The sequence below is a fragment of the Leucoraja erinacea genome, chromosome 17 (assembly GCF_028641065.1).
Source record: "Leucoraja erinacea ecotype New England chromosome 17, Leri_hhj_1, whole genome shotgun sequence".
Classification (NCBI taxonomy): domain Eukaryota; kingdom Metazoa; phylum Chordata; class Chondrichthyes; order Rajiformes; family Rajidae; genus Leucoraja; species Leucoraja erinaceus.
In genome coordinates, this window is record NC_073393.1 from 11,694,703 (window position 1) to 11,978,179 (window position 283,477).

Consider the following 283,477-nt stretch of genomic DNA (forward strand, 5'->3'; position numbering starts at 1 on the left):
AAATATAGGTGCGTGAAAAGGTGATCGTTGCTAACTATGAGCCCGGGAACAATCGCTCCCTATCCACTAAAATGTAAACGGGAAAGTGGTTTTGTTTTTTAAAGGAAAATAAAAACGGTTGCGAGAAAGTAAATTCTGCTATACATTTCCTCCCATAATTTCAAACCTATGGAACTTCTTACTTCTTATTAGTTTTCCCACAAACGATATGCTTCAAAACCCTGTCACGTTTACCGCGGGTTAATTTTCCCTCTATCAAATGCGCTGGTATTTTTCTGCTCTCTGCGATTTGTCCCATCACATTGATTTCGCGATTTGCATTGGAGAGGAAGCCAATATTCACAGATTCAAATTATCACAAAACAATGGACTAGAAGGATTATGTAACGTTTTCCTTTCCTCACATTATCGAACTTATGGAATGGAATATTTGATTTTGCATCGTTCGTTCGTTCCAATCTTGTTCCCAACCAGCTAATTTTTGTTTAATTAATTAATTAATTAATTGATTAATGAAGCAAAAACTATTTTGCATTGAGTTTGTAAATTATATCCAGAATGAATAGGAGCTGGGAAATTAATTTAGGTAACCTTCAGTTCTCCTTGCTCACTTTAAATATCTCTCTTTTTATAATAACATCAAAACACTTTTCACTTTTCAATAACTGAAATGATTGCTAAGCAAAAATACAATATTACCAAGACTCAGAAAAACAACATTCCTTAAATAAAATAAGTACTCTAGAGCAATATACTGTACTCAAATTGAAACCTGAAGCACTGGTAAATACTGCAGATGTGGATATGCATATCTAGATCTTTCCTTTAATTGTTTTTGCTTTTGACCAAGTTGATCCATCTATATATGTCAATCTCTGGCTCCATTTGGAGTTGTTGGATCCATGTGCTGAAATTCACCCAAATGTTCGAAACTAAATACGGGAATTAATTAAAATTTGTGTAATACATCAAATATAAGCTGATTGTTAACTTCAGTAGAAGAAAGGTGGGGCACAACAAACTCACCTTCATCGACGAGATGGGGGTGGAGAGAGTTAATGACTTCAACTTCCTGGACATGCACATCTCTGAAGATCAGTCCTGAGCCCAGCACATCGGTGCAATCACAGAGAAAGCTCATCAACACATCTACATCCTGAGAACATTGAGAAAATTCAATATATTGACAAATACTCATTTGAACTTTTACCAGTGTACAGTAGCGAGCATAATGACTGATAGCATTATGACCTGGTTGGACAACCCGGACCGCCCTTGAACAAAGGAGACAACAGAGAACAGGGATCTTTAGGAGGCACTGACTCAAAAAGGCAGCCAATATCAACAACCACCACACCACCCTGGCCACCCTATCTTACTGCTAAGAATGGGGAAAATAGTATCGGCCCATGAAAACTGTGACTGCCCGATTCAAGAACAACTTCTTCCAACCAACCATCAGACTATGGACTGTGTCTTTGGTTGCACTATGAATTTTGGTTTTGCCCTATTATTGTTACCTACTATTATGGTTATTCATTTATCGTATTAATTGATTATTAAATATTTATTTGTGTGTTATCTAGACTTTCAGAAAGCCTTTGATAAGGTCCTGCATGGGTGTTGACGTGGATAGAAAATAGAAAAAAGTGGACAGGAAGCAAAGAGTGTGAGTGAACTTTTCAGAATGGCAGGCAGTGGGAAGTGGAGTGCTACCAGGCTCGGTGTTGGGGCCACAACTGTTTACCATGTATATTAATGATTTGGAAGAGGGAATTAGGAGCAACACTAGTAAGTTTGCGGATGACACAAAGCTGGGTGGTAGTGTGAACTGGAAGAGGTTGCAGGGTGTGCTGGACAGGTTGAGTGAGTGGGCAAATGCATGGCAGATGCAATATAATATAGATAAATGTAAGGTTATCCATTTTGGTGACAAAAACAAGGGGGCAGATTATTATCTTAATGGGGTTAGGTTAGGAAAGGAGGAGGTTCAGCGAGACATGGGTGGCCTTGTACACCGGTCACTGAAAGTCGGCGTGCAGGTACAGCAGGCAGTGAAGAAAGCTAATAGAATGTTGGCCTTCATAACAAGAAGATTTCAGTATAGGAGTAGAGAGGTTCTTCTGCAGTTGTATAGGGCTCTGGTAAGACCGCATCTGTATTGCATGCAGTTTTGGTCTCCTAATTTGAGGAAGGACATCCTTGTGATTGACGCAGTACAGCGTAGGTTCACAAGATTGATCCCTGGGATGGCGGGACTGTCATATGAGGAAAGATTGAAAAGACTAGGCTTGTATTCACTGGAGTTTAGAAAAATGAGGGGGGATCTTATAGAAACATATAAAATTTGTAGACAAGCTAGATGCAAGAAATATGTTCCCAATGTTGGGCGAGTCCAGAACCAGGGGCCACAGTCTTAGAATAAAGGGGAGGCCATTTAAGACTGAGGTGAGAAAAAAAATTTCACCCAGAATTGTGAATTTGTGGAATTCCCTGCCACAGAGGGCAGTGGAGGCCAAATCACTGGATGGATTTAAGAGAGAGTTGGATAGAGCCCTAGGAGCTAATGGAGTCAAGGGATATGGGGAGAAGGCAGGCACGGGTTATTGATAGGGGACGATCAGCCATGATCGCAATGAATGGTGGTGCTAGCTCGAAGGGCAGAATGGCCTCCTCCTGCACCTATTTTCTATGTTTCTATGTTTCTATTGCATTTATGGACCTGTTAAATTGCAGCAAGTAAGAATGGCATTGTTCTGTTTCTGGTACATATGACTATTAAATACACTTGAATCTTAATACAAAACTTAATGATCCATTAGATTTAGTCAACATGAGAGAAATGCAAATTGTATAAATCCTTTGCCAAATGGGGTTTTGAAATGCATTTAGAAAAGTTAATTTGACTGCACAAAGCCACTTTTTCAATTTTCACAATAGCTTGATCTTTAACAAATACCTATTAATTCCAGTTTACTTTACCCAGCATTTTCAATTTGATAAAATATCATCCAAGCATGGACAAATGTGCCTTTAAGAGCATATTGAACTCTGACGCAGCTTAATCGAACTTCAAACCTGTATCCAAACTAATGCTCAACATATTGGAATATAAGAGTAAAGAAGCCTTGCAGCATTAACCTTGGGCTTTGGGGAGAGATTGAGTATAGCAGAGCTATTTCCTCAAGTCTACAAAGATAAATTGTCATTTCAATGAATATATAAAATTCTTAAGAAGGCTTTACAAGTTAGGAGAACGTTGCCCCTGCCCTAGAGGCAGGAACAAAGTGTCAAAGAAGGTAATCTCTTCACTCTAGAGATTATGAATCAATAAATCTTCGACCCCAAGAAGCCAGTACATGCATTGTTGTTGAATATATTGATGGGAGGTGTCAATATCAAAGATATTAAAAGGATGTGTAGAGTACAGAAAGGTAAAGTTCAGGAAGATAATTTTGCCCCGACAATAACTGCTCAAGGGCTCAACAACCATGGACGTACATGCTACTGGAGATAAATGGGACTACTGTGGATAGGGTGAGCAGCTTTAAATACCTGGGAGTCCACATCACAGAGGATCTGACATGGACAACACACACTGCTGCACTGGTGAGAAAGGCAAGGCAGCGCCTATACCACCTCAGGCAGCTGAGGAAATTCAGTCTCGCTGAGGATCCTTCAGTCCTTCTACTCTGGGGCTGCAGAAAGCATCTTGTCCGGTAACATCTCGATCTGGTTTGGGAACAGCTCTGCCCAGGACAGGAAGGCTCTGCAGAGAGTAGTGTGTTCGGTCGAGGAAACGCACTATGGGAACTACACTCACCCCCCAGCAGGACCTATACACCAGGAGGTGCAGATCCAGAGCAGGCAAGATAATGAAGAACCCCTTCCACCCAGTTGCTACGGTCTGGCAAGCGCCTCCGCTGTCACGCTGTGAAAACAGAGCGGATGAGACAGAGTTTCTTCCCACAGGCCATTAGGACCGTAAACTTTAATCTCACCAGGGACTAATTTACTGCTGTGTCTTTTTTTTTTAACTAAAATGTAAATACTGGTTCTGTTCTGTTCTGTTGTTTTGCACAATCCGCAGGCATTGCCACTTTCATTTCACAGCACATCTTGTATGTGTATGTGACAAATAAAGTTGACTTGACTGACGGTGCATAGTCTAAGGGCAAATTGCTTTCTCTTATATCTCCAGTTCTTTTACAAAATACAAAGTATAATCCTCTCAACAAATCTCAAAAGCATCAACTACAAAAGTAATAGATGCTCTTTCTTGTGAGCTCAGCACCTTTGCCATGATATAAATCTCATGTCCATTGTAAATCACAGGAAATGAAAAATAGCCAGTTGAATTGAAAGAAAAGTAACAGCTTAAAACAATGGGTGACGTTTCGGGTCGAGACCGTTCTGGGTCACGACCCGAAACGCCACCCATTCCTTCGCTCCATAGATGCTGCATCACCCGCTGAGTTTCTCCAGCATTTTTTGTCTGCCTTCTATTGTTCCAGCATCTGCAGTTCCTTCTTAAGCTTAAAACAATAACCATTGACAATAAAAGTGATCTGATGATTCAACCCATGACTGCACCTCATTTTAAAATTTGATCTAATTTTATTATTTTCAACATACATTTGATACATGACAAGCTCACAGCCTGTTCTTGCATACATGAAGTATGCAGAACAATTATCTTTTGCAATATTATATTTACTGTGTATCATTAATACATATTCTTCTTAGTAAACATTTGTGATTAAAATCAGACAATTGATGTCGTTATTTCATGGTAGGACATCTTTTCAATGAGTTGCAATACACAGGGAACCTTTAAAAGTTTATACAGAATGGTATTTCCAGCTTAACAAATGTCATGATTTGTTTCAACACCTTTGAGATTGCAGTAATGACCCATTATATAATGAAATAAAAATGCATTGTCATTTGCTCAGGAACATCAACGTGTTGCATTTACTTTTAATTTTACACTTTTAGTACATTCACCTGAAATTCTCCATGGGCAATGCAAGAGCCAATTAATATGGAACATTCAGCTCTATATATATATATATATGGATGAATTATTAGTTATTAATCTGCATATTCATCATGTTCATATGCATCTTCAACACAGTATTCTTGAAGTCAAGTATTAAAGCCAGTTAATTGTTATGATATTTGTACACTCTCAGAAGGAAGATAGATGTTATAAATAAATAAAATTAGAATGAACTTTTCTTATTTGTAATCCTGGTATATCTCCCAGGCATACGAGGAATTCATAGCAGGTAAAGCTATTCTCAGTCATAAAGAGCTAGTAATTTGTCCATAACAGTAAATTAAAAACAGAAACTAGACAGCTCAGAATCTAGGACAGAAAACATCCTCAGGAATGGAGAACACGTGGGTATATGATAGCTCTATTTATTTAATTTCTTTTTGCAGTATTCCATCCAGCAATTTTTTTAAGGGATTTTTTCTCTAACTGGTAAACCTCCTATCTTTAATTAATTGTCACAATATGTCACAGTCATTATCATATATTCCAAATTAAAGTAAAGGTCCTTCACTACACTGTTGCTGATCTCATTAATAGTTTGGAATATTCCCAGTCCCATTAATAATTTATATAACATTATTTCACTTTTGTTTTGAGAGATTAACTACCCAATCAAATATATTATCTGAAGATAACTAAGTAAAAGGAGGATAAATTGTCATTTAAAAGGAAAATACATTGTGGACAATTATTGCTTTAAGGTATAAAGCAGGAAAAGATGGAAATTCTTAGCAGGTTTAGTAGCACTGAGCTGAAACATTAATCCTATCGTCCCTACACACACAGATGCCACTATTTCCAGCATTTTCTTATTTCAAATTTCTAATGTCTGCAGTATTATATTTTTGGATTATTGTTCCTTTAAGACAATTTCAACCCCATCTAAAAACTAGACAATGAAATAATCTCTCTGTGAAATCCACCATAGTTAATTTTCTCAGCTAGATCAAGCTAGAGTCCTGCACACTGAATGCATTCAAAGTCAAGGGAAATATCTGAAAACATAGTAGTTGTCTACTTCAGAGGATTAGACAGCCTTTGATTTGATAAAGGCGCATCCAATATATGGTGCCATAGCCACCATAACTAATAGTCATCAAAATTAATTTCCTGAGCTAGATTTTCAAAGAACCTTATTTGTGGCTGGGCCTAAGAAAATAAACAAATATCACAAGCACCCTAAAATGCTGGAAACATTGCAATGAAACTATAATTGGAGAATCAAAAATGAGTAAAAAAAGGGTGAGACAGAAAAGAACCATTCCATTGGTTCCAAACATGCATTGATAAAGGTTGTATAATTTACAAGTAGTAAATATACAGCAAATATTTAGCAGCAAGTATTATCCTGCATTTAATGCAAGGTGATTAGCTGCAAAGATCTTGGTGTCACATTTACAGTAATATGTAGTCCAGATTTCCTCACGAAAGGTTCTTTATTGGATGAAGTGCAGCAAATGTCTACTGGACTGACCTGTGATATGAATGTGGTTCTTATGACTAGAGACTAAACAATACGAGCCTTCTGCAGTTAAGAATGACACAAGATCTCAGTGAAATGGATAACATTGTAAAGAGGATAGTTAATCTCAAACACACACTCTCCTCTCCTTGGAATCTCTGAATGTAGACAGCAATACATGGACAAGACAAGAAATGTCTTCACTGAAAGGACAAGTGAACATTCAGAATTCCTTTCAACAGAGAGTTGCAGAGGGCCAATGGAAGAATTTATTCAACTTTGATTGGTATCAGGACAGTAAAGAAATCAATAAATTAAAAATAGAGCAGAAACAGTGTCAATGTCAAGTTCTAGAGGCACATAGTTCTTATAATAGTGTCCACTATTTCTTATAATATTTTGATGATATTGTTGATCAATTTATATTGGAAGTATTTGGATTTTGAAAAAAATGAATTAATTGGGTTAATGTAGATTCTTATTTGTATGATTGGTGAAAAGATTAATTCTGGGTGACTCATACTTGTCGCAATCAGGCAATAGCCTTATTGTGATGTTGTCACATTGGATCCAAATGACATAGAAACATAGAAAAATAGGTGCAGGAGTAGGCCCTTCGAGCCAGCACTGCTTCAAAATGATCATGGCTAATCATCTAAAATCAGTACCCCGTTCCTGCTTTCCCCTCATATCCCTCGATGACTAAGCTGGGCAGATGTTCTGTTTAAATATATACTGTGTTTTTACATTTTGACGGGATATTCTTATTGGAGTGTCCAAAAATAAAATGATTTATAAATCTAAGTTGACTGAGAATAATTGAGGAATAATTACTGATTGAGTAATTCCTAACCATCTGCTGTGTTTTGTTCAAGAAATTCTTTGGGATAAAGATTTTGAAATCACCACTGCCCTCCTGTGGATCAGTCCTGTCAGTCATTGGAAACCACACAAACTGAAAATAAACATTTGAAATCTCATACATCTTTTTCTTGCGCTTCCACAATTTTAGCAATTTTATTTAGCTCCATCTATTATTATCCACATTATTCATTATTTATCTACCGAATAAGTGAATGCGCATCAAGCCCATAAATGTTTTACCCACATCTTTCCACTGAACTTATCTTCATAGAAAATATAAGGCAAAAATAGAGACTGAAAGTTCGAAAGTCACCTTATCAAGTTTCCTCTATGTAACGGCACAACTGAAGTGTGAACAAACTTTAAGCGTGAAGTGTGACCTGACTTCCATAAATAATTTGTCTTGTTTTGCTACAATCTATTCACTTTTTTTTACCATTGTATTTCAAACATCTTCTTGAAAGGATTGCCAGTAGTCACTGCCGCCTCTGGAATTCTGAAACTCAACTCAGCCATTCATTAAGAAAGGGAAAAAATCCAGGACTCAAGTCTCAGCTTTCTCAATGTTCCTGACTGCCCAATATCACCTCACCCCTCTCCGCAACATTACCATCAACCCAAAACCAATTCATTCAGGTACCCTGAATAAGACCATATAGTGCTGTCTGACACTGAGTGGCAAGGTGGGGATTAATTGTGGAGAGAAAGATGTAGAAGTTGTGAGCATCTTCCTATTTAAGATTCACACTAAGTTATAAACTACATGAAAGTTTATACATTTAAAATGGGCATTGGAATAACATTTGTGTTGAGTGCAGATACTGGAACTCTGAAATAAAGCCAGAAAATATTGAAAACACTCCAGTCAAGTTGAGTTTATTTCCACATGTTGTCAAAGTGTGTTGAGGTACAGGTACAATGACAATTCTGCATGCAACTGCATCACAGATACAGACTCAGACAAAAATACAAAAACTTACATTAAACATAAGCAACACATAAATTCTGCAAGTGATAAAAGAAAACAAAAATAATATGCAAAAAGACAAGACATTAGTGGGAAGACGTAAACATTTCCGATTACAGAGCCATTGTTGGGATTCAGTACTTATTTTTAATTGGAAATACCAAGAGGATATGCAAAGGAGGTTCAATTGTTTTTAAAAAACGAATAAATGAAAAGTACTACATTGAGGTTGAAGTAATGTGACTGATTATATATGATACATTGGATGAACAAAGGGTTATTTTAAAAGGAGAAAAGCATAATGGATACCTTACTTCAGAACCAAAGTGCCAAACCAAGTTGAAAAGTTAGTCTGTATCCTAAATCATGTATATTATTAACTAATACAGAAAGGCCAAGTTCGCATGTTCAATTGTTCAAAAATTAAGATATTACTATAATGGCTTTATTTGGATTATTGCTTTAAAGTATGGTAAAAATACCTGATAATTGTGTAAATTACTGCGATGCCGATTTAGTTTAGTTTTTAGTTTATTGTCACATGTACCACCGGGGGTACAGTTGAAAGCCTTTTAATTTCATGCTATCCTGTCAGTGGAAAGATTCAGGAAGATTACAATCAAGCCACCCACAGTGTACAGATACAGGATAAAAGGAATGACATCTAGTGCAAGATAAAGTCCAGAAAAGTCAGATTAAAGATAAACCGAGGGTTTCCAATTAAGTGGAATGTAGCTCAGGACCGCTCTCTAGTTCATGATCGGATGGTGTAAGTGAAACAAGTAAAAACACATTCATTCCAAGCAAGAAATGTTTCCAACAATTAGAGAAAAAGGGTAATCATCATGTCGAAAGTACACCTGAACATTTTTTTTGGAAGAGCTAATGAAGTATACTTTTATGGCCAAAATTGGACATTCTCATCCTTGGCTTTTGAGATATGTTGTCATTTTAGTGGTCGATTATCACAGAATCTTCTTGTTATTCCATCTTGTTGGTTTAGAGATCCCTTTCCATTGTTAAATCTCTTTTTTTTTACCAAAGTTAATCATCTACAATATGAGCAATTTCATTTAGAGTGTATACTTTTATTGATAATCAGATTTAAGCCACATTTTCCAAACATATTACTTTAATTTACTGATTTATGAAATTGTACCAATGACTGCACCATGATTGATGCTGATTGAAATAATTCCATGATTCATGTCTTACTTATTTTTATAATAAGAATAATTCAGAGTTCTGGGTTCCAGCCAGAGTCCTGTCATTTATACAGTTTTCCCATGATCCTCATTATTTCTCATAAGAACACTGTGTATAACATATACCATTTACATTTACTTGAAGCTTTTTTATGGTATAGGTTTTACTGACTCCTGCGTGTAAGAGATTCTGGAGTTTAAATTCCATGCAAACAGCACTGGAGGTCAGGAGTGAGCTCGGGTCACTGTTGCTGTGAAGCAGGAGATCTACTAGCTTTCTTTTGTTGTCTCTCCATCACCTCCCACAATGAGAATTTTAAAGGAGACTTTGTCTGAAGATTGGTTACTGCCCACCACATGCCCAATGGTCTTGCCCACGAAGCCAAACCTCTTCACAGGCTCTCCCTTATGCTAACCTTAATATTTCATCTTTCGTTTCCTTTTTATCCAACTCTCCTTAAAAATAACACAGAATAAAAAATGTTTTACGTCCATTCAGCCCTCCATACAAACCCATTAGCTAAAACTGCATGTTGCCTCCAATATATGTTTTTTAAACTCATTTTGCCCATTGGAAACACTCATGTTCTTGGACCCCATTCTCATTATGATGATAGAGGAAGGGGCTATTGACCCACTGAGTCAATGCTGGCTCCTAATCGACCAATCCCATCAATCCCTCTTTATTTCTCTGTACCATTGTCTCCTTTGAATCTTTTTGCCATTAACCCGTACTGGTCCGTCTCTCTTCTGTTGTTCAGTGAAACTTTCCCTCACTTGGTTCCATTCATATAGATCCAACCATAATCCGGTCATCTTCCTGATCCTAAACCATTAGCCCAGGCCCACCCAACCACTCTTCCTCCTCATTTTATACAACATCCCTTGTAGACATTATATGAAGATGAGCACATGGATGATATCCGCAACCATGCTTTTATTGTCTTGCTTGAGTACCCTACTATTTCTGGTCTCAAATGACCTGTCCACCATACAGTTAGAGTGCAGATTCCTCTCGTTAAACAGTGGGAATGGTTTGCTACCCACCTCAGACTTCACCATGTTGCGACTACATTCTTCCCCCCTACCATCCTGTTTAGGTACAAACAGTTTAAACCTTCAGCACCCTAAAAAAAAGCCGAATTTCTTAAACCCATATTTTCCCAATCAAAAAGACTACCTACAAACATACTGGTGTTCCAGTTTCTTGGAATAGCTTCAGCAGTATATCGGCGGTTGAAATAATTGCTCTCCATGTACTGCAAACTGTAGGATCTCTTTGTGTTTTATCCTGTGCAGTAAGTCGTCAGAATTTGAAGATGCTATATTGGACTGTAAATAAGTTAAGTTAAACGATTAACTAAGCTAAACTGTCAGAGGAGGTAGTTGAGGCAGGGACTATCGTGAAGCATAAGAAAACATTGGACAGGTACATGGATAGCATAGGTTTAGAGTGATTTGGGCCAATCGCAAGCAAGTGGGACTAATGAGACGTGTTGGTTGGTGTAGGCAAGTTGGGCCAAAGGGCCTGTTTCCACAACCTATGACTCTATAACTATGATTACCCGTATTCCAAAGAAGCAATTGGGCCATAGGTGCATTTTGTAAGTTAGTATTCCATACAAAATGACAAATGGAATCAAATATTTGGAGTGTAAATGGTTTTCTGCAATGTACTACATCTCATATCCACACAAGCAATCAATGGCCGATATCGAGATGAACAGGCCAGATGTTGGTCCATCTGATTTTTCTTCTCCGACAATGGACTTGCTATTGGGAAAGCAACAGAAGACTAACATGCTAAAGGGGGGTTGGATGCATTTTACAATCATCCTTACTCCAGTAAGAATCAGGACACAAATAGTTACAACATTCATTTGCATGGGTTTGCAGACCTCATAGAAAAAAGGTGATTGCTTGGTTTTATATTTTATTTAATGGTTTTAATTATTTCTTGGAATTTTAATGTGTTTTTAAATATTTTTTAAAACAGGTTATTTTTGATTATGCAAATCCATTTAAAAAGAGAAATACGCAAGGAAACAGCACCTTGGCCCATCGAGTCCATGCGGTGATCTACCACTCATTTACACTAACACTATTACATTAATCCCATTTTTTATACTGCCCACTTTTTCATCAATTCCCAAGCAGTTTTTTTTTACCAATTATCTACATAATGCGAGCAATTTTCATTGACCAATTAGTCTACCAACGTGCACATCTTTGGGACATAGTAAGAAACCAGAGGTCACAGAGAGAACGTGCAAACTCCACACAGTTAGCGCCCAGGGTCAGGATTGAAGCTAGATTACTGAAGCTGAGGTAGCAGCTCTACTAGCTGCACAACCGTTCCTCCCACCCCCTTCCCTTCCAACACTTCATACTAACATGTCATTCAAAGCTCACTCCGCCTCTCCTGATGGCCATGTATTGAGGCCTGAAGGTCACCTCATCCTGTAGTGCGTCAGTCCGTCACCACTTCTGGAGAAGGTGCAGGCAGGTGGGATCTGGGCAACGGGCTGGGTCCAGGATAAACCAAACCACATATCTAAATAATAACTAAAACTTCTCACACTTAAGCAATTATTTTTTGATATAATAAATAATTAAAGATCTCAACTGGGTTTGTAGAAAATCTTGATACAGATTCCCTGAAAGAGCCATCTCATTGTACTGTTCCTGCTTTGAACCATTGTAAAAAAATGAAATAAATGAAGAACTTTAGTGAAGAAAAGGAAATAGGGTTTTTTTTTTAAATGGGAGAGGATGAGGAGAAAGTGGGATCGCGAGTGGTTGTGAGTTACTCTGAATGGATTGGTGATACAACAAAAGTTTCCAATTTATATCAATGACTTCACAGATTCACCAAGGTGTAATAAGAGTCACAAGTCAGAAGATGCAGTCAAATTCTCAGACTCATCACGAGTCAGAGGTTGCAGTTGGTCACACTCACCGAGCTGTGATGAGAGTCAAGAGTCAAGTAAAATCCATAAATGAGATGTACTATTCTTGATAGAAAAAAACAGACAATGTATATAATAAATGAATGAGTTGAATAATGCTGAGAGAGACTTAGGGATATTAATATACTTGGCACTTAACATAGCAATTCACTCTACAGTAGCAAACAACAATGTATTAAAATGCTGAATTATACTGCCAAATAATTGAAGAATTGAGTCAGAAAATGTAATGTTCTGGTCATAGTGCACCTTGAGTATTGTTTCGGTTATGACCACCTGGACACAATGGAAGCATTCCAGTCCCAGAGGCACTGTGGAGCAGAGCTGAAAGTTTGGCCTAAGTGAGTGGGGTGCAGGGGGGGGGGGGGGGGGGGGGGGGGGGGGGGGGGGGGGAGACGACTGATACAAGAGGGAACTTAGCTTGAAAAACAGCCAGAATGGAAACCTTCGAAAAAGTGCAACTACTGATCCTTAAATATGAAATGAAACAGTGTTTCACGGTTATGCCCCTGTCCCACTACTCATGGCAATAGGGTGAGAGAGGCCGGGTTTACTGCACTTCAGAGAAAATTAACGAAATGAATGAATATTATTACGGTGCCTTTTACATCTTCAGGATGCTGTAAAGGTTTTGACATACCTTCGATTACTTTTGAAATGCAAGTGGTGTTACATTATAGACAACTGCACGGCCTATATACACACCATCCAATTACTGCAATGACTAATGAGATGAATCTTCAGTTCATTCAATTTCACAATAATGTTCTACAGGAAGGGAGTGCCTGCTCTATCAAGCCTGATCCATTCTGACAATCCCATATTCATTTTGGATGTCGAGGAAGAGATTTTACTTGTTTGTTTTAGCTACACACGTTAACTTGGCCTGGCTGGCTTCTATATCTGTATTTATCTTGTGAAATAATTTTAGAGGTACAGAATGCCTGGTGGTATAAGAGTTCCTTTTGCAGAATTACTGCCTTGCATTTAATCAGTTGCACTGAAGAGATTGTACAGCTAAAGTGGAGGCTTATAGCAACAGTGGAAAAATCAACTTGGATCTAACATGTGGTACTCCCCTACTTGAAAAGATGGAGCATTAACAAAAGTGTCTTCTGAATTATTAGAGGGCACCTGATCATCAGTTTCTCAGACGGTGTGTGGAGGAAAAAAGGTGAACAAGACATAGGTGTGTGCGATAGGTGGGCCTCAGCCCTCTCCCTCAAATTAAAATACGCACATGTATTGATTACATAACATTATTGACGGGCCACATTCTCCCCTCAATGCAAACAAATATGAAGTCCCGTGCATGCTCCTGCAAACGCTTGAAATGTTTTTGTAATGAGCTCAAAAGGTACTCTAATTCTCCAAATCAATCAAGGACCTAGACTTCAAAGATTTGTACACAATGCCATAGCAGTAGGCAAAGATAAACTGAAAGAAGCTTGATTTTCTAAACCTCTAAAGTAGAGAACAAAGCATCACGAGAAAAACATGAAACATTTAATCGTTGCAATAATACTCATACAAACATTCACAAACAATATTTCATAGATTAAAATTAAAAAGTTTATCAAAACTCATCGCACAGTCCTAAAGGACCTATGACCTTTTCTATGTAAAAAGTAGAATTGTGTGCATTTGTAACAGTGAATATATTGCTTAAATCTGCATATTTGTTTTGTCAGCTTGCGAAACACTCAAAGGAAGATGCCTTTGGAGCATTCAGGATTACCCTGCAACTAATATAATAATTGATTTGTCAATTAGTGGTTTTTTAAATGTGATCATAATACTGCCAAAAAATAAAGGTGACATCCAAGTGCAAATTTATATCCAAAATATGGATTATGCAGAGTATGCTTTTCCATGCATATCTGCTAACAGGTTTTTATCATGCTGCAAGAAGACAATTCCAAATGCACTTGATTTGTTATCTTAACAAATGAATATACTTTATCCTTTTTAAAAAAAAACTACAAGGTAGTAATTCATTATTATTAATTTCAATTCTCCACCCTGTCAGTTCAAAATATTTGTACAACACATTTTAAATTTTACAAAGTTATAAACATGGTTAAAGACATAGCTGTTCTAATCAACCCAAAGTCAATTAAATCTCCTTAGTATTTAAAGTTTAGTGGAAAACCCTGTTGGCTCAAAGGGTAAAAGCATCATATGCCACATATACCAAGGAGGCCTCAAGTTCAATCCTTGGTACACAGTCAGTCTGTTAATTATTGCCAATAGAAGAAAGAAGGGTCCTTCATGTCTGTGTAGTTAGAAGAATACTCTGGCCAGTGCTTGCATGGATGATTCCCTTCCACTGAGTTCCATCTAGAAGTTTGTAGGAAGAAACTGCAAATGCTGGTTTACACTGAAGATAGACACAAAATGCTGGAGTAACTCAGTGGGACAGGCGGCATCTCTGGATAGAAGGAATGGGTGATGTTTCAGGCCGAGACCCTTCTTCAGACTGAGACTCCGGAGATAATGCCTGTCCCACTGAGTTACTCCAGCATGTTGTGCCCATCTAGAAGTGCAAATGTGAACCTTGAATGAGGACAGGATCAAATTGAGTTGGGAAGCTCTTATCTTCTAATTATTTGATGCCACTCGCTATCCAGTTTTGTTCCTGGGTAAGTCGCTAGCAGGTAAACAATACCCAGAGGATTGTACCCTAGCAAAATCACTGTCTTCAAGAAATATTGGAGAATGCTTTTTGGGGTGAAATATTTATGCAGGTTTTCAATTGAATGCTGGTAACTTAGGCAGAAAATATCTGCTGGAGCTCAAGTTTCAAAGGGACATTTTGAGCACTTAGGCTGAACCTCAATTTCCCCTCTAAATCCATTATCCGGAATGAGTTTGACTATCAACTTTAGTGGACCCAATCCAAATGATTTATGTTCCATACATGATTCCATCCAACAATATGCAAAGACAAGACTCAGGCCTATCATAATAATTAAAAGTATTTGTAACATTTTGGAGCTTGCCACAAATTGAGGAATACAAAAATATTTTCTGTATTTTTTTATTTATTCCGTTACTGAAGTGTCAATGTTTAGGCACCAAATTGTGTTTCCTCTGTATTTAAGTTGTTTTATACTTCAGAGTAGTCACAAGGAACTGTTGATGCTAGAATCTGGCATAGAGCACAAAATGCTGGAGTAACTCAGCAAGTCAAGCAGCATCTCTGGAAGACATGAACAGGCGATGTCTCAGGTCGGGACCCATTCTTCAGACCAATTGTTTTATACTTCTACTTCTGATGTTTTAGACAAACCCAATGCTTGGACCACGTCAGGGGTCAAACCACTTTTCAGAGTTCTTCGTACTGCAATTAAAGAGAAATCAATATTAGTAGAGGTAAGCCAAATGCTTCCGCCTATTTTATACGTTACCTGAGCTCAGGCGCAACTGGTTTGAAACTCTGTCCAGTTCCAAATGGGGCACATATAGAAATGACAACTCTGACTTTGGTTAGAGATATTATCATTCATACTGTCTCGGGAAAACTAGAAAAAAATGTTTCATGCTCAGAGCTGACCTTCAACAGTGGAAGAAAACATTTATCTTCCGTCACTCAAGAGCTATTTAAGAATTTTAGGGGGAAAACAGGTATGTTTTATATGTGTAATAGATAATCGGCTGAGAACTGGATACAACCTCATGCATGTAGAGAAGAAATTTTGATTCTAGTTATTGATTCCATCTTGCTTTCTAATTACTACCTGAAGCTGACCCGTTAATAACTTTAGTTGCCATTTGCAACCTGAACTGAACTTTCAATTCAAGTCTGAAGATGGGTCTTGATCCGAAACATCACCCATTACTTCTCTCCACAGATGCTGCCTGTTCCGCTGAGTTACTCCAGCATGTTGTGTCTACTCTCAATTCTATTGCCCCTTCATGCACCTCTCACCTGTTGAGAAGATCACTGCCTCCATTTGCTTTGTAACCGCTAGACTTAAAAAAACAGGTACTCCTAGCTGACTTCCTTCTTACATCCACTGTAAATTCATCCAAAAAAGTTGCCCTTACAGTTAATTACAAAGGGCGCTATTCACATCAATTGTTGCCATTTTAGGTCGACTCCTAGTCTTGCAACATCTTAATTTTAACTTTTTTTAATCCTTTGTTTTAAAATCCACCTGTCCCCAACTTTCTAAGCTCCCCCAGTCATCTGAACCTCAAAAGTTTGCCTCTCCTATAATTCTGAATTATATTTCTGTATCCCTGAACTTTACTGTTCATTGTACCAGCTCTGGAATTCTCAACCCAATGTACCTCTGGTCTCTCCCTCAATAAGGTGCTCCACCAAGCATACCAATTTGATCAAAACACCGAGTGCTGCAGTAACTCATCAGGTCAGGCAGCGTCTGCGGAGGGAATGGATCCATTCTCTTCAAAGACGCTGGCTGACACACTGAGTTACTGCAGCACATAGTGTTTTCGACAAATTTCAGTATCTGAAGTTCCACGTGTCTACAAATTTGATCAGCTAACTGTCTTAACATCTTCGTATGTGGCTGGGTATGAAATTCTGATGGATAAAGTGCCAGAGAAGCATCTTGGGATGTTTTACCATGTTAAAGGCCCCACATAAGCATAGCTTAATTTGTTTATTCACTTTGGCAAGAATGCCTAGTTCTTTTTGGAACTAGTAAATACTTTACAATTGCCAGTAACTGTGTGACTGCATTGAATATTTTAATATCAGTTGACAGTTTCAAATTGATAATTAATTGGCTTGCTCCAACATTTCATAATATGACATGGTCTTTGAAAGAAAATTATTTTATGATTACAATGCAATTGATTTTTTGCACGATAAAAGCCAGCATATTGTACCCATAAAACTGAGGTGACTGGCAAAGAGTCATTCATTTTAATAGATAAATCATTTTTTTTATCACAAAAGCTGGACAAAGTGGCAACTCGTTATTGTATGCTGCAGGACTTTCCATAATACCTTGTGACTGCTTTGTGTGTCCTGAAGAATAATGATATAAAATCAATATACACGAAATAGCCCAATGAATCAGACACTTGGATACTGTAATATCGCAACAATAAATCTGCAGTTGAGTCCTGGAGCTGCAGGTACCAACTCACATGATTAAAATTGATTATAAATTATACCCTTAACTAAACTGAGCACTGAAAATCAAGTGAGGCATAAAGTAAGTCAGTAGGTCAGGAAGCATTTCTCGGGGTGGGTGATTGCAACCTTCACGTGGTCCGCCCTGTTTCGACTAATGCAATCAACCCGGCGTGCACAATCAAATAAGATCAAATAGAGCAAGTTGTCTGACAACTTTAGGCTGTGCAAGCAAGCATCTCTCGAGAACATGGGTAGGTTCAGGACCATTCTTCAGACCCGACACATTGCTTATCCCTGTTCTCTGGGGGATGCTGCCTGACCGCTCAATTACTCCTACATTTTGTGTCTTTCTTTGATATAAACCCCCCAGCATCGACAGTTCCTTATTATTACATCAATGAAGAGAGGCATTCCACTTCCATAAATCTTTAGAGGAAAGATTATACAGACTAGGCTTGTTTCTGCTAGAGTATAGAAGAGTGGGAGAAGTTACCATTGAGACATTTTACGGATGGCTCAAAGATGCCAGTGGAGCTGCTTCATCACAGTTCCAATGACCCAGGTTTAAATGTCTTCCACTACAGCTGGATGGAGTTTACACGTTCTTCCTGCAAACACGTGAATTTCCTCAGTGTTCTGGTTTCTTCCCACGATATGTAAACATGGGGGTTGGTAAACGGATCCTGGTGGGAGGTGAGTGGTAGAATCCGGAGAGGAGGGAGTGTTCTTGGGAATGCAAGGAGAATAAAAGGGGTCAAGGTAGGATTGATGTAAAAATGGGTGCTTGATTGTTGTAAGAACCTGAAAGGCCAAAGATGCCTCTCTATAATAGATGCCTCTCTATAAAGCAACAAGAAATGATATGATAGTATAAATAATCGAATGATGGCTAATAATGGAAGAGGTGGAAGCGAGAATTAAATGAATTGTTCTGAGATATTTCAAAAGCAGTTCATAATTTGTGGACAAGAATGACAACAATGGATATATCATCATTACAAGAGGCTGTTGTTTAATTGTTATAAGAATGCAAGGATTCAGAAATCATCTCATAGTGCTAGGAACCAGTCACACAAAAAATAGGTTTTTTCTTTTCCCTGGTTTATAAATCCTGGGAAACACAATATCTCTTCCCCTCTACACCATACCTTTCACAAGAAACCATCACAGCCAAATATACTTACAGGATTTCCTGTTTGCTCTTGACCTTTTGCGTTCTTTGGGAGTAGATGGCCTCTGATTGGGATTCTGTGTGACAGATTTCACCAGGCGGTCCATGATTTCATCCGTAGCATCATCGGCTGGACTTGCTCCATCGGCTCCATCTTTAGAGGTGGAGAGATTTGGTGGACTGATTCTTCCAACAGCTATAGGAGTCGAGAGGGCCAAGAAAACATAACTGATATTCAAAAACAGCTTCCAAGCTGGAAATGCATTACTTTGCAGTAGTGAAAGATGGCAAATGCACATCTACTGAACTAGGATATATTTGAAGTCTATTTCATATGATGTAGTCAGAAACATTTGAGCTAAATTCTCAGCCCAATGCAATCACAATCAGTGATAAAGGTAGCTTGAATTATATCTGTAATTTTGTTTTAAAGTGATACTATTAATTCAATAAACACATTTTCTTTTACAATGTACAGCCAAAGGATCGTGATGCACGGGATAATTGGCCATTTCCCAAAACCACACTGTAGTGGTTCATTAGAAGAGTGCTCCATCTGGTATTGAACTGACTCTAAATAGTTGTTTTAGTCTTTCATAGGCTGTCTGCTCAGGGTTTACAAGAAGCTCCCACTGACCACAGAGCCCTGTGTGGGGGCAAAGTTGCCCCTCATGTTCCTATTAAATCTTTCTCCTTCCCTTAATTCCCTTTGGGTTCTTGATTCCCCTACTCTGGGTAACAGACACTGTGTCCAGCTTAATGGGATTTTTCCTATAGCTGGGTGACTAAAATTGAACACAATACTCTGTGGGCAGCCCCATGAGAGATTTCGCCTATGCCTAGTTTTATTGGATTTATACATTACAGGATGTTAAAATGCTGTCGCTAAACACATACATTACACTACAAAAGGAGTGGCCTCTGCCTAATGAATAGCAGGAAGAATAGCTCACATCTATTGCCTCCTCTGCTCCTTCGATTCTGTGGCTCTGGTGTCGTCAAAATGTTTTTCATGTTCTCGTGCTGTTCATCTGCCTGCAGCTGCTGGTCAAGCGGGTCAGGGGTGTGGGAGATCTCAGTGCCACCCGCCGCTGTGGAAAACTTTGCTGTCTGCAACAATTTACAAAGAAAATCATGTCTCACCCAGACTGTAAATGTGAGTTTTTGTCATACTCACTAAAACCCAAATCATTCAATCTCTTCAAGGCGCAAATAGATATATAACAAATAAATGGCAAATAAAAATGCATTAATAACATAGGACATGGAAAATGAAGTAAAGGAACAGTCCCTTTGGCCCACAATGTCTGTGCCAAACATAAAGCTAAGGTACACGTATTTGTTAATGCCTTAATACCTCATTTGTTAATACCATTTGTTAAACATGGTATAAGTATTTTTTAAACATTTGAAGTCTGGAACCATCTGACTTCAAGTGAATGTAATATCCATTTCCCCCCACTTTTTAAACAGGTAACCTATGTAAAGGTTTACTTTGATTTCATACAGAGGACGAAAATATACCAGCATTCAAACTCGCATCTCCGTGGCTTCCTTAATAAGCTTTCAACTAGATTTTTGAGGAAAACTTTTGGGACTCAGCATGTTCAACCATTGCAAACACAATAGCTGACAAAGCCAACAATACACCTAAGTATCAGAGAGCAGATCAGAGGAGATGGCGAGTAGACCTCCGTGCTCTGATCACAATTCTTTTGTCCTGTTCTGGAAGCCGAGATGCAAAGAAAGCTTGACTTATGGATCCTTCAAAGGATGATGATATTTCTAAAAAAAAGGCACTTGTACTTTTCAATCTTGAAAAAGGGCAGAGATATTTGTTAAGATATTTAATGGTTTGGAAAAAATAAGTTGGACCATTGCTTTCATAGATACATAGAAAATAGGTGCAGGAGTAGTTGGTCATCCAACTCAGAATCCTGTACCTGCCTTCTTCCCCATACCCCCTGATCCCTTTAGCCACAAGGGCCACATCTAACTCCCCCTTAAATACAGCCAATGAACTGGCCTCAACTACCTTCTGTGGCAGAGAGTTCCAGAGATTCAGCACTCTCTGTGTGAAAAATGTTTTTCTCATCTCGGTCTTAAAGGATTTCCCCCTTATCCTTAAACTGTGACCCCTTGTCCTGGACTTCCCCAACATCGGGAACAATCTTCCTGCATCTAGCCTGTCCAACCCCTTAAGAATGTTGTAAGTTTCAATTGAACAATGGAAACTAGACAAGGAAGCACCTGTTCAAATGTTCAAAGGAAAAATAGAAGATTAATATTTTACAGTGTAAACGCACACTGACACACAGAAACCAGTTTAAAAATGCAGAGGGTTAAAAAAACAAAAACAAACAGGGGATGCTCTAAAACCTGAGGACTCCTCCCTTTGTTCCAATAAAGTCATAGAATCATGCAGCACAGAAACAGCACAATAATACTGACCAAGATGCTCATATTTGCTAATCCCATTTGCTCACACTTGACCAATATTCCTTTAAACCTCTCCTCTTCATATACCTGTCCGAATATATTTGAAACATTGTTTCAGTAGCTGCCTCAACCACTTCCTCTGGCAGTGCATTCCATGTACGTACATATTCCATGTGTACACTATCTATGTGAAAAAGCTGCCCTTTGGCGTATATTAAATATTCCCCCTCTCTCCTTAAGTGTGTGCTCCCTTGTTCATGATTCCCCAATCCTGGGTAAAAGACTGCGTGTTCACCCTTTTTCTACCCCTTCAGATTTTATACACAGGGACTTTCTGGGTAGAATAGTTAAAATCGACTACATCACCTCCTTCATCCTTGCATGCTCTCTGAGCACTAAAAATAGAAATGTAACCTTTCCTGGTCTTTTTTCTCACTACCTGCCAACATTCATACATCAGTGCTTAATTAATATTGTGTTTAAAATGCTTTAAACAAATCAATAAGTAATAAGACTCTGGCACTCTCTTCAGATAACATTAACTTTACAGTAAAATTACATCACTAGGGTTTAAATTAGATGACAATGCTTCTTTAATTTCAAGGCTTGCAATTTCACTAACTGTGTGGATGAAATGAGACTGAAATAATACATTAACTTTGGTGGTAAATTGTGACCATTGCAGAATCAGGGACCAATATTTGAATAAGTGAGTTGGCCTGTTTCTGACTGCACTTTCTGTGGAGCCAACTTGCACTAGAAGGGCAGGACTCCATGTAATGCATCAGTCACGAAGAGTGGGGCATATGATATGGTTAAACTCTAAGCATGCTATAGTGAAATGCATTTAAATAACTGAAGCAAATCAAGAGGCTGGAGTTTTACAAAACTAAATTGGCAGTGAAATATACTCACCCATTTGTGTAGTTTTAATTTAGAGAAACAGGCCCTTTGTCATACCGAGTCCATGCCGACCATCACATTTACATTAAATTACACAGACTAGGGACAATTTACATTTATACCAAGCTAATTAACCAACAAACCAGCGTAGGAAAGAACTGCAGATGCTGGTTTTAATCGAAGATAAACACAAAATGCTGGAGTATCTCAGCGGGACAGGCAGCATCTCCAGAGAGAAGGAGAACCTACAAGCCAGTATGTCTTTGGAGCGTAGGAGGAAACCAAAGTTCTCGGAGAAAACCCACGCAGTCAGGGGAAGAATGTAAAACTCCATACAGACAGTAGCCATAGTCGGGATTGAGATCGAACCCGGGTTTCTGGCGCGGTAAGCGCTGTAAGGCAACAACTGTGCCACCATGCCGCCCATTTGGTTTTGGTTTTGTAAAACAAAAATAATCTTTATATTTTGGTCATAATGACATCATTTGAATGACCTGGCATACAGTTAAATGTTAAAACAGAGAGGTATATTTTGTGAATGTCTAACATTAAAAAAAAAAATCGGACATGGCTGTACAGTTGATTTTGACAGCCAGAAATCCCTTGTGTGTTGTAGGGAAAGTTCAGATTTTGTTCCTGTAACTTTGACCTAAATAATCACCAGAGGCAAAAGAGTTCGGATTTAATTATTCTGGTACAAGGTTGCAGTCTTTAATGGCAAGCTCATTTTAGACTGCATGCGAGGTGGAAAAACATAATCATTTTATTTTCCCTCTGAGCGCTGTTGTGTGGTAATGTCGAGCCCCTCTTTACAACTGTGAGAAAATATAAGTACCTCCTAAACAGATTAAATTTGGCTTCAGTTGGCCAAGTTGGTCATGAGGCCAGAGCTCCAAGAAAGGTTCTACTAGGATGTTCCTTTGGAAGGCAAATCTGTCAAAGAATTAAACAACCCTTTGCCTCATTTTGTCTCCCATGGAATCTTGGTTTATAAGACATTTTTTCCTTACAGTACTGTTCCCTCAAACAATGGTTAAGACTTATGAACATCATATTTATGAGGGTTACAACTTGCCACTATCTGTTAAGTGTGGATTCCTTTCTTTTCACATGTTATGAAATGAGAATTTTTCCTAATTTTCTGAAGTAGTCTCTGGCCTTTGTCCACCATTTGTGGCATGGTGGCGCAGTGGTAGAGTTGCTGCCTTACAGCGCCAGAGTCGTGGGTTCAATCCTGACTACGGGTTTTGCCTGCATGGAGATCGTACATTCTCCGAGTGTCCTGCGTGGGTTTTCTCCCGGTGCTCCAGTATCCTCCCACAAAGGTTCGTAGGTTAATTGGCTTGGTAAAAATCGTAAATTGTCCCTACTGTTAGTGTATGGGGGATCGCTGGTCGGCATGGACTCAGTGGGCTGAAGGGCCTGTTTCAGCGCTGAATCTCTAAACTAAACTAATCTGCTTAATCAAAACTCTCCATCGCCTATGTTCACCTATTACCCACCATGTTTTATTCTGCCCCCCTCCCCTCCTACAATCAGTAAGATAGATTATATTCCACTCCACTTCAGAGCATACAGGGGAGCCTACAACAATGGGCACTGCTGATGCAAACACAAACTGTTGGAGCAACACCAGATCAGGCAGCATATTTGGAGGGACATGGACAAACAATAACAACTGCTTACTATTCTGCAGCCAATGCAATATTGTACATTAAGCATAATCTATAGTATTGTTAATACTGTTGAAAATAAACTTGAACTGTTTTCCAGTCCTTGATATTGGACGCTGTGGCAGTGTGGTTTGGAAAGCAAAGAGAAATTTCATTGAAAAATTGTTAACTGAAGCAGATATTACAAGTAAATATGATAAATAACATTTTGCGCACCCTCTATGTTATTTAGATGACCTTACAGATACCCTCCATGCATTCAATAATAGCAATGTAATTTAATTACTTCCTTATCCTTAGTTTACATTGCAAAATTAGTCTTAATTTCTCCAGAAGAATTGGCACTAAGTATACACCCTTATCTGAAATAAATATACTCTGATCTCTTCTTTTTATTTTACAGATTAATAGTTAACATTGCTTAGGTTTATAGATGTTTTTGCTTTGACCTTTGTTTGTTCGCAATACTTTTGCAAAGCACTCCACACAGCAAAGATCCTGATCATTTAGCAAAATCTACCCTTTTGGAAGTCAAGTTCCGGTGTTCATGGTGTATCTATGCAAGGGAATGGGAAGTACGTGCTTCGGAAGTACGGGGGGGGGGGGGGGGGGGGGGGGGGGGGGGGGGGGGGGGGGGGGGGGGGGGAGGGGGGGGGGGGGGGGGGGGGGGGGGGGAAAGCTTGAAATCCTAAACACAATTGCAGGCTCTGCTCTATTCAGATAATTTGTAACCATTCCAAGTTCTTATGGCATGAACGAGTCTTTTACTTAATTTTCGGTCACCAAAGCATCACCATCTGATAAGGTAGCTCTGGCCACTTAGATATATATTCAAGTCCTCTAGAGAGGAAATACAAGCCCATAATTTACCACTTAGAAGTTCACTTTGATCTACATGCTAGACTACTATGTAGACCTCCCCAGTGCCCGTCCAGAATGGGGACTTGGGGACGTTAAAAGATGACCTCAAGCAGACTAGGAGGCCAAAGTATTTGGTATCAGAACACCTATTACCTATTATCTGTGCAGGTCGACCTCCCACATTGTACATTCACTCCTTTCAATTGGTATTAGGTTATGAAACATCAATAGAACTTGCTGGCATTTCCACTACTTTACAATAATTCAAGTCACTGGCAACTAAATTAGCTTCTGCAAGGTATAAAAGTCTCCTTACATTGTACATTCAATGCTAAACCTTCTAACTTGAAGTGCAATCGAATGGGCATCTACTCTTGGATGTTGTTATTCTGAATTTAACTGGGCCGAAAGTTAATCAAATTCAAGCTAAATAATGGTACTCGTATTTCAACGTTGCACACCTTGTTACAAAATGATTTGAACCAGTTTTACATTCAAAATCCAAGTTCTACCTATTTGTATTTATAAATCCAAACTTAACTCAGGGCACTATTTTAGATAAAAACCTAACCACACATCTTTTTATTGGGCGGGGTGAAATACACGGTTGGCAGATTGGAAAATGTGAGCATAAAGACTGTTAAACTTCCCCCTGGGCTTGCGGCAATCTATGCATAATCTCAAATTCCTCTCTGCACATCTCATTATATTATCAGACTTCAGACACGTAGCTACCATTATCAACATGACTCCAACCTTACAATCTAAGACCTAGACTCAAAACTACACAGCACAGAAACTGTCCCTTCAGACAACAAATCTAACTGACCATCAAACCCCTGTTTACTCATATCCCATTTTATTTTGAGTAAGAAAGAACTGCAGATGCTGCTTTAAATCGAAGGTAAACACAAAATGCTGGAGTAACTCAGCGAGTCGAGACCTGAAACGTCATTCATTCCTTCTCTCCTGAGATGCTGCCTCACCCGCTGAGTTACTCCAGCATTTTGTGTCTCCCATCTTATTCCCTTCTCATTACCTCAACACCGCCAAACTGATTAAAAAGGCGCAGCAGCGCCTCTACTTTCTGAGGAGGCTTAAGAAAGCTCACTTCTTCCCTCAGATCCTGTCCAACGTCTACCGCTGTAGCATAGAAAGCATCCTGACCACCTGCTTCACTGTGTGGTACAGCAGTTGCACCACAGCTGACAGGAAGGCACTGCAACGGGTGGTGAAAACTGCCCATCACATCATCGGTGCCCCGCTCCCTGCCATGGCTGCCCTTCACCGCACACGGTGTCTGAGACGGGCTGGCAAAATCATTAAGGACCCCTCACACCCCAACCATGAACTGTTTGCCCTCCTCCCATCAGGGAGGCGGTGCAGGAGTCTCAGGTCTTGCACCAGCAGGCTAAGGAACAGCTTCTTCCAAAAGACCATTACCCTGCTGAACTCACAGGTCCAGCGCTAGCCCCCCTCCCCCCCTTCTAATCAGTATTATTTATAGTTTACACAATCTACTGTTAAACTCTATTCACCAGAATATAGCACGTTAATCTTTTATCTGTATATATTTATTTACCTATGTACATAGATCAATATATCCTCATTTGTATATATTGTTTTAATCAGCATTTTACTACTTTGCACTCTGATTAGATGCTAAACTGCATTTTGTTGTACCTGTACTTGTATTTGTGCAATCACAATAAAGTTGAATCTAATCTAATCTAAAAATTACCCATTGTCTCCCCGAGATTCGACTAATCAACTGCATAATAGGAGCAACTTACAAAAGGCCAATTAACCTCCCAAATTGCACACTTTGGTAGGAATGAAAATGAAGCAAACTGGAGCACACCGAGTAAATGCATACTGTAAGTAAGTGAGTAAGTAAAAACACACAGGGAAAATGTGCAAACTCCACACAGACAGCACAAAAGGCTGGGATTGGAAACGAGTTGCTGAAACTGTGAGCTGTGTATTGTGTACTGTAACACACTCTCCAGTTCATTCCGTGTTCTTTAAGGCTTAATTTTAAACCAGCTCTTTCATCATATTTTTAGTCATCTGGCTTAATACCTTGCATAGTTTGGTGGCAGTTTTGTTCACATTTTTTTCCATGGAGCATGTAGGATGTTTACTATGATAAAGATCTTAAAAGGTAAAAAGAAAAATGCACAGCACAGCAGGCAGCTCTTTGTCCTGTTGTTTCCATACACCTGTAAATATGCTTTGTATTGGAAATCTGAGCAAGAAGGTAAAGAATTGAATTGAATACTTTATTGTCACATGTGACAAGTCACAGTAAAATTCTTTGCTTGCATACCGTGTCATGGTATGCAAATAGCCGCCCATAAAGGGCGCTTACAATGTAGAGTTGTGACTTTACCCCCCCCCCCCCCCCCCCCCCCCCACCCACCACACCCTCAATTTTCTGCCTTCCTTTAGTTAGATGAAGAACAGCAAGTTGCTAAAACGGTTTACTTTAAAGTAAGAATATGATGCACACTGTACCTCAGTACATGTGACAATAAACTAAACTCAAATTCATGTTGATGGGAGGGTAGATGTTTAAGCAGCAGAATGCAGTGCGAATCATGTAGATTGCTACATTGAGCTCCTCAAAAATTCTTCCAGCTACATTCATGCAGGCAAATGGCATATATTCCATGGCTTGTGTCTTAGAGAGAATGATAAGTCTCGTATTAGATTAATACATTGCTATTACATCCCCGTGCCAATAATTTGCATGTCCGTGTCAATAATAGCGTGTCCTGGTGAGCTTCTCATGAATAAATAGTTGCCCCCAGTCGTCTCCTTGAGGGAGTGGTGAACTCACTGTATTAAATCAAATAAGATTAGAAGCCCAACAACAGAAGGACATTGAGGTTAACCTCTCCAGTGTAAAACTGTCTGCTTTAAGATTGAATGCATTTAAATTCTAAGTCACTTTCCAGCATTTACATCCATCAACTCATAACCAAGAAAGTGAAGATACTGGAAATCTTAAATAAAAACAGAATATGCTAGAATTACTCAACATGTGTGAAAAGAAAACCTGAGTTACCATTTCAGGTCCCTGACTTTCCTTCAGAAATGCAGCTTGATTTGATAAGAATTTCCAGTATTTTCTGTTTTAATTCTACTCTGTTCCCTAATCGTATTTGCAAACAGGCTAAAAACATGACCTGCACGAGAATGTTTGTTCCATGGATGAAAGTTCTAGCTTTATCAAATTTAATATTGCACGGCCGAGTTTTATTAGGTGTCGTTTCTCCAGCATTGGTTACTCCAGCATTTTGTGTCTATCTTCAGTGTAAACCAGCGTCCGCAGTTCCTTCCTACACGTTTAGAATACAGAACAGAGAAAGCTGGTTCTTCTAAACAGACAAACCTCAGTGATCATTTTGCCCCGCGTCTTGTTCCTCTCCCGGTAAGCAGCTCGTTTCTGCTTCTGCTGCAGCACCCGCTCTCGTGTTGTCCGATACTCCAGTGCAAATTCGCTAATTATTTTACAGAACCTGGTAATCTTCATCTGCCGGGCCGTGGATGAAGGGTGACCAAGGTACAAAAGGAAAGTGTGGAACCTGCAAGGAAAAGATCACATTGATTGAGAACTCATGTCCACGGGTGAATAAATAAAAGCCCGATCATTGAATTCAACCCAGTTCTACAGCAAAGGCACGTGCTGGGTATTTACTTTCAATAGGTGGGAAGAACAGTAACAACTCTTAGGTATATCAGATTCCTCCACGAGAGAGCACCAACAGTCAACAATAATGTGTCTGTGATGCTCCAGGCAAGTGTTACAGTACTGCTGATCAAGTATGCAGGGACACAAGCAACTTTATATAATAAATTGCTGACAAATGCTGGCTCCATGATATGAAGTGGCCTGAGAGAGTTATATGTCTCTCATAACAAACTTCGTGTATGGTTTAATAAATAACATATATGACAGTTCCAAATTTGTCATGTTTTTCGGCTGTACATTTCTTTTGATTATTTTATACGTTATTTTATTGATTACATTTAAAAAAAAAAAATTTGGTGCAAAAGGTTTAGATATACTGTGTGGAAACAGGTCCTTTGACCCAGCCAGTCGGTACGACCAGTGAATATTTCTACATTGGTTGTATCCTGCATGCAGGGGACAATATATAAAAGGCAATTAACCTACAAACAGCACGTCTTTGTCATGTGAGAGGAAACCGGAGCACCGGGAGGAAACCTAAGTGGTCACAGGGAGAATGAACAAACTCCATGCATGCATCACTCGTAGTCGGGGTTGAACCAAGCCTTCTGGCGCTATAAATGGCCTGTCCCACTTACTCGATTTTTTTTTCGGCGACTTGCCAGCAACCGTCAAAGTCACAGCAGGTTGCCGAAAATTCTCAACATGTTGAAAATCCAGCGGTGACCAGAAAAAGGTACGACTCTTTGGGCGACTATTCACGACCATACAGGCGTCACTCCGCGACATGTTTGCATTTCAAGCCCTCTTCTCTGTGTGCAAACTAGATCCTGGTAAACTGGCACAAATTCCAGCAAGCAAGATGCTTCCCAATACCCACCAGGCATTTATAGTGACTTTGGGCAGAATTTAGAATTTATTACCAAAACGTTTTGTATTTCAGTCTGTGGAGTAGGATTGTGGAACAGTTTGAATGTGGAGTTAAAGCAATGTCCAAATATGAACCAGTTCAAAATGACATACAAAAATCTTTTTTTCACAAGGTACAGGGATGAAGGGGATGGTTGACAAACAGGGGTTAATGTTTATTTATTATTTTATTTATTATTTATTTATGTTTTTTGGTTACTTCATACATATTACTTGTATGTGTATATCAGTTGTATGTATATATATGCCTGTATGCATCTCTAAAAATTGTCTAGGGTATTATTATTAATTTATTAATTAATTATTAAATATGGAAGAAGGGTTTAGGGAGAAGGAGTGAGATTAAATAAGTTATTCTTCTTCTCGCTCCTTTTCGAGCTTGTAAAGAAAAAGTGTTGGCCATTTAAATTTTGCTTTATGCTTTTCATTGCTTTGCCTGGAATGTCCAATTGTTTGACTACTTCGATTTTGTTGTTGTTATTTATTCCTATTTATGTCTTTACTTGTTCGGAACAAATAAGCAAATAAATAAATAAATAAATAAATAAAATTATTCCTAACTTAGGGTTGCAGTCTGACATGAGATTGGAAACTGGTTAGAAGTAGAAATAACTAAACATGAAAACTTTGTTGTTCAATGTCTTTCTAAAACTTAGAACAGAAAGCGTACTGCGCAAGGGAAATAGACAAGTCATCACGTGATGTACTACTAGTTTTGTACTTGACAGAGCCCAGGGTGGATGGAGGAGACACAGGGAGAGGGAGCTGTGGGAGGGGAAGAAGCAGCTACAGGGAGAGGTAAGGAGGGAAAGGAAGTGGTGGGTAGGGAAAGGAGGGAGATGGAGGGAAGAGGGAGATGGAGCCATGGAGGAAGGGAAAGGGAGCCCTGGTAATCAGAGAGAGCAAACCATGGGGTGAGGGGAGAGGAAACTGGGGCGAGTTTAAGAGGGGCGGGGGGGGGGGGGGGGGGGGGGGGGGGGGAAGGGGGTTGAGAGAACCGGGGGAGGAGGCAGGGAGCCAAAGGAAGGGAGTCAGATGGAGGGGTGAGAGGGAACCAGGGGGCAGAGGAAGAGTGAATGATATGGAAAGGGGGAGAGAAAACTGTGTGGAGTGGAGAATTGAGCTTTGGAGAGAGATGAAAAGAGAAAGAGAAATGGAAGCTGAGTGCTGGAACCAAAGACTGGCGAGAGACACATACACACATGTAACCCAATGCAAACTGAAATGTAATTATGTTGTGTCTGGGGTCTATTTGTGTGTAATGTATGGCTGCAGAAACGGCATTTCGTTTGGACCTCCAGGGGTCCAAATGACAATTAAATTGACTCTCTCTCTCTCTTGACTCTCTTGAAATCAGAGTAGATCTTTTGCGCAAAGAAGAGTTGTGGAAGCATGATTTTTTTAAATTCCAGGATACATGGCATTAGAGCAGATCATATTTTTAGGATTGAATTGAATATGTTTGCAAAAAGTGAATTGTTTCAATGGGTATGGATCAAAGTTGGGAATATTAAGTTGGAGTGCACCAGGGAAAAATGAAGTTGAATGGCCTACTTCAGGACCAGGCTACATATGTTGCAAAAGAAGATAAGAATAAGGGAATAAAGAGAAACTTCCTCAATTGTTAATCATCTGAAGGTTTACATAAATCTTCATTCACCAAAACACCAAGCCTGGCAGGCATAAAGAACATTGAAAATGAAGTTCTGACCTGTTTATTATTCTACGATGTACCACCTTGAGGATTATTATCCTTTCTGTGCTGTCCTTTAGAAATTCCGTCATCTTATTTTTTAAAAAAGGCTTTGTTTCGTGTTTAGCTATCACTTTCAAGTGATCCCACGAAGCTTTGCATTTCCTTTCCAGCTGAACAAGACTTTCTGCCAGTTGGTCAAATTCAACCTGTGAACACAGACCACAGGCCTTGTTATGAGACAAGCCCAAGAACAGCTTGGCATCGCATATAACACTTGCAGGATAGAGCAGAAATAGAACGTAAATTCACAGTGTAGGAATTACAGCAGCTGGCAAAAAATGTTGCCCGGTGATCAGAAAGACTTGGCATTATAGCTATTAAATTCAGTAAATCAGTAAAGTTTTAAATCACGTACTTGTGGACTAAAGACATGCAAAATGATTCAATTTGGGGCCAATTTCATTTGCTTATCTTGCGAACGATAACTTCTATTATCTCATTGCAAGTAAATCCTCTGGCGTTTGTGTTATAGTAATAACTAATATACTTAAGTTAAAATGGTTCTTCTAAAATAAACAAGGGTTGATTTTCAGAAAGTTACACTTCCACCAGAGCTCTTGTATTTTTGGTAGGGCTGAGAATCTGCTTCCCTCCTGGTTTGAATATTGGAATGGGAAGAGAAACTCCATGTGGATGCAAAGCCCCTAGTCCCAACATACGGAGCACAATGACTCTGATCTGAACACTACATCACTAGCACAAAATCTTTCCCACATATTCCCACTCTTAACTCTTCCTCATTCGATTATTCCATTACTGCACTTTAGTTTTCTCGTGCACTACTTCAGATTGCAGCACAATCTTTGTACTATTCTTCTGCTTAAAATTTATCATTGCATTTAATGTTGTTTCTGCCATTACTATGCATATTGTTTACTCTTTCAGCTTCATGCAAACAGGGAATTTCATTACACCCGATGTATGTAACAATAAACTAATCTAAATCTGCAGGGGTGCAAGTGCAACAGCTTGGATTTTTTATGGTATTAATAATGTAGCACCTTGGGCGGCACAGTGATGCAGCAGGTGGAGTTGCTGCATTACATCATCAGAGACCCAGGTTAGAGCCTGACTACGGGTGCTGTCTGTATGGAGTTTGCATGTTCTCCTTGTGATCGCGCCAACTCAGTGTGATGAAAGGCCTGTTTCTCCGCTGTATCTCTAAAGTCTAAAATCTAGCAAGATCATAAGACATAGGAGCAGGATTAAGTCATTCAGTCCCTCGAAAACATCCCAAGGCTTGTAGAACATTAGCATAACTGGACAAAAAAAAAGTAACTTGGTCCAGAGGTGGATTTTAATTTACATCTTAAAGGAGAGTAAGGTCAATGATAAGGAAGTATTGGGGTAGGATTTCCAGACATATTGTAGGGTTTAGAGCAGTGGTTCTTAACCTGGGAGTCGTGACCCCCTATGGGGGTCGTTTGGGGCTTTGCCGGGGGTCATGAAGGGGACACAAATAACATATCAATTTGTGGAGCCCATGTTTAGGAACCTAACAAAGGTACATATCACATACAGTATTTTGTTCGCGTATGCGCGTACTGGTGCCAAAAAGGTTAAGAACCACTGGTTTAGAGTTATAAATAACTATAAGGACGCATGGATAGGACAGGATTAGAGGAATATCGGCAAAACGCAGGCAGGTGGGACTAGTGTTGATGGGGCATGTTGGTCGGTATGGGCAGGTTGGTCCGATGGGCCTGTTTCGACGCTGTATGACTCTGTGACTATGATGCTTTGAACATTGATCAAACACCACACAGTAGCCATACTTCTGAATTAGACTGAATACCATTGATGATCAAAGTAGTAGACACATCACACAGCAGTTAACCTGTGTAGATCATGTTATCAAGCACTGAGCGCAGGAGGCCATCTCCCTTCTTGCTAGTTACCTTGGCAGATCTTGTGATTGCTGCAATTTCTGAATACACATCTGTTGTGTCTGGGAATTTCTCCACCACCAGGTTACACGTATGATACAGCAAAGATTGCCTCTGGATAGTATCCTTTACTTCAGACACTTTCTCCAAATAACTCAGTTCAAATCCTTTGGCCTGGGGGGGGGGGGGGGGGGGGGGGAAGGGGGGGAGGAGGGAAATAAATGGAACATGTTAACTTAAAGCATGGAATTCTTTGGTTTTCTGATCACAATCCCTTCATTTTGAAAATAGAATGATTTCTTACACTCGTGTTATTCAGAAAATTTCCAATGGCAAGCAGTGTTGCCAAAACTGATTTGAAAGTTTTATTCTTTGCAAGTTGCTCCATTCCAAGCTTCAAGTCAAATAATGGTTCGGCTATTTCCTATGATTAAAAAAAAAATCAATAGTTATACTAAAAAAATGTTATATTCAAACTTTCTCTTTAAAGGTAATTTTAATCATGCAATTAGTCATTATGGTATTAAATGTGCAGCTGTAAGTATAAATATTTGTCAGTATAAATATTTAGCTAATGAACAGATGTACAAACTTCTTGAATTATTCCCTTCAACTAAAAGCCTCTCTTTCCAAACTTTAACGTTGCACATCCAATGCAACATATCATGTTCCACAATGTAATTTGCAGACTACTTTAATGTTTGTCTAACTAACATATGTCTGTCAATTCAAATATTTCAATGTGGATGTTAAGAAGCAAATAAAGGTAAATGATATACGGTTAGATATCTAGCATTATACAAATTGTCCATTATCTCAAAAATCATCTAAAGTGCACTAGCATTTGGACTTCTCTCATGGCTGCTAATGGGAACTTGAATTGCATTTTATCTTGAAAGCTTTAATCTATGAAGCACTGCATGCGTACATACAGTTTTCTATGTTTCTATGTTTCTCAATGCAAATCATTTTCATTTCAACACGACACAGAATTCAGTACACCTGAGAGAAAATCCATTTTCTCAAACTGAGATTCCATTTATTTTAAAAGCTTCAGCATTCCTTAACAATGTATCATAAATATTCACCTTTTCCATGACCTCATAGTCTAGTTTAAAAGCCCAGAGCTGCAACCTGGCCTTGATCCCATTGATGGAGGACAAGGTCAAAAGGAATTGCTCAGCCGTGCCCAGGGGAACACCAGGGTTTGCCAATTGAGCTTCTTGGATCTTCTGCTTCTCTTCTTCGGTAGGAACCATGGTCAAAATTTTCTGCAGTAAGAATGAGAGGGTTGGAACAGGGTTAGCAAATGAGATCACCAACAGCGAATTATTTTGACAGAAATTCTCAAAGCTAACTATTAAACTCCATGGAGAAGTAAAACCTTCAATGTATTGCAGATGTCAAGTTTTAGTTTAGTTTAGTTTAGAGATACAGCATGGAAACTGGCCCTTCGGCCCACTGAGTCCACACCGACCATCGATCACCCGTTCACACTTGTTCTATTTCATTCCTCTTTCTCATCCGCTCCCTACACACTAGGGACAATTTACCTACAAACCCGCTGGTCTTTCGGATGCGAGAGGAAACCAGAGCGTCCAGAGGAAACCCTCACGGTCACACAGAGAACATGCAAACTCCACACAGACAGAACCAGATGTCAGGGTCGAACCCGGGTCTTTGAAGCTGTACGGCAACAACTCTGGGTTCTGTCTGTACGGATTTTGTACGTTCTCCCTGTGGCCGCGTGGGTTTTAGCTGGATACTCCGGTTGTCCTACAACAAGTGATTGATGATTGCACATTACATATGTGAAGCAAAGTCTAATACAAAATGTTATCCTGAAAATGCTGGCAGATGATTAGTTAGGCTATGAATAAGGATAAATAAAAAGCAAAATAGTGGAAAATTTCCAAGGGAAGATTTAAAAAAAAAAATCAAAGTTCTGGGATTACCCAGAACTACAGTCTATTTTCTGCTGCGGAATATTCCTTGAGATGGGAAAATGTTGTCATATTTTTAAAGATATGTCAGCACTGAGATACATTTCTTTCCAGCCTTTTAAAAAAAGTTTTCCACAGAGTGCTGCCAGCTTTGTAATGGCTGAAGTAAATTTACTGAAATTCTCAGGGCACAGTAGATATTAGTGAAGGCTATGTACAGATAGTTACATTCGACTGCTTTCAGAAAGGCATATTTGTATATCCCTAATGTCCATTGCCACTCCTCAACCCCACTTGCTGATGGGATTAGTTATATTAGTTATTATTAGTTTAAAAACTATTTAGTTAAAAACTATTGAACATCACATGGTTAAGTTTAGTCGAAACAGTTTTGTGGCTATGGACAACACAATGTCAACATTGGATTTGAAGGCAGAGAAAGGTTGTACTATTCATATCAAAACAATCCATTCATTTAGAGCGGAGATGAGAAAAAACGTTTTCACCCAGAGAGTTCTGAATCTGTGGAATTCTCTGCCTCAGAAGGCAATGGAGGCCGATTCTCTGGATGCTTTCAAGAGAAAGTTAGATAGAGCTCTTAAAGATACCGGAGTCAAGGGATATGGGGAGAAGGCAGGAACGAGGTACTGATTGTGGATGATCAGCCATGATCACAGTGAATGGCGGTGCTGGCTTGAAGGGCCGAATGGCCTACTCCTGTACCTCTAGTCTATTGTAAAACAGTCTATCTAAGAAGTGGAGCAGGTATTTTTCTAGGAAAATGCAGTGAGTGGAGGATAGTTAAAAAATAAATGATCTGAAGAGGCATCATATTTTTACCAGCATAGACCAAATAGGCTAAATAGCTGAAATCCAGATCATATATTTTCTACTTTACCCTCTCCATGAACTCCCAGGCTGAGCGATATATAAATGGGATTTTTAGGATAGGGTGCTGACAAGCGGTTGAAATCATGGGAAAAGTCATAGAAGGACAAGTAATAAAACTGGAAACTTAAGAAATAGGAATAAGGAACAGCTCGTTGCCCATTACATAAAAGCCTTCCACGTTCATGACCAAGTTCAACAAATTGTGATAGTGATAAACGTTTCCGATTTACACCTACTCTAGACCATGCCTTTTCATTTTGTCTCCTGTTTCCATCTTTCTTTGCCTGGCACCATCATCAGTTTTGCCATTCAGTCGCGTCTTTCATCTCACCTATCACAGAACTGTCTTTTTGAGGGTTTTTTCTCCTCTCCCCATTTTACCTGCTTTTCTGGTATTATTTTGTATGTTTTCTTGTGCTGATAAAAGCCCATTGACATGAAATGTTGTCTCCAATTCTCTACAGATACTACCCAACTTGCTGAATATTTCCAGCATTTTGTTTATTCCCTAATCTTTGGCAAAATCTATATAAGTGAACTGATTTAGACCTGCACTTTCAGAGGACCAATCAACAAACCTTGTGCCTTCTAAAGACCGCAATAAGAATCATACCTGCATTTCACTAATCCTAAACTAATCCCACTTTATTGTCTTTATATTTCCCTCAAATCCTTCCCTATTCTATCGCTACCTACACACAGTTTAAAATGGACAACTAGTCTACCAACCTGCACATCCTTTGGGTTGTGCGAGGAAAGAGGTACACCTGTAGGAGATCTATGCAATTGTGAAAAAGAACAAGCAAACTCCACACAGAAAGCACCCGAGGACAGGACGGTACCTAGCGATTAAAAATACGAGACAGCAGCTTTACTAGCTGCACCACTGCACCATTCCAAGTCTAGATTCCTTACCTCAATGCCTTCTTTGTTGATCGCATATTCATCAAAGTTGAGAATGGCGTTTTTGATAATATGTACTGGAGGTAACACCGTAAGACCAATGTTAATCGCATTACTTCTCTTTGGATCCAGTATGATTAATCCTTGCTTTTTGGCATCTCCTCCTTTCTAGAAGTTAAGACATTACAATGTGTTAAGTCAACTTGTACATTAAAAATATCTCAAAAATAAGTGCAATAGTTGTTGTACCATCAGGTTGTCAGCAACGCCCACCCTATGTCTTCATCCATGCTGCACTGCATCCCAATTACCTGACCTCCTTGCAGATTTGGCTGCAAAAACAATCTATAGTACATCCTTACATTAATTATCAATATATGTTCAACAGATTCAAATTAAACTCTTATCAACTGCTTTGCAGAGAGGAAGTTGGCGAATCCTTTCCATCCCAATTTCCTGTACATCAGCTTCCCCAGATCAGATTTTTTTGGAAGAACGGGATTACAGAAAAACTCATGGAGCAGCAGAAGAAATTGTTCCATGTGGCCAGCTAGGCCCTGTGGAAGCATAAGTGTAATGCAGCAAAGTATATTTCCTTAGTAATCAAATATTCAATTTTTATAATAAGGTATTTTTATCATGTATTATGAAAATGTCATCCTTTTCCCACGTAACAGTTCATTTTAGTTTTTAACCTGGTTAATATGTGGGAATCACAAATTAGTCAGAATAAACAACATCAGCTTACAGTACCAGACATCCAGGTTCAATCCTGACTACGGATACTGTCTGTACAGAGTTTATACATACTTCTCGGAACCGCGTGGGTGGTGCTCTGGTTTCCTCCCACATTCCAAAGACGTGCAAGTTTGTAGGCTAATTGGTTTCGGTAAAAATTGTAAATTGTCACAAGTGTGTAGGATAGTGTTAGTGTACGGGGTGATCGCTGGTTGGCACAAACTCGGTGGGCCAAAGGGTCTGTTTCATGCTGTATCTCTAAACTAAACAACATGATCTATCTCAGAGATAACTGTGATGCAGACAAGTGGCTACTATACTTAAGGACTGGATCTCATTACTTGTAACATAATTGCTCCCTTAGGTGAGTTTGGTTAGCATGCAACAAAAGTTTTTCACTGTATCTCGATACACGTGACAATAAACTAAACCGAACTGAGATGTTGAATAAATGTTACATTTATTGGTTTCCTGAAAATCTTAAGCATTTGTGTTATGCACCATGTGCCTTACATTTACAACATGACTACTCCTCACAAGTCCCTCGTTTAGGATGTAGTTATGGAACATCATGAGGTCATGACTAATGGCAGAGAAGCGCAAGTTTTTCTTTCAGGCCAAGATTCAGAAAAGGCGCTGATCTTTGCAAGTGCACTTCCACAGAGTACTTACGTTACGAGTGGAATATAAGTTAATCCTTTTGCAGCCAACAATTCCTATGAATACAGCCATTTTCCAACCTCTATGTTTAACGTCATGGGTTTTCAAAGCCAAATGAAGAATCCCTCCATTGAGGAATATTGTAAAATAAGAGCGAGCCTTTCCTTTTCAAGTTTATTCAGAAAATGAAATACTTGGGCACATGATTATTTGAAGTTGACAGCTCTACATGTTTATCTAATGAGTGGGGTTAACCCAGCCAGATGCTGCAGTGAATCACAGTTCGGTGCAGAACCAGTTACAGCCATTATTACCACCTCCAAGCCTTAGGGCAATTGTGGTATCCTGTTGTGTGTGCATGTGAGTGGATACTGGATGACCTCAGAAACAGGCTCTGCTGTAAGGCTTTTGTGGTCAAAATGCTTGTTGAAGCTCACCATCAAATCTGGGACGTAGAATGACTATTGTGGAAGAAACTTCATACTGATCGTCTGGTCAGTTCCCGAGAAAATAAAGTTGGATTGACTTGAAAGCATCTTTCATGATGTCAAGATATTACAAGCTGCATTTATAACAAATAAAATATAGCTGTCATCCAAGGAGCATAAAGACCCATCCTAAGTTAATAAACTCAGTAATCAAAATATTCATACCCTTCCTGTCCGTGTTTGAAGTTTCAACTAAACCTTTAATTGACGTTCAATCACGTTATCCCAGCAATGTTCTCATGGTAGTCAACAACAATCATAAGAGAACATCTTAACCTAATCGTCTACAACCTGTGCAAACACAGCAGCTCACACCGATTTCTTAACTCATTTACTCTTCAAGTAATAGATTGTAAAACAGACCACTAGTAATCCACAGTAAAAACAATTTAACAAGTCAGCATGACTTTCATTGGCGCTTAAACAGAACATTGGTTCTTCTGCAAGTTCCTCCCAACTACTTGAATATTTATTACTCTAAGACAGATATTTTTATACTTTCAAATATTTAAAAATTCATCCATTAACAAATGTAAAACCTGGGAGTGATTATTATGACATTTTATTGCTTCCGTGAGCATATTTGGGGCCAGGAATCTTAAGAGTTTTAATTTCCCGAAAGACCAAAATCATCACTATCAGAAGGATCTTTGTTCCAGTTAAAAATGTTTTCGTTATTTTAGTAGGAAATGATTCAGAGAGTGAGTTTAAGTGCAGAAACCAGAGAGTTCATGTGAGCCTACAACCAAGGCTCTTTAATTTTGCCGATGAGTTCATAAGGAATTTGCTTTAGGTAGCACTCATCAGGAATTCCAGCTACGTTTTGCGTCACTACAGAAGATGGATATGTATTTTAACATTAGTCAGCAGTGTGCCCAATTATATTTATTCATTTGCTAGCGTTCGTCGGGGGCTTTGACTTTGACTTCGGGAGAGGAATGGAGAGCAGGGGAGAGACAAGACTTTGCCTTCCATCACAGTGAGGAGAAGATTCACTGTGATGGATGTTTGTGTAAATTGTGTTGGTGTGTGTCTTGGTTCTTTTCTTGTATGACTGCAGAAACCAAATTTCGTTTGAACTTCATGTGAGGTTCAAATGACAAGTGAATGGTATTGTATTGTATTGTATTGTATTGCAATCTATTTTCCCTCTTCTCTGCCAGGGCATCAGGAGCTATAATCTGTGGTTAACCCAAAACAAGCCCTTTGTAAAATGTTCTTAATGTTGTCCGCTCTAACGCGATGCATTAAAGCCACTGATCGCCAGCAGGGAAATCATCCACATTTACACTACTTTGCATGCCTCTCCCAACCTCCACAGTCAATCTTACTGAATAAGTTGGCCTTGTTGAAACTTTATAATTGTGGTATATTGCACTGGTAACGGGGTATGTTTTGGCAGCATCCTACATAGATTTGTAATTCCATACAATGACATGAATATTTACATACTGTATTGACAGAATAAATTATTTGCATCACACTCTATGAACCCATCACTAACGTTGGAATAAGGTAGAAACCAACAAAATCGCAAACAGGCAAGTATAAAGTATGAAGAAATTGGAAAAATAGTTTCTTGTGGATGGGTGCTTGATAGTTGGTGCAGGAAAAATGGGCTTAGATGCCTATTTCTATGCTATAGGACTCCATGAGCCTTGGATAAAATAAAAGGAACAGATTTCGGGGCAATGGGATATAACAGCATACAACGCAGTCTACTGAGAAAGCCAGATAACCGAACGAATACGATCTCCTCGGTCTATCAATTTTATTAGATGAGGTTCAATAAAAGGGGAGGAGAGGAGAAAATGGAAAAAAATATAGTGATAATTGTGTATCTCTTTTTAAAAAGTATATTTATTTCTGTTTGTATCAAAAGAAGTTCACTGTTACTGGTGGCAACAAAGGCCATGGAATTGCCCATTGACTCATTGACATTTGCTCTTAACTAGGTTAGTTCCTGCATATGTAAGTGCAACAAAATGTTTGCCTGCCATGACAGCACACTGTTTGGCCACTGAGTAGCACACGAATGATCATTTCAGATTCAGGACCAGGGTGAGATGGGGGGGGGAGTGGGTGACACATGATGAACAGTAGTTGTGGAGCTGAAGAAGACTGGAGGAGGGAATGACTAGCTAGTCACTGGTGCTTTGAGGAGGCAACACCAAGAGACTAGTTGGTCAGATATATGAAAGTGCCAGGGCTTGTGTCATTCAGGGTGTGAAGGTCAGTGTCAGGGAAGTACCATGTGACTTGCCTAAGTCAGTCCACTGGGATACCCAAATAATGTTTCCAGAATGTCGTAATTTGATTTGGAAATGGTTGAAAATCATTTTTTGGATGCTTAATGATTTAAAACAGCAGACAGAAACAACAGGCAGGGATTGTGTGTGTGTGTGTGTGTGTGTGTGTGTGTGTGTGTGTGTGTGTGTGTGTGTGTGTGTGTGTGGTGGGGTGGGGGTGGGCAATTTGGACTAATAAGGAAGAGATGAGTGTGAAAGTGATAGAAGAGTTATTTAGTTTTCTTTTAAATCTCGAACAAGAATTTACACCTGAAGGAGAGAATACAGACTCAAAAATTCCAGAGTAATTGGCATTGCTGCATGATCCAGGACTGGAACCTGCAACTTTAGATGCACATGACTTGGGTATTCCAGTGACCGGACTTGGTCAAGTCACATTGGTCACTTCTCAGACACTGATCTCCACACCTTGAATGTCACAAGCCCCAGCGTTTTGATAGATCTGACCGACTAATCCCTCTGTGCTGCACCAGTGCCGAGCTAGTCATTCCCTCTCCACTATTATTCAGCTCCTCAACTAGTGGCGGTCTTGTGTCACCCACCTTCTCCCTTCTCTCTCTCTCCCCCCCACCACCAAAGTAAATCAGTTATGTATTTTTCAGAATGAGCTAGAGAGAGTGAGAGTCTGCCTCTGAATTTGAAGCTCCACAGAGATCTCGTGACTGTCGGCTTTTGGTTGCTTATTTGAATGACCCAGAGAAAAGTTCAAGTGCTTTTAACAAGAGCGGAGACATTTTGAAATGCGACAAGTATGTCCCAGCATACCCTAGCCACAGCCGACAGCGAGACTGGCTCGCCCACTACGGAACCGGGAACCCGGCCAGTGAGTGAAGCTGCCGAGCCCGTCCCTGCTCACCCCGTGGACCAGAGTGGAGAGAGCAGACTGACTGTTGGAGGCAGCGCAGTGACTCGACGGTGGGGTGGGCCGCTGGAGGCCCTGCGACAGCCTGGACCTGAATGGACCGTGGGCCAGATGTGGTTTTCAACGGCACAGAGTGGTGGAACAGTGGTGGAGGACACCAACGGCTACGCTTGGCCAGGCCAGCCCTACAATGTTGTCCTCACCAGGAGAACAGGCCTTCATGGTCATGTTAACAACTCTACACATATAACAACTAGGACTTGAAAATGGTGCCAATTCTGGTGACTCTGTATACAGTCTCAGTGTACTACTACAATGCACGTGTGTACTGTATCTGAGATGCTTATCCAAACTGTATATGTGCTTATGTATAGTGATACTTGTACAGAATCCAAGGGGGTCCATTGTTACCCAGAGAATGAGGAGTACCTGGAGTGCACTACCATGGAGAGTGTTGGCAGCAGCATTGCTAACATGTAAGATGCCCTCTTGGATCACCTTGACATAGAAGGCTCCAGGCCAAGTGCTGGTACATGGGATTGATACAGGTGTAATGCCCACTCAGTGTGGACATGATGGGCCGAATGGCCTACTTCCATGCTGTATGACTCTATTTCCCATAATCATAATCAAATTTACAATATGAAAAGTTTCAAGTATCATTCCAAAATCATTGCAGAAAACATTTATCGCCTACTGACCCTGAGAACAGTATTTCAATGTTTGCACATATAAACCTGTTGTATACAATGACATGTTTTTATTCCATTTGAAACAGAAAGTAGCCATTCAATTCCAAATTGAAGCCCCAGATTATGACAATCTTTGGAACGCAGCAGATTCTCTTTTCCTTTATTACAGGTATGTGGAGTTTAGAAGGATGATGGGGAACCTCTTGAAACTTACTGAATAGTGAAAGGCCTGGGTTGAGTGATTATGGAGAGGATAGAGTGAATGTGGAGAGGATGTTTCCACTAGTGGGAGAGCCTAGAACCAGAGGCCATAACTTCAGAATAAAAGTATGTACCTTTAAAAAGAAGATCAGAAGGAATTTCTTTAGTCAGATGGTGGTGAATCTGTGCAATTTGTTTCCACAGACAGCTGTGGATGCTAAGTCAATGGATATTTTCTAAGGCGGAGATTGACAGATTCTTGATTAGTACGGGTGCCATGGGTTGTGGGGAGATGGCAAGAGAATGGGGTAGAGGAGGAAAGATAGATCAGCCATGATTGAATGGTGGAGTGCAATCGGTGGACTGAAAGGCCTTATTTTGCTCCTAGACCTTGTGAATATATAATTCAACCCTTACCTTTGTAGGTAGTTCCTTGGCTTTAGATTCAAACAAGTGTTCCAATTTAGTGGTGTCCACAGTCACTTTATCCAAGGAGGCCCAGACTGTTCCACGGCCAAATTTACAGCTCCTGAAAGGGCCCTCTGGCTGCTTTAGTTCCTTCCAGAAGAGCTTAACAGTTTTTCTTTTATTTGCAAATGCAGAGACGGCTCCGTGCGGCGATGATAACTTAGATGATGGAGGTGGGGGAGGGAGGGGGGGGCTTGGAACTTGTCCAAAGGATGGCGGTGGAGGGGGAGGGGGAGGGGGAGGTGGTGGGGGACACCCGGGAGGTGGTGGTACATGTGGAACCGTCGAACTACTCGGTAATGGAGCAGCTGGTTTATCGGCCACACCCGAGTCTGCATCCAGAACATCTGTGTCCTCCTCATCCCGGAGATCTGTGAAGTCCAAGTCTTTGATCTTCAGCTCTCTGGGACTTGCTTCAAGTTGATCCCACATGTATTCAGAGTCTTTCTTCAATGGCATAATTATGGGAGACTTCTCCCCATTCTTCTCATTCAGTTCTCCATCAATGCTAAACTGTTCCTTCAAAACCTTGATCTGAGGTTCAGCAAATCTCTCCACCGTGGCTTTTACATTCCCAGGGATGCTTTCAATTGCAGGTTTCTTTGGGCTTTCCACATTCTGATGGATGTCCTGCCTGGAAAAGTGTCTGATCAAATTCTCCGCGGATTCCACCAGAGCCTCCTCTGAGAGTTTTTCCTCGATCGCAGTAGGGACCTCTTCCTGGGTTACTTCCAGGTTGCTGGGCTCGGATTTTGCATACAACATGTCCAGCATGAATTTTTTGTCATTGGAGATAGCACTGCACTGATCCAAACTGGACTGACGGATGAGGCACTGTCCTGCTGCCAAACAAAAAGAAAGCATAGTAATGGCCCTTTGATGTTCAAAAGCAAGCAAAGAGATTACACAGTTTTTCAACCCAAGATTCAAACCCAAAACAAACAAATTCAGGATCACAGTAAAACAATTACATTTGCTTACTTCTGTGGTGACCAACATTGGAACAAACATCCGAATTTCCACACGCTACCATTTTGAAGTCAAGGAAGAAAAATAATGCTACTCTTCTGAACAGCAAAAGTACAGTGGAAGTGTTGCTGCAAGTTCCACTGCGTGGAGTGCACAAAGTGAGGAGAAACTAAACAGAGTGAAACATTTGTTTTGCACCGAGCACGAACGTGACCATCTGATCTAAACAATTTACATACTTTTTTAACATAAACTTCAAATTACAAGTAATTTACTTTTCCCTGAGCTAGGGAGTAGCAACTAAGTGTATTGCCTGGCAAATATCCAAGAGCTTTCTTGATCATATCAAAAACCTCTGGTACTGTTAAAAAGCAACAAGTCTCCTGAACTAATGAAGAAAATAAAGCAATGGCGGGTGTAGTGAAGGGGTGCAAAATCATCACCTGAAGTTAATGATGAGATTGAGTTTTACAGAAGTAGCTTTTTTTCCACTATTTATAGAGGAATGTCTACCCTCGCAGTTTGCATGACCGTTAGTAGCAGATGTTCCTACAGTATGCTCATGGGGAATGAACGGATACTGAAAGATGCAATCTTTCTTGCCTGTCTCGTTATCGCCCGCCTGTCTGTCTTCTCTCTCTTCCCTCTCCAACGTACTGCTGGTGGAAGAGCTGCTGGAGGCTGAACATGGCTCTCTTTCATTTAACGCTTCATTCTGTTGCTCCTTTTCACTTAGCACTTCAACTGCTGGAAAGAAGAATGATTTGGTTTACTGAACCTCTATGTTGTAGCTCTGTATATATTTTCAGGATCAGTCATCCTCTCAGTTAACAGTGTGGAAAAAAACCCCTCAGTTGTCATCAACACATCCTGATATGTCCCAATATTACGTTCGCTCAGAAGCAACAACTCAGAATTTATTCATCGAACAAACTACTAAAATAACAGCTGATTATGCCGGCATAAATGTCCATAGTTGGTACTGAGTCACACTGATCAACGTGTTTCTTAGGAGTGATTATTGGTCTTGGCATTTAGCTAGACTTAACTGTGATAACAGTTTAGTTACAAGAGTTTACCTTCAGTCAGCCAGTGGAGTACAAGAAAAATAAACAATCTGCAAATGCTGGAAATCTGAAATAATAACAGAAAATGCTGGAAACATTCAGCAGGTCAGGCAGCATTTGTCAAAACACGTAATGATTTAGATCCGAGACTCTTCATCAGAACTGGGAACGGGAGAAAACAAATATTTTTTGATCAGAACACAAAGTGCTGGAGGAACTCAGCGGGACAAGCAGCTCTGTGGAGGGAATGGACAGGTGACGTTTGGGGTTGGGTCTCGGGTTGGCAGAAGGGCCACAACAGGAAACAACGTCAATCCATTTTCTCCGCAGATGCAGCTTGACCCACTGAGTTCCTCCAGTACTTTGTAGTTTGCTCAAGTATCTGCAAGTCTTTGTTTCACCAAATCATTTTTAATAACAGACTAAGTGGGAGAGGGACAGGAAGAAGAACGAGAGCATTTCCAATTGAGTTAAACAAAGTGAGTTAACGTGGCTGGTAAAGCATATTATGTTTCTTTGCCTGTGTCATGTATTGCTAACAGCAAGGCTGTGGGATATGACCTGCAATATAGGCCGTACAAAAAATCTCGAGCCATATCAGAGTAAGTTAGGAAAGTACTGTGGCACAGAGGTAGAGATGCTGCTTACAGCTCTTGCAGCGCCGGAGACCCGGGTTCGATCTTGACTACTGGTGCTGTCTGTACAGAGTTTGTACGTTCTCCCCGTGGGTTCTCTCCGAGATCTTCAGTTTCCTCCCACACTCCAAAGACGTTCAGGTTTGTATGTTAATTGACTTGGTATAAATGTAAATTGTCCCTAGACTGTGTAGGATTGTGCTAATGTGCAGAGATCCACGGTCGGTATGGACTCGGTGGGGTGAAAGGTCTGTTTCCGCGCTGTATCTCTAAACTAAAACTAAGTGGGATGCGGTTTTAGGATAATCCAGTTGTTTGATGCTTGCTGTTATTTAGACCAGCTATTATCCTAACTCCATTTTCCTTTTATTCATACAAATTTAAATTCCTCAGCTGACATAGTGGGATGTGAAGGGTCGAGACCCTTCTTCAGACAAAGGTCTGAAGAAGTCAAAGGTCTGAAGGGTCATGACCTGAAACATCACCCATTCCGTCTCTCCATAGATGCTGCCTGTCCCGTTGAGTTACTCCAGCATTTTGTGTCTCTCTATTCGGTTTAAACCAGCATCTGCAATTTCTTCCTACAATGTGGGATGTGAACGCATGTGTCAGAAAATTGACCAATATGTTGCTATACTTCCTCTTTTCAGTTATATAATCTTCTGCAGGAAAGTAATGCAAAGATTTCCGTTAAATTTAGAAAACAGGAATTGAACACATTTCTGCATTTCCAAAATAAAAACAGCATATTTAGGAAATACACTGCCCCCATCTGTAAAGAGAGTGGATATCATGTAACATTTCATAATATCTTTACCTATACAGGTATTTAACTTCTTTTGCACTGATAACATTTCGAAGGTTGCAAAAAGGATCATGAATATTTATTTTTGGTTGCAGTTACACCTAAAAATTAGTATATTTGTTAAAACGAGTTATTTGAACATGTGAACTGAATTACCCACTTGCACTTAAAGACTCTGCTCTTAACATTTCACTCTTTAAAACATACCCCTTTCACTAAGCATTGATCACTTGCCCTGACAGCTTTTTCTTTCCTTCATTGTCAGATTTGGGGTTATTAAATACATGTATTGTTTGTGTTGAGTATTTCAATGTTAGAAGTGCAGTTGTTGTTGTTGCCTCTTCCATACGACATGGGAGATGATGAGCGGAAACCTCTAGCATTTGGTTTTGGTTTGCATTGCACTCCATTACATGGTTGAATACCTGTGTTATTTAGCCTACTTGTGGCAATATTATCTCAACATTAATAACTTGGATCCCAGATAGATTTTCATTTCGGGCATTTCAAGAGATGCCCTTAAGTATCCTGCTGGAGAACATTTCCATGGGTCAATCAGCACCTAGTTAATGCGATGGTATTAACACTATTGTGCTGCTGGGGGAAAACAACTTACCAATGGACCATCAGGGTTGGGTGGGAGATGGGGGATAGTCACAGAAGGTTCATAAGTCATAGGAACAGAATTAGGTCATTTGCCCCATCAAGTCTATTCTACATACAGCTGTTCTGTGAAGGCCTCAGAGGTTTGTTAGAGAACATTAGTGAACAAACAGCATCATGAAGGAACACACCAGAACAGGCCAGGATAATGTTGTGGAGAAGTTTAAAAGGCGGGTTAGTTTATAAAAAAATATCCCAACCAAACATCCACGGAGCACTGAATCATCCAGAAATTCAATCAAGGCTGAAAGATGGCACAAGTGCAAACCTATCAAGACAAGGCCGTCCACCTAAACTGACAGGCCGGGCTTTCCCTCTCAACCCGTTCTCGGGCCCTGCCATTCTCCCCATAAGAACCTTTGACATGTGTGGGACACACCCTTACTAATCAAGAATCTATCGATCTTTGCCTTATAAATATCCAATGACGGCCTCCTCAACAGTGTGTGGCACTGAACTCCACAGATTTACAACTCTCTGATTAAAGAAAAGTGAGTCAACAGCAAATGTTATAAGAGCCCATAAGCTTCCAGTGTCAACCAACCCCCACAGTTTAATAGGCCATCATATTAATAAACGGCAGAACCTAAACATTGACATTGTATCTTCTCTATATTCTCAGCCATTGCACCATTGAAAGTTTCAACATTGTTGGCATGTCATAAATGGCATAAATCAGTGACAATGTCACTGATATAGATCTCTACACAGAGTGAGAGAAACAAAGAGAGGAAGAGACAGATCCTCACAGTAAATGCCAACGTTCTGCATAGTTAGTCAAAAGTGCAATATATTTTTCTTAAAATGACAATTTGATCTTGCAGAGAAAAAAATCTTTACGAAGTTCCAATATGTTATTTTTCAAACGATCTCCGGCAAAATGTGTTGTCATGTTAACATTAAGAGGCAATTAGGCGTTCTTGAAGATCATCATAACTGGTATGTCACCCCTGTGTGACCCCTTAAACTTCCCCTGTACTGTTGCTGTTGTATATACAGTACTTCCAAATATACAACCGTAGAGCAGTTTCATTACTGTTTGCGGGTGAGGGAGGGAGTACGGTATGAATGCCCAGAAACATAACCATATAATGTTTTTATTTACCCCAGTGTTACACAATTAAAAATAATTCCCCCTCCCCGTCCAAAACTGAAGTACCATAGCCACTGTTTCCAATTTGAGTCAGCCTGACGATGGACACTCATGACCATGACATGCAAGAAATCAGTAGGAACTGCAGACGCTAGTTTACACTGAAGATAGACACAAAATGTTCATAAGTGATAGGAGTAGAATTAGGCCATTGTCTACTCTGCCATTCAATCAAGAGTAACTCAGCGGGACAGGCAGCATCTCTGGAGCGAGGCAATGGGTGACGTTTCGGGTCGAGACACTTCTTCAGACTGAGAGTCAGGGGAGAGGGAAACTGGAGATATGGAAGAGTACAAGGACAATGTAGGGTGTGAAAATGACAGAACAAAGCAGACGATGATCAAGGAAATGTAGAATTGTTCAGATCTGTTGGCAGATGGGAAGGAAATCATGTAATTCCATCACTCCTTTGGAGCTTGTTCCAGGAAGGACCAATGTTAGGCTCCTCCAGGACAATTAAATCTTCCCAGTTCAACGCCGGGTTGATGTCCATGTCAGATAAGGTCTCTACTTAACTTTAATCATTTATTGCATCTCCTGCCAACCTCCCCTGACCCACCCCAAAATGCCAAGGCCCCCCGTCTTGTAATCCTCCTGACCCCCAGTCATGCATATGCCTGATCCTGTGAACTCACACCTGGTAACTTCACAATACAAGTAGCCTCTGATGTCCCACCAGCCTGCAGATTATGCCAAGGTCATTAACATGTGTTTTTATTTGTTCTTACAATTGACGGTGTTATGATGTATTTGTTTAATTATCTTGAATTTCAGAATACAGGTCAGTTCTTCTCATTGGCAATTACCGATTACACTCTGAATCACTTAGTCTGAAGAAGGGTTTTGATCTGAAACGCCACCTATTCCTTTTCTCCGGAGATGTTGCCTGACCTATTGAGTTACTCTGGAATTTTGTGTCTACCAATTACACTGACTGAGCTGAGCCAGTCTTTCTGAATGCATTCTCCAGAATGAGTTACATAATTTCCATGGCTAAAATAGTGTATCACTGAATAAAAGACACTCACAATGAAATTCCATTCACTCAGTTTCCATCAAATGCACAATTTCAGGCATCCCCTGTGCTATGTTGACCACCTGATGCTAGAGTTCAGAGATGAGGGACACTGTTAAAGATGTCCCCAAATTCCTACTCCTAGTTGGCATCTTCCTCCAGTCTCATTGTCCAGTGCCATTTAATACATGGAAAAGACTATGGTCACATGACAAGCTAGGACCACTGTTTTGAGAGACACAAGGACCACAGACTTCGAGAATCACAGAAATTTACTGGGAGTCTCTTGGCCATTATATTCCTTGGCCACCTAGGCCCCAATCTGAAGAAGGATCTCGACCTGAAACGTCACCTTTTCTCCAGCGATGCTGCCTGACCTACTGAGTTACTCCAGCTTTTTGTGTCTATCTTCGACATAAGACTGCTCAGACGCACACTCACTGCCTTGGACCATAATCGAGTGGGGTCTTCATCCACGGGCACATTCCAACTCTTGTTCAGTTGTCTCCCGCTGCTTTTCATTATGAGAGCTGTTGATATCCTGACAACAATGGGTGTAAAATATCTCTTATCTTCCTTGAATGTCTTTACCCTGTGGCTTTTACATCACCCAGAGTCATGCATTCACCAGTGGGGTCAGTTTTTTTCTCAACTTTTAGTCCAGATGATAAAATCTGGAAACCACTGCCCGGTGAGCGGGAATCCTCACACCATTTAAGAAATATTTAGATGAGCGCTTGAAACACCATGGCAGAAAAATACAAGCCAAGTGGCAGAAAATGTGGTCAGTGCAATTAGGCACTCATGGCTGTCGTGGACGTGGTGAAGCTGTATGGCTCTAATCCCTTGGAAATGCTTTAATGTTTTTTGCAGATCCACACACTGTAACTGTTATACGTGGCAACTGAACCATCCAACCAGAGAGCAGTCCTGAGCTACTAACAACCTCATTGGAGACCCTCAGACTATCTTTGATCGGACTTTACTGGACTTTATCTTGCACTAAACTTTATTCACATTTTTCCATTTATCATTTATCAGTACAGTGTGGGTGGCTCAATTGTAATTGTGTATTGCCTTTCGGCTGACTGGTTAGCATGCAACAAAAGCTTTTCACTGTGAAATGGGAATGTTTTAGTTGCCAATCATATTAAATTCCGTACTGTAGTATATAGTCAATGTTTGATATGCTGTGGGGCACAATATGATTTGCCCCAGCACAACATTTGATGAATACTGCTGTATGCTGACTACCTGGTCACTACCATCAGAGATGTTGCAAAATGGAACCAAACACCATGCTATTCATCTGCAAACATTCCCATTTATGGCGTAATGATAGAAGGAAGATAATTTGTGAAAGAACTGCTGATGACTGGGCTCAGAACAGATATAAATGGCTGAAGGGCCTGTTCCTAAAATGAATCTTTCCTATGTTATTCAGTATATTACTCTCATGCCACGAGGTCCATGTTCACGATGGTCCATTAAGGGTGAAGTTTATTAATCACGTGTGAACTACTTTACTCAAGAGTGGTAGCCTTCTGAATGAGTACCAACTGGTGGAGGCATCTTCAGGTTCATTGGTATCATTTAAAAATAAATTGGATAGGCTATTGAGAAGGGCTGGTTATGGTATGAGTGCAGGCAGGTGGGACAGATTTGTTGAACATCGAGATTCCCCTGTTCATTCACCTAATGGTTATGTGTTTATTAATCACTGTGTCAAAGGCCTTCTGAAAGTACAAACTTACATCCACCGATTCCCCTGAACTATTCTGCTGGTTACATCAAAAACACTTGACAGATTTGTTGAACATCATTCCCCTTTCATTCACCTAAATTGACACTGTCCGGTAGGGCACAAAGTGCTGGAGTAACTCAACGGATCAGGCAGCATCTCTGGGAAACATGGACAGGTGATGTTTCGGGTCGGGACCCTTCTTCAGACTAGACCACTTGACTCTTCCCAGATATGTTATTATTTTCTGAATGTCCTATTCCCACTTCCTTACAGATAATAGGTCCCCACATTGTGTATCGTAGACGTGGCCCGGGACGGCCAATCAAGACGATGCTGAAGACGTTGATGGAAGATGCATGTGTCGAGACCAAAGAGGATCTTGGCAACTGCATGGAGGACAGAGATGTGTGGTGCGTCCATCACTGTGCCCCTCGGAAACCAGCACCACTGCGTCGCTAATGTTTTCAACGGTTGAATAAAATAATAAATAAAATAATACTAAATAATAACAATTTTCCATACTACTGATAGTTATAGTACTACTGCTCAGTTAAAGGGTCTAATTCATGGTAACTGATGTCAGTTGACCACCATGGTATGTTAAGTCAGTCGATGATAACTAACGTCAACAGAAATGGGCAACTTACCATCAGAGGTTCTTTCCATGGATGTTGACATCGCATGGTGTAAACATGATTTGTTCACATCCCTCTCTCTTTGCGTTGCAACGAGATTTTCTAAAAAGCGATTTCTGAAAGAATTACAGCAGCAACTCAGAACATATTCATATAATATAGTTTTTTTTCAATCCACTCTTGTCTGGGGGTCCCACAGCACGCCACATTACACCAAAACATGCAGTTAAAGAAATTAATCATTTTTCATTGTAGAGTGGAACATTGTACAGGTATTGTACAATACATTTTTATTTGGACAATACCATATACATCCAAGCAGCTTTTATTCCACATTCACCTTATGTTTCAAACTGCTGAGAGAAGCTAGTCAATCAAGATCGAAATTCACAAGAAGGAAAATCTCACCCAATTTCCAAAAGAAAGATTAGAATCACCGCACACTCACCATGGCCCAGCCACCACTACATGACTTCTGTTAGGATATTCCACTTATTATAGGCCAGTCACTTGCAAAATAAACACACTTATATAGTCGTGTAGCAGGTTGGTCTCTAAAAATGTGCCAATTGTCAATTAACATGAATTGAACCAATCAATATAACTGACAGCTCAAATTGTATTTAAGATTTGCCGTGTAGAAACTGATGCTGGTTTGAGATACAGAGCACCAGCCTACTCAAGTGCAAGGAGGACTTGATCAGTTATCAATGAGAACGGTTGCCATTCCTTTGTTGGAATAGGATCGGCTTAAATGTCTCAACCTTGCTTAATTTTAGACCGGCCTATAATAAAATGTCACCCCAAAAGTTAGAACCTGTACCAGAACAGACAAATCGCAAAGCAGACATAATGTAGCTCATACACTTAGCATCTTCATTCCTCAACCAATACTTACGCATACTTTTGCAGAACTGGTTTATCCTTAATCTGAATCCTCTCAGCCCTGAGAAAAAGACCAGTTTCAAGATCCATTGTCATTAACAAGTCACTGCTGGCATTGGAAATGGTAGGTTCATAATTTATGATATTAATGACTAATGATTTTATTGCCCTATTGTTGCAGGGGTAAGTGAAGTAAACTTTAGTCAAAATGTTTGTTTTTACCAAGTCTCAATTCAAATTTGATTGATAATTTAAGGAAGCATTATTGTCCAACATAAAAGTCCTACTCTGTCAAGCCGCCAGGAGTCATCAACTAAATTCTAGAAATTGGTAATAGATATCATGGTGTTCTTATGGTTAGTGAGGATAATACATTTAGCGTACCAACTGGTTGGTGTTAAAATGGAATTTAATTGGAATTCTCTGGAAAACATGGTTAGGTGACTTTTTGGTTCGAGACCCTTCTTCAGACTCTAGGTCTCGAACTGTTTGTGGAATCCAGATGAGTTGACGGCCTCGGCCTGTTGGCGGCTGGAGGAGTGGTGAGGTTTGGCAGAGCCTGCTTGCGGCCAGAGTGCAGGTAAAGGTCAGTGGCATTGGTGGCAGGCGCGGTCTAGAAACAGCCGAGGAAGCTGTGTGGGCCAGCAGTAGTTGCAGCCTGGCTTGGCGATGAAGGATTTGGTAATGGAAGCAGCTGGAGTGGTGGTGCAGGTCGGCGGCAGCTTCAGTGGTCCCGATCACAGAACGTCTTCCAACGGCACTCCTGGCAGGTGGGTGTGTGGCGTGCTCCGGCTGTGGGTCTCAACCAAAATGTCACATATCCATGCTCTCCAGAGAAGCTGCTTGACCTGCTGAGTTACTCCAGCACGTTGCGTCCTTTGTCACTGCGCAAGTGTTGATCAAAGCAATTGCTTGTCAATTTCAATGAAATTGCTTGTCAGTTTCAATTAAATCTGCAGTGTAACTAACACCCTGTGTTCTTAAATAGACAGTGGTGTCTGATTAGTGTGGGGATAGTCCATCTAATATAACAGTAATCCGTTAGAAAGAGGTTCATGGTAACAAAGGTTTACTGTACTATAAAGTTTCACCTTGATCCCAGTTACTCCAGTTCTATTGTCAAAATCAACCTTCAAATGCAAACATCTAAAATCCCTCTTAGTGATCTGACTTACTTGAAAATACTTCTTTCGCCAGGGCCTGCTTTCACAGTTTTGTTTTCTGAAGATGCATTCAGCAAATCTGAATTACTAAATGATGGATATGAATTTTGCACAGTAGGCCTGTGGGCAGACAAAATACAGATATTTAAACATACGTAACTTAACAATAAAATTCTCGTTAAATAAAAGAGCAGAAAACAGAGTAAAATGTCCCAATAGCCTTACAGTGAATTCCCACGGTGATCTCACCCAATGGGGAGACTCATCATCAGAATCACCAGACTGAACTATTTCCTGTCATCAATAACCTTCAGTATCAGCCTGGTACATTGTCACTGGATATTACAATACCAAATAATTGTTTCGTGGATCGCGATTCCTACTAGTACGCAGACTTTGGAAAAACAACATCAAAAATAAATGTATTGAAATAAATGTACTGAAAAACCATGGGGAAGAAAACTCAAGTGTTTTAGATCCTAGAAAAACATTTACTGTACATTTACTTCTAGTTTATGACATAATATAATTTGATGAATATCAGTTAGAAAAGCTGAATGGTTTGGATTTACTTTTAAAAGATACACGTTTTAGGAGCTGTTTAATTTTGACTGTTAAACCAATTTTCAGAGATGGAAATACACGAGACTGCTGACGCTGGAATATTGAACTAAAAAGAAACTCAGCAGGTTAGGCAGCATCTGTGGAAGGACATTAACAGGCGACACTTTGGGTCTAGACTGAAGTCTGAAGAAAAGTCCCAACCTGAAAACATCACCATTCTATTTCCCTCTACAGATGCTGACTGTCCTGCAGAGTTCCTCCAGCACGTTTTGTTCTCATCTCCAGAGATAATAGTGTCATTGGCTGTTGGCGAACCATTAACATGTCCCGATCAAGATAACAAAAGTAAGACAAACCTGGTGGAGCTCGGGGAGCTCTCATCTGGTGCTTGACTAACAGCCCTAGGTCTTGATGGAAAGGTGAAAGATGTTGCTACATAATGGCTGATGTAGGAGCATTCCCTGTCAAAGGACAGAGCTGTAAGAGAATGAACTGGGCAAAGAGCAGCTGGACAAAGTTATCACATTAACACTGCATGGCATGTTTGATAAGTTGCAAGCTATACATGCCACAAGATTGTTAAATAGCTGAATGAAAGATGAGAGCAGAAGCGTTGATGTGTAATGGTAATGTAAATATCAGCATTTCATGCAGTCTAACAATCTTACATCAAGTATTTCTGATAACTGAAAGGAGCCACAGAACCATTATGGAAGAGATGTTATTTTAAATCAGCAGCATTAAACTTATTTTATGATGCAGGAACAGAAATTCCGATTGAGTTATAAGGTCACAAGGTCATAAGGGATTGGAATAGAATTTGGCCCATCAAGTCTCCTCCGCCATTCAATCATGGCTGATCTATCTCTCCCTCCTAACCCTATTATCCTGCCTTTTCCCTATAACCTCTGACACCTGTACTAATCAAGAATCTATCTATCTCTGCCTTAAAAATATCCACTGACCTGGCCTCCACAGCCTTCTGTGGCAAAGAATTCCACAGATTCACCACACTCTGACTAAATAAATGTATCCTCATCTTCTTCCTAAAAGAACATCCTTTGATTCTGAGGCTATGACCTCGAGTCCTAGACTCTCCCACTAGTGGAAACATCCTCTCCACATCCACTCTATCAAAGCCTTTCACTATTCAGTAAGTTTCAATTTTGTTCAATTCTTCAATATTTCAATTCCGTTGTTAGTCTGCTAGTAGATTAAAGGATTCCATGATGAAGTGGTTTTGTAAAACCCAGCACCAAGTGGCAAGCCCGGAAACCATAGCCAGCAGAAGATAATCAACAGAAATTCAAGAATCTCTTGTATGTTCCAATTTATGGACAAAATCCCAGAATTGGCATGGACTCAGTGGGCCAAAGGGCCTGTATCTATGCTGTATCTCGAAACATCACTAAACTAAACTGTCTTGACTCATAACAACACAATAATGATGAAAAGATGAAAGGTGGTAGAAATATGGGAAAAATTGGCAATAATTTAGGGTCAGAGAATCAAAGGTACATCTTGAGGTCCTACAAGATGAATTTAGGGAGCTAGGAGATATACTTAAAAGTAGGACCTCAAAGGTAATAATCTCTGGATTACTACCAGTACCACGGGCCAGTCAGAGTAGAAATAGGAGGATATTGCAGATGAATATGTGGCTTGAAAAAATGGTGCAAGGGGGAGGAATTCAAATTTTTAGGGCATTGGAACCAGTTCTGGGGGAAGTGGGACCAGTACAAACAGGACGGTCTGCACCTGGGCTGGAATGGAACCAATCTCCTTGGGGGAGTGTTTGCTAGTGCTGTCGGGGAGGATTTAAACTAATGTGGCAGGGGGATGGGTACAAGAGCAGAGAGGCAAGGGGGTGTAAAATGAGGGTAGAAGCAATAGGTAGCAAGGTGAAAAGTAAAAGTGGCAGGCAGAGAAAACCAGGGCAAAAATCAAAAAGGGCCACTTTTCAACATAATTGTATAAGGGGTAAGAGTGTTGTAAAAACAAGCCTGAAGGCTCTGTGTCTCAATGCAAGGAGTATTCGTAATAAGGTGGACGAGTTCAACGTGCAGGTAGCCATTAATGATTATGATATAGTTGGGATCACGGAGACATGGCTCCAGGGTGACCAAGGCTGGGAGCTGAACATCCAGGGATATTCAATATTCAGGAGAGATAGAGAGAAAGGAAAAGGAGGTGGGGTAGCGTTGCTGATTAGAGAGGAGATTAACGCAATGGAAAGGAAGGACATTAGTTTGGAGGATGTGGAATCTGTATGGGTAGAGCTGCGAAACACTAAGGGGCAGAAAACGCTGGTGGGTGTTGTGTACAGGCCACCTAACAGTAGTAGTGAAGTTGGAGATGGTATCAAACAGGAAATTAGAAATGCGTGCGACAAAGGCAAAGCAGTTATAATGGGTGACTTCAATCTACATATTGATTGGGTGAATCAAATTGGCAGGGGTGCTGAGGAAGAGGATTTCTTGGATTGTATGCGGGATAGTTATCTAAATCAACATGTAGAGGAACCAACGAGAGAGCAGGCTATTTTAGACTGGGTATTGAGTAATGAGGAAGGGTTAGTTAGCAGTCTTGTTGTGCGTGGCCCCTTGGGCAAGAGTGACCATAATATGGTTGAGTTCTTCATTAGGATGGAGCGTGACATTGTTAATTCAGAAACAATGGTTCTGAACTTAAAGAAAGGTAACTTTGAGGGTATGAGACGTGAATTGGCCAAGATTGACTGGCAATTAATTCTAAAAGAGTTGACGGTGGATATGCAATGGAAGACATTTAAAGACTGCATGGATGAACTACAAAAATTGTTCATCCCAGTTTGGCAAAAGAATAAATCAGGGAAGGTAGTGCATCCGTGGATAACAAGGGAAATCAGGGATAGTATCAAAGCGAAGGATGATGCCTACAAATTAGCCAGAAAAAGCAGCATACCGGAGGACTGGGAGAAATTCAGAGACCAGCAGAGGAGGACAAAGGGCTTAATTAGGAAAGGAAAAATGGATTATGAAATAAAACTGGCAGGGAACATAAAAACTGACTGCAAAAGTTTTTATAGATATGTGAAAAGAAAGAGATTAGTTAAAACAAACGTAGGTCCCTTGCAGTCAGAAACAGGTGAGTTGATCATGGGGAACAAGGATATGGCGGACCAATTGAATAACTACTTTGGTTCCGTCTTCACTAAGGAAGACATAAATAATCTGCCGGAAATAGCAGGGGACCCCGGGTCAAAGGAGTTGGAGGAATTGAGTGAAATCCAGGTTAGCCGGGAAGTGGTGTTGGGTAAATTGAATGGATTAAAGGCCGATAAATCCCCAGGGCCAGATAGGCTGCATCCCAGAGTACTTAAGGAAGTAGCTCCAGAAATAGTGGATGCATTAGTAATAATCTTTCAAAACTCTTTAGATTCTGGAGTAGTTCCAGAGGATTGGCGGGTAGCAAACGTAACCCGACTTTTTAAGAAGGGAGGGAGAGAGAAAACGGGGAATTACAGACCAGTTAGTCTAACATCGGTAGTGGGGAAACTGCTAGAGTCAGTTATTAAAGATGGGATAGCAGCACATTTGGAAAGTGGTGAAATCATTGGACAAAGTCAGCATGGATTTACGAAAGGTAAATCATGTCTGACGAACCTTATAGAATTTTTCGAAGATGTAACTAGTAGCGTGGATAGGGGAGAACCATTGGATGTGGTGTATCTGGACTTCCAGAAGGCTTTCAACAAGGTCCCACATAAGAGATTAGTATACAAACTTAAAGCACACGGCATTGGGGGTTCAGTATTGATGTGGATAGAGAACTGGCTGGCAAATAGGAAGCAAAGAGTAGGAGGAAACGGGTCCTTTTCACAATGGCAGGCAGTGACTAGTGGGGCACCGCAAGGCTCAGTGCTGGGACCCCAGCTATTTACAATATATATAATGATCTGGATGAGGGAATTGAAGGCAATATCTCCAAGTTTGCGGATGACACTAAGCTGGGGGGCAGTGTTAGCTGCGAGGAGGATGCTAGGAGACTGCAAGGTGACTTGGATAGGCTGGGTGAGTGGGCAAATGTTTGGCAGATGCAGTATAATGTAGATAAATGTGAGGTTATCCATTTTGGTGGCAAAAACAGGAAAACAGACTATTATCTAAATGGTGGCCGATTAGGAAAAGGGGAGATGCAGCGAGACCTGGGTGTCATGGTACACCAGTCATTGAAAGTAGGCACGCAGGTGCAGCAGGCAGTGAAGAAAGCGAATGGTATGTTAGCTTTCATAGCAAAAGGATTTGAGTATAGGAGCAGGGAGGTTCTACTGCAGTTGTACAGGGTCTTGGTGAGACAACAATTGGAGTATTGCGTACAGTTTTGGTCTCCAAATCTGAGGAAGGACATTATTGCCATAGAGGGAGTGCAGAGAAGGTTCACCAGACTGATTCCTGGGATGTCAGGACTGTCTAATGAAGATAGACTGGATAGACTTGGTTTATACTCTCTAGAATTTAGGAGATTGAGAGGGGATCTTATAGAAACTTACAAAATTCTTAAGGGGTTGGACAGGCTAGATGTAGGAAGATTGTTCCCGATGTTGGAGAAGTCCAGGACAAGGGGTCACAGCTTAAGGATAAGGGGGAAATCCTTTAAAACCGAGATGAGAAGAACTCTTTTCACACAGAGAGTGGTGAATCTCTGGAACTCTCTGCCACAGAGGGTAGTCGAGGCCAGTTCATTGGCTATATTTAAGAGGGAATTAGATGTGGCCCTTGTGACTAAGGGGATCAGAGGGTATGGAGAGAAGGCAGGTACGGGATACTGAGTTGGATGATCAGCCATGACCATATTGAATGGCGGTGCAGGCTCGAAGGGCCGAATTGCCTACTCCTGCACCTAATTTCTATGTTTCTATGTTTCTATTAGTTAGCTATTATTGTTATAGCCTTCCCTTAAAGTTAAGCATTGGAACAACCAGCAAACTACAGGCATGATTCAATTACATTTTATTGTCACATATACCTAGGTACAGTGAAATGCTTTGTTTTGCATACAAAAATTGCTATGACCATTCTTATATCATTTAATGGTGTTGTTGGCCTTGAAAGGCTGGGTAGACTCATCAGCTGCCACCATGTGGTAGAATCTGGAAGTAATTAATAGGAATGTGGAGAGAATAAAATGTGATTACTGTAGTATTTGCTTGAGAATTGCCAAGGAAGCAGGGGGTCAAAGGGCCTGCTTTCATGCTGTACGCCTCCTTGATGGATCAGAACTTCTACATTCAGCAGACATAAGTTATCAATTTGGAATTCAGGACAAAGTTTTGGTCAAGACTGCCTGAGCCATGTACTTTCTGACTCAGAAAGCCGACCACGGAGCCATGGCATTGCAGCAACATTAGCTTGTCTGCTTAGAAATCTGATGGTGACGCCACTACCTAGTGGTTCAGAAACAAGTTAGCAAGTATGACGTTCGGTCTGCGCTCCAAGCTAATATTGGGCAGGGAAACAGGAGAAGGAATAAAGAACAGTGCCCCAAACTCAACAAATGGATGCACCTGAAGTTAAGCCCTCACCACGCTAATCCTGACCTGCTTTGGCTGTGATCAAGTGGCAGTATTCAAGCTTCAGTTGGAAAGCAGGGACTTCATTTCCATTCTCGAAACTTGAGCTCCGAACTTATGCCAGGAGCACTCAGAGAGAACACTCCAAAGCTGATCACTTTTCTGATGGGAACTAATCTGGGCTCTGCCAACCTGTCAGATGGACTTAAGATATTTCTTTTGATCATTAAAAAAAAAAAAAAAAAAACGGTATTAGGATGGTACTTTGTTTAGTAATTTCCGTGTTCTGGATATTACATATATTGCACCCAATATCTCTAAAAAAAAGTGGATCATCTGGTTCCTGTCACTTTGTTTGTGATCCCTTGCTGTCCACACATTGACTACTACATACAATAATAACAACAGTTGGAAAGTACTTTACTCTGTGTAAGTCATCCAGAGAATGTGCAAAGTTCATTATTTTATAATGCATTATTGTATGCAAGTCAGTATTTAAACTCTTAAATCGCAACGCACCATGCATAATCTCTGGATGGAGGTAACAAAGAGAATGGCAACTTCTAATGCCAATTGTAAGTGGCAAAGGTATTTAAGTCAAGTTAAACCTGACTGAAGGTCGATATTTTACCTAGAAAGAAATATTCACTTCTCTGCCTTCAGCTACACCATCTCTGTGTTGGAATATTACATTTTGCATGCGGAGGCATTTGAATGTTGTTGGGTAGAGAGTTGGAGAATTGACCAATGCACATAAATTTCACAACTCCTTGGCCATTTTCCATAATGCTATAGAGAATGAGTAATTTGCTGACTGCAAACCAACCAAAATTCCAGGGATATTACAAATGGAAAATGTAACGACTCCCTGCAATGGAAAATAAAACGTATTCAATAATTACTGGTGACCCTAATGTAAACAGACATCATTATCATACCTCAGCCCATAAAAAATATCAAAGCAATAATAGGTCATTCAGCCCTGACACCTGCTCAACAATCCAATAAAGCCATGGCTTGTCTTTTATATCAGCTTCACTTTCCTTTACAGAACAACCATAGGAACCTGACGGACAACTCTTTCCTGACAGAGGGTGGTAGGTATATGGAATGATCTGCTGGAGGAGGTAATTGAGGCAGGTACAATAACAACATATTATTGACACAGATAGACACAAAATGCTGGAGTAACTCAGCGGCATTTATTTGGTATCTCACTTGGTATTTTTGGTTTTTTCCCTTGCATATAATCAAACCGATAATTTAAATCGTAGCTAGTCTCCAGCAGAAAGTTGGTGCACAATTTGTTTGTTTCATTTTGTTCTGAAAGTACTTGGGTCAGTTCCACCGAAATATGTAGTATCCCAAAAATAAATCTTAAGAAAAAATCTCGATGGGGAAAATCAAAGACATTCTATTTTATAATATATCTTTGGATTTATATTTTCAAAGTAGGGAGTTGATTATTCAAATTATGATTTCTAGCTGTCAAACTATTACATTTGCAAGCCCATTTGTCCTTTTGAGTAAACATGGAAACAGGATTCTTCTGGTGTCCCGACCAATGTACATCAACAGTGAAAAGAAGTATCTAGTGATGTTGGCTTGAAGGGCCGTATGGCCTACTCCTGCACCTATTGTCTATCTTCCTGCTTGTGGAAGGTTTCTTATACCTTAAGACAACATGGGATAATAGACAATATTTATCATCATTATTAGTAACATGCTGCAGCTGAACGATCATAAGGACAAATAATTAAAGCTCGTTGGAGCTTTATTTTCCATTGCAAACACTTTTCCCTCCTATTTTTAAACACTTTTTCTCTGTTTTCTATTCATTCCTACATCTTTGAAGGAGGGAATGAATAGGCGAGGTCAGGTTGGGACCTTTCAACTATTCATATTATTGCCAAAGGTTATTCAAGCCCATAAACAGCAGTGTGTTACGCTGGTGTTACGTTGCAGTGTACAAACAGGACCTAAAGATAGCAGAGAGAGAGAGAGAGAGATATGTTGTTTCATGTTCCACTAACACAAAATCATTCCAGGTTCAGCTGTTCGCTGAGTAAAAATATTTATTCCGATTTTCTAAAGTAAACACTTTACTCAACCCTATTTGTAAGTACGAATTCTAGCACTGTTCATCTGATGGCAGCCAGCAACTAGAATGGGGATAATGTACAAACCCAAAAGAAACAACTTGGCAACAGATATTGTTAAACTTTGTACTCCATCATCAGTCAAACCTCAGCAGTTATTATTTTGCCGTTAAATTGTGTGGATTTGTTTGTAGAAGAGTATCACAATTAAACGTCCCTGTTTTACATGATGATATACAATGTAATTTAGACTCCAAAGAAACAGAATGTTTCCCGCCTCAGGGCACAAGTTAAATTGCTCAAGAAGTATTTAAAGCAGCACTTAGTTTGGGAACATAGTCCCACCACAACTTTTTTCCCATGAAAGTCTTCCTAGCCGGTCCCTTGGGATATGGATGTCTTGCTTCCACTTTAATACTCTTGGTTCTGAGATGGCTGACGAGTCCTATATCGGGGATTTGCAGACTATGCCACATTAGAGAGAGGTGCTGTTCGATGGAGCAAGTGAAGTGTCATTAAGGATATTTTGCATTCCTATACAGTTTGCTCTCAATCTTTGTGTGTGCTTCCATCCTGAAGATTTAAAATGCCCACTGCCCCTCCTGGACAATTCATCTCCATTTTGTGTAGCCACTGGCCATGGCTTCTCACAAATAGGTGCAGAGGTCACATTTTTCAACAAAACTATAAAAGTTTCCTTGAAGTGTTTTCTCTGCCTTCCTGATGGAACCTAGAGTGGAGTGCTCACTTCGGAAGTCTGGTGTCAGCATGTCGATGATATGGGCCAACCTCTGTAGCTGTCTCTGTTGTTCGACCAAAGGTTGCGTTGATGTATTGAAGGCGCTGGTGAATGTCATCGTCACCTTTGCTGAAAGGTGGCTCCTGAGATATCGGAAGTAGTCCAAGATTTCCAGTGTTTCAACCTTAATCTTCATTGTGAGGGAAGTGGGAGAGGGGAAGGTCATATTGAGCAGCACAGATTGGTAGAAGACTTTTATTCCAGGTGCTTAGCATATAGTTCATAAGGTTAGCACAGTGGTGCAGTAGTAGAGTTGGCATCTTACAATGCCAGGGACCTGGGTTTGATCCTGACTCTGGGTGTTGTCTGCACGGAGTTTGTACGCTCTCCCTGTGACTGCATGGGTTTTATTCGGGTGATCCGGTTTCCTCCTACACTCCAAAGACGTTCAGGTTTGTCGGTTAATTGGCTTCGGTAAAAATTGCAAATTGCCCCTAGTGTGTTGGATAGTGCTAGAGTATGGGGGTGATCGCTGGTCGGTGCAGACTCAGTGGGCCGAAGGGCCTGTTTCCACGCTGTATCTCTAAAGTCTGGAGCCTAAAGTCCATCTTCTCATGGGCTTCTGTGAAACAGTCAACAATGGCTTGGAGTTCAGCCTCCAAGCTTGTAGATGCCCAGTATCACATGAGATCTGCAGAACGGTTCTAGAATCAATATTATTCTGGAAGTTACCAAATTATTCAACCACTATCTCTGGTCCGGAAGTCTTGTTGTACATCAGCTGTCAAATGGCTTTTTATTTCCAATCTTCTGCTGGGCTGGATTAACGCTGAAAAGTAACTGTCGGATGAAGTCTTAAACACTTCCACGTCAAAGACAGTCTCAGGGGATCGCATGTATTGTCTTTCTGCTGACTGGTTAGCATGCAACAAAACGCTTTTCACTGCTTTAGCAAATTTCAACTTTTTTGCTTCAGAGTTTGAAGTGCCTCCATTAGCTTTTCTACAGAATGAAGATGCTGGGAATCACAATCACAATAATATTTTAGTAGCCAAGTATGTTTTGCAACATACGAGGAATTTCATTTGCCAAGTCACTCATACCAATACAAAGCAACAGAACGCACAAAACACATTTTAACATAAACAGGGAGAGGTATGGCACAATCCAGCCTTCATTCCGAGCAATCATTCCCATGTTGTCTCAATTGGATCAGTTAGTAGTACCAACTTCTCATAAAAGTGATTATAGATTTTATCCCTACACAAGAGAGATTTGGGCATCTAATCGATACTGACACTTTAAGGTACACTAAACGTCTCCTAGGTCTGCTGTTCATTATTCTATGTTCGCTCTTCTGGGTGAGATGCTAACTGCATTTCGTTGTCTCCGTACTGTACACTGACAATAAAGATTGAATCTGAATCAGATGAAATGCTACTCTGATGTCCGATCTGCCTCAAGAGAAAGATGTAAAATATCTTCCCAGTTCTCCAGTCAGTATTAAGCCTTCGACCAAATCAAGACAAAAGTTGGCCTTTTATTTCACTAGTGTTTCTGGTCAATGGCTGCAACCTTCTTGCCATGATCCCTACCTTACTTTAGCGACCACACATCAGGAGTACTTTATAAGTTCATAAGTTCTATGAGCAGAATTAGGCCATTCGGCCCATCTGGTCTACTCCACCATTCAATCATGGCTGATCTACCTTTCCCTCTCAACCCCATTCTCCTGCCTTCTCCCCATAAACCCCGACACCCTTACTAATCAAGAAACTGTCAATCTCCTCCTTAAAAATATCCCTTGAATTGGCCTCCACAGTCGACTGTAGCAATTAATTCCACAGATTCACCGCCCTCTGACTAAAGAAATTCTTTCTCATCTCCTTTCTAAAGCTACGTCCTTTTATTTTGAGGCTGTGCATCTGGTCTTGGACTCTCCCACTAGTGGAAACATCCTTTCCACATTCACTCTATCTTGGCCTTTCACTATTCACTGTATTTTGGTACATCTTATCATGGTTCATATTAGTTACATCTTATCAATCAAAAAAGTCATGACTTGCTAAGTTAACCACATAATGAAATTAATGGTACAAGGAGGGGGCTAATGCTAAGATATTGTAGCACAAGGCTGACCATAATAGAAAGATATTTTTCTCTAAACTGCAAAAAATAGCCCGTAGAAATGGGTTAATACTTTACACCACTGGTTCCAATCATAATTTTCTAAGTTCCAATTCTGTAAAGTGTATGTTGGCTAAATACAATAGCTTTAGGCACATACCATGGTTTCAGCACGGTTTGGCACCAATGCAGTCTCCTAAAATGTATTTATTCTCAATGCCTGAACCATTACTCACATCTTCAAAACTTGTTCACCACAAGTGTTATGAATATTTGCTCCTTCAGAGCAGCTGCAAAACTAGTAACCATGATGAACAGCATTGTTTTTTAAGTAATCTCTGCCTCAATGAAATTCACCACACATATCTCTGCAAAAGCAAACGGAACATTACATTCATTTGTTACGGGAGAAATGATGATGCACAAACAGAAGAAAAGGAGAAATGAGTCTCCCACCAGTAAGGGAATGAATCCTACCAACAGAAGTTCCAATTAATCTGTAAAACTGCAGTTTCTCCCATTGGTAACTGTACGGCAATGGGGAGTTTGAAGATTCAGCTTGATTTATGGAGATGCGAGGAACTGCCTTTGTTGGAATCTTGAGCAAAACACAAAGTGCTGGAGGAGTTCAACAGGTCAGGCATTGTCACACATTCCTCCACAGATGTTGCCTGACCTGCTGAGTTTTGTAGCTTGATGTATGCCCCGATACATGACAAAGTTCTATTGGTGACAGTAGATACTAAAGTAGGTGAAAAAAGACAACATGGGGTGGGGAGGGGGGGGGGGGGGAGATGGAGTCAAAAGGCCATGTAGCTGGAGAAAACAAAGTGCAACAAATTTAAACCATTAATTATATTCCAATAACAACCTTGCATTGATCAATAAAAAAACCCAGAATGAATCTGGAGCCTTTGTGTTATCTCAGCTATTTATGATTGGTAATAGGGGGCTGAGCTAGAGTTGCCTCAGTGATTCCAGGCTAAAAATGAAATTATAAGGCCAGGGTTCTTTTGTCCAAATACTACACAAAGTGCACTTGGGAAGGTCATATGCTGATGCCTGGACTTTAAAGTCTGTTAACATGCAATCTCAGTGATGGTGTGAAAAATAAGTGTTTCGACAAACATCTGGAGGGCAGCCCATGGAAATCTAAAAAATATCAAATGGGCAAAGTTCGTGCAGTGAAATATTTTGGGTTGTTTCTGAGAACATCATGTTCTGAAGCCAACCAGATAGCAGTCTATACTAGTGTTTAAGAGGGAACTGCAGATGCTGGAGAATCGAAGGTTACACAAAAAAGCTGGAGAAACTCAGCGGGTGGCAGCATCTATGGAGCGAAGGAAATAGGCAACGTTTCGGGCCGAAACCCTTGGGTTTCGGCCCCCGAAACGTTGCCTATTTCCTTCGCCCATAGATGCTGCTGCACCCGCTGAGTTTCACCAGCAGAATTGTGTTGCATAAAATGGCATTAATCAATGGCCTCATCATGAAGGCATCCCAAAGTAACCATGACTGGATTTTGCATTCAGTTTGGGTGAAAGAAGAATGGGCACAATTCTTTTTTTTCTGGAATGGATGAGAATAAAGAAGGCATGTGGATAAGAATGTTTCAGGCATGATTAGTAAGTTTGGAGATGATACAAAAGTGGGTGGTATTATAAGGGGTGAAGATAGTTAAAAAAAATTGCAGCAGGGCCTTGATCAGTTGGGTAAGTGGGCCGAAGAATGGTTCATAGAGTTTAATGCATTTTGGGAAGTCAAACTACAGCAGGACCTTCAGAGTGAATGGCTGTGCCCTGGGGAGTGTGGTAGAGCAGAGGGATCTAGTAGAAGTACATTGTGTTGTAAAAGTGGCATCACAGGTAGATAGAGCGGTCAAGAAGGTTTTCGATGCATTGGCTTTCAGTGTGGAAGTTGAAATGTTATTTTAAAGTTGATCATGACACTGTGAGCCTGCATTTGGAGCAGTGTGTTCAGTTTTGGTCACATTGCTACAGAAAGGATGTTGTTAAGCTGAAAAGAGTGCAGAGAAGATATACAAACATGTTGCCAAGACTTAATGGTCAGAGCTATAGGGAGAGGCTGCGTAGGATAGGACTTTATTCCTTGGAGCGCAGGAGGCTGAGGGGTGATCTTATAGAGGCGCATAAGATCATGAGGGGAATAAACAGGATGAATGCACAAAGTCTTTTACCCAGAGTAGGTTCATGGACAGGTACATGGACAGGAAAGGTTTAGAGGGACATAGGCCAATTGCAGGCAGGTGGGTCAAGTGTAGATGGGGCATCTTGGACAGCATAGGCAAGTTGGGCCAAAGGGCCTGTTTCTGTGCTGTATGACTATGACTGTAATTGGAAGCGGGGAAAAGCTCTGAAAATTACAATCACCAGGGCAAAGGTACTGAGCAAATTGCTGGAGCTGCGGGCTGATTTGTTAGTGTTCAAGTGGACTTCATGCTGAAATCTTAAAGACTAGGGAGATAACTGATACATTGGTTTTAATTATCTGAAATTCACTGCATTGGGGGAGGGTTCCATGAGGTAGAAAAATAGGAAGAGTAATTCCTTTAATCAAATAAAAAAGGAGAGGGGAATCAAGAAACTATAGGTTATCACAACGGTCATAAGGAAAATGTTGGAAACTTATTATTAAAGACATAATAAAAAGCAACTGGGAAGCAAAATCTAATTTTTTATCACTTATTTCCTGTAAATCTCCATTGCTTTCTCCAGTTTGCAGTGACTCACATTCAATTCATCAGCATGAATTAATAACTGGCGTCATCAGCATTTATAACCTGACATCATTATTTTTTATGGACGGGTTTTCTAACACTTGGTTAATGCACACAGGGGTGACGCGATGAGAAAACAACAAATGTTTTTCATTTCTTTTTATTGCCAAGCAATGAGCCAGGTTGCAATGTGCAACAGTTCAACGATGAAACACCAACTAGCCCTGGCATGCACAAATCATTGCAGAGCATTAGTGCAATTTGCTTCCCAATGGCTTTCTATTATGTCTTCAACAAAATAATTTCCAACATTTTTCTTATGACTGTTATGATAACCTACAATTTCTTGATTCCTCTCACCTTTTTTTTTGATTAAAGGAATTGCTCTTCCTATTTTTCTACCCCATGGAACTTTCCCTCAGTCAATGCAGTGAATTTCAGAAAATTAAAACCAAATGTTATCTCCCTAGTCTTTAAGATTTGAGGAAAAAGCAGGAAAGGGGTAATGATTTTAGATGATCAGCCATCATCATATTGAATGGCGGTGCTGGCTCGAACGGCCGAATGGCCTACTCCTGCACCTATTTTTCTATGTTTCTATGTTTAACATATCTATCTCTGTGCAAGACACAGAAGCACACTGCCTGTTTGAAAGCACTTGCTTGCCTCCTTCCTCTTTGCAACATCGACCTTTTCAGGCTTCTGTCCAATTCCCTCCGAAAATTACTGAATCTGCATCTGCCACTCTTTCAGGCAGTACATTCCACATCATAACAACTGCATGTAACTTCCGATTTGATAATGTCCAGGCTTCATTACATGCAAACCAGAAAATAATTATTTTGGAATTACAACAAAAAATGTAGGATATATCTAATTACAAATGGCATATTTGTTAATATTTAACTTTTTTGTCTCTATTTATATTTTGTCATGTTTATAATCATTTTTTCTAAGAGTCAAGGATCACTGCAGGGTCAAGCCATGAACATTTTATATAATCTATCAATTTTTTCAAGTAACTAAAGTGCAGCAAACTGCCTGAAGAAGGGTTTCGGCCCGAAACGTTGCCTATTTCCTTCGCTCCATAGATGCTGCTGCACCCGCTGAGTTTCTCCAGCTTTTTTGTGTAACCTGCCTGTGTGTATTGCCTGGAGATTACTTCCAATGTGGTTTGTGGAGAGCTGCACATTAAACATAGAGCATAGAACAATACCAAACAGGAACAGATCCTTCAGCTCACAATGTCCATGCAAAACATGATGCCGTTAAACTAATCTCCTTTGCCTTCCATATCCATCCATTTCCTACATACCTGTATCCATGTTCCGATCTAAAAGCGTCTTAAATGCCACTATGTGACCTGCATCCATCACTGAAGGGCCTGTCCTACTTTCCCGAGCTGCTCATGAATTCTCCCGAGTTTTCCCCTTGATTCAAACTCGGAGAATGTTCGTAACGGGTCCTTAGGAATCCGTAGATATATCGTAGCAGCTCGTTATGTCAGCCGTAGGTACTCGGGGCATTAAATGTTGCAATTTTTCTCCTCCTGTCTATCTTTTTACTCGTGGACATTTTTTGGCCTGCTGGAAAAAACGTCCCGACTTACCTGATGCCCCGAGTACCTAAGGCTGACATAACGAGCTGCTACGATATATCTATGGACCCCTACGGACCTGTTATGAACATTCTCCGAGTTTGAATCAAGGGGAAAACTCGGGAGAATTCGTGAGCAGCTTGGGAAAGTGGGACAGGCCCTTTACCCTGTGAGGCATTCCAGGCATCCATCACTTTCTTTGTGTAAAAAACTTGCCCAGCACATCTTGTTTAAACTTTCCCCATCTGACCTTAAAATTATGTCCACTCGACTTTGGCATTTCAACCCTGGGAAACATGTTCTGACTATCTACACTATCTACCCCTGTCACAATTTTATATATTTCTATTAAGTCTCCTCCTTCAACATCTGGCTCTCCAGAGAAAAACAATCCAAGTTTGTCCAACCTCTCTTGGAAGCCATTAGCACCAAATCCAACTCATACCATCTAATCAAGGAAACATTCTGGTAAACTTTTTCTGCACCCTCCCCAAAGCCTCCACATCCTTCCTTAATGGGGCAACCAGAACTGTACACAATTTTCCAAATATGTCCTAATCAAAGTGTTATAAAGCTGCAACATAACGTTGTGGCTCTTACAGTACACTCAATGCCCTGACAGATGAAGGCAACCATATCATATGCCTTCTTTACCACTTGTGTTGTCAATTTCAGGGAGCTATGGACCTGGACTCCAAGATCGCTCTGTCAATTAATGTTGTTAAGGGTCTTGCCATTAACTGTATGTTCCCTTATTTCCGACCTCCCAAAGTGCGACACCTCACACTTACTTGGATTAAACTACATCTGCCTCTACCCTGACCATATACATAACTGACCCAATACTTCCTTTGACAGCCTTCCTCACTGTCTGCAACTCCATCATTCTTGGTGACATCTGAAAACGTACTAACTAACCCATCTACATTTACGTACAAGTCATTTATATATTTCTTAAACAACAGAGATCCCAAGGCAGACCACTGTGGAACACGACTGGTCTCAGACCTCCATCCATAATTTCACTCTACCACCACTACCCTCTCTCTGTCTTTTATGGGTAAGCCAGTTCTGAATCACAGTGGATCCCATGGATTTTAATCTTCCGGCTCAGTCTACACAAGGGACTCTATCAAATGCCTAACTAAAATACATATAGACACCATTGCCGGCCCCAATCAATCACCTTCATCACCTCCTCAAAACCATATAGAGACAATGGTTAAAATGAGCACATGGTATAGGGAGGTTCCAAGGTCTGGAGAGGGTATAAAAAATGTAAAAAGAATCTTAAGAAAGAAATTAGACAAGCTAAAAGAAGATATGAGGTTGCTTTGGCAAGTAAGGTAAAAGTAAATCCGAAGGGTTTCTACCGCTATATTAATAGCAAAAGGATAACGAGGGATAAAATTGGTCCATTAGAGAGTCAGAGTGGACAACTATCTGCAGAGCCAAAAGAGATGGGGGAGATATTGAACAGTTTCTTTTCTTCGGTATTCACCAAGGAGAAGGATATTGAATTATGTGAGGTAAGGGAAACAAGTAGAGTAGCTATGGGAACTATGAGGATCAAAGAAGAGGAAGTACTGACACTTTTGAGAAATATAAAAGTGGATAAGTCTCCAGGTCCGGACAGGATATTCCCTAGGACATTGAGGGAAGTTAGTGTAGAAATAGCAGGGGCTATGGCAGAAATATTTCAAATGTCATTAGAAACGGGAATAGTGCCGGAGGATTGGCGTACTGCGCATGTTGTTCCATTGTTTAAAAAGGGGTCTAAGAGTAAACCTAGCAATTATAGACCTGTTAGTTTGACGTCAGTGGTGGGCAAATTAATGGAAAGAATACTTAGAGATAATATATATAAGCATCTGGATAAACAGGGTCTGATTAGGAACAGTCAACATGGATTTGTGCCTGGAAGGTCATGTTTAACTAATCTTCTTGAATTTTTTGAAGATGTTACTCGGGAAATTGATGAGGGTAAAGCAGTGGATGTTGTGTATATGGACTTCAGTAAGGCCTTTGACTAGGTTCCTCATGGAAGGTTGGTTAAGAAGGTTCAATGGTTGGGTATTAATGGTGGAGTAGCAAGATGGATTCAACAGTGGCTGAATGGGAGATGCCAGAGAGTAATGGTGGATGGTTGTTTGTCAGGTTGGAGGCCAGTGACGAGTGGGGTGCCACAGGGATCTGTGTTGGGTCCACTGTTGTTTGTCATGTACATCAATGATCTGGATGATGGTGTGGTAAATTGGATTAGTAAGTATGCAGATGATACTAAGATAGGTGGGGTTGCGGGTAATGAAGTAGAGTTTCAAATTCTACAGAGAGATTTATGCCAGTTGGAAGAGTGGGCTGAAAGATGGCAGATGGAGTTTAATGCTGATAAGTGTGAGGTGCTACATCTTGGCAGGACAAATCAAAATAGGACGTACATGGTAAATGGTATGGAATTGAAGAATGTAGGTGAACAGAGGGATCTGGGAATAACTGTGCACAGTTCCCTGAAAGTGGAATCTCATGTAGATAGGGTGGTAAAGAAAGCTTTTGGTGTGCTGGCCTTTATAAATCAGAGCATTGAGTATAGAAGTTGGGATGTAATGTTAAAATTGTACAAGGCATTGGTGAGGCCAATTCTGGAGTATGGTGTACAATTTTGGTCGCCTAATTATAGGAAGGATGTCAACAAAATAGAGAGAGTACAGAGGAGATTTACTAGAATGTTGCCTGGGTTTCAGCAACTAAGTTACAGAGAAAGGTTGAACAAGTTAGGGCTTTATTCTTTGGAGCGCAGAAGGTTAAGGGGGGACTTGATTGAGGTTTTTTAAAATGATGAGAGGGATAGACACAGTTGACGTGGAAAAGCTTTTCCCACTGAGAGTAGGGAAGATTCAAACAAGGGGACATGACATGAGAATTAAGGGACTGAAGTTTAGGGGTAACATGAGGGGGAACTTCTTTACTCAGAGAGTGGTAGCTGTGTGGAATGAGCTTCCAGTGAAGGTGGTGGAGGCAGGTTCGTTTTTATCATTTAAAAATAAATTGGATAGTTATATGGATGGGAAGGGAATGGAGGGTTATGGTCTGAGCGTAGGTATATGGGACTAGGGGAGATTATGTGTTCGGCACGGACTAGAAGGGTCGAGATGGCCTGTTTCCGTGCTGTAATTGTTATATGGTTATATGGTTATATATGGTCTATATTTGAAATACTCTGAATAGCAATACACAGCAAAATGGGAAGGAGGTGAAAATATTATTTCCTCTCCTCACATGTTTTCAACTATCTGTACTTTCTTATAAGTTTAAAAAGATTTAGCGTGTCACCAAATCCTCTAACACATTTCTACAGAAGTACTGCAGAAAGTATCCTGACTAGTGGTGCCATGCTCTGGTATGATAATTCCAATGCACAGGAACTGGCAAAAGGGTGAAGCGCTCAGCTGCTCCATTACGGGCACAGCCCTCCCCAGCCAAGTAGGCACCATCTATCGTCAAGGATCCCCAAGTAGGCACCATCTATACCGTAGGAGGTGCAGAAAGGATCGCCCCCACCGTGTTCAGGGACAGCTACTTTCTACAACTATCTTCTTGCTCCACTACCCCACCCATGACCATTAGGAGGTGCTGACTTGTAATCACTGAAGTCATCCCCACCACCTTGAAGAAACAAGCACCGTCATGGACAGCTACAAGTTTCCTACAACTATCAAGGATTGTAAAGTGAGGTTGCACTAACCATCAGCATCACAGGCATTTTAATCCACAACATACCCATAAAATACACTTAAATTCGGCCATAGTAACAGGAACCATGACTACCATCCAAAACTTAATTAGTAAAAAAAAAACACAAGTCCATGGTAGTTGTGTTTTTTTTTTACTAATTATGTTTTGGACTGGGTTTTTTGGAGTCTCTTTTCCTGTTTACTATCTTGCCGAATTTAAGTGTATTTTATGTATCATTTATGTTTTTTGTATGTTGTGTGAGTCAACATGCCTGTGATGCTGATGCAAGCCAGATTTTCATTGTACCTCAACTTTACAATCCTTGACCATATGACAGTAACCTCGACTTGACTTCACTTGCTGTAACAAGATATGTAGACTATTTTCTGTCACTAGGACAGTGCTTGTTTCTTCAATAATTAGCTTTCACTTCCTCATAGGCTCCTAGAGTTACAATCGGATTACCTCGCTCAAGTGATATATAAGTCAGGGGGGCTAAGTGAAAAAAAAAAACTATGATTCATCTCACATCACGGATTTGAAACATTAACTCTGTTTCTCTCTCCACAGGTGCTGCCTGACAGCATTTTCCATGTTGATTTCTTGAGGATAAGTGCTACTAGACCATGTAGGACATCATTCTGGGCTTCATCCAACCCTTACCCATTTCAGCTTCCTCCTCCATTATCCACAAGCACTAACGTCAATGCAGCAACTCTATTGAGAAGTGGAATGGTTTCTACATTTGGCTGCTCAGTTGGTTAAACCACTTGTTTGGAATTTGGAATTTGTGTTAAAACCTCGGGCATTGCGATCATTGTCATCATTTTTATTACTTTGTTTCTGCACACCAACATTAGTTTCCTTAGTTCTGTTTGATATACATGTTTTCAGAAGCCTTTCTTCTGTAACAGGCAATAAAGAAAATGTTACCACTTCAAAGTAAGGAGTCCATTATGCTAAAGTTCAAAGACCTAGTACCCTCTATGCCTAGAAAGCCAAGACTGGGGATTTTTCTGATTTTGACCATTTTGTTGCATGGATGAGCAGGGCAGTCAGAATGTTTTTACTTGGCATGATATAATAATGTTAAATTTAGGCTTTCATGTTTGTGTATGAAAAATATCTCAGACACACATGTATACTTGAAGGCGTACCCAATCCTGCTTTTGTTTCGGTGGTCAATTCGACCTTGGGCATCAGATGAAGGAGAAATAAAGACTAAGTCAACTCAATTACAACATTGTAAGAGAATACCAATGCCGTGAGCTTTCAACACATTAATATTTCCTTTTGGGCCAGAAGATAACGTACCGTTTGCTTTTGACTATTGAATTGAGTTGAAGCACAGAATGTTATTCTGCATTTAAAAGGCAACAGGACAAAGATTCCAAGATCAACACAATCACTTAAACATGTTTGCTCTGTCATAATATCTCAGCTTAAATCTCTGTGATGCTCTACATAAAACACATCTGAACTGTAAGATACCCAGTGATATGCATCATTCTAAGAATCAAAGACATATTAAACTCTTCATAGTTGGAGATACTATTGGCAACCAATAGAACCTCGCTTTTAAATGGAACTGAATGGGTATAACTGGAACAAATTTGAAAATGAACAACAGCTGCAAACACCAGCAATCAAAGCAAGAAAGCACCTGCATATAGCATCTTCCATTAGCTAAGAACTTCCCAAAGTGTTTATACCTAATCAATTACTTGTATTGAAAAGAGTGACACTTACAAAGTAGGGAATGGCTCACCACACTTAATCTTCCAAACCAAAATTCCTCTTCAATTATTTAGCATAGTTGGACCTCATCATTGCCTCCTTACTGCTAATAATAATGTTCATAACTATAGTAATGCATCAAATGGCATGCACACCAAAATAAAACCATTCAGCAATATCAAATGTTTTTTTCCTGCAAAACAGCAACTTACCCTGTTGAAACCTCCACTTGGTCTACAGATGGCGAGTTTAAGTCTCTTGCACTGGCTACATGTGTGGTTGAAGTTATTTCAGATTGTGTTAGGTCTTCAGATTGTTTTGAATGGCTAGAAATCACTTTTGAAGTCTTAATGTCATGTGTTGTGGGGCTGTTGGGGCTCATTCCCTCAGGAGGTGGGTTGTGAGGACTAGCCTGAGCTGGCCTGGTTGGTGACAGCTCAGCCATAATTTGGCCTGAAGATCGCTTGCTCTTCCGTCCATCATCCACATTAGGCGTCAGCTTCCTTCTGTCCCTTCGTGAAGTTGGCGTGTGCCCGTCTTCTTCACCATCTTCGTATTTTAGTGCATTCTAGGTAAAGGGAGAATATTGTTCATTTCCATTTATCCTTTGGGGTTTAGGCTTTGTTATTTATTGCTCGGAACAATAACCACAACAGAGTAAGTATTTTAACTGTAGTTTATTATTAACTTCAAACATGCGCGGGTGTTAACCGTTCGGGTGGTACAGACTTCACAGGCAAGGCCAGATTCATTGCACATCTCTAAATGCCTTTGAACGGAGTGGCCCGTTCAGCATTTCCAGAGTCACCAACATTCATGGGGCCTGGGTCTCACATATGGCAGATTTTCTCCCCAAAGCAAATCAGTGAACTATCCAAGTCATAAAATGCCTGGTATAACTCAGCGGGTCAGGCAGCATCACTGGAGAACATGGATAGGCAGCAATTCAGGTTGGAACCCTTCTTCAGATGTCTGAAACCTGAATCATCATCTATCCATGTTCTCTGGTGATGTTGCCAAACTGGTTATGCTGCTCCATCACTTTCTGTCCTTTTTGGTAGACTAGCAGTCCCTTCTATCGACATTGACCTAGCTGGGTTTTTATAGAATTGGTGTTTTATGTTCATTATGACTACACCATCACTAATTTTATTTAAAATTCCAGATTTTCAACTAATTTTAGGTTCTGCAGATGTCATGGTTGGATTTGAACTCAGGTCTGCCTTGTTCATCCAGGTTACCAGACTTGACTACTATGTCACTGCCATGTGTCCAAGGTCCTTGGCACAACGAATATTTGCATTTCTCTTAAGGGTTCTTCTGGTAACTGACCTTTATACACATGGGGTCTGGAGATCTTGAAAGGTAATTTAACATTGTTACCTCTTGTTCCTGAATGATGATCACTCTAATATGACATATGATAACCACTCCCCTATCACAAGGGGGATTGCATCTATTGAAATGTTACGTGTCCCACTGAGTTACTCTGGCATTTTGTGTCTACCTTTGATTTAAACCAGCATCTGCAAGTCTGTCCTTCACCTCTATCACAAGGACCTGAATGCAATTCTGGGGATTTATTTCCTGGATAGAATAGAATGAGTCGCAATTATTGCTGGTTCTTCCTCTTTTGCAATACACCAGGTCAAGAAACTTCAGGATGCGTGTTCTGGCATCAAGCAACGTCCAATGTTCATTTGCTATCATGCACGCACTTATGAGGGCAGTGAGAGGACAGACACAGCTGGTCTGTTGGAGCCTCGGACAGTAATAAATGGCCTGATACTTGGTCTGTTGCCCATTATTTTCCAGTTAGACAATTCTAATTTAGACCACCCTTGCCCAGCACCTTGCTATGGATACTCTCAGCCATCACTATCCACCTCTGCCCCTGCCCTTGACCACCACTCCCACTACTTTGTAGTAAACATGTTCAACCAACCTCACTCTGTCTGACCCTACCCATCCCACCCATCCATCCATCCATATCATTTTCCCAACACCCCAGTGCACAATCTCCTCTCCGAACGCCCCACTCCTGGTTAACATCAATCCAAAATCAACCCCCCAAACTCCACCACTCTACAATCCTGTCCTTGGAATAAATTAACAATGCGATCTGGCACATGCTAAATGTTCCATGACAATGACTGCTGTGCCTACCAATGCCAATCTCTAACGTTGCCGTCCTTAAGCCTCTTCCCTTCCTTTTAAGGAGTTTACAGAGATCTACCTCATTGGCCAAATAATCCCGTCATTGTCCTAATATCTTCCTTTGTGGTCCTGAACTAGACTTTGTTTGATAACACCATAGAGATGGTTTCCTACATTAAAGATGCTTTGTGAATATCAAATTTGAAGTAACATATAAATTAAAATTTAAAACAACAATCTACTATTTAGTAATAGTCTAAAGGCCTCAAACTGCTTAGATCGTCACGATGTAAACTTTTGCCAGTAATGTCTTTTTGTTTTATATAGCACGTTTTTAATATGACTGGAATCAGAAACCTCAGCCAGGAACACGCTATTCTTTTTACAGAACATTTTACTACCTTTCCCCCACAGTAGACAATGAACAAGAATGAATCGAAATAGACTAGTCAATTCCAACAGCCTATCACTGTGAATGGAAGGGGAAAGAGCCAGCTATCCGGGAGGGAGGTGTGGGGGAGGGAGGGACACGTGGATAACAACAAAGGCAACAACAGATCTGGAGGAAAGCAATAAACCATTTTATATGCAGTGACGTGTCCTATAAAACAGGCATTACTCTGGTATTTGCTTGTTAACTAACTATTCACTTAGGCCCTTAGCCTGGATCAGAATATTTAAATTATTGATTTCATTTTGTTCTGTAATTGTGCTTGTATAAATAAGTGCTTGAATCAATCACATGGCCAACTTCTGAAATGATGTTAAACGATCATGGATGAACTCATTGTTACCCAATACTTCCTAAACAGAACGGTTAAAAAATAGGACTAAAGTTCATTCCAACAAATTCTAAAAATAACTTAGTTATGCCTTATAAGGAAACAGAATTCCAAGCAATACCACACAGTCATTCTGTCCATTATCATTCAAAAACAAATCACTCTTTATGAACCGAGAGGCTTTTTTATGTTATGAGTGAAATCATATCTTGGTCTAAATGTTTTAAATGTGGATTTTGTCCCCGAGATTCACAGAATTCCAAAGGATTTAGAATTGTAATGGCGTGTTAAGCATGGACTAATTATGGAGAAGCACACTGATTTATCTAAACTTTACATGCAGGCCAAACAACATGGAAAAATTAAAGGAATGAAGTGTAGTGTAAGCATTTCAAAGTAAGCCGACAGCCTCCTAACAGCGAGTAATGCCAAATTTCTTCACCGTTAAAATGCCATCCATTCCAACTAAAAACTGCATGAAATCATTTGTACTTTGCCGAGCTGAATACATTCCTTGTAAAAACCAGTATGCGTGCACATTTCCAGATCCAGCTCATATTCACAACGTAGGAGGGAACTGCATATGCTGGATTATACTGAAAATGCTGGAGTGATTCAGAGGGTCAGGCAGCATCTCCGGAGAAAAGGAATAGGTGACGTTTCGGGTCAAGACCCTTCTTCAGACTGAGACTCACGGCTGGTGTAAACCAGCATCTGCAGTTCCTTTACAAATGGACTTGTAATGGACAAGTATTACTCTCGTGAAGGAAAAAAAAGCCTCCAAAAAGGACAGGTCATGGAGGATCTGCTGACAAAACAAAGGTCCAATTCCTTAAGGCTGATCACCAGCTCCATGCTTCACATTTTGTTTCTATGAAGATTCAACCGATTTTTTTTGCCTTTCTTCCTTTAGTCCAAGTTGGAAGAACTTCCTTTTAAAATTTAAGGAAAAGCTTCTTCCCCACAGCCATCAGGCTATTAAACTCAACTGAAACAAATCTCTGAACACTAATAAACCATTATCTGTTTATTTGCACTTTATCTGCTTATTTATTGATGTGTGTATATATATTTATATAATGGTATATGGACTCACTGATATGACATGTTCAGTATTCGTGCCTACTATATTCCGTTGTGCTGATGCAAAGCAAGAATTTCATTGTCCTATCGTGGACATGTGACAATAAACTCTCTTGACTTGAATAGGAATTTTTTCCAATGTTAAGGTATTAACCTTTTGTTTTGTACCCACTGTTCTACTTTCCTCTCTGTTCCACTTCCAATCGGCAAATGGTCCAGGGACATTATTAGGTTTGCACTTTCAAAATAAACTTGAGCTGAACAAAATGGTAACTCGCATTATTATGAGAAAGAGAAATCACTGAGTAACTCACTGATGAAAAAACAACACAAACAAGGTTCCAGAAGGAGCAAAACAGGAAAACTCATTTCAAAACCAAGAATTAGAACTTAAAAAAGCAAAATCAATAAACCATATTAAAATGTGTGTCAAGGCCATAAAAGTTAAATAGCAGCAGGAACCAAGTGTTCAATTCCTGCTCAAGAATTGCTCAAAAGAGAGGGAAAGTTCAGTTTACTAAAATTCTGCCCAGCGCCTTCACTCATCAAAGATGCATGCAAATCCCCATGCCAATAAACTAAACTAATGCGGACTCTGCAGATGAACAGATTGGCCACAACTGCTGATGAGCTACTTTCCAAATCAGGTCCTTAGGTGCAGCATTAGTTTGTGCAGCAGCAGATCATCAGGGAGTGCCACAGATAAATTACAGGATAACGGGACAGAAGGTCACAAAGTGCTGGAGTAACTCAGCAGGTCAAGTAGCATCTCTGGAGAACATGGATAAGTGATGTTTTGAGTCTGAAGAAGGGTCTCGACCCGAAACGTCACCTATCCATGTTCTCCAGAGATGATGCCTAATCTGGTGAATATACATACAAACATAGAAAATAGGTGCAGGAGTACGCCATTCGGCCCTTTGAGCCAGCACCGCCATTCAATATGGTCATGGCTGATCATCCAAAATCAGTACCCCTTTCTGGCCTTTTCCCCACATCCCTTGATTCCCTTAGTCCTACAAGCTAAATCTAACTCCCTCTTGAAAACATCCAGAGAATTGGCCTCCACTGCCTTCTGTTGCAGAGAATTCCACAAATTCACAACTCTCTGGGTGAAAAAGTTTTTCCTCATCTCAGTCCGAAATGGCCTTCCCCTTATTCTTAAACTGTGACCCCTGGTTCTGGATTCCCCCAACATCGGGAACATTTTTCCAGCATCCACCCTGTCCAATCCTCCAAGAATTTTATATGTTTCTATAAGATTCCCTCTCATCCTTCTAAATTCCAGCAAATACAAGCCCAGTCGATTCATTCTTTCATCATAAGTCAGTCCAGTCATCCTGGGAATTAACCTGGTCAACCTACGCGGCACTCCCTCAATAGCAATAATGTTCTTCCTCAAACTAGGAGACTGAAATTGCACCCAGGGCCCTGTACAACTGCAGTAGAACGTCCTTGCTCCTAAACTCAAATCCTCTCGCAATGAAGGCCAACATGCCATTGTCTTTCTTCACTACCTGCTGTACCTGCATGCTTACTTTCACTGACTGATGTACAAGCACACCCAGGTCTCGTTGCACCTCCCCTTCTCCTAATCTGACACCATTCAGATAATAATCTGCCTTCCTGTTCTTGCCACCAAAGTGGATAACCTCACATTTATCCCCATTATACAGCTTCTGCCATGCTTCTGCCCACTCACCCAACCTATCCAAGTCACCCTGCAGCCTCATAGCATCATCCTCGCAGCTCACACTGCCACCCAACTTTGTGTCAACCGCAGATTTAGAGTTGTTACATTTAAGAATGACTCCAGCACTTTGTGTCCTTTTGTGTATTAACTTGCACCTGCAGTTCCTTGTTTCTACAGGATAACTGAATAATTCATTGCAAGATCGACAGGAAACCTAAAAGTCAACAATCAGCTTTTAACACCAGGTTGGATAGCAGATAAAACAAAGTCATTCACCGTATCTTGGTTTACAGAAGAATAAGAAACCAATACCAATACCATTGGTGCACAGAATTATTCTAATAATGGAAGCTGGACAGATTCAACTTTAAAGCAATATGAGAACATATATTATTTCAAGACAGCGATCGAAAAGATTTTTAGATACTAATAGAATCAGGGGATATAAGGTTAATACAGGAAGGTAGTGCTCAGGTAGATGATCAGCTGTGATCTTACTGAATTGTGGAGCAGACAAGGACTGCATAACTTTCTCCTCACTCTTTTTTCATATGAAAGCTATCAACTCCACATGAATCTCTCCAATGTGAACTAAGAGTCAGGGTTTCAAATGGTACAGAGGCACACAAGTACAATCAGTGTGTTGTCTGAAGAAGGATCTCAAACCGAAACATCACCTGTTCCTTTTCTCCAGAGATGCTGCCTGACCCATTGAGTTACTCCAGCTTCTTGTGTCTATGTTATATTTACAGTGTTATTAGGATACAGTTATTTAGTTTATTGTAACCTGCTGGTGATCTAATCTAAACTGTGATAGGTACCAATTCTTCTACTTTTCCCCCCATCACTTTTGGACTTTTCGAACAGCCCTCATAGACAATGACATTTTAGGAATGTGACACATTTATGGGGAAGGAAAATGATGAAAAGACTGAGAAAGTTATCCCAGTTTAATGCGATCTTCAAATTGCCCAATTGGACAGGAAACTGCCGTCTTCGTTACACAATCACACTGCACGATATTTGTCAATTGGCTCGCGATTGGACTTCACCATTTGCACGCTTCAGGATGAAAGCATTTTAGTTCAACAAATAACCCTGATTTTCTCGTCTTTAAAATGACGAACGTGCGGCTGTTAATGGTGGCATAAAAACGGTGTCCACGAGTTAGGTAATAGGATGATTTTAGTCCTTTTACCTAAAAAGGGATATCCCTGCTATCGGAGTGCAATAAAGATTCATCAGACTGGACAAATCTTCAAATCTGCGGGGCAGTGCACTAGTAACTGGATATGTTTTGGGATCATTCTACATATTTTTGTAAATCCACACAATGACATGAATATTTACATACTGTATAGATACAATCATTTCTTCACTAATATTGTAAGAAGATAGAAGCCAGCAAAACAAAAACAATTATAAGATTCAAGTCACTGAGCAGGGGCTTCAAAGTCTTGCAGTCTTGGACGAAACATTAAGTTAAGATGTGTCTAATCTCATGAAGGACGTAAAAGATTCTCTGATAGTAGAATCAAAGTGGATAGCCTGACCAGGCACTTCTCCTGGTGTCCAGCATTAATGGGTTTCCTCCCACACTCCAAACAAGTACAAGTGTGTAGGGCAATTGGCTCTTGTAAAATTGTAAATTGTCCTTAGTGTGTCGGATAATGTTAGTGTATGGTTTGGTCGGCGGTCAGTACGGACTCGGTGGGCCGAAGGGCCTGTTTCCGCTCTGTACCTCTGAAATCTAAAGAGAGCTGATGTTGTTTGTTGAGCCTAGAATACCCAGAGGGAAGTTGAACAACACTAATATATGAGATGAGCACCAAGAGTTAATGAAATTATCTCAGCAGTCATTCATGTGTTACAGTAAGAATCACAGGTGGGAAGGGGTTGTAGGATACAGACTTAACAAGTATATTTCTACAGCACATTATCGAAGTTCTTAATTTAAAACGGTGAAAGGTTACTGTAAATATTTACATTGAGTGCAAGCGATAGATTGACATGTGGACAGCAGGCTCTTTCCAGTAATAACACCCACACACACTCTCCCCCTCACCATTTTGTCAGCTCTCATCCATGATGCTATTTCTACGCTATGCAAAAAGTATTTTGTGATGACTGTTTCCCCAAGAATTTGTCCTTAGTTTATTTTTGGCTTTTACTTATTTCCAAACTAATTTTTTTAATTCTTGCATGTGTATTTGAACAGTGTCAGTGTAAATCTCCCATCACCGTGTGTTTATCACCTTGGTAAGATAACAGACAACCAAGTCCCCCAACACAACATTCACAGCACCAAATTTTAGGATAAATCATCTTTACACTATAGCCACTAGTTTCAGACTGGCATTTGCTATGGTCAGGAGAAATGAGTTCTACTTATTAAAGTCATACAAAGTATAGAAACATAGAAAATAGGTGCAGGAGTAGGCCATTCGGCCCTTCGAGCCTGCACCGCCATTCAATATGATCATGGATGATCATCCAACTCAGTATCCTGTACCTGCCTTCTCTCCATACCCCCTGATCCCTTTAGCCCCAAGGGCCATATCTAACTCCCTCTTAAATATAGCCAATGAACTGGCCTCAACTACCTTCCGTGGCAGAGAATTCCAGAGATTCACCACTCTCTGTGTGAAAAATGTTTTTCTCATCTCAGTCCTAAAATATTTCCCCCTTATCCTTAAACTGTGACCCCTTGTTCTGGACTTCCCCAACATTGGGAACAATCTTCCTACATCTAACCTGTCCAACTCCTTAAGAATTTTGTAAGTTTCTGTAAGATCCCCCCCTCAATCTTCTAAATTCTAGCGAGTACAAGCCGAGTCTATCCAGTCTTTCTTCATATGAAAGTCCTGATATCCCAGGAATCAGTCTGGTGAACCTTCTCTGTGCTCTCTCTATGGCAAGAATGTCTTTCCTCAGATTAGGAGACCAAAACGGTACACAATACTCCAGGTGTGGTCTCACCAAGACCCTGCACAACTGCAGTAGAACCTCCCTGCTCCTATACTCAAATCCTTTTGCTATGAATGCTAACATAACATTCGCTTTCTTCACTGCCTGCTGCACCTGCATGCCTACTTTCAATAACTGGTCTACCATGACACCCAGGTCTCGTTGCATCTCCCCTTTTCCTAATCGGCCACCATGGAAACAGACCCTTTGATCCACCAAGCCCATGCCAACCATCAACCATCCATTTACACTAATCTTACATTAATCCCATTTTTAAAAATTCTCCACGCATTCCCATCAACTCCCCCCAAATTCTGCCACTTACCCACACGCCAGAGGCAATTTACAATGTCCAATTAACCTATCAACTGTATTGTTCTCCCTGATCAAAGCAAACCTGTCCATTTGCACATAACCAAAGTGAGCCTGTTGTGAGCATGTCCGACATGAAAGTCAAAACACAACACTGCTTGTTGTGACGGCATTATAGGAGACTACCTCAGTCATAAGACCGTGTGTCCGACTGAACAGCTTTGAGCACTTAATCCAGATGGACACTCCTGTGCAGTACTCAGGAACTTCTGCACTGTGAAATCGGGTATTAGAACCAAGGTCCTGTCTGATCTCTTAGCTGAAAGTAGCGGATCCCCTGGGACCACCACAAAGACGAATATCCTTGGTGTTCCATCCAAAATGTACTCATCATTCAAGATCACCAATAAGTTTTCAAGCAGTCTTTATATCCGCGTGGTTTGAGGGAGCTGGCATTGTCCAGATTTGTGGCTTCCTTTCATATACTGGAACCGTGGCTGCATTTCATTAGTTGAAATGCCCCTCATTCTCTCTCAAGATCATCAAGTATATTAGGTAAATATAAAGCTTTTCTCTCTTTTCCAATTTGCCGACTTAGATTTGGAATATTTAATAAACAAATCACACTGCTAAATTTCAATTATTGCAAGTCCAAAACTGTTCCATGTGTACAGCATTATATAGCATTAATGTTAGCATTATTGACAACAGATTTCACCATCAATATAAGTTCATGTCTTAAGCCCCTGTCCCACTTTTCCGAGTTACTCACAAATTCACCTGAGTTTTCCCCTTGATTCAATCTCGGAAAATGTCCATAGCGAGTCCATAGGAGTCCATAGAGAGTCCGTAGGAGGCGGTAGATATTGCGTAGTGGCTCGTAATGCCAGCTGTAAGTACTCGGGGCTATTATTTTTACTCGTGGACATTTTTCAACATGCTGAAAAAAAGTCCAAACTTACCTGATGCCCCAAGTACCTACGGCTGGCATTACGAGCCGCTACGAAATATCTACAGCCTCCTACGGACTCGCTATGGACTACTACAGACTCTCTACGGACATTCTCTGAGTTTGAATCAAGGGGGAAACTCGGGAGAATTCATGAGTAACTCGGGAAAGTGGGACAGGGGCTGAAGGAGCAGAATTAGGCCATTCGGTCCATCGAGTCAACTCCGTCATTCAATCCCGGCGGATCTATCCTTCCCTCTCAACCCCATTCTCCTGCCTTCTCCCCATAACCCTTGACACCCTTACTAATCAATTTCACCGTCCTCTACCACTTACAACATGCGCACCACATTCCTCGTGGTTTGCCTATTTTCAAGAATCAAGAATGTAACCAGCACACGCAACAAAAACTCTCATTCCTCAACTGCTGATTTGTTGGAAATTACTTGTAAAATCTCTAATTGGGATAACCATGGTTGGTTAAAACAAATTGAAGACCAGAATTTTGCCTCAAATCTTCAGATCATTTTAAATTCCTAATTATTACTGAATACTAATGAGCTCCAAATGAATTAGTATTAAAATATTTAGCGCACTTAAAATTAGTGTTAACATTTTCAGTGCACTTTAACAGCTTGGCACTTCCTGACATCCAACAACCACTGCCACTTGGTGGAGTTAACCTCCCATGTTTTAGTTCTATGCTGATTTTGAGTGCCATAACTTACATTTTCCTTTTTAAATAAAAATACTTTTGTTTTATTAGTGTCACTGTACTGCAATACAGTGAAGAGAAGACTATACATGAATACAATCAAGCCGACAACAGTGCACAGATAACGGACATCGGGGACAACATTCAGTTTGAGATAGAATATTGACGTTCAATAATGTCCAGTTTTTGGTCGTTCAAAGGGTCTCCAATGTAGATGGAAGGTCAGGAAACAATACATTAATTATCTTTTCTGATTTTGTAAACATTTGTAAAGATTTTTCAATATGCTATTTTTAAGATGGTTTATTTCATCTTTAATAGCTTTTGAGTGTTTTTCTACATCTGGATGTCCATAAATGTTGAGAAAGCTTTGACAAAGCGGGGGGCTTGGTTTTGGCAATAGTCAAAGGTTCATGCAGCAGTTTTGTGTGCAGGGCTTATTCTGGCCAGCCTGAGACCCAAATATATTGCACAGAGCCCTCGCTCTGCATGGGCCTAAGATGCTCTTGGCCAGCATTTGGTCTTCCAGATCCAAGTCTGGTTAATGCAATGAGGATTCCAAGCAGTGAGAACAAGTATTGGGTTCCACGCAACATAATCTGGATCTAAAACTTAATAGGTAAAGATACTTGAAGCTGTCTTTAATGAGATCACTATGTGTGTAACAATCAGCATTTTTGGTTAAATAACAAGCCAAATTGTTTTTTAATAAATCTGCACTTTGCATAATTTTGTACAAAAATAACATTGCAATAACATTGTAATGGTTTATTTAAGCTCTTTGGGATAAAAAAGAATCACTATAGCAATAGATCATGATTGGCACTGCATGAAAAACACATTTGCAAGTCTGTCTGAAACAACAGATTCATAGATATTGGCAATATCACAATTCAAAAATAGCCAAATTGAACAAAGCACAGTATTTGTTGATGCCCAGCCAGAAGAACAACTGCAGAGAATTTGAACAGTTAGAGTATTGTCAAAATGTCTCTGTAGGCAAGTTGATACAAGTACAGAAAATCATATTCCATTTGCCACGTTTCACTGTTCTGTCCCATCACATGGTGGCTGATATGGTGGCCTGTACACACAATCTCAGGCAGAGTCTAACCAGGGATTACATGACAGTAGGTACACAAAAATGCTGGAGAAACTCAGCCTGAAACATTGCCTATTTCCTTCGCTCCACAGATGCTGCTGCACCCGCTGAGTTTCTCCAGCAATTTTGTATACCTTCTATTTCCCAGCATCTGCAGTTCCTTCTTAAACACATTACATAACAGTAAATCATTTCTGGATTTTTCAGCCATCGGATTATTCTCTGCTCAATGGCATTTGAATGGTCGAAACACATGGATTGTCAAAATACTCTTCTTTAAGTCTTTCACATTTTGGAAACAATGTTACTCGTGCTTTGAGGTCCAAGTGGATGATGACCTCACATTTGCCCATCTCGAGATCATTTGCTGTTTTTGTTTTTCACCCCTTCCTGCTAGATCTATTAATTTCAAATGTTGTGGTTCTGTGCAAATCAACAAAGCCGCCTACCTCTGTAGCCAAGAGCAAAATTGGATTTGTGGTTTTCAGTACCAACATCTAAGTCACTGATATGATGAATTGCAGAGACTCCAACAGAGACCCTACAGAACACGCACTTTGAGTCACATCCTGTTAAGTGTCTGCTCATTATCCTGGCTGTCTCCTATCTTTCATCTACTTGCCCAACCTGGTTAATAATTTAAAATCAATTCCCAGTGTATCAAGTGTAGCCAGCACTCTCTTCTCAAGGGGGATTTTCTCAAAACTCTTCAGGGAGTCCATGTAAATGAGAAATTGCCCTGTCCACTTCAATCTCATCTGATGATTAGTTGCATGTATCAGTGCAATACCCGATACCTGGCTTCACTAACCTACCCACAATATGGTGGCTAGTTCTCTAAATTATCCCGTTCCTCCAAATTTGATAAGCACGAAGCTGGATACTATGTTCTACTCATCCTTTTAAAAGAGTGGAATTCCACAGTTCTTCATCATTTCACAATCTAAATCAAGGGCTTCCGGGGTGCAGTAGACTTTAGAGATACAGCGTGGAAACAAGCCCTTCGACAAGCCCACTGACCAGTGATCAACCCATACACTAATGCTATTCTACACTAGGGACAATTCTTACAACTTACCGAAGCCAATTAACCTACAAACCTTTACACCTTTGGAGTGCGGGAGGAAACTGGAGCAGCCGGAGAAAACCCACGTGGTCACAGGGAGAACGTAGAAACTCCGAACAGACGGTATCCATAGTCAGGATTGAACCCGGGTCTCTGGTGCTGTAAAGGGCCTGTCCCACGAGCATACGACTCCATGCGGCAAACTCGACCTAAAGGTCCGGTCCCAGCAGCATGCGCCTGCCTGTGGCAAGCGCAAACTAACGCGGTCGCTTGAGCCATACGGCCTCGCGGGGCCGGTCCTACTTCGATCGCCGGAGCCGTATGGAGTTGTGCGGTGCTGGTCCCGACATCGCGCGGGGCTCTGAAAAACTGACCGGGTTAAAAAATTCCGCACAGCACCGACCTGCCGGCCCGCAGCCGCCTCGACGCTGTACGCACTTCTTCGACGCCATACGCCCGTCGGACTTCGCTCGAACTTCACGTCACTCACTGGAGCTCCGTGCATACGGCGTCGAGGCGGCAGCGTGCTTTAGGTCGCGCTTGCCGCATGGAGTCACATGCTCGTGGGACAGGCCCTTAAACCAGCTACTCTACCGCTGCACCACTGTGTTGCCCTATAGTGGGTTATGTGCACACCATAGAGAACAAGGTACCACAGACCAATGTTTGGGCAGATGTGACGTGTTTTCTTTGGTTCTCTTCTCAATTTACATTTTAAAACATTTTTGTGGCATCTTGCACAATGTTTTTCCATGTTTCCTAATTTGCATGTGTCATGCAAGGTTCCTCGCTATTAAATGGGTAGCATTAAATCCTCCTTAAAAAAAGATTCAACTGTAACATTGCAGCAACTTGGTAAATGAAGGATTGAATAATGCAATTTAAGGCTCGCACACAATTATATTGCTCATTTATAGAAGTTGGTGAAAAGGCAAAAGAAAAACAAATTAACAAACTGCCTGACTGAAAATGTGGACTATTATAAAGAGAAGGAGGGGGAACCACATCACTGATTATTCTGATTCATCCGAGCTCTCTGAAGTTTTCCCCATGTGTTATTCATCAAAGTCAAGCTATATTACAGACACTCTGCCAGACCATAGACCTAAATGTCTAGGCTTCTACTTGATTAATTCTGTTATCCATTTGATCTGGCTTAAAATAAACACCAATAAGGAGCAGGTTTGTGGTTGCATCATGTGGGGCAACATTTACTTTCTTGTGGAAAAAGAGAAGACATGAAATTATATTACTTCAGCATTTTGCTTTCTCAGAAGGAGCAAAGGGGCCCTGGACACTTTGCACACTGATGTATTACAAGCTCACCAAGGTCATGGTTCTCAGTTAAAATTCAAGTTCAAGTGAGTTTATTGTCATGTGTCCCTGATAGGACAATCAAATTCTTGCTTTGCTTTGACAGAACATAGTAAGCATTTACTACAAAAGATGCACAGAATCTGTAAAATTGTGTAGAAAGAATTTGAAAATGCTGGTTTATATTGAAGATAGACACAAAGTGCTGGAGTAACTCAGCGGGTCAAGCAGCATCTCTGGAGAAAAAGGATGAGTGGCGTTTCGGCACTGTAGAAGAGTCCCGACCCGAAATGCCACCCGTCCTTTTTCCCCGAGATGCTGCCTGACCTGCTGAGTTACTCCAGCACTTTATGTCTATCTACAGAATCTGTAAGTTGACTTTTACCACTGCCTAGGTGCCCATTAGGGAAAATAAAAATTGGGATACAAATAAGTCAGTGTTTCTGAGCATCAAAAACATATTTTCTGGTTCATCGCCTTACAAATGGCTGCATTATCTAAAGTCTACGTCCATTTGTAACTGTAATGCCATCTCCTTTGTTTCTATTGGAGTCATTTTATTTATTTGTGAAATCTGTTGCAAAGTATTTTTTCAGCATCTCTGAAAATGATACAGTATCACTTCTTGAGAATTCACGTTGCTTTACTCTGGGTAGGTCATCTTAATTCTCTTGTCGTTGCTGTTGTACCTCAGGTTACTAATATAATATTCTTTGGTATTTTAATTACATCTTTCAACTGTCATAACAATTATATTTACCTCTTTAATATGTTCATCATACGTAATGTTATCAAAAAATAAAGAGATAATGTGCTGGAGGTAACTCAGCAGGTCAGGCAGCATCCCTGGAGAAGATGGACAGGTGATGTTTCGAGTTGGGACCGTTCTTCTTTTATTGTACATGTACTTTGTGCATACAAGTTACTTTTGAGGCACTCTTACCTTCATCACTTAGATAAAGGGCCAAAGATAAAAAGCCAAAAGGTGTGACAACCAGGTTCTGCAACAGCTTCATCCCCCAGGCCATAAGATTATTGAACAATCAACAAAACCGAGGCTAGAACTTTTTAAATATCGACACTTTTTAATAACTTTTTATATATATTTATTTTACAGAACCATGCACATGAGGCATTTTTATGGACGCACCTAGAACTTTTAACTATTATCTGATTTTGGAGAGTAAAATGCAACAAAATTTCGTTCAGGGTGCACTGTGTCTAGGTGTATATCTGAATGACAATAAAGTTTCATTCATTCATTCATTCATTCATTCATTCATTCACATAAGGATAGAAGTGAAAATTGTGAAGCCAGAGGAAGGAATACAGGTGGAAGGAGCGAGGGAAGGACTATCTCTCTCCCCTTTCTCAATCTTGATCACATGAGCAGACTATAGACTGACATCTACTATGAACCTACCAACTCCCACAGTTATCTGACTGCACCTCTTCCCACCCTGCCTCTTGCAAAAACAGTATCCCATACTCTCAATTTCTCCAACTCCAACCTCATCTGCTCCCAAAATGATGCTTTGCTTTCCATTCCAGGACATCCAAGTAAACGTGATCTCCCCCTCTGCTGTCATAGATAGATCCCTCACTTGTATAAAGCTGTGTCCCGTTGTTCTGCTCTCGCTTCCCCTCCCCCCAAACAGAGCAAGTATATTCCTTAACTTGCTCCTTAACTTTCACCCACCAGCTTTTGCATCCAACACATCATTCGCCGATATTTCCGCCACCTTCAATGTGAGCTCACCACCAATCACATCTTCCCGTCCCCACCCATTTCCGCCTTCCGCAGAGACTGCTCCCTCCACAACTCCTTTGTTCACTCATCCCTTCCACCAAAAATACCGCCTGACCAGCTACTTTCCCCTGCAACTGTGAAAGGGTTTCACTGTACCTCGGTACATGTGACAATAAACTCAATCTAGCTACAGAGATGTAACATCTGTCCCTACGCCTCCTCGTTTAAATCCATCCAGAGACTCCAGAACGCCTTCCAAGTGAAACAGAGGTTCACGTGCACCTCTCGAATCTCATCTACTGCATTTGGTGGTCCCGATGTGGCCTCATTTACATGGGTGAGCGCAGACTCAGTAACCATTTCGCCAAGGCCTCCTGCTAACCATTTTCCATATTCACCTTTCTGTCCTGAATCTCCTCCATTACCAGAGTGGACAGTCTAGGACTTTATTCCTTACAGCGCAGGATGCTGAAGGGAGATCTTATAGAGATAAATACAATCATGAGGAGAATAGATAGCGTGAATGCATAAGGAATTTTCCCAATGTAGGGGAATAAAGAATTAGAAGGCATACGTTTAAGGTGAGAGGGGAAAGATTTAATAGGAACCTGAGGAGCATCTTTCCACACAGAGGATGGTGGGTATATGGAACGAGCTGCAGGGGAAATATTTGAGGCAAGTAACATTTAAAACACATTTGGACAGGTACATGGTTAGGAGTCATTTAGAACGAAGATGAGGAAACACTTTTTCACACTGAGAGTTGTGAGTCTGTAGAATTCTCTGCCTGAGAGGGCGGTGGAGGTCAGTTCTCTGGATACTTTCACGAGAGTGCTAGGTAGGGCTCTTAAAGATAGCGGAGTCAGGAGAAATGGGGAGAAGGCAGGAACGGGGTACTGATTGGGGACGATCAGCTATGATCACATTGAATGGCTCGAATGGCCGGGTGGCCTACTCCTGCACCTATTGTCTATTGTCTATTGAAAGGATTGGAGGGTTTTGGGCCAAATGCGAGCAGGTGGGACTAGCTTAGATGGGGCATCATGCTTGCATGGTATGAGTTGGGCTGAAGGGCCTGTTTCTGTGCTGTGAGTCTCTCTCGGTTTAAATTGTCCACTGCTGCAAATGCATGGACAATGGAAAGGCAGTCATTTAAAACTGAATTTCTTTCCACAGAGGGCGATGTATCTCTGGAATTCTCTAACTTGGAGAACTGTGGATGTTGAATCACTGGAAGGATTTAAAGAGGATATAGATACATTTATGAAAGATCGGGTAACAGAGGGCAAGGGGCAATAGGCACAGAAGTGTAATTGAGGCCTGGGATTATTGCCTATCCATATCTTTTCTAGTCCCTACTATTTCCCAGTTTACATATTTGCTTACCCCAGTTCAATCTTCATTAAAAAAAAAACCCTACATATATAAACTTTGAACCTTCTAAATCTCGCTTAATTACATATCAAGTTAACTATAATCCATTTAATCTCCCGTTCTCATAACTGCTTAACAAGTGTCAGAAGATAGGTTGGCACACGATGTGGAAACAACAGCCCACTGTTGCCTTTCCCTGCCTGTTCATTTGGCGGGCAGCTGTAGTTTGTTATGAATATGAATTTATCTATTTCTACTCACTTCACAGATGTTCTTTCATACACTTCTCCATCAACATCCTTGCCACTTATTTATCCTTTTATTTATCCTTTTAACTTACCCCTTATTGATAATTAGCCTAAAACTAGCAATTTCAGCAGTGAAATGTAATTTGGTCCTTTATTAATTTTACAAAGCTGGACAATTGTCTTCTAAGGAAAATCACATGCATATTTTAGTGTTGTGAGAGGAGGCATCAATGGTCTCAAGTGATTAATCCAGCATATTATAACCATGGACCATTAATATTTCATCCCAATATTAATGTCCCAGACAACCGTAAACGCAGCGGTAGAGCTACTGCCTTACAGTGCCAGAGACCTAGGTTCGATCCTAACAACAGGTGCATGCCTATACGGAGTTTGTACGTTCTCCCCATGACCGGCGTGGGCTTTCTCCGAGATCTTCGGTTTCCTCCCACGCTCCAAAAATGTACAGGTTTGTAGGTTAATTGGCTTGGTATAAATATAAATAGTCCCTAGTAGGGGGGGGAATCACCGGTCGGTGTGGACTCGTTGGGTCTAAGGGCCTGTATCAACGCTGTATCACTAAACTAAACTAAACTATACCCAGTCTTTGATAAGAAAAGTCGGGCTGTATTTTTTATTACTGAAACAATCATTCACTTTACTAAGCAACAGCAATGTTAATAATTGCAAATATTTATCAACAGGACTGAATTGCTTATTACATTTACGTATTTAAAAACTATTTTACCTCATAAATGGTGAACTGCTGCTTTACGTCTGGGTCAGTTCCTTTATTACTCATGTGCCTTTGGATGATGTTTTCCATTCCAAGCTGCTCAAGACAATCAGTAACATCGTAGAACGAATCTTGGTCTGGAAGAGCCCCGAGGGTCTGTTCAAAAACAAAAGACAATTAATTGAAATCATTTCAGTTAACAAACAAAATAGTCAAAGAAAAACATGAAGCCACCAAACTGCAAAGTTCCAATGTATTTTCAATGTCTGCTCTAAAATATTAAATGTTTTTTAATCAAATGTTTTGAATCTGATGTGTTATTCTAAGTCATTCTATCAGTTTCAACAACCATCCAAACCCCCCCTCTCCAGGAACTTCCCCCCGCACATACAGGAGATATAACACCTGCCCACATTCCCTCCTCACTTAAATCCATCAAAGGACCTCATCAATCCTTCCTAGCGAGACAGAGGTTCACATGCACCTCCTCTAACCTCGTCTGCTGCATTTGGTTTTCTCAATGTAGCGCACTTCACATTGGCGAGACCAAGCGTAGACTCGGTGATCATTTCATCAAACACTTGCGCTCAGTCCACCAAGGCCTGCGGGTTCTCCCGAAATGGTTCAAATTAACCATTTTAATTCCCCTTCCCATTGGCATATTGACCTTTCTGTCCTGGACCTCCTCTGTTGCCAGAGTAAGACCACACACAAACTAAATCCATTCTGTGACCCTGATACATTACAGTATTCTAAGTAATTCTAATTGGTTTCAACAACCATCACCATCTTCCTTTGTGTGAAGTGTGATTCTAGTCATTGGAGTCTATCCCCTTAGGTACCCACTCATTACAGTTTTTCCAAGGCCCTTTAACTACCCTGTTGGTTACATCTTCAGTTACATCCTCTTACTGAAGGAGAATTCTAATCAATAAGATATACATGCCATTTTGAAAGGCGAGGACTGATTAGGGATGGTCAGCATGGTTTTGTACAAAGGAGATTATGTGTGAATTTAATTTGAGTTTTTTTGAAGAAGTCACAAAGAAGGTTGATGGGGACAGGGAAATAGATGTTCTTTACCCAAGGCTTCAGCAAGGCTTTTAATAAGGTTCCACGGGTTGTTTGCTCCGGACGTTTGGGGTCCAGGCAAAGCTGACTAACTAGATAGAATTGACATCATGGTAGGAAACAGAGGGCTGATGATGGAAGATTGTTTGTCAGACTGGAGACCGGTGACTTATGGTGTGCCCTACGGATCAGTGCTGGGCCCCATTGTAGTTTTATCATCTGTATCAATAATTCGGATGGGAGTATAAGGCATGTTTAATAATTTTGCAGATGACACCAAAATAGGTGACATTATAATAGCAGGGTCGAAGAGTACTTATCTAAGAGTTCTCTGAAAGTGGCATTGCAGATGGATAGGATGGTGAAGAATCCCTTTGGCACACTTGGTATTCATCAGTCAGGGAAGTAAGTATAGCAGTTGGGACATTATGTTACATTGGTACAATACATAAACAGGAATGGGTTATTCTTGGAGTATCCTCCTCCCATCAGCTATTTATACTGCTTTGATGTATCAGGGTAGTACAGGATTGATCTGATCTGTTGGTACAACGCTCTGTCTACCATTTGCTCTTGCAGTTGAACAAGAGTGCAGTCCTAACTTTGGCAGGTTGGTACATCAATTTTAGGTACACTTGTTGTATCTCCATGGATGCCCCTCAGCACTCCTCATTCAACCCAAATTAATCCCATAGTTTGATAATAATTAACTGTCAACAAAATGCTGCAATCTATGAATAAACCTGCGATAATTGAGAATAAAATTATTAAAATGGGAAGAGTAAATGGAGTTTTACAAAAGGGAAATTACATTTAACAGATGTAATACTGAAAATGTAGTTAAGGGGAGACACTACGTGGTGGAACAACTCAGTGGGTCTGGCAGCATCTCTGGAGATAAAGGATAGGTGACGTTTCGAGCTGGGACCGTTCTTCAGATTCTGAAGGGGAAGCTGGTGATGGTAGTGTCATCTGCACCTTGAAAATCCAGATACCAGGTACCACGCACATGGTTGCCACATGAAATAAAGGCGCAAGGGTCTGGCGTTGACATATTAGCATGGATAGAGATTTGGCTAAAGAGCACAAATAAACTAGCCTTTTTCAGTTGACAAGCTGTTCCTAATGAGGTGTCAGAGGGATCAGCAATGGGCCTTTAGCTATTTACAGCTGACTTAGTAGGGCCTTGAGGACCTTGTGTTGAAATCTGATAGCGGAGCTTGAACTCACAGACTCATGACTCGAGACTGCCAAAATGATCTGAGCAGACGCTGACTGAATGAATGCCAAGAGAAAAATAATATCCACTCACAAGCAAATTAAGCTTTATGTAACAATGAAACATGAAAGGCAGGTCTTGTACTGTACAATCATATCACAATATATGTTACAACGTCATAAAAAGCGCAAGTTTCACCAGCTTCCGTGATTTAAAAAAAAGCTGCATGGATGTATCTGGGAATAATTATATGTACATTTTATCTCTTGTTTTGCATCATCCTAATGTTATGTTTTATTTTATATTGTGCTGAAAAGTATACACCCCCTCAGACATTCTCCATGGATTCAATAGTTTAGTCTCCAATTGAAAGGCCAGCAAGATTTACGTAGAAAATCAAACTGTTTAATTTACACTTCACAGCAGACTGGTGAAAGTCCCTCACTGTAGCCCAGTTTAAATATTTACACAACAGTTGGAGTTATACACTGTTTACAATCATCTCTTGTTTAGCAAGACATTTTATTTAATTATATCATGCCCTCTGACCACAGAAAATCCCGATCCAGCATTGTACACCTTCGGGCTCAGACCAGTTTCACCTGTAACATCTGGTTGTTTCGGTAGGAAGGAAGTGCATATGTTGTTTTACACCCAAGATAGTCACAAAATGCTGGAGTAACAGCGGGTCAGGCAGCATCTCTGTTATTTGTGGTCTTCCACACAATGAGGAATGAGGAACACCCCTAACAAAATGCACACATTGCATCAATTGGGACGCGCCAAATGCTACCAATAAATATATATCAGATCTTAAAGGCTAGGCAGCCACAGACAAGCTGCCATGATCCTCTAGATCCTAATGAATTGCCCTCAATTTTGGATGTCTTCAATATTGCCTTGGAATATATCAACTAGGCGCAATGAGGCCAACATCTGAGGATCCAGAGACTTCAATAAAGAAATTACAAACCTACAATTATCATTTTAGTTAGAAAAGTGCATTAAAAATAAAAAACATAGTATGAAATTTCATATGATATTATGTACAGAAGGATCTAGGTGTCCAAATCCATAGATATCTGAAAGTGAAAATGCAAATAGATTAAGTGGTAAAGAAGGTATATGGTATGCTTGCCTTCATTGGTCATGACATTGAGTATAAGAGTCAGGAACACACTTTGCAGCTTATAAAAATTTGGTGAGGCCACATTTGGAGTGTAGTGTGCATTTTTTGTCGACACGTTACAAGATGTGGAAACTTTGTGGCATGCAGAATGGGTTTACCAGAATGCCGCCCGGATTAGAGGGTATTGGCCATAAGGAGTTGGGCAAACTTAGATAATTTTCTCTTGAGTTTCAGAGGTTGAGGGGAGACCTGATAGATATTTATAAATTTATGAGAGGCATAAATAGGGTAGAGAGTCATAATCTTCTTTCAGGGTGGAAATGTCAAAGACTGGAGTACATAGCTTTAAGATACGGGATACTGAGTTGGATGATCAGCCATGATCATATTCAATGGCGGTGCAGGCTCGAAGGGCCGAATGGCCTACTCCTGCACCTATGTTCTATGTTCTAAGATTAGAGGTGGAATGTTTAAAGGAGATGTGCAGCACGAGTCATTTTTAATTCAGTGAGCAGTGGGTGCCTGGAATACACTGCCAGGTTCAGTGTTGGAAGCAGATATGATAATGGGTTTAGATAATGGCTTATAGATGCACGTGGATATGCAGGGAATGGAAGGATATGGTTCACATTAAGTTAACTTAGAATCACGTTCGATACAGACATTGCTACTGAAGGGCCTGTCTGTGTGCTGCTGTACTGTGCAATGTTCTATATGGGCAAACAGTCCCTGTCTTCTTGAATTATTATTTATTTTCCAACATTTTAGCTGTGTTTAAATGCGATCGCAGACATTACGCAGTCCTTAACAAAGAATAAAAACAGAAATATTTATGTGGGTTGGAATATTTCAACAAAGTGTCAGCTCAGCTCCTTCTGATGAACTCAATAGCTTGGCCACCCACTTCTGGTGCATTCATAATCTCCAGCAGCAGATCAGGTTGAAATATCACTGCTGATTACCGAAACATGACATTAATTCAATACTCAAAAGGTATTGTATTGCTCTACTTACGGTTCACAGTCTTTATATTTGATTTTCTTGATCAATGTCAGGTGTTTTGGAATTCATTTTTCACAAAGAATCCACAACATCACTGTCCATTTCCAGGTTGGTTCACTTTAACTTATCACCTCAAAGATAACTGCCATTTATATAATAAAATTATATAAAGAAGCAAAAACCATTGAAACAGTTGTCAACGTACAAACCTGAATTTGCAGCATTGACAAGGGAAAAGGCTTTATACAAACATCCACTAACTAGCTTCAATGTTTACAACTATGTATTATCCCTCTTGGGCTCACATCTACTTCTATATCTAACCTTTGTCCAACAATCTGCCTACCAGGGAGCCTCCGCACCTGAGGTCATCTATTGCCGGCTGTGATTTACCCTATCCCTTTTTGCTTCCAGTTTTACCTGCTCTCACCCCCCCCCCCCCCATGCAAATTTTAACAGGAACAATGAAAGAATGCAAGGTGAGCTGCCAGGATAAATGGGCCAGAAGAGCTGTCCGCTGTAGGAAAATACACAATCTGGGAACAAAACAATGAAGGGAAATACATCTTTAGTGGGAAGATTTTGAATAGAGTACAGAGGACATGATGTACTAGATAGCCAAGTCATTAAGAAAGTATCAAAAGTAGTTAAGGCCATAAATGTAATAATTTGTTTAGTATTCTAAGGCAGAGAATACAAATGCAGGCTGATAATGTTGAAGATAGAAAATACTTAATTTAAGTCCAAAACTGTGTCTGGGGCACTGTGCAATACATTTTTGAAAAATAAAAGCAAAATATGTGATGTAGTAATTATAAACAGGAAGAGACAATTGAGACCTTGGAGAGAACTTTCACAAGACCTCAGAAGCTAAGATGATCTCAAACAAATAGTTAAAGGATTTTTTTTAAAACATAGTTTATTGCACCTCGTTAGAATGTAGCATTACACAGTGACCAATATATTATTTTAAAAGGCAATTAAATAAACCACTTAAAGTAAATATAACAGAATGAAAGAATCAAATTGGAGAGTGAGTTTAGACCAAGAGGCTCATGTTGAGAAAACTACTAACATGACTTGCACTACCTGTTGGAATAAATGGCTAGTCACAGTGTTATAAAGCCCTTCGGAACGGCTTATTTGACCGAATACAGGAATCGTATTGAAGTCTGGGAATTGGTCGTTGGATAAGCATTCAACTGTTCTGATCCCAATCTGGTTTCTTTATATATTTTATATTTCAACATTTTTTTCCAAGAGTATAATTTTTTTGTTCTGTTCATGAAGAAATGATATAACTCGAGTCCAATGACACTATGTGGTTGTGTTTTTAAAAACAATCTGTTGTTTGTTGCAAAAATAATGCATAAATAAATTTAAAAGCCAGGAATGTTCAGACTTGCACTACAGCCAATTATGACTCATATGTGCTACGTGAATATTTTGTGCCCAGTTCCATTCGATATTATAATTTCGAGAAAACGCATTGTAAAAGTCATTGGAGGGCAGAAGCCTTTAAAAAAATATTATTTTCAATCACTAACTCATGAACTGGGTATTAATCTATTTGAATGTCGTGTAAATAAATATACTTATGTGACAGATTATTAACCTACACACTGGGGTTTTCTCTGAGTTTTCTCCTAAGTGAGGGGAAACATTCTATCTTTGTGTCAAATTGTAATCTGTCTCACAAAGTGATTTGTTTTCTCCATAGTCCTGAGAGATTAGGCAATCGTTGTCTCAGCAACATAAAACCTAGGATTGCTATGGTTTTATTCTATTCTGCACTGATTCAGATGAACTCTGACAGGATGCTTGCAGTGACTGTTCTCTGTCTCCATATCAGAGAGGAGAAATATATTTACTGGGCGTGCATATTAGTTTTAGTTTACTTTAGAAATACAGAGCAGACACAGGCCCTTCGGCCCACCGAGTCAGCACCGCACAGCGATCCCCTCACACTAACATTCTCTTACGCTATCTTATAGGGACAATTTACAATTATACCAAGAAGGGTTTTGACCCAAAACATTGCCTATTTCCTTCGCTCCATAGATGCTGCCTCAACCGCTGAGTTGAACTGCAGATTGAAGAAGAGTCTCGACACGAAACGTCGCCCATTCCTTCTCTCCGGAGATGCTGCTGGTCCCGCTGAGTTACTCCAGCATTTTGTGTCCATCTTCAAATGCCATCATGCGCTCCAGACGGCTATGCGGGCAAATGAAGTTGCGCGGGACCGTCCCGCATCAACGCGACCACGAGGTTGCTTAATTAGCATGCCAAGGACACATAAGTGGGACAGGAGCTTAACTTAGTCAAGTCAAGTCAAGAGAGTTTTATTGTCATGTGTCTCAGATTGGACAATGAAATTCTTAATTGCTGCAGCACAACAGAATATGTTAACATAATGCAAAATGGAAGATAAAAGTTCAATGTGTCTATAGACCACAGACCATAGACACACAATAAATAAACAAACATATATTGTGCAATAATAAGTCTCACACATCAATATAAAGCCACTCTGGCATTGGGCATTGTAATAAGGTCTTGGCTGGCATCAGTAAAAACATACCCCAACAACTCACTTCCCTCAGGAAATGGAATAAAATTGACAAGAAGGAAAAAAAAATTGTTATTATTGAGTCTACTTGGCATGCGGCTCCATTTATATTATCTCACCAAATAATTTTCAAAATTGCTTCACCAATTTTAATTATTATGGCTGCCCATCAAACTGAACATTATTGGCTGTAAAGCATGTTGGAATGTCTTGAGCTGTGAAAGCCCTTATATAAATCGAAGCTTGTTCTTTCATTGAGCATCCAATTGCCTCCGCTGTAAATAACCACGCGTTAAATAACGGTGATGATTCCTACGCAAAATCATATGAATCAACACGTAAAGAATAAGTTCCACCTCAGAAAATCTGCCCACATGGGACTCACAATGATGATTCATGGAGTAACCCAGTACTGGGAGACAGAACTTCGAATTTCCGTCCTGCCCCAGCAGAGATTGTATACATTCATTGAGTTTAGTTTATTGTCACATGTACCGAGGTACAGTGAAAAGCTTTTGATGCGTGCTAACCAACCAGCGGAATGACAAAAGATGATTACAATCGAGCCATCCACAGTGTGCAGATACATGACAAAGGGAATAATGTGAATAACGCTTAATGCAAGATCAAGCGATTACAGTTCAATCAAAGATACACCGAGGGTCTCCAATGAAGCAGATAGTAGTTCAGGACTGCACTCTCGTTGTTTGTAGGATAACCAACAGATGGGAAGAAACTGCCCCTGAATCTGGAGGCGTGTGTTTTCACACCTAAGGGGGAGGAGGGAGTGGCCAGGGGTTGCGACATGTCCTTGATTTTGTTGGCGGCCTTGCTGAGGTAGTAAATAGGTGTAAATAGAGTCAATGGAAGGGAGGTTAGTTTGTGTGATGGTCTGGGCTACATCCACAATTCAACCAATCCACTGTTAAATGCAGAATGCATAAACAACGTTTACCTTGTTAATCAGTGTCATTGTGAAAACCAGCAGCTCAGAATCAGCGCCATTCTTCTCCTCTAGAATTTCAACTAAACTTGTCCAGTTCTTTGTGCCTGAGGAAAGAATTCAAAAAAGTTAAATGTAAAAATAAAAGGACATTTGAATCACGTATTATTATAAAATTATAACTGCAGAGTTATGAATATATTATGTACAAAAATTAAATACAAAATCATCTCAGCCACAGATACAACTTAATGCAGAATAACATAGAACATTTCAGCCAGTCCGTGGAAGCTCTTTCACTGGCTCTACTCCACTGTTTTTCCTCCAGATAATTATAAAGAAGTCCTTTTCAAGTAAATGGTCAATAGCATTTTAAAAGTTACTGATTAGTTTTTTTCCACTGCCATTTCAGGAAGCCTATTCCAGAACCTAACATATCAATGCACGTACTAATATAACCATATAACAATTACAGCACGGAAACAGGCCATCTCGGCCCTTCTAGTCCGTGCCGAACACTCACTCTCACCTAGTCCCATCTTCCTGCACTCAGACCATAACCCTCCATTCCTTTCCTGTCCATATACCTATCCAATTTATTTTTAAATGATAAAACCGATCCTGCCTCCACGACTTTCACAGGAAGCTCATTCCACACAGCTACCACTCTCTGAGTAAAGAAGTTCCCCCTCATGTCACCCCTAAACTTCTGTCCCTTAATTCTCAAATCAGATCTATCTATTCGCTCAAATTGGATCTATTCACCCTTCTCCCCCCATCACCTTCTCTGTGTCCACTCAGTGATTCAATTCCTATCAAAATAAAGCATTTTTTAACTATGCTAATATAAGCCAACTGCATATCAACTCCAGTCCTACACCAAGGGTTAATTTAAAATGGACAACTAACCCACCAAACAATGTGTGGGATGTGGAGGAAACTAGACAACCCAATGGAACCCATGTGGTCACGGGATGCACATGCTGGTTGTGTGCAGGCATCAGTGGAGGTCAGAATTGAACCATTGATGCTGAAGCTGTGGCAGCTGTGCTCAACACATGTACTGCAAAACACTCTCATAACATTTGGACAGATACATGGATTGGAAAGGGGTTTAGAGGGATACGGGCCAAACGCATAGAGGTGGAACTAGTGCAGATGGGCAGCATCTTGGTTGGATTGGGTATGTCGGGCCTAAGGGCCTGTTTGGGGCTGTATGACTCTATGACGTATTTGTTTTGTTTTATTCCAGTGTGACTCCAAGCCCAGATGAGACACAAGTACCATGAAGCAGACAGCAAGGAGTGACTGGCAAACAATAAACAGCCCACAGGTCCCAGCCTTAACACCCGCAGCATCTTTTCCACTTTTATTATGTTAAGCAGAGTACAGGCAAACTCTTAATAGACAATAGACAATAGGTGCAGGAGTAGGCCATTCGGCCCTTCGAGCCAGCACCGCCATTCATTGTGATCATGGTTGATCATCCACAATCAGTACCCCATTCCTGCCTTCTCTCCATATCCCTTAACTCCGCAATCCCTAAGAGCTCTACCTAACTCTCTCTTGAAAGCATCCAGAGAACCAGCCTCCACCTCCCTCTGAGGCAGAGAATTCCACACACTCTCTGTGTTATAAAGTTTTTCCTCATCTCCGTTCTAAATGGCAGTAATCTTATTATTGTAATAATCTTAAATTACATCTTTTTTTTTCAGAACTGATGCTAAACTTGGGAGGAGGAAGTAGATTGTGCCATGATCCTAAAGGGCGTTCAAAGAAGTCTGTCTGATAGATTGGCTGAAATCAGGAAACATTCTATCAATCCCTGCACCAAAAGCATCAAGCCAAGAGGGAAATTAAACTACTGTCCTGTGGATAGGTGGGAAGTGTGTAAACAGCAAACAGACCAACAGTGGATAAGTCTACCAACCCTGCTGTATTCACTCTATACTCATGACTGTGTAGCCGGACATAGTGCAAACTCCATCATCAAGTTCGCCGACGACACCACTGTTGTGGGACGAATCACTGACGGTGACGAGTCAGAGTAAAGAAGTGAGATCGACCGATTGACCAAATGGTGCCAGTGCAACAACCTGACTCTCAACACCAACAAAACCAAGGAACTGATTGTGGACTTTGGAAGGGGTACGATAGGGACCCACAATCCTGTTTACATCAACAGGATGATGGTGGAAAGGATCAAGAACTTCAAATTCCTGGCCGTGCATAATTCCGAAGATCTTTCCTGGTCCCAGCACACTGATGCAATCATAAAGAAGGCAGATAGCGCCTCTATTTCCTGAGAAAATTACGGAGAGTCGGTATGTGAAGGAGGACTCTCTCGAACTTCTACAGGTGCACAGTAGAGAGCATACTGACTGGTTGCATCATGGCTTGGTTTGGCAACTTGAACGTCCAGGAGCAGAAAGGAAAGCAGAAAGTTGTGACCACAGCCCAGTCCATCATCGGTTCTGACCTCCCCACAATCGAAGGGATCTATCGCAGTCGCTGCCTCAAAAAGGCTGCACAACATCATCTAAGACCCACACCATCCTGACCACACACTCATCTCTCCGTTGCCATCGGGAAGAAGGTACTGGAGCTTGTAATCTGGAACATCCAGGTTCAGGAACAGCTTCTTCCACACGGCTATTAAACACGACATCAAACAAACTCTGAACTATAACAGCCTATTGCACTTTATCTGTTTATTTATGTGTGTATATATATATGGTCTATGCTATATAGACACAACTGAACTGTTCTGTATTTATGCTTACAATATTCTGTTGCGCTGCAGCAAGCAAGAATGTCATTGTCCTATCTGGGACACATGACAATAAAACTCTTGAGTTGAGATGTTGGTTTATAAAAAAATACATAAAGTGCTGGAGTAACGCAACAGGCCAGGCAGCATCTCTGGAGAACATGGATAGATGATGTCTCAGGTCAGGACCCTTCACCAAGCTGACTGTAAGGAGGTGAGGGGGGAGGTGAAGAAAGCTGGAAGAAAGATGGAGGTGGCTCAAAACCTGGCATATGATAGGTGGATACAGGTGAAGGGGGTTTTGGCAGATGGCTGGACAAAGTCCACAGACAAAGAGGCAAGAAATATGAGATAAGGAGGGAAGGACAGAAGATGAACAAAATCTGATGCTGGAGGAAGGAATATCAATGGAAAGAGACATGAGGAGAAAGGGGAAAGGGAGAAATGGGTGTGCATCCAGGCTGGGCACAGGGAAGAGAGGGGGTGTTTGGGAGTTAGTTTCCGAAAATTAGATAATTCAATATTCATACGATTAGGTTGTAAGCTACCCAAGGTGAAGCTTTATTCCTCCAGATTAGGTGTAGGAAGAAAGGACTTTCTGTCCTGGCAATGAAGGAGGCCCAGGACAGAAAGGTCAGTATGGAAATGGGAAGGGGAGTTAAAATGGTTAGCAACCAGGAGGTCCAGCAGGCCTTGGTCCAGTAAACCTGCATGTGTATTTCCATTCTGCTATGTTGCACTGGGCATTATAGGATTAAAGCACAAAAGGACTCTTTGGGCAGCACATGGACGCAATAGGGGAGTTATTCTCTTACAGCGGTAGAGACCCGGGTTCGATCTCGTCTACGGGTGCTGTCTGCACAGAGTTTGTACATTCTTCCTGTGACTGCGTGGGCTTTCTCCAGGAGCTCCAGTTTCCTCTGGCATTCCAGAGACGTGCAGGTTTGTAAATTAATTGGATTCTGTAAATTGTCCCTAGGGCGTTGAATAGAACTAGTGAACGGGTGATCGCTATTCTGCGTGGACTCAGTGGACCCAAGGGCCTGTTTCCATGCCCTATCTCTAAACTAATCTGTGAACTGGCAAGGAAAGACACAAATTGCTGGAGTAACTCAGCGGATCAGGCAGCATCCCTGGAGAACTGGCAGCTTTGCAATGCAGAGCACAACTCCACAGACATTGAACTCCATTCGATATTCAACAATGTCGCCTTGACTGTGATACTAAACAGGGTGGTGGGGGCACTGTGGGTGGGGTGGGGCATGGCGTGGAGTGGCCCAGAGGTTTCACACACACATCAGCATCACCTACCACAATGCGAGGGGCTTCAGCATCAGATTGGAGGGATTGAGTGGTCATTAGTTTCCTCACCAATCTGTCCCGCAGACAGTAAATAACAATCCAGAAGAGAAAGGGGAGTTAAAATAATATCTCTCAGCTGGCTGGGAGTGCAGGTTCCTGACACTCACAACCTGAAAGAATTCATGCAATTCAGATGCTTTTATTTTGCAGAATTCAAGGGAAGGAAAGGAAGATTTGTGTCAATGCATGGAGAAAAAGCTGAATGACAAAATTTAAAAAAAGCAAAAAAAAAAAGCTTGGGTGCATCAGGCATTAAAAATAACATTTAAGAAATAATAGTTGACATTTCATTTATTTTAGATTTTCCAACTAAATATTCCTTATCCTGCGGAATAAATTTGATTCTGGTGTCCTGTGTGCATTTTTTAGGCCAATTAAGTCTGATAAAAGGTCCCAACGGCAAGAGTCTGCCTGTCCGTGTCCTCCAGCGATGCTCCCCGACCCGCTGAGTTACTCCAGTGCTTTATGTTCTCAGCAAGATTCCAGCTTCTGCAGTCCCTTGTGTCCCCAGCTTCCAACATTTATTGTTCTCAATTATCAAGTGAAGTCAAATCAAAAATACAAACTGGTAAGTTGCATTTTAATTACGTGTGTTTGTTTGCTTTCAGATTCGGTCACACTGTTATTTGTTTTTGAAGCAAGAGAAATGTTTCAGTATCGTGAAAGAAAGCTATTTGGAGAAAGCTATTTTTGAAAACGTTCAAAGGCAAAAATGTGAGAGCATCCAGCATTAAAAAACAACAATCTTCTTCCTTGGTTCCTTGGTTTGTCTCTAGTTGTTCTTATTGTCATTGCCAAAACACAAATGCATTGAATTGTTGAATTTGTGCCTTGGACAGGGAGGGAGATAGGAAAATGCCTTGTTCTGATGCTGCACATGTAAGGGCAAGGACAAGGGACAAAGGACATTTATTATCACATACACCAATTGGTGTAGTGGAATTTGACTTGCCATTGCAGCACACGAATAAAGATAAGACACAACATTAAAGAATTTAACAGAATTTAACAATAAATGTAAAAATATCCCCCCCACAATGGTTCCCACTGGGGGGGGGGGGGGGGGGGGGGGGGGGGGAAGGCAGCAAAAGTCTAATGTAATGGAAGCAAGGCATGCTCAATGGACTAGCTGGACCTCTGCTCGCCATCATTTTAATATACTGTACAAGTAACACACATTAATAAATACCCCGACAGAATGCAGTCTATTTCTTGCTCCTGGTTTTACCCCTTCCTCAAGTGTAGAGTGTGCTGCACATTGGTCTGGCAAACAACAGGACTTAACTTGCTGTACAACAGAAGATAGATTCATCTCCTGCTGATGGCAATTTGCCAGACATGGCTGGCATCAGCTGAGGGAATAAAAGCTGCCATTAAAAATAAGTTGATTGGGCTACCACACAGCAGGACAATTATACCTGACCTTTAGTTTAGTTTTGATTAGACATACAGTGCAGAAACAGGCCCCTCAACCCACCGAGTCCGTGCCAACCAGTGATCCACGTACATTAGCACTATCTCACATACTTGGGACAATTTACAATTTTACCAAAGCCAATTAACCTGAAAACCTGGGCGTTTGGAATGTGGGAAGAAACTGGAGGACCCTGGGGACACCCACGCGGTGACAGGGAGAAAGTAAAACACAGTACAGACAGCATCCGTATTCAGGATTAAACTCAAGTCTCTGGCATTGCACTGCTGTGCCACCCATACAGCGTCACTCCAAATTAAGCAGCTCCTCACAAGACCAGAACTGCCAACAATCACAATGGTTGCAGGACTGACCACAGAGGAGCAGAATAGCCACTCAGTCTCAGAAGCCGCATTAGATCCTGGCTGATCTCAACTCTAAAATCAACTCTTAATATTAAACATTGACTCCTGGTTCTATATTCTCCCACAACTTTCCCCCATCTATCCTGTCAAGTCCCCTCAAGTTCATTCCCCCCTCAGTTGCTTCAGCATTTTGTGTTTTGCCCCTCTTTCATATAGGTTTCCGTCAATCCCCTTTTCACTATTTCCAGTCTTGTGGATACTAGTCTAGCCTATCCATAAGACCATTAGACATAGAAGTTGAATCAGGTCATTCGACCCATCAAATCTACTCTGCTGTGGTGGTGTATATTTCCTCTCAAAATCATTCTCCTGCTTTCTACCCGTAGCCTTTGAAGCCCATACCAATCAGCCTCCGCTTTAAAAACACCCAATGTCTTGTGGCAATTAATTCCACAGATTTTGCATCTTCTGGCTAAATAAATTCCTCCTCATCTCTATTCTAAAGGTACGTCCTTTTTATTCTGAGGCTATGCCCTCTGGTCCTAGGCTCTCCCTTTACTGGAAGCATCCTCTCCATGTCCACTCTACCCAGACCTTTCATTATCCGATAGGTTTCAATGAGATCCACTCTCATCCTTCTAAACTCCAGCCAGTACAGGTCCAGAGCCTTCAAACGCTCCCCATACATTAACCCAATCATCCCTGGGATCATTCTCACACTCTATATCTCTTCCTCTCCAACATCATCACATCCTTCCTCCCATATGAGGCCCAAAATAATTCCTCATATTCATTCTGGCATTAATCTAGCTAAATTAATTTAGTAATAATACCTAAATTGTTACCAAGTAATTTTCAAACTTCCCAAAGGAAGTAAACCAACAACCAATTACAAATAAATGTTTTAAATGTCAATTGCAAGATGTAACACATAGATTCAGTGATGAAACCAAACATTTACTCTGGTTGTTGCTGTTGAACTCAACAACAGACTGGTTCCACCAAGATACAGTACAGAACGCCACAGGAGTGCCACAGGAGATCCTGTTTCTCTGTGGCTATCAAACTGTCAACTCCTCCCCCATCTGTCGTAGAGGGGACTTACACCCCTCCCTCCCCCCTTCCCCAATCTTTGCACGTCCCCAATCCTTTCAACTCGTCACTTCAATTTCATGTTTCATGTATCTTGTGTTTTATAACTGTTGGCAGATCAATTTCCCTCCTGGGATCAATAAAGTTCTATCGTATCGTAGTTGTATCCAGTCACTTGTTTTGGTCTTGCAATAGGTTAAGTGAGTGGATAAAGATCTGGCAAATGCAGCGTGATATGGGGAAGAATGTGAAATTGACAATTTTGGCAGGAAATAAAGAAACATTAGATACACACCTACTTCATCAGTGTGAATAGAAACATAGAAACATAGAAAATAGGTGCAGGAGTAGGCCATTCGGCCCTTCGAGCCTGCACCACCATTCAATATGATCATGGATGATCATCCAACTCAGTATCCTGTACCTGCTTTCTCTCCATACCCCCTGATCCCTTTAGCCACAAGGGCCACATCTAACTCCCTCTTAAATATAGCCAATGAACTGGCCTCAACTACCTTCTGTGGCAGAGAATTCCAGAGATTCACCACTCTCTGTAGGAAAAATGTTTTCTTCATCTCGGTCCTAAAAGATTTCCCCCTTATCCTTAAACTGTGACCCCTTGTTCTGGACTTCCCCAACATCGGGAACAATCTTCCTGCATCTAGCCTGTCCAACTCCTTAAGAATTTTGTAAGTTTCTATAAGATCCCCCCTCAATCTTCTAAATTCTAGCGAGTAGAATGGAATCTTCGCCTCTCCATTCCCTGCACAGATGCTGCCTGACCAGCTGAATTCCTCCTGCACTTTTGTTTTGTGCCCAAAGATTCCAGCACCTGCAGTTTCATATGCCTGCATATCCTCCCTATCTATGTATTCAAATCCCCTTGCAATAAAAATACGCAATCAATGTTAGCTTTCCCAATTATGAGTTGTAATTGCATGTTAGCCTTCTGTGAATCATACTGTATATCAAGATGTTCAGATCCACTTCACCTAAAAAATTCTGCAATCTCTCACCAGTTAGATATTGTGCCTTTTTCTCCTGCCAAAAGTGACAATGTCACATCCTTGTTTAAGAAGGAACTGCAGATGCTGGAAAATCGAAGGTAGACAAAAATGCTGGAGAAACTCAGCGGGTGAGGCAGCATCTATGGAGCGAAGGAAATAGGCAACGTTTCGGGCCGTCAAATCCTTCCCCATGTTTTGTGGGGAAGGAGGAAGGAATTTCCTTGCTCCATTTACTGTTAGCTGGAAAGTCTTCCATTTGTTCATGGTCTGCTCTTACATTTCTCAATTCCATCACCCTCCCCGACCCGTCATCTAGCCATGTCCTCCAAGGATGCTGCCTGGCCCGCTGAGCTACTCCAGCACAAGATTCCAACATCTGCAATTCCTTGTGTCTCACTAATTTTCCTTGTAATCTTTTCTCCACACATTCCCATCGGCTTCTCCCAGATTTTATCACTCACCTACACAAGGAAAAAGCAATCCACACTGGTCAATTAAACTACCATAAGTTGTCCAATTTATCCATTCTATTTGTGTAGAAAGGAACTGCAGATGCTGGTTTAAACTGAAGATAGACACAAAAAGCTGGAGTAACTCAGCGGGACAGGCAGCAACTCTGGAGAGAAGGAGCCTGCACCGCCATTCAATATGATCATGGCTGATCATCCAACTCAGTATCCCGTACCTGCCTTCTCTCCATACCCCCTGATCCCCTTAGCCACAAGGGCCACATCTAACTCCCTCTTAAATATAGCCAATGAACTGGCCTCAACTACCCTCTGTGGCAGAGAGTTCCAGAGATTCACCACTCTCTGCGTGAAAAAAGTTCTTCTCATCTCGGTTTTAAAGGATTTCCCCTTTATCCTTAAGCTGTGACCCCTTGTCCTGGACTTCCCTAACATCGGGAACAATCTTCCTGCATCTAGCCTATCCAACCCCTTAAGAATTTTGTAAGTTTCTATAAGATCCCCTCTCAATCTTCTAAATTCTAGAGTGTATAAACCAAGTCTATCCAGTCTTTCTTCATAAGACAGTCCTGACATCCCAGGAATCAGTCTGGTGAACCGTCTCTGCACTCCCTCTATGGCAATAATGTCCTTCCTCAGATTTGGAGACCAAAACTGTATGCAATACTCCAGGTGTGGTCTCACCAAGACCCTGTACAACTGCAGTAGAACCTCTCTGCTCCTATACTCAAATCCTTTTGCAATGAAAGCTAACATACCATTCGCTTTCTTTACTGCCTGCTGCACCTGCATGCCTACCTTCAATGACTGGTGTACCATGACACCCAGGTCTCGCTGCATCTCCCCCTTTCCCAATCGGCCACCATTTAGATAATAGTCTGCTTTCCTGTTTTTGCCACCAAAATGGATAACCTCACATTTATCCACATTATACTGCAACGTGCTGCTTTGGTGAACATGGGCCACGTTTTCTTCATAATTGCCAACAATTGTCCATCACATGGAAAAATCCATTAAATGAATATGCAAGGCAGCCCAATGAAAGCTTTATATTGAATGCCTATTGCTGAACATGTCCCAAAGTACAGCCTGAAGAAGGGTCTTGACCCGAAACGTGGCCTATTCCTTCGTTCCATAGATGCTGCCTCACCCGCTGAGTTTCTCCAGCATTATTCTTGACCTTTGATTTTTCCATCATCTGCAGTTCTTTCTTAAACATGTCCCAAAGTGCAGTACTCATTAGACATGTTCTTACAAGCTGAGCATATTCCCTATTATCTAACGATCCATTGATTACTCACCCTAACAGCCCTGGTGGGGTGAGTAATTAATAGACTTTTAGAAAATAACAAATCAATGGATATGGGGACAATGCAGGAAAATGGCACTCAGGTAAAATATCAGCCGTGATTGAGGAGAGGCCCACGTGGCCTCTTACTTCTAGTTTGTAGGTTCTGAGCAGGGAACAACATTTAGGTCACAGCTCTGCAGCAGTGGGTCTACCAGGACAGGGTGTTGGAACGGATGGAGACACTCGGTACAGTGGGGTGGGTGATGGGACTGCTGACATTTTTAAGTTAAGTCTGGCCGTTTCCCCCCCATACAAGGTGGAGGACTCACTCATCTCCAATTAGTTGTCAACATGGATCCACACCATCACAATTAAAGTGCTTGTTACTTCAGATCTGTGATGCAGTTGCCTCAACTTGGAAGGGTCTCAACCCGAAACGTCACCCATTCCTTCGCTCCAGAGATGCTGCCTGTCCCACTGAGTTACTCCAGCTTTTTGTGTCTACCCGCTGTCATACACAAACTTATTCTTATTGTTGAATACGACTCTCTCCCCCACCGCCCCCAAGTCCTCTCATTCTGACCCTTCCTCTGTTAAATCCAAAGTTGACAGCTACCTCAGGTTTGTTTTACACACAACACCTTGCATTGTTTCCCCTCGTCTACATCAAGTCACATCCCACAGTCCAGGCTTCCAGACTATCAGGTGTGCAAGGAATGATTTAACTCTGCATTTAATCTGGTGCAATCAATGCCCTGACTTCTTTAGGCCCTCTTCCACATTCTTCATCACTTTATAAAGTGTTAACTCAAAGGCAGTAAATTCTCCTCATTTTTGCTCGGAGGGGGCTCGGCACAGTGGAATGCCCGGCTGAGAGTCACAACATACTGACTGGGACCAGGAGAGCCTCTCACAACAAATAAACGACACCCCGTACATTAATCTCAACTAAAAGAGGCAATAAGTTTACGTCAATCTGATCTTTAAAAAATATATACTCAACACCTGGAAAAAAAAGCATAGCCACTATAATAATTTTTTAATACATTTGGGATTTTATTTATCTGGAAGTCAAGGCTAATTTTCAATTTTAGTAATGAGCTTACTTTTTAATGCTGTGTTTTTATCATTTACACAGTCTAACTGTAATTCTCCCTGAACCCTTTAAAATAGCACTTACATCTTTTATCATCCACGATGTTGGCAGCTTGGATCAGAAGAACTGCGTTGTTCTCTGTGTATTCCACAAACACCAACAAGAGTTTCAGAACAGTCTTCACCACTAAACGGTGCTGGAATTGAGAAACACAAGAGCAGACTGTGAGCAAATGCCAGACTCTCTCTCCAGCTGACAGTAAAGGGAGGGAGGGAATTACTTCTGCCTGAAAGCTCTGGTCTCTCCAGGAGGTGGCAGTGTTGAGCAGTGCAGACTCAACTTTAACCAAAATAACTGTGCAGTCTCGATCATCTTGCTTCATTTAATTTGTCCATTTTAAATTAATGTAACTTTCTTTACATGCCCGAAGTTCACACCCATTTCACCAATTGTTTCTAATCCTGGAACGCAAAGTGGTTTATATAGTCAGAGCCTAGGAACTGGCCCTTCAGCCCATCGCACCCACACTAACCATCAGGTATCCACCAATGCTAATCCCATTTTCCCCCTCACATCCCCATTAACCGTTAAATTACCAACCAGCTGTTCTTTACGGTGTGGGTAGAAACTGGAGCACAGAGGGGAAATCTACTCAGTTACATGGATAAAGTGCAAACTCCACACTGACAGCACTGGAGGCTGGGTTGGAACCCAGGTCCCTGGGACTGCGAGGCACCAGTACTGACTGCTGCACCACTGTGCTGCCCTTAGGAGTTTAAAAATACATTACTTTTTTCCTACTTGTCTTCCTTTCAGAAAAAAAGGAATATGTTTATTTACTGGTTACACCTTGCATAAAGAAACATTCATAAACTTTCCAAATTAAAAACAGAAAATTAGAACATTTCAAAGTTCATACAGTGGCTTTTCACCTACTTAACTATACCCCTGCTATAAAGGGAACTTGCACAGAGCTGTAATATAATGAAGCCTGTCAATCATAACTGATTACTTGTGTCCTGACAGGTCAGGGACTTCAGCAAGGTTGTAGAAGATGGTTTCTACTCGTTCCCCAGTCCCTGTCCCACCTCAGAAGTCATAACTGAAAAAAAATCTCAATCCTTCAACCTAATGACTCCTGGCTCCTGCTCATCCACCCAGTTCTCAATACATATCCATCCTCTGGTGCAGCAACTCACCAGAATAATCAAAACACATTTTTGAATGTCAACTCGGAGTAAAATATTTTTTTTTACTTCAATCATGAGTGCATACATGCAGATTTGAGATCTGAAAATATCCATGCTTTATTTAAGTCATCAGATTCCATTCAACTCAGCAATAACTTTAATTTTAATCAATTTATCTTTAGATTAACCCAATTTTTAACAAAGGAAATGCTTTTTTTTTGTGATGGAAGAAATATAAGGAACCCTTTTAGAATTATTGATCTTGTTAAAAGCTAAACATCAGTGCAAGTTACAAGTTTGCACTCTCAGCCCTGTTTAGCCATGGCACGCTCCACAAACCTCTGCTGACAGATTAAATGGACAACACTTCTTTAAAATCCCATGTTTGTTGATCATTGAATTCTAAATAACTGCACTAACTCGTGCCTGAAATCAGCATTCCTTGTTTCTAGCTCCAGGGGAGAGAAAAAAAACTATAACTCAATAATTGAACGAGACATGCTTTTATAAACCATTTTTCCAAATGGGTGGTCCCAGAAATAATTTTTTTATATGTAATTTCTGCTGTGAGAGTTAACATTCCTGGCATTTAATTAAACCTACATCTTCTTCCACTTACTCATCACGTTTGTATCGATGAAAAAGAAAAGGAAAAACAGAATTACATTATAACGTTAGACTTCAATCAATCTGTAGCAAGTGCCTGAAGTCATCACCTTATAAATATCTCTGTAAAAAGACGCATGTTCGTGTTAAGATGAAACGGCTGCTTCCTTTTCAACTGCACACAGCCAGCAGAATAATAAATAGGTGCCAGGCTCAGGTTGTAACTAAAGTTATTTATGTGAGAGAATGTATTGTTGGGGTTCTGCTGAATGGGAACCAGCTGGCTTTTGATTTACTCCAGTTGTGGTCTAACCAATACAACACGTTAAAAATTGCCAAGAGACAAGGAAAGTACAATAGCTTCCAATTTCCGACGCATGTTCTAATGACATGCCCCTTATCTTGACTTGACCAGCAGAACAGATAATTTACTTATTCTGAATGATATTCTCATACTGTTTTTTGAAGAAGCTCGTGCTACTTGAGGGAATGTTTTTTTTTTCTCTCCCAAGTGTCAGACAATCATTTCAAGAAACACAATATACTTATATCGATGTATCTAACATCTGTTATCAGGGCATTACTACAGTCAATAATAAAAAGTGACTGAAAACATTGACATTTTTCAGTAGATCGTAGATTTTGAATGAATACGTCAAGTCCAACACTTTGAAGTACTTTGAAGACTTACTTACAGAACATGGAGATATTTATGCTATTCATGCAGGTTCTAAAAAGGTTTTTGATACAGCCTTCATATTTGCCTTAAATGAATGTGAAGCTCATGGAATTGAAGAGAAATTATTCACAGTTACTGCAGGCAGTTATTTTTAACATCATCCATTTTTGTAAGAGCCAGTGTTGGGACAGATTTGGAGACATCTTTGAAGATAGGACAGAAAGCCACATTTGCAGTTTTGTTGACAGCATAAAAAACAGATAGTACTGTAAGATGCAGGAATCTTGTGCAAAAAAACAAAGTGATGGAGGAACTCATCAGGTCAGCCAGCATCTGGGGAGGGAATGGATAGGTGACATTTCAGGTTGGGACCCTGTTTCAGACTGATTGGAACATGGGGGAAAAGACAGGAAAAGAGAGGTGGGATTGGGACAAGGTCTGCCAAGTAATAGGTAAATGCAGGTGAAGTGGGTGGCATTGTAAATCATGTAGATAGAAATATAAAATTATAAATATATATTAACAGATTAAGAGAATGGGCAAAAATTGATTTCAATGTCAGTAAATGTGAGGTTGACCAATTTTGGGCAGAAAAAAGCACAGAACAAAAGTAATTTCTAATAGTGACTAGCTGAGTATAATGCTGTTCTCATGAGACTTGAGATACCACTTAGATGCCGCATTAAAATGTCACAGTCAGGATGAACCGCTGACCTTTATGTCCAAAGGACTAGTTTGCAAGAGGGTTGAAGTTCCCTCCAACTACTCAAGAACCAAATTAAACCACATCCAGAGAATGTGAACAAATCTTACTACCACATCCTATAAAGGACATGGCCACCTGGAAGGGAATATTACAGAGATATAAGCATCGGAACTATATCCAGACTCCAAATTAGAGAAAACAAATGCAGGCTTTAATCCCTCAAATTTAAAAGGGTCATTGGCAAACGTGATTGAAGCTTTTCAGATGTTATGGGGAACTGATAGTCAACTTGCCCACACCGACCAACACGTCCCATCCACACTAGTCCCACCTGCCTGTGTTTGAAGCATATCCTTCCAAACCTGTCCTATCCATGTACCGATCTAATTGTTTCCTAAACATTGCACTAAACCCTGCCTCAACTACCTCCTCTGGCAACTCGTTGCAGACACCCAATACCCTTTGTGTGGGAAAAGTTACCCCTCAGATTCCTATTAAATCTAAGCCTCTTCGCCTTAAACCTATGCCCTATCGTTCCCAATTCCCCCAAGCTGAGCAAGAGACTCTGTGCGTCTGCTTGATCTATTTGTCTCATGACTTTATACACCATAAATGTTTTACAAACAATGGTAGAACGGAACTATTTGGAATCCAAAAATGGGATAAAGGTCTGAACATAAAAGCCCGAGTTTCCATCCCACCATGAATGCCAATCCATCCCAGGTCTAAAGTTAATGATAAACATGAGACGGATGGGAGTTCCAGAATTCAATGGAGTAAGTTTGCCGGTCTGTGGACCGGCGTCAGGAGCACAGTCACAGATCAGCTGTAATCTCAGCATTGTGGAACGGAGTCGTGGGCCCCGATAGCTCGCATCTCACTGACAGAGGTAAAGGTCTTATCAGTTAAAGGTTTTGAAATCACAAGCTTTGCCTCAGATGTAATAGGAAGTTTCTGTTCTATTTCTAGAATGAATTATGGATCATGAGATTACTCGAGGGATCCATAATCTCCAGTAGCACAGAGAGTAAACAGAAGCAATCTCACCAAAGTAAATACAACTCAAAATCCCCTTTGCCTCGCATCTTACAGACAAAATACAGCAACAGGTACAGCCCACTTATCTTATTCATATTTGATATTTTTACTGCTTGATTGTTTTTATTGCATATCCATCAAAACTCCCTGATCCTTTCCTACATAGGTCCATTGGTTCACAACAATAAACTAAACTAATCTTCATCACCTACATCATATCACACTAATATCTGGTGTCTTCACTGCAGATCTGAATTATTTTGTGACGGTCCCGACACATAAAATCAGCTCGCATACATTCCCTTCTGCATAATCACCTTCCCATGTTGTTGCTTTGCTCTCTTATCACCTGTTTCTTCAAAATGTCGGCATGGATAGGAAAGGTTTAGGGGGATATGGGCCAAACGCAGCCAAATGGGACCAGCTTAGATTGGATTTCTTGGTTGGCATGGTCGAGTTGGGCCAAAGGGCCTGTTTCCGTGCTGCCCGATTGAGAAGTGATGAGAATTAGAAACATGGACTACTTTCCTTCACTGTAACCTTTAGAACCAAGACCGGTTACTAATGTCTGGTGCTGATCAATCAGCTCCGGCTCTAAACCGGACATTCCAGGTTCGTTCATGTGAAAGTTAACACACTTGTCTTAAACCCTTATTTATTTACCAAACAGTTGACTCACCATGCTCCCCGTGAGAGTGTACAGCCACTGGACTGTCTCATTATGGCCAATAACCCCATTCATGCCATCCACAAACAGCATAATCTGGCTCAGAGCTGCAAACACAAGGAAAAAAAACACATGCTTAAGTATGTCCTCATATTATAAAGAGAAGGAGTACATCATTTGTAGGTCCTGAATTCATGCTTTCACATCAAGTGCCTATTGCAGCACTTGTTGATATTGGAGTTGTGCAATCGTTAGCATAATGGCGCAGCGGTAGAGTTGCCGCCTTAGAGCGTCAGGGACCCGGGTTCGAATCCGACTACGGGTGCTGCCAGTACAGAGTTTGTATGTTGTCACAATGACCGCGTGTGTTTTCTCTGGATGCTCCGGTTTCCTCCCACATTCCAAAGAGGTGGAGGTTTGTAGGTTAATTGGCTTTGGTAAAATTGTAAATTTTCCTTCGTGTGTAGAACCGTACTAGCAGACGGGGTGATTGCTGGTCGGTGCAGACTTGGTGGGCCAAGAGGCTTGTTTCTGCGCTGTATCTCTAAAGTCTAAAGTAAAAAGGCCACCAGGCACAAGTGACTGTAGATGTTGAGAAACAGAAAGTAGCTGGAGGAATTCAGCAATCCAGGCAGCGTTTGTGGAGGGGAAGTGAAGTCAATGTTTCAGGCTGAGCCCCTTCATCTAAACTGGACATTTTATGTATGTGATCGAGACCCTTCATCCAGACAGAATCTAGAGGACTCCTCAGGCTTAAACTTTCTCCCGCGCTGCACAGTTCAATTCCCCTAAAGTCAGCTAAATTAGCACAGAGATTGCAAATTTTGAGCACACTTTCAGTAAGAATCAAGTTTAAAACACATAAACTCGGGGTTCAGCCACAAAACTGGCTGTGATGTGTGTCTAAAGTAAACAACCAATTAGTGGGTCTTGCCTGACCTCAATTCAGGCTTCCTTGGAAGGTACAGAAACTCCTGGGTTTTTCTAATGTTCGAAGGAATTGGTACACCAAATCGACTATCAAATGGTGACCTGTTGTTCTATTTAAACATCATTTTCAATTACTTTAAATCAGCACTGCGCCAGACATCGACTTAAATGCTTACGTTTAACGATAAGCACATTTTCCGAACCAGGTTGCCATCTTTATATGCAACCAGGGCATACATAATTGTTTCAACTGCTTTAAAGTTATGCATAATAATTTATTGGATTAGCTCATGACAGGTTTACATTCATTACATTCATTCGTGAAAACGAATCTGCGTGGATTTTGAAACCATAACAACATTTTGCAAACTTTGCATCTGCAACGATGATCGTGCCCAAAGGGGAATCTCCACCTCTTAACTGGTCATTACAATAAAAGCCTGGAAAATATGGGAAAGCTGCAACATGGGAGGTTTGGAAAGCTAGGCTTAGGTGGGAAAAAAGCCAAAGTGTGGCAGCATGAAAGCTGGATGGCAGCATTTCAATGGGCAAGGTAGGGAAGGTTATTAAAAATTGATCCTGTGGGAATAGGAGATATTAAATAAATCCGGTGTTGCTTGTATGCCATTGCCACATAACACGTCCATCAGAGTTCAATCCTGACCTCCACTCATGTCTATGTGGAGTTTGCACGTTCTCTCTGACCAAGTGGGTTTTCTCCGGGTGCTCTGGGTCCACATCCCATATTTCAAACGTGCAGGTACACAAAAAAGCTGGAGAAACTCAGCAGGTGCAGCAGCATCTATGGAGCGAAGGAAATAGGGAACGTTTCGGGCCGAAACCCTTCTTCAAAACGTGCAGGTGGGTTGGTTGATTGATGAGTGTAAATGTCCCCAAATTTGTAACCATCATGTGGGGGGGAAGAATGCAATGGGATTAGTATAAATGGGTTCTTCATGATTGATGTGGGTTTAATAGGCAGAAGGGTCTGTTTCCATGCTATATGTCTCCAGGAAATACCTTCCACCAAGACAATTAATGAAGCGTTTGGACACCAGAGGGGGCTGTAGAACCATCTAACAAGATCATTCGCAGACACACGCGAACAAAAAGGATAGTCGAACTCCGGCACTGAACTCGACACAGAGCAATGAATGTTTTTTTACTAATATTCAAAAGTATGTGATACAGTTATGCCACATGAGCTGGAAAATGGCATTTCTTCGACAAGAGATAAACGGAGAAACCAAAATGCTACGTGCCCAAAGCTAAAATATTGCCAGTGCATGGTTGGAAGTGTTCATGTTCTTGGAGCAGACGTAGGCCATTCGGCCCACAAGTCTGCTACACCGTTCAATCATGGCTGATCTATCTTTCCCTCTCAACCCCATTCTCCTGCCTTCTCCCCATAATCTCTGACACCCTTAAGTGTTATAAAGAAATGAGTTGAAGTTTTGAGCAGAAGCTTTCTTCAGACTTGGAGTCTGTTATGCAGGGCATCAAAACTGGTGGATAGGCTATGAGTTTACGATAGGATGACAGACACTGATTGAATAAAGCTGATGATAAGGACAAAGAGGAGAAGGCCCAAGTACAGAGATGATATTGAGAATTATATGATCCACAATTAGTTAAAGGAAAAAATATAACATTGAAACTCATAGAGCCATGCAGCACGGAAACAGGCCTTTTGGCCCATCTTACACATGCTGACCAAATGCCTCATCCACGCTAGTCCCACCTCTCCACATTTGGCTCATGTCCCTCTAAACCTTTTCTATCTATGTACCCATCCAAATGTTTTTCAATGCTGTTATAGTACTTGCCTCAACTACCTCCTCTGGCAATTCGTTCCTTCTATCCACCACCCTCTGGCCCATCTTTGGAACAATGGGGAGAAATTAAACATGTTAAGGAAACAAAAGGGCACGGAAATACCCCTTACAAAGCATAAGGTTGGCAGCGGTGGCAAAATGATGTAAAGAGAAATAGAGATAACTTTTCACGTCTGATGAAGGGTCAGTGATCTGAAACATCAATCCTGTTTCTCGTTCCACAAAAGTTGCCCGACATGATGGGTTTTTGCAGCATCTTTTGTTGTTATTATAGATGATGGAGCAGGAGCCTTGAAGCAATAGAGGTGCAATACTAACCTCTTAAGATGTAGTTCTGGTAGTTCTGGTCTGCCTCTGCTCCAACTTTGATCAGACATGTCAGCCCTTCAGCATTGACAAACTCAGGCACCAGATCTTTGTCATCCTACGGAAGACAATGCTACATCAGCAAGGAGTGCAGAGCAATACATTTTGCAGTCGTCACAATCTTTTTAATAAAAATCATACATAAACCGACCCGCAAAAACTGCAGATTGCGATATTGTGGCTATGATGCACCACAATAATGGATAATAACAGAAAACTCGAGGATACTCAGCAGGTCAGGAAGCCTCTATGCAACATGTGCTTAAGCATGTATTAGTTGATTTGGGAAACTCAATTTTGCTTAAAATCCTGTTGAAGATGTATCGAAGTGAATTTACATTGGCAAGTTGTCTTTCGTGAAGTCAGAAATCCTAAACCAACTGATTATGCCTGCTGGAAATAATGTAGATAAATCATGTTTTATATCAGAGGCCATTCAGCCCTTCAAGTCTATGCTGGTTGTGAGAGCAATCGCATTGATTCCATCCCCCCACTTCATAGCAAATCACGCAAGGGAGTAGAGAATTGTTGTTATCAGATAATGTTGTTGGAGTTAGAATGGTTCTCTTTGAAACTTAAAACCTGCAAATAATTATCAAAGGGCTAAAGAGAATCGGGGGAACTCAGTAGGTCAAGCAGCATCTGTGGAGGGATGGATGGATGACATTTTGGGTGTGGACCCTTCTTTAGACTGCTGAGGAGTGGGGGGGAAGATGGAAAAGAGCGGTTGGGTTGGGACAAAGCCAGGCAAGTGATAGGTTTAAGTGATAGGTATCAATAACCCTCCTTGCCTCTGTCCACCTGTTACCTGCCATGCTTTATCCTGCCTCTTCACATCCCCAGCTTTCTTCCCCCCCCCCCCCCCCAACCCCCCCCCCCCCCCCCCCCCCCCCCCCCCCCCCCCCCCCCCGAGTTGAGGGGGACCTGGCCAGTAGATGGGTGGACTAAATGACAAAAGCTAGAGATGGAAAGAAATTAAAGGGTATCAGATGAGTAGAGAAGAGGAACAGTGAAATGTAAAGCTGGAGAGAGGAATATGGGTGGAAAGGGAGGGCGCAGAGAAAGAGTGGGGAATAAAGGGGAATGGGGTACAATCAGTCTGAAGAAGGATCCTGACCCAAACAACACCTATTCATGTTCTTCAGAGATGCTGCCTGACCCGCTGAGTTACTCCAACACTTTGTGTCTATCTTTGGAATAAACCAGCATTTGCAGTTCTTTGTTTCTATGATTTGCCCCTCACTTTTTGGAAGGATTCAAGTACTTCACACATTGAATCAGACCAAAGCCCAGGGAACAACATCAAGGCTAACATAGTTGCCATTCTATGCACGTCACACTATTTTCTTCCCGCATTCATTTTAACTCAAAGTTATGCAAAGTTATTTCGCGTGTTAAATGTTTATGATCTTCCCACTTTCAAAAGTTTATTTGTGCTCTTCCTAAATTCATATTTTTAATGCATTTTCATCACGTTCAGGGACTATTGCATGCATGAGTATAATTAATCACATTTTGACTTGCAAGCAATCTTTTCACTTGCCAAAAAATTCATTCCTGTGTTAGAAACCAGTGATGGGCAGCAAGTTGGAAAAAAAAGTGTATCTGACATAAATGCAATCATGTTATATAGCTGCTTCTTTTCTATAAGGCAAGTTCCTGATTCATTTTAAAAATCCATAAAATATTTTGCAAGTTTAGAATGAAATGATTTCATGTTGCGCTTATTATTCTCTTTGATTTTTGTTTTAATTTTAAGTAAAAAATTGTTACGATTCAAAAATATTGAATGGTATCATAAAGAATGTCAGTCCATACTGTACAGAGACTGAAAGATTGAACCCCATAAGTACATTAACATATGTATACACACACACACACACACAATGCCAAATATAATTGATACATTTATGCTTCACTAACATGTTAACCAGACTGATTATGCAGTAGTATAATGTGCCATGTTTAGACTGGGCATTCTTGACACACAACCCCGCTAGTTCTCAATTGCGCATCTCCATAAAGTACACGGCGGATGAACCCAATTATTCTGCCATGAGGTACATGCACAAGCGTCTTATTGTCACTAGGACATCAGAGCATGCTACTGAGAGGTCCTGTCCTTTGAAAAGGTCATCAATTCAAAGAAAAGGGAAAGCAGGGCTCTGGGGAAGGGTCCAAATTTAAAATCTCAGCTCATCTTATCTATTTCCAGATACTGACAGACATGATATGCATTTCCTTTTTTTTCTTTTGCCCGTTTATTTTGTCAAACTGTATGTCTAGTCAAGAGTTCACAGTGTGGATACGAGACCTGTCCGTATATTTAGTTAGAAGGCTGAAATGGGAGGTGGGGGGGAGGGAGATGGAGGTGATGGAGCTAAAGAAGATCAAATAAACCTGATGCAAGTGTAGTAATACATTGCTCTAGGATATCTGATCTATGATCCTCCATTTACCATAAGCAACAAGTCTCATTACATAATCAAACTAACAACCTCCATATGTTTCAGTCGGAGATTGAAAAATACTAGGTCAGAACATTATCTGAACTTTCCCTGAAATTCAGCAAACAGGAAGTGGTATTGGTAGGTCCAAATAAGTACCAGATGATCATAAGAACACAAGTAAGCAGGAGTGTGCTCAAACCTACTCCACCATTCAATATAGAAACATAGAAATTAGGTGCAGGAGTAGGCCATTCGGCCCTTCGAGCCTGCACCGCCATTCAATATGATCATGGCTGATCATCAACTCAGTATCCCGTACCTGCCTTCTCTCCATACCCTCTGATCCCCTTGGCCACAAGGGCCACATCTAACTCCCTCTTAAATATAGCCAATGAACTGGCGTCAACTACCCTCTGTGGCAGAGAGTTCCAGAGATTCACCACTCTCTGTGTGAAATATCACGGCTAATCTTCAAACTCAATGCTGTTTTCCTATCCCTTCCCCCTCAAACTCGCCTCTAATATCCATCAACATCGAACCTGCTGCTCTTATGTGAAATAGTTATGATTCTGGAAAGAATGGGATAAAACAAGGAGGAAAGAAACTTTTCATGACCTCTGGATGCCCCAGAAACATTGAAAAGCTTATGAATATCACTGCTGCAATGTTGATAAAACATAACAGCTAATTAGAGTTGAGTTTGGAGATAAATGACCTGATAATTAGCTTCCGATGGGGTGAGTTGAGGGATAAATGGTGAACAAGATGCGATTGAGGTTCCCTGCTCTTTCTCAAAATAATAGGCACATCATTATGGCCCTGGTTTAATTATTGGAATGATGGAAGTAATTCACCTTCTGTCAATGAAACATTCATCTCAGTATATGGAGTTATCCACAGAGCCAACAGTTAGGACAGGAATTAATACCTAGTATCCATCCACATACCTAGAACATTCACATAAATGCTTCATAACTTGTCTTGCAGTGGTAGTGGTTCGTGAACAGCAGAATCACAGGAACTGTCCTCATCAACCATATCACAGAATGAAGTCTTAACGCTACTCCCTGCTGAGCAACTCCGTGGGAATTTATCAGCTCAGAAGATTCTCTCAATTGAGACAATCCCAGTCCTTACACACAAAACAATCTACATTTGTCCAATTATGGATAATTCTCTCTAAACCAGGCAAAATCCCGATTCTGCACCCTCTCCAATACCTCAACATCCTTCCTGTAATGCGGTGACCAGAACTCCACACAATATTTCCAATGAGGCTTTACCAAGGTTTTATATAGTTGCAATAAGACTTCCCAACTTTTACATTCAGGACTCCGAACATACACCTTCTTTATGACCTGATTCTAGTTTGGATGCATCTGCCATGTGTGATCTTATTGAATGCTTTACTAAAGTTCATGTACATAACATCCACTGCCATACCCTCATAAAGCTCACTGGTCTATAATTTTCTGATTTGTCACTATTGCTATTTCTTAAACAAATGAAAATCATTGGCAGTTCTATGGGACCCCACCTGTGGCTAAAATGAAGACAAATATCTCTGCCAAAGTCCCAGCGATCTCCTCCCCTGCCTCTCTAAATAACATGGGATAGATCCCATCAGGCCTTGGAAATGTATCCACCTTAATGGTCCTATCTGTTTTTTATTGTCTCCCTAATTCACACTTCTCAGTCCAAATTGAGCTGGACCAGTGATTTTCTTTTCTGTTTGGTTATTTCTTGTTTGTAGACTGTTCAACAGATTTTGGGTCCGTTTGTTCCCATTATTCTGTTTTTCCATGAAAATGTATAGAAAATAAGAGGGGGTAGGGCCAGAAAAGTTTTCCAACTTCTTCTCACCCCTTTTGAACATGAACGATATTATTTGTATTATTTGAGTTACTTATTTGTTTGTTTTCCTTTGTGTTTTATTTTCTTTTTTTATTGCTTACAAGTTTATTTGTGTTTGTATTTTTTAACATGTCCAATAAATAAATTAATAAAGTAAGTAAGTAAAAGTAAGTAAGTAATGCCCTGAGACCATTACACGAAAATAAATGGAAACAGATGTAGGCAATTCAGCCTCTTGAGCCAATCCCACAATGTTGGTTTATGTGGCTCTATTTTCTTCTCACTCTTCATTTCCCTATCATTGTCATTTTTGATTTGCCACATTTTCCATTATAAATGTGCCTCATTTGGCACAATGTGCCCAGAAGTCACATAGTAAGCGTATTCAGTTTCGATAAATTGAAGTTGGTTAATTGAACGTCATACTTTAATAAAACATTGGTGAACTGTCCTATGGACAGAAGTGAAAGGGGAGAAATACCTTTGCTCTTGCCTTGTTTTCCCAAGAGTGGTAAGAAATCAGAACAACATGCACTCACCAAAGACCAACCTTAATATAGACAGTAAAGCATTGCAGTACAAAGGAATCTAGTAGATTAAATGCAAAAAGTTAGCATACAGTACAGCATGTACTCAGGATGGTTAATGGATTGTTGGCCTTTCTTGTAGAGTATGGAGTATAAATGTAGGAACATTTTAATGCAAATTTACAGAAACCTGGTGAAACTGCACCTGTAGTACAGTGTACTGCACACCTGTGGTCGAACTATGGAAAGACAAGTTTGCAGAGACTAAAGGTGGCATATAACCAGGGCCGGCCTTAGGGGGTGCGGGGCCCAATTGGGAACAATTTTGGTGAACCCCAGATTCCCAGCCAAGGTGTGTCAGCCCAGTTATTTAGTATATATTATGAAATTGTACACGAGGTGCTATGGATTATACACTGTGTGAATCTCTCCTGCTCCCTCCTGTTTGCCTGTCAGTAGCTCCGCTGGCTTCCAACCTTTACCGTAGCAGCTAATTATGTGATTGGACACAGTTATACACGTTGTAGGACATTGATCATTCTTTTAATCTGGATTTTTAATTCATGTATTGCGGTTTTTTTTTAATATATAATTTATGATGCTTTTATAAGTGATATACTAAGATTTTATATGTACTTTATGATATTTTTTAATATGCATTTTAATGTAACGTTGCCCTTGTCTGGACCTCGAATCCGCAATAAAGTTTATTATTATTATTATTATTATTATACAGCTGTGGTCTCTATTTTTAAAGAAGAATGTGTTTGGATCAAAGTAGGGGCGGCTTGGTTGCAGGGGTAGAGTTGCTGCTTTACAGTGCTTGCAGCGCCAGACACCCAGGTATGCATAGTATTAGAACATGATGTTGCCCACTATAGATAAAGATGAATATATATTTCTTCTCTGATGAGATTGAGACTCCTCACAGTTCTCAAGATGTTTAGCAAGAGACTAGGAAAGGTTGTCAAGGTTAAGACCAAATTAGCCATGACCTTGTGGAACAGTTTGAGGGGCAGACAGTTCACTTCTGCTCCTGTTCCCATGTTCTTGTAATTTAGTTCAAATCCAGACTGGACTGGACTGAAGTCTTTCCGAGTAAATGACTCCCTTTCAGCTAGAGCTGCAGTTGTAATTACAGCCACAGCAGTGGTTGAAAACATGTGTATGTGCAAATGTGGTCACGTTTCATTCACCCTTTTCGTGTTGACTTTTCTCCTTAACAATGTGATAATCTTCAGCGGTGTCGCTCACAATGAGCCACATGGTAGAGGTTGGGGAGGGCGAGGACACACAGTGAATTCAATGGGCAAACAAAGTGCTGGAGTGGTTGCAGATTAGAGCAGCATCTGTGGAGGGAATCGATAGCCACGTTTCAGATCGGGCCTTTGCTTCAGTACTGGAAACATTCCGGTTCCCACTCTTCCCTCCAAGATGATGCCTATATTTCTCCTCTGATGAGCTTTGAGACTCCTCACAGTTCTCAAGATGTTTAGCGAGAGACTAGGAAAGGTTGTCAAGGTTAAGACCGAATTAGCCATGACCTTGTGGAACAGTTTGAGGGGCAGACAGTTTACTTCTGCTCTTGTTCCCATGTTCTTGTAATTTAGTTCAAATCCAGACTGGACTGGACTGAAGTCTTTCCGAGTAAATGACTCCCTTTCAGCTAGAGCTGCAGTTGTAATTACAGCCACAGCAGTGGTTGAAAACATGTGTATGTGCAAATGTGGTCACGTTTCATTCACCCTTTTCGTGTTGACTTTTCTCCTTAACAATGTGATAATCTTCAGCGGTGTCGCTCACAATGAGCCACATGGTAGAGGTTGGGGAGGGCGAGGACACACAGTGAATTCAATGGGCGAAACACAAAGTGCTGGAGTAACTCAGCAGATTAGGCAGCATCTGTGGAGGGAATCGATAGGCAACGTTTCAGATCGGGCCTTTCTTCAGACTGGAAACATTCCGGGTCAGGACTCTTCCCTCCACTGATGATGCCTCTGAATTACTCCAGCATTTTGTGCTTTGATCAGAATGCCAGTATCTGCAGTTCCTTGCTTCTCCAAATTAAACGGGTAGTCAGGCTGAATTAGGTCATGGACATTTAAGCAAATCGGAAGACTACAAGTACAACCATTCCGCAATTTACAAATGCGACGCATTCCTGGAAAATGTTCTATTAGGTGCACTTCATAAATTAAGCAAACAGGGTGAAAAGCCTCGTGGCAGTCTGCTGCAGTGTAATCTTATCGATATGTACATCAGGACATGAAGAGCCGAAGGAGCCAATCATCTAATAGGTAAAACTGAAGTCAAACACTTGTAAATCAAGGAATGCCAATAAAAAAATAAAATCTGAAACATGTTTATGCAAGATTTTTTAATAGGTTTAATATTGTGGAAAAGCAAAATAACATGCTGGGGTAACTTCATTGAACATTAAAGGCAGAATATCAGGTTTACGCACGAGTAACAATTACCAATGGTAATCTGGGCTTGATCACAAATAGTGTAGAAAAGTCAAGAGGTATGGATAAGCCAAATGGAAAGTTTAAATTGCTGCCAGATGCACACTGTTCCTTTACAGAACATGATGTGAATTGACTTTGATGCAATATGTTATGTGATTTTTTACAAATTACAGTATATTTTATTTGTGCTTCACAGATGAATGCTATGGTAAACATATTCAATAATTGGAAAGCTAAGGGTAAGGTGAATCAAATGGACAATTTCTAGTCCGAGGAGGCAGGTACACGAGATTCAAGGACAGGGGAGTTGGTGTAAGTGTGTATTTTAAATATGGCAACAGTGTTGTTGGTGACCAGTGTCTACTTCATTGGTGTAAGTATGTACTCTAAATATAGCATACAGTATTGTTGGTGACCAGGTCTAGTTCAGGGAGACTGATGAATATAGTTAGCGGGCGTTCCCCTAAAACATGATCTAGATCTAGACCTGCATCACAACTCCATGCTGTGGTATCGCAGAGACCTCAACAAGGCTAGTTGTACAACGCCCTGGTCCAGAATAGAAATGATTAAGAAGAGACCATTGACAATGTAACTCAGTTACTCCAACACTTTGTCTATTTTATTGTAAACCAACATCTGCAGTTCCTTACATTTCCATTGAAAATGTGGCAGTCCAAGGTTAAATAGAACCATTATTTCACACTGAAGGTAGAAAGCACACTGACTGACTGACTGACTGACTGTGATTTAAAAGGCGTGTATCATTGCCATAATCTTTGCATGTTTTTAAATAAGTAAATTTGTTTTTGAATTTTGAATTGTTACATTACCTGAAATAACTGTTTCAAAGAGAAAAGTGATCTTCTTAAATCAGGGCCTTTCGAGTTGTACAGCTTTTCTGGAAAGTAAATTGTAAATGAAAAGTTATCATAAATAGCTCTGAGATCACGAACCTTAATTAAAATCATAAATTCAAAACAAATTTAAAAAATGTAACTCCTGCAAAAGGTATTGATCCAAGTATTGTATTTCGTCAAGATTGCAATAGAAACTATAATCAGCACTGGTGATTGGATAATGATGTGCTTTTATAATTTGTATAATCCCAAAGAAACATCATGGTGCTCATATCAGAATCATCCTGCTCTGTTTCATGAATTGGCCTCACCGTTACTGCGGACATTGCAGGTTGTACTCTGTGAAAGGAGAGTTGCTGATCTCATCGATCAGTGGCAAAGGATCCATTGAAGAAGCAATATTTTCAATGAGGCAAGAGTGTTCCATAGTTGTTTAGTTTAGTTTAGATACAGTGCGGAAACAGGCCCTTCAGCCCACCGAGTCTGCTCCGACCAGCGATCCCCGCACACTAACACGATCCTTCACACACTAGGGACAATTTACAATTATACCAAGCCAATTAACCTACAAACCTGTACGTCACTGGAGTGTGGGATGAAACCGGAGATCGCAGAATAAACCTAAGCAGGTCGCGGGGAGAACATACAAATACTGTACAGCCAAGCATCCTTAGTCAGGATCAAACCCGGGTATCTTGCACTGTAAAGCAGCAACTCTCCCACTGTGCTGCCCTAGTCTCTGCCAGGGATGCATGTGATGCGGAGGAGGATGCTCATAAGTGATGCAATATTACTTCAAACAATATCTACTGAAATCAGAATACAGCAACTGTAAAAACAAAATGGAACTAATCACTGTGCAAAAATCAAGAGCTCTGTATTGAAAGGTCACTACTGTACAGCGATGGAGTCCAAGAACAAAATTAATTCATGATGCGTTCGGGGAAATTATCTGGCACTTTATGCATGAAGCAAAGAAGGTCATCAGCGCGCAGAACTCTATACCTTCTGCATTTCTTTTGAAATGTTGTCAACAAATGACGACTGAATCTGGGTCACAGAAATCACAAATTCTCTTTGTGCCTGAAGTTTTTCACCGACACTTCGTTAAATCAAGCAAAAAGGATCATTAAAATTGGGGTATTTTAACTATATTGATGGATCCTCAGAAAGGCTGCAAGCAAATTGGTGCTGTTTCCACTTTTTACTTTTGATGAAGTGGCCTGACATGTGGAGTTGCGTTTCTCTCCACAGAGGCGGCTCTAACTGGTGAAAATATGTTCTGTTAAATTATTATTTGGTTTTGGACAATTTAAAACAAATTCCCATTAATTGCAACCTAGACTTCAACTTTTCATGTAGAAACAAGGAACCGAAGATGCTGGTTTACCACGGAAAGACTTGCCGGAGTAACTCAGCAGGTCAGGTAGCATCGCTGGAGAACATTGTTGGATGATGTTTCAGTTCGGGACCCTTCTTCAACTTTGCATGTTCTCCATCCAGCCCCATTCTCTGTTTACACTCTCAAGTACATTCATTTAACCTCATAACCTTGCACAACAAAATGTGGAGGAATAATCTAGAGGTAACTGGCCTTTCTCTGCACATGTCTAAATGATAAGGATTCTGCCTCTCTCCACACAAACTCATCTCATCACCTTCCCCTCCACCGCAATCATTCTGAATATGTAAGATAGGTTCAAGAGAACCCGATTCATGGTTAATGAAACATAGGGAGTTCTACCTGAGAAGAGGCCTTGTAATCCCAAGTGGTAGTCATTGATTATTTACTAAGAATTGTAGGAGCTTGGAATTGTGATAGCTGGATCTGCAAGGGGGAACAAATTAAGACCAAAGCTCAAAATCCACCTGTGGAGTGAAACAGATGCCAATAGGGTTACAACCCAAAACGTCAACTTTTTCTTTGCCTCTACAGAGTTCCTACAGCAGTTTGCTTTTCTTTTGCTATATTGAGAGACATTGCCTTCTGCAGCAGGTTGTACAAAATGACACCATATTATGTGTCCCAAAACACAAAGACTATTGTAAGGCATTGTAAATTAATACGCATTAAGTATTCAATAAAACTGTCTGCTGAAATGTTTGTGAGGAAAAACATCAGCAATAAAATGTAATTTTAGATGTTGAGAATAGCAGAGACTCAAACTCGGGAAGAAGAAACAAAACATCCATTGAGCTCACTGTGTAGACTTTATAAAAAGTGAAAAGGTTTTAAAAAAACTGCAGAAATTGGAAATCTGAAAAAAAACCCACAGAAACATGAAGCAGATCAGGTCTGGCAGCAACCGGTGGGGGAGGGTAGACGAGGGGGGTGATCTGACTCCCGAGGTTTTCGACCTGAAACTTGAATTCTGCTTCTCAGATGCTGCCTGACATACAGAGCGCTTCGAAATTATGTTTTCTTGATCAAGAACTTCAAACACCAAAGGCTGAAGGAAGGAGAGGTATGAACAGTCCTCGAGGCAATTTTATGTAAATGCTTGCATCAAGACACCAACAATGACTGTGGTTGTGGTACGGGTGTAGGTCACTCTTACAGATGGAGGCAAATAGAATCAACAGGGAGCAAAGGAGCAACAAAGGGGATCATGTGTCCGTTCAAAGCAGATCAGTGCCCTAATCAAGTGAGAGCAATCTAGAAATTCTTTGAAATGATTTTTTGTTGCGTGATTTTTCCCACAAAACTATCCAGTTACTGCTGAATAACAGGTTGTTCGCCAAAGGAACATTTTATTATACCAGCGGAACACAATTTTATATACACACCTCAGTTGTATTTCTAATCCGGATCGCTCCACTAAACTAAAACAATCCTATTGCAAAATCAAACTGTAACAAATGACCTCACATTTGCTTGCATTATCACTGAAGAATTTTGGACCATCAGTGTGAATGACCAATCTTCAGAGGCATGAATGATTCTGGCACAACCACCGCAGGTTTGTTGAATTGAAATTTTAAGAGGTTTAGCATCACATAAACTGGTCCCTGCAGGTTATATTTTAAATACACAGCAGTTACAGAGGGTGAAATTCCCGGATTGACTTCTCGATTTCCTGGTAGGTTTTGCCTGTGACATGAAAAACCATTGAAGAAGTACACTATCTCAGCACCCACAACCATGGCTGGGTCACCTGCTGCAACACAGAGTGAATAATTTCTTGCTGGCTTTAAATATATAGCAATGCATGTCCTTATAAGGTAAATTCACCAAACTAAACCATTGCAACATTAGTATGGATCGCACATCAAAAAAGCAAGCACATTCCTGCACATGCTGCCAGGCATAATCTTTCTATCTGGATAATTTATAATATAAAGAACTTATTAATTATAATGTCAGTGCCTCCTTGGCACAAACTGGCATTTTATTTTAACATGGCTGTTTAAACTGAGATCCACAAGGGTCATTTTACCATGACTTCTCCATGGTAGCCAATAGCCAATAGACAATAGGTGCAGGAGTAGGCCATTCGGCCTTTCGAGCCTGCACCGCCATTCAATGTGATCATGGTTGATCATCCCTAATCCGTAGCCTGTTCCTGCCTTCTCCCAATTTCCCCTGACTCTTGGCTATTTTTAAGAGCCCTATCTAGCTCTCTCTTGAAAGCATCCAGAGAACCTGCCTCCATCGCCCTCTGAGGCAGAGAATTCCACACTCACCACTCTCTGTGAGAAAAAGTGTTTCCTTGTCTTCGTTCTAAATAGCTTATTCCAAACAACAAATCCTTTAGACTACATGCTTTATGGCACAGTCCTGTTTGTGGTAAGCCATTCCCCTCTCAGAAAACTGCTGTTCCATTCATACTAGACCCTCAACTCGCCGACAATAACCTCAACCTGTATTTATGCAGCATCTTATCCGAAAATCCTACTGAGTGCACACAAGGCATTAAATCAGGTGCCCAAAGACTCATATAAAGAATGGGTCATGACCCGAAACGTCACCTATTCCTTTTCTCCAGAGATGCCGTCTGACCCATTGAGATACACCATCTTTTTGTGTCCATCTTCGGACAAAGACAAAGACTGGATTCTGTTTTTGACTACAGGTTGAAGTGCTGAACATGCTCACCAAAACACAAGAGCTCCAACAAGTATCATTTATTCTCAGTAACTCCTCCTGACCAGGTCTGGAAGTTTTTACAGTGTTACAACTCAGATAATTATCCATCACTGGTCCTTGAGCAACAAGCTTCTTCTTGCGTATGGCGTGCACAGCCTCAAGTTGTAGGACAACTTGTTCCATTCGATCTTATTTGTTTGTGCACGCCAGGTTGATTGCATTCGTCGAAACAGGGCGGACCACGTGAAGGTTGCAATCTCCCACCCCTGAGCAACAATTACCTTTTATAACCAAAATTGCACGTCCCACTCCTTTATCATGAAAGGATATGGCGAGACATTTTTCTGTAGGAACAATTAGAAATTCACAGGTCACTTCAGATCTTCTCACTCTCTGGATCTTTTCACTGGTGCGAGTGTGGCTGATGTCTCTTTAGTATCTATACTGGATGATAACTGATTCACTGTAACCTCTGTAGGAAGGAACTGCAGATGCTGATTTAAACCGAGGAAAGACACAAAATGCTGGAGTAACTAACAGGTCCATCTCTCCAGAGATGCTGCCTATCCCTCTGAGTTACTCCAGCATTTGTGTCGATCACTGTAATCTCTCTTGGGTTCTCTGGCACGAGTTTAGTTTAGGTTAGAAATACAGCATAGAATCAAGCCCATTGGCACATTGAGTCCACGGCAACCATCGATGACAGTTTCCCATTTCTCATCTGCAATTTACCCGTAGGAATTAGTTTGTTGTGAAGTTCCCAAACTTACTCTCTCACTCCTACAGTCTGAGCCTTAAATATTTGTGACAATGTAGTATTTAGATTCTACATTCTAAATGTTAAAACATTTAACTATACACAGAAGCGCCAGCAAAGATAATTCTTTATTTCCATGGTTCCATAATTCTGGAGGCTTCAACAAATGGTTTTGTATCCCAGAGAGAGCTCGATGACTTAGTACTATACATAAAGAGGCATTTTAAGACCAAAACTCCTCAAACTGCAGATTCTGTTCAGCATCCTAAAAGGAGAAGCAAAAGGTAGAAAAACTGACAGCTGAGGATGGTGCTATTTACGCCTAAATGTCCTGATAGCTGAATGTGGAGATTTATTATTGTCATGTGTACCAAGGTACAGTGTTGCCCAGACTCTCCAAACAAATCAGACATGCCATACAATCGGTTCTTAATATAAATAAATGATCTTGATTTGTAAAAACTTCTGACATTTTACACTTTCATAAAACACACCAAAATATATAACAATAAAGAATACAATTGTTAATTATTCCCTCAAAACCCATCAACTCCAAGTGAAGGCAGTAAGAAATCATTTCTGAATTGACCTGACTGGATTGGAAAGAGTTACCAGAGTACTAAATTTGTGAAAGGTTAAGCAGCATTAAACATTGAATCCTGTAAAAGTTATAAACTGTCTTTATAAAAGTCTCCCACAGGAAAAGCTGGGACTTTGGCAAATATGCAGCATTTTCCACTCTGTGCCATACCTTCAGACATCAGATCAAGCCAAACAAAACAGCTTCTCCATTTGTTTACATGGCCATTATACTGAAACAATTCAACGCGCAGTCTCACACTCTCCTCTGTTCAAGATTTTTTTTTTTCAGGCACAATTTTTGTGGAGGAAACCAATTTTTCAGGCACAATTTTGACAATAACTTGCTCTGTGTTTTTGAAAGATAAGACTTCTAAATAAACCAATTTCCCAACTGTCTGATGGTTCCATCTTTGCTGTGAACGGTTAATTATTATTCCCTGAAGGCTTGGGCACTCTTCCTAGAAACCTCAACATTTTCAAATCCCTGACATTTCTAATTAGAGACCGTCCCAGCACAGCGAATGGTTTACAGGCATCCATAGGACGATTTTGTCCATAGGTCAGAAAATACGCAAAAATAACTCGATGTGGCAACTATAATTGCACAGTATTGTTAAGATTGGCACCAACAGCGAATGAGATTGATCAGAAAAAACAAGTATTAATGGTGGAGAGAGAGTGAGGGGAAACTAGTGCTGTCGATGGTAAGAACAAACGTGTGGACGCATGTCAGTCTGGTCTTTAATAATATTATGGGAGCTCGTTCATGTGTATGGCCGTCCAAAAGTTGTGTATTAATAACTCAAGGACAGTCTGTACACACATTTGATTTTCACGATGAAAATGTCAAGCAACCATTTTTAGATGCTAAACTTCAAATTCATAATAGCCACAGAAACACCTGACAACAGGATCGATTACTGAGCCAAATAATCAGACAAAGAAAGAGAATAAATATGTTTAAATATTATTTGCCTGGTTGCAAAATGTCATGTCATATTCTAATGAAGCCCACCAGAGCTGTTAAACTTTACATTCTTGGCACCAAAGAGGCAGTGCAAGTCAATGCTCTTAACGAGGTGAACATTAAAATTAGGATTGAATTACCAACCGAAGAGGCATTGACTTAAGTGGGTCAGGTAGGGCCAGGTGCTTTGTTGGGAGGCTGGGTCAGGACGACTGGGACCTTTGCAGGGTTTGGGGGCACTATTAGAGATTCAAGGGCATTATAATCCCCATCCCACCCCATCATAACCATAAAGAGCCTGCGAATAAAATCTACACGGGTTTAACTGGCTCTTCCAAATTTAAATCCCTGCCCTCGCTTCTTATTAAAGATCAAAGTTCAGTTGACCAGGTTTCATGGATCAAATTAGCTCCTCGCGTGCCATCTTTTCTTGTGATTCTAATGTGAGATCTGCCTGTAGCAATAAATTTGCCCTCATCATTCCAACATGACCAAGTTGCAAATTACTCTGACGCCACGCTATTCAATGTCTCGCCTCCTAATGTCAAGCTCATGGTCAACAAGTTTAAAACAGACCTTGGAACGTCAATTCGATGTACTTCCAGTAAATCAACTTGGGTTGAGGACTAATCCCACATAGAACGATGAACTTGGATCAGTTTCAAAGTTGACTCACTGAAATTAAATGCCCAGTTATTTTGGAGACCAAAATAAAAAAAATTGGCAGTACATCGTCATTCCAGATAGGAAACTAAAACTTGCAGCACATGGCAACTCCCAGTGGGATGAAATTTTGAATCATTGCAGTATAGGAAACAGAGCCTCATCAAGGAAAATACAGCCTCTTGTTGAAGACATAAATAAATATTAACATACAAAATATTTATAGAGGCCAGGCTTAGAACGCTATTCCCATAACTCCAAGGACGCTGACGCCAGAATATAAAATGAGAAAAGGGAACAATAATTTTTTTAGCAACTTATAGCAACTGGGGACACCGAACAAGCACACTTGGACCCAAGCTAATGGACTGCTGAAACAACTGAACTTGTTCAGTCGTGTTGCTTAAGGAATGAAATCTGCCATTCTTAAATAAAAACAGAAAGTGTTGAAATAACCAGGCAGAACGGGTATCATTTGTGGAAAGAGAAGCAGAGTTAATGTTTCAGATCAAAGATGTTTTGTCAGAACTCTAACTCAAATTGCCTTTATTCATGGTTTTTGTTCAGTTCTCTTCTCTCTAACCCCCCCCCCCCCCCCCCCCCCCCCCATTAACTATCGATCAGATGGCTGCTACAACATCCTCCCAGCAATGATGGTTCACCCAATCAAATGGAAACAGGCCCTTTGGTCCAATTTTCCCATGCCAACCAACATGTTAGATAGAGCGCTAGGGGCTAATGGAGTCAAGGGATATGGGGAGACGGGTTATTGATAGGGGACGAACTGCTATGATCACAATGAATGGTGGGTGCTGGCTCGAAGGGCCGAATGGCCTCCTCCTGCACCAATTATGTATGTTTCTATGTCCATTCTACACTCGTCCCACCTGCCTGTGTTTGGCCCATATCCCTTTAAACCTGGCCAATCCATGCATCTATCTAAACGTTTCTTAAACATTGTAATAACCCCACCACTCTTTGTGTGAAAAAGTTACCCCTCGAGTTCTAATTCAATCTTTCCCCCCCCTCACTTTAAACCTTTGTCCTCTGATTCTCAATTCCCCAACTCTGGCAAGAGTTCCTCTCTGGGCAGATATTCCTCTTGTCCCTGTATTCCTAGTTTTCACCCTCTTGACAACCTTGTGTAGGAAGGAACTGCAGATGCTGGTTGAAACCGAAGATAGACACAAATTTCTGGAGTAACTTGAAGAAGGGTCTTGACCTTAAACGTCACCCATTCCTTCTCTGCAGAGATGCTGCCTATCCCGCTGAGTAACTCCAGCATTTTTTGTCTATCTTTCTTTCCCAGTTCTAGTTGTTCCTGCATTCTCAGTTTTTATTTCAGATTTTCTGCATCTTCAGATCTTTGATGTTCAATCTGTCCTTTTAGTTTAGAGATCCAGCACAAAAACATGCCCTTCAACCCACCGATTAGATGATTTGGTTGCCTGATAACAGCTGGGAAGTCCCTGAATCTTGTTGTGTACGTAATACCCACCAGGAGAGGCTGGTAGTGCCTGACCTGCTGAGTATTCTCTGCATTTTCTGTTTTAAATCAGAGCTCCGGCTACAAGAGTTCCAATCCCACCAAGGTAATTTGGGAGTTTGAACATTAGTTTAAATGAAATAGATTTTTCCAAGCAAAAGGTTTGCATCATAAAAATATATTTCAAGATGTTGGATTATTGTATAATTCCAACTAATTCATTAATGATCTTTAAGAAAGAAACCTGGCATTCTTAACTCCAGTTCTAGATCAGTTGGCTGTTAATCAGTCTCCGAGGGAACGCTCCATAAAAACGCTCTTGCCAAGAATGGCCCTGTTCCAAGCGGCTCTTTGTAAACGTATGTCCATACAAATCATATTAGTGTTACTTAATCACCAGGGCATTGCTGATAAAGCCAATGCAGTAACTGAGGTTTTAGTAGCCAAGGTTTCTGGGGAAAGCTCATGTCAAATGTCCTGTGCACTGTAAACTCAGTAATGTGCAGGGTAATTTCAACCACTTGCGTAATTTTAGCCACCATGGAATGTTGAACAAGTCACGAAGGATCCCAAATTTTTTCCTGTTCGGTTTTTCCTAATTGTAACTTTTAATGAGAGATAAGCTGTTCTTAATTTCCCCCTGTGTGGCTCCTTGTTTTCTGGAACAGCCAGGTAACTAATTGAGAGAAAGAAAAAAAAACTTTCAGCAACGCCAGCGTGCAAACTCAAACAAATTTGCATGCGACCTGAAGCTGTATGAGATCAACTAGACAGAGCTAGCACTAACCACAAGCATCTGCCAAAGGGTCGATGCAGAAAGTGCAACTCATGAACTGATTGATGACACTTAAGTCCACTGAAACTCTGAAAAGTAAATAAATCCATTAACATTTGAAAGTGGAATTGTTAAATAGAATTATACAAAATCTTTTCACAATTTAGAATTAGCCAAAGAGGAATCTGCAACTAAAACATAAATGGAAGTGGTGAGGGAGTCAAGTGATGTTATCCTTTTGCATTACAACAGATCCGCTATGATGACCAGAGATAAAGAGATCAGCCTCTAGAGTAAGCCTCTGTTTTCAGTTGAGACTTAAAAGGCCATTTAAGCATATCCACAGGAAGGAACTGAAGCCAATGGCGGCATTCACTCATTCATCTGTCATTTGTATTTGGAGATGAAAACCACACTTGTAGCAACTCAGTCTATTTCATACTGGCAAGGCATTACAAATTAATTACAATTAGCAACTTATTTCAAGTTAACAGTAGGTTAGTTGCCCGAGGAATAGTTAAACTGGACATTCCACAATGTAACTTGAATGTTTATGAAAATAATATACTACAACCAACTATTTCTAAGTTGACGCTTTGATTTGTTCAATAATGATTACACTGATGGAAAAACAATGATCACAACTCGGTACACTGCTATACAATTCCTCCATAGTACAATCTTTCAGAACTTTCAATCATGATTAAGATAGCTGGAGTTGCAGGCATTGAGGAAGGCTGCCAAAGTATACAGCGGGATATAGATCACTTTCCGAAATGTGCAGTGACAAGGCAGGTGGAATTTAATTCAAGCAAGTGTGAGGTGATGCACTTTATGAGGTCGACTATTAGGAAAAAATACATAATTAATAGCAAAATCGGTGACCTCATTGATGTCCAGATATATGTCAAGATGCAAGGCAATAGCTCCCAGAAAATGGCAACACAAACCGATTGCAAAGTAAAGAAAGTATATAGTATGTTTGCCATCAATCTGTCGGGGCATTGAGTGCCAAAGTCAGGAAGTCATATTGCAGCAGAGAGGGACAGAGAGGGTAGACGGTCAGAACCTTTTCCCCAGGATTGAAAAAAATCAAATACTAGAGGGCACAGCTTTAAGGTGAGTGGGCAAAATTTAAAGGATATGTGCCAGGACAGTTTTTCTTTTACAGAGAGGGTGGCGGGTGCTCGGAATGTTTTGCCTGGGAAGGAGGTGGGGGCAGATTGTATATAGTGGCATTTAAAAGGCTATTTAGATAGGCTTATGGATATGCAGAGAATTGAGGCAGGTGAATCATGTGCAAGCAGATGAGATGAGTTTATTTTGGCATCACGATTGCATAGACATTGTGGGCAAAGGGCCTGTACCTGTACCATACTGTTCTATGTTCTCTGACCTTCTCCATTGTATGTTGTTCCCAGGGGACATGTATACGCAACTTGATGTGCAGAACTTGGGATGCAAGTTCATAAAATGGCAGGGAAAGTGGACAGGAAGTAAAGCTTGCTTATTTTCAAAGGCAGGAGTGCTGAGTAAAAAGGTTGGGACATCATTTTGCAGCTGTACAATGTATTTGTTAGACCACACTTAGAATATTGTATAAAGAAGAAACTGCACATGCTGATTTACAAAAAAAAAAGACACAAGGTGCTGGAATAACTCAACGGGTCAGGCAGCATCACGGAAGAACATGGATCGGTGACGTTTCAGGTCGGGACCCTTCTTCAGACTGATAGTAGTAGCAGGAAAGTAAGCTGGAAGAGAGGTGGGGTCAGGACAAAGACTGCAAGTGATAGGTGGATCAGGTGACTGGCAAATGGTTGGACAAAGGCCAGAGATAAATCGACACAAGGTGTGAGATAAGGAGACAAAGATAGAGGCAGCGCGAAATATGGAGCCAGAGGAAGGAATGTAGGTTAAAAGGGACAGGGGCAAGAGGAAAAAAAAGGTGTGTTGTTTGTAAGTTGGTTACCTAAAAGTGGAAAATTCAAATGCTCATACCATTAGCCTGTAAGCTACCCAAGCAGTACCGAAGGTGCTGTTCGTCAATCTTGCAACTGGCCGCAATCTGGCAATGGAGTAGGCCAGAACAGAAAGTTTGTTATTGAAATGGAAAGGGGAGTTAAAGTTAGCAAACAGAGGATCCAGCTGGCCTTGGTGGAGCAAGTATTCTGCAAAATGGTCACCTAGTCTACACTGATGTAAAAGAGGCCCTTTAATAATAATAATAATAATAATAACAATAATATATTTTATTGTCATTGCACATTAGTGCAACGAGATTTAGTATCGGAGTATAATATATATATATATATATAACAATATAACAAATGTGATATATATATATGTATGTGTGTGTGTGTGTGTGTATATATGTATGTGTGTGTACACACACACACACACACACACATATATATATATACACACACACACACACATATATATATACACACACATATATATATATTTTTTTTTTCTCATTTATTATATTGTTTACAGTGTACTATGTTTTTATGTGCTGCTTCAAGTAAGAATTTCATTATTCTATCTGGGACATATGACAATAAAACACTCTTAACTCTCCTGAAAAGGGATTTCATTTATCGTTAGACATAAATCATAATTTACAGGTATCTTGCAACTTCTTTCAAACTTAACATTGTAATTAAAAACATTGCCATGACTCTAACTTTGGCCTTCATGTTGCGGATTTTTAAAAGATCTAATAAGTCTAATAACCATTTTCAGTTCTCAATTCTGCTGCAATCCATCTTCTATTTAAGGTGTAGTTCCTCAATTTGGTGGTCTGCACCAGAAATCATGACACGGTTCGGGGCCTTTCCTGTACTCAACGCCTTCTAATCAAAAGGCAATGCACTGCAATTTAATGTCTCTGACGTTTCTTCCAGATGTTTAAGCACATGGCATGTAAAAGTAGTAGGTGACTTAGACCTAGCCTGGGAACATGAACAAGTAGGTGCTTACTTGTACTCAAGCAGAACTGCATGCCACCAGCATAGATAATATTGAAGGTTGCACTGAGCCCCACCTATTTTCAATCATCAGGGCTGTGGAGAACATCAAATTAAACAACATGCCGACATTGTCTGCTTACAATAATAAGGACTTATAGTCCTTGCGGCACCAGACCCAGCATATCAATGTATTATCGATACATGACTCTGTATTATCACCGACTCTCAGTCTGAAGAAGGGTCTCGACCAGAACAGTCACTCGTTCCTTCTCTATATAGATGCTGCCTGTTCCGCAGAGTTACTCCAGCATTTTGTGTCTGGTATATAGAAACATAGAAAATAGGTGCAGGAGTAGGCCATTCGGCCCTTCGAGCCTGCACCGCCATTCAATATGATCATGGCTGACCATCCAACTCAGTATCCTGTACCTGCCTTCTCTCCATACCCCCTGATCCCTTTAGCCACAAGGGCCTCATCTAACTCCCTCTTAAATATAGCTAATGAACTGGCCTCAACTACCTTCTGCGGCAGAGAATTCCAGAGATTCACCACTCTCTGTGTGAAAGTCTTCGGTGTGAACCAGCATCTGCAGTTCCTTCCGACATACTATCGATACATTGACCGAGATCTGGGATAAATCAGACCGAGGTCTGGGATATATGCAGAATTCTGTGCTTCCTTGAAGGTGCATGTCCTGAGCAAAAGATTGGAATTTGTGTGCAATCAATCTGGTTTCCCGAACTTTTATTTTGTTAAATATGTAAAGCTCATTACTTCTGGCCAGATCACCCCTAATAGTGTAACATGCACGAACAAATAAAATATGAACAGAACAAATATTTGTGGCCCAGGCCAAGGCAATTCAAACATGTGCAAATCCAGAAAGTACTAATACTTTTGTCTTTTCTTCATCACTAGATATATGCACGTTATCAACTTAACTACACACAAATTCTGCTTAAGGTTGCAAGATTATCATGGACAAAAATCAAAACATGAATTGCAATTCCCTAAAACGCCAGCAGAAGTCCTAAAATTCCACGTAAAAGAGCACTTGGCTCATTCATTCACTGAATTAGCAATCCGGAATTTGCCTTTTTATACTTGCAACATGATTAATGTTTAATTAGTTGACAGTTCAAATATTTGCATAGTTTCACCTCACGTTCAAATGATCAGTAAAAAGTGTTAACATAAGTTTGTTTTATATCTAACTATGGGGCATCTTTTTGACGTCTCAAAGTGAGGGTGCAACTGGATCTATCGTATGGAAATTTCATGTCATTACCCATTCTACTGAATGTGCTGGACACCACAAAAGACTCAAAGTGCTGGGATAACTCAGCGGGTCAGGCAGCACCTCTGGAGAATATTGATGGGTAATATTTTGGGTTGGGACCCATTTATGCTGTTAATTTGGTCATTCAGTTGTCGGTACTGTTCATAAATCTGCATTCCTGCTAACAATACATGCACAGATCCTTTGACTTTGGAAACACAAAGACAAACATACTTAGGAAAAACATTTAACTACTGTAAATATACAGCTCAGTTTTAATTTTTGCCTCTGATTTTCTTCACTTACATCCATCCTTCTCTATATATAGCCCCAATAGTACTATTGTATCTGATACTTCAGCTAGGTAATCATTTCTCATTTCTAACTTCCAATACAAGTGAAGGACCATTAACCGTAAATATTGCTCAAGGCGATAGCCAACATCAATCCTTTTTCATGTCAAGACCAGTCTAAAGTTCTTGTAACGAAAATTGCTTGTTCAATTTTTTTTTTCTAGTTCCTAGAGATTATTGGTGTAATGATTTGGGATTTTTTCATCGGCTTGCTAATAATTTATGGCAAGTCTGCTGTGCAAATATATATGGAAGATGTGCTCCTATGACAAACTTATTAGATACAATAGCATTAGCGAGGGAGCAAGGAGGTTTACATGGATGTTGCCAAGATTGAAGATTTAGTTTTGATTGAGGAGGAAAAATTGGCTAGGTTATGGTTATTTTCTGTAAAATAGGAGAAATTAGTAATTAGAAGTAGAAAAATAATAAATAAAATCATGGAAATAAACAGGATAGGGCATAGAATAGTGAAAACAGAATACTCAGGTCATTAAAAAATTACCAAGACTAGGCTACAGCCTATGAAGAGAAAAGACGGTTTAGGCTCAATAACTGCTTTATCTGCCACCATGTAGATAATGTGGCAAATGTCCTCATTCTGATACATAGATTTCTGCTTTTTATGATTGGATGCAAAGTTCCTTCTTTAAGTCAAGTACAGGCACAGGACCACATGACAAATGCAATGTGTAAATAAATATATTTTCCCATAATAGGTTTGCAATAAGGTAGCTACTGCACAGATATTGACGTGTTTTCACTTTGAAGTTAGCTTCAATTCAAGCATAATTTTGGACGCTATTGTAGTTTATATTTTGGCGTGTTTGTCAAATGGAGTCTATAAACTTCCCTCCTGTCCCTGGTGATTAACAGCTTTGGCAAGATAAGCTTGGTAACAATTCGTTGTTTGAATCACTCATCCTCAAATAGGACATTTCACCCTTGAGAGGTTAACAGGTTAAACTTCAGATTCTTTGCAACATATCCTGCATTTACAATGTTACAGAAATACATTTTCTGATTTGCAAGTCCGAATACTAATATAGCTCAATTTAATGAAAGGAAATATGAATTGAGACAATGCTGTTTTTATGACTAATCCAATGGTCATCATTATTCTGTCTGCTCTTTCATAACAATCTGAATCAACACTCAGAAGACAATGTAGTACCAACAGGTGCTGTGCTCGGGATTTGCAAATGTTATGTGTGCCAAGAAAATTAGTCATCTTTAGTGGTTTTAGTGATAGAGCGCAGAAACAGGACCTTCGGCCCACCGAGTCCGCACCGACCAGCGATCCCTGCACACCAACACTATCCTGCACACACTAGGGACAATTTACATTTGTACCAAGCCAATCAGCCTACAAACCTGTATGTCTTTGGAGTGTGGGAGGAAACTGAAGATCTCGGAGAAAACCCACGCGGTCATGGGGAGAACGTACAAGCTTCGCACAGACAGCACCCATGGTCGGGATTGAATGCGGGTCTCTGGCGCAGTAAGCACTGTAAGGCAGCAACTCTACCACTGCGATGCCGTGCAACCCACATTATTAATTATTATCTCATTAATCAAAGAACGCATGTTCTGCCAAAATTAACTGTGTTTAATTACGTATTTATGGACAAATTAATATCAGTGTCTCTACAGCATAAAAATCAAAAAGAATACCCTTGCCTATAGTTAAAGATGCACTAAGCTAGATGCTCTTTGCTCAAAGAATGTTGTTTCTGCGATACAAACATTGAAAAATAGGTGCAGGAGTAGGCCATCTGGCCCTTCAAGCCAGCACCACCATTTAATATGATCATGGCTGATCATCTAAAATCAGTACTCCGTTCCTGCTTTTTCCCCAAATCCCTTGATTCCTTTAGCCCCAAGAGCTAAATCTAACTCCCTCTTGAAAACATCCAGTGAATTCACGGGGAGCACCCAACCAAATTAACTTTTTTTTTCCCCACAGAAATATTTTGCTTCACAGAAGGGCTTCCCTCCGTCTGAAGATCTCCTTGAAGATTTACAAAGTTAAACCATTCATCTCCACCGGTGAGGCTTTGTGTTCAAAGAGAACTAGTGCCATCTCTACTTTAAGGTGCGATTCAACTCAGAACCTCCTCGCCAGGTTTTCTTTATTCACTTCTGGTTATTTTAGACTCTGGAGCAGACTGCTACTGAATTTCCTATCTGGTGATGCTGCACAGGACTTTGGATATGTGCTATGCTGCAGTAAGCAGTGCAACCCTCTCAAAGTGCACTGCTATGATTCTCTTTATTATCTAACATCAGTATTATGAAGTAGCTACCGCTGAATAATTTATCTGCAAATGTTAACTACAAGTTACCTACAAAGAAATGCGTTTAAAGATTTGCATTGGGTCTTCAGATGGCTTAACTGCATTTTAACGTAGAAAACCTTTGCCACAGGAGGCTGTTTTAGTGGGTATATATAAGGAAGAAGATATTTTTAAGGCAGAGATAGATATATTCTTGATTGGTACAGGTGCCAGAGGTAATGGGGAGAAGGCAGGAGAATGGGGTTAGAAACATTGAAAATAGGTGCAGGGGTAGGCCATTCTGCCTTTCGAGCCTGCACCACCATTCAATATGATCATGGCTGATCATCCAACTCAGTTTCCTGTACCTGCCTTCTCTCCATACCCCTTGATCCCTTTCGCCACATCTAACTCCCTCTTAAATATAGCCAATGAACTGGCCTCAACTACCTTCTGTGGCAGAGAAATCCAGAGATTCACCACTCTCTGTGTGAAAAATGTTTTTCTCATCTCGGTCCTAAAAGATTTCCCCCTTATCCTTAAGGAGAGAGAGAGATAGATCAGCCATGATTGAATGACAGAGTAGACCTGGTGGGTCGAATGGCCTAATTCCTATTTCTAATGACTTGTAATAATTAAGAGTTAATTATGTTAAGAAAACCAGACCAGGTTTCTACTGTGTGCTTTCTTCTGCATGATCGTCTTCACAGTCAACTTTGTTTTGATGTTTTTGCTTTATTTACTGCCAGCCTATTGGAATGATCAACTTTCCACTAACTGAGCACCTAGTTTCAATACAATTACAGTTAAATGCTGCAATTCATAAGACCACTGACTGGAAGGGGGGCAGCTTACAAAAAGACAGCTAACAGCAGCACAGATATGCTCCCATGCATATCACCTCATTAATGCCCCAAAAGCACCTTGTTCACAAGATATTGGGGACCAAGCCCATTGTTGCCTGAGAATAGCAATGCATAGAGTGGTAAATAAGGCATATGGTATGCTTACCTTCTTCACTGAAATATAAGAGTCAGTAAATTATGTAGCATTTAAAAATAAAATGTTGGTTAATTGTGTGCAGTATTGGTCACCCCATTACAGGAAGATGTGTAGGTTTTGGAGAGAGTGTGGAAGAGGTTTTCCAAAACATCGCTGCCTATATCTCTCGTTTCCCTTTCCCTTGGCTAGTCTGAAGAAGGATCTCGACCCGAAACGTCACCCATTCCTTCTCTCCAGAGATGTTGCCTGACCCCCTGAGTTACTCCAACATTTTGTGTCTCTCGGGAAAACAAAAATTTGTTCGGCACGGATTTGTAGGGCCGAGATGGCCTGTTTCCGTGCTGTAATTGTTATATGGTTATATGAGGGGATATTAATTGTAAGGAAACGTTGAGCAAACATTTCACACCGATAAATTCATTTGTTTTCCTTTAGAATGGTTGAGGGGAGACCTGATAGGTGTTCATAAAGTTATGAGGCATAGATAGGGTATATAGTCAGAATGTCTTTTGCCAAGGTGGAAATGTCAATTATTAGAGGGCATAGTTTAAATGCAATAAGGGGAAAGTTTAAAGGGGATATGCGGGGCAACGTTTCCTTCTATACAGAGTGGGTGATGTGTTTAATGCACTGCCAGAGGTGCTGGGGGAAGCAGATATGATAGTGGTGCTAAAGAGACTTTTAGATGCATCATATGCAGTCAGAAGGGATTAGTTTAATGTGGCATTATCTGTGGTCCAGTCATTGTGGGATGAGCCAGTTTCTGTACTGTATTGTGCTACGTATGTATTGTTCAATGTTACTGGATATGCCACGTTTGCAATATTGACTCTTCGAGATAAGTAGGGTGGATACATAGTTCAAATTCTTTAAATTCTTCCAACTCTGTTGACCTATCAATGTTTATTTGTAAATTATGAGTTTTACCAGGCACGCAGGGATTTTTTTTAAACTGTAGCAATGACTTGGTTAAAAATCGTAAGGAAAAAGAAGAATGCACTTCAGCAGAGGGTCAATGATCCTCATTGAATTATTCTGTTACATTTTTAATTGCTTGTGGGGGAAGTTACCCCGCCACCTGCATACATAAAAATAGAAAGTGCTGGGAACATTCAGCAGGTTAGGCAATATCCGTGGGCATTTCACACCTCTTAAGTTCATTTGTGTAGGAAGGAACTGCAGATGTTGGTTTAAATCGAAGATAGACACAAAAAGCTGGAGTAACTCAGCAGGTTAGACAGCAGCTCTGGAGGTGACGTTTCGGGGCAAGTGTCTGAAGAAGGGTCTCAATCCAAAACATCACCTATTCCTTTTCTCCAGAGATACTGCCTGACCCGCTGAGTTACTCCACTCTTTAGTGTCTATCTTAAATTTATCTATTTGTATTTTCTATTACCTCTTGCTCTGCATTTAAATAATTGCCTTCTTTAATCAACTCACCAAGCGACCTCCGCAACAGCTTATCCAAACCTATCAGACACATTCTCTTTGTTTTATCTGTTCCTCCCCAAACTCTCTGAAATTTAAAACTAGCTTTTTTCCCTCACTGTCTCAGCTTTGACAAAGGACCTTTGAACAGTAATGTCATTCTCTTTGCATAGATGATGTCAGACCTATGAGTGTACGTGGAGAGACGGCCCAATGCCAACAATGCACTCACATTTGACGTGGCAGTGGTGCCACCCTCTGCTGGAAATAGGCCCAGACACTAAACAACAACTTCCATGCAATGGTAAATTAAATTGACACAAGCAAGTGATGGTTGTCATTTTCTGCCCCAATCCTTCTCAAGGGGTACAAGAAATCAGTTTAACTTTGGTACACATGCTCAATTGACAATGGGATCGTCAATGGAGCTATTAAGTGGCAGGTGGATACAGGATAGGTGGTTGCTTAGCAGATAACATGCAGTAGGAGGAGGGAAGAGTGTAGATTGCAATAGTGACCGAGTTGTGATAAGTGGAGAACAAAAGGCTACAGATTCTGGAATAGGAACAGGAAGGTGAAGAATGCAACCGAAGGAAGAGAAGTGACAGATGAGAGGGGAGGGGAGGGGAGCTGTAAGGGGAAGGGTATTCAGTGGGAGAAGTGCTAGGTTAAGGGGGGGGGGAAACAGGGGGAGAGAGGGCTGGAGAGGTTAATGTGACATTGGAGAGTTTGATGCTCATGCCATAGACTATCCAGATGGAATGCGATGTGCTGTGTCCATATTGTTTGTATTTGCTCTCCCCTCAGCAGTGCAGGAAACAAGAGGACAGACAAGTCAGTGGGGGGGGGATGGGAAGAGGAGGGGGTGAAAATGACTGCCAGCAAGAAGATGCAGATGGTCACAGTGGACAGAGAGCAGTTGCCCAGTGTACATCTGGTCTCATCAATGAAGTGGTGGTCACATTGTGAGCACTGAATGTAACAGAAGTGGCTGGAAGAGGTACAAGTGAATCTCTGTCTCCTGTACAGGTACCTGGATGGAAGTGAGGGTGAAAAACCCTCTCCTTTCTGCTTTCCACAGGAACGACGGTACTCTCTTGGTGACTCCATGGTTCCTTCATCCTATCCCACTCATCCCTCCCACTCCCCAGGCACTTTCCCCTGCCACTGTAAAGGTGTAACACCTGTCCCTACATGCTGAACCAATCTGATCATATCTCAACTCTATCTTGTACCCCTTTGCCCAATCCCTTCCCGCTTACGTTCAGAACAAAATAGGTGTCATTTACAGTGGCCAATCAACCTACCAATCTGAATGTCTTTAGGATAGGAGAGGAAACTAGAATATCTGGGGAAACTGACGCAGTAACTGGGAGAACATGCAAACTCCACACAAATAGCCTAAAACAGTGATTCCCAACCTGGGGCCATATGGCATGGCAAATTTCAGGGGGGCCACAGAAAAATTTGGGGATTTAGGGAGCCACAGGTTCAATGAAGGGAGCCACTTTTTTCAGCTAATAATGTCAGGGGGGCGGGGGGGGGGGGGCACAGAAAATTAAAGAGCACAAGGGGCCCATGAACTAAAAAAGGTTGGGAACCACTGGGCTAAAAGATCAACTCCAGCTCACTGGAGGTGTGAGACAGCATCTATACTAGTTGCACCAATATGCCAAACATACTGATCGCACTAGTTACTTGTCTAGGCTACTATAATAACATTGCCAAAGCCCATTATCTTTACCACCGATTAAGACAAGGGAAGCAGGGAGCATCGCCGTCTACTGGCTCACTAGTCGCACAGTATCTTGACATGGAAACGTACTGTTTGTCCTTCAACGTTGCAGAGTCAAATTCCTGGAACTCCCAATCCCACAATAGTATTGTCTCACCTTCACCGGAAGGGCTCGGCATCTTCAGGCATTGGTTCGTCACCATTGCCTCAAGAGCAATGGGGATGGGCAATAAAACGATAGACTTGCCAGTAGACAACAGCACTGACAGCCAATAAATATTTATTTTTCAAAAATTGGGTGTGTCACTGACAGAACAGGTCTGAACAAAATAACCCGAACGTCATTCACTCACAATTCGTCCCAGTATACAAATATTGTAAAGATCACATTATGTAATCTTTGATTATTGTAGCAATCTAATGTGTTGTAAATGTCAAGCTTTGAGAACATTCCAATCATTTCACTGGAAGTGTGACAGATCAATTGAACTCATACAGTATTAAAGGTACACAAAAAAGCTGGGGAAACTCAGCGGGTGCAGCAGCATCTATGGAGCGAAGGAAATAGGCAACGTTTCGGGCCGAAACCCTTCTTCAGACCCTCATACAGTATTAAGGTGCATTGTCATCATTCCTCTTTAAGGTACATAGTCCTTGCAAATGATGATCACAATTAATTTTCCTGATTACTGTGACAATTATGTTCCTGCCATTTAATGTCACCAGATCTCAAGTCAAGTTGAGTTTATTGTCACATGCACACATCACTACAGTGAGATAATACGTGTAGAAAGGAACTACAGATGCTGGTTTATACCATGGGTTTTGACATACCTAGAAAAGTGATGCATGGGTTTTCCCCAGGCACTCCCAAACTCCAAAGACATGCAGGTTTGTAGATTAACCTGCTTTGGTAAAAATTGTACCTTGTTCCTGGTGTGTAGGTTAGGGCCAGTGTTTGGGGTGATTGCTGGTCGGCGAGGACTCACTGGGTCAAAGGGCCTGTTTCCTTGCTGCATTTCTCAACTAAACTAATTCACCAAGCCCAAAGCAATTTTTGTTGTCATTGGTGATTTATCAAGAGGTGAATGATTCCAGAATGATTCCAGAATTCGGGAATTCCATCACCCGACATCTCCTCGAGATGATCCTTTAATATTTCCTCGGACCAAGCTTTTTCCCATTCTTCCTAATATACATTATGCGGCCTTAACCCAAACTTAGTTAATGCTCCTGTGATTCACTGATGTTTTAATGTCCCCTAATTGCAGCGGTCATGTTGTTGCTGCCACATTTCACGAGTGAAACCTGCAGCCAAGGTCCAATTTTAGTTGAAGAATGATCTCATCCAAATAATAGTAAATTTCAATGGTTCTTTATTGTCGCAGGTACAGATGTACAGTGAAATTCTCGTTTTTTTGGCATACAGTTCAGTAAAGTATTGCCATACACAAGTACAAACCCTGTACCAAGAACGATTGACACATTGAAATGCAACTACTATTGAGATGAGATCATTCTTCAACTAAAATTGCAGGTATTTCTCCTGAATATATATTAGGAAGAAGGGCCAAAAGCTTGGTCCGAGGAAATATTAAAGGAACGTCTCAAGGAGATGCCAGGTGATGGAATTCCAGAATTCAGGAACCATTCATCCCTTGACAATTACCAATGACAAATAAAAACACTGCTGGAGTGACTCAGTGGGTCAGGCAGCTCCTCTGGAGGACATGGATAGGAGAGATCCTTCTTCAGAAATGTCACCTATCCATGTCCTCCAGAGAAGCTTCCTCACCTGCCGAGTCACTCCAACAGTTTGTGAATTTTCTGGTAAACCATCATCTCCCACTTCCCTGTGTCTCCAATCACCAATGACACTCGTATTGGATACTTGCAGAGGGTGCACTTTGAAGAGTAGATTCGGCCCTTAGAAACTGCAGAACGTCATTGGGAATGTCTGCTTATTCTGGTGGCTAACTTCCAAGAAAGCCAAAGCACTCTACAAACTGCATGCCAATAGCTATTCATGTGACACATTTTCTTCACATAGTAGCAACTCACTAACACTGTGACATAACTTCCTTAGCATTTAAAACATATACACTACATGTTCAAGATCACACACACACAGTGAAGGAGCGGCAAAGCTGCAGCCTCACAGACTGGGGATCGACCCCGACTATGGGTTCCTGCAAATGCGGAATTTGTACGTTCTTCCTGTGACTGTGTGGGTTTTGTCCCGGTGCTTAGGCTTCCTTCCACATTCCAAAGATGTGCAGGCTTGTAGGTCATGCTGCCACACTCTTGTGTTTTGGCTGTTGTAATAACTGAAGCCTTACACCATGATAAAGGTCCAAAGACTTTATTAACGACATAACATATATAACTTCATGCTAGCACGTCTTTCTAATTCTAAAGGGAACAGGCAGGGAGGACTACTGTAAAAGCAAGTGGCCATAACTACCAAAGCACGACTCATAACATGAGTGACACTGATCTACAAACAAACTAGATCTCTAAACTAAAAAAAACTAAAAACCAAATCAATTTAGAACATGCCAAGAAAAGTGATGGATTTGCTTGATAAAGGCAGCTCACGTGGCCTATTAGTGTCGTTTTCAGCCTTAGTTTTACTCAATACTAATAGTCAATTCAAAGCCAGCCTATTGTTTGGTCTGCAGTTTGTTTGGAGCCTGTCATATAAGCTCACAAGTTATAGGAGCAGAATTAGGCCATTCAGCCAATCAGGTTTACCCTGCCATTCAATCATGGCTGATCTATTTTTCCTTCTCAACCCCATTCCCTGCCTTCTCCCCATAACCCCCGACACCCAAACTAATCAAGAATATGTCAATCTCCGTCTTAAACTTATCCATTGACTTGGCCCCCACAACCTTCTGTGGCAATGAATTCCACAGTTTCACCACCCTCGGGCTGAAGAAATTCCTCCTCATCTCCATATGGTGCTCTGGCATGTGGCCACACATTACTGACACAAACACAAGCAAGCACACATCCCAACAATTTACAATTTACAAAGCATGTGCAAACAAGAACCCCACAAGCTTTATAATTTAAAACTCAATGTTCCTTCAAATAACTTGTGAACATCAAGTGAGGAATCAAAATGCTGGAATTGTGGATAAAAGAGTATATATTTTCGTTAGGAGAAGGGGCTTATTCTGTACAAAACATCTTTACATTGTAATTTATCTATTTGATTAATTTTAACCATTCAAACTGCATAAAAGGATAAGTAACATGATTTTTAAACAAACCAATCCAATCTGTCCACAAAAGTGGCACTCTGACAGTTTCTCACACTGCTTCAGAAATTAAGTTATATGCTATTGTTACACCCCATAATCAACCTGCCCTTGGGTGTACCTCAACATCTAACTTTGTTTTCCATACACAATCCATTTTCTCCTTTCCCCAAAATCCATTGTCTCAATTTCCATTTGATCCATTTGCAGAGTTCAGCTGCAAACACATCAACGATCAACAGTGTCACAAGATGAAACTGGTCAAATGGAAAAATGCAGCTTTGAGTCATGGCCCGTAGATTTGCAATGTTCATCTTGCCTCTGCATTCGTATTACAAAATGTATGCTACTGAGCTCTGTGGAGTTCTGGTAAAAGATATCTATCCACAATCCACAAATGATATCTATCGTAGACAAAAATGCTGGAGAAACTCAGCGGTGAGGTAGCATCTATGGAGCAAAGGAAATAGGCAACGTTTCGGGCCGAACCCCTTCTTCAGACTGATGTGAGGGTGGGAGCGGGAAGAAGAAAGGAAGAGGTGGAGCCAGAGGGCTGAGGGAGAGCTGAGAAGGGGAGGAGATAGTAAGGACTCTCTGAAATTAGAGAAGCCAATGTTCATACCGCTGGGGCTATCCCTTTGTTTCCTGCCACTGAACCAACGTTGAACCTGATGTGCCATATTCCCTTGTATATTTCATGGAACCATGCCAAAAGTCTTACTAAATTCCATGCAGACCACATTAAATGCACTAGTTTCATGGATCATCCCTTTATCTTCTGAAAGAATTTAATCAAGTTACAATCTTCCATTAGGTAATCCATCCAGACTCTGCCTGTTTAAGCTGTGCCTTTTAAAACACTGTCCACTTGAATTGCTTCCAATCATTTCCTCACCATAGGAGTTACACTAATTGGCCTGTAACAACTCGGTTTATCCACTCCTCACTTTGCAATTATCAATACAATGAAGCAACCTCCTGACAGCATTCCAGGGAAGATTGAACAATTGTGGTCATAACCTTTGAAATTACTCCCTTTCACCTTTTAATAGCCTCTGCTATATTTCATCGGGGCCTGGCGATTTATCCATTTGCAAAGGTCACATACCTCACACACTTCCGCTTTCACTATGTTCATCCACTCCAATATTTCACATGCATTTACTTTGCCTACAAATACAGGCATCATACTCTATTTTACTGAAGAGAGCCGAGAAACACCTGACCATGTGTTCCATCTCCACACACAGGGTTACCTACCATTCATTCACACCCTCAACAGGCCCTGCTGTTGTTGTTAAATCATTAATCACCTACTGCTCTAATTAATGTCAGGAACAAATAAATGAGACACCAAATTTAAAGCTGAATTACTCATTTATACTTAAGAGATAATAAGGGTATATCCTGACTGGAATTGGAATGAAGTACTGCAAGATAGCTCCACTCAGCATGTTTGCACAGTCCCAAGTCCCATTGAGTTGTTTATACTACAGCAGAGTTCAAATAGTAAAAGAAAATTGAACTTTTGCTTCATTGTTCATAACCTCAGCTTGTCTCCAGAAACGTTACAGTCGATGAAGATTGAGATGTGGTCACTGTTGTAAGTTGGTGTTGGGCAAGACAAGAGGTCAATCTTGCACACAGTGAAGGGCCTGTCCCACCAGCACGCGACTGCATGCGGCGCGCGTGACCTAACGTAGTCGTTTGAGCCATGCGGCCTCACGGGGCCAGTCCCACTTCGATCGCTGGAGCCGTATGGAATTGTGCGGGGCTGGTCCTGACATCGCGCGGGGCTCCGCAAAACTGACACTGTCCAAAAATTCCGCTCGGCAATGGCCTGTCGGCCCGCAGCCGCACTAAGGCCGTACGCAGCGTCTTGACGGCGTACGCCTAGCACGTGGCGTTGCGTGATGACATCACCACCCGACGCCGTGCGACATCCAAATTCAGTCGGCCCGCCTCCAGCCCAGCTGATTGGTGAGTATGATGTCGGGACCAGCCCCGCACAACTCCAGACGGCTCCGCGGTTGGAAGTGGGACCGGCCCCGCGAGGCCGTACGCTTCAAGCCACCACGTTTGGTCGCGCTAAACGCATGCAATCGCATTGCTGGTGGACAGGCCCTTGAGTCCCACGAAATGTAAAGATACCTTTACAAGCAATCATGCCTGCAGCGAGCTGCACTGCAGAGGGAGGGGCCAGACCACTGTTGGGGCAGCACTCTAGGAACAGCACAAGCACGGGGAACCGTCTCGGAGCGAGTGCCTGGGGCAACATTGGGACATCAGTGAGGGATGAGCCTGGTCCAGAGGGCAAGGCAGCTCCTGGTGGTTGGCCTGCCCAATGAGGTGCCAACTCCAGGGGAGCATCTAGGCAAACATCAGGGTGTTGCACAACAATCAAGCTGACCAATGTGGGATGGGGGGGAGAGAGGGAAGGTTAATGGCCAGTGATTATTCAATAAGGGGCCAGTTCCAAGTGAGTAGACAAGCAAACAGTAGGACAGTGTTAAGGGTTTTTCCTCCCCCCCCAAAAAAATTAAAATACATTTCATTCATAATAAAAAATATATACCTTTAACTGTGCAGGAAACTCCAGATATATTCTTAGTATCCAAATATTGAATCTCATCATACTCATTGTGTTTGCACCTTTCTTTACCTTTTCCACTCATGTGGTGCCCAAGGGTAATATTCCTTACCTTGATTGAGGTGCATAGAAACATAGAAAATAGGTGCAAGAGTAGGCCATTCGGCCCTTCGAGCCTGCACCACCATTCAATATGATCATGGCTGATCATCCAACTCAGAATCCCATCCCTGCCTTCTCTTCCATACCCCCTGATCCCTTTAGCCACAAGGGCCACATCTAACTCCCTCTTAAATATAGCCAATGAACTGGCCTCAACTACCTTCTGTGGCAGAGAATACCACAGATTCACCACTCGTCCCCACTGAGAGGACTCTGCCCCTCAATGCCCCTTAGTGGAAGGACCCAAGAGCGTGGCCCTCCCCTACATAGCCTTGACGTTGGCGTTGGCTGCACAAAGCTTCATTGCGTCAGGATGCCACAGTGCAGGTCCGCAAACATCAGTTCTGAGGATAGACACAAAATGCTGGAGTAACTCTGCGGGACAGGCAGCATCTTTGGGGAGAAGGAATGGGTGACGTTTGGGGTCGAGACCCTTCTTCCTCATCAGCATCAGGGATGGTGCCTGTCCCACTCCAGCATTTTGTGTCGACCTTTGATTTAAACCAGCATCTGCAGTTCTTTGCTAAACAGGTCTGAGGAAGCAGTCAACCATCGATCAACCGACATATATTCGGTTAACCAGCACCTGTTACATCCAACATGTGACAAGTGACCCAAACGTTTACTGCAAGTCTATTTCAGGAATGTTAGTCAAGAGACAAATATTATCCAGGACACCGGATGAGCTTTCTGTTCAAAATATACAGTGTACATCTGACATCTGCCAAAATGCACTATGAAAGGGGAAAGCAAGACAACCGTTAAGTTCACTGTAACTGATTAGATTTTTAATAAATAAATGTTTTTCTTCCTGCATTTTATTCACAGCAGGTTTTAATGATGTATTATTTCTTTGAACGTCGTGTTCCTATGACAGAGGCACAGAGTAACCAAATAACTCAACGGTGACAGATATATTCATCCTGCAACTTCAGTGCAGGAAGCTACCATTGAAATCCCTCACATCATTTACCAAAATAGATGCTATCTTGTTTACACAGAAGGAAAGAGAAAAAGCTGATACCAGATGAAAAATATCAAAGCTGAGCCAGATATGTGCAGAAATGTCAACACTATACTAATCATAAAAAGGTTATCATCTCAGATCTATACAAACTTCACCGTCAAACTTGAGTCAGCATTCCCCAATGGGATAAAACGGATCCCCAGATATCGACCTAAAAACATGTCAACGCCGTTACATTCAGGACAATTCTGCCCAGCTGTTTTTCAACCATACTTTCTGAACGTTCACAAAAAGTTCTGAATGCTTAGTCCTCATGTAACAAGGCACAGAAAAATATGGTCGTTAGAAAGAGGAAATAGCTAAAAACAAAACAAAGGAAATGTAAAGAACAACAAAGGAATTGTTTCAAAAAAATAACATGACCCCTGTGTAATTGTGAGGATTGGGAGCAAGGAAGGAACAAGGGTGAAGGCCTAGTCTAGAAAAATTGATACAAATAAAGATAAAGAATTGGGAGCCAGAGTAGGCCATTCAGCCCTTCAAGCTGTTCTGTAATCGAAATTGATCATGGATAACCAAATTAGAACGTCAACACCCCAATCCTGCCTATGCCCCACGACCTATCAAGAACCTGTGACCTCTGCTTAAAAATGGCTGTCTCTTCCACCTTTACTGGAAGATAAATCCAAAAATATTTCAATCGTCTGGGATTATAATTTATTTCACATCTGTCTTAAATTAACAGTGACTACCAGGACTATGTTCACCCACAAGATCCTCTCCGTCAAAACTCTTCCGGATCTTATTTCAGTGATTTTGACAGCCTGTGCATCCTCTGTGAATGGAACTTTGATTTTTGTAACCTCAGGAAAGTCAAAGTTGCACTCATGGCTAACCGATTGACTGACAGAATCACCAAAGTAAGATCTTGAAGGGTTTTGAGGGAGAGGATGTTTTGTGGGTGAAATCTAATTTAAGACAGAAGTGTGACAAATGATTTTCTCTCAAAGGGTTGAGATCTTTGTATTTCTCTTCCAGAAATGGTGGCAGCGTCTGGTGGCTAATGTATGGAAGAAAGCCAAAATATTTTCAATAAATAGGACATCTATTGGAAATCTGAAAGGGGAATATCACGTGCGATATACAGTTTTGTTGAATGCAATATAAAATAAAATGTTGTCATCTCCAATCAAAAAAGCTTTTGCAATTTAACTGGTATATTATAGTGGACTCCTATAAATGTTGTTGCAGCTTTCCGTACAATTCCTACTCGCCTTAAGCTGAGCTTGAACACTCTTCTGCAGATGCTGTCTGTAGTCTTTCCAACTTCACATAAAAACTATGGCTTAAAATTACCCTACTTACAATACTCATTCCACGTCCGGAAGTTGCGGTGCTGTTAACAGCTGTTAACAGCCTGCAGTCCGTCTGTCTTTACTTTTTTCTGTTGTTTTTTTTGTCTTGTTTTGGTTAAGTTTTAGTTTGTTGGGTTGTGTTAGGGGGGTGAAACATGTTCTCTGTCTCTTCCTTCGGGGGAATGCGACTTTTTCGTGTCGTATCCCCCTTCTCTGCCTCCGTCTGCGCTGAGGCCTAATGGCGGAGCTGGCGGCCTCCAACCTGCGACCGACCCGAGGCTCCGGAGGCAGAGCCAGACAGGACTTACCAACGAGAGGCTGGCCGTCTTCGGGGCTAAGGCAGCGGTGGCCCGACTTGCTGGTGCGGCGTTCTGGCTTTCGGCGGCGGCCTGGAGCTGATGCAGCGGGGCTCGGAGCTGAGACTGCGGGACCCGGAGCTGGGGCAGGGCCCGGAGCAGCGGCCCGGAGGAGCTGGGGCGGCTGCCCGGAGCTGATGCTGTGGCGGGCCGTCTCGGAGCGGAGACGGCGTTCCGGCTTTCGGCGGCGGCGACATCACCACGGAGGGCCGCTGGACTGGAGGACGGCATCTCCGGCCTGGATCGATCGCCTCAGCGCAGAGGGAGAACAAGGAGGGAAGAGATGGAGACTAAGACTTTGCCTCCATCACAGTGAGGATGTGCTTGGTGAACTCACTGTGGTGGATGTTTAATTTGTGTTTATTGTATGTTTTGTTATTATTGATTCTGTGTATGACTGCAGGCAACATAATTTCGTTCAGACCGAAAGGTCTGAATGACAATAAAGGATCTATCATATCTATCTATCTATTTATTCCGTTATCACCGTATGTGGCCTCAAAATGACCAAGCAGGATTTAACAAACCAGAGGATAAAGAACCTTCTGTTCCAGTTAAAAAGGAGTATGGTACAGTACATTTTAGTGAATGATTAAAGCACGATAAATAGAACAAGGAAGGTTAGGGATTAAAGGAAAACATCTTCCATTGCCACACAACACTCATTGAATACTGAACAATAGATCAGATCCTAAATTAGGTTTATTATGCTTAATCTTCACTGTTTGACACCTTTTAGAAGAGGAATGAAGTGTTACAAAGACTCTGTATAGTTTGACCATCCACACCTGCCAAAACTCTTTTCTTAGTTAATGATCAGTCTCGAACCAAATCGTCACCCATCCTGTGTTCTCATACGTTCATGTCAAACTGCTACAATCAAACTGAAGAAGGGTCTGAGACAAAACAATGCCTGTCCATTCTCTCCAAAGATGCCTTTGATGCCAATTAGTTCCTTGAAGATCTTTAGAAAGGCTGCTATGGATAGTTTTTGCAGCAGCTGTTTCTTCATGCAACTGGTTTCTGACATAGAACTTTGAAGCAAGCAAACTTAGTGTGTTGTATCATGATTCAAGATTATTTTCATCTATTTTTCCACATTTAAAAACAAATTTCACTGGAAAACTTTACAAAACACGGCCAAGAACTGATTGCAAGATTTCAATAGTCAGCAACAATGCTCAAAGCCATGTGGTAGTTCTCTTTAATTGCATGTGTTAGAAACAACGGATCACGCATCCTAACTAGAACATTTTCCATCTCATGAAAATCAAAACAGCTGCAGATGCTGCAAATCTGAAATTAAAAGCGAAAATGCTGCAGTCAGCAGGTTATGTAGCATCTATGGAAAGATAAATAGTTAGTGTTTCAGGTTTTAGAACTGTTAACTGTTTCACTTTCCACAGATGCTGGCCAACCTGCTGAGTGTTTCCATTATTTTCTGTTTTAAAGTCTCCATCTCAACCCCATTAGCAGAGTTATTGGTAATACTCGGTGATGGATAAAATCCACAGCAAAATACAGTGTGTGCCGACTGATCTCTCTCCAAATAGCCTGGGGACATTAGAGTTAAGATTGCTAAATGTCTAATTAAATTATTCTCATTCCTCAACTGTGCCAGTACCAGCCTAGTTCAGAGTCTATAATATGCAACACATTGCTAAGATTAAATGTTAATCCAAGATGTGTGGAAAGTAAAAACCATTACTGCAGATCTGAAGTGCTATGTCAACATAAATACAGTTTTAATGCAATAATGCCATAAAGTGGCTGTTATTTATGGGTAGTGTTTCACTAAAGTCAGATAATCACAAGCATCCTTGTGTACTGACAATTTTACATGGAGCAATGTTTCCCATTCCTGCAAAGACCGCTTCCAAATGGGAAGCTCCAGTATCATGGAATCCTCCTTCCAGCTGAACACGAAGAACATCATTCATCAAAATCAGTTTGAACATATACACCTCTAATTTGCTCACCTATGTTCCTGGTTGTGGAGAGTGTACCTTGACAGCTCAATAAATGCAAGCAGGCCCATACCAGTATAAAAAAAAAGTAAGCAAATGGACAAAAAAAAAAAGACACAAAGTGCTGGAGTAACTCAGCGGATCAGCCAGCATCCCTGGAGAACATGGATAGGTGATATTTCGGGTCAGGACTGATTGTTAGGAGGGGGGGGGGGGGGGGAAGAAAGCTAGACAAATAGATAATCCCAATTTAATAAACGTTAAGAGTTCAATAAAGAATATGGTGGAAACTTTTTCATGTTAACTGCAAGTAACAAATCTTTACCACCCCTGGTCATCCCGACAACATCTCTGTCATCCAGTTTCTCTTGGTTTCCATCCAATCACAGACAACGTTTGTTCTCTCTTTGATTTTCTATCACTTTCTAATTTTGCTGCATTGACTTGAGACATTAAATCTGCCACTCGTTCCACTGATGCTGCCTGACCAGCTGGGGATTTCCAACATTTCCTGTTGTTACTTTAAATATTTCCATCCTCTCATTAAGATAGCTTCGCTCATTAGCATTTCTCTAACTGCATTTTCTTTCTCACTCAAACAGGGATTCACTCAAATAATTCCACCTAATTTATCCGGCAACTGAATATCAAATTCAGTAATCTTTCTTATACTCCAATTTGGACATTTCATCCCTCTGCTTTAAAACACCAACAACATGTTAATCTCATGGGATGCCAAAGTAACAAAAAAAAATCAACAGCTTGTAGTACTCTTCCATCAAAAGCATCCAGCTACAAAATATAAAGCAAGTCAAACAAGGAAATAGACTAGGTTCTTTCCAGGACAACAATTTGCACTTAAATACCATGTATGATGGTGTATATCAGGGGTTTCAAACCTTTTTCCATCCCGTTTACCTCTGGCACATAACAATGTTATTTCACTTATTTATGAACAACTACTGATGAACAGATATCATATACCAGAACCAAACACAGTCAGTCAATGAGAAACAATACATGTAAATCCAGAATCAACAAATTTACCCCCTGGGTCGGCGAAATTGATCCCAGATTGGGAACGCTTGTTGTATATCATGTCGATCATTCCAAGGTGCAGGACACAGCTTTGCCAGATTTCATGTTATTCTGACCCTCAGAGATTTCACAAATGTTGCAAACTGTAAAAAATCTTCTCCCCTCAAAATAAAATCCCATTATGGTTTTGTTATTAGTCCAATTAGCTCAATTAGGCAAACACTAGCAAAAATACCATGGAGCTGATAGAAATGAAAAGAGTCAGCCAAGTCCTTCAGTAAAATGAAACTGCAGATGCTGGTTTATACCAAAGATAAGACACAAAAAGCTGGAGTAACTCGGCGGGACAGGCAGCATCTCTGGAGAGAAGGAATGGGTGACGTTTCGGGTTGGGACCTCAACCAGAAACGTCACCCATTCCTTCTCTCCAGAGATGCCGCCAGTCCCGCTGAGTTACTCCAGCTTTTTGTGTCTTCCTTCAGTTAGTATTGGGGAAGGGCAGATGTTCAACACTTCTACACAATAGGGACAGACGCAGATATAAAATGTAGTAAACATGTGAGAATAAATGTGAAAGCTTACAAGTACTTTACATCAACTTAAAATAAAAATAGGCTGAATATTCATATGTACGTAAAGGTATTCAATTAAATATGTACTGGGACAAGCTCGTTAAAGACAAGCAAAGTTCAGCAAAAAAAAATAAATGATCCTTTGAGGTATTGCTGCAAAGATAAGGCATCCAACAAATGAAACCTATTTTAAATTTGTTCCTGGGATGCGGATATTGGCAAACCAAGGATTTATTGTCGACATTATTGGTTCTTGTTTTGTGTAGTCAGCTCAGCTATTTCAGAGTGCATTGAAGCCAGTCATATTAATGTGTTCAGTTACACGCACCAGACATACAACTCTCTCATTATTTTGTCTCACACCTTGTGAGTGTTCATCTCTTGCCTTTGTTCAACCCCTGCCTGTGTTTACCCATGACCTGCCATGCTTTGTCCTGCCCCTCCTCTCTTCATGCTTTCTTTCCCCCCCACCCCTGTAATCTGTCTGAAGGAGGGTCCCAACCAGAAACATCACTGACCCATGTTCTCCAGGGATGCTGCCTGAAACACACGAAGGAGGAAGATATAGGAGAATGACAAAAGTGTAGAATAATGTGAAGTTTCTTTTGTTTGGTGAAGACAATAGACAATAGGTTCAGGAGGAGGCCATTCGGCCCTTTGAGCCTGCACCGCCATTCAATGTGATCATGGCTGTTCATCCACAATCAGTACCCTGTTCCTGCCTTCTCCCCATATCCCTTGACTCCGCTATACATGAACATCATCACTGGCATTTCATCTGCCGGGTAGAAATCAGCGAGAGGTGTTTTTGGAAGCAAGGTTGATTTTAATGACAAGGCTTTATTAATATTATGCCAGCAGCTTCCAATTGGAAACAATCTACAAAACGTTAACTTTCCCAAGGTCAGGCTGACCAGTCCAAGCAGATTCTTTGAAACAAGTGCATGGGAAGGGGGGGGGGAGGGCAACTCCATTGTATTAGGAAGCGGGGTGGAAGAGGTCGGTGCACAAATATTATCCTTAGGCTTCATCTTCTTGCTCCTTTCATCACTAACCAATTTCATACTGCGAGGTGCTCTGTCTCTGTTCCAACCGGTTTTAGCAGTGGAAGGACTGGTCAAGAGGTTGCTTCAGTTACCTTATGATGCTGCCAGTGTGCTAGACACCACTAACACATTTTTGTTACGTTGCCAGTCAGGAACAACCACTGGCGTTTGTGACAAACTTACCAGCCTAGTTCCCACAAGGAAGAAGAAAAACATACTTGTCATTAGGCCAATGCATTTCTCTGTGCCGTGAACACCATTTAGCTCAGCTCGAGGGGGGAGTGGGGGAGGGATAGATGAGGATGGTGAAGATGGGGGAGAGGAATTGGGCAAAGAAGATGCGGAGGGTATATTGAGGATGGGGAGTGTGGGCTGAGGATTGGGAAAGGGCGAGGAGAGGAGTTTGAAGTGCATGAAAAGGGGAGGAACGAGGACGGGGGGGGGGGGGAAGGTGGCTGTGAGGAAGGGAGGCTCTCTAAGGAGAGGAGAAAACCACTGAGGGGTGGGGCTGTGCGGAACAGAGGACTGCGGAAAGGGGGTTGAACAAGGTGCAGTTGCTGAAAATTAAATCTAAACCACTGCCTTGAATAAAAATTGTGCCTAGTATTTGATAAGGCACTTGCACTCTGATTAAGCTCATTGTTCAGATCTGCAGTAATTAAACAGGCAATAAGCAATTATGTGTCAAGGTGCCCAAGAGCTGATTAAAACCTACTTTTTGCAAATCATCTGAACCCATCTCATGACAAGGCCAGATTGTAATTTAAGAAATGGGAAACAAACCATTTGTGGATTTCGGAGCTGAATGAGAGCAATTGTGTTGTAAAAACTTGGATAAATTAAACTAAAGATCCTGGAGTTTTTCATGTTTGTGTTTATTAAGCTCATTTAAATTACATTTAACCAAGCCAGTCTGAGTTTCATTGTAACATCTTTGGATTTCATAAACAATTCGCTTGTGTATAAATAATTCTAATGTGGTTTTAATCCATAATACAATATTGGAAGATAGTCAGAACTGTTAAAGACAAGCTAAAGTTTGATACATGTGAAATGTAAATAAAAGCAGCACAAACAAGTAGGGATGGAAAATTACATCAAATCTTCTGAATGACAGTTTATACCGAAAACCTCAACCTAACTGAATCATTATGTTTGGCCATTTAATTTACAACAGATGTAATAAAAAGGAACTGCAGATGCTGGTTTGTACCAAAGATAGGCCCAAAATGCTGAAGTAACTGCAAGGCAGCATTGCAACAGATCGCCACAATGATCAGGAAAGCAGACAACAAAACCAGCATCTGCAGTTCATTGTTTCGACAAATTCATAGAACATATTACAGAACCGCACAGAAACGGGCCCTTTGGCCCAAAATATTTGTGCCAAACACAATGCCTAGATGAATAGTTCTACCCAAGGCTGGAATGGAGGCTCAACGACAGAGACTATTCAAGAAACACGGTGCTTCTTGCATGCAGGCTCAGTGTATTTCTGTACACTTTGCTAATCAGGTATGTGCTTAGGTGTGGCAATATCTTACTGGACTGAATGCAAGAAAATCATTTCACTTTGCGTTTGCATGTGACAAATAAAAGCGCCAACATTAAAAAGGTGCCACCATTCAAAGTCATTGATAAATTTATTTGCATTAAGAGAATAAAGAGAGAGGGGGTAAATGGAGGAAAGTGGCACGGAGGTAAAAATAAATCAACCATGACCTTGTTGAATGACAGGGATAGTTATATGGGTCAAATATCTTAATCCTATTTTCATTTCTTATCAATTGTGTTTCTAAACTCAGTACATTCATGCAGCCTTCTAAGCATGTCTTGGTGAGTGAAAATGGAAAATAAATTTTGTTGCACACAAAGAAATCTGACATCTTGAACATTTGTCACTAATTGCTCATGGTTTCACTGTGATGCATATCCTGCACTTTTTTGTTTTGGCTATAAAAATCCATGCAATTATTTCAGGCAGATTACACAGGTTGTCAGCTCTGTAACTGTTGATGAAAACCCTTCCTAGTCGTTTCATTGTGTTTGCAACATTATGCAGTCTACTTCCTGAAGAGACTGAGGAAATTTGGCATGTCTCAAATGACTCTTACAAGCTTCTACCATGGAAAGCACACTGTTGGGTTGCATCAGAGTTTGTTTTTGGAATAGCTCTGCCCAATGTCACAAGATATTCCAGAGTATAGTAGATGTAGCCAAGTCCATCACACAGACTTCCCACCATCGACTCCATCTACACTTCGCACTGGCTCAGAAAAGCAGCCAACATAATCAAAGATGTCCCACCCCAATCATTCCTTCTTCTCCCTGCTCCCATCCAGCAGAAGGTTTAGAAGCTTGAACGTGCGCACCACCAGACTCGGGAACAGCCTTTTCCCCTCTGTTATCGGGCTTCTGAATGGTGCTTCCATAAGCAGAGGTACTGTCTGATTAACTTCTGCCATGTTGCGGACATTGGACTTTGTCTCTGGAACTGAGTCGTTACAATGCTGAGAACTATATTCTGCACTCTGTGTCTTCCTCTCCACTCCATATATTGTATTTGAATATGACATGATTGTATTTATATATAGTATTATCTGATCTGATTGGATAGCATGCAATACAAGGCTTTTCACTGTACCTCGGTACACTTGACAAACATAAATTAAAACCTTTGGTAGGGAATGATGAAAAAAATGGCTTTTGGATATTTATTCACTACTTTGCTTTTATGTTTGAAGTGGCAGAATAACATAATCCAAGTGGCTTTGGAAATAAGCATTATTGGAAATAATTAGAATATTCTAACATGTTAATTCAACTCCAGTTATAAATTGAAAAGTCCACTCCCAGTTTATGAGTGACACATATGCTATATCTATCGCTTGCTGGATACTTCCTTCCTGTTGAAGTACAAGAAACCAGGATTGGTAATCTTTAGTCTTTTTGTTGAGAGCTTCCTGTAATACATTCCACAGACTTCCTCTCTGCGTAACGTCACAATATTATGACTTTGATCCAGCTACAACCATGACAACAATTGTTTCTGTGCTATACAGTAGTGTGACTTTATAGTGTTTGTAAATTTCAACATTACGGTATGATACGAATCTCAGGAATTAAATTAATGGCAGAAAATTGCTGTGTTAGTAAAGCTGCACAACTAAGTTGCATTTGCTAGTGGCTGCATAATCATCAGTTTTATCCCTTTGCTCTAAGAAGGAAAGGGTGTTGTAACCCAGTATGTAGACATTATGTAATTGTTTTTCATGTGTCATTAGGAAGGTATACTCAACTCAACAATAAACTTTCAACAATCTGACATTTCTACTTTAAACAATGCGGGGCTTTTACAATGGGGCTACATGGTGACGTTTACATGCAGACTCAGTGAATAGATCCAAAATACTGGAGAAACTCAGCGGGCCTGACAGGATATCTCTGGAGAAAACGAATAGGTGAAATTTCTGGTCAAAACCCTTCTTAGCTGACAGTCTGAAGACCCGAAACATCATCTATTCCCGAGTTGACTCCAGAATTTTGTGTCTCTCTTTGGTGTAAACCAGCATCTGAAGTTCCATCCTATGCACATAGACTCAATGGGCTGTTCTGTACATTCTGTACTAACTGGAGGATTGTGCTTATGCTTGGTGATAGTCTTGCTGATCGGTAAGCAAAAATAGTATTTCACTGTACTTTGGTACAAGTGATAATAAAGAAATACCAAATTGTAATAGATGGGAATAGATGCAATGACCAGGTGGCAGATTAACACACAAAGGACAAAGGACATTTATTGTCACATACACCAATTGGTGCAGTGAAATTTGAGTCACCATACAGTATACAAATAAGATAAACACAACACTGTAGAATTTAACATAAAACATACCCTCACAGCGGAATCAACGTCTCCCACGGTGAGGGAAGGCAACAAACTTCAGTCCTCTTCCTCATGTTCACCCGTGGTCGGGGCCTATTGAGGCCTCCGCAGTTGCCGCAACGGCGGCCCGATGTTTCAGGCCCTCGAACGGAAGAACACTCACAGCGGCTTGGAGTTTCCGAATCGGCTGCTTCCTACCGGAGACCACGGCTCCCGAAGGCCACAGGCCGAGCTGGGCCGAGATTCAACGCTGATGACCCTCGGCAAAAATCCCAGGCTCCACGATGTTAAAGTCAGCACCGCCCGCGGCTGGAACCTCTACAGACCACAGCTCCGCGGTGTTAAAAGTCAGCAGTCCCAGCACTCCAGAGCTCCAACACGGCGATCCCGGGAAGGCATCGCCCGCTCAGTGATGGAATCCAGCGCTGCACCGCTGCTGCTGAAGCTGAGGCTCTGGCCGGTCTCCAGCAGGAAAGGCCGCGCCAATCTAGATTGTAGGCCGCGAGGAGGGGGCGAAGATGTGGCTCGAAGGAAAGGAGCATCCTCGACCAGGTAGTGACTGAGAAAAATGGTTCCCCAAAGATTCCTCTAAAAGACCTCCAAAAACAAACTTTTAGACAGACTAAAAATAATGAAAAGAATGAACGGACAGGCAGCTGTTGGCGAGGCGGCCACACTTGATGGCGCCACCACTCGGAAAACACTTTTATTCTCAAGATAATTAAAAATCGATATTAATATAAGCGATTATGTTACTGAATAATCTTTTACAATTCTTTAATTATCTTTGGGCCAGTTGGAATACAAGAAAAAAAAGACAGATACAGTTTTACTGTTACACCATTTTTATATGGCAGCTACAGTAATATTTTCTTATTTAATTAAAAAGTTGAAGAGTGCTTGCCCCCATCTCTAAACCTAGATTTTTCAGAAGCAAAGTCACTGCTAATCCATATTCCATGTGGCATAATTTTTAGTGTGTAGCCCCGGCAAACTCATGGAAAACCCAGGCACCAAAGCACGCCAAGGATTGCATCTGGGGCTTATACAAAACCAAGCTGTTTCAGCCTATTAGTAGAAACATGGGAATATTTACTGTCAACTTATTTAAAGTCTCCGGCAAATGAAAACTTGACTTTAATGCTCCGACAAGCACTTGGCAACGTTATGCATCATCTGATCTGATAAGCACAACTAAGAAATGTAGAACAGGAAGGCTCCAGTTTGATTACTCGTCTCTGCTGAGTCATCTTATCTCAGCTGTGGAAACAATCGAAATACAATAACTTGCTCTCCCAAACCAGAAACCCAAACCTTTTTCAGGATTTTGAATCACAATCAACACCGAACCCTCGATGCTGGTATGTGGGCAGGATGATTGAGCGGCAAGGTGGCACAATGGTAGAGTTGCTGCCTTACAGCGCCAGTGACCCGGGTTTGATCCTGACCACAGGTCCTGTCCGTATGGAGTTTGTACGGTCTCCTTGTGACTGCGTGGGTTTTCTCCGGGTGCTCCGGTTTCCTCCCACCCACCAGATACATACAGTTTTATAGGTTAATTGGCTTCAGTAAATTGTAAATTGTCCGTGGTGTTAGGAAAGTGTCAGTGTACGGGGTGATCGCTGGTCGGCGTGGACTCGCTGGGCCTGTTTCCGCACTGTATCTCTAAAAATTGACGGTAGGCAAGATCAAGCTATTGGCAGCTTGAATCCTTTCAGATGCACAAGACATATCATCAGTGCAGACCCCAGCCACAGACACCACATCATTCCACATGATACCCGCATCCATTGGCCAAGTTCCTTGGCATTTCACATACTATAGTGTGGAGTTTAACATGGGGTTTTTGTACACAGTGATGAGTGGACCACGCTCAGGCTAGGAGCAAGAGTATTCTATATCCAGATGCCCAGAGCAGAGTCTACTTGCCAGTTGCACCCTGCATGGTCTGAGTCTCAGGTTCAAATAGGGACTACAATTATGGGCCCTGTGGGTGAAGATCGACTTGCCTATCAACACTGATGATAAGGGCAGGTCGTGAAGGGTGCAGCAGGCAAAGACATGGCTCCTCTCTGAAAACCATTGTAGAAAAGTGCCAATCCTCTTTGGAGTGTTCTGGGAAGCTGAATCCCTTCTTGGGCACCAAAGCCCTACGATAACCGAGCATGTCCTGTCAGTGGCATCGGCCTAAAGAAAGTGCTCTCTCCAGGGGCAATGACATTAGCCGAAACACAAGCCGGGTCAACTGGACCATGCTGTGGGTGATGATGCTGTTGGTTCACCTTGTCAGTCAGGCGTGGGTCGGAAGCTAGAGCTGTTAGCAGACGGGGAGGGGATGCGAGCCAAGGGTCGTGTCAGTTGGTCCGTCTGCTATAACCAAAATCCATTATAAAGAGGTCTGTTAAAATGAGAGTTTAGTGTATTGGCCCTCATAACTGGGAAATTAGTTATTACTAAGGAAATTCTGACATCGGATGACTATTTTTGTCATTTAAACAAATCAACAAAAGCTTTTACTTGGAAGATAGACACAAATTGCTGGGGTAACTCAGTGGAACAGGCAACACCTCGGGAGAGAAGGAATGGGTGACATTTGGGTCAAGACACTTCTTCAGACCCTTCTTCAGAGACCCGAAACGTCACCCATTCCTTCAATCCAGAGATGCTGCCTGTCCCGCTGAGTTACTCAGCATTTTGTGTCTATCTTCGATTTAAACCAGCATCTACAGTTCTTTCTTACACAAAAGCTTTTTCTTGTTGGACACAAGACAAATTGAATGATATCTTCTGTGTTAGTTTGCGATTCAAATAAAATCCAAGAGATAATTCCCCTAACTTTAGTTTCATTCGTGAAACCTTGGCTGAGCGATTTTTAAAGACATCAATAAAAAGGAAGCAGACTATTTTAGCCAAAGGTTTACTTTATAAGGTTGCTGTGGTTTGCAAGTTTGCTTCACAGTCGGTTTCAATGTCACAAGCGGAAGGAAAAATAGAAAAACATGGAAGTGAAACGAACAGGAAGCATCGACTAATATGTATAGAAGGATAGGCCAATGGCCTTAATTAGTATGAAGTTAATCTTCTCAATGGTTTGATCTAAAGTTCCTTACGGTTACCACACAGCCTGCCAATTTATATACATTCATCAGACTGGACAGCATATTGATATGCATTCTTTCCTCCTTTTTATCTTCTGCCAACAGGATTCAATTTCTTTTATATAAAAAGGATGTATCATTTTGAATTGAGCAGCGTAAACAAGTCGGTAATGTGATAGTTCAGCGCCAAAATAGATCATCCTCAAAACACAACTCTGAAATTGAAGAGGTGGTCAACTGTTGCATCTACTTTATAATGCATCTGCACAAAATGCCATTGCGTGGGATGAGTTGAATGTATCATTGACAAAGGACAAGTCTTGGATTACTGACCCCTACATGAACAAACTTCCCCTAAAATTCATGCAGATTCAGAAAGGCCTGGATAGAGTGGATGTGGAGAGAATGTATCCACTAGTGGGAGAGTCTAGGACCAGAGGACATAGCCCCAGAATAAAAACATGTACCTTTAGAAAGGAGGAGGAACGTCTTTAGTCAGAGGGTGGTGAATCTGTGGAATTCATTGTCGCAGATGTGGAAGCCAAGACATTGGGTATTTTTAAGGCGCAGAGTGCCGATTCTTGATTAGTAAGGGGATCAGGTGTTATGGGATGAAGGCAGGAAAATGGGGGTTGATAGGGAAAGATAGACCAGCCATGATTGAACGGCAGAGTAGACTTGATGGTGTCTAATGTGGAAAAAACAGTTTAACACTTCAGAATTGACCATGATTTACAGAAAGTTACATGTGAATATAAAGCTACTGAATATCTTTCTCATAGTTTTGCTAATGTAAATAGGCAGCATTTTAATCTCAGAATTCCATAGTGATTAGAACACAGAACGTTGAACAGTACAGCTCACACCCTTCAGTCCACACAATGCTGATTTAAACTCATCTCCTCTGCGCGCACATGGTCTATATCCTTACATTTCCTTCATACCTATGTGCCTATCTAAAAGCCTGTTAAATGTCAATATTATATAAGCTTCCACCACCACCCCAAGGCAGAATGTTCCAGGTACCCACCGCCCTCTGAAGAAACAGAGCGTTCCTATTATTCCCCGCAAATATCTTTGAAACTTTCCCCTTCAAGCTATGCCCTTTAATCATTGTCATTTCCACCCCGGAAAAGGGTTCAGACAGTCTACAAATCTCTGCCTCTCAAAATTACATCTATTTCTATCAGATCTCCCCTCAACCTCCAACATTCCACAGAAAATAACATGTTTCCCCAACTTTTCCTTATAGCTAACACCCTCAAATCCATATAGTTAGAATCCATATAGTTAGAATCCATATAGACCTCTGTTGCACCCTCTCCAAAGCATCCATATCTTCCCTGTATTAGGGTGATCAGAACGGCACATAGTACTCCAAATGCAACCTAACCAAAGTCCTACGAAGCTGCAATATGACTTCCTGACTTTTATACTCAATGCCCCTACATATGAATGCAAGCATACCATGTGCACTCCATCTACTTGTGTTGTCACTTTCAGGGAGCTAGACTCTTGGACCACTAAATTACTCTGTACATCAGTGCTGTTAAGGGTCTTCCAATTAACTGTATATTTTCTCCTTTCTTTTGACCCCCCCAAAGTGCAACACCTCACGTTTGCTTCGATTAAACTCCTTCAACCATTTCTTCCCCACATTTCAGTCGCTGATATGGGGATGGGAGAATGCAACCTTTACGTGGTCCGCCCTGTTTCGACGAATGCAATCAACCCGGCATGCTCAAATAAGATCAACCCGGCACAATCAAATAAGATCAAATAGAACAAGTTGTCCTACAACTTTAGGCTGTGCACACCATACGCAAGAAGAAGAAGAAGAAGTTGCTGATATAGATCCCAATGTATACTTTGCTAGCCTTTCTCGCTGTCGGCTACTCGACCAAATTTGGTATTGTCTGCAAATTTATTGTCCAACCCATCTACATTTACCTCTAAGTCACAAGCCTGTCCATAACGATCCCATTCTCCTCCAAACACATTTAATCTGATCACGAAGAATTCTCTCCAATAACTTCCCTACCACTGACATGAGGTTCATTGGCCTATAGTTTTCTTTAATTATTTCTACCTACCTTCGGAAACAAAGGAACAATATTGGCTATTATCCAGTCCTCTGAGATCTTGCCTGTGGCTTGTGCAGATACAAAGAACTTTGATAAGATAAGATAAGATAAGATAAGATAAGATACAAATTTATTGTCATTTGGACCCCTTGAGGTCCAAACGAAATGCCGTTTCTGCAGCCATACATACAAACACATAGACCCAAGACACAACATAATTTACATAAACATCCATCACATCGCTGTGATGGAAGGCCAAATAAACTTATTTCTCCACTGCACTCTCCCCCCCCCCCCCCATGTCAGAGTCAAAGTCAAAGCCCCCGGCTGGCGATGGCAATTGTCCCGCGGCCATTAAAGCCACGCCGGGTGGTGCGAGGTCGCACACCGGGTCTTGGTGTTAGAGCCCCCGGTGTGCGCTCGCAGAGTCCCGCGGCCATTCCAAGCCGCGCGGGGCGGTGATGTTAGGCCCCGCTCCAGGAGCTCTTCAACCCCGCAACTCGGGCGGGGGAAGTCGCCGTTGCGAGAGCCCTGAAAAGCAGTCTCCCTCCAGGGAGCCGCGGGCTCCTGGTGCCGCCGTCCACAGACCTGTCGTTGGAGCCTCCGACTCTCCGGTCGGGGCCGCAGCAGCAGCAGCAGCAGCAGCAGCAGCGCTCCTCCACCGCTCCACCTGCTCCGGACTCGGCCAGCCCCGCGACGGCAACGGTGAGTCGTAGCACCAGAGTCCCCGGCTTCTTCCTGTTGGAGGCCGCTCCTCGTTGCGGCCCCAACGACAACGGAAACCCGACGAGAACAGGTCGGGTCTCCAGTGCAGGGAGAGATTTAAAAAGTTTCCCCCCCCCCTTCCCACCCCACCCCCACCCCCCCCCACACACACACACCCCAACAAAAAATAACAAAAACTACATTAAAACACAGACAGAAAATAATAAAACGCGGACAGACTGCAGAGACCGCTGCTGGCCAGAGCCGCGCCGCCCACCGGACGGCCCCTGCAATCTCGTATCTTGCCTCCCTCAATAACCCGGGATAAATCTCTTCAAGCCTACGGATTTATCCATCTCAATGCTTTTGAAGAGCCTCACCACCAAAACCACCTTCATGATCTCAAACTGCCCTAGCATATCATTATACCCTGCACTGATCCCACTATTCTCCAGGTCTGAATACAAGTGCAAAGTACTAATTTACTACCTTGCCTTCATCCTCTGACTCCAGCATGAATTCCCTTCTTTATCCTTGAGTGCTCCCATCTTTTCACTAGCTTCCCTCTTGGTTTTAATGTACGTATAAAAAGCCTTGGGATTTTCTTCAATCTGACTTGCCAGTAACATTTCATAGCCCCTTTTCTCCTTTGTAATTGCATGCTTGAGTTCATTCCTGCTTGCTTTATATTCCTCAAAGACCCTTTCTGGTTTCATCTTCCTAAACTTTACATATGTTTCCTTCTTTTTTTTGTTTAACCAAATTTACAATATTCCAGAAATCTACTTTGCGATCCTTACTCCTCCTCCTCACTGGAACATGCTGGGCCTGGACTCTGATCAGCTGGTTATTAAATAACTCCCACATGCCTGATGTGGACTTGCCCAATAAACAGCTGCTCCCAATTTACTCTCCCTAATTCCTACCTAATAATGATGGTGTAATTTGCTAGATGCAATTCAGTGCCATCCCCAAGGTCCAGACTTACCCTCATTCATAACTATCATAAAACATATGGAATTATTATCTCTGTTCCAAAATGCTCTTCCATTGAAACACCTGTCACCTGGCCAGGCTCGTTTCCCAACACTAGATCGTTCTCGAGTGGGACCATCCAAACAGTTTCAAGAAACCCACTTGGATACCACCTATCAAATTCAATCCCTGACTTACCCCCTTATGCTTTTTAATTGTTCTACTGAAATGGTTTTACATTATGTGGCGGAAGAAGCCGCAGATGCTGGTTTAAACCAAAGATAGAAGATGGGTCTCGACCCAAAACGTCACCCATTCCTTCTCTCCAGAGCTGCTGCCTGGCCCGCTGAGTTACTCCAGCATTTTGTGTCTATCTTTGGTTTTACATTAGTTGCCAAAAAAAAAGTAAGATTTTAATGTCCTAAATTTTATGTGTTGGGGAAAAAGATTTAGAATTTGATTATTAATTCCAGGTATAGGAATTATACAGGCTCTCTGCATATTGGTACCCAGCTATTTTCCATTGCCTTAAGCTGACTTCACTGTCTAAAACAAAGGCAGAAAATGCTGAAGGTCAGGCAGTATCTGTGGAAGGAGAAACAGACAACTGCGTCTGAGCCAGCGACATTAAAAAAAACTGTTTAAAAAGAGACAAGTTATGAATAGTGTTTCTTTGTTTTCCATGTGACATTATTTATGTTCTGTAAATAATGCACTTAAAATCATGCTGTATGTTCCCGATCTGCTCTGACTCTCAGACACCATAACCAATGTGCCATAACCAAAGTGGGAACTGAGTATCTGAGAGCTACTTTTGATGCTATGAATACTGAAAGCCAGTGGCAACTTCACAAATAACCAAGTAATGGAGGAGCTTTGAAGAATTTATGCTCCTCCCGACAAAGATGCAAGGAACACACGGTAATGTTGATTTATTTTGCCTTTCAGATCTATATATAGTAGGACAAGATACTTTAACATTTACTTCAAACATGGAATATTATACGGAATAATAACATTAATATATCCACCAAAATGTCAGGTGAATAATTAACAACTAATACAGGTTGCAACAATTTATCAGTCTAATAAAGAGTTGCCAGGTACTCGGTTAGACCATGCTCTCATTATATTTTAATTTCCATGTCAATTCAGACCAAACATACAATATACTCCACTGTGGTGTTCACAGCCAAAACAAATCTGTACTTATTTGTGGCATAAATATTCAAATAAATAAATACAGTACAATTATTAAAAACAACTTAACAGCATGGGTAGGCTGTAGATTCTGTACTCAAATAAGAGATATTTTACTCAAAGCCAGAGTAAATACAATATACATACAAACACACACGCACACACATATATATATATGTACACACATACACACAAGTATATACAGATACATATATATAATGTGTGTGTATTAACAATTTAGACAAAGGAAAATGGAACATCTCCAAGTTTGCGGATGAAACAAAGCTGGGTGCTAGCGTGAGCTGCAAGGCGGGTGCTATGAGGCTGCAGGATGACTTGGATAGGTTGGGTAAGTGGGCAGATGCATGACAGATGCAGATTCATGTGGATAAATGTGAGGTTATCCACTTTGGTGGGAAGAGCAAGAAAGCAGATTTTTATCTGAATGGTGTAGATGCTGGTTTAAACCAAAGATAAACACAAAAAGCTGGAGTAACTCAGCGGGCCAGGCAGCATCCCTGGAAAGAAAGAATGAGTGACGTTTCAGGTCGAAACCCTTCTTAAGATTTGTCAGATTAGGAAAAGGGGAGGTGCAACGATACCTGGGCATCCTTGTACATCAGTCACTGAAAGTAAGCATGCAGGTACAACAGGCAGTGGAAAAAAAAATGGCATGTTGGCGTTCATAGTGAGAGGATTTGAGTAAGGAACAAGGAGGTTCTACTGCAGTTGTACAGTGGCCCTAGTGAGACCGCATCTGGAGTATTGTGTGCAGTTTTGGTCTCCTAATTTGAGGAAGGACATTCTTGCAAGTGAGGGGGTGCAACATTGGTTCACCAGGTTAATCCCGGGATGGTGGGACTGACTTATGATGAAAGAATGGATCGACTGGGCTTGTATTCACTGGAATTTAGATGGTTGAGAGGGGGATCTTATAGAAACACATACAATTCTACGGGATTGGGCAGGCTAGATACAGGAAGAATGTTCCCAATGTTGGAGGAGTCCAGAACCAGGAGTCACAGTTTAAGAATAAGGGGTAGGCCATTTAGGACTGAGATAAGGAAAAACGTTTTCACCCAGAGAGTTGTGAATCTGTGGAATTCTCTGTGGGGGAATTCTCAAGAGAGAGAGTTAGATATAGCTCTTAGGGCTAGGAATCAAGGGATATGGGGAAAAAGCAGGAACAGGGTACTGATTATGGATTATCAGCCACATGCATGTGTGTATATATGCATGTGTGTATATATGTTTTATATATATATACATACACACATACATATATATATACACATATACACACACACACATATATATATACACACACATATGTAGATATATACACACATATATACACACACATATACATACATATATATATATATATATATATATATATATACACACATATATATATATATATATATATATATATATAGACACACACATATATATATATATATACACATATATATATATATATATATATATATATATATATATATATATACATACATACATATATATACACACACACACACACAAATATATATACATACACACATACACATATATATATGTATACACACATATATATACACACACATATATATATATATAACCCACAAACATAAATTCCCCCTTTAATAAAAACCAGTTGCCAGAATGCACAGATTTATTTGGCATATAAATTATTCCCAATTTTACCGTATTAATGTTTTTTTATTTTTTAACAAACAGCTCTGCAGTCAAATTGCAACAGTTTTGAAGTTTGAAACAAATCTACTAACAATAGATTATAAAATGATGACTTTTTCTTTCTCCATTTTCAGCCAGGCTATTTGAGAAGCCATTGGAACCATTACAAAATAAAAATAATTATCAGACATTTTTGATCTCTTTGAAGCTTTTGCATGTCCAAGAAATGGAGAGGAATTCTATTTATAATCTAAAAATTTCTAGCTTAAGGGAAGGAAATAAACCCCCCAAAAAATGAACTGACATTTCCAAACTTCATCACCGTGTGCCAAGGTTGGTTGTCGGAAAATGATGCGATCAAACTTGCCCCCATTATCTTCCATGGAGAAAGCTTCAGGCTACATCAAGTAGCTGGACGATGACATGAAAATTACATCCAATTGTTCATCTGTCTGGGTCTTTTGCACCAAATCTGGGCCTACACACTTCTGCAAAAGGACCAGTGGCACTAACTTGAAGAGGTGCAAGGGATCTCTCATCATGTTCTGGCTAATTTTTAATATTCATGTCAATACTGAAGAGATTAATAAATATGAAGAGGGCCATAAATATCAAGAAGGACACATCCCACCCTGCCAACCACTTTTTTACTCTGCTACCCTCCGGGAGGCGATTCAGGTCTCTGCAGGCTCGCACTGGTAGACTAAAAAATAGTTTCTACCATTGTGCGATAAAAGAGCGTAACTCCACCAGTGAACACTGGGAAGCAAGAAGTAACTTCGAGGAATACCGCTAAATTCTTTTAATCTCTTTTAAAAATGTATTTATATTCTACTATTAACTGTACATATGTCCATTGGTGTCGTGTTGTATTTCTTTTAACAGAGGAGAAGCAAATGGAATTTCGTTGCTCAGTTTTGTGCAATGACTATAAACATATCTATTCTATTCTATTCTATTATTTATTCTTTATTCCAGTGTTGTTTGTGGGTCATGGCTGTGTGCATATGATTTGCTGCATTACCTTCAATACAAAGTCATGCCTGTTTAACTTCCTGGCCCCCAAAACACACCAGAAGTTTTCGATAAAACTTTGCTAAAAAGGGAAATGTTCAAACCATTTACCACAACAGTTCAATGCAATTTGAAAAAAAAACCCGGAGCAAATATTTTGCCACAATCACGCAGCACCGAGTTACCCGTTGGAGTACTGAAACAAGTACAGCAAACCCTTGCAATAACGGACTGTGGGGGTAGGATGGTGTTCGTTATTGCCGATTATCCGCTGTAACATGGTGAGGAGGGTAAAGCTTAACCCAAGGCCGGGAGGGAGGAAATGCAACATCTGGGGGAGGGGGAAGTTAAAATAAGCAGGCAGGAATACACAGGCCGGGGAGCCGCAGAGCCCCCCCCCCCCCCCCCCCCCCCCCCCCCCCCCCCCCCCCCTCTCCCAGCCCCACACGCGGTGCGCCAGGGACAGGCCCGGTACTCACGCCGTCTTCGTGCTGCTGGCTCTCACTGCTCCCACAACTGGAAGTACATCACGTGGCACCATCTCAGTGGGTAACTGGGGTGAGGTGCAACAGGATCCTCAGTCCGCTATAACTGAAATCCACTATATAGAGGTCAGTTATTGCAAGGGTTTACTGTACATTTGTTGATTCCACAACAATAATTTCAGGCATTACAGTAACTGTAGTTCAAAGAACAGGAGTGCAAAGAGGTTTGAGTTGTCCCCCAGTTATCAAAGGTTATGCCTACATAAGTCTTTCTGCCTACAGTATTTGCTATAAACTGTGCCCCAGCAACAATCAGTATCGTTGCAAGCAATGAGGAGGCAATTGTAAAAGCTTGTAGAGGGAGAATATCTCAGCAGATTAACTGAATTCTCTTACTGTCATATCAAGTTGAAATAATTAACGGGAATGGGTTTTCTTTATGACAACTAACAAATGGAACCAGGAAGCAACACCCCATCTGAGTTTTCCAAATAGAAGCAGAAACGAGTAAGACACAAAAAAAACAAATCTGGCCAATTGGGCAAAAGTCAACACCAGTCTGTATAAACTGCAATGAATATTACAAGCCAAGTCCACAAATTAATGCATGGTCATTGCCCTCAAAAGTGGTGCTGCCCTTGGCATTGCATCGATATCTGCAACAAAATGATGCCAGCACATTGTAGCATATGACCATATTAAAACCAGCTGTTGGATATGTCATCAGTCTAAAATAGTTCATTACAACAGTTTCTCTTTTCATGAATTCTTACAATTAACAGTGCTACATTCTCTTCAACTGTTACCTATTTTTTCCCTCAGAAGAGAAAAAAGTCCAATTCATGCTATTTTGATTTATATGCGCATTAAAAAAATGTCACATATCGTTCTATATCTTTCCTTTCACTTTACCTGTTGCACTTGAGTTCGGCTTGATTGTATTTATGTATTCGATTGGATAATATGAAAAACAAAGCTTTTCACTGTAACTGAGTAAAGTGACACCGATGAACTCTAAAGCGTTGCAACATCGGCAAAAGTAGAATGTTCCACTTACCTATAATTGCATGGACTCGTATAGACAGCTGGGTCCGGAGGATTAGGGTCGGGCGTCTGCCTTTGCTAAGTGAAAAACAAATGATTAGTTAGTCAAGTAGAACCCCAATATTCCTGTCGATGTAATATCCTACCATAAACTCATAAAACTATCTCCGACATTCTGTGTGCATATGGCACCTTTAATATAGTAAAAGCATTTTTCACAGGATCATTATCTAATGAAAATGCATGAGATGTTTAACTCGTTACCTCTTCTTGCCATTTAAACTCGCAGGATCACAGAAGCTGCCTTTGAAATGCTGAGTGAACATCAAGCATTGCACTGAGATTTTTAACCATTATTTCCAATTGACGAAACAATTTGGAAATTGAACTCTGATTAGATATTGTACTTTTAAAAATAAATGACGTTCCACAGCATTGCAAAGATCAGACGGTCCAGGCAGAGGGGGGGTTTGGCAACTCATGTTGGGGACACCCACCAAATGCTGTAAAATGTTTACAGGATGTAAAGTTCTGGAGTAATTCAGCGGGTCAGTCTGAAGAAGGGTCCCGACCCAAATCCCCACCTATCCCTGTCCTCCAGAGATGCTGACTGACCCACTGAGTTACTCTCTTTTTGTAAATCAGCATCTGCAGTTCCTTGTATGTACTACAAGGAAATATTGACAAGGTTAGTTCCAAGTGGTCCTTTATTTCAAAACTGCACATTGGTGTTTTTAAGAATTATTCAACACAATTGGCTACTCTGTCAGCTTGATGTCACTGTTAATGTGCCACAATCCGACCCCCACACTATACCCCCTCCCCCCCCCCCACCCCCCCACACCCGTTCCCCTGTCTCATATAGATCAAATGCCTGCAGCACTGGTTTGAAACATTCTTGGAAACAGAGGTCACTACACACATGACCTTGACATCAGAGCAAGTTATTGATATGATTTGTCCCTTTACCTTCGGCTACAAAATGCAGTCCAACCTCACCCTCCCACCTTTGACGATCTGCATTTACTTTAAAATTTAGCACTGAAAAATCCTGATTATATTTTACTTTTTTCTTGGACGAGAAATGACAAAGATAATAAAGATTAAGGAGGAAAAAAAAATCACTCAGCAGTCGACTTCATGCATCCTCAAGGCTTCTTGGTTTCAATGCTAGCACAGATAACATTCTTTCTCGTTATGCAAGAAGGTAACATAAAGCCACAAATATCCAGTCTGCAGATAACTGTAGTTTAGAGATACAGTGCGGAACCACGCCCAACGTGTCTGCACCGACCAGCAATCCTCGCACATTAACACTGTCCTACGCACACCTGGGACAATTTACATTTATACCAGGCCAATTAACTTACAAACCTGTACGTTTGGTGTGCGGGTGGAAACCAAAGACCGCAGAGAAAACCCACAATCTCCACACTGATAGCACCCATAGTCAGGATCGAACCAGGGTCTCTGCCACTATAAGCGCTGTAAGTCAGCAACTCTAATGCTGTGCCACCATGTCCCAACTAATGCAATATTCTGGTCCGAATGGAATCAATGGATATCTGGGTTGGTTTCTCCCAAATTTTACTGAAACTTATTTGCATATCACTGAAGGTTACAATCTTGAACTAGTGGACTTGGAAAACCTTTATCAACGTGTTTTTTAAAACAACATTTTAAAGATGCAGAATATGCAGTAGCTGATCTCCCGGTTGCTGGACACTTTCATTCCCTTTCCCATTCCCACACTGAACTTTCTGTCCTCGATCTCCTCCATTGTCAGAGTGAGGCTAATCGCAAATTGGAGGAACACCATCTCATCTTTCGCTTGGGCAGTTTACTACCCAGTGGTATGAATATTGATTTCTCTAATTTTGTTACCCCTGCCCTCCCCCTTTCTCCAGCATGTTTGGGCCATCTTCAGTTTAAACCAGCATCTGCAGTTCCTTCTTACACAACAATCTGGGGCATCTCCCCTGCCCCCTCTCTCTGGCGCTAATACATCTATCCAATACCTTGTTGACCAGAACTATTCACATATGTCCAGGTGAGGAGTGGGCAAGGTTTTGTGAAGTGGGATCATAATCTACATGACCCAACTAATACAATGAGATGTATGTCATACATCAAATTCCAGGGTCACGTCCATCGTTTTCAATGACTTGGAACTGGTTTTACTGATACAACCAATACAAGAGAATGGAAATGCCTTGTTCTGTGTTCCTACTGTGCAAACAGCTGGAATCCTCTCAGCAGCCATGGGTCAATTATCCAACTGGCCACAGCTGCATTGCAAACACAAACTCTGTGCTGGTGCCAGTTTGATTGAATAATTCATTGATTCCATAATGATTCAATGATACTTTGTCACATATACTAGGTACAGTGAAATGCATATAATCTGATAAAATCATACAATAGACCTCAACTACGCAGTACAAAAGTGTTGCCACGTTTGGTGCCAACAAAGATATAAAAGTTCACCGAAAAGTCCTGTCTCCTGCCGACTGCCACATGTGGCAGCAGGCAACCCCCCACTCCCCTCTTTTCTTTACTCCTCAGACTCAACTGGTGCACAAACCAGAACTATATTCAACATTAAAAATGCAGTTCATATGAAAAGGATGCTCGAAAGGGCAAATATTCTGTGATAAGCTCTTTGCTGAACTCAAATTTGCCTCCACCGTTATACATTTTCTCACAGACAACATTTTTTTCCAAGGAAAATGACAAATGGAAATTTGAAGGTAGGCAAAAATACTGGATTGAATCTGAATCTGAAATACTGGAGGAACTCAGCGGGTGAGGCAGCATCTATGGAGCGAAGGAAATAGGCGACGTTTTGTGTCGAGACCCTTCTTCAAACTGATGTACCTTGCTACCAAATCAAATGCCTGTGGCATAAACTGTCTGGCACTCTTAAACCAAGATAGAGAGAGAGATAAAATGCCCTGAATTATGCTGGGAAAAGCCAATAAGCGCAGTCCTGGTTAATGATACTGTAATGGGTACAGCATGTTCAGTATAAAAGAACACAAACATCATTTGCCTGTAAACTTGGAGTGTTCTGCAAAGTACCATCTACAAAGCTCCATTACACAGCGTCAAAATATTCTGAAGCCATGGTGAGAAAGAGAAATAAAAGAATGAGGAAAACAGAGAAAGAGGAAAAAGAGAGAAAAAAAAGAGGAAAAAATAAAGAAAACAAGAGAAAGAGAAAAAAGAGAAAATAATGAAAGAAGAAGTGAAGAAAAGAAAGTGGAAAAGGAGGGAAAAAAGAAAAAGGGAGGATAAAGAGAGAAAAAGAGAGAAACCCCCTGTCCACCAAATTTGAGCAACAATTTCACTGGGTTTTACTTTAATGAAAGGGCGTTGTCCCAAATCATTAAATGTGCTTCTCCTCTCCACATGCGCTGCCCGACCTGTTAGAGTAGGTGCTTCCAGCATTTTCTATTTTTGATCTCAAATTTCTAGCACTGCGGTATACGAGGAAGGAGGATAAATTCTATCAGCACTGGTTTTTATTCATGATCATAGAATGTTACATCCTTCTGTGAAATAGTTTTGGATATTGAAGAAAGAAAAGCTCTGCAATGTTTTAGAAAAAGGCATAGCATCAAATCTGACGTTCACCAGCATGATGTAGGCATAAAGAGCAGCCAACAGGGGCGGCACAGTGATAGAGTTGTTGACTTATGACCCTGTCCCACTTGGGAAACCTGAACAGAAACCTCTAGAGACTTTGCGCCCCACCCAAGGTTACCGTGCGGTTCCCGGAGGTTGCAGGTAGTGGAAGCAGGTAGGGAGACTGACAAAAACCTCCGGGAACCACACGGAAACCTTGGGTGGGGCACAAAGTCTCCAGAGGTTTTCGTTCAGGTTTCCTAAGTGGGACTGGGGCATTACAGAGCCCGAGACCCGGGTTCGATCCCAACTATTGTGGTTGTCTGTATAGAGTTTGTACATTCTCCCTATGACTGCATGGGTTTTCTCCAGTTAGTCCGATTTCCTCCAAAACTCCAAAGACATACAAGTTTGTAGGTTAATTGGCTTCGGTAAAATTGTAAATTGTCCCTAGATTGTAGCATAGTGCTCGAGTACGGGGTGATCGCTGGTCAGTGCGGACTCGGTGGGCCGAAGGGCCAGTTTCCACGTCGTATCTCTAAAGTCTAAGGAAACGGAACTTAAATCCTTGGAAACTGAACTCAGCGTGACTCAGCAGGAAAAGAAAACTTCAAACGTTTTGCTTTGTGAAACGGCAAAAACCCCAATCAGCCTCCTAAAGATAAAAGCTTATTCTGAATTAAATCCTTACAGTTGCATAATTAGAATTACAATCAAGACTGGGTTTTCAACACAGACTCAATGTGACAGATTACATGCAGGAAAGAGTAATCCCCATATGACTGGCTGAATAACTTTGTGCAAGCCACTCATTTCTCCAACTTCCTTCTTAAATCCAAAAAAAAAGCTTATGTAGCATCACATCTGGCAGCTTGTGGTATTTTACACCCTCACTCTGTAAATGGTGGCATTTCAAAGCTTTTTAGTAATCGCACAATAATTACATTGACGCGTGTAACCAAACTATTTCACTTCAAAAATATTTCACTGTCACTTTCCAAAACTGGCCACAATCCTAAATAAATACCATCAGAGATCCCAAGTAAAACATAATCTGTCTCACTTTTTATTTATTTTCATTTGATTTTGCTCACAAAGGGAGTCTCAAACAAAGACAATGTTATTGTTCTGAAGGACACCAATTAAGACTTTACTTTAGACTTTAGAGATACAGCGCAGAAACACCGAGTCCACACCAACTAGCGATCATCCTGTACACTAACACTATCCTTCTACACACCAGAGACAATTTTACTTTTTTTTACCGAAGCCAATTAACCTACAAACATGCACGTCTTTGGAGTGTGGGAGGAAACCGGAGCACCTGGGGAAAACCCACGTGGTTTACAACATACAAACTCCATACAGCCAACACCCATGGTCAGGATCGAACGCGGTCTCTGGCGCTGTAAGGCAACAAATCTACTGCTTCACCATCTTTGCCCCCCATCAAGGCATATTTCACTTGCAATCTCCCTTCTCCCTTCACCATCCTGCCTTTGGATCGCCATCACTGCCCAGTCATGCTAAACTTTAAATTGATGTCATTTTGCACATAAACGCTTTCTTTCACTTCTGCTTTGCAGTTAGTCCAAATCAGCACAAATTAATCAGAAGTTGCAAGTTGCAACAGTGTATGAACTACTAGGCAAAAGCAATATAAGCATAATCCCACTTTATTAGAAACATAACCCTGGTACCCCCCTCCCCAACCAACACAGCCAGACCCCAGTCTGCAAAGAATGGATCCTGCACCCTCTCCTTCCCATTCACCACTTCACACCTACTTAAGGCAAGACTCCAGTATGAAAAGACTGGACCACTTCCCACCCCAACCAACACTTCACACCAAAGATCCTATAGCGGAGCAAGATAGGCTACTCCTGCTAAATGCAATGGACTGACGTGTAGTACGCTATGGAGGGGATCATGGGCATTTTTCCACGCCCATTTTAGCAACCTGAGCCTACCTAACCCGACCCGACTCGCACTGTAATCAATGTTGCGGGGCAACAGTTTGTGTGGGTTAGATTCATAAATCTGTCAGTTCAAACTTCTTGTCAAGAATAAAATTTGATTCTGGTAATTGTCTTTTTTAATGTTTTTTAAATCATTTCTTTTTAAATGGCTCACAAGCAGTGTTTGAGTTGATTTTGTAGTAACCGGAACCGACCCGACTCGCAGGGTGATTGACAGGGGGGGACTTTTTGTGCGTGATTATAGGGTTAGATTCATAATTCTGTTAGTTCATAATTCTGTTGATTCTTGTTAAAGAATAAACACACATACATGAAAATTATATAAATGTATATAACACACACAATTATATTTCTTCTAATCCAATAATGAACTTTATTTCAGACTAGACAAGGGACATTAAATAAGAAACATTGTAAATAAGAAACATTGTAAACCTCCCTACAACTTCACACACACTAGGCCTTACCCCCCCCCCCCCCCGGCACTCTCTCGCCTGCCCCCTACTACTACAATGTCCCCCCCCCCCTACTATGCCCCTCTCCTCGCCGCCCCGGGCCCCGCACTCCTTCTCCTCGCTGCCCCGGGCCCCACACTCCTTCTCCCCGCTGCCCTGGGCCCCACACTCCTTCTCCCCGCTGCCCCGGACCCCGCACTCCTTCTCCCCGCTGCGGATCCAATCTTTGGCCGGAAGCAAGAAGGCGGGAGCAAGAAAGCGGAACAAGATGGCGGAACAAGATGGCGGAGGCAGGTTGCTAAAATGAGGCATAAAATCGTCCATGAATCCACCCATGAGCGTACCTCACTTTTGCGTGAGAGTAACCCATCTTGCTCTGCTATACGATCTTTGCTTCACACCCACTCACAGCCTGACCTCAGTCTGCAAAGACTGGGCCCTTCTACACCCACCCTCATCCAATCACCACTTCACATCCAAATACCCTCCTTGCTGAACAACATCACTTCATCAACAATAAAAATAGAGGCGATGGAGAGGCTTTTCAGAAGACAGAAATGCCGGACATCTCCAAGACCTGACAATGTTTCCCCCTCTACTCTTAAACTCTGTGCCAAACAACTGGCACCTGTCTATACAGACATTTTTAACCAGTCCTTGCAAACATGTATGGTCCCTGCCTGCTTCAAAGTCTCCACTATTGTCCTTGTACCCAAAAAGGCAAGGATTACTTGTATTAATGACTACAGGCCTGTCACACTGGCCTCTAGTCATGAAGACACTTGAAAGGCTTGTGCTGGCCAAGCTGAAAAATATCACGATCCCCTGCTGGACCCTATGCAGTTTGGATATCGGGCCAATAGATCTGTGGATGATGCAGTCAACCTGGGCCTGCACTTCATCCTACAGCACCTAGACTGCCAGGGGACCTATGCGAGGATCCTGTTTGTTGATTTTAGCTCTGCATTCAACACCATTGTGCCAGAGCTACTACACTCCAAACCTTCCGAGTTGACTGTGCCTGAACCTCTCTGTCGGTGGATCACCAGCTTCCTGACAGACAGGAAGCAGCATGTGAGGCTGGGAAAGCACATCTTGGACCCGCAAACGCTCAGCATAGGAGCTTAGGTGAAGAAAGATGGAAAAGTGTTGAAACAGGGGAGGGGTTTATAGTCAGCTGATTGGAACAAAGGTCGAAGACAAGAAAGGAAAGGTGGTGTGAGACAGATTTGAAAAGTTACGGATTGAAAAGCCAGAGGGAGGAAACTGGCAGTGGGAGGGGGTGGAGTGGGAGTCCGGGGGTGGGGCATAGGAGAGGGAAGGTGAGGGGAGGGGGGGGGGGGGGGGGAGAGAGAGGATGGGGGTATTTGGGAGAGTCCCTTGTTTCTACAATCTCTTTCTATATCTAGCAGAACTCAGTCATACTGAGAGTTTGGCACAACAGAGCTCACCGCGTGGCAATGCAACTGACAATTCTGTTGAACAATCCTCAAGAGACAAAATGAATGTTCTTGATTAACATTTAAAAGACTAAAAGTTAAGTCAAGAAATTCCAGATGGCCCGATTATTTCCATTCACTTTGTACCAATTGTGGTTACTCTCCGAGGGACATGAAGCAATGGAGGTGCCAGATAATTTCCTCGAGGAACAACATAAAAATTGCCTCTCATCAGAATCTAATTATGGGGAAAGAGTATGGTCATCTGTGATAGGAGCAGAATTAGGCCAGTAGATGTCTTTCTACTATTGTCTAACAGTCAAGAAAGGGCATTGTTCATGAACGTCAAGGAATTGTGAAAGATTAAATAAATGTCACGAAGGAAGGTACAGTTTCCAAAAATATTATCGCACGCATGAAGGGACCTTGACATCACACTTACAGGAACAGATATGTGCAAGAGTGCGTCAAAGTGCCGAGAGTTAATGCCGGTGGTGATGTTACAAATCTATACCCTGGTGAACACTTGCTTTGCTGACTATAGTAGTTTCCCTCGAGTAGATGTTGTCACCTGTATTTCCACAGAAATCACTAGTCCAAACATCAATCACATCTTTCCACAAATAGTGAAGACTGAAGAAGTGCCCCAACCCAAAACTTCACCCATTCCTTCTCTTCAGAGATGCTGCCTGTCCAGCTGAGTTACTCTGGCATTTTGTCTCCATCTTCAGTGAAAACCAGTATCTGCAGTTCCTTCCTACACATGGTTTGTTTACTTAAAGCCCTGCCCCATGGTGCGAGTTCATTCCAAGACCTCTCCAAAGTTTAAAAAAAATCAAACTCGTGGTAAGCACGGAGAATGAACGTAACGGGTACGTCAGAGCTTGGGGACGTCTCTTAGCGCTAACGGCAGGTATTCGGTAAGACTCAAGAGTCAAGAGTCAAGAGTCAATTTAATTGTCATTTGGACCCCTGGAGGTCCAAACGAAATGCCGTTTCTGCAGCCATACATTACATTACACACAAATAGACCCCAGACACAACATAATTACATTTAACATAAACATCCATCACATAGCTGTGATGGAAGGCCAAATAAACTTCTCTCTCCACTGCACTCCCCCCCCCCCCCCCCCTCGATGTCAGAGTCAAAGTCAAAGCCCCCGGCTGGCGATGGCGATTGTCCCGCGGCCATTAAAGCCACGCCGGGTGGTGCGAGGTCGCACACCGGGTCTAGATGTTGGAGCCCCCGGCGTGCGCTCGCAGAGTCCGCGGCCATTCCTGCCGCGCGGGGCAGTGATGTAGGCCCCGCTCCAGGAGCTCTTCGACCCCGCAACTCGGGCGGGAGAAGTCGCCGCCGCAGAAGCCCCGAAAAGCGGTCTCCCCCCAGGGAGCCGCGGGCTCCCGGCGCCGTCGTCCACAGACCTGTAGAGAGCCTCCGACTCTCCGGCAGCAGCAGCAGCAGCAGCAGCAGCAGCAGCAGCAGCAGCAGCAGCAGCAGCAGCAGCAGCAGCAGCAGCAGCAGCAGCAGCAGCAGCAGCAACAACAGCATCAGCAGCAGCAGTGCTCCTCCACCGCTCCGGACTCGGCCAGCTCCGCGACGGCAACGGTGAGTCGACACCTGAGTCCCCGGTCTCTTCCTGTTGGAGGCCGCTCCTCGTTGCGGCCTCAACGACGACTGAGACCCGACGAGAAAAGGTCGGGTCTCCAGTGCAGGGAGAGATTCAAAAAGTTTCCCCCCCCTCCCACCCCATCCCCACCCCCCCACACACACACCCAACCCAAATAAAATAACAAACACTACATAAAAACACAGACAAAAATAATAAAAACGCGGACAGGCTGCAGAGGCCGCTGCTGGCCAGAGCCGCGCCGCCTACTCGCTAACGGCAGGTAAGCACGGGAAGACTCGTGAAGATTTTTCAACATGATGAAAAATGTTCACGAGAGCCCCGGGTACCGACGAGTGGCCATTACCGTAAATTTCCGAGTTCGAATCAGGGCAAACTCGGGAGAACTCTTGGAATGAACACGTACCGTGGGACAGGGGTTTGATCCTGTTGAATGGCAAGATAGAGGGATTTACACAAAAGCTAGGAAGCTTCTTAGTTCGATTGCCATTGCAGAGCCTTCCACTATCAACATCATGGGTATCACCACTGACCAGACATTTAAAGTATTCAGCCGCATAAATACTGCGGCTACAAGAGGTGGTCAGATAATGGCTATCGTATCTCACCTCCTGTTGCACAAAATCGTTTCCACTAGTTACAAGCCACAAGTCAGGAGTGTGATGGACTACTCTCTTTTTTTTTTTTTTTTTTTTTTTTTTTTTTTTTTTATTTTTTTTTTTTTTTTTTTTTTTTTTTTTTTTTTTATTTAATTTTTTTATTATTGGAGATAGGTACATGATCTATTACATCATTACTGTTACATCATTTTTAAATTGATAATATTGTCAGTTATTATTACATTGTCTCCAATACTTTTTTTGCATTTTTCTTCATTTTTTTTTTTTATAACTAGATAGGGCTAAAGGGATAGATGAAATAGAGAGAGGGAAGAAGGAAAAAGAAAACTAAAATAAAAAAAAAAAAAAGGAAAAGGAGTGAAAGAGGTAGTTGAAGAAGAATGGAAAAATTTGTTAAAGTTTAAAAACATCATTCGAGATATGTTCGTACATTTCGAAGTATAGCATTTCATCCAATCTTTAGTCCGGGTGCTAGTCAGGTTCCTGTGCTGAACTGTTCTGACCCTTTAAATAATCAATAAAAGGAGACCATGTTCCAACGAATAATTCCTGTTTATCCAACAGGGAAAATCTGATTCTTTCCATGTTTAAGGTCTCCGTCATTTCTATAATCCACATTTTGATTGTGGGGGCCGTAGGGCCTTTCCAAAATTTTAGGATTAATTTTTTTCCTGTTATTAAACTGTAATCGATAAAGTTTCTTTGTGTTATTCTAAGTGTTTGATTTGATTCTAATATTCCGAATATTATTAATTTTGAGTGGGGTTCCAGTTGTGTGTTGATTACTTTGGATATTATACTAAAAATATTTACCCAAAATTTTTTAATTTTTGTACAGTTTGTAAACATGTGCGATAACGTAGCTTCTAAATGTTGACATTTATCACATATAGGTGAGATATGTTGAAAAATTTTATGTAATTTTGTTTTTGCGTATTGTAACTTATTTATTACTTTAAATTGTATTAGAGAATGTCTCGCGTTTAGTGAACATTGATGTATGTGTTGTAGACTTTCTTCCCAAGTGTCTTTCGTTATTACCTGGTTTAATTCTTTTTCCCATGCTTGTCTGTGTAAGTCCGTCAAAGGAATGTCACTATCTAATAAGATATTATATATATAAGATATTAATTTTTCTGTATTAGGATGCTTATTCCAACATTCATCTAGAATCTCTGGGTTTCTATTTCGAAAATTTTTAGAATTCGATTTAACATAATCTCTGAGTTGAAGATATCTGAAATAATCATTTCCTCGAAGTCCATAAATCTGTTGCAACTCCTGAAATGTCAAAAAAAAGAGCCTTCTTTGTAAAGGTGTCCTATATTTTTAATTCCATTATTCTTCCATTGTGTAAAACCCCCGTCTAAACATGAAGGCTTAAACAATGAGTTATTCACAATTGGAAGAAAAAGAGATAAGTTATCTAATTTTAATGTCTTTTTTAATTGTTTCCAAATTTTTATAGCACTAAATATTATAGGGTTTTCCTTATAAATTTTCTTGTTTAATTTAGACGTAGCAAATAATATCGCACCAATATCATAAGGCATACAATCTTCCCTTTCCAGTTTTAACCAGTCTGGTTGCTGGTCTATTTCTCCCAACCAGAAGTTCATATTTTTAATATTAACTGCCCAGTAATAAAACAAAAAGTTAGGTAAAACCAAGCCTCCATTATTTTTTGATTTACACAGGTGTCTTTTGCTTATCCTATGATTCTTATAATCCCAGATAAAATCATTAACAATAGAGTCCAATTTTTTAAAGAAGTTTTTTGCCAGGTATATCGGAATCGTCTGAAAAAGGTATAATATTTGCGGTAAAAAAATCATTTTTATGGCATTAATTTTACCAACCATTGAAATAGGTAATGTTTTCCAGTATTGGATATTCTTATGTAATTTATTCAATAATGGGGGGAAATTTGCTTTAAATAATGATGTATATATCTTAGTTACATAGATACCTAGATATTTATTTTTTTTCATTTACTACTTTAAATGGGAATTGTTGTATTATCTGTTTGTTATGTTCCCTTATTGGCATAATTTCACTTTTATTCCAATTTATTCTGTATCCTGAAAGTGCACCGAATTGGTTTATTAGTTTTAATAGGTTTGGGATAATTTCTGGTTTTGTGATGTAAATTAATACGTCATCTGCATATAGAGAAATTTTATTCACTGTGTCTTTACTGTTATACCCATATATTTCCGGATGCCCCCTAATTCTTTCTGCAAGTGGCTCAATTGCAAGTGCAAATAGTAATGGAGATAACGGGCATCCTTGTCTACACCCTCTAGATAGACTGAATTTAGATGACAGTCTTTGGTTGGTAAGTATTCTGGCCGTAGGATTTGTGTATAGCAGTTTTATCCATGTGCAAAATTTCTCCCCTAGCTGCATCTTTTCCATCACCGAAAATAAATAAGGCCATTCGACCTGATCAAATGCTTTTTCAGCGTCAAGTGAGATTATTGCTAAATCTTCATTAATAATTCTCTTGGTATATATAATATTAAATAATCTTCTTAGGTTATAATATGAATACCGTTTCTGAATAAAGCCTGTTTGGTCAGGGTGTATTAATTTATTCATCACTGTACTTAATCTACGTGCTAGTATTTTAGTTAGTATTTTCTGGTCTGTATTCAGAAGTGCAATTGCTCTGTATGATCCCGGATCTTCCGGATCTTTATCAGCTTTAGGAATAAGCGTTATTATAGATTCATTTAAGGTATCTGGGAGTTTCTGTTGGGTGTAGATATAATCATATAGTCTTTGCAAGCGTGGGCACAGCAAATCGTGAAATTTCTTGTAAAATTCTGAACCTAGACCATCTGGCCCTACTGCCTTACCATTTTTAAGAGAGCCAATAGACTCCTCAATATCCTTTATCGTAATTTCCCTTTCTAATAATTCTCTATCCTTTGAATCTAAACCTTTTAAATTACATTTTATTAAAAAATCTGCTATTCCTTCTGATTGTGCTACCGTTTTAGTTGAATAAAGGTTATGATAGTATTGTAGAAATCTATCATTTATATCCTTGGGCATTTTTAATAATTCTCCTGTCTCTGTTCTAATTTTATGAATTATTTTTTCCCCTTCCATTTTTCGCAGCTGGCGTGCTAATAATTTTTGTGGTTTGTCTCCAAATTCAAACTGTAATTGTTTGGTTTTTTGATAAAGTTTTATTACTTGTTCTGAGTACATTTTATTTAATTTATATTTCAGTACAGCAATTTTATTATGTTTTAACGTAGATGGCGTTCTCGCGTTTTCTGTATCTAGTTGCTTAATTTCACTTTCCAGTGCTTTTTGTTTAATCCTGTTTTCTTTATTATAAAATGCTTGGGCAGAGATTAATGTACCTCGAACATACGCTTTGAACGTCTCCCACATAAGAGAAGCAGGTGTGTCAGGGTTGTCATTTACCTCAAAAAATATTTGAATTTGTTTAATAATATATTCCTGGCATGATCTTTCGTTCAAGATTTGCGGGTTAAGTCTCCAATATGTTTGTTTCTCGGACATTCCATTTAATTTATTCATGAATGTTAACGGTGCGTGATCTGAGATTATAATGTTATGATATTTTGAATTATAAGTAAATATAAACGTAGAATCAACTAAAAAGTAATCTATTCTTGAGTATGTTTTGTGTACTGGTGAATAAAATGAATATTCCCGTCCGGTTGGGTTTTCTATTCTCCAGATATCCTTAATATTAGTGGTATTAATAAATGAATTTAAAAAAACACTTGAGTTGGATGTTGATTTTTTTTGCCTTGATGATCTATCTAAGTATGGGTCTAATGTACAATTGAAGTCTCCTCCAATTATTAATTTGTATTGTGCAAATTCAGGAATTTTTATTAAATGTTTTGTTAAAAAAAGTGGGGTTATCGAAGTTAGGCCCATAAACATTTAGAAGGATCACTTTTTCACCATTTAACTCTCCAACCACTATAATATATCTGCCATCCATATCCACTATTATTGAGGAGGTCGCAAAAGGAATTCCTTTACGAATTACTATTGCTACTCCTCTTGACTTGTGGGAAAAAGAAGAATGATATGATTCAGCGATCCACTTAGCTTTAAGTCTGTGTTGTGATTCCTTTTTAAGATGTGTCTCTTGAAGAAATATTATATCTGTTTTGATTTGATTTAGGTGTGCCAAAACTTTACTTCTCTTAATTGGTTCATTGATTCCCTTGACATTCCAACTACAAAATGTTATTCCCTGACCCCTTCTTGTCATGTTAGCATCTTGCATATTGCTTTTGTGGTGGTCTATAATCGGGTAGAAGGAACAACACATAGAACCTGACCCTGCTCCCAAACCTCAGATAGATGAATTTAAATTCAAATACATCATTCTTCCGATCATATCTCCTTGCCTTGGTCTTGTTTTTCCATTCAAACCTTGAGTTAAAGAAGTATTTAAAGAAAGAAAAGTGATAGGGTTGGTTAGTGTAGGGTGAAGAAAAAAGAACTACATCTACAATTAGTGTAGTTAGTGATAGCCACACTAACGTGGCTAGAATTCTAAAGACTTCCGTAGCCTTTGTAAAATGAGAAAATTCCCAGCCCCGTGCCCGAGGAAGAGGAAAAAAAAAAAAAAAAAAAAAAAAAAAAAAGGGAAATTATATTTAACATTCAATCAACTTCTTTGGGAGTATCAAACTTATTTACCTAGTCATACTTATACCCACACAATATATATACACCTACCTACGTACACGTATATATATATATATATGTATGCATACCCACATGTATACTAGTGTCAACACGTAACCCTGCAGAAAGGTTCAAGACAGCAAAATGATTTTAAATTGAAAGATAGAGCGAAAAAAAGAAAAGGAAACCCGTCAATCATAATTATCATATAGGTTGATTTACCTCTTACATATCTTTCTATATACTATATTATGTAATTCCTTTCTTCATTTATCAGAGACTATTAGTTATTGATCATTGTTATCCATCTTATACCGTATTAACTTTTATAAGAATTAATAATGTTAATAATTTTAGTGGAAATAAGGATATTTAATAAGTATTAGTTGTTACCTATATAGTTAAATATGAATTTACATATAATAGTAATGATTAGTAACCTAAAAAGAGCTAAAACAAAAAAGAGAGAAAAGAGGGAAAAACCCTCGAAAAATCGCAGTTTTTGTCCAGTGTCCTCCATCATTTTCGATTTCCAAGTGTCTATAAAGTTCTTGAACGAATTTTAAAGGTCCTTTTAGATCTGATGGTCATCTTAGTCCTTGGCTCCTAAGGAGTGGTGTGGGTTCTTCAGTCTGTAGGCACGTTACCAACTACCTTGGCGTATTCGAGTGCTTTTTCGTGCTCTGTAAAAAAGAACACATTGGAATTGTAGGTGACTCTTAGCTTTGCGGGATAGAGTAGGCTGTATTTCAAATCCGGTACACTCTTCAATATTCTTTTGGTCTCGTTGAACAGCATTCTTTTCTTGAAGACCTCTGTCGAGTAATCTCGGTAGATGCTAAATCTCTCGCCTTCAAAAAAAAGTTGACCGCTCCGAACACTTTTCTTCATTATCTCATCAAATTCATGATCCTGTAGGACTTTTACAATAATTTGTCTTGGATGGACATCATCTTGAGTACGACGTCGCTGCGCTCTATGGGCTTGGCCGAGTAGAGGTTTGTGATCCAATTTTAGGACTGTATGTAGTAGGTCTGCCACAAAATCCCGAGTACCCATTTTCTTCTCCCTTCCTTCCTTCACCCCTACAATTCTTAGGTTCTTTCGTCTTTGACGCCCCTCCAGATCGATACATTTATCATTTAATTTGCTCACCATGTTTGTGAGGCGTTGGTTTTCAGTAAGGAGCTGATTTACTGTTTCTGCACTCGTCATCGCACATTTCTCAAGCTCGGTTATCGCTATTCTGTGTTGATCGAGTTCTTGGCGAATGGGGTCCACCTCTATTTGAGCCTTTGTTTCCACCGAAACGAGTCTGGCTTCCATCACTTCCATCTGGTCTTTGACCTCTTCCTCCCTCGTCCTCTTCCAGTTTTCAAACATTTGTTGAACTGTAACGAGCATTTCTGCTCTAAAATCTACCTTGAAGGTGTCTAGTGATTTTTGAAATTTCTCACTAAAAGTCTTCATTTCAGCAGCCAGACAAGTCTTCATTTCAGCAGCCAGAAAGATTTTAAGATCTTCCATTTCCCATTTTTTCCCCCCTTTAATCTTCCTTGGAGGATCTTCCTGGGCCATCGTTGTAACTGAGGCCGAGGCTTCTGTAGGGCCTTCCTCTTCCATCTGGGGTCTTCCTTTAGCCGATTTTTTTGTTGTTCCACGGGGGGGGGGTGTGTTGTAGCGACATACCTTAAGTCGCAGGCCTGATGACGTCACGCAGGCTGCCGTTTCAGATTGCGATCGCTGCAGGTAGGTCCCGATTTTTCTCCCGTTTTTTGTTTTCCTCGGTACGGAGCTGGTTGGCGCTGGACTTAGTTCTCCATAGCGCCACCGGAAGTCATGATGGACTACTCTCCATTTGCCTATGTGAATGTAAGTGTAATAGGATAATGATACCATTAGGGATAAAGTAGGCTGATGGATTTGTACCTCATATACCGCAGTGAATACTCATCACTGGTGCACGGTGGTGTCAGTGTGTATATTTTATAGAATAATTTGCAGTTACTTGCCCAGGACACTCTGACAGCACAAGATGACTACACATCCAATGTGTGACATCTACCATCATGAAGGAGAAGGACAGTAGTCGCATAGGAACATCACTACCTGCAAGAAGCTCTCCAAGTCACATACTACCTTGCTTGTATGCACATCGTCGTTCCTTCATTGTTGCTTCCTAAGAGTACTATGGGAGGATCTTCAACTGAAGGACTGTGAAGTATCCAAGGGACAGCTTACGGGTGATCAGAGAAAAATGCTGGCTTTGCCAGTGATGTAGAAGATCTAAATATAAATTAAACATACTGCTCAGGCAGAAGGGGAATCATGGAAGTAAGTGTTATTAAAGCATTGGAATTAAAGCATTCAATGACTGGAATGCTGCCAGACAGATTTGCTTTTGTACAACCTATGCATTGACATTCACTTTAATGTAGATAGAGAACTATAGATGTGATTATTTTGGATTTCCATAAAGCATTCGACGAGGTGTCACATATGAAGCTAGTGCAAGAGCTTGTTCTTGGCTTTGTTACAAGCATGTTGGTGTAAGTATCACTGTGGATCGCTGGGTATACAAAAGGGAGTGTACTAACACAGATCCGAAACCGGTTATTGCTCTCTCAATTATTTATTATTTGCAGGAGGATAGGGAATGCAAAGTACCCACGTTTGCTGATGTCCCACAAATGGGTGGAATAACAAGTTGTGACTCGAGGTATAGAACGATTGAATGAGTGGGTAAAAATGGAGTCTAATTTGGGGAAGTGTGAGGTAATGCACTTTGGTAAGAAGAATCAAAAGGCAGATTATTATCTAACTGAAGAGAGACTGCAAGTGAGTGAAGTACACTTGCCATCCTACCACAACTAGAGAGGAGCCTTGAATGACTATCCACCTCATTGGAGACCCTCAGACTGTCCTAGATCTGACTTTACTGGCTTTATCTTGCACTAAACAGTATTCCCTTATCAGGTATTGGCCACTGTGAATGACTCGATTGTAATCACGCATTGTCTTTCCACTGCCAGGTTAGCATGCAGCAAAAACTTTTCACTGTACCTCAGTATACATGTCAATAAGTTTAACTCAACTACAAAGGAATCTAGGTGTTCTTGTGCATGAAACAAAATGTTAGCAGGAGAATGCAGCAAGTAGGTAACAGGAATGTCATTGATGAAGCCACTTTCCACTGAAGGTTGAGAAAATATGAATTCACATTTGATTAGGCACAGTGCGAACCTCTGATAATGATCAATGGCCAACAGCAACAAACCTACTTTAAAACTTAACAGCAATAACAGTGTTTTAGAAGCTGAAATCATCGCCAAAGCAGGCCAACTGTGATCGAATCATTAGTGTCCATGACATAGACACAGCTGTGTTTTAATTTGGAGCATGGAGCAGCAATAATAGTTATTTTTAACAAATGTATAAATCACCAAATCAAATGAGGTCAGTGACACTTGCACAAAGCCAACATGCTTGAACACAGCTGATCAATGGGAATTCAAAATTCTTTCACACAGAAGTGAAGTACTACGGACACTGTTAGTCTAAAATAAAAAATAAAAGCACTTCAGAGCATCAAACATGTATCAGCTCCTACTATTTTCATATGTGGCCCAATTTGCTAACTAATTTGGCATTTTGTGCTTATAATTTAAAGTCCTTTAGATCCTCCGCACAGTGTTTGCAAGTCTTGGATTAAGCATTAAAACTTTCATCTACATATAAAAGAGAGGAAACAATAAGTTGACCATCTCATGATGTGAAGCATAATGCTTAACTAGCAAGCTTGTGCTGATAGGGAAAAGTATCTGTTTGATAAACTTTAGGAGAGCTCCCCCTTCCCTCTCCCCACTCACCATCAACAACACATATGTGGAATAATTTAAGTTCCACGGAACCATTATCTCCAGGGACATTAAATGTGAGGCCACCAGTCAAAATGGCCCATCAGAGGATGTACTTCCTGCGGCAGCTGAGAAAATACAATCTGCCACAGGCACTGATGGTCCAGTTTTATACTGCCATCATAGAGTCTCTCACCTTCTCCATCATGGTCTGGTTTGGCTCAGTCACCAAGCATGACATCCAGAGGCTACAGCACATCGTTCGATCAGCCAAGAAGGTTGTTGGCTGCAACCTTTCCCCCCCCCCCCATCGACGAACTGTACACTCCAAGGGCCAGGAAACGAGTGGGTATGATCATCTCTGACCCCTCTCACCCTGGCCACAAACTCTTTGAAGCACTTCCCTCTGCAAGGTGACTCCAGACTGTCAAAGCCGCCGCTGCCAGACATAAAAACAGCTTTTTTGTTCAAGAGCAGTAGCTCTACTCAACAACCAAAAGTCTGTAGCCTCCTTTGCTCTGGTATTTTATTTAATTCTTCACATGTTTAAATTATAATGTTTTATTCTTAATTGTTTACTGTATATCGTGTTGTTACTTGTAAGCAAAGCACCAAGGCAAATTCCTTGTATGTATACATACTTGGCTAATAAAAAATATATTCAATCAGTTCAACCATGTAAATGGAAGAACTCTCCCAATGTCATGTATTGAGTTCTGCTGCACAGTCAACATCAGTTTGTTTCATTGCCCATAGACATGATGGAACATTCTGACATTATAAATAGCATCATGAGAACTGCGTGAATCAAGTCGCTCGGCATAGACAACAGAGTTTATTTCATTTGGTGATAAATCGGATAAATAGTTGCTAGAGCATGAGAATATGAGAGCAAACTTGGAATACAGAAGAACCACAGCCGGGAAAAAGAATAGCAAAAATAAATGTGGGATGCTTTGAAGCAAACGGAGTTGAAATGATGACGGAGAATAAAGCAATGATTGAGCATTTAACAGCTACTTTCTATGGGCTTTCACTGTGGAAGTTGCATGCATCAGAAATGGAGCAGAACCATGGGGTGAGTGAAAACAAAGACTTAGTGACATTGACATCACAAAAGAAAAAAAGTACTGGAGAAATTATGGGGAATAAAAGGCAACAAATCTGAATCTGACAGGTTGCTTCCCATGGTTCTGAAAGAGTTGGCTGCTAAGTCAGTTAATATAATCATTGGCTTCTTGCTTATTAAATATATCAGTCCTAGAGTCATACAGCATGGAAACATTTTGTTGTCCAATGCATTTCGTTGTCTCTGTACTGTACACTGACAATGACAATTAAAATTGAATCTGAATCTGAAACAAACCCTTTGGTCAAACTTGCCCACGGCAGCCAGCATGCCCCATCTGCACTCGTCCCACCTGCCTGTATTTGGCCCATATTCCTCTAAACCTACCCCATCTATGTACCTGCCCAAATGTTTTTAAAAAAGTGTGATGGTTAAGGGCCTGTCCCACTTGGGTGACCTAATCCGCGAGGCCAGAAGAGTGCCTTCGCCCTTCAAGCTCGAGGGCACTCGACTGGAAAGCCTCGAGCTGGATCGACTGTCCGCGTTGAAACCGCGAGCTGCATCTACGGACCGCACACACACACACATCGTGAAGGTGGGGGCCACGGAAAACGGAGGAGCACTGTCTGCGTGATAAAGAGGAAGAGTACCGTATGTCCTTTAGAGAGCATGGGGTCATCACTGGGTGGTGAGGACTCCTTCCCATAGAAAATGTCTGCTGGCTATTGATTGCCCTACTCTGTGTAAATCAAATCCCCATCAAATCCTCAAAGAAATCCTTCTTAGATTTGTCAAAAACCTTTCCTTTTCATTCAACCATTCCAAAATGCCAATGGTTTTGATATTGTCAGAACAGATCGGAAGACACAGACAAGTTAACACTGCTGTTTAAGAAGGAAGGAGGGACTAAATAGAGAAATAACTGATTGTTGGTAAAATGCTGGAATTTATTATGAAGGATATGGTTAAAAAGGCATTTTGGAAATAATATCATTCGGCAGCCACAATGGCTTAACAAAGAGAGAGCAGTGTTTGACAGACCCAAGAGTTTTGTTTCGTGGATGTAATTAGAAGGGGAAACAAATGCATGCACATAATTAGATTTACAGTAAGGCAATTGATAGAATCGCTCATGCAAAATGACAACGTAAAAAAGGCCCAGAAAATGGGAACAGTGTATTAGTATTGGATAAGAGAATGAAAGATTCAAAACAAAAAAGGCACAAATGGGCCTTTTGTGAAGCTAATACCAGATGGACTCCACTGCAATCAGTTTCAGGCCCTCCGCCAGTTACCACTTTTATTACTGACAAAGACCCAACTTAAATTTAGTTTAGTTTACCGATATTGTGTGGAAACAGGCCCTTCAGCCCAACAAGTCCACGCCGACCCGCGATCACACCTACACTAGTGCCATGTTATCCCACTTTTGCATCCTATACACTAGGGACAATTTACAGAAGCCAATTGACCTACAAACCTGCCCGCTTGAGAATGTGGGAACAGGAGCACTCGGAGAAAACCCATGGGAATGTACAAACTCCGCACAGACAGCATCCTTAGTCTGGACTGAATCCGGGCCTCTCGTGCTGTGAAGCAGCAGCTCTGCCACTACGCCACTGTGTCACCCTAAATTACAGGATGGCTAAGTTGTGGAAAGACAGGCAAATTTGTAGAAAAGAATGCTGATTATGGTAACTTTGCAAAAGTCATTCATTAACTCTGGTTCAAAGGAGTTGTGGGGAGCAGCTTAAACTATTAAACACTTTAAATCAGATCATTAAATATTAACATAGTGATTACATTATTAGAGTTGCAACAATACCGCTGGGCCATTATTCCAAGGGCATGAGTTTGAATCCCACCATGGCTGTAGATTTATTTAAAGGTAGATAACTTTGGAATTATATTAAAGAAAGCTGATCTCAGTGATGGTAATCATGGCACTACAGCATTGTTCTAAGTACCAATATGGTTACCTATTGTGTAAGAAGGAACTGCAGATGCTGGTTTATATACCGAAAATAGACACAAAAGTGCTGGATTCATTCAGCGGGCCAGGCAGCATCTCTGGAGAAAAGGAATAGGTGATGTTTTGGGTTGAGACCTTCTATTGTCCGCTTTGGTGTTCCCTTCGGTTCATCCCAACCTGAGTTTGAGATACATTGCACTTTATCACAGCAAAGTTAAAACTCTGGACCTCCCTTAGTAACCGTATTGTGGAATAGTTTTCACCACATGACTCACCACTTGAACAAGGGAAACTAGAAGCAGTATTTCACCACAGGATTTGCCAGAAACACACACACACACATATATTCCACAAGAGATTAACTAGCAAATCAACAAGAGAATTGGCTGGATTTTACACGGAGAGAAGGAATGTCATTATCTATCCTTTTCCTGCATAAACTTTTATTTGCCTGATCGGTAATCTTTAAACTAACATCATTTCATACTTAATCAGCAATCAATCACAACTGTTTAGCAGCTACAGATAACACACCATCAAACAGACTTAACAGATGATAAATGACAATGTTTCTGAATCTTCATTCTTTCTTGTTTATTAGCAAGTTCTGTGAGTCCTGAGACAGCTGACAAGGCCAATATGGAGCTGTAGAGTTTGGTACAGATAGGACAGGAGATCTTTGAATGGATGGGTGGATGGAAAATTCGCTCTCCTCACCTCATAAAAAGCAGAAGGCAATAAGTAGAGTAGAGCTAAAGTGACTTAAATGTTGCAAATGTTGTGGAGGGCATCATGTGCGGCTGAGAATGAAATGCCCGTGTGCAAGGGAAAGAATGTGCACAATATGTACTAGAAACTAATTTCTACAATGAGCCCAACAGAAAGAGTCCATTGAGTAGACAGGATGAGATGTGCAGGGACTCAGGGGGTGATCTTATGGAAGTGTAAAAAATGGTGAGAGGAATAGATTGGGTAAATGCAGAAGGTGGACATTAAATGCTGGAGCAACTCAGCAGGACAGGCAGCATCTCTGGAGCGAAGGAACGGATGACGTTTCTGGTTGAAACCAAGGGTAAATGCACAGAGTCTCTTGCCCAGATTAGTGGAATCGAGAGCCAGAGGACATAGGTTTAAGGTGAGGGGAGAAAGATTTAATAAGAACCCAAGGGGTAACTTTTATTACACAAACGGTGGTGAGTACATCGATCGAACTGCCGGCGGAGGTTGGTGAGGCAGGTACTATCGCAACATTTAAGAAACATTTAGACAAGTACATGGATAGGTCGGATTCAGAGAGATATCTACCAAACATAGGCAGGTTGGACTAGTGTAGGCAGAACGTGGTGGTCAATGTGGGCAAGGTACACAAAAATGCTGGAGAAACTCAGCGGGTGCAGCAGCATCTATGGAGCGAAGGAAATAGGCAACATTTCGGGCCGAAACGTTGCCTATTTCCTTCTCTCCATAGATGCTGCTGCACCTGCTGAGTTTCTCCAGCATTTTTGTGTACCTTCGATTTTCCAGCATCTGCAGTTCCTTCTTAAACACATCAATGTGGGCTGATGGGCCTGTTTCCATGCTTTATAATTCTAAGACTATCAGGTCCAGAAAGGCTGCTGAAAACCATGTAGCTAGGTCAATTCTATAGAAGGGACACTCACTAAATGTATCTACAGCAGGGCATTGATGCAAAGGAAACCATGACTCAGGAGCTACATGTAATATCCTCCTGAAACATACATCAATCTTGAGACAGTCCAATTAAACTCAACAAGTTACGTTCTATCAACGCACGCCAAGACCACACTGAATCAGACTGGGAGGTCTTCTCTGAAAGTGGTGAAACTAAAGAAGAAACTAAGTTGCAATGTGAATTCCAGCTCAATAGACCAAAAAAGTGTCATGTTCACACTTGGAAATAACAAATAAACTGTAAATCGTAACAAAAGCATTGAAATTGTTAGATTGTAAGCAATCACTGAACTGCAACTACTCACAGATAAAAATGCAGATGCTTTTTTTTCCAAGGAACGGGGAAACTGGAAGCCAAATACCTTCTCGTCCTCAATGAGCAGAAACATCTGGTAATATGTATCAAGGTCACAAAGTCTCATGAGTCATACAACATGGAAACTGACTCTTCTGCCCACTGTGTCCATGCTGGCTATCAAGCATCTATCCGTACTAACTCCCCTTCCAGCGCTCACCTAAATACTTATGGACCGCGGAACCGGGGGGGCTGCAGCCCCCGCCCCACCCCACCCACTTTTTTGGGAACTGTACAGGGTGATCGCTGGTCGGCGCAGACTCGGTGGGCCGAAGGGCCTGTTGCCGCACTCCAACTCTAAAGTCTAAAAGGCTGTAGTCTAAAGACCAAAGCGGGCCGGACTGATATGTGTAGGAAAGAACTGCAAATGCTGGTTTAAATCGAAGGTAGACACAAAATGCTGGAATAACTCATCTTACAGGAAGGTTCTTGACCCGAAACGTCACCAGCTGGCTGCTCTCCAGAGATGCTGCCTGTCCCTCTGAGTTACTCCAGCATTTTGTGTCTACCAGAGTGATGTGTATCTGGGTGATATTATGGGGAGGGTTTGATCAGCCAAAGGTTCCGCTGGATGCTGACCTCTCCAGCCGTCTAATCGCTGCACCTACAGCAGCTTATTGTTTACAGTGGTCATCCATTTACATTCCGGACTGCAGCCTCCACCGCTCGCACAAAGCGCATTGGGTGGAAATCCTGGGGGAGACGGAGGGGACCTGTCCCCCCCATATTTTGAGAGGTGGGGGACGATCCCCCTCCCCCCATGTTTTGTGAAACATGTTGCAGCCAGCTCCGTGATGGCAAGTCCACAGGCTCTGCGACCGGAGCTCTCAAAGTCGATTCCAGTTGGAGGCCGCCAGCTCCTAGAATCTAGCAGCCCGGGACTAGCTGCAGTTCCCAGGTCAGCTCACAGGTCAGCTGTCCCGCGACTGGCTGTAGCGCTCAGTCGCCTGCGGGCCCCGGGACTGGCTACAGTTCCCATTTTGCGAAAACCAATTGAAAAAACAATACGCCGACGGGCCAGATGATTTTGGGTTAACTCCCTGAAAGCAGCAACACAAGTATTTAGAGTGATAAAGTATGTTCATGGCATGTGTAAGCAGGAACTGCAGATGCTGGTTTAAACCAAAAATAGACACAAAAAGCTGGAGTAACTCAGCGGGACAGGCAGCATCTCTGGCGAGAAGGAATAGGTGATGTTTCGGGTCGAGACCCTTCTTCAGACTGGTATGGGGTAAGGGAAACGAGAGATAGAGACGGTGATGTAGAGAGATAAAGAACAAAGAATGAAAGTTATGCAAAAACATGTCTTCAATAGTTAAGGTATTAAATGTAAGAGTCAGGCAGTCATGGTTGCAACTTTATAAACTTTTGATTAGGCTTCATTTAGGGTATTATGTGAAACTCGGTTTCTCTAATGCAGGAACAATGTGGAGGCTGGAGAAGTGCAAACGAGGTTTACCAGAATGATGTCTGGATAAATAGAGGTTGGGTAAACTTTGAATTGTTTTCTCTGGAGCATCTAAAACTGTGGGGAGACCTTACTGAAGTTCATAAAGTTATGAAAAGCATAGAGTAAGCAGTCGGAATCTTTGTCTCAGACTAAGAATGGCAAATACCAAAGGGCACAGCTTTAAGGTCAGAAGGGAAACGTTTAATGGCGATGTGCAGGGCCTATTTTATTTTATTGTATTTATTTATTTTTAATTAGTTTTATTAGAAGCAATTGTACAAGAATAAAACATTCGGCATATAAAATTATGCAATTAATGTACAGCTTCAATTTTAACCTTTTAACTTGAAGATAAGGGGGAAAAAAACAGAGAAAGAGAAAAAGTGAAAGGTGAAAAGATAGGACTGGCCTGTTTTATTTTGAAACACACAAGTGTGCAGGTGCCAGGGCTGTGGGTGGAAGCAGATATGTTGAAGACATGAAAATATGGAGAATGGAGGGATATGGAGCATGTGCAGGCAGATGGGATTAGTTTCATTTGGCATCATACTCAACACAAACAGTGGGCGCTGAAGGGCCTGTCACTGTGCTTAATGTTCTATGTTCTACATCCTATAATGTATTCTGGCACAGAGATCGATGGTTCCATACTTCACCTGTTTCAACAAACCATCAGAGAGGAATGTCATCTGGAGTCAGAGTAACAGAAACATTTCAGCAAATACTGTATCTTGTATGTTAGCACCACCAGCAGTTGGCAAATTGGTCAGGGTATACGTTTTAATTTGGAGATACAGTGCAGAAACAGGCCCTTCAGTCCAGCAAGTCCACGCCGACCAGCTATCCCTTTCACACTAACCTTATCCTATACACTTTAACCGAGCCAATTAGCCTACAAACCTGTACGTCTTTGGATTGTGGGGGGAATCCCGGAGAAACCCACGCTGGTAACAGGGAGAATGTACCAACTCTGTACAGACAGCACCCATAGTCAGGATCAAACCTGGGGCTCTGGAGCTGTCAGGTAGCAACTCCACTGTTGTACCACTGTGCTGTCCAATGGGGAGACTATACAGAAATGCGAGACCTTCAGATCTCTGGAAGAAGCCAAAGGAAATGCTTCACAATTCCATCTGAGACAGACCCCAAGCAAATGTCAGGCCAGATCCATTTCATCCTGAAGAGAAAGTGTACCTGGTAACAGTCGACCATTCCTCAAATTATTCTTCGATGGACTGTTTGCAAAACCTTATTGATTCACAAATTTTAAAGAAGGATTGCCAGCTATGGTATTATGGGCCACAGTAATCAATTTTTGGCGGTTTCAAAGGATTGCCAGTTACATACATCATCGCCTGATTTTCCACCATAATGAACTGGCACAGAAATGGCTGGAGGAGCTGAGTCATCCCAGTTGGATCCATATTTGGGCATCCCAGCCTTACTTACTGCTCCAAAGCATGAGGTGATGAGAATCATGTGCAGAGACCTCCAGCTAATAACAGGATGGTTGCTAGAATGAGGGGGTCAAAAACGAAGATAGAATAACTCAGGAAGCCACAGAGGTGCCAAAGGGTATGCTGCACAACTTAGATGTGGCAGGTGATAATGGTGATGCACGGTACAAATTACACAGGATCGTGGTGAAGGAAGGTTACAGAAACCACTCATCACGTTCAGGTCCCAGAAGAATCACATCACTGCTGGAAGGGCAGTCAGTAAAACGCGGGCAAGATTTTGTGCCGAAGTAATCCACTTTCGATTGGACAATTACTTTGGAGAGTTGTTGATTTTCTTTTGTTTTCATTAAGGGCCTGTCCCGGTGTACGAGGTAATTCAACAGTTCTCCCGAGTTTCCCCTGATTCGAACTCTGAGAATTACGGTAATGGCCGCTCGTAGGTACTCGGGGCTCTCGTGGACATTTTTCAACATGTTGAAAAAACTTCACGAGCTTACCGCGAATCCCAAGTACCTGCTGTCAGCGTTACGAGCCGCTAAGAGACGTCCCAAGCTCCGATGTACCTGCTACGTACATTCTACGTGCCTACCACGAGTTTGATTATTTTTTAAACTCGGGAGAGCTCTTGGGTAAACTCTTATAGTGGGACAGGCCCTTTAGTAAAGCAGGGGTGTAACATATGGCTGATCCAATACTGGGGATGTATCCATTTAGGATTTGATTCAATTTAGTTTAGTTTAGTTTAGAGATACAGCGCGGAAACAAAGAGGCCACGCCGACCAGTGATCACCGCACATTAACACTATCCTGCATTAGTTTAGTTTAGAGATACAGTGCAGGAACAAAGAGTCCACGCCGACCTGTGATCCCCACACATTAACACTATCCTATACCCACAAGGGACAGTTTTTACATTTACTAAGTCAATTAACCTACATACCTGCGCGTCTTTCGATTGTGGGAGGAAACCGAAGATCTCGGAGAAAACCCACGCAGGTCACGGGGAGAACGTACAAACTCCGTACAGACAACACCCATAGTCGGGATTGAACCAGGGTCTCCGCCGCTGCAAGCGTTATATGGCAGCAACTCTACTGGTGGTCCACTGTGCATGCTACCACACAGTTGGTGGTGAATGAGCTGGGACTACCTTGTTGGCTGGAAGTCAGTGCACAGTAAAGAACATGCACTCTCGTTAACACTCTGCAAGTTCCACAGTTTAATTAAAACATTTTCATACTTTAACTTCTAGCAACTGCAAATCAAGCTTCAGGTGAGGAGAATTGGGGATTGGCCGGTGGTAAGTGGGGATCAAAAGCTTCAAGAACACCTCTCTGGCTCTTGCTGCAGAGCTAGCTGCTAGCTATAGAGAAACGATTCATTTGAAAAGAAACAAGTTGTGATAATCTTACCATCACAGCTTGTGTGGAGCAAAGAATAATTGAAGAGTTGCAACTTTCCTGATGCATCTTGTTGATGCACAGATGACATTGTAAGATTTGGACGTAGCAAAGCTGCAGGAAAATGCAATTCAATTCCATCACTACCCTCTTACACAGGGGTTAGGAGTTACTCATAACTCCCCATTCAACTCCCCTGTTGTTCCAACTCGTATCTATTTACCAACGCCAAATTTCACTTCTGTCCTGAGATGAACTCAAAAAGACAAGAGGCAAGAGGACTATAATCAGGTTTTGTGTTCCTGGGAGGGGGTGTGGGAATAGAGGCAATAACCCTCATTCGAATCGTCACTCCAAAATTCAAACTGGAAATTACACTGAATGGACCAGGCTTTCAACTTGTTGAGTATAAAGCTCTCATTCCAAGACGATTGCTCATTTCAACCCTATCCTAATTCATTTCCTTAAATTACAGATCCTTAAAATGCTCCCTTCAAAATAGGAATGGGAAGAAAGTGAGCAAGTAAAATAAATGAAAAGTATTGAGCTATGCGCCTAATTATTCCCAATTAATCACTCGGTATATTGATGCAATCCATAATCCACATGACGTGTTACTCCTTACAGATTGTGATAGAACCACAAATTTAGAGGTGTTTAAACACAAAGTGCTGGAGGAACTCCGATTAAAAGTGGTGATGCTCAGAAATATCTACAATGATAAACATCTCAAACGGTGAAATATCAAGGAAGGATTAAAAACAAAAGGCTGAGAATAAATGCTCATTGCATTGTCTTCGTAAGAAATGTAGCAACCACTGCTTAAATACAACCTGTCATAAAGTTTCAGAATTCAGTTCTAATTAGGGATATAATGTGTTAATACCAATATTTGTGACATGTCTACAAATGTGCATAAAGTAAGCATACTGCCATTACTTTTAAAGTTGTATCACGATCTTTGGAGCGTAGAGTTACAATTTTGGAACTAATAACGTATTCTCACTGGTGTGTGACAGAAATTCTACCAAGTCTCAGACTGTTATTTGATTAGTGTTGCTAGCGTTGCACATTAGTAAACTTACGTGGAAGGCAACCTGGCAACAAATTCTCTGTCCAAGCTAGTTTACTTAGGCAATTCTCAAACCGAATCCACATGTAAACAAGTAGCTGCAACGATACACAAACCTTGGGTGTTTAATATGCAGGGTGAGGAATTTTCAATGCATTCCAAACCTTGTATCAATAGTTACAGTGCCCATGCAGGCTTTGGGCACGAGTATTAGAGTTTCTTGGAAGAGAAGAGCTATTTAACGCGACGGGGCGCATGATTCAACATAGCACAACATGTCAATACTCACCATTATTATGTAGCAATGTCAAGTGCACAAGCTTTGGTGATTAGGCAACAAAAATGATGGTGTCAGACCAAGTTAAAATTATGACAAATTGCTACGATGAGTAATGGATCTTTTGAGATAGCTGTGCATTAATGGAAAGGTTAGATTTGGAAGATTGTGCATCAGAATTCCAGTTTGCTGCTTCAGGGACATGAAAACATGTTTCTACATTACAACTATCGTGGTTGAGAAGGCGCAGAGTGCAATGTGAGCAGGAATTGACATTGGGAAGGGATGGGGGATGAGGTTTTTATTGTCGCGTGCTATCCTGTCAGAGAAAAGACTATACATGATTACGATCAAGCTGGCCACCGTGTTCAGATACAGGATAAAGGCACAATGTTTAGTGCAAGATAAAGTCAAATAAAGTCGAATTAAAGATAGTTTGAAGGTCTCCAATGGGGTGGATGGGAGGTCAAGATCATTCTCTCTTACCAACTAGAGAGCAGCCCTGACCTCCCATCTATCCCATTGGAGATGTTCATAGAAACATAGAAAATAGGTGCAGGAGTAGGCCATTCGGCCCTTCGAGCCTGCACCCCCATTCAATATGATCATGGCTGATCATCCAACTCAGTATCCTGTACCTGCCCTCTCTCCATACCCCCTGATCCCTTTAGCCACAAGGGCCACATCTAACTCCCTCTTAAATATAGCCAATGAACTGGCCTCAGCTACCTTCTGTGGCAGAGAGTTCCAGAGACTCACCACTCTCTGTGTGAAAAATGTTTTTCTCATCTCGGTCCTAAAGGATTTCCCCTTTATCCTATAAACTGTGACCCCTTGTCCTGGACTTCCCCAACATCGGGAACAATCTTCCTGCATCTAGCCTGTCCAACCCCCTAAGAATTTTGTAAGCTTCTATAAGATCCCTCCCTCAATCTTCTAAATTCTAACGAGTACAAGCCGAGTCTATCCAGTCTTTCTTCATATGAAAGTCCTGACATCCCAGGAATCAGTCTGGTGAACCTTCCCTGTACTCCCTCTAAGGCAAGAATGTCTTTCCTCAGATTTGGAGACCAAAACTGTACACAATACTCCAGGTGTGGTCTCACCAATACCATGTACAAGTGCAGTAGAACCTCACTGCTCCTATACTCAAATCCTTTTGCTATGAAAGTTCAAACTACTTTAATCAGGCTTTAATTAATTAATTAATCTTGCACTAAATGTTACTCTTTGTCCTATATCTGTACAATGTGGATAGCTTAATTGTAATCATGTATAGTCTTTATGTGGACTGGATAGCTCGCAACAAGAAAGCTTTTCTCTGTACCTCAGTACACATGACGAATAAACTAAACTAAAACAGAAAGAAAACTAAAAATTGAAAGATAAATTGGGTTTTTTTTTTAAACAACAGTGAAGAAAAAAAATATTTCTGAATTTCATTACTGCTGAAAAGTCTCAGCTTGGAATGTCAACTCTCAATCTATCTCCACCTGTGCTGCCTGTCCAGGTGAGTATCTCCAGCATTCTATATTTTACTTTAGATTTCCAGCATCCGCAGTGTTTTATTCTTGTGCTCTGGATTTCTTGCTGACCGTTAATAGGTTAAGAAACTACAGAAAGGGAACTCGTGAAGGGAAAAAATAAAATAATCAGAAACATACTCTAATTAAATATTAGGTGAGAACTTTAGAACATTGAAAACACTGCAAAACAGCACACGAATAAAATATAAATTCGGTGGTCAATTCTTATTATAGAAGGTCGACTGGAATGCTGCGCTGATGTAGTTTGGCCTGTGTTTGTTATGCCATCGATATTCTGAACAGGAAAACTAAGACATTAAAACCATTGGGTTGTAACAAAGATTTGATGACCTCACTGTGACGATACTGTCTACCACATACGTTGTGCTATATTTAAGTGTTATTAATAGACTGCTGAGGAAAGCCACACTGAAGTTATTCCCATATGCTGGACTGTTTTGTTACTGCAGCAACAAGGAAAAGCCCAGTACAGTTTAAACCTACAACTCCGTGTGAAGGAGAAGCTGAAAGCAGAGCCCAATGCAGAACGTTTGCCAAGAGACACATACTTGGTTGCCCACCAAACCTACACATTCTGCATTATTTGCAATTTTGTAAATGTCAGCAAGCCCACTTAAACCACCGCTTCACTTTGCTGACTCACATGTTGAATAGTTCAATCTACTATTAAAGCTACATCAGCCTACTTTGCTGCTGGATCAATATCCTGCACAAAAACCCCACGTTGGGAATTGCAGCAAGACGACTTCATGCAAGTTATCACCCCACCTACGCTCCTCTGAGCTCACTCACGTCCCCCAATTGACCCTCAGTCTTGTTCTCCACACTAACTCCCCACACAATTACAAAGCCTGCGCCATCTCATCCCACAAAGTCTTGCTATATCCAATCGATTCAACTACAGATCCCACCTTTGATCAGCGTTCCACCCCACATCCACCCAGCTCTACTTATCTCTGTGCCCACTGTAGAAAACTTAATTCCAACTCCAGAACAATGGGACTATCAATATCCCAAATCTCTGGAGGCCTGGCCCTCCATTCCCACCCGCAGCTCCTTAATCACTTGCCTTTTCTGCAACTAGCAACTCGTCTCTGACAAGCTTTCCTTTTGATAGCAATCTTGTCATCTCCCAAATCCGTGGCCATTTACCAAGATCTTCAATGCAACTGTTCAAAGGCAAACATACTCTTCTAGTCCTTGTCAATCAGTCGGCAGTCTTACCGTGGTTAAATGCAGCAGCCCCTTCCAAAGGCTGCCTTCCACCATCTCAACTGGGTGAGACACCCTTTTCCTGATCCCACCGTAATTCATCCTGTCATGGTCAAGGCACGATCAGCGAAGATTTCTCTTTGTGCATCCACATTGTTGCTCTGGCATTCTTGAATTATATGTCATTATCCCTTTTGTTTTTCCTTGTCTACAGGCTGCCCCTTGGTAACATTATCTGAGGGTTCACAGTGTCAGTGTTCACAAACATTCGACATCATGCAGCTCTATCCCACACTAGCTGTTCTATGAACCCCATCATTACTTTGTTAAACTGGCCAACATCCCAGCCTAGAAAAGCAATAAAAATGACCTCGAACATCCCTCCACTTTGATTATCATGCCTTCGAATGCCAAGAATTCTAAAACTTGGATTTCACCTTCTGTCCTAATTTTCATTCCTTCAATAAGATGCTCCTAAAACCCAAGCTTCTGGTCAACTGCCAAACACTTCATCATGCGGGTCAGCGTTAAGTTTTGTGTGATAGAATTAATGTTGGAGAAACCCTGGGAGATGTTACTGTGGTGGAGGTGCTTTAAGGTGGAGGTGGTCAATAGGTCTTTGTTGCAACAGATGAAGAAGGAGATAAGCGCCCTTTGGCACATCTGGATCAGCAGCCTGGATCTTTACAAGCAGTGGAATCATCCCAAGAGCCAACATATAAAAATAAAAGGCAGCCACTTCCAAGGCCCATAACTTGGAGAAAGTCATTTGAGGCTCCATTCCCACTATGTTTCACTGGTGGTTTGTGAAGAGATTTAATTGTTGACACATGTGCAGATCAGTCCAATTGAAGCTTTTCCTGAACATTTTTGTAGGGCACAAACCACCACAAAAATGTAGCATTGAAGCAAAATTGCTAAGTTTGGTGCATTGTAGCCAATGTTCTTTTGCATTAAAAAAAACACTTTTTTTTCTGCAATCACACGAGAATACCCCCCATTGACTCCACATATTGTTTTTTTCTAATTTATAAACTTCTACAATATTGTTAATTAAGTGGCAATGTAAACTGACATTAATATGCGAGGTAAATATATTTCAAAATGAATTAACTTGCAATGCAAGGAAAGCAGAAAAACTGCTGAACTAACATTGATAATGGATCTTAAATACAGGCTGTACTGTGGGTTATGAATACCCAGCTTACAAACGAACTCCCAGATATTATTATTAAATTCAAAGATTGTCATACGTACTTACATTCATTTCTATAAACGTCAGAACTAGCTTCCTCTTTCTCTCTCCTCTAGTTTAGTAATTGTTCTGATTTATCAGTCTTATGTGGTTTTAACACCATTCATTGTAGTACTGGGGCAGTAAGGTTACAATATAAAGGGATTTGGGGGTATTTTCTGACAGTTACAAAATTGACTTATGGATGTTTTCTAAAAATGGAACTTGGTTCTTACGTAGAGATGGCCACTGTTAAGTTGTGGATTGTTGAGGTGGGATAATGATTGGTTGATAAGTTTCAGGGGTTGGATAGTTATAGTTAGACATTAGAATCTATAACTGGCTATTTATATTAATATATGATACAAAGTGTTTTCTTACCCAACATCTTCAAAAAACCCTTCAAGGTCATCTCTCTGCTCATCCAATGACAACTCCAGATCCAAGTAATTTCCATTCGGACCTATCTGCAGTGCACAGTCTTCCAACTGGACAGAGAAAAGATTCAAACATTCTATTTTAGTGGTCAGGAAATGCAAAGTTAAGAATTTAAAAAAAAAACTGTCACATTAGATATTTTGAGAGCAGATAAGCACCTGAAAATTGAGGGGTTAAATCTTAAGCAATGCAGATGCAATTAGCATTTCAACCAGGCCCAAACTACCGAGAAGATTCACTCTTGTCAATTTGTTCAGATTGAAATTTTCCCTTAAAGAAGAATGCCTCAGATAAAAATTTCAGTCCCCAAGATTGTTCCTAACCAGTTTACATCTGCATAGGACACAATTTTCTTATAAGATTTCACAGTGCAAGAATAGACGCTCTTCATGCCATAAACTGACACTCCATGTGGAAGGGATCAGAAGGCCCACTTCACTATTATGGCACTTTGAAGACAGATCTTAAATGAAGCAAAGCAATGATTTCCACATTCTCTCTGGCAAACTTCGGAGGTCATCTTCAAAATAAAGTTCAGCTGAGAGCAAGTCGGGTAGTGAGATCAGAACAGAAAATGTTGTATAATAATGTTGTATATATAATTTTAAATAATGTTTTATTCCATAAAGCAAAAACAAAAGTACTAAAGGATCTCAGCAGGTCAGGCCGCATCAATTGAGGGAATGGATAGGTGATGGAAACATAGAAACATAAAAAATAGGTGCAGGAGTAGGCCATTTGGCCCTTCGAGCCTGCACCGCCATTCAATATGATCATGGCTGATCATCCAACTCAGTATCCTTACCTGCCTTCTCTCCATGCCCCCTGATCCCTTTAGCCACAAGAGCCACATCTAACTCCCTCTTAAATATAGCCAATGAACTGGCCTCAACTACCTTCTGTGGCAGAGAATTCCAGAGATTCACCACTCTCTGTGTGAAAAATGTTTTTCTCATCGTGGTCCTAAAAGATTTCCCCCTTATCGTTAAACTGTGACTCCTTGTTCTGGACTTCCCCAACATCGGGAACAATCTTCCTGCATCTAGCCTGTCCAACCCCTTAAGAATTTTGTAAGTTTCTATAATATCCCCCCTCAATCTTCTAAATTCTAGATGTTGTACTCTGAAGTCTGAAGAAGTGTCCCAACCCAAAATGTTGCCTGTTGATTCGTAAAAAATAGAACATGGAACACTACAGCACAGGATCAGGCCCTTTGCCCCACAGTGCCTGTGTCAAACATGATGCCAAAATAAACTCATCTCATCTGACTGCATATCCTTCCACAGATGCTGCTTGACCAGCTGAATTTCCCCAGCACTTTGTTTTGTTGTTCAATATTCCAGCACTTACCATCTCTTGTTCCTCTGTGTTTTAATTTAAAAAAAGAAAAGGACTAATTTTGTTTTGTTTCAAATTATTCTCCAGAGAATCAGTTCTCTATGAGAATAGTTGGAAGTATAGCTTAGTCCTGAGCACACTTGACAAGATAAGGCCTGAGTATAGATTATAGCACAACATTTACAACAGGGGAGCCACACAATCATGAATGGAATTTTATCCACACCTCTCACGGCCCCTGCAGCTAGAGGCAATTGACTAGGCTTGGCTCTCAAAACGAAATCTTGATAGATAGAGACAAGAAAAAGATTCCAACACGAAACATCCTGGGACATTCAGCAAGAGTGAACTGGTAGGTTGGAACTGAATATTGCAACGGTAAGGTAGAGGTGCGGTTGGGGTGAATGCGTGGTGAAGAGTAGACCAAGTCTAGAAAACACATACGATGGAAGTGAAACAGAGGAAACTATAATGCAACAGCGAGGGAAAACTATGAGAAGCGAGAAGTAATGCAAATTGTCAATTTCTACTCCCACATGTCGACTGCTGATAATCAGTCGTGTGTCTGCTCAACATTGCTCCCGATTGCATCCCTTGTTCATAACATCACTGCTCCTGCTCCTGCTCCAAAACATTAAACTCTGCTGCCTGCAATGGGGCAAATATTTAGAGACTCCCTCATTCATTCAAGCCACAGATCAGCGACATCTGGGAAGTGCTGAGTTCACTACAAGAGGTGACAAGGACAACAGGGTAAACAAAAGATTTTCGTCTATTTCAAATTATTCTTCACGAGAACGTAATTGAGGATGAGAATATTAATGCCAACTAATGAGGAAATGAGATGAATGCCAGTATAATTCAGTGGAGGAGAGACGAGAGGTAGGATTGGGAATGGGAAGGTCCATGTGTGAAGAGATTGACACATTGGTGCATCTACTGTCCCACAGCGCTGGCTATCTGGGTTCAATCCAGACATCTAGATGTTCTCAGATTGAAATTCACACGTTCTCCCTGTGACCACATGGCTTTCCTTGAGATGCCCTGGTTCCCTCCAATGCCTCAAAACATGTGCAGTTTGCAGGTTCATTGACCACTGCAAATTGGCCCTAGCAAAGATGGGTGGTACAAATGCTGTAAATATAACTGAATATGCTGTGAGGGAAAATAACTACGGGGAAAATTAGTGGGAGATTTTAAGGTTATTTATTTCTGGATCACAAGTCGGTAAATGGATTTGAGGAAAAGCTCAGTCAAAGCTAATCTCGTTACTAATTGATAAGCTGAGGGCCTCATTATCATTTGAACTTATCAATGGACCAGTTCCTCCAGGAAGGGTGCCATCTTTTAGTTGAAAAATGCATCAATAGAATGCGGCAGACTACAATTAAACAAAATAATTTTAAAAAGAGACATTTGATTCTTCAGAGAACCATGTTCAATGGGCCAGCATGAATACAATGGGCCAAATGGACTCCCCATGTATTGTAGGGGAAAATGAAAATGAAACTTCGAGAAGCTGAAGGAGAGAGAAGGATCCCAGCAGGTAGGGACAAGTTGAGAGTTATGTCATTTGAATGGTATTCTAAATAAATCACCGGGGCTGTGTGGAACAACAAATTCAGCGTGAGCAGTTTGTCACACTTCACCCCTTTAAAAGAAAACATAACTGCATTTAATTTGATGCTGCACTTTGTCTTTGATCCCACTGTTTAACCCACAGCAGCAGCAACCATTCAGTGCTGCAGTTAAAGAAACAAACACTTACTTGCTCATCATTAACTTGTTTAAAAATTAGGTCGCACAGGCATTATTGGGATTAGAGTACAAATCAGCTTAGCAGTATTGATTTTAGCAACTGCGCAGAATAGAAGAGTTAAAAGAATCAATAGTGTTTTATTGTTATTTGTCCCAGATAGAACAATGAATTCTTACTGTGTAGGAAGGAACAGCAGATGCTGGTTTAAACCGAAGATAGACACACAAAGCTGGAGTAACTCAGTGGATCCGATAGCATCCCTGGAGCATCTATTCCTTTTCTCCAGAGATGCTGTCTGACCTGCTGAGTAACTCCTGCTTTTTGGGTCCATCGATGAATTTCTTACTTGCAGCAGCACAACAGAAAAGGTAAACACAGAGACAAAATACTGGAGTAACTCAGCGGGACAGGCAGCATCTCTGGAAAGAAGGAATGGGTGAAGTTTCAGGTGTAGACCCCTCTGATGTCCCGCTGAATTACTCCAGCATATTTTGTGTCTATCTACAGTGTAAACCAGCATCTGCATATATATATATTATATACATTGTCAGATGCTGAACTATTTTTTCTCGTTTATTATATTGTTTAGAGTACTATACCTATTCTGTGTGGGAAGAAACTATACATACACGCATACGCACACACACACACTCATAAAAATAAACAATAATAGTGCAAAAAGACCCCCAATGCCCTCAAATCTATGTAGTTCAGAACTTATTTGGAGGTTATAGCGTTTAATTGACTCATTGCTGTCGGGAAGAAGCTGTTGCTGAAACTGGATGTTACAGTTTACAGGCGCCTATATCTTCTTCCTGATAGCAGGAGTGTAATGAGTTTGTGGCCAGGTGTGGGTCTCAGAAATCAGAATTAAACAACTTTTTTCTTTAACTTGTTCAGACTTTGGTTAATTAATAATTACATTCTACAGTATTTCATTCATCTGCTTGTTGTTAAGTGGCAATAAAATATATTCTTGTACACATCGGAATTTTACTTCAGCAGATCACAGGCTGCAATAGTCTCCCAGAAGGGACAGAACACATAACTGAGGAAAAAACGGAGAGAGAAAAATCAGAGGAACAAACTGAAAGGTGGTAAGACATTTATTGCTCTCACTCTCTGTACATAAATTAATTGAAGTGTTCAGTCTAGAACACAAATTGGCAGAGGTATCCATAAAATAAAACCTCTTCTTGGACAAAATTACAGTCACAAGCTTTAATTTTGCAGCAGCTCGAATCATTGTAACTGCACAAATCATTTCTTTATTCCACAGAAAGTGATCTCCAGAAAGTTCCCTCTTAAATTTAGTTAACTCTGCAGTACTTTAGTAAGAAAACAGGCAAACAAGGTCAATGTGACTTTATTACAATACTCCACTACCACATGGAATGTCAATCATTTAAAAAATAATCACCTGTGTGGTCATCATTCTTATGCCTTCGTAAGAAAAACACAATCTACTTATTGTAGAACCAAGGGACTACAGATGCTAGTTTTTTTTTAAAACACAAAGTACTGGAATAACTCAGCAGGTCAACTAGCATCTCTGGAGAGCATGTATGTGTGATGTTTCAGGTTGGGACTCTTCTTCAGGCCTATTTCAATCTATTTCTTGTTCAAATGCTTATTTTGCTGCTAAGTATATTGGTATTGGTTTATAACTGGCAAGATCATACCAAGATACCATGGAAAGACGTTGTTTTGTATATGATCAAAGCAATCGCACCATACTCGAGTATAATGCCCCTGTCCCACTTAGGAAACTTGAACGGAAACCTCTGGAGACTTTGCCCCCACCCAAGGTTTCTGTGCGGTTCACAGAGGTTTTTGTCAGTCTCCCTACCTGTTTCCACTACCTGCAACCTTCGGCAACCACCTGCAACCTCCGGGAACCGCATGGAAACCTTGGGTGGGGCGCAAAGTCTCCAGAGGTTTCCGTTCAGGTTTCCTAAGTGGGACAGGGGCATAACAGGTCGTGCAAGAGAGAAAACAAGCAGAGTGTAAAATAGGGAGTTGCAACTGTAGAGAACGTGCAGATAGAAAACAAAATTCAAGGGCCACAGTGAGTTAGATCGGAAGATTGTGTCTACACCCTTAGTTGATGAGAGGTCAGTTTAAAAATCTGATACAAGTGGGGAAGGAGCTGTTCATGAGTCTGCTGGTACGCATTTACATCATTTGGGATCTATTGCCCAATATGAGAAGGGTGAAGAGAGAATGACCAGGGTGTAATTGGTCCTTGATTATTTTAGCTGCCTTCCCCGAGGCGGTGTGGGGTATCGATCAAGCTTGCATGAGGAAATGGGCTACGCTCTATGCAGTTTCTTGCTGTCTTGAGCAGAACAGTTGCCATACCAAGGCACTTGATCGAAAGTGTTTGATGCCTCCTGATAAGATGCTTTCTCGGGTGCATCTGTAGAAATTGGTGACTCATTGAGGACGTTGAATTTCTTTGTCCACTGAGCGACCAGGCCTTGGATACTTCATTTTAAAGCTCTTGGAATCTGCTCCAAGTTCACTAACATTATGCGCAAGATTGGACGTGTTGCTGCAACTTGTAGAATATGTTTCGACACTTACTCTCTCAACAGTAACAGCTAAAATTAGATGTTGCATCATAAAGCACAGAAAACAGAGTAACAGGGTTTTCCCCAATGTTTTATTATTTTAGAATGGTGGAGTCATAGAATTGTAAAACACAGAAACAGACCATTTATCCAATCAACACCATGGTGGCTTTAAAGCTCCCATTCATACTAATCCTATTATTTACTCCTCATATTTCCCTCAATTTACACCATGGGCACTTTACAGTGGTGTATTACAATCTAATAACCCACACAACTTTTGTCAAGAAGTTGGAGGCATAGATTAGGTATAGGCACCTGGGATAAGGTGTATCAAGTGAAAGTGGCAGTGCAGGCAAATAAAGTAACAAAGACAGCTTTTGGTACATTGGCCTTCATCAGTTAGGGAGATACTTATTGACTACAGGAAGCATGGTGGAGAAACATAGAAACATAGAAAATAGGTGCAGGGGTAGGCCATTCGGCCCTTCAAACCGGCACCGCCATTCAATATGATCATGGCTGATCATCCAACTCAGTATCCTGTACCTGCCTTCTCTCCATACACCCTGATCCCTTTAGCCACATGGGCCACATCTAACTCCCTCTTAAATATAGCCAATGAACTGGCCTCAACTACTTTCTGTGGCAGAAAATTCCACAGGCTCACCACTCGCTGTGTGAAAAAAAGAATTCTCATCTCGGTGCTAAAAGACTTCCCCCTTATCCTTAAACTGTGACTCCTTGTTCTGGACTTCCCCAACATCGGGAATCATCTTCCTGCATCTAGCCTGTCCAACCCCTTAAGAATTTTGTAAGTTTCTATAAGATCCTGCATAAGAACTATATAGTGTTCTATAAGAACATGCCCCAATCAGCATAAATGGTGCAAAAGTGGATATGGTTGAGAACTTCAAGTTCCTTGGCGTTAACATTGTCAATGATCTGTCGTAGGCCAACAACAGCCAAGAAAGCACACCAACACCTCGACTTCCTGAGAAAAGTCAACATGTCTCCAGTGTCTCTTACAACCATCTACGGGTGACTATAAAACACCAACTACTGGGTTACATCACAGCTTGATTTGGGAACAGCTCTGCCTAAGTTCACAAGAAACCGCAGAATTGTAGTGGTAGCCCATTCCATCGCACAGACCAGCCATCCCATCATAAACACCAAACCCTAGAAATGAAAATAGAAATTGAGACATTAAGTTGCAGTTGTTCAAAGATGTGTTGAGGCCGCACTTGGAATATTGTGTTTAGTTTTGGTCTGGGACCTGCTATGGGAAAGATGCCATCCAGCTGGAAAGCGCAGAGAAGATTAACAAGGATGTCACCAGGACATGAGGTCTGAAGCCAGGGGGAGAGGTTGGGCAGGCTAGAACATTACTCTTTGGAGTGCAAGATATTGAGGGGTGATTTCATAAAGGTGTATAGCAGGGGTGGAGAACCTGCGGCCTTCTAGGCCATTAAGTGCGGCCTTTTGAATGAATCCAAATTTTGTAGAACAAATCCTTTTATTTTTATTAGTATGTTTTTGATTGTCTTTTATTATTTTATTTTAATCTTAAAATTAACGCATTTAAAATACTAAAGAGTAAAAGAAGATTCAACAAAATAATCCTCCCTGCCTGACGGCTACAATTAAAACATTAGTAAGTCATGAGGGCTATTTTAACAAAATAATGTACATTTTGAAGTATAGCTAATTGAAGTTTCTTGGACGCGGCCACTTAGTTAGCTGTAATTAGATTACAGCTAACAATGCGGCATTCCAACATGAAAAGGTTCCCAGCACCTGGTGTAGAGGTAAATCATGGAAACAGGCCCTCAGCCACCATCAAGAAACCATTGAAAGTAATCATACACTCGTCACATTTTATTCTCCCCACATTCTCAAAATACTCTTTCCCTGAATTTTATCATTTGCCTACACATAACAAATAATTTACAGTGAATATTTAATCTATCAACACCTTTTCACACAAAAGGTGGTATGTATATGGAAGGAAGTACCAGATGAAATAGTCGAGGCAGATACAACAACAACATTGAGGAGAGATTTGACAGGTACATGGATAGGAAAGGATTACAGGAATACAGTCCCTGCCAGCTGTGTTATGCCCCTGTCCCACTTAGAAAACCTGAACGGAAACCTCTGGAGACTTTGTGCCCCACCCAAGGTTTCCGGTGCGGTTCCCGGAGCTTTTTGTCAGTCTCCCTACCTGCTTCCACTACCCACAACATCCGGCAACCACCTGCAACCTCCTAAGTGGGACAGGGGCATTACATTTTAGCTAATGTGTTCTTCAAACTAAAAATCATTCCTCATTTTCTTTCTAAGCTTCGTTCCTTCACTCCGTCATTCTGAAGAAGGGTCCTGACCCAAAATGTCGGCTGCCCATTGCCTCGACAGATGCTGCCAAACCCACCAAGTTCCTCCGGCACTTTTTATTTTGCTCAAGTTTCCAGCATCCAACATATGGTACTTTGGTAGACACAAAATGCTGGAGTAACTCATCGGGTCAGGCAGCATCTCTGGAGAGAAGGAATGGGTGACATTTTGGGTCAAGACCCTGTGTCCTTCCAAAGATCTCTATTAATGCCACTTTTGTATCTGCCTCCACTACCAACCCAGCAGCGCATTCCAGGCACTTACCATTCTCTGTGTATAAAAACCTGCACCACACGTCTCTTTCCACCCTCATCGTAGTTGTGCCCTTTAGTATTTAATATTTCCATCTTGAGAAATACGTTCTGACTGTCTACTCCATCTATCCCTCTAAAAATTGTATATACTTCTATTGCGTCTACCCTCATCCTCTGGCATTCCAAAGAAAGCAACACATCACCCATTCCTTCTTTCCAGAGATGCTGCCTGACCCGCTGAGTTAGCCCAGAATTTAGTGTCTACATTCGATTTAAACCGGCATCTGCAGTTCTTTCCTACACATATGGTACTTTTGTATACGATACGACAGAACCCAGGAGGGAAATTGATCTGCCAGCAGTCATAAAACACAAGATACATGAAACATGAAATTAAAGTGTTGTGTGGAAAGGATTAAAGATGTGCAAAGATTGGGGGGGGGGGGGGGGGGGGGGGGGGGGGGGGGCAAGGGGAGTCAGCCTTGACAGAACGGGGTGGAGTTGTTGTACAGCTTGATAGCCACAGGGAAAAAGGATCTCCTGTGGCATTCTGTACTGCATCTTGGTGGAACCCGTCTGTTGCTGAAGGCACTCCTCAGGTTGATCAGTGCGTCATGGAGTGTGTGAGCTGTATTGTCCAAGATGCTCCGCAGTTTAAGGAGCATCCTCCCCTCCAAGACCAACCTCCCATGAATCCAACTCTATCCTCAGGACACAGCCAGCCTTCGTGATGAGTTTGTTAATCCTGTTGGCGTCCGCAGCCTTCACCCTTCTGCCCCAGCACATGACAACGGAGAAGATGGCACTGGCTACCTCCGATAGTTAGAACATCTGCAGCATCTTACTGCAGAAGTTGAAGGAGTGGAGCCTTCTCAAATAGTACAGCCGGCTTTGTCCCTTCTTATACAGGACCTCAACGTTCCTGGACCAGTCCACTTTACTGTCCAGGTAAACTCCAAGCAATTTGTACTCCTTGGTAAACTGCACATCCATACCATTGATGGAGACAGGACAGGGGTGTTCCTCTCCTCCTAAAGTCCACCACTAATTCCTTAGTCTTGACAGTGCTGAGTACTTTATTTGTCACATGTATCGAGGTGCAGTGAAATTCCTTTTTTGCGTACAGTTCAGTACAAGTATCACTATGCAAGTATCATTTCTCTTGCGTCTTCCTGTACTTTGCATTTTACAGTGTGTGTGGTCTATCAATTGTGTGGCGAAGTAACCCATAGTGCAAGGAATTGCCAGGTTATTTCTCAGCCTCTGCCAAGTTGGCCACTTGCAAGGCGAGAAGGGGAAGCGAAGGGCGAGGCCAGGTTTCTTTTTTAACATCCTGCAACATACTGTGGAGATTTGCCTGCCGAGATAAGCAGTGCCCTGGCAGTAATGTTACCTGCTGCTGAGAAAGTTGCTGACCCTCACTGTTCAACTTTGCTTGAGCAAGTGCGTGCATGTGCGCGTGTGTGTGCGTGTTTGCGCGTGTGTGGTTGTGCACATACGTGTGCGTGTGTGTGTGCGCACGTGCGTGTGATACATTACAGAAACTAAACTTTAACACAAATCAACATTACATTGTACATACAAAATGACTGTAGTTTACATCCAGAAAATTGCAGGCTCTTATCTTGTCTGTCACCCTTCAGCTTTAGTGACCACAAGCATCTAGAATAATGTGTACAGGATAAATGTTCTAATAGATAGGGATTTATCGTGTAAAAGTTAAAAGCTCATAATAGCCCAGTGAATAACTACATGGAATAGCTAAGGGTACACCGCATATAGAGCCATTAACATTTTATTGTATATTCAGGCTCTACTGCTTTATACCATCAATATTTATTTAGTTTAACATCAGTTAATAGTGCAATTTCTTAACTTTAGATGGACACAAACTGCTGGGGTAACTCAGCGGGCCAGGCAGCATCTCTGGAGAAAAAGATGGGCGTCTTTTCTGGTTGGGACCTTTCTTCTGACTGAGAGTATGGGATGGGAGAGGGTGACGAGCTGGAGTGGAGTAAAGGACAGGACTAATCAGGGCCAAGCTGAAATGTCCTCAGGCAGGGTTGTGCCCAAGGGGAGGGGAGTGCAATTAGAAGTTACTTCAAATTAGAGAATTCAATATTCATACCACTGGCTGGTAAGCTACCCAAGCAAAATGTGAGGTGCTCCACATTGTTCCCATCTTGAGATCATACCTCATGAAGAATTTCATTGTTCTATCTGGGACATATATCATTAAAACACTCCTGACTCTCTTGATCAAGTCGGTGCTGACCAGCTATCCCCGCACGCTAACACTGTCCTACACACACTGGGGACAATTTACAATTTTACCAAACAAATCAAACCTACAAACTTGTACATCTTTGGAGTGTGGGAAGAAAACCAGAACACCCAGAGAAAACCCACGCAGGTCACGGGGAGAACGTACAAACTCCGTACAGACAGCAGCCGTAGTGAGAATTGAACCCGGGTCTCTGGCGATGCAAGGCAGCAACTCTACCTCTGCGCCACCGTGCCGCATTTCATAAGCATAATGCTACAGCTAAGATTCTAAGTTCAGTGGACTGGTGAATTCACAGTTGAGAACACAGTCACTGTGACACTGCAGTCTGACTTCTTTGTTGGGATTTCAGCAAACAGCATAGCCAAAATTGGCAAGAGGAGATAAAGTAACACAAATATGACAGAGTGAAAGAATCTACGGAGCTTGCAACCAGAAATATAGCTAAGTAGCGCAATGTCATGTGCACATTGTTAACTGGTAATTTGCTGCATGAAGTAGGAGCCCAGTATATACAAATATGCGTTGCAAAGTTTCACTTCTAAACTTTCACTTCCTGTATGGTTTAGTCAACACGCAAGGTGTTAGAAGAAACCAATCCCATTAAGTTATTGCATAAGCAGTGGTTTTACAAGATGCAAATGCATGATACTATGTCTCAGATCAATTTTAGGAAAAACAGTGACGCAAGCATGCACCATAGCGGGTGAAGTAATATACTTTGATCTTCACCATTGCCACCAAATTAAAATGCATCAATTCAATTCAATTCAATTCAACTTTATTGTCATTGCACAGATACAAGTATGGGTACAACAAAATGCAGTTTAGCGTCTGTTCGTAGTAATAGTGCAATATAGAAATAAAAATACAGAATAAGCAAACAATGTGGACGGAGAGACTGGAGAAATCTATCGGTGGGACTCCGAGTTCAGCAATGTGATAGCGTTGTTGAAGAAGCTGTTCCTCATCCTACTTGTATGAGACCTGAGGCTCCTGTACCACCTCCCTGATGGGAGGAGGGCAAACAGTCCATGGTTAGGGTGGGAGGGGTCCTTGATGATCTTCCTGGCCCGTCTCAGACACCGTTTTCGGTGGAGGGCATCTATGGCAGGGAGCGGGGCACCGATGATGTACTGAGCGGTTTTCACCACCCGTTGTAGTGCCTTCCTGTCCGCTACGGTGCAACTGCTGTACCATACCGTGAAGCAGGTGGTCAGGATGCTTTCGATGGTACAGCGGTAAAAGTTGGTCAGGATCTGGGGGGACAGGTGAGCTTTCTTGAGCCTCCTCAGGAAGTAAAGGCGCTGCTGTGCCTTTTTGATCAACTTGGAGGTGTTGAGGGACCAGGACAGATCCTCCGAGATGTGTACCCCGAGGAATTTGTAGTTGGAGGCGCGCTCCACCTCAGTCCCGTTTATATGGATGGGGGTATGTCTGCCCCCTCTGTTCTTCCTGAAGACAACAATAATTTCCTTCATCTTCCTGGAGTTGAGGATGAGGTTATTGTTGGCACACCAGGTTGTCAGGTGCTGGACCTCATCCCTGTAGGCTGACTTGTTGTTGTCACTGATCAGTCCTACCACCGTGGTGTTGTCAGCAAATTTTATATGGCATTGGAGCCATTCTTAGGGATGCAGTCATGGGTGAAGAGGGAGTAGAGAAGAGGGCTGAGCACACAGCCCTGTGGCACGCCGGTGTTCAGTGTTATAGTGAAGGAGGTGAGGTTGTTGACCCTAACAGACCTGTTGGTGAGGAAATCCAATGTCCAATTGCAGAGGGAGGTGGAGATGCCAAGTCCGCTGAGTTTGGTGATCAAGCTAGCGGGGATGACAGTGTTAAAGGCAGAGCTGAAATCGATGAACAGCAACCTGATGTAGGTGTTATTGCTGTCCAGGTGGGTCAGGGCAGAGTGTAGGGCCACCGATATGGCATCCTTTGTAGACCTGTTGGTCCGGTAGGCAAACTGGTGGGGGGTCAAGGGTGGGGGGGAGGCTGGCTTTGAGGTGAGCCAGGATCAGCCGCTCAAAGCACTTTGCAATGACAGGGGTGGGTGCCACTGGGCGGAAGTCGTTGAGACTCCCTGTAGCTGATTGTTTGGGCACTGGCACAATGGTTGAGGTCTTGAGGCAAGTGGGGACGACACCCTGGGCCAGTGACAGATTGAAAATGTCAGTGAAGACCAGGGATAGTTGTCCAGCACATGCCCTGAGCACCCGCCCGGGGATGCCATCGGGGCCGGCAGCTTTGTGCTCATTCACCTTGCTCAGTGCACCTTGTACAGCAGAGGTGGAGAGACTGAGGGGTTGTTCGTTCGGGGGTGGAGCAACTTTGATGGCTGGAGTTTTGTTGTCCCAGTCAAAGCGAGCATAGAAGTGGTTTAGCTCGTCAGGAAGGGAGGCGTTGTCTGGGGGAGAGTGTTAACTTTATGGTAATCGGCAATGGATTTGATTCAACCACATTTCTGAGATACTATAAATGTTTAATTCCATAACTACAGAAACTTATAAAAAGGTTTAACGTCAGGACAGTATGAAATATTCAAGGATTAGATAGCGTGGATTCCGAAGCAATTAAAAAAATGATCCCAGAATGTTAAGCTTTCTACTACATCAGTGAGAAATAATACTCCAATTTCTTTTACAGCAAGTAAATTTTAAAAACGCAAAACATGAAGCAGCTGAAAACTGCTGAGACTGGGATCCTGAGCTAAAAACAAACTGCTGGAGGAATTAAGCATCTGTGCAGGGAAATGGACAGATGTTTCAAGTTGCGATTCTTATTCAAAACTCATACTTCAAGTCTTGAAGGAGGGTCCTGACCCAAGATGTCATCTGTCCATTTTCGTCCACAGTTGCTGTCTGACCTGCTTGAGTTCCTCCAGTAGTTTGATTTTTTTGCTGAAGCAGAAATCATTGTGGGTGATGTGGAAGAAGGGAGGAATACATAGCCGAAGAATACTTCCCATGAAAAATTGCATCTCATAAATATGCACACAAAATCATATCATTATCAAACTACAATTCTACACTGTTGCAATAATGGGATTGTAGGACAAGTTCACCTTCTCCTTCTTCAGTTATGCCTCAGACTGAGGATGTCTTTCACTTTCTCTAATTCAGTTAAAACGTGAATGAATGAGAGTTAAAAACAATTTGGCTTCTTGTGGACAATCTGCTTCAAAACTCCATTGACAGCTAAAGAATTAATCTGAACCAGTTACCTAGTTCTTTCTTACTTCACAGAATAGTAAAGGATAGTACAATCTGTGCGGAGAAGAACAAGTGTGAAAATTAATTAAATATTGGTTATGCTCTTAAGACCACCAAGTAATGTCAGCAATAGGTAGAGAAAAATGCTGAAGAAACTCAGCGGGTGAGGCAGCATCTATGGAGCGAAGGAGTAAGCAGTTTTGCCATTCCAATCAAACGTGGAGGGATATAAAGAGATTGAAAAAAAAACATAGATGAATGTCTTACTAATGTGATGGCTACCAATGACACATTATAACAGTGCAAACAAGACAGGAAGTTTGACATAAAATGCTGGAGAAACATTTCGGGTCGATACCCTTCTTCAGACCCTGTCTCAACATGAAACGTCGCCAATTCCTTCTCTCCATAGATGCTGACTCACCCGCTGAGTTTCTCCAGCATCGGCAGTTCTTTCTTAAACAAGACAGGAAGTCTAATTGAGTTTTGACAGACTCCCTTCTTCTTTCCCAAATTATTGGTTAGAATTCCTTTGATACATACATTAAATGCAGTCTCAAACAAAGCACCTTCAATCTACTTTGGATACAAAACACTGAAGTAACTCAGCGGGTCAGGCAGCATCTCTGGAAAAAGTAAAAGGAATAAATTGAAGAGAAGTCCCATTGCGAAACATCATCTATTCCTTTTCTCCAGAGATGCTGCCTGATCCGCTGAGTTACTCCAGCATTTTGTGTCTATCTTTGGTGTAAAGCTACATCTGCATTTCCTTCCTACACATCAAGCTGTTTACTTGTTTCTACTATAGAACACAAAGTTGGCTCTTTGAAGCATCCCAACCAACATTGTGAGAGTGGTGACTTGAGTGGGACTTTTCCTCTGTTCTAAGTTGAGAAACTAAAGGTTTCTTTCATGCCGTAGACTGTCAGGTTGAATTAATTTTCTCTGCCCTTGCTCTCAGAGACTCATAGCATGGAAATGGCACTGGAGGTTGTAATTTGGGTGTGCGGACAACACACTGATCCAATTTCACTTTGCAAGCCAGAATTCAATCAGCCTCCACCACCATGTTTGACTATGCATTCCAAATGCTCGCTATCCCTTGCGCGGAAAAGTACTTCAAAGCCTCCATTACACCCGATGACCGGAAGCATAATCAGAGTTCAATATGACGTCTAAACAGAGCAATACACTGTGTCAGCATGCCTGCTTCTCACTTGCAGCATAGAGTTACACCAAAACCAAGCACAGAAATAGCCCACTGCATCATACTGAAGTGCCCCAGGATTTATACTACATGGATTTCTTCCTGCCACCACCCCAATCATCTTATAACTACTACCCACCCAGGTCCAATGTCATTTTGCTCCATGCTCCTTAGACTATACTGCAAACATCACCTTCAATGCATCAATGCTCACAAAATCATCGACATTCCCACCATTCGCTTTGTAAATGTCCTTAAATTTCTCATTTGGTGCCGTAGTGACGTACCTAACCCAACAAGGCCTTTTACCCAAGAGAGACACCAAGTGCTGGTCAGGCAGCATCTCCAGAGAATAAGTATATGTGACCTGCTGAGTTACTCCAGCACTCTACGATGCCTTTATATGCTTCAACTGTATGTAAACAAAGAATCTCACTGTACCAAGTACATGTGACAATAAAGTGTAAATCAATCAATCACTTTGTGTCTATCTTAACCTTGTGAACGATCAGTACTTGATGCTCGATTCCTCCCTATCCCACCCCAAATTATGCAAGGAAGAGGTAAATTTTCCATTTAATCCCCCTATTTACAATACCCAATCTGCCTGCATTAAAATGCACCTACCACAGATTCACTCCATTGCCATAGAGAGAGTACAGAGAAGGTTCACCAGACTGATTCCTGGGATGTCAGGAATTTCATATGAAGAAAGACTGGATAGACTCGGCTTGTACTCGCTAGAATTTAGAAGATTGAGGGAGGATCTTATAGAAACTTACAAAATTCTTAAGGGTTTAAGAAGGAACTGCAGATGCTGGAAAATCGAAGGTACACAAAAAAAGCTGGAGAAACTCAGCGGGTGCAGCAGCATCTATGGAGCGAAGGAAAAAGGCAACGTTTCGGGCCGAAACCCTTCTTCAGACTGCTTAAGGGGTTGGACAGGCTAGATGCAGGAAGATTGTTCCCGATGTTGGGGAAGTCCAAAACAAGGGGTCACAGTTTAAGGATGTGGGAAGTCTTTTAGGACCGAGATGAGAAAAACATTTTTCACAACGTGAGTAGTGAATCTGTGGAATTCTCTGCCACAGAAGGTAGTTGAGGCCAGTTCATTGGCTATATTTAAGAGGGAGTTAGATGTGGCCCTTGTGGCTAAAGGGATTAGGGGGTATGGAGAGAAGGCAGGTACTGGATACTGAGTTGGATGATCAGCCATGATCATATTGAATGGCGGTGTAGGCTCGAAGGGCCAATTGGCCTACTCCTGCACCTATTTTCTATGTTTCTATACCCAACTTTGTTTTGGTCAGAATCAGTTGATTCTTCTGATCAAATCAGAACCAAAATAAAGCATATCATAACATACAAAAATACAACTTATGTAGTACCATTGATAACTAAGGACATCACAGAAGAAAAATTCCGACCCAAAATACCACCTACCCATATTCTCCAGAGATGCTGCCTGACCTGCTAAATTACTCCAGCACTTTGTGTTTTTTGCTGATAAGGACATCTCCAAATGTACCTTTGCCGTTTATAACACAGGAATCAGAGTTGCGCTAAGGCAGGTACACTAGGAAATTTGCCGACTGAATCTGTACTAGCCTAGCCCAAGATAGGTGACAAGCGCTCCCACCTCTCCCACCCACCCAACAACCCCATTCATTGAATGGAGAGGAAAGGCTACATGGAAGAAAGGTAAATATAATATACTTTACTTTCTGTTGAACTGGATTTGCTTTAACGCTGGTATTTTTAAAATGCAAAAAATAATTGAAATATTGTTTTAATTTCTTCAACACTCCAAAGACGTACATGTTTGTAGGTTAATTTGGCTTCAGTAAAAATTGCAAATTGTCCCTAGAGTATAGGAATCGCCGGTCGGCGTCAACCCAGTGGACCAAAGGGCCTGTTTCCACATAGTATCTCTGAACTACACTATAAAAACTACCTTCAGAGATCCCATCCCTTCTTTTTTCCACCTGCTACCTCTGTTCCATAAAACCAAATTCATTCAGGAAGAAGTTTCGGCTGGACATGGACAACTACATAGTTCGATTCACCCATCTTTCAGCATTAATACCAAATGTACTAAAGCCACTGGCACCGACTAACATAGAACAGACCCAAAGCTGCAGCAGAAGCCTTCCTGACCCAGAGAATTCAATATCCCACCTGCCGTCTAAAAATACTAATTTCAGAGAGCACAGTATATATAATAGAGCACAGTAAAGAACTTCCAAATAATCTATCTTGTTGTTGCTAATTGATTCAAATGCTTGCCTGTCAGTACTCTGGTTTCCCACATGCCCACTGCAAACCTAGGACACACAATGATCAGTGTACATTGTGAAACTCGCAGAACAAACCTTGACTAACATGGAAGGAGAGAATAAGTTGCAGAAGATATGCCAAGATATGCTATTATCTTCTAGACAGAACAAGTTTGACGACAGGGTTTAGGTATTTTCTTGTACAACGTGGCTGAAATATTTCACGGCAGGTATCAGTTCATTGCTAAGCACTCCCTCTGAAAGGCACATGTTCCTTGGCCTCCAACAACAAAGGGCAAGACAGTCATTGCTCTTCTGACATCAAGTGTAAAGGCAGCCCAATTGGCTTTGTGTAGGAAGGAACTGCAGATGCTGGTTCCAACCAAAGATAGACACAAAAGCTGGTATAACTCAGCGGATCAGACAGCATCTCTGGAGAAAAGGAATAGGTGACGTTTCAGGTCTGAAGAAGGATCTCGACCCAAAATGTCACCTATTCCTTTTCTCCAGAGATTCTGTCTGACCCGTCGAGTTCCCCTCATCCATACAATTGAAATACTTGCCATCTTACAAGGCTGTTAAACATCAATACAGTGTGGGTATACAAAAATGCTGGAGAAACTCGGCCCGAAACGTTGCCCATTTCTTTCGCTCCATAGATGCTGCTGCATCCGCTGAGTTTCTCCAGCATTTTTGTGTACCTTCGATTTTCCAGCATCTGCAGTTCCTCCTTAAACACAATACAGTGTGGGCTTGGTTACAATGCATGCTACAGGAGGCAGACAGGGTCCCCTCCTGAAAGGGCAACACTGAAAGAATATGTTTTTTTCAACATTAATCTGACAGATTCAACTTTATATTATCTGTTGTCAAAGTGAATTTAAAAACCATGGCATCTCAGGAATACAGTTGAGCGAATGCTGTGTAAATGACTCATAGGGATTTTTAAAAAAGATTTTTTTCTTATAAGCACTACATGGAAACAGGCCCTTTGGCTTATCGAGCCCATGCCGACCATCGATCACACCAGTTCTCTGTAATCCCCCTTTTGCATCCACCCTTCCCAATGGGGATAATTTACAGAGGTTAATTAACCCTCAAGCCCACAAGTCTTTGAGATGTAGGAGGAAACCCACAGCATCACAGGGAGAACATGCACACAGGCAGCACTTGTGGTCGGGATCGAACCTGGGACTCTAGCGCTGTGAGGCAGCAGCTCCACCAGCTGTGCCACTGTGCTGCCCTTAGCAACTAAAATGCTTAGTTTTTTTTTGTCAGAAAGTCTCTGCAACACTTTGAATTTGTCAAAAGCATCACAACGAGGCAATCCCAACCAACTAACACTAGGGTGCGATCATTAAAATTCCAACCTTCATTACTCTCTGTACCAAAGGCACAACAAAGCCTTACATTCCAACATGGGGCCCAGGAGAGAGCCTGATACAGTTGTGGTCCATCACACTCGACAGAAGCCTGCACTGTGAATGGTTTCAAAGACGCTGCCTGCTGGCACCTTTGAAGAGATAATTGCACATTCCTGTGTGTTTCAACCATTTAAAATGCCTGAGAGGGGAGGGGGCGAGGTGGCGAAGTCTCCTTTAAAGCTTTGAGGGTTGATGGACCTTGGAGGTGCGGTATTGTATTGTATTATTCCAGAAGCCCAGCGCGTCTAACGAGAGGAAGTCATTGACGAAATTCTGAAGTGATGACTAATTGCACAAAATTATTTAATGCCATAAGAAGTTTTTTTTTAAATTCTGACGTTGATAGTGAAGGAGATGTGTGTCAGTCACTGCACCTAGCGGGGGAGGGGGGGGGGGAGGAAGGGGAGAATTTCATTGTGTAGGAAGAAACTGCAGATAGATTCTTACAGCGTGGAAACAAGCCCTTCGGCCCAACTTGCCCATACCAGCCAACATGTCCTATCAACACTAGTCCCACTTGCCTGCATTTGGCCCATATCCCTCTAAATATTCCCTCCTATCCATGTACCCCCCTAAATGTTTCTTAAACGTTGCAATAGATGCTGATTGATAGCGAAGATGGACACAAAATGCTGGAGTAACTCAGCTGGTCAAGCAGCATCTCTGAAGAAAAGGGATAGGAATAGACTTTCCGGAACAGAACCATTCTTCAGACAAGAAAGGAAGAAGTGATATTTCGGGTGTGAAACCTTCTTCAGAATTTCGCTGCACCTGGGTACATCATGTGACAATGAAATAGCATTGAAGACAGCCATGAGCCGGAGTTGAAAGGAAACAAAGCATCAGAGGCAGGCAAGAGTGCGGTGTGTTTGAGGAGAGGGTGTGGAAGCCCCTGGCAACACTCACCTTGAGCGGGGCGTCGAGCAGCTTGTGGATGCTCGCCACTTGCGCGATGAGGGGGAGAGTGTCGTACAGGTTGTAAACCGGTGGTCTCCGGGGCTCGGGGAAGTTGGTGCAAACGAACGTGTCCACGTCGTCCAGATACTGCACCCTGCACGCCACAGTCGCCATGGGTGCCGCTCGGTGGGTGATGAGGTGAGGGGGGTGGGGGAGAGAGATCTTCACCCCGAAGCTGCCTCCTCACACACACACACTCTCTCCCCGCGACAAGGCGGGCGCCGAAACCCCCCTTCCCCCGACTTACTCACGACCCAACACCGCCGCAACCAGGAAGCGAAGCAGTCAGTCAGTCAGTCAGTGAAGGAGGGCACGGAGGCACCAAGTGTCCCGGTCTCCCGCCTTCCACAACACCCAAGATGTTATTTTTACTCTTTCTTCTCGTGGCGGTGTTATTCTGGCCACCGCGTCTCGAAATAAACAAGGGGGGAAGATTGCAGCGACTTGCTGCTTTCCCCGGCGCTGGATGAACTGGGAATGAGTCAGGACCGGCAGAACGACCTGAAGAATTTCCCCTCAGGGTGTTGCTGGAGTCCCATTTGTTTGTATATAAATGCTGCGATGTCACAATGTTGCCATGATGCATTTTTAAGGAACAACAAATGTTTTTTTTTTAATGGCATAGAAAATACTGCAAGTCAGTGTGCACAAAACGAGCTGCCAGGATTCTGTATTGACTCAGCCGGACAGTTTCCACCGAAGAGGTGCGAATATTTACAAGTGTTTATCATCATTTGTGCTAACGACGGAATAATGAAATTCTTACTTGCTGCACCATAACATTCTCGTAATTGCAATGCATACAGATTATATATAATTTGTTTTTTTTAATACAATAGCCATAACATTAGTGCAAACAAACACCGCCCTTACTGTAATGAAAGATAGTTCATAGAAGTTCATAGCTGCTGTTTTATGTCAATGTGATAGTTGTGGGTTTTTTCCTCCAAATTAGCTTTCTATAGCAGGACAGTTTCTTGGTTTCTTGGTTTCTTGGTCCTCCAAAATATTCCAAATGGAATTTAAACTGGAGGTGGTGAAGGGAGGGATTAAGCCAGAAAGATTTCAGGCATTACTTGTAAAGTATTGGGTATTCTGCCTCGCATCTCCTGATGCTGAGTCATAGAAATATCGAAAAAGGGGAGGGTCAAGTGGCAAACTTCTACAAGTCTCTTCTACTATTCGACATGATCGTTGTTAATCCTTCATCTCAGTACAACATTCCTGTTTGCTTTCCGTAGCATTCACTGCATTTTATGTGCAGAAATCTATCCAGATCCTGAAACCACTGATTTGAGGGAGGTGGGGTGGGGGGGCATCAAATTGCTGGAGGAACTCAGTGGACCAAGCGGCATCTGTGAAGGGCAATGGATAGACAATATTTTGGATCAGGAGAAGACACAGAATAATGGAGTAGTTCAGCAGGTCAGGAAGCATCTTTGGGAAGCATCTACCAACAGCAGTGAAAAAAGCTAATGGCATGTAGGTCTTCATTGAGAGAGGATTTGAGTTTAGGAGCAAGGAATCCTACTGCAGTTGTACAGGGCCCTCGTGAGACCACACTTGGAGTATTGTGTGCAATTTTGGTCTCCTAATTTGAGGAAGGACATTATTGCTATTGAGGGAGTGCAGCATAGGTTCACCAGGTTAATTCTTGGGATGGCGGGACTGACATATGATGAAAGAATGGGTCGACTGGGCTTGTATTCACAGGAATTTAGAAGGATGAATGGGAATCGTATCGAAACATATAACATTCTTAAAGGCTAGATGCAGGAAAAATGTCCCTATGTTGGGGGAGTCAAGAACCAGGGGCCACAGTTTAAGAATAAGGGGTGGGTCATTTAAGACTGAGGCGAGGAAAAACTTTTTCATCCAGAGAGTTGTGAATCTGTGGAATTCTCTGCTACAGAAGGCAGTGGAGGCCAATACACTGGCTGTTTTCAAGCGAGAGTTAGATTTAGCTCTTTGGGCTAAAGGAATCAAGGGATATGAGGGGGGAAAGCAAGAACGGGATACTGATTTTAGATGATTGGCCATGATCATATTGAATGGCAGTGCTGGCTTGAAGGGCCAAATGGCCTACTCCTGTACCAATTTTTCTATATTTCAAGAACATGGATAGGTGACATTTCTGAACGAGACACTTCTACAGACTGATTGTAGGGGGTGGGAGGAGAAAGCTGAAAGAGAGGAGGGGCAGGACAAATCCTGGCAGGTAATAGGCCGACACAGGTGAGGAGGGTTATTTGATAGGCAGGTGCTTTGAAAAATGCCAGCGATTTAAAAAAAGACTTGTCAGAATGTTATATATTTCAATGAGATCTCTTCTCATTCTTAACTCTGGTGAATACTGATCTAGTTGACTCAACTTTATCTCATACCATGGTCCTTCCATCCCAGGAATCAGTCTGGCTAACCTTTACATGGAACAGCACTGGAATGGACCCTTCGGCCCACGATATCCATGCTGAACGATGCCAAATTAAACTAATCACTTCTGCCTGCACGTTTTCTTCTTCTTGCATATGGCGTGCACAGCCTAAAGTTGTAGGACAACTTGTTCTATTTGACCTTATTTGATTGTGCAGGCCAGGTTGATTGCATTCGTTGAAACAGGGCTAACCATGTGAAGGTTGCAATCTCCCACCCCCTGCCTGCACATGAACCATATCCTTCCATTCCCTCCATTTCCAGGCGCTTATCTAAAGTCTCTTAAATGCCACAATCGTATCTGCCCCTACCCCTGGCAGCGTGTTTCAGGCACCCACCACACTCTTTGTAAAAAAAGACAACCTTGCCCTGCACATCTCTTTTAAACTTTGCCCCCTTTCACTTTAATGTCTTTGCCATTTCCACGCTGGGGAAAAAAGGTTGTGACTGTCTACCCTATTTATGCTTCTCATATCCTTGTTTCCCTGTCATTAGCACATCTTCCCCAGTCGTCAATAGGCCATATTGGAAGTCAATTGTCGCCAGCCTTATTTTGTCGGAGGAAGGGTTCCGACCTGAAACATCACCTATTCATTTCTCCAGAGATGCTGCCTGACCCGCTGAGGTACTCCAGCATTTCGTGCCTATCTTTGGTATAAACCAGCACTGCTGTTCCTTCCTACATACTAATGTTGTATACTTCTATGTTACATTCTGCGGAAGGTATACCGTTTTTATTGGGGAGGAGAATAAATCTACACAATTTACCACAGGTATATACTATCCTACCATTAAAAAAAAAGTAACAATCAAGGACAATGACCCACCAAACCTCTGAACAATTTGAACTGATAACAGTCATGTGTCACAAAGTTTATATAAAGCAAGTTACATAACTTTAAGTGAAGTGCACATAAAATAAATGACCATGAATAATTTGGAGTGGTACAACAAAAATACCCCGTTCTCCAGCTGAATCACGAAAAGAGATAAGGGTGCTACAGGAAAGTCTCATACATGCATGAATTTAAGTAGCCTGACTTCTGAATCCAGCTTGCCCTAAAGTCCCTGTGGAAAGAGTGCCACCTACTCTGGCTCCATTTGTTCTGTATGTGACACTTAATACTACATCTTGGGACTGAAGTTTAATGTGACTAAGTGGGCCAATTGAAGGTTTAAAAATAAATAATCCTCCATTTATGGGGAATGAGTGATGGTTAATACATACACACATGATACCCAGATCCTGATAGCCATTATACTTAGAGTCATAGAGACATGCAGCGTGGAAATAGCCCCTTTGGCCCAACTTGCCCTACACTGACCAACATGTCCCATCTACATTACTTCAAAACTCATTGAAGACACATCATTTTTAAAACTTCCATAAATTGTAAGAATTCGGAACTTTACCAATAGCTCACAGAATCTATCCCGTGGCAAGAGACCAGGAAGATGTCAGCTATGATCTCCACTTGATGCTGATCTTAGCACAGCATGGCACTTCATTTAGGCACTTCAAACTGGGATGAGTCAATGGGTTGGAGTTCCTGCTTCAGAGTGTAGTGTCTAGTGACCCCTGCTGGGAGGATATTTTGTGGAGCCCTTTGTGTTGCAGGATCCACCATGGGTCAGTGTTATTCTCTATGACAGAAAATGTATGATTCCCAGGTGGGGCAGTTGCCAGACAAATAATACCCTGCAGACCATCGTATAGAGAGGGTACTCAGGAGATTAGTGGTCCCATTGTAGACAAGCCCAGCTAAGTTGCTATAACTTTGGGGATAACATGATTTCAGTACAAAGATCTTTTATTCCAGGCATCCTCACCCACCACGTTAGAAGGCATTTAAGGTCACGGATGTTGATGTAGATTTGGGTGATGATGAAGATAGCTCTGGTCAGGGCAGATAGACTTTGACATCTTGAACGGCCAGCCTTGGCATAACTAACATTTTGTTTGACAAATTTAAAAAAGTTAGATTCCCAGGTTTTACGATCTAATTTTACTGAGCTTATTTTATGCAAGAATTTACTTTTAAAGGATGGCAGTCTTCCTATGGTCAGTTTTAGTAGTATTCAATCAACTGAGGTCAGGACAGGATATCCACCTAGGAATTAGGTTTTGCAGCTTTTGATGCTGTCGAAGAGTATTTATAGAGGGAGAACGCTGCTGTGTCTCTTAGATAAATGGGTTTATTATTGTTACATACAATACAGCGAAAACTTTGCAGGTAGGTTAATAGGGGCAAGGTGGAAGTTTAGGACGGTACAGTGGTGCAGAGGCAGTGGCTGCCTTACAGCGCCAGAGTCCCTCGTTCGATCCTGATGTTGTCTGTGTGGAGTTTGTACATTCTCCTCGTGACCTATGTGGGTTTTCTCTGGTTGCTCCGGTTTCCTCCCACACTCCAAAGATCTACAGGTTTGTAGGCTAATTGGCTTGGTAAAATTGTAAATTGTCCCAAGCGTGAAAGATGGTGTTTGTGTAAGGGGATCGCTGGTCGGTGCGGACTCGGTGGGTCGAAGGGCCTGTTTCCGCGCTGTATCTCTAAACTAAACTAAGCTAAACTTGCTGGAGGGAACAAGTATTTTCAATGTTCTGAGTGTAGGGTGGAGGTTTTGTTCAAAATAGGACTTGAGCAGCTTGCGAGACACAAACATCCTATTGTATAAAAGCTCTAAAAGGGCACTGGGTAAAGATAGACACAGAATGCTGGAAAAATTCAGCGGGTCAGGCAGAATGTCTAAAAATGGTGACATTTCCGGTCGGCACCCTTCCTCAGACGTGACCCGGCCCCAAAATGTCACCCATCCTTTTATCTCCAGAGATGCTGCCTGACCTGCTGAGTTACTCCAGAACTGTGTGTCTATCTTCAGTATATACCAGCATCTGCGGTCCCTTTCTACACACGAGGTACGGATCTCTGTAAATAATTCAATGCAGGCAGCTGCCGATGAAGACAGACCCTTATTAATTTGGACAGAGGATGAAATTGTCAGGTTATCAGAACCAGAGAAAAAATTGAGGGCAAGAAGAATTGTAATATTTTAATATCCTGTGAGCTTTATTCTAAGGAGGCGTGTGGCATCAAAGGAGAGATTGGTTTAATTTGATGAGACTTTGGGTGTTAGTAGAGGACAATGTGGTTGTCCCAGTAACTGTCATCAACAGTGTAGTTCCAATTAATAATAATGACAGTGTTAAATGGGTAGCATTAGTATTGTTATAAGCATTGTGCAGTTCAGTGTGTTCAGCAAATCAAAGGTGAGCAAGACCTTGCTGTCTGATATTCTGAATTTGTTGGTGGAGCAGCTAATATTAATGAGGAGCTCTTACTCTTACTAGTCATACAGCATGGAAACAGGCCCTTCCGTCCAGCTTGCCCACGCCAACCAAAGTTCCTCATCTACACTTGTTCCACTCGCCTATGTTTGACCTATATCCCTCTAAACCATTCCTATCCATGTACTTGTCTAAAGGTATTTTAAATGTTTTGATACTATCTGCCACAATAACCTTCTGTAGCAGCACATTCTATATACCCATCTTTTCCCTCTCACCTTAAACCTAAATCCTCATCAACTATGGCCCACAAACCCCCAAGGGTTTCGGCCCAAAACGTTGCCTATTTCCTTCGCTCCATAGATGCCGCTGCACCCGCTGAGTTTCTCCAGCACTTTTGTCTACCAGTGAAGGGGTGAAACCATTGTTTAAACTGCGAGAATATTATCACTGGGTATATTATCTGATTTGGTTTGCCAGTATGCAAAACTACAATAATAAAACCTAAATCTTGCTCGCTAAATTGCCAGAAGGGAGAGGATGGGATGAATCAGTCTTTGGGAATCAAATAGGGTCTATAAAGTTGAGTTGGGATTCAATAGATTGGATGCTGGGAAACCCTTTTCACTTGTATGAACACTTGTATGAACACTGTGAACAGTTTAGATAAATCTGTGGAGGATTTCTTGACAAGATGAGTTGTGTAAACGTGAGACTCGCTGCCACGTTGAATGCGGTGACATGATAAGTGAAGGCTTGATAAAGGCAATGAATGAAGCGAAGTTAACAGGGTTGGCAGAGGTGATCGGATTGGAAGAATCATTTGTGTGTAATTCATACAATGGTACAGACCTGTTAGGTTTTATTTCCTATTTCTATGCAGTAGCTTTTATTAAAATATGTATAAAAACACTTACGAATGAGGAAAACCACTCAGTTACAACAAATTAATTAATCTACAAGTCCCCTCTGTGATCACATTTCTGCTTTTATTAATACTAAAATTATTTTACACATAATTTACTAGTGGGCTCGAGGATCATGAATCAAAGTAGAATATCTATTTATATTCTCTCTCACTCCTAGCTCAACCATGCTGCTGTAGTTCAAGAGAGTAGAAAATAGGTTAACTGAGGTTGCCGTTTCCAAAGCCAATTTGTTTTCAGTTGATATTTATAGATGTGGGCCAGGTTAGGGTTTAAATGACATCTTTCCAGTGGCGGTTAATACACTGGGCACAGGTCTGAAGAAAGGTCTCGACACGAAAACATCACCCATTCCTTCTCTCCAGAGATGCTGCCTGTCCCGCTGAGTTACTCCAGCATTTTGTGTCTTATATTCGGTTTAAATCAGCATCTGCAGTTCCTTCCTACACCTTTTTCTCCCTACTTTGATTGCCCCTTTGACTCAGTTGTCACCTCCCTTTATGTAACTGGATGGGATCAACAACAACATGTGCATCCAGCATTGCGATCAGCCTTGGCATGTTTTGCTAGGATAAAGCAGTGGGTTGTGAATTAGCAATTTCAGTAAATGCACTGAAACTGAAATATTTGTAGTAATCGGATTATGTTCTGAACGTTGTGCTCCCTCTCGTATTTCATATCGTCCTCGACATTCACATCAGACATTTGCCGCCACCTAGTGGCAGGAGAAGTTGGAAGAGACCAGAAATGGAACCGGTTAGCGTGCAAATACTCCGTCCCTGCTGTAGTCTGAGGAGACGCAAGGTCCAAGCATGTGATGGCTTGAGCTTGTTTGGAGTCATGTGGGCTCCTGCCAAATAGAAGCACAGCATTCCTCTGGGAAACGTGACCCAGCCCACAGCAGCATTTCTAAGCGACTTGAACGAGTACTATGGCTGCTGTCGCATAACATGTCCTTTGGCCCTGTTTCTCAATACAGAGTGCTTTAAAACCTGCTCAGTGTAAATTCAGGATGACATTTGGCAAATCCCTGATAGATCACCCGGCCACTGTATTAAGGAGATGGGTGGAAAAGATAGATACGGTGTGGCAATTTAAAATATCTCAAAATCAAATGGTTTACAGCGTGGAAACAGGCCCTTCGGTCCAACTTGCCCACACCGGCCAACATGTCCCAGTTACACTTGTTCCACCTACCCGCATTTGGCCCATGTCCCTCCAAACCTGTCCTATCCATGTACCTGTCTAACAATTTCTTAAACGTTGAGATAGTCCCAGCCTCAAATTAGTCAGCCTCAACTACCTCCTCTGGCAACTCGCTCTATGCACCCACCTCCCTCTGTGTGAAAATCAGAAGGAGATATTTTATTTTCAGATAAATGTATTTTAACAATTTATTTTTTGTTGGCTAAACTAGACTATTCACAACCTTGTTCTATTTGACTCTGAGATCAGCTTCACATCTATATCAGCCACCGATTCTACCAGTAACACCAAACTCCTGTGCCCCAAATCGTTTGCTGCTGAAACACTCACCCTGGCCTCAGTGTTTTTCCAATTCTCACTTTCAATCTTTTCTCCATAAACACAAACGTTGTTGCCTGTGCCCAAACTCCCAGCATGTACCGTTTATCTTTCATACCCATGCTTGTTGACTTTTAATAAGAACTAGTTACAAATCGCTCCCGTTGGCATTTAATTCCTGTACCTCCCCTTCTTCCCCTCCAATATCGTGGCTTCTGAATGGTCATTCCATTGTTAGCCTACAGCCCGATTATCCTACACCTTATTGCAGCCATTGGACTTTGTCTATGGAACTGCTGTGCTACAATGCTAACTATTCTGCACTCGGAATCTTCCCCATCCCTCTAGACATTGCACGAGTTTGGCTTGATTATGTTTACATATAGTATTACATGATTTGATTAATAGCATGCAAAACAAAACTTCACTGTCGCTCCATACGCGTGACAATAATAACCCAAAACCTTTCCTTTTTCTCCCGAAATGAGACACAAAATGCTGGAGTAACTCAGCGGGACAGGCAGCATCTCCTGAGAGAAGGAACGGGTGACGTTTCGGGTGGATACCGGTCTGAAGGAAGGTCTCGACCCGAAAACGTCGCATCCCTTCTCTCCAGAGATGCTGCCTGTCCTGCTGAGTTACTCCAGCATTTTGTGTCTTATATTCGGTTTAAACCAGCATCTGCAGTTCCTTCCTATACCTTTTTCCTAAGTTTGATTGCCCCTTTGACTCTGCTGTCACCTCCCTTTATGTAACTGGATGGGATCAACAACAACATGTGCATCCAGCATTGCGATCAGCCTTGGCATGTTTTGCTAGGATAAAGCAGTTGGTTGTGAATTAGCAATTTCAGTAAATGCACTGAAACTGAAATCTTTGTAGTAATCGGATTATGTTCTGAACGTTGTGCTCCCTCTCGTATTTCATATCGTCCTCGACATTCACATCAGACATTTGCCGCCACCCAGTGGCAAGAGAAGTTGGAAGAGACCAGAAATGGAACCAGTTAGCGTGCAAATACTCCGTCCCTGCTGTAGTCTGAGGAGACGCAAGGTCCAAGCATGTGATGGCTTGAGCTTGTTTGGAATCGTGTGGGCTCCTGCCAAATAGAAGTGCAGCATTCCTCTGGGAAACGGGACCCAGTCCACAGCGACTCGAACGAGTACTATGGCAGCTGTCGCATAGCATGTCCTTCAGACTTGTTTCTCAACACAGAGTGCTTTAAAACCTGCTCCGTGTAAATTTAGGATTAAATTTGGCAAATCCCTGATAGTTTACCCGGCCACTGCATTAAGGAGATGGGCGGAAAAGATAGATACGGTGCGGCAATTTAAAATGTCCCAAAATCAAATTGTTTGCAGGGTGAAAACAGGCCCTTCGATCCAACTTGCCCACACCGGCCAACATGTTCCAGCTACACTTGTTCCACCTACCCACATTTGGCCCATGTCCCTCCAAACCTGTCCTATCCATGTACCTGTCTAACAATTTCTTAAACATTGAGATAGTCCCCGTCTCAACTACCTCCTCTGGCAGCTGGTTCCATACACCTACCACCCTCTGTGTGAAAATGTTACCCATCAGATTCCCATCACCTTAAACCCATGTCCACTAGTCCTCAATTCAGCTACTCTGGGCAAGAGACTCTGTGCATCTACCCGATCTATTCCTCCCATGATTTTATACACCTCTGTGAGATCGCCCCTCATCCTCCATTCTTCCTAATCTCACTCAATTTCAAATGATAATTGAATTCACCTCAAAAGAATTTAATTGTACAGCGGTACAAGTGACAAATAAAGTACCATACCATAATCTAACTTGCCTGTGAAAAATCCATTGAATCGGAGGAACCTTTAATTTTAGCAGCTCACTATGCAAAATGACACGAGCATCTCATCATTGCTCTGCATGTAATCATATTTGAAGTGCTCAGAATTGTGTGTTTAATACTGCTTTACAAGCTACTGAGCTGTGGAAGCAGATGCAGTTTATTTTTTGAAAGGAATAAGGTGGTTAATTTTCAATCTGATATGATCTCACCTGCAAAGCCCACATGTATTAATCAGCTCCAGTTGCCCCTCTTGTTTGCATACAATCAAATGGCTTTAATTTTATTTCATTTTAAACCCTTAGTTAACTATACAACTCACTGCAACTTTCAGATTCATTAAACCCAAGTTAACTTTCGCTTCCCAACATTGCACTTCAGATCTCTAATTTCACAGCATTTAATGATCTATTTTAAATACACAGCCTCAATCAAAGACAGATCATTAATAGCAATGGATTATCTTCTCATCACCACACTGCCAGCTGGTGTCCCCAGAAGACCCTTCCTTTGCAATCCTCTGCACGCTCTTAAAACAATGTCATTAAACAACATGAAAGTATAAATACTTATTTCATCTAAATCTCCAATCATCTCCAAACTCTTATTAGTTGTTTCGTTACTGGTATAAAATTATGATTTCATTGAACATAAAACAGCACAGCACAGGCTTTTTGGCTCACAATGTCTACGCCAAATATGATGCTAAATTAAATTCATCTCTACTGCCTGCACATGATCAATATATCTCTATATCCTGCATATCCAAGTACCTATCCAAAAGCCATTTAAATGTCACTATCGTATTTGCCTCCACCATCAAACCTGGCAGCATTCCAGGAACTCACCATCCTCCGTAAAAAAACATTGGCCCACACATCTCCTTTAAACATTGTCCCTCTCACCTTATAGTGTGCCATCTAGTCTTTGACATTTCCATCCTGGAGAAATGGTGCTGACGTATCTATGACTCATAATTTATATAGTTCCATCAGCTCTCCCTCCCCTCAGCCCCCCGAGTGCAGGAATGAGTGTTCAACTAAAATCTCCGCAATACTGAATCCCCACTTAGTTCTAGTGCCACAAGAGATGTGGCTCAGAGCCCCCCTCAGTAACAAACTAACACTGGTTTATCTTTGAATGAAATAATTCAAATCCAGACCTGATCACAAATCTGGAACAGGGTTGCTGAACAAAAGCCAGACCATCAAAACTCCATGATAAACAAGTTTGTTTTCCTTTCAGGCGTCCAGCAGGGAAAAGGTCCGAGAACTATATAAGCATCTGCAAACGATCTAATTAATTAACCAATTGATACCAAATTCTTTAAAATGATTAATCCCCTAACAGCTGCTACATGTTTAACAATGAAGCAAATAACACAAACATTGAATAATTTAAGCACAACAAATAATCTAGTTCATTGTCATTTTCACAAAGCCTTTATTGTTTAACTTCAAATTCTATTACATTCTAAAGCAGATACCTCATGCAATACCCACACTATTAAACTGGCTACTTTATTGAAAAAGAATACCAAGAAAGTTCTGTTTCAAGCTTGCATATTTAATTTTGTACATTCTATTGGGAAAACATACCAATGAAATGCATATTCCATTTAACTAGCTTTTAGCGTGACAGTGAGCTTTGAGATATCATGTCCGTTACGGAATCAGAAAGGTATGATCTGAGCCAAGCAGAAACACGATAGGCTCAGATTATACTGAGGCGTCAGCTCTTATGGTGGATGAGCTTGATTGCAGCATTATAGAGTCATCGAGTGATACAGTGTGGAAACATGCCCACGATGTCCCTAGTTCTCACGCAAACATGCATTGGTTTATTTTTTTGGGGGTCAGTCTGACGGAACAGACTGACTCACACTTTTGCAATGGAAGATATATAATGTTGCGATGTACAGAAGAGAAAGGAGATGTTTCCTCCCACACTCCAAAGACGTGCAGGTTTGTAGGTTAATTGGCTTGGAAAAGTTTCAAATTGCACCTCGTGAATGTAGGATAGTGCTAGTGTGAGGGGATCGCTAGTCGATGCAGACTCGATGGGCCAAGGGTCCGTTTCCACACTGTATCTCTAAAATAAATTGTGCCTATACTGCGCACCTTCATAAACCTTATTGTAATCTAAGTCCCCAATACAATTATCCGTGTCTTCCTGACCATACGTCCTCTGGTTCTCGATTCCCCTACTTTGTCAAGAGGCTGTGCATCTACCCAATCTATTCCTCTTATGAGGTTATTAAGGAATGGGTGCAGAGTAATTTTTTCCCCCACACAGAAAAGAGTGGAACAAAATGGAATTCAGTGAGAGAGTCAGAAGAAGCACTCTTTACCTAGTGAGTGGTGACAATCTGCAACCTGCTCTCACAGGGAGTGTTGTATCAAATGAGTTAAGGGGAGGCTGGGCAGGTCTATGAGAAGGAAAGGTAATGAGGGCTACACTGATAGATTTGGAAAGTCAGGAGAATTCTCAAGTTGAGCATAAAGGGCCCGGTGTAATATTTTGTGAATTTGGAGCAAATGTAATTTCATGAAGCATGCTGACTGTTGGTGTCTTAATAAAGTAAGGCAAACTCTATAAAAACTTAGACATAAAGTGCTGGAGTAACTCAGCAGGTCAGGCAGCATCTCTAAGAGAGAAAGGATGGGTGATGTTTAGGGTCAGGACCCTTCCGGGACTCTCGACCCGAAACTTCACCCATCCTTTTTCTTCAGAGATGCTGCTTGACCTGCTGAGTTCATCCAGCACTGTGTCTATCTTTGGTATAAACATGCATCTGCAGCTCTTTGTTTCTATAAAAACATAATTTCTGTACAAAATATACCTTCAATTAGCATTTAAATCCATCAAACAAATGTTCTATTGCACCAGGTCGAGATTCCGAGCTGACTCTGCATTTAATTTGAAATACCAGTCAAATTGCCAGAGCCTGTTTGCTAAGCTCGGCTGACAATAATGTTGGCAAAACCTTTAGCATTACGGAGTCTGTTGCTGTCAAAATCCACAATGAGCTTCCGCAAACCAGTTTTGGTTGGTGTAATTGTTACAGTCACCACAACCTCTTCTCCAACATTGATGGTCGCTTTTCTATATTTATTTAGAGAGAGAAAAATAAAGAAATAGAATCAATAAAAAAAATAAATATGTTACTTCTAAATGGTTCCTACATGGTCTATTCTAATTAAAATCAAACATCAGGGCTAAAGATTGTTAACATGGTGGTCACATTATGGACCTAGTCATTCAGAGGTCTCGATTATATGTCTGGATGTAAAGGTGCAAATGCAACCACAGCAGCATGGAGATTTAAATTTTGTAAACCAAGGATTAAAACAAACCTGGCATCAGTTAAAGATTTGCATTTCATTATTTCCATCATTGATCGGAATTCAACCTGACCAGCTACATAAAAGCTGGGGCTACAAGACCCAGGTTAATCTAGTACATCATATTAGATTCGTCTCCACCTCCTCCCTTCCATTGACTCTATTTACAACTCACGCTACCTCGGCAAGGCCACCAGACTAATCAAGGATGAATCGCACCCTGGACACTCCCTCATCTCCCCTCTCCCATCAGGCAAGAGATATAGAAGTGTGAAAAGGCTCACCTCCAGATTTGGGGACAGTTTCTTCCCAGCTGTTGTCAGGCAACTGAACCATCCCACCAACAACTAGAGAGTAGTCCCGAGCTATTATCTACCTCATTGGAGACTCTTGGACTATCTTTGATCGGACTTTACCTTGCACTAAACGTTATTCATGTTACTCCCTTTATCATGTATCTGTACACTGGCTCAATTATAATCATGTACTGTCTTTCCGCTGAACGCTCAGCACACAACAAAGGGTTTTCACTGTCCTCGGTACATATGATAATAAACTAAACTTAAACTCAAAACTCATGGCATGAATAAGTGCAGCATCTGGGACAAAGCATCATGCTTTTGTGGAATACCATCAACAGCCCAAAGCATTTACTCCCTTCTCCACTGTTGCACTAGTGGGTAGAGTGTGTGCCACCTACAAAATACACTGTGGTTACTCACCCCGACTATTCCGATAGCATCTCCCATACCTGTGACCCCTGCCACCACGAAGGCCCAAGCAGGAATGGGGACACCATCATCTCCTGGTTCCCCTCAAGATGCACGTCATTCTGTTTTGGAAATATTTCACCCTTCCTTCATCATCATTGTTTAGTTTAGAGATACAGTGTGGAAACAGGCCCTTCGGCCCACCAAGTCCATGCCAACCAACAATCATCCCGAACATTAGTTCTATTCTACACTGTAGGGATAATTGCAGAAGCCAATTAACCTCAGAACTTGCATGTCTTTGGAATGTGGGAGGAAACCGGAGCTTCCGGAGAAAACTGATGCTGTCACAGAGAGAGCGTGCAATCTTTGTTCAGAATTGAAGCTGGGTCTTAGAGGTCGTAAGGCAGCAACTCTAACGCTGTGCCACTGTGCCGCACAAACCAGGTAACTAGCAGCCAGTTCAATGTCTAACAGCCTGGTGACCCACCATTACTCTCTCTTCTTACGCTAGTCCTGAATGACTGACCACTTATTTTGAGATAGTTTCTCCCGATTATAGATATCCTAACCAGGAGAGATATTAAAACCACATCGATCCTATAAAAATCCTTTAAGAATGTTGTACATTTCAATGTGACCACCTCACCAACACTCAAGACACAAAAGGGATGTTAATCTTTAACACTGCAGAGGCATGGGGAATTATTTAACCTTTAACATTCTAGAGGCACGAGGAATCATTTAACTTTCAGCATCCCAAAGATGCAGGGAAATGTTTAATCTACAAACCTCAAGAAACACAAGGAAAGGTTCAAAGGTTCAACACCTGCATCTCAGATACCCAATGAATACACTGGAACTAATATGCCTGTTACCACCTATGCAGAAGATGGTTAATCCACATATTTCAGAGAGACATAATAACTCCTAATTTACCACTTACCTGAAATTTAACTTTGATTTTTTTTTTTTAGCGAAATGAAGAATGAGCATTAAAGGCAGTATTTTCCTTAACTGTTACACAGTGTTATGTACTCTTTAAAAAAAATCCTTAAATAACTGACTAGGCTCTACATGTTCATGTTCTGTAACATGCCTTCATTTACTGAGATGTTGAGTGTGATACTCACGGCGATTCAATTTGCTGTAGATCTGTGAGTCCACTGCCCTCCACACTGAAGACACCTCTAGTCAATGGGATCGGAAGAGGATTTACAAATTTTATTTGAACAGCCAACTTTTTATGGAGGATTGGTTCACCATCAACCTGGAATGAAAAAAAACCCCCAGCATTTATCACATGATTAGGTGCATACAGGGAGAGGAATCCATTTCGCTGGAACCTAGTTGATTACAATTGTTAATATGCAAAAAGGAAATCAACATTAACCAATAAATACATTTGTTGGATCTTTTTTTCAGTTCATTTATCCTGCAATTAATTAATTCATGTTGCTGGTAAATGCCGTAAAATAATGCAGAAAATCTATTTGTTTATTTATTCTTTCTCAAAACCGATGTACAATCTTCTCTAGGAATTATGAGTGCATCCTTTATATTACTGCCAGTACTTATTCTAATGTTGAGAAAGAAGAGAGACAAAGTGCTTGAGTTATAGAAACATAAGAACATAGAAAATAGGTGCAGGAGTGGAGCATTCGGCCCTTCGAGCCTGCACCGCCATTCAATATGATCATGGCTGATCATCCAACTCAGTATCCTGTACCTGCCTTCTCTCCACACCCCCTGATCCCTCCAACCACAAGGGCCACATCTAACTCCCTCTTAAATATAGCCAATGATCTGGCCTCAACGACTTTCAACTGGTCAGGCAGCATCTCTGGAAGAGATGGCTAAGGAATGTTTCAGGTCGGGACCCCCAAAATGTCACCTAGCCATGTTCTTCATTGCTGCTGCCTGACCCACTGAGTTACTCCAGCACTTTGTGTCTTTTATGGTAAACCAGCATCTGCAGTTATGGTAAACCAACATCTGTCTTACACTAATGTTATTAGAACCCCACCATTGTGGAATAGTACCATTCGGCGCTGCCGTTTCGGGGTGTTAGGGTTAGGGTTAGGGTTAGGGTCGGGGTCGGGGTCGGGGTTAGTACAGATATTATAAACGGAGGCGCCGAAACAGCAGTGCCGAAAAGTACCCGACCCCCACCATTGACTCCATCTACACTTCATGCTGCCTCGGGAAACACCTTTTCCACCTTGGTCATTTCTTCTTCTTCCTACTCCTGTTGGGCAGAAGATACAGATGTTTGAAAGCACGCACCACCAGATTCAGAAACAGCTTCTTCCCCTCTGTTTTCTTGCTTCTGACCGATCCTTCCAAAAGCTACAGTCCAGTCCAATTCCGCTCTACCTCATTGCGTTGCCTCTGGAATTGTTGCACTGTAATGCTGAGCACGATAGATATTCTGCACCTTATCTTTTCCTTTGCACTTGTACTTGAGTTTGGCTTGATTGTGTTTATGTGCAGTATTATCTGATTTGATTGGATAGCAGGTAAAACAAAGCTTGTGTAGGAAGGAACTCTAGGTCCCCTCTCCCCTGACTCTCGGTCTGAAGAAGGGTCTCGACCCGAAACGTCACCTATTCTCCAGAGATGCGGTCTGACCCGTTGAGTCACTCCAGCTTTTTGTGTCTATTTTCGTTTTAAACCAGCATCAGCTGTTCCTTCCGACACATTCAACCATTGATCAACAATATCAACAATATTTTCAACCCAAGGTTCATTTTTTATTTAATTAAAAAAAAAATAGTTTCCCATCCAATTCTTGCATTTACCTTCACAGCAAGCTGAGGCACTTTAAGTACTACTTCCTTCTCCTTAAGGCTTACTTCAGACATATCCTCAGTAAGAAGCATGGCCGTCAATCGAATTAAATTGTGCTCAGAGAGATGATCACCGTAATCTTCATATCGCAGCCTCAGAACTTCTTTTTTTTCTAATAAACACAAAAAAAGTCAAACAGAATTAATCCACCTGAAACCCACGCACCTCACAAAAATGGAGAACAATTAAAATTCAAAAAAATTTAAAAATTTTGTTTTTCATGCCATTAGCTCTCCCACCTAATAGTGGAGGGGGGATAATAGTATGGTTTTAAACTGGAAAGCAGGAGGTGGAGGAGAGCAATCAGTGATAGTGGCATCATCTCCCTCTAACATGGGCATCTGTCTGGTCCCTTCTCCATTCTGCCATAACACCACAACTATATAGTAGACTAAAGGGTTGAGTTTATGCTGTTCACACGGGCATAATTCCACATTCTACTCGCATGGGATGTTTTTTGTCCAGTCTCTTGTAATACTTATAGATCACATCCGACAGTTTACCTAACAGTTGGTAACGATCGGATCAATGGTGCGTTATTGCCACATGTGCAAATGCACAGTGAGATTCTTATTTCCTGCAGACAATTCCGTAAAGTATCGCCAAACCAAAGCACAATCCCTGATTAGTGAGTTGTATTGAAATAGTTCACTGGTTTTGCCGCCATTTTCCAAGTCTAGTTCTTATGAGGGGCACGCGATCCAGTCAAGCTGCAGGCTGCTACATGGCCTCCAGCCGTTGCCTTGCTTGGACAGCTGAATGGTCCAGCAGACCGACCTCCCTCTCCTCGCCCATCCACCTTTGTGCCGGGGGGGGGGGGGGGGGGGGGAGCCTGCCCACAGCCGACTTTGAGGGTGTGGAAGGCAAGGCGAAAACAGTCCATTTAAGACCCATCTGGCCAAATGGCGATGGCAGTAGAGCCTTCATATATTGTTACGTCAAACTGTTCCAGATTAATTGAAGGATGATGTTCGTCTAAAAGGATTTACTTTATATTTTATCAAAGGAGACGCTCGGTAAATTCATAATACACTACATCTTCTGAAACTCGAGGGCTGTTGCACCCAAATACAAGATAAATCAGTATTTCTTACATCAATATTCATGCCATACTAAAAAAAAAAATCAGGAACATTTCACATCCAATTCAGCCTTAGCATCTCCTGGCTAGGAAAGTTTTAAAAATAAATACCCAGCCTCGTAGCAAAACCTGGAAAGGTTGCAGATCAAGATAATGATTATTTCCCCTCAAATTTGAGTATCATCTTCCCTCACTGTTGCAGGGCCTGAGATTCTGGTGATCCCAATGCTTGTTTTGTTTGGGAGATTGGACTATAATTGCCATTTAAGAATGTTATAACCTGTCAAATGCAAAAAAAACTGCATTTTCACCAATGAAAAATATTCTGTCTGTGTGGTTTGGTCAGATGAACATCAATTATAGCAGAGTTGTACAATTCAATTTCAAATTGTGCCCAAGATCTCTCTTGGGGCAGCAATACTTATACTACCTCATCAATCCATTTTTCTATTTCTTCTTGTGAAGATACATTGTCCAGCACTCAATATCCCACTCGCATTAAAAAAAATACTAAATCCATGTCCTTCTAACTTTGTAAGAGGTGTGGTTAGCAGACCAACCCAATGAAAGAATCCAGGGGTTTTAGCGCAACGAACCAACATGGAAATACAGGTCTTCGTGTGGAATTACCTGAGGCCGCTTTTAACATAAATTTAGTTGACCTCTTGCAGAATTCTTTTAAAATGGCCCCAGAATAGGTTACAGCGGTTGCAGATAGAACCATATGGATGTCTTTGTCGACAAAGCCATAATTAGCAATTTCAAAGTAGACACTGAAGTCACTTCCAAGCACTGCATAAACTTGCTTGATTTTGACCTTTAAACTTTGATACTGTGTGTTGGTGGGTTGGATTGTCTTTCCTGCATGGTTGTAGATATCCCGTTCCTCTTTGGAACCTGTGAAGAGGAGGATATTATTAACATTTATGATAACACTTGGGGCTTCTATAACAGAACCTGTCCCTACGTAAACCAGTAACATTCTCAATGATGCTCTGGAAACTGTGATATTGCAACCCTCAAAATATTTTCTGATCTACTAAGAAACTATACCTTGTTTATACCCAGATCATTTACAGCAATTAATCATTTTCCTTATTGAGTTTAGGCTTCAAACTACCAGGCCTAATTGACACAATGGGATAAGCAGCACAATTAGTCCAATATTATCTTCTGTAAACACTTTGATTACCTTGTAACTTTGTAGAAGATCACCAGTGAATCAGTTATTACAAGCACAATACTCATTCCAGTTGCTATGTCTGGATACAAGATACTCAGAAAGATTTAGAGAGAAGATCTTCAATCAGTGTCAACCGAACTACATGAATGAATCTCACTTCTTTTAGATTCTACTAGATTCAGAATTTCCCACTATTATGCAGTTTACATCATACACGAGCAAGAAATTGTGGCAAGGACATCTATTAAACTAGCTGGCTGATCTGGACAGAGCACGTCCAGCAGTCACTCAAAATGAGGAGAGGTCATCAACTAAACATAAATGCAACTCTCCATCTTGTCTGAAAATATAAAGCTATTCTTTAAAAACTGTAACAAGGCTACTTGTGTAGAGAGGTGTACGAGAATGATCCCGGAGATGATTGGTTCAACATCTAAGGAGCCTTTGTTGGTTCTGGGCCTGTACTCACTGGAGTTTGGAAGGATGTGTGGGGATGTCATTAAAACTTACCAAATAATGAAAGGCCTGGATAGAGTAGATGTGGAAAGGATGTTTCCAGCAGTGGGCGAGTCTAGGACCAGAGGGCACAGCCTCAGAATAAAAGGAGGTACCTTTACTATGGAGATGAGGAGGAATTTATTTAGACAAAGGGTGGTGAATCTGTAAAATTCATTGTCACTGACGTCTGACGATACAAAGTCATTATGTATTTTTGAAGCAGAGGTTGTTGATTAACAAGGGCTTCAAAGATTATGCAGAGAAGGCAGGAGAATGGGGTTGGGAAGGAAAAATAGATCAGCCATGATCAAATGGCAGAGCAGACTCAATGGGCCGAATGGCCTAATTCTGCTCCTATGTCTTATAGCCTTATGGTCTATTACTACTTGGTAGACTACTTGTTTAGAGGAGATTTATGAGAATGAGAATGGGGATGATTGGCTTGACGTTTGCAGATTGACAGACGTTTGCAGATTACAGATAGTGGATCTCAGCATCAACATCATTGATTCATAAAATTGTCATCTCATCAGGCAGCTGAATACATTCATGCACATTTGCCTTGCACTTGGTCCACAAGGATCAGTAGTGTCCTAGATCTGATTTGTCATGCAGATTAATTTAGTGACATCCGCAGCTAATGAGGAAGAACAATGAGCCATTGCAAATTGGTCTCAAGCGTCTTCGAAGAGTTAAAACAATAAGCATGTTTTATTGTTTGCTATTGAAAGTACGCTTACGGGTTAGAATAAACACTAATCTTTACTGCTGCCAAATCAAATGCAATAACATTACAAACTAACATTTGCATTTCATTATTAATGAAAGTAGTATAAATCCTTACCCTCTGGGTATTTATAATTCAATGTGATACATTCTCTTTTGTCTGAGAATGCACTTTTAGTAACAATCTGTGTTCCCACTTGGTTTTGTTTGACTGACAGCTCCCTCTTTGTTCCATCTTTGTTAACAAACCAGTAAACCACATCTGCATTGACCTCGGCAAAGATGAACACGGCATCATAATTGATATCCAAGTGCCCTTCTTTGATTGCTTTGACAGGGCAAGGACCACAGCAGAATATCCCTAGCATGGAATGAGCATGGATAAAGTTAATTAAATATATATTCTTAAGGCCACAATATATTAAATTATTATAATTCAGTCCTAATGTTACCATCACTCCTTTCTTGGGGAGTAGGGTCCAACACCTGCCATCCGTCGAAGCCAGAGGGTAGGTCAGGACGGGTCATCCATGATTCTACCCAACAGTGGTAGTTCCTGTGTACAGAAGTATCAGTGTTTAATAGTTGCAAATTAAACCATTTGTTCCAATCAACCAGACTCACAGTATTGATTAATAGATGCAATACTGCTCATAGATTAAAATGTGAGCTAATGTCAAACAATAAACTTATTGAAGCAGATCAGAGCTCTGGATTAGTCTACCTGCAGCAGTTCATCAAAGATATATGGTGTTTGTAAAGTTTGTAAAGTTTGCAAGCCTGTACAGTGTCCCCAAGAGAGACAACATCTACCAAGGGAGATAGACTCAAAAAGGTGGAGTAACTCAGCGGGTCAGCCAACATCTCCGGAGAAAAAGAATAGGTGATGTTTCGAGTTGAGACCCTTCTTTACCAAGGGAGATTCTACAATACCAACATGGCACCAAAGGCCAAAGTGAACGGTTTTGGTCCAGTGTCAAAGCCAAGGGTTTCTTTCACATACCAAGGAAATAAAAGTATGGTGAAGTTTCTCCCATGTCAAGGTACATGAGAATCCTCTCCAACACGATGTACCCCAGGAGGATCTTGGAGATGAGCCTCTATGACACCAGGACAAGGGTGGTTGGAGGGGTTGGATAAAGAAAATGACCATGACACCTAAAATGAAATGTTGATCCTCTGACCTAAAGGCGCTAGATGGGAATAGGGTTGGCGAGAAGATGAAAAGGGAAGTTTCCACAAACTGATGTAACAAGAAGTCTTTTAAAAGTGATCAAAACAGTCAGAGATTTTCCTCTGCCAGGGACGAAGGAATCAGTCCAATAGAAAGACAGGTATCAAATCCAAACATGCAGGTTGGTACATTAATTGGCAACTGTAAATTGTCTCCAGTGTGTAGTAAAGAACTGGGATGGGGGTACAGTGGCACAGCATTGGAGTTGCTACCTCAGTGCCAGAGATCCAGATTCGATCCTGACTATGGTTGTTGTCTGTACCGAGTTTGTACGTTCTCCCTGTGGCCACATGGGTTTTCTCCGGGTGCTCTGGTTTCCTCCCACACTCCAAGGAGGTAAAGGTTTGTAGGTAAATTGGCTTTAGGAAGTTATCCTTAGTGTGTAGGATGGTGTTAGTGTACGGGGTGATTGCTGGCCGAAGGATGTGTTTCTGGGCTGTACCTCGAAAGTTTAAAAGTAAAATGTAAAGTCTAAAAAAGACTGTATGGGTGTTTGCTGGCTGGCGTGAATTGGGTGGGCCAAAGGGCCAGTTTCACACCCTGTATCTCTAAATTAAACTAAACTAAACGGTAGAGACTCCCCTAGCACTCAAACCAGAGATATCTCGGACACATTTGCCAAACACATCGCCCTCACAATTTTCAGAGTAAACGCCTAAGTATCAGCACATCAAATCCTGCTTAAGAACCGCCATGAAATAACCGGTTGTTGAGGTCAATCTGTAGCATCTCTGGTGACCATAATGAACATGAGTCAGAATCAAGGGAAAAGTAAATAATGTTCTGAAAAAACAGCTTCCAATTTATGGAAATTTGCTTTAAAGTCAATCATTTTGGGAACCATGCCACTGTCATGAATAAATACGATATCCATAAACATATTACATAGAATAATAATTACCTATACATACCATACTGAGTCCTTCCGTGATGGAAGCGTACGTGTACAATCGTCACTCTTAAAGTAATGATCCACTTTCAGATTGCCATCACAGTCATGAGCAGAGGAATAGTTGGTAACACAACGAGTTGGGATTCCTAAACATCTCAAAACTGGAAAAGAAGATATGGCGACAATATATGAACTTACTTCAAATTACCAATTTGGACGATTGAAAGGTACAGCATGGAAAGTGGCCCTTCGGCCCACCAAGTCAATGCCCTCCATTGATCACCCGTTCGTACTATTTCTATGTTATCCCACACTAGGGGCAATATACAGAGGCCAATTTACCTACACACGCACATGTTTTTGTGAATGTGGGAAGGAACCAGAGCACCCAGAGGAAACCTATGCAGTCACAGGGAGAAAGTGCAAACTCCACACAGACAGCGTCCGAGGTCAGGATTGAACCTGGTCTCTGGCGCTGTGAAGTAGCAGCTCTAGCAGCTGCACATCTTCACTGCTTTGTCATGTTTTTACCACCTTATTCAGGTTTCATCTTCTAACTTATTCAGTAAATGCACTGCCAGTGAATATTTTGGCTATGATTTCACCAACACCCCATATTAGATGGTTAGATTAGGAGTTGCTCTTTTTCTTAATTTTTGTCTTGGATATGACCAATACCAGCATTTATTGAGTATCTTTAAATGCATGCTTTGTTTAGTGTAGTTTAGTTTAGTTTAAGTCAACAGAAAGACTATACCCTACAATGAACATAAAAAAGGTCTCAGTGGAGCAGGCAAGGAAACTAACAGGATCTTACCTGTACAAGCTACAGCTGCAAAGACCCAGCACTGCCCATATCGGACTCTCTCAGCCCCAGTACTGCTCCACTTGCGTAAAATCGGGAGACTCCCATTCCATTTGGTGGGGGGAGTCCCATCATCGTATTCACCATCCCACCTTCCCGAAAGTACACCCTTGTCATCATTTGAATTCACCTTTGGAGGAGAAAATAAAGCATCTGGTTTCACTTCATAAATAAATGAACTAAAAGATAAGCACATGCAATCTGCTGCTGGGGGGGAAACCTCTTTCGGAGGGTCGAGTCTTTCGTAAAGCAAAGTTAATATCCAAATCATCTTGACAAAGACAATTTTTGGCTCTCTTAATCTCCTCCTCCTCCCCAAACACGTTCTCTTCTCGTCCCCTCTCGAAAATGTATATCATTTTGATAAAAGGTTATCAATCTGAAACATTAACTCGTTGTCCCTCTCTGCCTGAAACATCAACTCTTCTTCTCGGCACGGTGGCGCAACGGCAGAGTTGCTGCCTCACAGCTCCAGCGACCCATGTTTGATACTGACCATGGGCGCTGTCTGTACAGAGCTGGACGTGTGGGTTTTCCCCAGGTGCTCTGGTTTCCTCCCACATTCCAAAGACATGTAGGTTTGCAGGTTAATTGGCTTCTGTAAATGGTCTCTAGTCAATAGGATAGGACTAGGGTATGGGTGATCACTGGTCGGCGTGGACCCAATGGGTCAAAGGGCTTGTTTCCATGCTGTATCTCTAAATTAAATTAAACTCTACATACACTGCCTGAAGAATGGGATGTTTCCAGCATTTTCTGACTTTACTACCTTGACAGAGCAGCACGCTGCATGAATGGAATCTGGAGGGAGATATATTGTCATCGTTTACACAGTGATAATGCAGAAGTAACTTTTATTCAAGAAGCAAAAACCATCCTGGCCGACCACTTCTGTACTGGGCAGGTGTTGGGTAATATTTAACGCCAACTGGTCTTGGCTCCCTTCAGTCTCAGTTTGTGTACAGTGTGCGATTCCTGCCAAACTTCAGATAAGCCTTTGGGTCATTTAAAAGGGTCTTTTATATGTAAAGATTTTGGCTTCCTTCGTGTCAGCAACTTAATGTGGTGTTTAACGATGAAGAAATGTTTGTTAAATGTTTGTATCAGACAATTTGTACCTTATTTTGCAGTTGGTGGAGGCCAAAGTTGGCAGACTCATTTGTTTGTGAATGAAGTAAGTAAGAGATCAACATTCCTCTAGGCGGAATGCCTGAGGAGTTGTTTTCTCTTCAGAATAAATACAAATTGTTGGAGTAACTCAGCAGGACAGGCAGCATCTGTGGAGAGAATGAATGGGATACGTTTCGAGTCTGAACCTGTAACATCATCCATTCCTTCTCTCCAGAGATGCTGCCTGCCCCACTGAGTTACTCCAGCATGCATGTATATTTTCGGTGTAAACCAGCATCTGTAGTTCATTCCTACACATGTCTCTTTAGAATAGTTGGTTTCAAAGTTACCTCCGTGAAAACTGCAAGATACCCATCGGGAACAACAACCAAAAAGTCTATCCCTAGCCCCATAGCCTAACCCACCATTCAACATGATCATTGCTCTTCTTCTCCTGGCCTCATCTCTTATTCTGTTCCAATTCCACGTGTTCTTCGGTTTCCTGATCATTTAAACATGTATTATTCATTATCCCAACAATCTAGCCTCCACAACCCTCTCAGGTTGAGAATTCCAGATATTCACCAGCATTTTCATGGATGTAACATAAGATGTAATTAATTTTCTTCCAGCCAACTTAAATCAAGATTATACCTCTTTTAGTAGAAACGAGGAGCCAGAGATGCTGGTTTATACCAACGATAGACATAAAAGTGCCATGGTAAGTCAGCTGGTCAGGCAGCATCTCTGGAGAAAAAGAATAGGTGATGTTTTAGGTTTGAAGAAATGTTCTGACCCAAAACATCACCTATTCTTTTTCTCCAGAGATGCTGTCTGACCCTCTGTGTTACTCCTGCACTTTGTGTCTATCTTTGTTATAATTATTTTGTTGGTTTGAATGTAATAATACCGTGCTCCCAATACAATGTCTACAACTACAGCATTTACATAAACTAGCTTGCAGTTTACCAGATAACGCTCGTTAAAACGCATTTAGAAAACATGAGATGCCTTGGAGCTCACCATAGCAGTCAGAATTCTGCTGATGTAGCTAGGGTCGCATCTCTTCAAAGCATCAGACGAAGGCTCTTTCAGAGCAGACAGACTATTATCCAAAATCTCAAAGCAAATATCGATGACATCTTTTTCAAACTGTAAAAACATAACTCAAAATGGTGACAAGTCTCAGAGCAATGATGCTGAAAAGAAAAAGCAACAGTGGGTAGATTGTGGAGAAGGGATGTTACTTTACCTGTCCAAAGTTCCATAACAATGGGAGACAGAAGGAACGGTAGACGATTCCATTCTCGTTCAGGACGTACTCCTCCCGGAGATCCTTATCTGCCAGGTACACAGAATCCTCTGCAGGTTCGAGAAGGAGGGGACGATAGTAAGTAAATTCCTTTTAAACACTTCAAATCATTTACACCTTATTGTGAACAAACACCCATTAATAACGTAGGAAGGAACTGCAGATGCTGGTTAGATAGACACAAAGTGCTGGAGTAACTCAACAGGTCAGAGAGCATCTCTGGTGACAAGGAATAGGGTTGAGACCCTTCCTCAGTCTGTGGAAGGGGCTCGACTGAAAGCATCACCTATTCCTTCTCTCCAGGGATGATGACCGACTCGCTGCGTTTTGTATCAAGATGGATAGCACGCAACAAAAAAGCTTTTCACTGCACCTCGCAACATGGGACATTAAACTAAACTATCACTTTCTCAGAAGCTAAACCTGACAAATGAATTACCCAACATTGAAAGAGAGCTGGACCCTTGTCTGTCCTGTCCTCACCTGCGGATTGTCATGAAAGGTCCTCTGGTCAACAGAACAAACCTGAGTGATGTAGAAGAAATATCACCAGTACGCTTCACCATCATGACAGCGGCCTTGTGTCTCTGGCTGCAAGGTATCCAACAAGTACATTTAAAAATTGTGTGTGCAACCAGTCCCCACATGCCTCCATTAGCTTGCTTTTACCCATGTCTTATTGTTTCCCTACTCCAGCTCAAGTTCATCACCTGCTTTGGCAATCACCCCGAGAAGTTTGCTGTATAAGTGGGACACACAAATGCATCTTGCTGTGGTTGCAATCACAGAGTATGCAGGTTGATTAAAAACTAAAATCGGCTGGGTATTTAATCCTAATCAATATTGTTTGTCATAAAAGTTTGTTCCTGAGGTTACTAGTTTATCACCACACCCTTTACATACAAGTAATACACAGTGGATTTAAAGTAATTGATATTTCCAAAATAATGATGATTTGCTAAATATCATTTTTTTTCTGTCCACTGTTTACAATCATTAATAGAATCATGATAATAAAAAGATTGATGCAGAACCATAAAAGCGCTTTGAACACATTTTCAGAAAATGTAAAGTGGCATTAATACCATCGAGGCTCATTGGGTATCTTGGTTAAAATGCAAGGAAAATTAGCAGATATTTTGAAAATAAAACCTTTAAGTTAATCAAGGACTAAAAGGTACATGTGAATCACAAATGGACTAAATATCCCACTGCTCTGTGTTGTTGCAGAATTTATCCGAGGAGATAGTAAAATGAATACCAGGGTCATTTTCTTTTTGTCATCAATCAATAATTTTTATCAATTAAATCTTTTAAATTTCAACGTGTGAATAGGCATATTATGCACGTTTGTTTGTGGGCACTTTTAGAATTTAATATGTTACTGCAAACAGTGAAGCTCTGTCCAAAGATTAGATGTGTTTTCCAGAGCTATTTAACAGCACACAGTGAACAGTGAACACTTCCATTCCCCACAGAAACGCACAGAGATGCTAAATAACTGAATTGTGCTTCCCATCTCGTAATAATGTTATCAATGAAAAAGAAAAACTCCCTCTTTTAGATTTAGATATCATGAAACTATTATTTCACACAGTGTTCGGGAGCATAGCTGTTATGTGTTCAACTGGCACTCCGCAATTTTCTCTCAATTTCAATAACCTTGATAATCAGTATAAACAAACTTACTACATCTCAAAGAAATGTAGGCTTTGGGAATATAATGTGGTTGTGTTGACAGTTTGTTTAAACTAATTCAGTTTAAGGGCAAACATGCTTAATGCCACATAATATGCGAGAACTGAACTAGATTAAGTGTGACGACTTGTTTTTTTTCCCCTCAGTGAGTTGTGGGACAGGCTGCATGACCAGCAAGTCTTTTCCCTTCACTCAATGATTATATACTTGTATTCACTGGGGAATCTGCAGACCAGAGAATGTTCCAGTAACAACCAAGCAGTGTGCTTTTTTGGAGAAGAGTTCTGGTTACTTGACAAAAGAACGTTATTTCATTGAGTGCATCTTCCGACAAATTTAGGGTGAATTTAACAACAGGAAGTCTAAACTAAAACGTCTTGAGTGAATTAACGAATTCCAGTATCCCTTGATTTTAGTTCTCTTGATTAAGTGTTTTCCTAATTAAATTCCCACATTTTTACAATACAAATTTCCTGCGTGAAAATGTAATAGTGCCTTCCTAATTAAAATCACTATAGCACATTCCACATTCACATTTACAAAAAGACTGCAATTTACCTGCGTGAAAATGATAATATTGCTGTCTGACGACACGGGTGCTATCTAAGATGTCACTATAGCACATGGGCAGCACTGTGGCAAGAGTTTGACTAGGGGTGCTGTCTGTATGGAGTTTGTGCCTTCTCCAGGTGACCGCATGGGTTTTCTCCGAGGAGCTCCTGTTTCCTCCCACTCATAATTGGGAGTGTGTTGGTCTTTGGAGGCCAAACATATTTGTTGGCTAATTGGCTTGGTAAAATTGTAAATTGACCCTAGTGTCTAGGATAGTGTTAGTGTACGGAGATTTCTGGTTAGCTCGGACTTGGTGAGCCAAAGGTCCTGTTTCCACGCTGTATCCCTAAACTAAACTAAATTTCATGCTGCAGCAAGGAAAAGGTAACACCACTGATCAGTTCAAAGTAATGATTATATGTACAACTTGTAAGCTGCAATCCAAAGAATGGGCCAGTCAGGTCATCTGATTTATAAGGATGTCATAAATATCAGAAAACTCAAGCTGACAAGAACAGACGTGGGCTTCAATTAAAAAAAAACAATGAACTATTTCAGTATTGAAATGAATCTTATTGCATGAAGTGTAGTCTACAGACTTCTACATGCAATGCATCAAGAAACATCAAAGGGAAAATAATTTGGGACAAATTATCTGCTGTTGGGGTTAAACACAAGATGGTCAATAAATAAACATTAGTAAAAATAAATAATGTTTTGCCTCTTTTTCCAGTTATTTTTTCCTTATTGGTTCTTTCTCTGCATTTGATCTGTTCATATTTTGAATCATAGATGTGTAACTGATTGATAACTTAGCAAGTGTGAAGATGGGACTAGTGTCCACAAGATTTGAGATGACTAAAGACAACTTTTACTTATTCTGACCAGCATTCACTCCTGCCGGCACTGTTACAATGACAGAAAAGCCTAATAGGATCATGCCACAAGTCAGTTTGCGCACCATATGTTATGATGGAACTTTATTTATCCCAGGAGGGAAATTAATTTGCCAACAGTCATAAAAAAACACAAAATACACGAAATTAAAGTGATGAGTGGAAAGGTTTTGTGGATGTGCAAAGATTAAGGAGATGTGTGTGTGTGTGTGTGTGTGGGGGGGGGGGGGGGGGTCAGTCTCAGTCTACCCCACGACAGAAGGACGGGGTGTTGTAGAGTTTGATAGCCACAGGGAAGAAGGGTCTCGTGTCTCTTGGTGGAGCCAGTCTGTTGCTGAAGGTACTCCTCAGGAGGGGGAGGTGTCATGGAGGGGGTGAGCTGTATAGTCCAGGATGCTCTGCAGTTTGAGGAACATCCTCCCCTCCAAGACCACCTCCTATGAATTCAACTCCGTTCCCAGGATGGAGCCAGCCCTGCTGTTGAAAATGCACTAAACACACACACGAGGCAGGGCATAGAGGGGATTTGGGAAAGGTTTAGTTCACAGAGGGTGGCTGAAATTTGGAAATGCACTGCCTGAAGGGCAGTGAAGGCAGGCACTCTCACAACATTTAAGAAGCATTCAGATAGCATTTGAATTCCATGGCATGGATGTCCACATATGGAGTACTTCAAAATGGGTTTAGTGCGGATAGGTACTCGATGGTGGACATGGACAGGATGGGCCGAAGGGCCCGCCACTCCTGTTGTATGTGTGGGAAGGAACTGCAGATGCTCGTTTATGCAGAAGACACAAAATGCTGGAGTAACTCAGCTGGTCGGGCAGCAACTCTGAAGAAAAGGAATATGACTCTATGATGTACGGAGAAATAGCATGAGAACAGGCGGTGGGTGAATGGTTTAAAATGTTACACTTTTTAACAATTGATCTGCCTTGGAGATAAATATACCACATCAATAACACTCAGAATCTACCCGAACCGAATACAAACAAGAGCCAAGACGCGACAGCAAATTACCTTTACACCAGGGGTTGAAGAGAAGATAGAAGGTCCCTGCAACAACCTGTTGCAAACCTTCCCCTCCACTCGGGTAGAAGAGCAGCTGCATTTTGTAGAGGCCGATGCAGGCATTAGCCGGGCTGCACACCGTCAGGTGAAGGATGCCCCGGGCGGGTTCCACATTGTACGTCCACTTGCCCCGCTTGGCCGTCGACTTGACGGCTTCTATGCGAATTCTTCCGGCTTCGGACGACGAGGGTCCTGTACAAAGAACTAGATATCTTGAGTCGAGCACAATCTGCAAGAGAGTCGCGTAATGCACGATGCAACGTGAAGTGAAAACCTTTGCGCTTGCATTCAGCCGGATTTGTTGTTTTTAAATAAATCTAACATTGCGGGACACATTTAAACAAACATCTGTGGAAAGAGAAACAATGTTTCAGGTCTGTTTGAGTTTCAGATTTCTGACGGAGAGCGCTGGACCTGAAACGCTAATTATTTCTCGTTCTAGAGATGCTGCCTGCAGTGTTGAATATTCCCAGCATTTTTTGTTCGAATTTCAAATTTCCAGCCTGTATTTAAAATATTATTTTATTTAGAGTCATATAGTGAGGAAACAGGCCCTTCGGCCCAACTTGCCCACACCGACCAACATGTCCCATCTATGCTAGTTCCACCTGCCTGCTTTTGGCCAATATCCCTCTAAACTTACCCTATCCATATACCTGCCTATATGTTTCCTAAACGTTGCCTCAACTACCTCCTCCTCCATACACCCACCGCCCTTTGTATAAAAACATCCCCTCTCAGGGTCCCATTAAATCGTTTCCCCCTCACCTTAAATCTATGTCCCCTGGTTCTCGATTCCCCTATTCCGGGCAAAAGACTGTGCGTTTACCCGATCTATTCCTTCCATGATTGTGTACACCTCTATAAGATTTACTAGACGGTCAGAGTTGGATTCAATATTAAATTGATCCATTCATTTGACGCGTGCATTGTTTGAACGCATCCGATTCACCTTAATGTTCTGCCTGAGTTTGGTTACTTAAAAATTAAATATATCCAATTCTCTATTTTCAATTCACAAGAATTGCTGGGTCAACAGATAAACCAGGTTACTCTAGGGCAGGAAATGTAGTTATAAAGTCACACAAGTCAAAGGAAGGGTTCTTAAACCAGAACCCTGCATTAAATCATTGTGTTCAAGAAGGAACTGCAGATGCTGGAAGATCGAAGGTACACAAAATTGCTGGAGAAACTCAGCGGGTGCAGCAGCATCTATGGAGCGAAGGAAATAGGCGACGTTTCGGGCCGAAACGTCGCCTATTTCCTTCGCTCCATAGATGCTGCTGCACCCGCTGAGTTTCTCCAGCAATTTTGTGTACCCTGCATTAAATCAAACGTCCAGCCTGTAATATAAACCAGTTGGCATTGGCTTTCAGCTGTGAATAAACAAGCTGGTCACGAAATTTCGTTCCAGTTTCTCCCCAGCTGTTATCAGACAACTGGAGCATCCTACCACAACCCGAGAGCAGTGCTGAACCACTATCTACCTCTTTGTTGACCCTCGGACTATCCTTGATGGGACTTTTTTGGCGTTACCTTACACTTAACGTTAGTCCCTTATCATGTAATCATGCACTGTGAATGGATCGATTGTAATCACGTGTAGCAGGTACTGATTGAAACCGAAGATCGGCACAAAAAGCTGGAGTAACTCAGCGGGACAGGCAGCATCTCTGGAGAGAAGGAATGGGTGACGTTTCGGGTCGAGACCCTTCTTCTGAAATGACCCGAGACGCCACCCATTCCTTCTCCCCAGAGACGCTGCCTGTCCCGCTGAATTACTCCAGCTTTTTGTGTCTATCTTCGATTGTAATCATGTATTGTCTTTCTGCTGACTGGACAGATAGCACGCGACAAAATAAGAGCTTTTCATGGTACCTCGGTACACGTGACAATAAACTAAACTGATCCGAGCTTTGATACTAAATCAGACCTGTATCCAGGAAGAGTTTGAGCTGGTCTTTGTCCTCCACGAACGCTGGGCGTTTGAACTCCACGGACAGGCGAAACGCTTGCCCTCTTCGGACGATCAGCCTTTCCGTGCCAATTTCCTCCGTGTGATGCTCCGTGTTGTTGGGCTCACAGTGCAGGTCCACCGCCCCCAGGTGCGCGCTTCCTACCGGGGACCAAGAACACTCACTATACCGTTCCATTCATGTCGAAAACCAACGCGCGAAAGAAAGTGCAACGCTACAGCGCCACAAGAGTTTTAATTTGAATGAATCAGCACCTATTCTTTAAATAAACAACCGGCGAATCGTTTCCCTCTCATAAGCAATTCCCCAAGTTCATTTTAAGCTGCATTCGAGGTTTTGCAACTACATCTTACCGGTTGTGGCCATGTCTTCTCCGGCCGCTGTAGAAATAAAGCTCTCGGGTCTTCGAGGAAACAGCTGCTCGCCTCTCTTCACTGGAAGGTTGGACTGCGGATGGGATTTCATGACCACCACTATATATACACACACACACACACACATAAGCTCCAAACGACAACGCTCTCAAAATAGATACCCACCACTCACGTATTGAACCAATGCATCGCTCTGATTCGAATGGTAATTTCCCCCAGAGGATGAAGCTAGTGCACGCTATTTCGCTCCCTCCTAACTGAATCCATAAATCAACATTGGGAGCCAAAAAGGTGAAATAACACAGCATTGAGACAAGGAAACTATCTGACCTCCCTCTCTTTCCCACCCCTCGCACACACACACACACACACACGGCGAGGGAGAGCAAGGAACCAGTCCTTTATTTGCATCTATTTAATTCCTATTTATTTTGTATTTTTCGGTTAGTTAGTTAGTTAGTTAGTTAGTTAGTTAGTTAGTTAGTTAGTTAGTTAGTTAGTTAGTTAGTTTATTGCACCATGTTGTGGCGGGGGGAACTTGTTGTCCCTTTCCTCGTTGGGGAGATACTTTTTCGTGGGTGGACAGAGATTGACTCCCCTCCCCACTCTTTGCACATCCCCAATCCTTTCCACTCGTCACTTTAATTTCATGTTTCATATGTTTTGTATTTTTATGACTGTTAGCAGAACAATTTTCCTCCTGGGATAAATAAAGTTCTATTGTATCGTATCGTAGGATAAAACATAGCGAGCAATCTTTCCATCTCACTCAACTGTACCAGCGGCAAGGGCGCGTTGTTTAAAGGGCCTGTCCCACTTGGGCGACCTAATTGGCGAATTTGCCCTCGATTCATACTCGCAGCATGGTCGACACAAGATCGTAGGAGGTCTTCGTAACTCTCCTTCATGCTCGAGAGTGGTCTCCGCCTACTCGAGGCCTCAGCTAGGTCGGTGTGTTAAAAAATATGTTAAAAAATGCCCGCGTGTAAACGCCATGGAAAAAAATCGAGGGTAGCTTGGACCACTGTATATGACACTAATGATTCAATGAACATATAGACGCTGAGAATGTCCAAAGAATTTTGGCACTGTTCTTGTTTTGTATATATTTTTAAAAACCGAATAAAGTTTATTTTGGAAAATAAAAAGAAATGAAGTCAAACACCCAGTAAATCACACATTTTAATATCACTTGTGTTTAGATATATATCGAGTCAAGTCTCATGTATTACATATGGTTTCTTTTACAGCAGGGGACCATAAGGCTCACTGAGTCTATCTATGCCAGCTCTTTCAGTAAGGGCAGGACAACAGACCTTCATTGTCAGACCTGGAACCATTCACTGACAACTGGATGAAAATGGTGTCAAATAGTACAACTATACACTTGTTCAGAGATACTTATCCAAGAGGTATCCAAGTGCTTATGTATGAACTGCATACTAAAAAAGAATTTCACTGTTGTACCTCGGTACATATATCTAAGTACTTATATACTGAACTGTGTACAAAAAGATAATTTCACTGTGCCTCAGTGCAAGTGGCAATAAAGTACCAATGATACCAATGTCATTCCTCACTGTAAAGATCCTCATGTCAGACCCCCCCCCCCCCCCCCCCCCAACGCAATTCTACCCATCACCCACTTACAGTATGTGTAATTTACAATTGTCAACTAACTTGTTAACTGGAACAGCCTTGCTCCGGGAGGAAACCAGAACCTATAGTCACAGGAAGGATGTGCAAACTCCACACAGATGGATCTAGAGATGAAGACTACGCCCAGGTAACTGGAGTGGAGAGGCAGCTGAAAGGTAACTGACTCCCTGCCTTCACTTGGGAAGGACAGTTATGGACTCCTACAAATGTCATTGCTCCCATGGCAGAGCAACTCCACTCTCTTTAAACCCCAACCTGCACCCTCCCTCAGCCAATGTTGCAGCACGCATGCAAAGGCCTCTCAGGTTCGAATCTGGATAGTTAAGATAGGTTTGACACTGTGATCAACAGACATACAGCCTGGATCTCCTATGTCCAGGAAAGGTGATGTAAAAATTCTCTTTTGTCAATAGAAATAGGAAATCGTCATTCGCACGATCATCTACTCAGTCTTTCGTTGATGTGCAAATATATCTCTCCTGTTACAGTATGAAGTTAGAATGAACAGCTGCATGCCACTCAAACACTTATGTGAAATGATAACCCGACCAGTGCAACCTGATTAATTCAAAGACACTCACACCATTTGCTATCAGGTTTTTACTCTGGCACATTAATACTTGAAACGCCAGGATTTAAAATCCTCTCAGTCATCGTTCTACTGCCTAAACCACACAGTTCCCTAAAAAGTGCACTTTTCCCTTTGTAAAAGGGTGTTGGGTAACTCACAGCCTTGCCTTATCAAGGGAAGAAAAGCTGTCATCCATTGTGCTAGAAGTGACTCTTTACTGTAGAAACAGTTAACTGCAGATGCTGGAGTAAATCAGCGGGACAGGCAGCATCTTTGGAGAACATGGCCAGGTGACAATTCGGGTTCAAAGCCTTCTTCAGAGGGACTTTTTGAGGGGGGAAAAGCAGGAAGAGAGGAGAGGAAGGACAAAGACTGGCAAGTAATGTGGATAAAGGTGAGAGGGGCAGATGACTGGACAAAGGACAGAGATGAAAACACAGGTGTGAGGCAAAAAGATTGATGAGTTGCGAATTGTGAAGCTAGAGGAAGGAATGTGGGTGGGTGGTGGGGGGGAGGGGAGAATGGGTGGCGGGGGGAGAACTTGGTAGTTACCTAGAATTAGATAAGTCAATGTTCATACCATTGGGTTGAAAGGTGGAGGCCCAGGACAGAGATTTCTACATGGTAATGGGAAGTTGAGGTAAAATGATTAGCAAATGGGACTTGGGTTGGCACCTACTGCATCTGGTGTTCCCAATGTGGTCTCATGTATATCAGCACGACCAAGCGTAGACTCAGCGACCGTTTCGCCGAACACTTGCACTCAGTCTGCCAAGGCCCACTGGATCCCCCAGCTGCTAAACATTAACTCCTCTTCCCATTCCCATATTGACAGCACCTCATATTCCACAGGTAGATTACAATGCAATTTGAGGTAACTACAACCCCCCCCCCCCCATTCCTTCTCCCCATTTCCTGTGTCCACCTGGACTAACACCTCCTTCTTCCTTCCTCCTATCCACCCACCAACATTCCTTCCTCTAGTTTCACTATTCACAAGTCTTCAATTCTTTTATCTCAAACCTTCTGTCTTTTCATCTCTGTCCTTTGTTCCATCATCTGCCTATCAAATACTCCCATCACCTGTATCCATCTATTACATGCCAGGGTAGACACAAAATGCTGGACTAACTCAGCAGGAAAGGCAGCATCTCTGGAGAGAAGGAATGGGTGACGTTTTGGGTCGAGACCCTTCTTCAGACTCATTATTACTTGCCAGGTTTGTCCTGCCCCTCCTCTCTTCCAGCTTTCTCCCTACCTCCCCCCACTACAATCAATCTGAATCCCAAAACATCACCTATCCATATTCCCCAGAGATGCTGCCTGACCAGCTGAGTTACTCCAGCACTTGGTGTTTTTTATTTTATAACCAGCATCTGCAGTATCTTGTTTCTAGTCAAGAGTCACGTGTAGACCAGTCGGAGCAAAGATGACAGCTTGTCTTCCCTTGATAAGGTAATGTTGTGCCTTACCCAACAATCTTTTACGAGGGGAAAAGTGCAGCGTATTTTAAGGTTATTGTGGTGTTTTAGGCAGTACAAAGATGACTGAGGATACCAAATCCTGATATTTCGAGTATCAATGTGCCAGAATAAAAACCCAAAGTCAAATTATTTGAGTATCTTTGGATTCATCCCGTTGCACTAGTTGGGTTATCATTTCACACAAGTATTTGTGTGAGGTGTAGCTGTTCATTCTAACCCACCATGTGTCTTATTGTGACTCTTATCTGTTTCCTCATTTGAGGGGAGCTGAAGGATGGACAATAAATGTTGCGATGCCTGCAAGGTCCACACCCTGCGATTAAATCATTTACTAATATTTTATTTGCACACTGTTCAGAATTCTCAAATATCCAAGATTTCTAAGTAGGTAATGACATTTATTTAGGAAACAGAAAATACTGCTTAGTTTTGATAGAGAACATTTGTTCATCTCTAAAAAGATTCCACAGATTTAAAACACTCACAAGTTTTGTTGAACATATTTGGGTCCTAATTTAGCTGGACAGTATTTCAGAACCAGTTTTTACATTTAACAAATGTCACCTTGTATTTGGCAAAATCATTCGACAGTGCCAGGTTCTTGCTATGCCCAATTATTAAGTCAAGTCTGTTTATTCTATTTTCCTTACATTGCATAAAAGGCAATCTGTGTTCTGTACCTATTTGGGAACGATGAACAAGGGGAAAAGGGAAATTTAAGAAAACAAAGACACAAATGTTTACTCACTATCACGAGTTTGAAGTGCAATATAGTCGAAACTGAGGATTAATTGCTACCAAAGTGTCTCTCGTCAATGGTTGCAATAACCATTTTCTAATGAAAGGTGTAACATCCAAAATATTCACCCACCTTTTTCTTGATTTAAATCTCTTTATTTGAATTTCACAGCAATTTGCATACATACAATGATAACAGACGTGACAGTCAAGGCATAATTGTGCAACAGTATGTAAGCGACCCTCAAAGCTCTTACCCTTACCCACCTTCAACCCACCCGAATCAGGTCGGAACCAAACGGGGACAAACAACACTCACATACGTACACATCCACACAAATATGGTAAGATAAACAAAACAAAAAGTACTAAAAAAAAAAGAAAAAAAGGGGGGGTCACTAATAACTGTAAATAAGTAAGTAATTAAAGAAATAAAAAAAGTGGGGGGGGGGGGGGGGGTTAAGGGGAGAGCAGCTGCAGTAGAGCAGAACAATGGTGGAGAGCACTCAGTCCTCTTCCGAGTCCGGGGACAAGTTGAGAGAGTTAACAAGTTCAAAGAAAGGGTTCCAGGTATCTAGGAATGTGTTGGTAGAGCCTTTGAGAGAGAATCTACGTTTTTCAAGCTTTAAATTGTAAAGCACCTCCTTAATCCAGCGGGTGTGTGTCAGGGGACAGGTGAGCCTCCAGTTAAGCAAGATCAGTATCCGGGCTAACAAGGTTGTAAAAGCTAGGACCCGTTTCACCGCAACAGAGAGGTTGGTGATGGGAGGTGTACCGAAAATGGCTGACAGTGGGTTTGGAGGAATAGTCTGGCCGTGGGCTCTGCTTATCAAGTCGAAAGCACTCCTCCAAAAGGCTGCTAGCTTAGGGCAAGACCAAAACACATGGCTATGGTTGGCAGGAGATTGATTACATCTGTTGCAGGTGTCCCTAACAGCGGGGTAAATTCTAGATAATCTTGCATTTGTGTAGTGGACTTTGTGAAGGACTTTGCATTGGATTAGGCCATGACGGGCACATATGGAGGAAGAATGGATCAAATCCAAGGCAGAGTCCCATTGCTGGTCTGATAGTTTCGTATTCAGCTCACCCTCCCACGCAGCTTTTAATGAGGTATGAGATTTCAATATAACTGACCCTAACAAGTTATACAAAACAGAGATGCATTTCTTCCGGTTGGGATCTAGAGCTAAGATGGTATCGGTCAGGGTTTCAGGGGGGCGATTTGGGAAATGGGGGAATGTCTTCTTCACAAAATCCCTAATCTGGAAAAAATGAAAAAGGTGGGAGTTTGGGAGGCTATAGTTGGACGAGAGCTCCGCAAAAGACAAAAAGATGCCATCCTTGTATAGGTTTTTGATACTACTGATACCGTTGCTATGCCAGGTTTTGAATGCGTGGTCAGTACTTCAAGTACTGACCACGCATTCAGATGTCTTGACTAAAGATGTGGTTTTTAAGCAGTGGGGTCAAGATGGAAGGGCCTTGTAAACCAAAGTTTTTCCGTAGTTGACTCCATATCTTGAGCGAGAGGGACGCAATTGGGCCTGCACCCACAGATGATATAGGAAGGGGGAGTTGGGAGCATAGGACAGACCGCAACGGGAGATGTGAATTCGCCTTTTCCATGTGTACCCAGATCGGTAGGTGGTCGCAATCATCATTCATCCAATACAGGAGTTTTTGCAAGTTAGCTGCCCAATAGTATCGCCTAAAGTCAGGAAGTGCCAAACCGCTGTCACTCTTAGGAGACTGCAGTATCGCCTTTCGGATTCTAGCCGGTTTGCTACCCCATAAATATTTAGATATTGTCCTTTCTAATTTATCAAAAAAAATTTAGTGATAAGTATGGGGACGTGCTGGAAAAGATACAGGAATTTGAGTAAGTATTGGATCAGTATGAATCTCCCCTAAGCTGGATCTAATGGCTGGAATTAGCCGTGAAGTCGCCTCGGTTCTGGCCTAATGGGCCAAAAGCTTCCCAGCTTTATCCCCAGATTCAAAAAAGTGTTGCCTAGATTTAAGCAGTCGTAGCTTAGCTTTATTAGTAGACGTGAGGTCAAAGTCTGTTTGTAACCTAAGGCGTTCTCTATAAAGGTTAGGGTCTGGGTCAGATGCATATTTGTCATCAATGTCCTTTATTTTTTGTAACAGGTCTGCCGTTTGGGACGTCTCGGTTCTTTTCAGGTTGGAGACAAAAGAGATAAGTTGGCCCCTAATATAGGCTTTTGAAGCTTCCCAGAGTATACCTCTTTCTAAGTCCGGCGAGTCATTCAGCTCAAAATATAAGGTGATTTGGGAGTGCAAGAATTGCATGTAGTGAGCCTCGGCTAATAATGAGGAGTTGAACCTCCACTGTTTAAAGGGGTTAGTTCGTTTACGAAAGTGGAGATCGAGGGAGGTTGCAGCGTGATCTGATATTACGATGCTATGATACTCGCTGGATTTGATTTTGGAGAGCAGTCTGTTATCTAAGAGAAAGAAGTCTATACGGGTATAGGTACGGTGCACGTGGGAAAAAAATGAAAATAATTTAGTCGTGGGGAATGTAAATCTCCATGGGTCTGTGAGCCCAAGTTGTTTGGCGAAAGCATGCAGAGTCTTACCTGATTTAGTTAAAGTAGAGGCTTTGTTCGAAGATCTGTCCAGTATAGGGTCTTGGACCAGATTAAAATCTCCACCCACAATGACGTGGTGATTTTCAATATTTGGGAGAGATGTAAAAAATTTGGTTACAAATGAGCTGTCGTCCCAGTTGGGACCGTAAATGCTGGCCAATATGACAGGTGTGTCTTGCAGTTTGCCAGGCACCATGACAAAGCGGCCAGCAGGATCCTCCACAGTTTTCTGTGGTTCGAACATAACGTTCTTACGAATCAGGATGGCAGTACCCCTAGCCCTATCATTACATTTCGAGTGAAATAAGTGGCTAATCCAGCCTCTCTTAAGCCGTGTTACCTCTCTGTTACGAAGGTGGGTCTCTTGAATAAAAAATATATCGCCTTTGAACTGTTGCAAGTGGGCCAAGATCCTGTCAGTCTAGGTAGGACTTCCCACCCCCCTCACGTTCCACGGGACAAATCTAAGAGTGTCATTTGTGTTGGCCATACTTAGCTATATCCAAGCGAGTGGGCAGAGAGCTGTAGTACTGCAAGTCGAAACCTTTGTCTTTAGTGTGCATTTCCAACATTTTCTATTTACTTACTTAGATTTGCAGACCTGTTTCCTTATTCAAAATAGCATTTTTTTTGCAATAACCTCAGCTTTAGTTGAGATGTTGAAAGTTACAAAATGTATTTGTGTACTCTTAATTCAAATCAGCTGTTAATTACTTTGTTGACTAGTTTCCCATTTTGATCAGTTAATTCAAACTGATTCAAGCATTTTTTAAGAAAAGATTTGAAGTGACTAGGACCGGGTTGGAATACTCATTTTATTTTCTATAGCTTGGCCCAGTTGCTAAAGGTTTGTTTTAAATTTCTATATTCAGATAACTGAATTCATGTTTTCACACACTTACTGCTGATAGTTGCGGAACCAAGCAACTGCATTCTCCTTCACACAGCAACAGTGATATGGGCCTGTCCCACTAACGTGACTTTTTCAGCGACTCCCGGCACCCAATATAGGTCGTTGCAGGTCGGCGAAAATTTTCAATAGAAAGATTGCTACGACTCTTTGGGTGACTGAGGAGACGACTCACGACCATACAGGCAACATGGTCGTGAGTAGTCGCCCATAGAGTCGTACCTTGTTCTGGTCGCCGCTGGATTTTCAACATGTTGAAAATTTTCGGCGACTTGCAACGACCTATGACAGGTGCCGGCAGTCGCCGAAAAAGACACACAAGTGGGACAGGTCCTATAACCATCTTAACAATGATGACAATGCTCCTCAAAACTGAAAGAATAATAAAATATTACTGCCTTTTACAGCAAGGAAGCGCAATATGTGTTACGTTAAGATGATATCACAAGGAATGACCAAGAGATTGCAATATACTCAAAGTATATAAAATCGACACAGATCAATGGAAGTCAAATCAAGAGAAGAGGAATAGTCTCTCTAGTATTTATAGACCAGCCATTCTTAAACAATGCAGTAATTAACATTGCATCACATAGATGAGGTTATAGAATCAGCAACAATTTAAGGCATTAATAAACCAGTAATAATTGTAGTACTTTTGACAAATATCAAACGTACACAAAATTCACAAACCAAAATATTTTTGATTTAGAATTCAATGGCAGTCAGCAAAGTGAGAATAAAAACTCTTTAAGATAACTAGGTACAGACACTCCGTGACTTACGCAATAGGCGACTTGCGTAAACTTGCATTTATATAAATAGTAAGTCTGGCAGTTAGTCATTTAAACACCCTGTACGATCACTCAAGTTTAGATTGGAAACAAGCTGGCAATGGTGGTGCTGCTTACCCAGAAGGCCAAGCGCCGCAGAAAGTGCCCTAACGGCGAGACCAAAGATCTTTGGCGAGACAGAACTCAAGCCGGCAATGCTTACCCAGAAGGCTGCAGAAAGTGCCCCTGATGAAGCCAGACGCCGCTGAGAGAGCTAATACTTCCAGTGCCGGACACAAAGTGCTGGACTAATTTAGCAGGCAAGCCAGCATCTCTGGAGAACATGGATAGGTGACGTTTCGGATCGAGATCCTTCTTCAAACTCATTGAGTTCTTTCGGGCAGGTGATGGGGATTCCAACTTTCATTAATTCTGACGCATATTGGTTCACGGAACAATTAGGCAAGACAGGGGTGACCTTAATGAATATTTCCCACTTATTCTTCAGCAGGGTTTCTCTGGACATTGGATTGCGAGAAGGCGATTTGTATACAGAATCTTTCACTTAATGACTTGCAGGAGTCATCATGCTGTTATGGATGTATGAAGTGGCTGTAGAGGCTATGATCCCCAAATAATCAGCACAGAAGGACAGGAGACACCCCCAGTAGGGCAGATCATAATTTATACCCAAGGACCACTGAGAGTGGGCAAACAAACAATTGTAAACTCCATAAGGACTGCCACAAACCTTTACTCTGCACCTGCAGTCTTACAAGGGATCAAGTCATTCGAAATATATACTTTGATCTCTTCAAAACAGTACATTGATGGCTCCTCAGTAATCAGTCAATTAAATTAATTACCTGGGTAACACAAGAGTCTGCAGATGCTGGAATCTTGAGCAAAACACAGAGCAAGGCAGTGAAGAAATCTAATGACTTGACAGCCACTTCAAGCTAATGGCCTTCATTACAAGAGGATTTGAGTATAGGACTAACAGGGCCCCGGTGAGACCACATCTGGAGTATTGTGTGCTGTGTTGGTCTCCTGATTTGAGGAAGGACATCTTTGCTATTGAGAGAGTGCAGCTTAGGTTCATGAGGTCAATCCCCGGGATGGCGGGGCTGTCATATGAGGAAAGATTGGAAAAACTGGGTTTGTATTTGCTGGAATTTAGAAGGATGAGAGGGAATCTCATAGAAACATATACAATTATAAAAGGACTGGAATTGCTACATGCAGGAAAAAATTTCCTAATATTGGCGGAGTCCATAACCAGGGGCCACGGTCTAAGAATAAAGGGGAGGCCATTTAAAACTGAGATGTGAATAAAACCTTTTCACCCTGAGAGTTGTGAGTTTGTGGAATTCTCTGCCACAGTAGGCAGTGGTGGTCAATTAACTGGATGAATTTAAAAGAGAGTTAGATAGAGCTCTTGGGGCTAATGGAATCAAGGAGTATGGAAAGAAGGCAGTTACGGGTTAGATTGTGGATTATCAGCCATGATCACAATGAATGGTAGTGCAGGCTCGAAGGGCCGAATGGCCTCTTCCTGCACCCATTTTCTATGTTTCTATCTGAGGAGAGAATAGGCAGGTGATATTTCTTCTTCAGACTCAAATTCAACATATTCTTTACATGTGCCACAAACATAACATTCATTGCTCACAAATGGAGATGCTAGAGAGTAATGTCACTCAGTCTTAAAAATGAGTTCTGTTATTTCTGCTCTGCTTCCTAGTCTCATTGGAATGCCGTAGTAAATTGTCCCAGGAGTTACATACACAAAATTGTTCTGAGCGGTTGTATAAAGACCTTCAAAGTATGGATTCAAGAAATAGGCAGCAATTGCTAGAGGAAAGATCTGTCCACCGTGGGTATGACCTGTTGAAATAATAAAATACATTAGATGTTGGATTTGTAATGGTAATCATCAACATCAAGCTACTAAATTAAAAAATGTTTAAACTCGCACGAGTAACGGTAGGTACTCAGGAAATCCGGTAAACTCGTGACGTTTTTTCAACACTTTGAAAAATGTCCACGAGTAAGAAAATAGTCGTGATGAAAAAAATTGCTACTTTTCACTCGTACGAGCCATTACGAGACATCCACGAACTCCTACGGACCTTCTCCGAGTTCGAATCAGGGGAAAACTCGGGAGAACTCTTGAATTACCTCGCACAGTGGGACAGGCCCTTAACGTTTGGTGTCTTTTCTTCACGTACAATGCAGTTGAGCAAAGGTCACTGCTGGGAATGTAGAATCAATTAAGTAGTATAAACATTGACACTCTGTCACACTGCCTGCCAAAAAGTTATGTTTCTGCCCTTTACTAATTACTTCCAGAACTGAAATGGGAGAGCATCTGAAGACTGATCATCAGTTACCAAACCTACAAAAACAAATAGAAACAAGAGTCATTTTGATTAACCTACACATATGGTCAAGAATGAGAAAGCTCTATGTCCGAGCATGTTTCTGTCAGAAGTGGAACTTCAAATAATAATAAGATGGGAATCCAGGCTCAATTTTTAACATTAGTTGGATTGTGGAGTATCTTTATCACTATCCTAGTCAGGGTAAAATAATGCAGGAGTCCAGGGATTGAAGATGAGACCCCCAATATGCTACAGTTCATTATTTCACAATGTAGCACAACTTTCATAAGTAGATCATAAGTGATGAGTAGAATTAGGCCATTCGGCCCATCAAGTCAACTCCGCCATTGAATCATGGCTGATCTATCTCTCCTTCCTTACTCCAACTCTCTTTGTTTCACAACATTATTAGGCAGGACCTCAGACGGGTATATTGGACCCAGCAGTTATTGGGCAAGTCCACATTTGACACGTGGAAGTCACTTAAAGGCTAATTGATCAAAGTTCACGACTGGCTAGTTCCAACACGGAGGAAGGACAATGATGGCAAAGATAGGGAAACTTGGATGATCAAAGAGATGGTGAAAAACAAAAAAGGAAGATCATGCATGGTTTAAGAGGATGAAATCAGAGGGAACCTTTGAGAAATATAAAGCAAGGAGGAAGAACTCAACTGGGCGATTGGAAGGGCGAAATTGACATTCTTCACACATTAAACCCCTTCTCATGCCAAGTGCCCACACACATCAGCTGTTTGCTTTGCAAAGATAATGTGTAAATCTATAACACTTCCCATAAACCAGAACCATTTTGTTGTATGTGCTAACTGCGCAATGACATAAACCAAAGCCATAAATCAACATCTTTATCAAATGGAGCAGAGGCTATTAAATAACACGTTTTAGTTGCATAAATCCTTTAGCCCAGATGGAAACATAATTAATATCGACCGGGAGGGCAGACACCACAGCAGTTCCTCAAAATATTTTTAGCTCAATAGTCATTTGACGCTGGTCTCCAACTGTTGACAACTACAGATAAATCACCATGTTAATATTTGGGAAACCATTGTGAGGAGTGTACCCACAAACTAGTGCCCCACCAATACTAATATATCGTGCCTATTAAATCTTGCTGCACAGACATGTTGTGACATTATCACACCACCACTCAAACTGCCAGCCAGTTATACTGTCAGCATATTCCATCATCAACACTGATACTTGCATGTGGTCTGGTACATGATCAGTCATTTGTATGGAATGTAGTTAGGGAATATTAGCTGGTGTGGGGGAGTATAGATTGGATAGTTTTAGGTAAAGGATTAACACCAAGTTTAATATTAGCTCTGAGGAACTTTGTATGTCCATGATGTTGTTCAAACACTTATTCAAGTTACTTAGATACTTTTTTCCCCACTAAAGGATAAAATTAAACATATAATAATAAAGTATTTCATACCAGAGAGAATCAGGCTGATATCTGGCCTGCTTCGAAGAGCACGTTTGGCGGCTACTGGCTGGTGCGCTAACAGCACGATAGCATCTTCAGTACTACAGCCATCCAATGCTTTCTTCAAGTCCATACCATGTCCAGGATACCTACACAAGAAGCAGCAAACGTCAAGCCAAGAGATCAATATTACCTGGTATACTGACTGGCGAGCTTGTGCCCACATTTCTCTTATAGAACGTTCTGATGAATTTAATGAATGAGTTAATGTATGATGAGGGTTTGACAGCTCTGGGCCCGTACTTGCTGGAGTTTAGTAGGATGAAGGGTATCTCGCTGAAACCTACCAAATAGTGAAAGGCCTGGATAGAGTGGACATGGAGAAGATGTTTGCATAAGTGGGAGAGTGTAGGACCATAGGGCACACTCAGAATAAAAGGATGTACCTTTGCAAAGGAGATGGTGAGAAATGTATTTTGTCAGAGGATGGTAAATCTGTAGAATTTGTTGCCACAGATGGCTGTGGAGGCCAAGTCATTGGGTATTTTTAAAGCAGAGATTGACAGATTCTTGATTAGTAAGGGTGTAGGTCATGGGGAGAAGGCAGGAGAATTGGGGTTGAGAGGGAAAGATAGACCAGCCATGATCGTATGGCAGAGTAGACTCGATGGGACACATAGCCTACTTCTGTTCCTATGAATTATGAACTTATGCTTATTGTATTTTAGCTCTTCCAAGGCTAATTTTAGACCCTCTGCCTTCCAACTCGTTTGAAATGCAAACTTTGGCTTAAACTCTCAAAATTTGCCTGCAAATATCCTTTTCTGTTTTAAAGGAAAGCAACGACCTTTCTGTGATATCTTGCTATTTGACAGCATTCTAAACCAGTTTATAGTCCTCAGTTAACATTAAGACACTACAAACAACTTAAGACTTGAATCATACAAAATGGCACCAGAAACATGGCAACTCTTGTGCACTGTCTCAGTGTTATCTACTGTTCCTATATTCTTGTGCATGGGTATGATTGTACAGAAATATTTTACTGAACTGTATGCAAAAAAGGAATGTAACTGTACTAGGTACATGTGATAATAAAGTACCATTGAACATCTGTGAATCGAAGGCCAACCCTGGTGACTTCACTGCCATTTCATCTGTCTAATGGCAGCACAGCCATCTTCAGAGGGGATCAAACCTCAAGCTTGTACCTTTTAGTGTATAAACCGAAATTGATACAAAAGTAGTCATCTCACCTGTTATTGCCCCATTAGTCAGGAAATATGGAATATATTAAAAGTGTGGCTGAATCATCTACACCATGTAAATACATAGAAAATGAATGTCTGCATTTGCATTAAAGATTAAGCCACCCTCTGGCTGGCTGCCTGCTGTATGATGGGAAATGAAAACTCCTATGTTTACTGTGTTAATCAGGAGCAACATATTGTATTATTTATTGTTATTCTGTATTTATTTTACACCATTTATACTCATTTAACACTAATGTAATTAATATACACACACACACATATAGAAAAATAAATATAGAAGCCTGTACCTTATACCACAATGGTCGAGAAAAACAAGTCCACCAAGCAGCACTTTAACAAAATCTGTGGTGATTATCCTATTGAAATCCAGCACTGGAATTTACTGAACACATGGCTGCTTATGGGCTAGAGAGAAAACATAAAAACTTCCCATTTGTTTTTCAAAAGCCATCCTTTCATTGATTTGAGGAGGAAGGAGAAAAGCAGGTGTATTTGTTTTTCTCAGAAAGGCTACAGCATTCCACATCTCTGGAACACATTCCGCAAGGGGCAGTGTATACGGAGAAAACTTATAAAGATGAACTTACCGTAACATTTCTGCTTCAACATCATCGACCCCAGCCAGGCAGAACCAGTCATTGTTGCCACTGGGGCTGTAAATCTTGACGTGTGCATTGTGGAGAGGCTGAACATTCAACGACTGTAGGTGCGTAAACCAGTTGCTGACATCAGCACTGTAGTAGTCATGGTTACCTGAGATTCACCCAGAAAGATGGCACAAAGTTCATTACTTTGCCTCCTAAACTGCTTCCCAACTAAGTGGGTCAGAATGGCATGCATGAAAGAATGGCAAAAATATCAATAATTTCCCAAGAAATCTGAGATAATTAATAAAGCTGGGAATTTGCAAGTTGAACAACATTGGGGAGGGGGGGGGGGGAAGAGATTGTTTTGGTGAAAAACTACTCCTCCATTCTAATAATATGTTCCACATAAAATGCCAACTTCTACTGTTCTGAGCTTGTTCATGCATTTGTTAGTAAAATACAAAGCAGCGGTTTTCATTGTCTCCAGAGTCTAGAGAGTTGATGCAAAAGTGGATAACATGAAACTAGTGTGAATGGATGATTGATGGTCAGCATGGACATGCAGGGCCCAAAGGCCTGTTTCCATGTTGTACCTTTCAATCAATTTCTTTACATCTGGGCAGCTGCATTTAAGCTTTCACCACTCATCCCTTATCTTGTTCAACCCATCTCATTTTGTACTTTATATCAGACATTCACACCTTCTCTCTCCGACAAGATGTTCCAAACAGTCCCTAAAATAATTAACTATACAAAGCTATTTGCTATGCCAGATGCAAATCCACAGACTAACTAGACTTACTGTCTGACAATCAGGGGCATGAAAACATTCTGAGCAAGAGTCTTTTCAATTTTTATTTCACAACCTTCTATTTACCAGCAGTAATTAGCAAAATATTTATGGAGAACGACAAACATTTCTCAGTTGGATTAAAATGTTTGCTGGAGATAGTAACAAGGAAAAAAAATGGATAACAAGCAACTCGAGATTCATGTCAGCTGTTGTGAACTAGGAGGCCAAAATAATCCTTTCGGGCATACAAGGTGATTTCAAGGTCATCGGCCACAACATATATGCAGAAACAGCAATGCAAAGCCAAGGCTGTGGAAAGACAGAGGCACATGGGGTTATATTATATTTTCGTTTTCCAGCTGAATCCTATAGCTGCCCATTATCTACAAGTAATATTTCTTCCATAATAAAAATCTACATTAGCCATTGGCACTATGGGTATGAATTCAAGTTGTGTCTTCCATACTATGAGCCGTTTTCTTCGAAGGTTGGCAGATTCACCAATCATTCTGCCTTCCTAAACTGACTGATTTTGCAATTATCCTTTTGCATACCTCATTAGTTCATGAGTTCTGGGAGCAGAATTAGGCCATTTGGCCCATCAAGTCTACTCCGCCATCCAATCATGTCTGATCCATCTTTCCCTCTCAACCCCATTCTCCCGACTTTTCCCCATAACCCTGATACCCTTACTAAGAATCTGTCAATCTCTGCCTTAAAAATATCCATTGATTTGGTCTCCACAACCGTCTGTGACAATGAATTCCACAGATTCACCACCCTCTGACTAAAGAAATGCCTCTTCATCTCCTTCTGAAGGTATGTGCTTTTATTCTGAGGCTATAGCCTCTGTCCCTCGACTCTCCCTCGAATAGGAACATCCTCTCCACATTCACTCGATGCAGGCATACTGGGACTTTGAAGTCAACAACCTATGTATTTAGCTTCTACTCCTCCAAAGAGTGTAGAGATTAAATCTATAGGTTATTCTGTTGAAACGTTTCTGTAGAAGTTAAACAGATGGGTTTATCTGTACCATTTCTATAACTGCCTTGCTGCCGCATATCTAATATAGTGAAACTTTACCTGTAACAAAGTACGTTCCTAATTTTGGCGTCAGGTTTCTCAGAGGCTCAGAGGCTGTTCTGAGATTGACCACCTGGGAATCAGTCAGGTCACCGACTATCACGATGACATCTGAAAAAGATGCAGTTATTTATATAACATGTCCATCTCATTAATTAATCAATGATATATTTACAAATACAGCAGTTTTAAATCACAATTAGATCAGCCTCCATCAGTCACAACTGGAGGACACACAGCAATCTGTCGCTGATGGATTGGGATACATTGCACCTCATATAATTGTACATAATGTGTAACCAGAAGTCCCGTACATCTAACTGACATGTGGTATTTAGCTTAAGTCTTGAATCGTTTATGCATGTGGCTTACCTGCATTTAGTTCATTAACCATTTTCACAACCGTTTCAAGTTGGGTCCTTCCCACTGTGGGCCCTAAATGAATGTCAGCCAACAATACCATCTTCAAATTGTGGAATGACCGAGGTAGCTTGGGGAGAGATAACTCCACCTGTTTGATCACTGGAGGCTGGCGTGCATTGATGAGGCCCATGACAGTGCAAGCAAGCGTAAACAGGAGGGCCAGGGCCACGGAAATAACATTCCGGTTTTGGATGGACGAGGGAGCCCGTCTAAAACTGATCAATCTCTGGGCCTTTTCCAATAGCCCTAATACAAACAGACTGAAAATAAGGAAAATGTAGATTCCTAGGCAGGAGTAGGAGACCATGGAAAAGATGTGAGGCTCCTCTGAAACCAAAGTCAGCAAAGAAATGAAACTGGAATGTGTCAGGAATAGAAAAACCACAATTGTGATTTTCCAGAGGGTAAAACACTTGACATGATTGCAGGAGGCTGTACATAAAGTGTGCAGGTTGGTGACAATCTTCTTCCAGATGTACCGCGAACCGATTGACATGAGGATGTTGACAAAGAGCAGAAACTGCACGCGGAACAACTTCAGCAGTGTGGGTTGATCAATGTAGTCTCTTAAACTCCTGGAGATGACCATGGACAGAAACACAACGGCAGCGCCCAACGACACTCGGATCTCCCAAGCCAACCTGCCGATAATCAACATTTCCCCGAGCCCCCTTTTTTTAATCTCCGGTGTGCTTCTCTTCTCTATAAATGTCTTCCGCCGGTTGCATAAACCGGTTGCAATTATTTAGAGGGTTGCTTATCCGATGCCTACTTCCTCATCCACGGGTCAGGAGCAAGCAGGATTTGCAGAGCAAGAGAGCCTTTCGACCACCCAGGAAGTGCGAGAGCGCCTCGCGGCCGATGAAGGAGCTGGCGCGCGGGCCGCGCTTTGCAACAATGTCCAGGGAACGTTCCATTGGAACGTTGCACCGGGACCTTCACGTTCCAAAGTGTTGCCACCGGGATCCCTGGGCGCCGGCTGCAGCGCGGCCGATCGCAAATTTTCCAGATGAAAAACGTAATTTAAACCTTAAACCTTCAAAAAAATACCCAGCAGCGCCCCCTTTCCTTTCACTTTGCAAAATAGCAGACGTGCTCTACAGAACGCTCCCTAAATAACCGTTATTCGGCGGACGAAAGCATTGTATTGCATTAACAAAGCACGGTTACAAAAGATTAATGGTTACAAAAAGTAAACACATGCACGCACAGAATGGAAATATTAAGTAGGAGCTCCGGATGATCATTTACAGAAATAAAACACAAAGTGCTGGAGTAACTCAGCGGGTCAGGTAGCATCTCTGGAAGACATTGATAGGTAACATTTCGGGACCCTTCAGATTTTGCAGTAGGGGGGAACAAAGCTGGAAAACAGGTGAAGGCGGAATAAAGACTGGCAAGTGATAGGCGGATACAAGCAAGTCTCAGGAGATTTTGTACTTTCGTGAGCTCATGAACTGCGAGCAGTAACATTTAGCGCGTTTTAGCGAAAGGTATTAGTGATTAGGTTAACTTTTAGGGAACATTTAAATCTCGTATGAAGATTAAAAGTCACAAATTCAGTTTTCTCCATTTCGTTTTCATCGCTCCATCAGCAAGTCAGGATGGCCGAGCGGTCTAAGGCGCTGCGTTCAGGTCGCAGTCTCCTCTGGAGGCGTGGGTTCGAATCCCACTCCTGACACATTTTGTTTTAAACTCGCGTTTAAATGGTATTGACGTATTTACTATTACAGATAAACAATTTAAAAGTTCATGGGTTATTGATAAATGTTGTTTTAAAAAAAAACGAAAAAAGTCAGTTCTGTATTTTATTATGAATTTAGAATCTCAGCTTGAAAGCTGCTTTGAATTAGTAAATTCATTTTCTCACAGTCCTGCTTTAAAAATGAAAAAAAAAATAGACGAGTGTGTTTTAAGACACTGAGATGGGCTGGAAAGGGGTGCCCCTATGACGGTTTGTAAGAGCTTTATCATTTAAAACTTGTATCACTTAATTTTGAGTTTACGTTTCACTTTTTTATGTAATTGTGCGTTGGGAGAAATGATACTGTCCTATTATAAATTCTTAGCCATTTGAAATATAAAAACATGTTATTGTAATTTTTATTGCACAAGGGCAAAAAGGGCCCAGGCGATAGCTCTGGCGGGTAGCATTAAGGACAATCCCAAAAGATTTTATAAATACATACAGGGGGAAAGGTAACTAGAGAGAGAGTGGGACCTCTCAGGAATCTCTGTGTGGAGCCACAGGAGATGGGCAAGGTCCTAAATTAGTATTTCTCCTCTGTATTTACCGAGGAGAAAGACAGTAGGACAGAGGAAATTGGAGCAGTCACTGGAAGTGTCTTGAGAGCAGTCAGGGTTACTGTCGAAGAAGTACTGAAGGTAGTGTCGTGTTTGAAGGTAGACCATCTCCAGGACCTGATCTGATATATCCGAGGACATTGTGGGAAACTAGAGAGGAGTCCTGGTTGAAATTTACAAGTCGCCCTTAAATCCAGGAGAGGTGCCGGAAGACTGGAGGGTGGTAAATGTTGTACCTCTTTTCAAGAAGGGCTGCAGGGAAAATGCTGGGAACTATAGGCCGGTGAGCTTAACATCTGTAGTTGGCAAGTTACTGCAGAGTAGTCTGAGGGATAGGATATACAGGCATTTGGATGGGCAAGGGCTGATTAAGGATAGTCAGCATGGTTTTGTATGTGGGAGGTCTCACAAATCTGATTGATTTTTTTGAAGACGTGACCAAAAAGGTTAATGTGGGCAGAGCTGTACGTCGTGTACATGGACTTCAGTAAGGCGTTCTATAAGGTTACACGTGGTAGGCTGCTTTGGAATGTTAGGTCGCATGGGATCCAAGGAGAGATAGCTGATAGCAAATTGGCTCCATGGAAGGAAGCAGAGGGTAATGGTGGAAGGTTGCTTCTCAGACTGAATGCCTGCAACTAGTGGTGTGCCTCAGGGTTTGGTGCTGTTTGTTATCTACATCAATGATTTGGAAGAGAACATAAATGGTGAGATTAGAACATTTGCTGATGACACAAAAGCTAGTGGTTTTGAGAATGGTGAAGATGGTTGTGAACGATTGCAGCAGGATCTGGATCGATTGACCAGGTGGGCGGAGGAATGGTTGATGGAATTTAATACAGAGAAGTGTTAAGTGTTGCATTTTGGGATGCCTACACAGTAAATGTTAGGCCTCTGGGTAGTGTTGTAGAACAGAGGGATCTAGGAATACAGGTGCATGTTTCCTTGAAAGTTGAGTCGCAGGTCGATAAGGTGGTCAAAAAAGCTTTTGCCACTTTGGCCTTCATCAGTCAGTATTGAGTATAGAAGTTGGGAGGTCATGTTGCAATTGTATAAGACGTTGATGAG

General features: G+C 41.4%; 3 protein-coding genes and 1 non-coding gene across 10 annotated transcripts; 1 reads left to right on the top strand and 3 right to left on the bottom strand.

Annotated features, from left to right (window-relative positions):
* Positions 1–14,013: 14,013 nt before the first annotated feature.
* fhod1 (formin homology 2 domain containing 1) lies at positions 14,014–231,985 on the bottom strand. 7 transcript variants are annotated; one of them, XM_055648527.1, is made up of 25 exons: positions 230,934–231,985; positions 211,247–211,353; positions 177,839–177,903; positions 127,925–127,992; positions 119,745–119,850; positions 116,674–116,768; positions 111,860–111,971; positions 100,924–101,018; positions 92,991–93,134; positions 74,943–75,298; positions 54,768–54,872; positions 53,860–53,967; positions 52,698–52,745; positions 51,812–51,915; positions 44,686–44,826; positions 43,063–43,955; positions 36,708–36,863; positions 34,047–34,229; positions 33,263–33,382; positions 32,971–33,132; positions 31,028–31,218; positions 28,087–28,279; positions 19,767–19,923; positions 18,827–19,009; positions 14,014–15,872 (listed from the first exon to the last, which is right to left on the bottom strand). In XM_055648527.1, the coding sequence occupies exons 1-25, from the start codon at positions 231,096–231,098 to the stop codon at positions 15,790–15,792; spliced, it is 4,140 nt and encodes a 1,379-aa protein (XP_055504502.1). In that variant the 5' UTR covers positions 231,099–231,985; the 3' UTR covers positions 14,014–15,789. The 7 variants fall into 7 exon arrangements, with proteins under 7 accessions (XP_055504502.1, XP_055504501.1, XP_055504500.1 ...); XM_055648526.1 differs by having other exon boundaries at positions 43,063–43,952; positions 44,686–44,829; positions 230,934–231,984; XM_055648525.1 differs by having other exon boundaries at positions 44,686–44,829; positions 230,934–231,984.
* A 10,114-nt stretch (positions 231,986–242,099) lies between these two features.
* tgm2l (transglutaminase 2, like) lies at positions 242,100–263,429 on the bottom strand. The gene is made up of 13 exons (XM_055648532.1): positions 263,333–263,429; positions 262,937–263,119; positions 260,953–261,195; positions 256,727–256,836; positions 256,498–256,626; positions 254,317–254,494; positions 253,519–253,660; positions 251,826–251,929; positions 251,492–251,734; positions 249,597–249,863; positions 247,837–247,997; positions 246,169–246,305; positions 242,100–244,086 (listed from the first exon to the last, which is right to left on the bottom strand). The coding sequence occupies exons 1-13, from the start codon at positions 263,343–263,345 to the stop codon at positions 243,936–243,938; spliced, it is 2,061 nt and encodes a 686-aa protein (XP_055504507.1). The 5' UTR covers positions 263,346–263,429; the 3' UTR covers positions 242,100–243,935.
* Positions 263,430–271,274: 7,845 nt separating this feature from the next.
* tmppe (transmembrane protein with metallophosphoesterase domain) lies at positions 271,275–281,177 on the bottom strand. The gene is made up of 5 exons (XM_055648533.1): positions 280,055–281,177; positions 279,683–279,793; positions 277,804–277,969; positions 275,952–276,091; positions 271,275–273,993 (listed from the first exon to the last, which is right to left on the bottom strand). Exons 1-5 carry the CDS (start codon positions 280,761–280,763, stop codon positions 273,803–273,805), a joined length of 1,317 nt encoding a protein of 438 aa, XP_055504508.1. The 5' UTR covers positions 280,764–281,177; the 3' UTR covers positions 271,275–273,802.
* A 526-nt stretch (positions 281,178–281,703) lies between these two features.
* Positions 281,704–281,786, top strand: trnal-cag (transfer RNA leucine (anticodon CAG)). The gene has a single exon. It is a non-coding gene; the product is annotated as a tRNA-Leu (tRNA).
* Positions 281,787–283,477: the final 1,691 nt, after the last annotated feature.

Coding starts and splice junctions, on each gene's coding strand:
- fhod1 (XM_055648525.1), bottom strand. CDS start 231,098: ATGGCGACTGTGGCGTGCAGGGTGCAGTATCTGGACGACGTGGACACG. Junction 111,972..116,673: donor ACACTCTCACGGGGAGCATG/GTGAGTCAACTG, acceptor TCTCAATTCCAG/CACCGTTTAGTGGTGAAGAC. Junction 44,830..51,811: donor CATGGAAAGAACCTCTGATG/GTAAGTTGCCCA, acceptor TCTTCTTTCCAG/CAGTTGAAGTGCTAAGTGAA.
- tgm2l (XM_055648532.1), bottom strand. Junction 253,661..254,316: donor TGCAGCTGTAGCTTGTACAG/GTAAGATCCTGT, acceptor CTTCTTTTCCAG/TTTTGAGATGTTTAGGAATC. Junction 249,864..251,491: donor GAATTATAAATACCCAGAGG/GTAAGGATTTAT, acceptor TCCTCTTCACAG/GTTCCAAAGAGGAACGGGAT.
- tmppe (XM_055648533.1), bottom strand. CDS start 280,763: ATGTTGATTATCGGCAGGTTGGCTTGGGAGATCCGAGTGTCGTTGGGC. Junction 276,092..277,803: donor GTTGAAGCAGAAATGTTACG/GTAAGTTCATCT, acceptor CTTCTTGTGTAG/GTATCCTGGACATGGTATGG. Junction 273,994..275,951: donor TATCAGCCTGATTCTCTCTG/GTATGAAATACT, acceptor TTATTTCAACAG/GTCATACCCACGGTGGACAG.